A 288,358-nucleotide genomic window follows, 5' to 3' on the forward strand; every position below is an offset into this window, starting at 1 on the left:
ATGTTTTTGTAGGTCTATCCCCATGAAGGAACTGAAGGGAAGGAATTAAAAGAGACATAATCAAAGAAACTTTGACCTATGGTGTAAAGTGCGTTTTTACAAAAGTATAAATAAATTATGAAAAAAAAAAAAAAAAACGAGAACAAATTATTATGTTGCGTTCTTTTTGTAGTTTTAGTACTACGTTGTAGTTTTTCTGAGCATGAGAAACAAACAAATGTGCATTATGCTGTGAAAGTTTGTTACCACTTATTTGTTACGTTAAAAAAAAAAAAAGTCCTAAACTACCGCACATTGGAAAAACTGTACCATGATAATGCCACCTTGATTTAAATACGTTTGTTTTTTTTTTTTCACTAAATAAACCCTCGTGTTCGAAAACGAAAACTGGGAGTCATATTTTGGCAGTCAAAAGCGGATGTTACAGTGTTTACCATGTTGAGCTTGACCGCCACAGTCAGAGGCGCAGCAGCCGACGGTTGTTCGATCCAGGAGACGCAGTTTATTGTCCTTTTAAAAGACGTGATCCTCCTCATGTTAACTCAACCGATAACTACTTTATTTTGAAGGAAATTCATTGTCACTGTTTGATCACGTACGCAAAAAATAAAAATAAAAAAAAATACAAAATGCATGTATGTTGCTACAGTTGCGCAATTTGCTCATTTTATCTCCAAAAACTCATGTTTTTTTTTTGTTGTTTTTTGTCACAAATCGATACATAAATAAAGACATTTCAACTTCTAATAATGGTGCCAATGTGACCTCCAAACTTGATAATGTACAAAAAAAAAAAAAAAAAAACTCATGCAAAAGTAATTAACTTAAAAAAATATATATATTGTTTTGGGTTTTTTTTTTTTTAAAGTCAGAATTCTGACTCTTTTTTTTTTTTTTTTTTTTAACGGTGTACCTTATCTTTGACCAGTCAAACCTTTTCTTATTGCTCCACATAAAAGCATGTGACACTGGAAAATAACTGGGAAATGTTGCAGAATTTTTGGAGATTGCCTCAAAAAAAAAAGGGATCTCTAAAATGAAATTAGACACAGGAATTAGACAATAAAATATTGCAAACTATATGTTTCATGTTGTTTGTTGAGCAATGATGACAAACGCAGGATGAACTGATTGTTCAGTGTCCTCACAAGATCTCCAAGTAGCTATTAAACCAGCACGAACAAATGATCTTTAGGTGAGTCATGTATGTGAGAATAAGATGATGTATGCAGGTTTAATGCACTTTGCTTAGGGCATTAAAACTGACGAGGTTATGTAAGGATCTCACAGTAAACGACAAGTTAGGACTGAATCCAACAGAGACGCTATACACAGGCGGTGCGGGTTCAATAAGTAGGTTACATGTTCCAAACTACAAAAGCCAGAATACTGTATAATCATGTCCAACATAAATCACTCAAACCCATCATCAGCCCTGAAAAACAAACTGTGACCCCAAGTGAGGACTTTTTCCTATTCCCACAAACAGTTAAAAAAAACACGGAGTTACATTTATTACATGAATTATAGCAGAACTGGTCATATATTGTTTGTAATTGTTCATAAACTGAAAACACATAAATCAAAGCCTAGAATTCAAATTGAAAAAAAGTATCAACATTATGCACCAAATTAATGCTTATCGCTTTTAGAAATGAGAATACATGCTAGCGTGTTCTATAAATGAAAACAGGCATGTGACCCTTATTTGGCTCCAAACCCTAGATGATAATTTATTTTCTTTTTTCAGGGACGCAAATGATTCCATTCACAGTTCATGTTTTTCTACTTATAGTTTTCTAAGAAAATAAGAAAATAATGTGGCATAATTTCCCTTTTTACATTCATATGTAACATCTAGCGTCTTACTGAGTGTTTATATTGAGTGGGGTTTTTTTTATGATAACTGTTTTCCCAGTGATTTACACTCACTTCAAAATGATCGAGCCTTGTGATGGTTTGAATTTGGTCAACTGGACTTGAGTTTGACTCATATTTGCTTTCTGATCAAAACCTCCACCAAGAAGGTCATATTTTTACTGGCGGTAATTCATTTCTAATCAATTAATTGCACCGTACCATGATCCAGATAATTGCCAATATCTGGCAAAGAGGATATTTGGCGCTTTTACCTTTTTTTGGTTCAAACTTTTTGATGACTCGGTTGCACAAACGCAAAAGGTTGTTGTTCGATATGTTACGTTCTGTATATGACGGTCGCATTGTTCATCATTTTTCATTGTGCTAAAGAAAAAAACACCAAGTTTGAGAAGTCTTTAGTCATTGGTCCATAAATGTATGTGTGAATGGGCAAAGGTGTCCAAAAGTGTAAAAGACTTTGAAGCTACTCATCCTGTAAAAAGCATATACAAGTAAAGTTTATTCATTAAAGGTGGGACAATATATTATACAACAAGAGATATTGATCATAAAATGTCACAAGCCTTATTGTCAAGGGTACGAGTTTTATCACGAGGGGAGGAGGGTGAGGGTCAGATTAAAAAAAAGCACATTCTACTACAAACCAGATTATTATGGTTTGTTTCTATTTTATATTTTCCTAATGAGTTGAAGAGATCACACCCAGTGTATGTCAGAATGTCCAAGTCAAAGAAAAGCAATTCTATTTTTCCAACTGCAATGTTTTTGGTCTTATTTCTGTAAGAAAAAAATATTGCATTGTATCTATAGCCCATTATCATAATCTATCGTATCGTATCGTCAACTCAGTGTATCGTCCCACCATTGCACCGCATGTTTCATATTGAGGATTTCAGTTAAAATTTTTGGTTTTACAAAAAAAAAAAAAGTCCTCCAAATTATAGCCATTTAAGTTTGTAAAATAATAATATTTCAGCACGTCTTTAAAGTGAAAGCAAGATTTTGCCCCCAAAATTCCTTAGGTATACACAAAAACTCTCTCACACATACACACACACACCTTAACACACCCTTGACTTATCCTTTAAAACTCATGTATGGCAGACTAATACTTTGTCAGAATGAATGATTGTTCCTCCGCTGCTTGAACCTCAGGGCAGATTTAGCTAACACACTGAGACTACATAACTTGGCCCCACCAAAATTTACAGGGGTTTATGAGTCTTGGTGGTTCACGCATCAGTTGCAGCCGCAAGCAACTCTCATCAATGTCAATCTGAAGCTTCCAAACTCACTCAGTTAGAATGCAATGCAAACTTAAATATCCCATTCCAAGTCATTTAACCTTTTCACCCTAAATGCAGAACAAAACCGATAGGACCTCTTGCACCAGCACCTATTTTCTATGCTCTTTCCTGCTGCACCAATTGAATGTACCGTGATTAAGAAATGCCGAAAAAAAACTATGGTAGATTATATTGTATTGTATAAATTGATTGTTTGATGTGATGGACAGACATGCCTCCAAGTCCATTGTTGGATTTCATCTATTTGGGCTTGGAGTTCAACGCAGAGCCTTGCCCGTACTCCAAAATCAATTGATCTATAAGACCTACCACTACAGATCTGACGGTAGTGCTGTACTCAAGAGCACACTATCCAAGACCAAGACTTTCCTGAGACCAGAATGCACCCAGACCAAGACTTTTGGGAGTTGAGACAGAGTCAAGACCAAGACTGAGACAAGCCGAGACCAAGACAAGATAAAAAACCATAAAAATCAATCGTTTAAAACCATGACAAGGTTGAACAGTTAAAATGAGGAGTATTGTAAGTGTCCAATAGTATTTCTGACGAGAAATAAGATGGACTGACGCTTGAGTTTTTACAGATGTCAGACACATGAGGCACTCAAAGAGATTTCCAAGGCGACAAAACAATCAGTGATCTAATGCTAAATGTTTGAAGTCAAACCACAACATTAAATAATCGGGAGTAGTTCCAAGTGCAAGGGGTTGAATGACTTCATAGTTTTAAAAGTCGACTTTATGCGCATACTTAGTTGAGTTGACCGCTGCGACTTCTCGGCGGTAGAGAAGAAGAGTGCTACGTCAACTGCGTTAACCTCCTCGTAGCTATTAAGGAGCTATTTACTCCCCGTTAAACATGACGCTCCGGTGGGTGACATAAATGCAGACTGGAAAAGAATTGCAAACATGTTTAAGGGGGAGTAAATGTCCGCCGAGAAGCCGCAGGGGTTGCAACTGTCGCCACCTGCGCTCACAGATTTTTTCAGGTCACAGATTTTGGCACAACAGCAGCCTTCCCCCGCTAACGGAGCCTCTGTCCTCCTGCGCTACTGATGTTTTCCAGATCTGCTTAATACACAGACATGTTACCACTAGAGCTAACGTTAGGATGTATATTAGCCGTAGTATCCACCTATCAGCTGCAGTTTGAGCACAAACCAGGAAGGAGCGAGAAATGCTTGATTTTGTCCAGCCTTGCAGTGCAGGGGTACAACGACCCTTGTTTGCTGTGTTGCACCGCCATCTTGGGCAAAAGTCAGGTACTGCGACTAGTCGACGTCACGTGGACAGAGTCGCGAAACAACATTAAAGTCGACCAGTCTGTTCAACCCCTACCAAATGCTAATCCTTATTATCACATCAATGAGGATGAAGAATACCAGATCAGATTCAGATCCTGGCTAGTCCGTGTCGGAGACAAGACCAAGACCTTTAAAATGTGATCTCGAGACCAAGACCGTTCTCAAGTACTACAACATTATCTGATGGTAATACACCAGTAACAATCAGGACTGTGTGCCTCCCCAAATTTCAAATTTTATTGTTCTGGTTAAGCTTAAAACAGAAACGAACAGCAGAAATTTTGTAAGAAAAATACTAGCTGTTGAGGAGTGCGTTTTCTCTTTTGCATTACAGTTACCAACTCTTCACCCTTCATCATTGTTTTTGTTTCCTCCATGTCTCAGAAGTTGTAAGATCTATCTTTGGTTAAAGTTTTCTCAAAATCTTTTCGGTATTTTTGATGTAATCCCGCTAACAGATACACAAATATATAAACGCAGGTGAAAGTATCACCTTCTTCGTGGAGGTAATGAAGCAAACTTGAAAGACTAGAAGACTAAGCAGGAAAAAAAACTCAGCTATATGTATGTTTTCGTGGGACGTCTTAACATTGAGAGACACTTCAAACAGCTAAAGTTCATTTTCCAAGAGTTTGTGAGCATGTCAAATTTTGCTCAGTGACACGAAAAGGTGAGCATTGTAACCAGATTGTTGTTTTCCCGTTGACAAACTCAGTAATATTAATAACATCCATCAGTTGACAAGCATGTTTTTGATCTTCTGCGGGGTTCTGTGAAGGTAACCCTCCTTTGATTATGTTTTAATTCGATAATTTCTTAATTTGATGATGCACTGGTGCATGACCTGGAGGTGTTTCAGATGGCACGTAGAGCAAAATTGGCAACGATTGTGAGATAGTGCTCAATGACAGATAATGATTCATCCAATGTCAAAAGTTCAACCTAACAGTTATTTTTACGACTCGTCAACCAAAAGGATGTGATCGTGATTCATAAAAGCGGCTTTGATTCTGACTCCAGTGACCAAACAAATAGATAATATCTTCACATTCTGAGCTGGAACTTGACACGCATTGATTCCGTTTTTCATTTTAACTTCAGATATTTGATATTCTTGGGCAAGAGATATAATATATGATTTCAAATGAATGTATTTTCATTGAAAGTTGAGCAACATGGATAAAAATCGGTGGAAAAAATGCACTTGATCTAGTTGGTTATATATCTAAATGCATAGTAATAAATGCATGGAAAATGAAAGAAAAAGTATCGCAATCTACTTTTCAAGAGACCATCTCTAATCTCTAAACCAGGGACATAACATTTGTTGAAAAGCGCTTTTTTCTTCTTTTTTTGTTGGAGAACCTGTCATATCTTATTATACACTCACCACTGACTGGTTTTCTCATTACAGTCAGTGAAGTGATGATGTAAAAAAGTGTGACCAATGCTGAACTGATTCACTGATTCTTGTGAAGATCTAACAAGTTAAAGCATGTACAAGAACTTCGCTCAGGTAGTCATTAGGTCTGTGTGTGAGCACCTGAAGGACGTGAGTTCCCATCATTTTCTTTGCTTTAGATAAAAATCAAAGATAGTCCTGCATTCAAAAGTAAGGTTACTTGTTTTATGGAGCCTTTTTAACCATCATTGACAGTTTTACCATCGGTAATAGAAGTTAAGAGTATTTTTCTCTGACATACGAGGAAGTTGTGGCCAAGTGTTTTGGTAAAAGAAATCTTCACCTTTAAAGCAGAATTTCAAAATAAAAGGAAATCTAATTCCACAATTCAAAAAGATTAATCCATCCAATTTTCTTCCAAAAGCAATCCTGATCAGGGTTTGATGGCCATTGTTAGTCAGGGTACTGTACGTCCTAAAGAGGTTACCAGTCTCTCTTATTCTCTTCCTTCTCTCTAGGTTATTAAAGTTCAGAACTGAAGGGTTTATTAATAAAGTAAATTAAGTCTAGCTCACACTAGCTCAGGTTTATTTTTAGACTTTGTGAAAGTCTAAAAAGTCACAATAGTGTGAGAATAACTTGGTATTATTACGAGAATATATATATTATGAGAATATATATATATATATATATATATATATATATATATATATATATATATATATATATATATATATTTGGGGGCCCAAAAGAAAAAAAAAAGAAAGTGATTTTCTCATTTATTTGTGAGTCAAATATTACGACGGCTGATTGTACCAAATCATTGACACATATTAATACATAAATGGGGCCCGTTACTCCGTATGTGCCACGGGGCGCCAGGGAAACCCCGGGGGCCCCATTCTTCTCCTCCATTAGTTATGTTTGATCAGTACGCAGTTTGGTATGAATACATTATGAATGAGTATGATGAGACGCTCGTAGCCTTTTTTTGAAATGGAGCCTGGGGGCCCACCCCTGATTTCCGGCAATTTCCAAATTTATGGGAACATAGTCGTGTGATATATCGTTTCAAAGGAAATTCAACGTAGATTACGATTATGCCTGGCACAATCCTCCCCCCCAATTTTTTGGCACTTTCCGTTAAAGTCGTTTTCTCATTTATTTGTATATTGCGACAGTTGGTAGTACCTAATCATTGACACATACCAACATATGAATGGGGCCCATTACTCCGCCCCATTTTTTAAGTGACTACTCCTTCGTTAATGCTCATTGAATCGGGCTGTAATTTGACATGGACATTCTATGAGCGGATGTCAAGAGCGTCTTGGAGACCTTTTTGAAAGGGGTTTTCCGGTAATTTCTAAATTTAACCGAACATCGTCGTGTGATATATTGTTTCAAAGGTAATTCAACGTAGATTACAATTTTACGTTGCACAATTTCATTTGTTATACTCGGTGAAACCGAGTCATTTCACTGAATTCTCGGGAACATGGTACGTGCTATTCAGCGTGGAGACGTTCCGCGGGCCCGGCCGTAATTCATCAGAACTTGTTTTTTAACACTTGTCTTAACACTAAGTAATTTTACCTCAAAAAGTAAAAAAAAGAGACATTAATAGCTGATTTCCATTTCAGTTTTTCGCAAAAAGTATAATTGCTTTTTCAATGTGTTTCCATTGAAGGTTGTTTTGAGCAGGAACCTCACAACTCCCGCGAAATCTCATCCTGTGAGACTTTGCTGCTGGAAGATGGACACTCAAACACTTCCTATAGCACTCCACATTACTTAGTTGTTTGCTGTCTAATGTGGCAGTGATGAAGTATAAGGCTTAGAAATGTCTCGGTCTCCTCTTCTGTCCACACGTACCACACCATGTTTTCTCTAAGAAAGGTGGTCATGTGACCAGTTACGTCATGTCCCGTGATGTGTAATTGTGGAAAAAGTGTTTTTTGATTTGTTTTTTCGAAAGTCAGGTGTTTCTATTACCAGACTTTATTGCGCTATTTAGATTTTGCACTTTTTCAAGGATAATGGAAACGCAGCTATTGATAGTGATGGCACTAATGGTTGTTTCTATGCTTGAGAGACACTTTCTTGCATTCTGTCTCTATTCTGCACAACCAGCACATTTTCTGTTCAGTCTTCTCAGTAACATCATGGTTATTTTCAGTGCACTCAAGCCTAACCTGTCTGTGGGATAATTGCCGTCTCAACTGTAACTCAGTGTGTTTACTGGGAGTTTGTGGGCATATCTGAGTGTAGTTGTTCATGCGATTAAAAAGTCAAGTGTTGCAACACTTGATGTGTAACTTTCTCTCCTCCCCACAGTCACATGATAAAAGACAGCAAACACTCAGCAATTATTTTTCCTACTGACAGTTTAATGGGGATCCGCACTAAATTAATGTGCAATACAATACTTAACCAGATAGTGACACTAAAGAGTCCAGTCACCCCCCTCCTTTCATCTCCTGTTTAGACCATTGGACCCTTTTTTTTTTTTTTTTTACTTTTTCTTTTTTTCCACCCATGCATGTGGTTTCATGCAGTTCTTCACAGCCCTGTTAGAAATGTATCATTCTTCTGACCAAACAAAAATCTTCTTTGCTTGTCCTAAAGCGGCCAAGTCACGATCCAAACTGAAGCCAAATAAATCAGCTTTCTGTCCCTGCAGGCAAACAATAAAATATAACACAGTGCCTTTGTTTTTGAAGAGGAATTGCTAGAAAGTGAAGAAGGGGAAGAGGAGGGAAATCTCCCCAGTCTTGAGAAAATGCTGCGTAAACGTGTTGATGCAACGGCGGCCAATAAACACTTTCTCAGCTTTCCATTATCTCTAAACGCGCTGCAGTAATTATTGGCCTACAGCGTTTCAGTGAAGATAAAGTTAACTACAACTACAAAACTAACTAAACAAGCTAAAATGCTTGAGTCGCCTATTAATTGCTGTTTTCTTGCTAATTTCTGCCAAATGAAGTCAGTGAGTGTGTTTACAATCTGTTGAGATAATAATAACAATAATAATAATAATAATAATAATAATAATAATAATAATTTTATTGCATGGGACTTATTGTTCTGATGTATTTTACAAAAATGCAACATGATGTTAGATAAAATGGAAGTCTTTTTTTCATCATTATGTGGAGAGTTCTGAGTGAGAATGGAGAGAATTAAATAGGGTTGTACTTCTTCCTCTTCCATTGAGCATGTCTAGGACAGTGTAGATGTGGTGTTGTGATTGTGTATATGTACTTGTATGTGTTTAAGTACATGTACACATAAAATGTATGTGATATGTCTATGCAAGTAACATAATCGTGCTGTGAAGACCATGAATAAATAAACTTTAAAAGTAAAATAAAAATCAAGAGTAATGGCCATACTTTATTTAAATAGACATTATCAATGTATCTGTATCTTAAAAACTTCCATAATGCAATCAAATGCATTATGCTGAATTAAGACATTCTGGATAACATACAGTTTATTTATTTATTAGTGGAAACATAGACCAGTGTGGTTCTCAAACTGTGGTTCTCAATTTTTTTTTTTTTTTTTTTTTTGCTTTTGTTAGTTATTAATATTATCAATCAATCAATCAATCTTTATTTGTATAGCGCCAAATCATAACCAATGGTATCTCAAGGCACTTTACAGTAGAGCAGTCTTAAGGACGGACTCTTCATTTTATTATCATCCATCCATCCATCCATTTTCTGACCCGTTTGCGCCTTTTTCAGGGTCGCAGGGTACTTTATTATTACTTTTCTAAAATATGTGATTGCACATTTATGTTATTTTTGTCAGTTTCACGGAAGAATAGTTACAATGTTTATGTTTTTCAATGAAGGTTACATTTTTGACAAATTTTTGGAATTTTTTCAGGATTTGGGGACTCACAATGTTTCATTCTCAAAAAAGTTTGAGAATCACTGGATCACATAAAGGAATTGCATACAGGTACATGCCTTGGGAGAATATGCAAATTTTATTGAAGAAGAGATTTATTGCTCTTGTAGAACTAGTGGTTTAAAGTCTGTCAGTGTCACAGTGCAGGCAGGATGAGGGTGGATCAATCACTCAAACTCCATTTATTTAAATGCAGTATGAGCCATGTTCTAATCTTCTGCAGCTTTGCTTGTAATATCAAATTTCCTGTATGTCAGCAGTAGTGATACTGCACAAAAAATCATATTTTCAATGACGTGTGAGCGTACGTATGCATGTGTGCATGTTTTCCAGACTAGGTCAGTTTGTGTCTGACATTGAAAGCAAAGTGATTTTTATTGTTAGCGTGTGTCTAAGTAAGCAGTGTTGCATGTATTCAGCGACGCTGTTGCTCAAACTAAGTAAACCTGCTCGGACGATAGGGCACTAACAGGTTTATAAGATATACAGGAGCTTGATCATGTAGAGCTTTTTAGGCTAACAGGAGGATTTTAAACTCTATTCTAAATTTTACAGGAAGCCAATGAAGGGAAGCCAATACTGGATAAATATGCTCTCTCCTGTTTGTACCTGTTAAAGGTTCCTTGTCATGCTATTTTTCACCCATCTCCATTTGTTCTAAGAACCTCAAAAACATCATATTTGAAGATTATTTTCCCAAACTCGCCTGTTTTCCAGAGTTTTAGCCTCTGAAAAGTCACTTTCTGAGCAATTCTACACAAACAGGCTGATTTGCGGCCTACTTATGCATATTCATGAGTGGGCGTGTCTATAAACAAGACACTGACTTCCTCCTTCCTGCATGGTGACGTAGGGCCAGAGGATGGCGCGCCCTCCTCCGACCCACTCCGTAGCCGAGCTCATAAACATGAGACAGAGCGTGGGGGCGGGGCGTTCGCCGGTACATACACAGACTGCAGAAAATACATACATAGCACTTCGCGAAGGACGCTGAAATGCTCACCTTTGTGGGCGTGTCTGTTTACATGTCAATCACAACAGAGAGCTTCCTGGAGGCGCGGCTTCTCCAGCTCAGTGCCGCATCAAATTCGTCATCAAAGTGGGAACGCGTCATCAAATTGTAGCGAGGTGTTTGGGCTCACCCTGCAGTAAGAAAGGAGCCAATCCACCTCTGACTAACGATTGAGGGAATCAATGAAAAAAACACTTTAAGCATGTGTATGAAGCCCTAATAGCACTTTTATCATGTTTAAAGCACAGAGAAGTTGATTTAGCGTAACACGGGCCCTTTAATAATCTGGCTGCAGCTTTCTGAATTAACTGGAGACTTTTTAATGAGTTACTAGGACATCCTGAGGGCAGAGCGTTACAATAATCAAGTCTAGATGTAACAAATGCATAGATTAGTTTTTCAACAACACTCTGGGCCAAGATAATCCTGATTTTAGATATTACAGAAGTGGAAGAAGGCTGTCCTTTGGATTTGCTTAACATGAGAGTTAAAGGATAAGTCAGTATCAAAGATAACATTTATGTTTTTTTTTTTTACTGTGGTGCTGGGTGACAGAGTAATTCGGTCCAGAGACACTATTTGCTCTGATAATTTCTCTCTGAGGTGTTTTGGACCAAATAAAATCACTTTGGTTTTATCCTGGTTAAGAAGGAAAAAGTTACGGCTCATTCAGGGGAATTTATATTATGTTCTCTAATAATGTTACCTAGTGGAAGCATATTTAATGTAAATAGTATTGGTCCCAAAACTGAACCTTGTGGAACTCCATGATTAACTCTGGCGTGCGCTGAGAATTGATTATTAACATGAACAAAGTGGGTTCTGTCTGATAAGTAGGATTTAAACCAACCTAGCGCTGTTTTTTTAATCCCAAAAACACTTTTCAGTCTCTGCAGCAATAAATGATGATCTACTGTATCAAAGGCTGCACTGAGATCTAAGAGCACCAGAACTGAGACCAACCCTGAGGCTACGAGGAGATCATTGGTTACTTTTACTAAGGTAGTGTCTGTGCTGTGCTGGGCTCTAAAGCCAGGCTGAAAGCTCTCGTATAAATTGTTCCAATGTAGGTGATCAAAACAAAAGCCCACCAGCTGAGGCTAAATCATTCCATTTTCCTTTAAAGTGCTTTTGGGAACATTCAATCTTTAGAAATTGTAGCCCTCTGCATTCACACTTTTATAAGAGCATAAAAGGAAAGGACATTATTCAGAATTCAGGGCAGGAACACTTTGAGCAGGTGGTGAAAAATAAGTGTTGTTCCATTTTGACTTAGAAAAGTCCCATTTTTCCCAGCTTTTTTCCCCTACTTTTATGTGCTGTTTTAAATAACATATTGATAAGCACCACTTTGTAGAACAGTGGTGAGCAATGGTTCATCTGAGATTTAAAAAAAAAAAAAAACGGTTAAACCCAGCCAGGCCTGTTTGTAGACACACTATCTTTGTTTTTTAAAATAAAATACGTTAAAAAATGAAATGGAATGAAATGAAATAGAATAGAATAAAATAAAATAATGATTTTTCAATCATATAAAATTCAATTTGCCCAGGGACACAGTGACAGTGGCCACGTCACATTAATCACTGATTGCTTCATATAGATTTGCTTGTTGCCGTGGATCACAGCACTACAGTTCATTACATAATGTGATTTTCATTCTTGGTTGAGAGTATGTGACTACATTAACATTGACAATACTGTGTGCATGCGTGACAAATCGAAATGCAGCTCATTCATTGCTCGTAATGGCATTATTAGCTCTTAGCTGTGTTCATTTTGTCGACTAAAAATGTGTTAACAAAAAGTACAGCTATATATCAAAATACATTTGTATTTTCGTCGACTAATGAAAAAAAAACTTTATTTTTTTGTCTAATTTCGTCATATGGGACAAATTCCAATCAGATCTCATGTGATCATGTGGTGTTACATATCAAATATATCTGAGTATATTTACAAATATTAATACTATATACCAGTGGTTCCAAAACTTTTCACAATTCCGTAACCCTTCAGACATTTAACATGAAGCCATGTACCCCATACTCCTGCACACCTAAAAAACACAACATGATGAATGTAGCCCTACAGTGAAATTTATCTCAGAATTTTACTAATCCTATTCATAATATAATATATAATATATATAATAATCTGAAAATCAAGGTGTAAAACAGGTGTAAATCAATCAATGAGATTGACGCAAGTCTATGCGAGAGCAGGGCGACTCCGCCCAAGACAGCGCAGTGTGGCGCCGCCCTGCCTTGTGGGGGTGGGGTTGGTGGCCTAGGGCCAGCTGTCATCCGGGCTGTGCTGGCGTCGGGGGGTGGTGTCTCATGTCAGCGCGTTGGTGATTGGGGGTGGCCTCCGTGGTGGGGGAGGCCACCCCCTCGAGGGGTTGGGTGCGGGGGTGTGGGTGGTGGTGAAGGGTTTGTGATGGTCACAATTATGCAATAAAATACATTCATTCATTTAATTGCAATAACAAAGCATGCATTGCTGTTTTAAAATGATTGCACTTATTGTACTGTTGACATTTGACAGCATGTGCAGACAAAGAATAAATAAATACATTTGCTCACCACTAAAGGGTAGTCTTCCATAGGCCAATGTGTAATCTGTGGCAATGCATGGAGGCTCCTGACTGCTGCTCTGTTTATATTCTATTTTATGTCGTCACACTGTTCTTTATATTTATTCACGTACCCCCTATGACAATTTGCGTACCCCTACTTTGGGAACCTAGCCTATATACAACATCAAGTTGATGAATGGTAATTGAATCTTTAAGTTCTGTATATTTTTAGTTGAATACAGATTTAGTTGACTAAAACTAGACTACAACTGAAATAGTCCTGGTGACTACATTTGAACTAATACGTTGTATTTCAGTCAAAAAACCATGACGAAAACAAAATCAAAATTGCATACCTATTGGAAGGTATTCTATGTATATTTGTAATCTTTGGAGTTCTTATTTTTCTTCCGTAACTTGCTTTGTCGTGGAATTCGTCAAGGTCATGGTCAAGGTCAAGGTCGCGTCAAATGTCAAAAATCTAAATTTTCCATATTTCTACGAATATTTATCGTACAAGTTTGATGCTTACCTTTATGAAAAGCTCATCTCAAGTGGAGTATTTGATTTGCCAAGTATTGAGATACAGTGCTCAGACTGGTACCATTGAACAACTTTTCCTTTCCATGTGTGACCTTGACCTCTGCTCAAGGTCATGTTCACGGTCAAGGTCAGTCTTCTGTTTTTCATGCATTATTATAAGGAAATACACACAAGATGTCTTTCACATGAACAATTCCTACAATTCAGAAATGTGTATTTTTAACCAGTTTTTATGATATTGAATTTTTTTCCACAAATTTGCCTTTTCTTTTCTTATAGTAGTCAACTCTATATAGTCAACTTTGAATTTAATTGTGAAATATAATCAAAATAATGACTTAGACATTTAGAGATATTCATTGGGTAGATATTCATGAGCAGTAAATCTCCGGTTTCTATACATACACAAATAGTTTTTAGTAATACTAGAGCACTAGAGGTTCCAGTAATGAGCAGCTTGCTTTACCTTGCCCAAAAACCAATGCTTTAAAGAGATCTTTTATTTACAGGTCATTGTCACTTTGGAATAACCTGCCTCCAAGCCTCTGCTGCATTGACAGTAAATTTACTTTTAAAAAGAATCTAAAACTCCATTTGATACTGTGAGATGCTTTGTATTATTAGCTATGTTTAGCTATGTTTTATCCTTGCAAACGTAATGTATTGTAATAGGTATGATTTTGTGAGTGAGTAATGCCATTTTAATCCAATTTTTTTGCCATTTTAATCAAATTTTGTATTTGTAAATGGTTTCTGTTGCATGTTTGCTATTTGGACGCCAGGAAGACTAGCTGGTTGCCATGGTACTAGCTAATGGGGATCTCCTAATAAACAAATAAACAAGTACCCAAATTATTGAGAAAACATTTCTGTCAAAAGTGACGTTACAGTCCTTTTTAATAAAATGAAGCATTTCCCTATTGTTATTATACACTGGAGAGTGCGACTCTATAGAAACCGTTAACATGTATAGACACCAAATATTGTGTTGCATATTCTATTAACAACTACAAGTTTCACATATAACTTGTCAACAAATCCAGATAATGGTTGTCATTTTGCCAAATACGTATTTGCCTTGCCTGGAGCGGCGAATGTCAGGGCAACAATATGTGGTGTTGTATCTTTCACTGCGTCTGTGTTCCCTATGAAGATTAAAGTGAAGGTGCCGGTTTCCCTGTGAGCAGGTGCAACATGAAAGGACACGTGCACCTGCTCATCTTTCAGCGACCAGCACTTTAATCTGCTGTACGTGCTCCAAACCCAAACTTTCACACGTTTTGTGCATGCATGATGGCTTGGAGGATGTGAACCCAGATAATCTTTCAGTGAAAAAACTGTTCAATCGCACTTAGTTAGAAATGCAATTTTTCTGCAAACATTTTAAAAACATTGTTTGACGTTGGGTTGGGATATTTTTAATTTCTGTATTTTATTTACCTAAGGTGTGCCGCTAACGAACGCTTGATAAATACTGGTTTGGTTAAACAGCTACACCCAAAAGCACTGACGTAGTTTGTTTTGTGGTAAAGTATTGTGGGTGTGTAGATGTACAACTTTATACAATAGGGGCAGTCAGAAGTACTGGTGCATCAACTGTTATGAAAGTGTGTCCTTATCTGTAAAAAAACAGCAACAAACAAAAAAACAATAACAACAACAACAAACAAAAAATCTAATATTTTAGAGAAAAAAGCTGATTTTAAGGTATACCAAAAGAAGGTTTTGGTTAGGTTAAAATATGTAATTACAGCATTACTGTAATTGAGTTGCTTATATGGGAACTTGTACTTTTTTGAGTATATTTCAGTAATTTTACTTGCACGTTTTAAAAGAAGTAAAGCAATTTGTTACATTTCTACACCCGACCGTTACCGAGTAAATTCGTTGTTTTAGTTTTAAAATGATCAACGAACACAATCAGACTAAAAGTAATGTATGGCGGCAAAACAGAGTTGAATGCTGGTTATTTACTCAGTTTCAGAGTTCATGAATTCAGTTTTACTTATTTTGAATTGAATTCATTGGTGTCATTTTATTTTTTTAAACGTACATTTTGACAAACCTTTCATTTTACACAGATGCCTTTGTGGAAAATAAATTAAGTTCCAATTGTGCAAGATTTGGTCTCTTTTTAAGTTTCTACATGAAACGTTTACTGTATGCAAGGGAACCATGGCAACAAAGATAAAGAAAGTGTCTATTTGTACGGTTGCCGTACGGACAACCCCCGGTGCTATTGGTACGTTTACGGCATCTTAGGTTTAGGGTTAGGTTATAACACTATATCGCAACAATTTTTAGGGTTAGGGTTAGGGGTGAGTATTGGCATGGATGTTGCAATACGATACGTATCACGATACTTGGGTCATGATACAATATTATCGTGATATTCTACCCAGTTAATATCAAAATTAAACGTAGAGATGAAAAATCAAGTTGATGTATATGTTCATCAGAAGATATTGATCATTCAGAGGACAAATTGAGTCAAAACGTCCTATTTATTATTTATTTATTATTAGTGTTTTTGCACATTTTGACTGAAAAAAAGAAAATGCAGTGTTACACACTGCCATCATAAAATCATGTGCATCAAGTAACCATTGCAACACATTGAAAGCATTGTAACAACCACTGAAATATTGCACAAATACACAAAAATATTGATTAAATATCCAAAAAAATAAAATAAAATAAAAAATTAATAAATAAAAAACCAAAAAAAACACGATTTTTTAAATAAAAAAAAAAAACAATTTAAAATTGGCACCGAAAAAATCGCGATATATCGTGAAAACAATTTTTTTCACACACCTAGTTAGGGTTAGGTTGTAACCTTATATCGCAACAATTTTTAGGGTCAGGTTTAGGGTGACGGTTAGATTTAATCTTAGTCACGTGACCTAATGATGCTGACCGAAGAGAATGTCGGTATATTGATACGGCAACCGTACGGACACTGCCAAAGAGAAACGTGGGGGGGTGAAAGTAACTTGTAACGTTTACTTTGAGTACTATTTAATTCAGCTACTTTTTACTTGTACTTGAATATTTTATGTATGCCATACTTGTACTTGTACTTGAGTATAATTTCAATTAAGTAACAGTACTTCTACGTGAGTAGGATATATCAGTACTCTTTACACCTCTTACTATAAGCATGTGTGTGTGCGTGCGTGTGTGTGTGTGTGTGTGTCTCACGCAGCGCTGATGAAAGTTTTGGACACATAAGGGTCCTTTTATCATAGCTGGGAGGATGGGAGGCTGGCACTGGTCTGCTAAGTGTGTGTTTGCTGGTGCACGTGGGCCTGACAGCGAGAGGTCAGCACTGCCTGGTACTCATCAGCTGCTGAAGCTATAGCCTCATGTTTGTGAGTGACTCACTCACAGGGATGATCTGTGACACATAGACCAAGGAGAACCAGACAAACAAAGATCTAGTATGAATGCATCGTCTCAGTCACATTTCCATTTTCAAGTCATTTCAGACTTTATTTCCCAACTATGAGTTTTGAGAAGGAATAGTAATTTAATTTTCAATGAATGGGACCCCAGTTACAATAATTGGTGTGGATTAACATTTAATAGTGAAATTTTTTTTGGAGACATAATCGTATAAATTTCAACAAAATTCTATAACAACTTTCATAATAAATATAAATAGTAGAACTTCGTAGGGCTTGTGATGTTTTAAACCTAAACCAAACTCAAGGCAATCCAACCATTTAGAGCATCAAAATTGGCCCGCAAAAGACAGTAAAAATTAAATCAATTATTGTGTAAATTACCAAACAATCCAGTTGTAAATATCTCAAATTTACCAATTTAATGAAACTCGACAATTTTTTCAGGCGCTTGCATTTTTGTTTATATCACATGAATTGCAAATTGTGGAAAGAACGCTTAACATTTCCACAAATCTTGCAACTTCTCACAAACAATTGAACAAAATTCCTCTAAATGACACAAAAATTTCAAGTTAATTGAACTGAAATTGAAAATTAGGGCACAATCATGTTGTTCTTGTTCTTTTTTCCCCACCTAAAATCTGTGGCTCACTTGAAATCAAACTGGTCCATATTTGGCCCCTGAACTAAAAGTAATTTGACACCCCTGTGGTAAACTAACTTTTATAGACGTTTATAGGCGTTCAGCATAATAATAATAATAATAATAATAATAATAATAATAATAATAATAATAATAATAATAATAATAATTAAACTACTTGGGAAAAAAAGATGATTGCCGTGGTAACATAATACATTAATGCTAAGAAAAAGGGTGTATCATAAATGCTTGTGATTAGACATTTAGAATAAAGTGGATATGACCTTTATAGAATGAGTGTCAGCTATGGTGACTAATAATGAGAGGATTCTAGTGTCGAATCCTGCTGAGGTGAAAATTCATCCATCCAGTGTCATATCTCTCAAATGTCATTCAACGTTACGTGTCTTTTGGTTATATCGCCACGATAGTTTGACAGCAAGAGAATTGTTTCATTTTGCCCTTAAACTATTGCTTAATCCTTAAACTACTGCTTTTCAATGAGAGGGTTTAAATTGATTCATTTCTTTTTAAATGTTTTCTTGTTGATTATGAATACAGTTTAAATACTGTTAATTTATGTTTTTATTGCTGATTTTTAAACACCTTTGCCTTGTGCATGGAATACGATAGACAAATAAAATTGCCTTGCTTTGCCTGACTTGTTCACTGTTTTTCTGTAACTGAAGTAGCATGATGACCTATAGTTTCAAGAAATGTATTAATTCATTTTTCTAGTTACCGTATTTTTCGGACTATAAGGCGCACCAGATTATAAGGCGCACTATCAATGAATGGGTCTGACGGGGCCTATTTTCATAAGGCGCACCAGACTGTAAGGTGCACTGGTTTGTTATTATTATTATTATTATTATTATTATTATTATTAAGACGCATTGAGCGAAACAAAATAGTCAGATAAGTCAAACTTTATTCAACTCATTAACAATAACTCTCAACATTGTTCATGTTTAACACATAAAATACAGAACATTACACTCATTTTTTCAGTTCACTATGTTGAAGCACAGTACAGGTACATTTCACTCCACGAGGCGCCTGACTACGGTAGCCCTAAAGTGCCAAAATGCAGCTTCATAGTTTACCAAAGTTGTACTAAAACATTTTGACATATTAATTTCATACATAAGGCGCACCTGATTACAAGGCGCATTGTCGATTATTGAGAAAATTAAAGGATTTTAAGTGTGCCTTATAGTCCGAAAAATACAGTAAACATTTTTTGGGGGATAATTAATCGTAAAAATGATTTAAAAAAATGCACATATAACTTTGTAGGGCTTGATTTCAAACACTGTTTAATATTATAATATTTTATTGTTGGTTCCAAACACCATTTAAATGTTATAATGTTTATATTGTTGATTTTCGAACTCTTGCCTTGTGTATGAAATACAAATGAAACTGCCTTGCTTTGTCTTGTCTGTTCACTGTTTTTCTGTAACTGAAGTAGCATGTCAAAGTTTTGGAATGTGTAAAAAACCTTATCTTGGCAGGAATTGAACCTACAACCTCGCATATGGAATAAAACAAGTATGAAAAACAAGCTTTTAAACAGCATATAAAGGCATTTGTTTATCTTTTGTGTATTTTTAAAAACACATGAACTTATAAACAGCTTTTCATAAAGCAGCTTTAAGTCTTTAGTGCCAACAAACACACACACTGTAAGCCAGGAGGATAAATTAAGATGTGTGTCCATCATCTTTATCTTTATAGCAGTTATGATTTCCAGGAAAACCTCAGCAAAGTCAGCAAACGTGCCAAACGTCATCTTCTGACAAATGCCTTTTTCTTAGAAATAAAGAAAGAGGAGGCTTGGCTGCATCGTGTGACGCTTTGCGAAAAAGAAAACTCTGGGTTTCTAGGAACGAGTACAGAATCAGATGTGTCTGTGGGCAGGCCAGTTTGTTTAAAGCTCTCATTTAAGGATTAACGTGGAATCTGTTGCCTAAACAATCCTACAAACTACACCAGAGTTAAAAAGCCTCATAGGTTTGTAAACAGTTACGCAACAGCCATTCAGGGAAATCTGCTAAACCACAAATGGAGTTTTTGGAAAAACAATATTTTAACTGTTTAATATTGACCTATTGAAGGCCCTTGATTGGTGTTTGGAAGCAAAAAAAACATGTTTTTTTTCTCTCTCGATAATTCAGAGCAGGAAAAGAGGACATTATAAAAATATGTCTAGATGGGGGCCACATGCGGCCCTCGGTCTAATTTTGTGCAGCCACAAACACAACACAGAAATTTGATCCAAAAACACACAATATTACAGAAGATTATACAAAAAACATACAAGACGGCTACAAAAACACAAAAAATAACAAGAAAAAAAAAATATATATATATATATATACACAAAAAAACAGCTCATATACAAAAAAATACTCCATAAACACACAAAATAACAACCGAAATAAAAAACTATGTCTCCAAACATAATGAAAGAAAATGTACACAAAATGACAAGAAAAATAATCAAAAAATGACAAGAAAAAAAAATCACAAAATGACAAGAAAAATACTGAGGACATTAACAAAAATATACAAAAATGACATAAACATTTACACATTACACTATACATTTGTGGCCCTCGGATCATATAATCACATTTTTGTGGCCCCGATTGTAACAAAACCTTCCAAAAACCTTGGTAAATAGTGACACAGATTTATATTTTAGCTGAGTTACTTGTCAAGACAGTTTTCTAGTGTTTCATCACATTCAATGTCTTTCTTTTGGTGTCACTGTGTTCATTTTGCGTCCTTAATGCCTTCCACTCAGCTCGTTTTAAAAGTCGGCCTCCTCCAGCACACCTGATGCAGATAAACGGGTCATTGTTGGCTATCTGCAGAGCTGACTGCTACATTTATTACAAACATGTGAGATACGGGTACTTCAGAAACAGGAGTGAATTGAAGACTGTTTAAATAAAGAAAAACGTGTAGAATCTGGAATGTTTTTCACTGGCGGTGCATGTGCTGCGTGGGAAGTTAAAAAAGCTGAAATTGAAATTATTTTTACATACATGCATATATAAAGCACAACAGCTGATTAACAGTATTTAAAAAAAACAAACAGATTATTTAATTGTTCAAGGTTTTCTTCTACACTGTTATTCATTAATGTTCTGAAGCCACTTTATCCTGTACAGCACGTGTCAAACTCAAGGCCCGTGGGCCAAATTTGGCCCACCTGAGCATCCAGTCTGGCCTGCAGGAAGATTTTGTTAAAAGTAAAAGTTACTACAAAAACATGACTCTTTTTAAATTAGCATAAAGGTTGTACCGGGTAGATATCTCACCCTCTCCAAATTCCTAAATTCCATAAGGTTGCAGTTTGTAGTATTATTCATTAGCAAATTTTCTCTGAAACCTGGAGAATTTTAGCAAATTATCCCACAGAATTCTAGCAAATTATTTTGCATAAAATTAGTTGCAAATGCAAGCAATTTTGACCAATTGACTAACATTCAGAATACTGTAAGTAACTTACAATATTTCTTACTGTTAAAGTGAAAACTGTGAAACCGCATTGGTGAATTGTTAGAAAACATGCATTTTTCTCATCTGGTGAAATTTAGATCAAACTGGGCCTTGAAATAAGATAAGTTTGGTTGCACAGGGTTGTTGGTTTTGCCACAGGGAAACCTGTGAAGAGAATCCACACAATTACTGAGAGAACATGCAAACTTCACACTGAAAGTTCCCTGGTCACATCCCGGGAGTCAAACTATGGTCCTTCTTGTTGTGAGGAGCTCAGACTAAACCAGGGGTCTGCAACCAGCGGCTCTGGAGCATAACGTGGCTCTTTGACTCTTTTGCAATGGCTCCCGCTATAGCTTTAAAAAAAACTATTGAAATAAAGTTTTTCTTTACAAAAGCTATTATTGATTAATGACAAATAAAATTAAGATTCAACAATTTGTTAACCTAAAAATAAATCACGTTGTGCAATGACTCAGCACCTTCCTACTTCACCTTCTGCAACATCTACAGACCATCAACTTTCCTGCACCTGTGACTAACGTTAAGTTTTAAATTCCTGGTAAGATAATTAAACCAACAAAAACACTATTCTGGAAGAGAATAGAGATTTTAATTGCGTGGGAAACAGATTAATTTAACCGCCATTGAGCTGGTTAAATATGCATGTTTTATGTGTGGCAAGAAATGAGCAACAAGCATGATCATGAGTTTCAAATACATTAACAAAATCTTCTTTATATAACATTGTGTTCATGTAAACTGTGATGCGTAAGAATTTGAAGATGCAAGATTCTGTTTTATTTTTTTATGTCAATTTATTTTATTATAAACAGTTTTTAAGTTTTCATTTACATGGTCAATAAAAATCAAGTCAAATTAAATCAAACATCAATTTAATACACTGTATTGTCTTCATTGAGAAGGTATTTTTTCAGCTGCAGGAGGACTTTAATCCAGGTGAGATGAGGTTAAATGGGTCCTTGTAGAGTAAAGGTTGCAGAACCCTGGACTAAACCAACTACTCCCAAAGCTGAAAGCATTACCTAAGTGTTTGATACCAAAACAAGTTCTTTGTCAGTCTTTGTTTCAGAGATTTGCCAGATTCAGATTGTTTCAACAGTGATGTCATTGGCAGTATCTACCTCGCCTAAGGTTAAACCTCGCCAATGAGTTGAGCTCGTAGCTGATCTGCGTCCAATGTTCCCGTCACTTTCTGGCCTACCTTCAGGCTTCTTTAGGTCTTTGTTCCTCAGCTCTCTGTACCAGGACCCCTAACAGTAGAGTCTCAGTGCTTTAACACATTGACCCCAGTTAACTCGATAGGAATACATGGGAATGTTTTTGTTGAACAAACAGACTAAGCTTAGCCGCCAAGTTTTGGTCACGGTTCATAGTCGTCATTCACTTAAATTTAGTCGTGGGTGTGCACAGAAATACCACCGACTGAGCTCAGAGTCAAACACCAATACCTTGACCGATATTGGCCATTTTTATATAATTTTTTATATATACATATATGATAGCTCATTGGGCCTGCCAGGAAATTTTAAGTGGTTGATAAAGGAGAAAGAGTTGTAGAAGAAGAAAAAAATAGAGATGATGGAGAGAGGTGGGGGGAGTTTGGGATGATGTGAATAAGCCATTTGTTTGTGCCTCTGTTGTCTTCCCTGGCCTTGCCTGGTGCTTGGTGCCTGACGTCCAGGGTGAACGACCATCACTGCTTTTCTCACATTAGCATTTTCTCTGCTGAGAGAGCAAGAGTGTGAGTTTACATTCTGTTGTTTGCTATCCACGGGCATTATTATGCAGGGACTTGGGAAAACTGACCGAGGAGATCAGGGCCGAGACGTCGACCTGACGTCGCTTAGATCCACCATGCCAGCCGGCGGCGCTCTACAGGTAAGTCTGAGGAAGACTATTTGAAGAGTGTGAATTTGTTATGTATTCTGCGCATTGGGGTCTGTACCACCCAGGGTTGGGGGTATTTGATAATTTGTTAAAATTATGACGTAATTATAATTGAAAAATATGTTGGTGTTGTAATCATAATTGAGTTGTAATTCACTTTGTCAAATGAAAAAGGAAAATAAGTTATTTTCTTTGCTTTATTTGTTTATTTAAGTCCCTTAAAAACTAGCGCAAATGAAAACTTAAACTGGGGTGAATATCCAGTAAGGCATGAAAAATAACAGAAATTGATTTGTTTTTTTTTTAATATTAAAAAAAAAAATTAAATGTTTTTTTTGTTTTGTTTTTGTTGTTATTTTTTGAAAGGGACAGTGCACATTAATGTACAAATGGGATATACTGTTTATCTTAATACCAATATTTTCATGAATAATGAAGTCTAACAAGGAAACCAAAAGATGAGAAACAAATGAGATGATAGATAATATTTTTAGTCTATTTTTCAGCTGATTTAAGACATGAGACAAAACTGACCCGTTATCATCAGAGATGCTAACAGAAAGCTAACATCTTATGGGGTTATTTATTAAAGGCTCAGTAATTGTGATTCATCGAATTTGAACTTGAGTAATTCAGAACGTAAAATTATAATTTCAATTTTAATTGTAATTGGAAAAAAATGCAGGTCACTGGAATCATAATTGAGTTGTAATTGAACACGGGTAATTGAAGACATAATTATAATTGACCCCAACCCTAGTTCCACCACCATCTCTTCCCTAATTCACTGCACCCGTTCCTTTAGCTCAGGCATGTCCAAAGTCCGGCCCGGGGGCCAATTGCGGCCCGTGTTCAAATTTCCACTGGCCCGCAGCCTCTGTCATGAAATCAATAATATGTGGCCCGCCGGCACCATTGACCACAGTAAAAAAAAAATTACAATTTTATATTTCACTGAATAAGACATCTGAATAAGATAATTGTGGGTGTTTACATGTTTTGAATTTACAGTGAGCATTTCATAGTGAATAATATGTAATTTTGCACATGAACCTAGATATATTTAATATTCCAGAAAGTTAATTTTTTTTCCATACATTTTTTCTTCATTTTGTGATCTTCACATATAAAAGGCAGTGATTTTACATAATATAAACTTATTTAGATTTATTTGTGTTCCACATGAATAAATGAGAAGTGTTCCATTTGCAAAACGAAATTCATAAAATAGTTTATTTGCATTTGATGTTAATGGTTCAAAGAATTTCAGGGTGAATGGTTGGCCCCCACACATTTTCGCCTCGCTAAATCTGGCCCTCTTTTTCAAAAAGTTTGGACACCCCTCATTCATCTCCCACTTTTCCACATTCCTGCTCTCCCACTCACTGGCTCTGTCCTGGCTTCACCACATATACCTGTGGTATGTTCTACCTATGTGAGAGATGAGGATCAGAAGGATGCTCTGCTCCTCTATGGCTCGACTGCGTCTCTGCTCTATTCTGAGAGCAAGAATCAATCACAACATCTATCAAATATCAATTAGAGCCTGTGTGTGAGGGCTAAAAGAGTCTTCTCATGCAGCCATGGGTCAAAGGAAAGACTGCTTACTGATGACAACCATAAAAGGTCAGCAGAAGTTCTAAGACCTGATTTGTGGCCATTTATTGGTTTTATATTTGAAGATAATTGGTTCTTTTAAAAGCATTGAAAAAGGTTTTTTTTATTGACTGATAAACACACTCTCTTACCATTTCCCTTTTCCCCTCATTCACACGCACACACACAGGTTCACCACACACGCACCCCAACACACTAAAGCCATCCATCTTATGCTGTTAGAGGTGTAGATGTTCCTTCCTGAAACCAGAGTGCATTTCATTTTCTAGTTTATTTAAGTCTACAGCCTGAAAAAGTGTCATCACACAAGTCATTTTTATCTTTTGATCCCTTGGCTTTAAATCCAAATTGCGCAGTTGGAACTCATGAGATTTTATTCTAGTAATCGAATAAATTGAATTATTTTAACTTCCTTGACCATTGTATGTTTGATGAACTCATTCAGTGCCAGTCATTTTAAGAATTTCTACCCCCTCTCAGTGCCAGCCGTTTTTTGAGCATTTTGACTGATTTTAAGACCCACAGAATATTTTGTACTATGACAGATTCTGAAAGAGTAAAGTCTCTAATTTCATCAGAATTATTTTTTTTTGTTTCTAGCTTGTTTTGTTCTTCCGTAATCAGCAGTTTAATAGAGGCAAGTTTCACACAAATTGCCAGTTTGTGTCAAAAAGCTCAGAAAATTGGCTTTTTCTGAAAAAATCTATAAGTGACTTTGAAGCAATTTTTTTTCTTTTTTTTTTTTTTGCTTGAGGTACACCTCAACATTAGTTTCCTTCTATAAAACTACAAAAACAACACAGAGACTGACTTTTCATGGCAAAATTATTATCATTTTGTTATCTGGGTCAGAGTTGACTGGATTTCTTACTGTATTTTGGCTGCCCTCCAAGTCTCTCCCCCGTCATTCTCCACACACGTAACTTCCTTTTCCTCCCAACATGCAGAGATGACCGTTTGGCCCGGTTAGTTGATTGTTTTATCTCACGATTGCAACATTATCAATAATCCACTCAGGTCCACACACGTTTTGTGTTAGTATGTGGTGCTGTGAGTTGCTGGATACTTCACAATATCACTCCGTAGCGCCATAATCTCCCTCCTTCCCTGCTTCTCCCTCCTTAGCTAATGGTAGCATCAGTGGCTAATCTCTCATCCAAAGGTGCGCTGCTGCCACCTTCAGGGCACAGTTGGTCACTACATCATACTACAGAATAGATACTGATGAGGGACCTCCTCCAGGGTGTATTCTAGTAATCTCTGTGAAAAAACGTAAATGACGTAATATTACGTCAATGGCACTGAGCGTATGGATTTGAAACGACGTAATACTACGTCAATCGCACTGAATGTGGATTGGCTGTTGTAGTCATGGTTATGTCATGGCTTTAGCTATAGCGCCCTTTAGCTAACATTAGCTAATTGGGCTTGATGCATGTTTTGAATTTCAATTGTCTTGATATCAATGAGACTGTGTGGTGACTAAAGAGAAGATAGATGTGTTCACTTTGTCACAGATATGCTAGCACACCTGCAACAATTTTAGCTAGCTAACACAGTAATGACAGTGACTATTAGGGCTATGGTTAATCATCAATGCATGTATGAAGTTAGGTAACTTCACTGGAATACTTTTGCACTTCTTTACTTTGGTTTGTAGAAACAATTCTGAAGAGACAAACATGGTGACAGTAGTAGTGATAGTGATAGAATACCAGTATTTCATTAGATAGAGACTAAAAATATAATTGATTTAAATGTGTGAGAGCCACACTGCCCTTAGAAAACGTAAACCTACCCATCCCTCATTGAACTAATGAAGGATATACTTTGTACCGCATTCCTGTAAAAATCAAGAAAAACTTTTGAAATTTCAATATCAAAATTTCCCTTCGAAAGTGTCACCGTAACAAATGAAATTATCAGACATTCGTCAATATTTTATATTAAATATTAAAGTGTAGACGTTTTCCAAACTTGGCATATGTGTGTACCCGTAGTTCATTATTTGAAGGTGATGTTAGTTGAGAATCACTGTTTTATAAGTTATTAAGTACATTTGTTTTGTTTTTCAAGATAAACAGATCTTAGATGTTGAGATGTAGCAGGTTATAGAGTTATATTATAGATATTGTATACCAAGTTATTGGCTTCAAATTGGAATTTATAAATCTCAAGCTTGATAAGAAATGATATCCTGGATACCAATGCTAAACCCCCACTTTGGGTCAGTGTTATTTTGCTGCCTTTATATTGACAGAGAAAACAATACTAGTCAACAGAAAGGGCTTTTATTGTGAAGCCTAACACTGCAGCTCCCACCACACACATAGATGACCATTTGGTGATTGGAGAGTCAAGCTGTTTTTGTTTTTCTTTTAAAGGAATTAAGTTAACCCAGGCTTAACCCAATGAGACGTCAGCTGGATTCTTTGAGCCACAGTGAAAAGAGTCACACAGAACTCATAATAAACACCATTTGATTTGTTTTGGTAGACTTTGTTAGCTCCATCAGTTAATGGCATTTTCTGAGAGAGAAAAGCAAATTTATGAGGTTTTCATGCAGCCCCTTAGTGAACATGCCACTGATGGATTTATTCCTGTGGTGTGAGAGCATTGTAAATCAGAGTCACCATCTATGGAGAGGGCCCGACGACAGGGTGTGGAGCGCTGGTTCAGAATTGGGAGGAATGGCACGGCCCTTCTAGGCATGACAGTCATGTTTCAAAGGCAGAAGAAAACCACAGCCTGAGAAGAGGAGTATTTAGTGGTGGTTTACAGGATAAAATGACTTTACTTAATCGTCTCCACATTAAAATAAATACACCAAATTACCCCTTCAAGTGATGAGTAAACAATGAGATTATTTTTGGTGATTGAAGGATTGGGTTTGAAATTTCTAGCTTGTTTTAAAAAACGATTTTGCAAGAAAAAAATACTTTTCTGTAGCTGTAAATTAAGATATTTATATTTATTGAAATAGTTTGATGTCCTTCATGCCTTTTAAATTACAAAATATAGGTTTGTGGGCCTTTTAGAAGCTTTTTAACAATGTTTATACAGGTAATTTGGTGTAACACTATAATCACAGTTATGTCTTTCATTTTAGGAGTATATTTTTTAGCCTCAGTGTGGCTTGTCATGCAGCGTTTGATTCAAACAGTACCAGAGTGTATGCTACCATATACCGTAGCTCTATATTTATCTCAGACCTACGTCAAACCCCTTTTAGCAAATTATTAAATTAGAGACCCGAGCTTTCATAAATTCTACCAATTATATTTCAGTGGCGTGTAAATTCCCCTCTGAGTATGAGCAAGCCGATACTGGCCAGAATTGGCAGAAGGGGAGAAAATCATGTCATCCACTATGAATAAAATGATGACGTTTGAAAAATCTGCAGTTTTTATAAGGTAACACAGGTTACCATGGTTTAAAAGCAAGTGTTTACAAATTATTTTATATATTTGCTGTTGTCTATAAGCTATGACCATCCCTCTCATCCCCTCATGACTTCTCTCACCCCTAAAAATACCCCATAGCGCTGCGCGTGTGCGTGCACACGCTGATTTGTAACCTCCTCTTGCCCTCTACGCGGCAAATGCAACATTCTGCGTGTTGGTGTGAAGTACGAGAAAGTGTGTGTGTTTGGGAAGGGGGTGGAGGGGGATTCTGGGAACACCAAGCTGACACTTATCTGAGCCTCATCTTTACATGACATGAAATGTTTCAAATTAAAGTTATGTAATCACGGTTGTTGGGTAACGGTCGGTTAGCCTATATGTCTGCTATCTTGTTTCTTTACACATGCAGTTTGTTTTAAGTGAAATAGAACTTATGACTAGTAGAGGTGTGCCAATGAAGAAAAAACAGTACTGATACCAATGTTGGGATCGGTATTGAATGATACCAGTGTAAAACGATCAATCCTTTAATTTGATTTTGGTTGGTTGTTTGGTTGGTTTTGGTTGGTTAGTTGGTTTTGGTTTGTTTTGATTGATTAGTTGGTTTTGGTTGGTTGGTTTTTGTTGGTTTGTTGGTTTTGGTTGGTTGGTTTTTGTTGGTTAGTTAGTCAGTCAGTCAGTCAGTCAGTCAGTCAGTCAGTCAGTCAGTCAGTCAGTCAGTCAGTTAGTTAGTTAGTTAGTTAGTTAGTTAGTTGGTTTTGGTTTGTTTTGATTGATTAGTTGGTTTTGGTTGGTTGGTTTTTGTTGGTTAGTTGGTTTTGGTTGGTTGGTTTTTGTTGGTTAGTTAGTTAGTTAGTTAGTTAGTTAGTTAGTTAGTTAGTTAGTTAGTTAGTTAGTTAGTTAGTTAGTTAGTTAGTTAGTTAGTTAGTTAGTTGGTTTTGGTTTGTTTTGATTGATTAGTTGGTTTTGGTTGGTTGGTTTTTTTGGTTAGTTGGTTTTGGTTGGTTGGTTTTGGTTGGTTGGTTTTTGTTAGTTAGTTAGTTAGTTAGTTAGTTAGTTAGTTAGTTAGTTAGTTAGTTAGTTAGTTAGTTAGTTAGTTAGTTAGTTAGTTGGTTTTGTTGGTTGGTTGGTTGGTTGGGTATTTGGTTTTGGTTGGTTATTTGGTTTTGATTCGTTGGTTGGTTGGTTGGTTGGTTGGTTGGTTGGTTGGTTGGTTGGTTGGCTGGTTGGTTGGTTGGTTGGTTGGTTGGCTGGTTGGTTGGTTGGTTGATTGGTTGGTTGGTTGGTTGGTTGGTTGGTTGGTTGGTTCGTTGGTTGGCTGGTTGGTTGGTTGGTTGGTTGGTTGGTTGGTTGGTTGGTTGGTTGGTTGGTTGGTTGGTTGGTTGGTTGGTTGGTTGGTTGGTTGGTTGGTTGGTTGGTTGGTTGGTTGGTTGGTTGGTTTTTTTGGTTGGTTATTTGGTTGATTAGTTTTTGTTGGTTGGTTGGTTGGTTGGTTGGTTGGTTGGTTGGTTGGTTGGTTAGTTTTGGTTGATTTGTTGGTTTTGGTTGGTTGGTGGTTGGTTGGTTGGTTGGTTGGTTGGTTTTTTTGGTTTTTCTTTTGGTTGGTTGATTAGTTTTAGTTGGTTATTTGGTTTTGGTTGGTTGGTTGGTTGGTTGGTTGGTTGGTTGGTTGGTTGGTTGGTTGGTTGGTTGGTTGGTTTTGGTTGGTTTTGGTTGGTTATTTGTTTTTGGTTTTAGTTTTGGTTGGTTGGTAGGTTGGTTGGTTTTTTTGGTTGGTTATTTGGTTGATTAGTTGGTTTTGGTTGGTTGGTTGGTTGGTTGGTTTTTTTGGTTTTTCTTTTGGTTGGTTGATTAGTTTTGGTTGGTTGGTTGGTTGGTTTCAACAAAGACATGTGTCTGTGACTGTGTGAGTGCTGCTGTTTAAGCTGTATAAAAGGCTGTAAGATGCAGTGAAAATTCTATAAATTCATAGAAGCATATGAAAAATCTTGAACAGATACAGAAAAGGAAAGAGGAGGAGATGAGTTTTCCTGTCCCGACAGACACAGACCCAGAAAATCCAGTTTGATAAGTGTCATCTTCATATTTATTATTATTATTATTGTGTTTCTGGTTTATTTCAGTTTTTCGCACCCTCTACCAAGTCACATTCCTTATATTGTTATAAACTCTAGTCTACCCATAAAACTATTCTGATTTTGATTGTTCTGTTATTATGGAAAAAGGGTCGCAAAGCAAAACACTTTAATGTCCTTCCTTGTGCATTTTAAAGGTAAAGTTTATTTTCAGTGGCAACACTTCAACAGAACAATCCAAGCCTTGTGGCGCCTCACCAGCTTTTATTGAAGCTTTAAAACCACCCTGTATATAAACTGTATAAATTTGGCTGATATATACATCTATACTGTGTGTATATATATATATATATATACATATACATTTTAGAATACTGTGCAGTTTCCACACCTTTCATTACAAGACCTTTGCTAAACTTTTCTTCCCTGATGGGAATGCCCTTTTTTCCAAGCTTAGATTTATATCACTTGTCAGAGTCTCTGACCCTGGACTTTTCTTTAACCGCAAATCTTTCTCTCCGTCTTGTACTGTGAACAAGCCTGTGGGACCTTAGGAAGTTAGGCTGGGATCACATCAGCTGTTTGATTTCTTAATTTTTGTATTTTATACAATTTGAATGCATAATGTTAAGGCTGCATTATCCCTATCCACATCCCACTGAAATGTCCCTTTTTTAATGAAATGAACTACACATTCTACTCATTTTTCCTTCATCAAACCTCTCCCTTTCCAGGGGGATTCTGTGTTTTCTTTTCATTTTGTAGTGGGAAATGACAGCAAACTGCCTTTGAATGTAAAACAGCTTTAAAGCAGTTGTATCCGTATTTGTATGCGTATCAGAAACTGAAAAAATACTTTTTTTTTTCATAATGTTTAAAGAATCTGTGTGTGCAAATAAAAGCCAAGATGAGCAATGCCAGATGAAGCCTGAGATCCCACCAGATACAAACAATTAAAGGATCTTACTCGCATGTCCCCGTCCCTCTTTCTTGTTTTCTTTCATAAACCCACAATTATATCATCATGGTCAAGCTCAGCAAACATATGACTGTTTTTTTACCTTAAAAAGAAAAAGAAAAAAAAGAATTAAATATATAGACAGTCTTGAGATTCGCGCCAACCACAATGTATGCTTCATTTTTGTGGCAGTACCATACATGTACACGCTTGTATGGATCTTGTTGGGTTCTTCCTTTTTTATTATGGACTTTATATTTTGTTCAGTGCTTTGAGATGACTTTGTTGTATTGTGCGCTATATAAATAAAGTTGAATTGAATTTAATTGAATTCACCATTGTGAAGAGGTATTGTGCAACAAAAGAAGAACCAACCTAAAGTCTCAAAAGTTTGGGACCATTTCACAAAAAACTACAAATGAATTCATATACATTTTGTACAGTCACTGTGTTTTATGGCACTTAAAATATTTGTATATTTTGTACTTTATATTAAGAATTGTATTTTTTTGAATGATTTTGGGAAAACTGTAATGAAAACTTTTGACTACTGGGGCAAACGCCGCGTAGGTCACGGCGAACTAATTTATCACCAAATTTTTTCGAAAATAAATTAGGTCCTTTAAGGGAAGCTCAGAGTCAAAGGTTTGTGGTTACAGTTTTTATGACTTAAAATATGATTACTTATCTGCTATGGCCAATATATGATTAAAAAATATAGTAATAATGTAATGAGACAAAACATGCATGGATAAAGTTCTTTACTGACTTTCCCAAACTTTGCTGAACTTGTTCTGCCATATTTTTTCTTCTTCACATCACATCACATCAGATCACGAGAGCCACACTGCCCCCGAAGGTTACTAGTGGTACTGTGTTGTTTGGTCTGTATGTGTAAGCTTTTCGAATATTTGCAGCAATACTCACAAATAAATGAAAATTACGGACAGATCTGTCGATTTTTTTATGTTCAAGGTTGAGCTAAAAATGGTTCTGAACACGCAATCTTTTTGGCCTTTAGCGTATTGTTATACAGGTAGTAAATTACAGCAGCTTTCAGGTCAATACACTTGTGTCACACTTTTATTCTTCCTCCTCTTGTTCCATTTGTGCTCACCAATAAAGAACAGGAAACCCCCTCTCGAAGTCCACACACGCACACACACACACACACACACACACACACATCTTGAAAGCAGTCCAGAGTCAGACTAATAAATCCAATTTAACTCCATGTGAGTGTTTTCTCAGCGTGCACACCCTTCTCATGTAGCAGTTCAAGGTTTTTCATAAAGAAGGATTTATTTCACAGGAATCTTGAGTTTGCTTATCGGCTGCAAATATAATCCAGCTTCGTTTCACCGCTGCAGTGTTATGAGTCACCAAACACTGAAAGCCCAGGTCCAGTCAGCCTCGCTTGGACTGCAGCCATAGGCATGTTCAATCCAGGCGTGTGGAAAAACAGTCATAATAAAACTTATCTGTATACATGTACAGTGTCTGTTACAGACACACAACACTGAAGAGGCTACATGTGGTTAGAAATGTGATGCATGAAAGTCTGTGTTTACTGAGACTGATACAAACCCTCTCCTCTCACTGTTGGGGGGGTTAAGGGGGAGTGAAGTGAGTGTAATCAGGGATAAAACAAAGTTAATTTTACGTCATTTAGGCAAATAAAACCTTCTGCAGGAGGCCTTTCTGTGTGAATATCTACGCTAATTGAGGAGTGACCTAAATATAACTAAAACACATCCCTCTTTATTTATTATCTCCCTTTAGTTCAGTATTAGCAGAGGGGGACACTAAGTATGACAAAGTATGTGTGTGGAGGAAAGAAAACAGCCATTAGAATAACCAGTGGAAATGGATAATGTGTATGGCAAAAAGTGTGCGTGTGCAAGTGTGTAAGAATGTGTGCATTCATGTCAGGTGTTTACACAAGGATTAAGGGCCCCAGTGCAGCAAAACTTAGTGTATGTGGTCTAAGTAAGTTAAAAGTGAAAACTGTGGGGAAAATAGGAAGTAATATATTACCATGTATGGTATATAGTGTTATGAATTCAATAATTGGCAAGACGACAAAGTTAGTTCCTTGATGAGAAATTAAATCAATATTTCTTATTTTCTATTAAGACTTCTTTATCTACAGTTAAATATCAGTGTTGCCAAAGTTACCCTGGAAAAGTAATCCAACTACTGATTACTGCTTTTAAAAAGTAACTTAGTTACTTTACTGATTATCTTATTCTAAAAGTAACTAACTTAGAGTACAAGTAGCATTCTGCAGCAGCTGAGAACACCCCGTCTAAATAAAAATAAGTACAGATTTTGCTAATGCTCACTTTTTACTGGAAGTGCATTTTTAACAGTAACATGAACAGTGTATCTCCTATTACCTTATAATAAATAAAGTAAATACAGTCTGTCATGACTTCACTTAACATACCTTTTAAAAAATAAAATAAAAACAGTCTTTTTTGAATTGTCATTTAACATGTGAGTTTTCCTCATGTTGAAAACATGACTTGTCGCATACGGGAGAAAAATGACAAATATCTAAATCACAGTGATTTGGATAAATAACTTAAATATGATTACTGGCTTGGAAATAGTAATGCGTTACTTGTTACTAAAAACAAGTTCGGATGAACTACTGCCGCTCCCCCAGAACGCCCCCGGGCTGAATAGCAAGTATCGTGTAAAAAAATGTGGCTATCACATACGGAGTAATGGGCCCTCATATATTGGTATGTGTCAATGATCACCACCAACTGTCGCAATATTTGACTCACAAAAAATTGAGAAAACGACTTTAATGGAAATTGTCGAAAATGGGAAGTGGGCCCCTAACGGAAATGTGCGAGGCATAGTCGTAATCTACGTTGAATTACCTTTGAAACGATACATCACACGACTATGTTCCCATAAATTTGGAAATTACCGGAAATGGGGGGTGGGCTCCCGGGCCCCATTTAAAATTAAAAAAAGGGCTTTGAGCGTCTCATTATGTTCATTCATAGAGTATTCATACCAAACTGCATTCCGATCTAACGAGAACTAACGGAGGAGTAGTCAGTTGGAAAATTGGGCCCCCAGGGTTCCCCCACAACATTTATATATTGGTGTGTGCCAATGATTTGGTATCACCAACCGCCGTAATATTTGACTGGCAAATAAATGAGAAATCGACTTCCGTTTTTGTTTTCTTTTCATGCCCCTAAGGGCCCCCCTGGGCCCCATATCAAAAATCAAGTGTCAATGCGTACACATCCATAGATTATACCTATCAAATTTCAGCCAAATCCGTTCACTAATTACAGAGGAGTAGCGATTTTAACTAGTGTACACAACAACAACAAGAAGAAGAACAACAACAACAAAGTGAGTGGTGTTATGAGTCCGGTAGCCTGGCCTAAAAAGTTGTAATATTAGAGAAAGGCAGCTGTCAGTAAACCTCAGGGCAGCTGTGGCTACTATGTAGCTTACCACCACTGGTATGATTGGTGTGAATGAATAATGGTTTCTGTGAAGCGCTTTGAGTCTCCTTGAAAAAAACGCTATATAAATCCAATCATTATAAAGGTGTTACAAAGGAACTAAATTACTGGCATCTATGGTTATATATGGCTTTTGTCACATTTTGGTGTGTTAGTGGATAGGCTTAACCCAGGTCTAGAGAGAAGCAGCAGGCTGGAGTAGTGCTCATAAGACCAGTTCATTTCATGATGCAGAAAGTCAAAGTAACAAATAAACATGCCACGAGGAGAATAAAACCTAAGTGGGAGTAAAAACACAAGCAGGAATACCTGAAAACAAAAGCACAAGCATGAACAAAAATAAAAGCCCAACTAGAAACCAAAAAGTGACACAGATAGAAAATAAACAAGGACTTACTGAACATGAGCTAATCCACACAGGCTGCAAAAACACACTCAAATATTATGACAGCTATCATTGATTTCATTGTTCAGCATAGGCTTTGCTTCATTATTACAGCCATTGTGACAGTAGTGACTGTCACATTTCTGTTTATGTTGAGGTTATGTGTGAGTTTGAGTGAGTGTTGAACACAGAGTGTGGGAGATTGGCTGAAGCCCCGTCTTACCTCATCTCGTCTGTGGCTGATGCCTGCACGGTGCCTTGGAGATGATGGCAGGACTGTTGATGTCAACACAATGAGATCATACAAACCAGGAATCAATGGTTCTTTGTTAATACTATAGTTGTTCTCTAAGGCAAAGACAAGACATTTCTTGTTTTTATCAGGGGTTGCTTGGTGGCATTTTATGGGGTGCCGATTGTAAAGTTGTGCATGGTAAAATAAACAGCAACTTTTCGCAACATGTTTTTTTTTTTTTTTTTGTTAATGATACTTTTGACCAGATTTACAGCAGCAATATTTGGGATTTTTTTCTTGTAAAAATTATACATACAATTAAACAGATTTAACATTTAGATTTAGATTTAACATTTAACATTTAGATTTAACATTTAACATTTAAGATTTACATTTAACATTTAGATTTAACATTCAGATTTAGCATTTAGATTAATCATTTATATTTAAATGTAAGATTCAGATTTAATATTTAACATTTAGATGTAGTATTTAGATTTAAAATTGAAGTTATATTTTTACGAGAAAAGTAAATATCACAAATTTCACAAATATTGCTGTAAATCTGGTCAAAAGTAACATAAAACGTTAATTATACATATAATTATACAGGTTGAACATTTAGATTTAACATTTAGATTTATCATTTAGATTTCAAATTTAAGAATTGCATTTACATTTAACATCTAGATTCAACATTTAGCATTTAGATTTAACATTTAGATTTAGATGTAACATTTAATATTTAACATTCAGATTTAGATTTATTATTTAGATTTAACATTGACGTTGTATTTTTATGAGAAAAGTGAATAACACAAATTTCACAAATATTGCTGTAAATCTGGTCATATCTGCACTCTCACTGTAAATATTGTAAATACTTGTTGTGTTGTTGTCCTATCTTTATAAATTGTGTATTCTACATTGTTGTGTTTTTGTGTTTGTAAATGTTTGGAGAGGAGAGAATAGTAATTCAGTATCTCTACATGTCTTGTACATGTAGGTGATTCGACAAAAAAGCTGACTTTGATTTTGACTTTGAAAATTAACATAAAAAATTCATATACATTTTTAAATGTTGTTTGTTGCTAATTGTTGTTAAAAGTTGCTGTTTATTTTAGCATGGGCAACTTTACAATTGCTGGCCCAGAGCTTTTTGCCTCACAGGAAGGTGTTAAAGCAACTTATTGATGAAATTATGACCACTGTCTTGTAAAGTGATGAATGTGATTTATCCATTTCTCATAACACCCGTGGATTGATTCACTACAAAAGGAAACAATACATCAAGTGGCCATCCTTGCTGTAAAATGAGAAAGCGTAAAGGTTTTTATTATGATGTGTTGACAAGCGGGTTACATCATTCCTGCTAATGTTACATTGACATTTACGATCTGTCCTAGCTTTGTTGTTAACTATTAGCATTCCCTCATGGAAACGGCCTTGTACTGCAGGGTAATGTTGTCGACCAAAGGCCAAAAGGGGTTTGTGGCACACCATAGAGGATTAGCCTCTAAATCACCTAAATCTCAATCCAACAGAGCATCAGCAGGATGTGCTGAACAAACATGTCAGGCAAGCCTCAGAAGTCAAAGGATCTGCTGCTAAAGTCTTGGTGCCAGGAAGAGCTTCTACAGAGTCCTCAAAAGTCTTTGGAAACCTTTTACTGGCCTTTGTTATGGACAGTATGTGGTTAAAAAGATAAATTTAAAAAATCCTGACAATAAAATATATATGTCATCAATCCATAACATTATAGCAACATATAAAGAGGAGTAAATCTTTTCAAAAATGTAATTATTTAGGAAAAAAGTTAACAAAACAACAGTCAGAATATTCTAAACGTTCATCAATCAAAAATAATGAGTTAATAGAAAACAATACAAACTCAATACTGTCTACTATATACTATACTGTATGTATAGTTAAGATGATTAAGATGATGACCGTTCCCACTGAAGTATACGTCCAAGTTTCCCAAGATTTCAAACCTACAACAGCAAAACCTGAAAGTTCTGAAAGCATTTTAAGCTACTGTATATATCAAATGGTGAATGAGGTGGCCTTTTGTTTACAGCTCCACTAAGACTTATTTCCACATTACAGGAATTATAAATTGCGATCTTTTGCTGTCTTTTTTTGTGTAATAATGCCGAACTGCCGATATGCTAAGCTAACCGTGCTCCGGGTGTTGTTGCTGTTAGGTGTGTAGCAGACACATGCGCAGCCAGTGCGCACATGCATATGACCTGGTGGGCGGGCCTGTCAGTCTCCTCACAGCAGAAGAGGACAGTGGCTGACTTTAACATAGACTTTAAGACCTTTGCAGAGATGGAAAAGATCGGTTTCATTTGCAAGTATCGGCCGATCGCGGATCCCCCAAAATAATCGGCACCGCGGCGCATACAAAATTATTACTGATACCTTTTTTTTGTTTTACTTTAATAAACGCACTGCTAAACTCTGCTACCGGGCAAGAGCGCGGAGGGTCACCCGGTGCGTAACGCGGGTAATGGTAAAACCTGGTGTCAAGGACTGAGTTTACCTCCTTCCTGAGATTATAACCCTAACCCTAACATCTAACCTAATCCAATAAACAAAAAAAACATGCGTCCGTTCACTTTGAAAACAAAAATAAACAAAAACAATTTTTTTTTTTTAGCAAAAATTAATTTTCCGGTAGTACGCTTGCGTGTGCATATTAGCGCATATACAAACTCAGTACATGACACCGGAATTCCGCTGGAATTTCAGAGTGATTTCTGAGGGTATAAATATGCATATAAACACATGTTACTGGTATATTATGGAAACAGAACATTTTACTGTTGCAAATCTATAACATATTACTGGTGTTTTGGGAACAGGACACACATGGTTGGACATTAGATAACAGAAAAATATGGAGATGGGACATTGTGCTGCTGCTAATGTATAAATAATATGTATATATATAGTTATATCTATATGGTGTTTCCATGTTCTGGGACACATACTTATAAACTTTGTAGGAATAAAAAACAAAGTGTCTTGGAGAGCAAAGTGTAGTGTATTGATTTACAGAACATCACAAACACAAGCCCAAATAAATGAAATGTCTGAAAGAAAGGGTGATACTTCGCCAAACAAGCCAAACGAGCCAAACAAAAATCAATAAGCCAGAAATAAAGTGTAAGCCTTTACAAAATCTAACATGAACCAGAAAAACAAAACAACATTTAAACATTGGGAGTACAAGGATGGGAATTTTATGACAACAAGACTGCAAAATATTGCAACTATTTTTTATCTAATACTAGTTTTCTTCTTAGGTTGTGTCGTGTTTGTGCACATGTGGCATTAACAATTTTGAGTATGTGAAGTGCCTGGGAGTCCTGCACAACTATAATGAATCAGTCGAAAATCACTCGGAATTCCACGTGTGTCCTGTTCACAAAATACCAGTAATATGTTATACATTTGCAGCAGTAAAATGTCCCACTGCCATAGTTTTTGGTTCATATGGGTTAATATACCAGTAATAGAACCGTAACGGTGACATCCGAGACACTTGGCCTAGTAACTCGCCCCCCATTTTGAGAGGAAGCCAACACACTCGACTCTGGTGAAGAAAACCCCATGTTTTACGAATATAGACTAGGATTAGACTGAAGTATGAAAAGAAGCTGTCCTTGCTCAGTTTGGAGTGTTGTCCAGAACAAATTCCTTACGGTTTGTGGAAAGACAACCCAACTGGGTGGCCTGATCTGGAGTGGCCGGCTATTTACGAGTACCTGGTCGAGACTCCTGGTGTGTTCACAAAAGAGAAAATGCAAACGTACAAAAGTATTGAGGCATACATCTTTTTTTGTGAGGTACGACTAAAACCTTTTTTTTTTTTTAACTCATTCACTGCCATTGAGGCATATATAAGTCATTTCAAATGGAGTTCCGTCGGTGTTGACTGTTCTCAAAGCTTGTGCCCATTTAGATTGTTTTTCCGACTCTGTTGGGAACAAGAAAAACGATACTTTCTCACCTTGCAGCTAGTGCTTGCCGCATCCAAAAGCAGCACACCTTTTAGGCATGATAAATGTTCAACGGTTCAAAGGTGAGCTTGTGTGTCGCTTTCAGTAGTAGTAACTATGTGTTTAAAAGCATATTTGTAAACTCGGAAATCACTCAGAAATACCTCGGAATTCCGCCGGCATTCCGAACAGCAGCACTACTTTGGCTGTATTGGACCAGCGTTGGAACGCTGCTATATGTGTGCAGTGGAAGTGTGTGAAATTCTTTGAACCTGTTTTGAATAACATTTCATTGGTGACTGGAGCGATGTCTGACGTATATCTCAGCGTGCGCGAGGTGCCAGAGCTGAACCAGTGACAGCTACGCCTCCACTGATGTATTTGAAAGGATTTGTTCAGTTCTTTTGATATTTTATTTATTGTTTCCAGCGTGCGGACAAGTGAGGCCAATAAACATCATATTCCTGTGTGTTTCTCCAGGTTCTGCACATGCTCACGTTCGCCAGCCTGACTAGTCTAAATGTACAGAATGATCTTGATCAAATAGCAGTGATTTACGCTTTCAGGCTGTGGATGAGTGACATTCAATTTAAACAATCATTTTCAGTTATTGAGAATTTAATTCAACCCTCAGCCTGAGTTGGTTCGGAAGCGCTGTTCACTTCCTCTGTTATTCTCTTCCACAGAGCGTTTCAATGAACTTCTTCAATTCCAGCACATCTGTGTTTTTCTTCACCTCAGCTGTGAGAATGTTGATTTTCATCTCGGAAACGTTTATTTCCTTGCAAACGTTTGTTTGACCTCAGTGGGCGGGGCCTTTGAACCTGGCATATTTGAGGGCGTAATGATCATCAAATTCAGCCGCCGCATTTATCAACACCTGATTATTGGTACGCTGGGATATTGGTCAGATATGAATGTTTCATAAGTCGCTCCATGTGCACTCAGATTTGCACCTGTTTTGACACAAAGCTGGTAAATGAGGGCCATCATGACTTCAGTTCTCTACACACTCTCTCAAGCTGAATGTTTACCTTTCATCCTAACTTTAACCCTAACCTTGCTTGTGAGGCTTTATCAGTTGTTGATGTCATGGAGGCTCCATATCCCATCAACTTGAATTGGTGGTTATAATTAGGGCTGTCACTTTAACGCGTTAATTGTGATTCATTAATTACAGGAAAAAATAACGCGCTAAAAAATCACTTGGTTTTTTTTGCACCCCAAACAGAGGGGAACCTTCTCATTGCATGCGTTTCCAGTATACCCATAATACTGCACCGAGTACAACAGTAAAACCTGAGGAGACGTCTTTGTGGGCATTCATTTTAGTTAAAAAAAACTAAAGCCCAGTTGTGTGCAAATTGTGCAAGAAAGAGTTTGTTGATCAGCGGAGCGCTTCCTCCTCCCGCGGAGCATTCCCACCTCAATGCTAACTATGTAGCAGCCAGCACGGACAGCGGCCCTTCTATTCTTCTGTTCGGATGCTACAGGCTAATCCACACTGGACAAGAAGACAGGATTCAGAGCCAAAATGAATAAGTCCATGAGTGACAAATGAAGTCAGTGAATAAATGATTGTAGTGGACAGGGAGTGGGAGAGGATGTGGGCGGGGCTACTACTACTACTGTAAATGATTACTTGATGTTACAGGACTTTATTTTGTGATGAACAATGTTATTTTTGATGTGCAAACTGCAATTGATGGGTCCGTTTTATTCATTTTATATTATCTGAAGGAGAGAAAAAGCAACAAGTTTGTTCTTCAATAATTGTATTGATCATAAAATTATTCTTACTGTTTATGATGTGCTAGCAGCACTAGTTATAATTTCCAGTGTGTGCTCTTCTCTGCAGGGTGCTACTGGATTAAAAAAAAATAAAAATAAATAAATCTTGATTATTTATTGCTTTAGTGTAAAGTTTCTAAGCCCTTTGTTAGCCTTGCATACGAGGTAATGTAGTACACTTACATAACCAGTGGAGTCCATGCTTAAATCAAGACGTCAGTAATTTGGTACAATAATAGACCAATGCAGGCGGTCAAAAGGTACTGCTGCTAAATAAATAGTTCTACCAAAATGTGATTGAATGCATACGTGAAGACATTTTATTATTTCGCTGCGTTCAGTATGTGTTCAGAAAGTACACATTAAAATGACACAATATGAGATTAAGACAAGCAGAATCTTACTCACATGTTTTTGAACACACACGACAAATGGGGCACGACCTCCTGCAGCCATGTTAGCTGCTTATGTATCTGTACTCTGAATATATCTTGCTACACATGACTTGGTGCGTGTCCGACAAAACATTTTATACATTTTCTCTTTGCACCGTGAACCTGAATGTAGGGAGATACAACAAAGTCAAACACATATTCATATGTCAGCAGTGTGTAAACACAGGAAGAATGATTACCTCCTCCTTGCATGGCTGGTCATGTCTGACTGGTTCAGCAACAGCCACTTTTAGTTTTGGTAGATTTCCACTTGTCACTCACAAAGTAAAAACGTTTGTGAGGATTAGAATTACCTTGGCAGCTACAAAGACAGATTAAGTTGCGTTTGTAGTTCCTTGTGTACAAATACAATGTGAAAAGGTGTGTAATCACATAGAAAGACAAACTTTTACTGAGCTATTTATAGATTCATATCCACTGAGAGAAACAACAGGTTGCGTAGCTGATGGATGGGTGGCCTGTAGGGGTTTAGGATGATGAATATTGATTGGTCTGAACAGCTTAGAAAACAAGGAAAAAAAATATTTTTAAACATTAATTTAATAGATTCAAAACTCTCCAACAGGCACATTCTAGCTGTTACAGCAGCAAGCTGTAGGCACTGTTACCTGATGACGGATGACGACTCACTTCTGGTATTTCTAACTGCAGACATCAAATATATTGTCAAAAGTGCATCTTTATTGCTGTGATTGTCCTCAAGAGTTAAAATGCATAGAATAATCCCAAAAATAAAAAAGTAAAGGAGGTTCTGTTATTCAACAATTTCAAGCTTTAACCCAGGTTTAAGCAAAAGTACAACAGCAACTTTACAGTAACTTAAATTTTCTGATTAAGAAATCAGATAACTACATATTTTATAACATATAACATTACAATTTAAAAAATAATAAATTCTTCCCGTAGCATCTCAGCAATAGTGCGAATAAAAAATTAAACATGCCTGTGGCACACATATAGCCTACTCAAAGAGTAAACACATGGAAACAAAGAGGGGGCGGGCTCACATCGGAAGACGAAAAAGTCCGAAAAAACTGTGGTGGGAAAAAAAGAAAATGTTGTAAAATTGCAAAATAAAAATCATTTTTATCTACAAATTCGATTAATCGATTAAATACATTTTTTGCCCAGCCCTACCAGGATCACTGATCCAGATAACTGTGAATATCTGACAAAGAGGATATTTGTCACATGGTGGAGGTTTGCTCTCTAGTTGAATTTAGCAGGGCTGGCTTTAGGTCGACACGCAGTGTCTAGTTTGTGTACACATTATCATTTATTTTAAATATCAAGACAAAACAATGCAATTCTGCGACACAACAAACCATTGAAAATATTTTAAAATTTACAATCAAAAGTTAAAATAAGATAAAAAAGTTTCAGTACAAGGAAATTTCTACTTTCCTGTTTGATTTTACTCGTCATTAAAACAAATCTTAAAACCAAAGAACACAATGTGCAAACAACACAAGAGACTTATATAGAATAGAACAAGAAATAAAATGGGCAGAAGATTAGCAGGTATAGTTACAGATTTTTAATAATAATATTCAATCAAGAGAAAACATGTACAGTGATTGTAAAGGGTGTGTTTCATGTTTATTATACCTTTTTAAATAATTATTAAAAGTAAAAAAAAATTGGGGGTGCAATTTGGTGCCCCTCCAGGTGGCCGCCTGTGTTGCCTGTCGGGAAGGCCGGCCCTGACGCACAGTTATTCCTGGGCCTTTGGGACAGCTTTCATCGCAGCATACGTGAAAGGTTTTCTACCTACAAATTGTCACACTTCAAGCCACACATCTACTCCCTTTATTCATTGTTACCTTTTTTTACGATCTGAGAAATTGGATGGTTCCTCTAAATATTCTCTCTACATTTGGCATTACACTGGCACAGCAGATTTCACTCCATTGCACAATAGTAGCCAAACTTTCTACCAACAGCTAAACCAAAAAAAATATCTCTCTCATCCCAATGCAGGGATTGTATAATTAATTAAATAGTATTTATGTAACTTCCAACCTGTATTTGATCAGGCTAGCATTACAACTTAATATCTAAGACGTGACACAGTCACAAATAGAAATGTTTCTATTTTTGTGTGTACAATGCAGTTAAAGGTAGGGTAGGCAATTTCAGAAAACCAGCATGGCACCGGGGGGTGCTCCTGGGGCCCGGGGTGCTTGGCCTGCTGGCCGGGCCGGTCCTGGCGGGGGTCTTTCGGGGCGGGTGGCGCGTGCCGCGCCCTTGCGTACCTACTGGTACGGCCCCTGCTTGGGCAGTGCCCCGTGAGGTAGGGTGTTGGGGGCCGGAATAGGGGGCCACATCCCGGTGGGGCGGTCTGGCTTGGCCCTTGGGGGGGGCCCTGGCTTTAAAAAAAAAAAAAAAAAAAACTGAAGCTCGTGGCGCGGGCGGCATCAGCGAGGGGTGATCTGGGGCGCCATGGGGGGCTAGGTTGGGGTGCCTGGGGGCCGGCGGGGGGACTCCCGGCGGCCCCCTGGTGCCTTATGCGGCTTGGGGTGTGGTCGTCCTCCCTGGGCGGGCTGCTCCTGGTGCTGCATCCGTTCCGGGTCCTTCCGGCCTGGGGTCGGGCCCCTGCTGGCTCTGGGCTCGCCGGCGGGTGCCCGCTGGCTGCCTGTTCGGCGCGGCTCCGGTCGTCTGCTGGGCGTGGGCTTCGGCTCCTCCGCTGGGGCCTCGGGCAGGGAGTTCTCTGGGCCCTCCCCTCGGGGGGTTGGGCGCGGGGGTGGGGTGGGGGGGTGGGGGGGCCGATGGGGTGGGGGGTCTGGGGGTTGGGGGTGGGATCGGTGGCGTGGTGCGCTGGGTCCTTGGCTCCTTGGGGCTTTCTCGGGTGTGTATGGGGGGGGCGATGGCTGCCTCTCGGCTTGGGATCTTGGGGGCGTTCGGGGGGCTGCTTGGCTGTGGGGTGGTCGCCGGGGGCCCTTAGGCTGCCTGCTCTTGCTGCTGGCCTGACTGCTTCTTCGGGCCCGGGGGCGGCTCTTGGGTTTTGCAGTGGCGGTTCTTGGAAATACATTTGTCATTTCAAAAAAAAAAAAAAAAAAAAAAAAGGAAATACATTTGTCATGGATGCACTGGCCTTGGGCTGTGGGATAACACTCATACTGGGCTCAACCTTAGACACGTTGTTCCCAAATACCTGTTTTATGGAATTTCCACTCACCTCTTCCTCTGTTCACAGCCACCACCATTATTCCTAAACCGCACACTGGTCACCAAACTGGCTTGACAACACAACAATATACACAACCACAATTTCACATCGCATCACTTAAAACCTAACAACTATTCCCCACCCATTCTATATCCTATCTTGTATCCCTCTTCCCTGTTAACTTCCCCACCCCCCTCCAACCCCTCACCTTGGTGTAACACTGCCCTCTCTCTTTTACATCCTCCCTTTAATAAAGTATTTCTTACCCTTCCCTAGGGAGGGCTGGTGACGGTCACAATTATGCAATGAAATAAATAAATTTATTTAATTGCAATAATAAAATATGCATTGCTGTTAAAAGATTGCACTTCTTGTAGTGTTAACCTTCGACAGCATGTGCAGACAAGGTAAAAAAAAAATAATCATTCATTTTCCTTTGAACATTAATTTATGTTTAAGTAATGTAAATAATCAACTTAGGATAACAAATCCACTGTCTTAAAAAAAAACAAAAAACTATTGACAATAATGCTTCTTTTCCAACATAAACCATAGAGTATAAAATACAATAAACAGGAACTATATTTGTACGCATTTTCTGGGTGATGTCACTGGTGTTTTATGAGATTGGATGTGTTCCCTCCTTTGTATGTATATCATTTGTAAATATTGTTTGTACATTGTAAATATCTCTGTAAAAAAATTGAATAAATAAGAAAAAAGATCGCTCTGAGTCCGTGTGGAAAAAAAACAAACAAAAAAAGTGTTCCCTCCTTTGGCTCCTATAGCTGGTGACAGCGCCTGCACAGTAGATCTCCTATTGCTTAACCATCTCTGCCTCGTTTAAAGTCAAAATAGTTCCAAATGGGACTTTTGGAGTTTGGTTTTTCGAGCAAAATGAGTGATTCCACTGACGACGCCGCTGCCGCCCAGTGCTTCTGCCATGTGTTGTCTCGTGTTTGTGACTGTAAGCCGTGCACGCGTCCAGGCGAGACAGAACTTTAGCTTGTTGTTTGTTTGAAGCAAGTTTCTGTCGAAGCGGAGCTGTCTTCATGGGGTTTGTTCTGCCGGCAGAAACACACGAACAGCCAATCAGCTAACAGACGGGCGGACAGAGCGTGCGGAAACAGCCTATCATATCTCCGGACGTCACCAGTAACAGGCAAACAGCCAATCATTCAGCAGCTGTGTGGTTCGGTTGCCATGTTGGTTTGTTTTCAAGTGAGTAACGTGCAGTGAGCTTAGACTGTGCGGTGAAAAGCCGGGAGGAGAGTAGAGGCAACCGCTATGTAGCGGAAACTGGCACCGATAGTATCGTAATCCACGGTAGTACCGTCGTGTAGAGATTCTAGTATAGACGGAACCGTTACAATTTGGCACTGCCGTGGGTATCGTACAACTATAGTTATATCTTATTGGAACATTTTTTTCAGGTTCTTGGTTAGGGTTAGGTTGATACTGTAAATCCAAATGACATAAAATCAAACCAAATCAAATAAATCTTTATTGATAAAAAAAACACTTTTTATATAACAAATGCAGTTCAAAGATTGAAAAACTTCCACTCCTTACAATCCCCGTCCACCACACACAGGTTAAAATTAAAATAAAGGCATATGTTACATACATCCGTTGGCAATTTGTTCCACACTCCACACAAATTTGTGCCACGCTGCACAAAAAACAGTCTTTCACTATGGCACAAAAAATATGAGGAAATCGTGTTGCCAATTGTCACAATTGTGACTGTGTTACGGACTCTGTAAGATTGCTCAAACATTGCAGGATATATTAAGAATAAAAGAACATGCATCTTATCTGTGTGCTTTGTTCTCATATTAATGATCAGACTAGAATGAAAAACCTTTATCCGTAACCAGATCAGTAACGTGGACCTTGTGTGTCTGTCTCTTTAAATGTCATACACGAGGAAGGAATGCAGAAAAACAGACGCTTTCGTGGAAATCAGGAAATGGGCACACATAGGGAACACATATACATACACACACACACGTGTACACATATGCAACAGTACTGTGTAATGGTGCACATATTGTATGCACAGAAGAGGAAGGAAGCAAGTGCTGGGTACGGAGATGAAGGTTGAGCCATTAAAACCAGGAAGCTTCTTTGGGAGGGGGGGGGGGTATCCTACAATGTCACACGTGTCCGAGGACTGAACGATTGTAAACTTTCAATATACTGAAAAAACTGTGCAGAAGTCACATGTCAAACTCTGAGAAGTCACATGCACTTACAAAAAACACTCGGAGGTTTCACTGTCACCTTCCTAAGAGCTTTCCAAGTTTTTCATCAGACCTGTTTATAATGCAGCGCGTCCCCTGAGGCACAACCTCCACACACACAGACAGTACAGCTGTTTACAGTACGCACACACACGCATGCACAATGCATACGGACTCTTCCCTAAAGTCCTCAAACCAATTCCACCAATCATTTGTTTGTTTTGGAGACCGGAATTCTGCTACGATAGTGAACTGAAGTCAAACGGTGGCAAATCGCTTCGTCTGGTTCAGTGAAATGTTGTTGCTCAAAAACGGCAAACGCTGCCAGAACTTGTTGTGTAATAACTCTGTTGTTAAAAGCTGTGCAAATGTTTGAATGACTCATAGTTTGATGTCTTTGTAACAAGCATGTTACCGCTTTTGATATTGATACCTTATCTATCTATCCATCCATCCATCCATCCATCCATCCATCCATCCATCCATCTATCTATCTATCTATCTATCCATCCATCCATCCATCCATCCATCCATCCATCCATCTATCTATCTATCTATCTATCTATCTATCCATCCATCCATCCATCCATCTATCTATCTATCTATCTATCTATCTATCTATCTATCTATCTATCTATCTATCTATCTATCTATCTATCTATCCATCCATCTATCCATCTATCTATCTATCTATCTATCTATCTATCTATCTATCTATCTATCTATCTATCTATCTATCTATCTATCTATCCATCCATCTATCCATCTATCTATCTATCTATCTATCTATCTATCTATCTATCTATCTATCTATCTATCTATCTATCTATCGGATAAAACTGACTACTCAAGGACCCTTGATACTAGGTGGTTGGTTATAGCCTAAATCAATGTTTTTCAACCTTTTCACCCTGCGACTCCCAAAATAAAGGTGCCAGAAACAGGGGACCCCCACTGTATCTAAAGGTGGTTCAAAGTGACCAAAAATGGTGGAAATTGTGGTGAATTGGGATTTTTTAAACAACAGAAATTGGTTAAAAGTTGCAAGTTAGAGTGGCCAAAAACGGACAGAAAAAGTGTTAAAAAAAAAAAAAAAAAAGGGTTCAAAATGTCAATATTGGCCAGAAAAATGACAGAGTAAAAGTGGTGGAAAGGGTTAATGAGTTCCGAAAATGTCTTGAAAGTGGAAAAAATGGGCAGAAAATGCATTGAAATTTGATGGAGAAGTGGCAGAAATGGGAGCAATGTAGTAAAAATGCATTAAAAGGAGCCAAAACATTGCAGGCAAAAAGTGATAAAAATAGATTAAAATATGGAAAGTTTGGTGTAGTTGCAGAAAAAGGGTAAAAATGGGCTCAAATTGTTAAAAAAATATTCTGTTTCTTAAAGGCATCTCGTGACCCCCTGGGCTGCCAATGGGCTCCAGGAAACAGCAGATCTTACTTTGTTGTCTATGCGGCCACCACACGATGACAGATTGATGATTTCCACTCTCAGAAAAGATTGTGAAATCGTACGTAAAAGAACGAAAGGGAACAAGTGAATAAAGTCAGTGAACTATAGGCATTCACTTATTGGTTCAGGTTGATATTCGTACCTCTCGCTACATTTCAGTTTACAGTAGAAAGGTTTATGCAATATTATGAGACAAATTGACAATACAACAGACTCAAATGTACCAATAAAGTACCATTTAGATTGCTTATTGTTGTATGCATACATTCCTGCTCCACTTTCAATACGTTAAATTGACACTTGCTCTTTACACTTCACCCCTAACATGACAGAATGCAGAGCAGCAGAATTGCTGTGAAGCCATCTGAGTGACAGTTTCACAATAACTTCAAAATGTTTCAAGTGAATTTCAGGACAATTTTACCCAAGCGTTCTGTCGCTCCGGAATGACTCGTGTGTTGCAGCAGCCGTGGGGTATAGGAAGCGCATTTCTCTTGGTGCAAATACCAGCTTTCACAGAAACTAACCACCTAGCGCTCCTTGAGGGGCTCTTGCACAACTCACTGCTGGCCCCTGACCTCCTTAGATGCGGTGAAAAGCCAACTCTACTATTTACACATTTAATCAGTCCTTTTGACTTATGTCGGCAAATACTTTTACAGATGAATGCACATCCATGAATAGGAGATTGTGCAAAAGACACAATGTAGTGACAGATAAGAATCTTCAGGTTCAACTCTTTTTGTGTCTGGGGGAAGGACATGAGCTTCACTGCTGTTTTACATTCCATTGTGTAAAGCATTAGCACCCCCTTTTTCTTATTTCTTAATCCAAGAACCCCCTTTGTCTGACTACAACATTTAGCCTAGAAAACTATTTAATAACAACTATAGAGCATAATAATGGAATGAACACATTTTAAAGAATCTCATTTTGTAAATAAGTGTAAAGAAACAGTAGTGCAGTGGTTCCCAACCTTTTTTGGATCATGACATTAGTTTGATATATATAATTGACATTATATTTATTATACATTATACTTGAGGTCACGATCCCAAGTTTAGAAAACATTCATTTACTGGCTTCTGAATAGATTTATTTCTATAGTTTTTTTTATCATTATTAGGATCAAAATGACACTCAAGAAATGTAAAGATACTGAAAAATATTACTGAAAGAGTAACTAAACCTCAAGGTTTGGGCAGATGTGTCAGTATTGGGTGGGGCTCCTGGAGACACGCCCATACTACATAATCTAAACAGATTGCGGAGTCGACAGGTGCAAGTTTTTATAGGAGGGGCGGGGCCAACAGTGCTGATTCATGACGGAAGAAGCCGCCACAACGTCACAAATCACTATTTTTAGCCAATGGCAACATTTGATGGTAATAGCTGGGTTTCAACCCATAAAGGGCAGTCAGTCTTACATAGGGGTCAGGGTTTAGTTACTCTAGTCTAAAATGTGTGAGAGATAACCCAATGGCATGGTATAGGAAAAATAAAATAGCAAGAACCCCCAAAACTGGCGCATGCACAGTTGCGGGGAGAGGATCAACTAGCTGGGCTACCGCTATTAGCATAGCTCAGAATCAAAATAGAAAGATGTTGATGCAGGAGGATGGTAAACGTCCCCTTAACTCACATACTCGTGTTGCAAAAATGACAAAGGTCACTCAACAACATACTGACCGCAGCATTTTTATCTCAAAAGAAAGTTTTCATCAGTGGAGCCTTGTTGTTGTTGTTGTTGTAGCAGCGTCTCTGCGCTGCATGCCGACGATGACATCATTTGTTATCGTGTGATTGGTGGACAGGCGCTTCGCCCAATCAGCTTCAAGCATTCTGTTCATGTCCCTCCCTGGTTCTGAAAGGATTCACCAGACACAGACCCTGATCTATGTAGAGAACTGGCGTTAGAGGGAGGGGCTACACATCAATCTGGCTCTTGCCAGGTTTGACAAGATGTGCCAGGTCAGATATTTTATTGCGCCATTTTATTCTAACTAGATTTATATATGAGAAAATGAAAGTATAGAATGCAGTTGTTCAAGAATGTTTTGTGTGTGGTTATAAATTAAAAAAATAAATTAAAAAATTTTAAAAATACATTTTTAACGCCGTTTAGAGAATGTGCTTCCAAGCATTATCTCTAAGGAACAGACAGGTTTCATAAAGGGGCGCCAGCTGTTTTACAATGTTCGCACTCTGCTAAATATAATCTATTCTAAAGGTACCACTAATAAACCGGATGTAGTATTGTCGATTGACGCAGAAAAGGCGTTCGATAGAGTTGAATGGCATTACTTGTTTGCAGTCCTGGCAAAATTTGGATTAGGTGATGAATTCATATCATGGATACGACTTCTTTATACATCTCCATGTGCTAGCAGCGTCACCAATAATGTCAGATCTAGATGTTTTCCCCTGAATAGAGGCTGCAAGCAGGGCTGTCCACTGTCGCCCCTCCTATTTGCACTCGCAATTGAGCCCCTGTCAATATATTTGAGGTCTGCACCAGACCTCACTGGCATTACCCGGCTACAAAAGGAATTCAAACTTTCACTGTACGCTGATGATTTATTGTTGTATATTACAGATCCTAAGACTGTTTTTCCAAACATTTTTCCTTTTTTCGTAGATTTGGCTCTTTTTCAGGATAAAAGATCAATATATCAAAGAGTGAATGCTACCCTATTAATAAACTAGCAATGCAAATGTGTCCATCAGATATTCCTTTTAAGTTTAGCCCCTCTGGATTCAGGTATTTGGGCGTCAATATAGTTAGATCCTTCAAATCTCTTCATTCTGCCAATTTCTCCCCCCTGTTATCTGAGATTAAATCTGATTTTCAAAGATGGGCTTCACTCCCCCTCACGTTGATTGGGAAAATTAATACAGTAAAGATGAATGTTTTACCGAAATTTTTATTTTTGTTTCAGTGCCTGCCCATTTTTTTTACCAAAATGGTTTTTCAAATCGATTGATTCAACTATTTCACATTTTTTGTGGAACGGCAAATCACCTCGTGTCAGGCTAAAAGTACTTCAAAGTTGCAAATTTGATGGTGGGTCGTCCTTGCCTAATTTCCAGTTTTATTACTGGGCAGTGACTATATCTAGGATTACGTATTGGTCAGGGTCAGTTGATGTTCCCTGGTGTAATTTGGAGATGCTGTCCTGTCCCTTGTCATCCCTCTCTGCGTTATTAACTGACTCTGTTTCTGTCAACCTCTCTGGCCTTACGTGTAACTTGGTGGTGATTTCTACTCTTAGGATTTTTTTTCAGTTTCGGAGGCGATTCAAATTTATCGATTCTACGCGTTTAACACCATTGTTGAAAAATCATAGGTTCAAACCCACATTTACTGACCCTGTTTTTAAATCATGGCATGATAAGGGATTGAGGCGTTTTAAGGATTTCTACAAAGACGGGGTTTTTTTGCTCTTTTACAGATCTTTCGCTTGACTTTAATCTACCGCCCACTCATCTATTTAGATATTTCCAGGTGAGAAATTGTGCCAAAGCACTATTCCCTGGTTTTCCTTACCTTCCTCCTGAGCAGCCTTGGACTGAACTTTTACGATTAACCCCCTCCCAAAAGTCAATCATCTCTAAAATATATAATGTTATTCAATCACATGATAATTCTTTAACCACAAAAACAAAAGAAGCCTGGGAGAATGAACTAGGAGTGGTCTTTAACCAATGCTGGCGGGACTCTGCGTTGAAACTTATTCATAAAACAACTATCTGTGCTCGTTTGACACTGATCCAGTTTAAAGTTTTGTTCAGGCGTCATTACTCAAAAGCAAGGCTTGCTCGAATTTTTCCAACTACCATAGACATTTGTGATAGGTGTGGTGGATCGCCCTGTGATCTTGTTCATATGTTTCTCTCCTGTCCACCTTTAAATACATTTTGGCAAATCTATTTTAATACCATGTCTAAAGTGCTTTCAAAAAACGTTGATGTTTCTTCTCATGTGGCTATTTTCGGTATCCCCGAGAACTACTCCAACTATTCAGCTCTTCACCTGCAGATTTTAGCATTCACATCTCTTATTGCCAGACGGCATCTCCTCATACATTGGAAGTCAACAAGTTTCCCATCCAGCACTCAATGGATAAATGAGGTCATGTCTTTTCTGAAAGTTGAAAAGATTAGATATTCCAAGAAAGGTATGACTAACAAATTCTTTCAAAAGTGGCAAGCATTTCTTAACTTTTTTGAGGAAGCGTAACCCCCCGCTTTCTTTCGGTTTTTTTTTTTTTTTTTTTTTTCTTTATATGATGTTTAAAAGAAAAACGAAATGAAACAGTGTGCTTACTTTCACTTGTATTGTACAATTGAGATACAATGTTCCTGTGCACATTAATAAAAACATTAAACAAAAAGATACATTTTTAATCCGTATTTTTATTATGATAAATGATTACATGTTTGAATTCCAGATGACCCCAAATGGGCTCACAACCCCAAAGTTGAAAAACACTGCATTACATTATTATATATATATTTTTTAAATGTGCAGCAGTAGGGACTACATGACTTCAGGTTAGATGTCTGAAAAATTTAAAACCATTGTTCTGCACTGCATTAAAATATTCTATTGTATCAACTTTTCATAATGTCAGTATTTTTTTTTAATCTGTGGGTAACATGCCGCTCATTCCTGCTTTTCAACACTGACTTCAAAGAAAGCTAGTGAGGGCATTTCTGTTTACATTTGTGTTCACTGTGTCGCTATGACAACATGTAATGAGTCTTAAAACATATTAAAGGTGCACATGCTGCGGGCATGTGTTACATACCTGTACTCTCTTGGTACTTGCTGTAAGTACATGCACACACACACACGCACGCACACACACACGCACACACACACACACACACACACACACACACTGTTACACAACAGACATAAACTTTCACATATATATATATATTTTTTTTCTTCTTTCATTTCAATAATTGCATATTTTTTTACTTCAGAAAGATGGAAACAAGATTATTGAGCTTCAGGTTTGGGGTCAATTATAATTGTAATTGTGTAATTGAACATTAATTACAATAATGGCGTAATCATAATTGTAGTTTTCAAAATCTGTTGTTGTCGTCATTGTAATTAAATTGTAATTAAATTTAGCTAATGAACTTTGTGATTGAAATTGCCATGAAAATGAATATAAAAATTGCCAATTGTAAACCAATTGGAACCATGTTACAGTTTTATGTACAGTTCCACACAGACGTAGTTAAGAATTATTAAAATATGTTTCATATCAAACTTTCCTACATTTTAGTATTTAAAAAAAAACGGCTCAGACGCCCACACCAAAAATATTGAAACCTAAATTTTCATTGATAAGGAATCCTAACAAAGGAAATCAATAGATAGGAAATTAATTAGATGATTGATAATTGTTTTTAGTGTATTTTACAGCTGATTTAGGACCCAGAAAGCTAACAGAAAAGGAAGGTTAACTTTTATTTCAAGCTCAGTAACTGTGATTAATTGTGAGTTAACTTTAGTAATTGAGAGCACAATTGTAATTGACTTTCTGAGGATAAAAATGTATTGTAATTTAATTGTAATTGGGGAAAATGCTGGTCAGTGTAATCGTAGCTGAATTGTAATTGAACATGGATAATTGAAAACGTAATTGTAACTGAAAAATGTAATTGATCCCAACCCTGTCTAGCTTTAAAGTGCTGGTTCATAACTCTTGTGACCATTCTGGAGGCAGATAATGATGTAATTATTACAGAGCATTGTTTAACCTTTTGTATGTATGTAGGTAGCACCTTATACTCTGCTCCTATCTTGATTTCAAGCCAATATACATAATAACTCCATTTCAACTGTTTATGATAAAATAAGCCAGACGAGGAAGGAAGTATTTGTACTCTCTATAGTTCATACGACAATAACCCAGTTGTACTGATACCTACAGTGTTTGAAATGATTCTAGAGTAACTTCAGAATGTTATCTTTCAAAAGAGACCATCCCCATGTTTGTGCACCAAAGGGTTCAAACACAGTTATCGTTCCATTTTGGGAATGTCTTGGACAGGCGATTTTTCCGATATCTGGGTGGACTTTAAGGGGTTCATCAGCTCTGACTCTGTCCAGTAGTGAGTTTGTAAATCCCAGTTGTGGGATGCCAACTGGATGAGTCACTGATAAAGGTAACATCTGTTGAGATAATAGACACTAAAGGTTTTAGTCTTACAGTATGTTACTTACAGTATGTTACAGTTATGTGTCCCTGGTTTGTTGGATTTTACAATAAACTTTAAATACAAAAACATCCGATTTCACTTGTGTGTGTTTAGTAGCAACATGACAAAGATTTCTGAGAAAAGTTTTCAGTTTTCTGTAACAAGCATCTGTTCAACACATTTTAGATGGCGACTGTGGAAAACTACTCTTACATAGTGTTTTAGATCAGTGTTTCTCAAATGGGGGTACGCGATGACACATGAGACAGAGAAAGAGGAAAATTAGTAAATGAAAGCATTCAAAATATGGGGTTTTATAACGTTTATTTTAATTAAAAATGATAATCACACTGAATATTACCAGCATATCACAAAATGACAGCAAAAACACGCAAAATAAGAGAAAAATATACTGGATAATAAGAAAAGAACAAACAGACAACAACAAAAAGACACCAAAAACACACACACACACAAAAAACGAAAAATACTTACCATTACCAGCGACTCACAAAATAACAACAAACACACACTAAATGAGAGAAAACTACACAAGATGACTACAAAATACACAACAATAGGAGAGAAACATACAAAACGACATGAACAACCAAACGGCACCAAAAACACGCAAACTGAGAGAGAATCATTTAAATAATACCAACAACATGCAAAAACGACAACAAAAACACACAATATGAAAATATTATACTGTATACTAAAAAAAACAGACAAACAACAACAAAATGACACCAAAAACAAACAAAATGACATAAAGAAACACAAAAAAACATACAAAATGATGATAGAAATGATTTAGATTAGAACATGAATTGAAAATACAAGGGTGAGTCTTGGTCCCACATAAGGAGGCACTAAATATTGTTTCAATTCCACTTTTTTACAAAATGTAGATTCTTTAAAATGTGTGTTATCACTCTACAGTTGTTTTTTCACAGAATTCTGAGCAAAAGGTTCCTTTTTGTGTTTGTATAATTCTACATTTTACAGTACTGCTCTCTGGTATTCAAGGCAAATACCAGTAGTTCTATCCAGGATGGTGGGATGATTTATCTGACAGGGGAAAGAAGGATAAAACACTAACAGGGAAAAGATCAGGAAGGTTCCATGTGTGTCTGCTGTGATAAATGGGAGGTGGGTTGACTCACTAGTCCCATAAATGACTGCAGGAAGCAGCCTCATTAGTGAGATTTACAGCAGTGCATCTGAAAGTTACTCATTTTACAGCTACCAAAGAAGTGCATTTTTGCACCATATTGGTAAATAAACTAAACACGTGTGTCATGAAGCATGGGGCTGTAAATACACGGTTGAAAGACTGACTGCAGGGTGATGGCATGGCCTCAGGGCAAAGGTCACAGGTCAAGAACTCTCAAGTTGCAATTTTCACTTTGTACGTGTGGGGCTGTGTGGAGAGCAAACATGTGTGTCTGTACATTACATGCTGCTCCCTGCTTTATTTTGATATGAAAGGTCATAACATTGGTGAATTTCATCTGTTGTTTGGCAGCGGCTATCCGTACGGTTGTCGTATAAATACACTGACCTTCTGTCTGTACGCAGTGCCCCTATTTGGCCAGTTTGGGTCACATGAGAGGTCAATCATTGGCCAGTTTAGGTCACGTGACTAAGACTAAATCTTACAATAAACCCTAAAAATTGTTGCAATATTGGGTTATAACCTAACCCTAAGACGCTACGTACTTGTACTTCGGTAACCGTACCAATAGCACCGGGGGTTGTCCGTACCACAACCGTACAAATAGACACTTTCTTGTTTGTTTGTCTCCAACACAAAGTCTGCTTAGTGACCGTCCCTCCAAGCCGCCTCTCGCCTGCACACAAGACAGACAAATAACCTGAGGTGAAGCACGCTGACCCCAGCCCGACAACCAAAACAAACTCCGAACATGTAAAGAGGTGATGTTTCACTGGTGCTCAGCAGTCAATTGTCACCTCATTAGTGTAGTATTAGTGGGTGATTTTACAAAGTAGCCAGAAAAAACGTAAACAGGCAATCAGGGATCTGATTTATTTCATATACACACACAAAAAACAAGTTCCTGTTCTTTCCAGGTCTAAGTCCCCCTGTGGTTTCTGCGATTGCGGAAAATAAACAGATGAAGTGGAATTCACTTCCTGAAAAACAAATGGCAAAATTTTACCTTTGTTTGTTTAGTTTTTTCTTAAGAAAAAAAATATTTTGAACAAAATCAAGCAGAAATTGCAATATAACCCTCACATGCATGTTTGGGACAATACCACGCATTTACACGCACTTTTTCACCTTGAACGGGGATGGTATGACTGAGTTTGCCTCCTAAAATGGAAATAGCTACTGTATATAACACAGACTAAACCCTTACTAGTAAGTTTTGGGAGAATATTACGCATGTATACTAGGGGTGGGGACCTCTGGGTACCATATGATACGATACGCGATACAAAGCGATAACGATTATCTCACGATATGACGATACTGCAATTATCGATATATTGGTCAGAAATCAATCTACGATAATCTGTGACATAACAAGAAAAAAAAGATTAAGTGAAAAAATCCAATTTTTATTTTATATCTCTGAAAGAATAAATTGAAAAAGTGTCCTATGAACAGTGACACTATTTTAGTGTCAACATACCAATGTAAATGAATAAGTATCTCCAATAGTGCTTTCTGTAAACAAACAATAGGGTCTTTCTTACCAGTGACACCATTATAGTGCAATATTCCAATAAACAATATATTGGTTCCTTCAATAAACAGTGACAACATTTTTGTGAAGACGTACATGCACATTTTAGTGAAAAAGCAGAAAAGGTTTTGAAAAAAAAATAAATAAATAAAAAAAATTAAAAAATTAAAAATCGATACTTAGCGGGAGCATATCGATAATCGATCGTGTTGAAAAATATCGCAATATAACGCCGTATCGAGATATTGTCACGCTCCTAATGTATACCCAATTTTCCATAAAACGGGTGGCCTAATGCAGCAGACTGACGTCAAAACGTCAAATCTTGCACAAAATCTTGCGTGATTTCAATGTGGACAGTGGAAAAATAAGAAAAAAATCAAGAAGAACAATATCTCAAATAACTATGAAAAGCATGTTTGAAATGTTTTTGGGAAATTTAAAAGCCAGTTATGACATCTAATTAAAGGAAGCTGATGTAACGGAAACAAAAGCTGAAATACGTATTTTTTGTATTCTTATTCCTAATATACAGTAACAGTGAATATACCCTCACATGCATGTTTGGTACAACAATATTTACACGCACTTTTTCACCTTAAACGAGGGCGCAAAAAAAGGAAAGGTCAATTATCGTGCAAAATATGACATATAATGACACGGTGTGACATAGTTCACCTCCTAAAATGGAAATAGCTAGAGTATATAATACACACTAAACACTTACCGTCATGTTTTGGGACAATATCAGACATTTATACACAAGTTTCTACCATAAAACGGGTGTAAATGTAAACCAACTTTAGTGAACGCACAGACGTCAAATCTCGTGCAAAATCAAGCGCGATTTCAACGTTTACGGTGGAGAATTACAAAATCAGTAACAACAGTTATCCTAAATAACTATAGAAAGCATGTTTGACATGTTTTTGCTAAGTTTAAAAGCCAGTAGCGACATCTGAGTTGAGAAAGCCGATGAAATGGAAACAAACACCATAATGGGTTGACAAAGACAAGGAAAACATCCTTAGGAACTCATTAGTGCGGAAATGTAAAAACAGCTCGTAAAGATGTCAAATGTGTGAGACTTGTCACCAGCTTGACCTTTCTCTACTGATTCATTCAGCTTTGAATGTTTTGATGCTAAGCATTGGGTGAATTGGGCACGTGTTGCTTTCGATAAAGGTATCCAATAAAAAATGAACTAAAATTAGACGAGGTGAACAATTGTTGATCAAATCTTTCATTTTACAACACATGGTGAAAGCATAAATGAATGTCTAAAAGGGCGTCAGAATTTGTTGACATTCAAACACACTTTATTAAGTTTGCCATGTTTGTGTTAAAACAGGCCATAAAGAAATCCCGACCAGATCCAATGTGTTGGTTTTCCCCCTGCCTGCTTGTGGTTTGGAAAGAACCGCGTTTTCTCTCTTTTCTTGGTACTATTTTCAGACGTTGCCTCGAGAGAAAACACAAACCAGTCTTTTGTCGCTGCCGTTCAGCCTCGTCCTCATGTGTCTCTTTCTATCATTGCTTCTTTTTGTGTTTTCTCTCCTATTAAATGGCAGCCACATAAAAACTAACGAGAAAGATAAGTCCTCGGGGCAGAGAGGAGACACATTACTAGAAGGACAAACAGACAGTAAAAAATAAAATGCCAAAATAAAAGCAGAGCTCCACTCCTAGTTGGGCTCATCTTCTCATTGGCTGTTAACGTAACCAATGAAAAGTCAGAGGAGGAGCACTTCCTCTAAAGCCTCCGGTGTGTTGTTGTTTGTGTGTATCTGTGTTAATAGTGTCAAGATTGCCATTGTGTCATCAGGCTTTTTGTCTCTAGCTTTGGAACAAACACATGCGGTACAGTTTGTATGTGCATGCCTCTGGCAGGCGGACACACAGCACAGTGCACACACACACACACACACAGCACAGTGCACACACACACACACACACACACATGTGTGAACATATAAGGGACTGGTGTGTTTGGGTGTGGGTTGTGTACATTGTGTGATATTGCTACGAGCCCTTGGTTGGGGATTTGTGGATTTCAGGAATGGGAGTTTTACGAGAACTTAGGACTTCTAGGAAAAGTTTTTTTTATGGAAGAAAAAAAGCAGTAAAAGCTATTTGAGGAAAGGTTCATTCTGTGGACGATTGAAATGTAGAGATGTGTATTTCACATGTGAGCAGGGGTGGACTGGGACAAAAATTCAGCCCTGGTATTTTCTGTCCACTACATTATCAATGACGTAGAAGCATGTGGTTTTATTGGTCTTCTTTTTAATTATTATTCCCTCAGAAAACCTTAAGGGGTCACTTTTTAAGCCCTTTTAGTGTGTTTTTGTCCTTTTTCTGTTATTCGCACCGTCTACCAAGTTCAATTCCTTGTACTGTTTTTAAACTGTACTTACCAAATAATAACCTTTCTGATTTCTGATTTATTTTTACCTATTGACGCTTTTTCCAGACTTTAGCTACCCTTTGCCAACAAATATCCCTTTTTGACACTTTTATCCATATATCCTACCTTTTGCCCAATAAATACCAATTGTTTCATTTTTTCCCCTACATTATGCCTCTTTTTGTTCCACATTTTTGCCCTTTTTTCACTATTGTTTTCCACATTTAAGCTACCCTCTGTCTTTACATCATACCTGTCAAGTATCCCGTTTTGGCCGGGAAACTCCGGTTTTTTACCCCTCTTTCCCGCCATCTTCCCGTATTAGTATTTTCTCATTTAAGCTGTTTTATAATTTAGGAATTAGGGCTGGGTGATATATCGAGATTCAAGATGTATCTAGTTTTCTATTTTGGCGATATAGAAAACTATAACATTTCATATATAATATGAAACAAAATATTAATTTTAGGAGTCGCTGCTTTTACTTCTCAGAACAACATGTAAAGCTCAGTTAGATGGATTAATGATTGTCACATATTGATAAGAGTTTGTTAATAAATGTCCCTGCGTGGCATTTTGCATCAGCAAATTTAACCCAGAATTGTTTTTCTGGTCAGACTAATTGATAAAATTATCAAGATTTATATCATATATCACCATTTTGAGGAAATATATTAAGATATGAGTTTTGGTCCATATCACCCAGCCCTAGTAAGAATGTTCACAGCATTTCTTAAAATATGAGGAACACTGGAGCTTGGTTGAGCGGGCGGGACGGCTCGTAGTGGGCGCCAGAAAACTTATTTTGGAAGCTGTATATTGTTTCAAAGGATCTTCTACAAATAAATACACTGATGTGCAATATTGCGTAGCTCTCCTTTTTCACCGCCAATAAAATCTCACACTGTTGAAGCATGCGTTCAAGGTGTTCTGTTGTATCTGGCACAAAGATGTCTACAGTAGATCCAGTCACCAGGTGGGGCCTCCATGGATCGGCCTTATGTTTGACCAGCAACACTCAAAAAATGCTCGACTGGACTGAGATCAGAGAAAAATAAAACCAGGGTTCAACAAACCATTTCTGAAGCAGTTTTATTTCACAGCAGGGAGCATTATCCTGCTGAAAGAGACAATAACCAACACTTTAATGAAAATGGGTAGACAGGATCGTCCCCCCCCCCCCCCCCCTCCCACACACACACACACACACACACACACACACACACACACACACACGCTTAGGTTGTTGATATTTGTAAAAGGCATGACTCATAGATTTCCATCAGACCGTATCGTAAAACATCACAGTTTTGCTATTGTACCCCCTGGGGTCAGCTGCCATGTGTTCACTGAGAGTAAAGTAACATACTGTTCATGGTTCCCATGCTGAACTGTAGCTATAGTAGCATAACAGCCTATTAGCATCAACATAAGAGCATGTTTGAATATTGTTTCTGAATGTTAAAATTAGCTTTAGCTTGAGTAAAGTACCATAACGTAACTAGTAAAGTAATGCAGAGACGGACAACTTTTATCACTTTATATCATATTGTATGATTTTCTGCTCTGATCAAGGGCCACTTTATCAACATTCATGTCAGCATTTAGAACAGAGGTGGGCAACTTCTGTTACAGCAGGGGCCACAAAAATGTGTTTGTTTGATCGAAGGACCACATTATCAAGATTCATGTCAGCATTCAGAATAAAGTTAGTGTGTTTTTATGCCATTCTGTGTATGTTTGTTGATGTCATGAGGCATATTGTGCATTTCTGTTGTCCTTTTGTGTATTTTTATTGTAAAATACATGTTTTTTGGAGTAATATTGTATATTCTTTGAGTCATTTTGTGTATATTTTGTAGTTTTTTGTGATATTTGGTGTTATTTTGTGTAATATGGTTGTTGTTTTGTTCAGTTTTGTAGTAGTTTTGTGTGTTTTGAAGTATTTTTCTGCCATGTTGTAATTCTGTAATGCATTTTTGCTTTTGTTTTGTGTATTTTTTTGTATTTTTGTATACGTTTACTTTGGGGACCACACAAAATTAGGCCAAGGGCCGCATGTGGCCCCCGGGACGCCAGTTGCCCATATCTGATTTAGAATCATGACCAATCTAAACAATAAAACAGGAAAGAACTAATGGTTTTGTCTGTGTTTGTTACCTAGTGCATTTGTGTGTATTTTTTTGTGTGGTTTTGTATATTTTCATTAATTTTTGTGTATATTTGTGGTTGTCTACTGTGTTTTTAAAGTAAATTTGTGTATTTTTGTTGTCCTTTTATGCATTTTCTGTAATTTTTATGGGTTTGTTTTTTTTTTATATCATTTTGTGTATTTTTGCTGTTTTGTGTATTTTTCGTGTGTATTGTGTATCAGAGTCTTGTGGCCATCAGGCTGCTAGTTACCAATGCTTAAAATAGAGCATGAATAAATGTAAGTCTCCTTGAGTTAATATAACATTGTGGACTTTTTACCATTTTATTTTATATTTTTTTTTATCTGTGTAATCTTTTAAATGAGCAACCTTTTGTTTTACTGTATTCATTATTTATGTGTAGTTTTTGTGTCGTTTAGTGTATTTTTATGAATATTTGTCATTGTCTTCTGTGTTTTTAAAGTAAATTTGTGTATTTTTGTTGGCCTTTTGTGATTTTTCAGTAATTTATATATGGTTTTTTTTTAAATCATTTTTTGCATTTTTGCTGTTTTGTGTATTTTTCGTGTGTATTGTGTATCAGAGGCATGTGGCCCCTGGGCTTCTAGTTACCCATGTTTGAAGTAGTGCATGCATAAATTCAAGCCTAGTTGAGTTAATAAAAACATGTTTCTCTTTTGTGTCTGTATTTTTAAAATGATCAACCTTTTGTTTTACGCTATTTATTGTGGGGTTTTTTTTTTTACTATTGATTTTGTGAGTTTTTAAACTTTGTTAAGGGAAATAACACAAAGTTTACTAAATGATGGCCATCTCAATCATAAGTTATTGGTATCAAACTGTTGATACCACCACAAAGATGATATAATAAGTTAATAATATTGTCTTCAGGCAATGCATTTCACAGCTTTGAGGGTAAATGTGTGTAAACATGCTGACCTCATGCTGCTGGAAATATACCTGCAGCAACAAAGGCTAAAATACTCATTTATGAGCACCTTGATTGGGGCAGATTAAGCGTGATAAAAGCATAGTCAGTACATTTAGAGGCATTACAGTAAGTGAACGCACATGGTCTGTAGAGCTGTGTGTGTGTGTGTGTGTGTGTGTGTGTGTGTGTGTGTGTGTGTGTGTGTGTGTGTGTGTGTGTGTGTGTGTGTGTGTGTGTGTGTGTGTGTGTGTGTGTGTGTGTACTGTGCGTGTGTGTGCATTGGCAAAATGCCCGAGGCTGATGTTGATAAAGTATGACCACGAGTCCCCAAAGGAGGAAAAAGTGGAAGCAAGCCAGTATACAGTACATACACATACACATACACACATACTTTCTCTCTCTCCATCTTTATTTCTAACACTGTCTTTTTTTCACTCACTTCCTCACTATCCACTCTGTGCTTCTCTCTCCCTCCCTGCTCTTTCTGGTCTTTCTCTCTCTTTTGCTCAGAAAAACACTCAGAAAGCCTAGTTACATGTGTTCTGGGTGTTTTGACAGACTCATAGTTCTAGGAACTGCTGAATGGTTTCTTGGAGATAATCTGTGAGTCAGGATCAAACTGTACAGTGAACAAACTCTGCATTATATGGATTTCAACAAATACTTTTTCATTTTTTTTTTTTTTATTTTTTTTTTAGCAAAAATGTTACCAGTAAAGTGAGATTATTAACCCTTTATTATCCTTGGGGTCTTGACCCCATTCAATCTTTATCATTCCAAAAATAATACTTCACTTTATTTTTTTGCTTAGTATTTCATGACTTTTCCAACAAATTCAACAAAGTGTCTGACCCCAAAACTTGGTCAACAATTTTCTGAAAATAATTCTCCCTGTGGTCGGATTGACTTTGAGTAATATTTGAGGATATTAGGAGGATTAAGGATTGTATTTTCTCTCTAAACTTTAAAAGTGTCAGTTCAGGTTTTGTAGAGTTAAAACTCCTCTCCTGAGAATTACTAACCTGCTCTACAACTGGTGGTACGGTTACAATTTGGCACAAACATCAAATGAAATGTCGGCAACAACCGTTAATGTAAGTTACTTTCTCTGCACAACAACAAATGTGCCAGTTTTCTAGGATGACAAACTGAACGCAAACCTATTACCATGATAATCAGAGGAAGGCCAAAGTGTGACTGTGTGCACAGGTCTTTTGTTCTGTGGATTTGTTTAAGGCAAAGATAATACGTCAGGGTTTTTTAACCTTGGGGTCGTGACCCCATGTGGGGTCGCCTGGAAATATAATGGAATCGCTTGAAACATTTGTAGTAGTAGTAATAATAATAATAATAATAATAATAATAATACGAAACTCGATCCGCAGCATGGAGAAAATGACTTTTAAATTGAAGCTTCAAAAGAATAAAGGAGATGATTACTGGAAAAATGGAATTGCCACAAACAGAGACAATAACAATATCTGTGTCAAATGTAGTAACTAACTTTTGTATTTATTTTATCTCTTTATCTATTCTTTTGCCTTTTTTTGTACAACCCAGTCCACTGTTTGTTTCATATTTTGTTCCATATTACAAAATACAAATAATAAAGTTTAAATATATATATATATGTATATGAAATAAAATTATATTTTTTTATGTTATTTATTTTTATTTATCTCTTTTGCACTGTAAAAAAAAACCCAATACATAATATCACAGTTATAGATATGCAGGAAGTGGCAGAAAGCTCAGCTTGAATAGGAATTATTCCTTTACTTTGTCAAATATACATTGAATCTACTTTAAATAAAATTTTGCATAAAAATATTGCATATTGTCACGTTGTGCGCTAATCCTGGCTACTCTGTATATATTTTAGAGAAAAAAAAAAGTCTCTGGAGTCGCTAGAAGTTTGTGATATAAAAATGGTGTCATAACAACAAAAAGGTTGGGAACCACTGTAATACGTGATGGTTAACCTTTCAGGTTGTGTGCAGGTCTAAATGTTGACAATAATCATTGACATTGACATGATTACACGCAGGTGAGTGACTCAAATAAATCTAAATGAAAAATCTACACATTTTCCTTTGAGTAAGAGTCCAAACTTGTCAAGCTAAATCAATTTTGTCGTTATGTATTCCACACTTGGATCAACAAGAAGCAGGAGACAAATAAAAGGACTTAACAGAATGTCAAACACAGAGGTTGACACAGTGTGAGCTGACAGGCTGCAGAATCCAACAATTACAGTGCACGTCCCATGTCAACGATCTGCTTATTTTGGAACAGCAAAGCACATTACAGCACAATGAGGTCATAAAGTACAATGTGTCCTTGCTGTGCTCATGAATGACTTCATGTATGTGATATATATCTTCTATAAGCATATCTAATGCAGGGCTAGAAGAAGGAAAAACAGACCGACTGCTGAGAGTAAATAATCCAATATGAGCGTCTGTGGTAGGATCATAATTACGTCTGCAAAATGTGAGGCCACGACATGTGCCGAGAGTTATATAACAATGATGTTTAAAGTTTGCATCACCACATCTTTTCACATATAGGCCTACTACTACGAGACAGTGGATGCAAACACGTTAGTGCACATGCATATGAACGTAAAACACATGAAACACATGGTTAAATAATGCAAAACTACAGAAAGTGACTCAAAGTAACATAAATTACCTTAAAAATGACAACATTTTCACAGTTAATAGTGAACTAGACCTGAGTTTCTCAATTGGTCTCACCCACATTTTGCCACGTTCATTAAATCGTGACCCACTATTTAAAGAAATCAACCAAACGACGTTTAGTTTTTCAAAAATAACTGTTGAAAACACATATACTAATAATAAAAGACAAGCCCATCATGAGAGACATTAAGTATTTATGTATTTTTGAACAGCTCTTTCCGTGACCTACTTTTGGGTCACAACCCACCAGTTGAGAATCGCTGAACTAGATAATAGGTAACAGATCTTAAATAATAAAACAAACAGCTGATTGCAATGGTTTATAACAAATAGTGATTGTTTGATAACTTGGCTCGAGGGCCCTCAATGGTCCCCATACCTCATTTTAAGAAGGTTCATAGTCAAGGACTGTCCAATACAGTACTGCGACTATCAAACTGTACATAGCATTTGTATAGGGTGATGCAGGTGTAAAAACCAGGAAGTAGCTATTCATAGGTTAATGTGTTATAGTGACTTTGTACATTAAATAAAAAACAATATATATAATAATTGATCCATTGATCAATCTCCTGCTTTAAATTTTGCCCAAAAATAAATAAATAAATAAATAAATAGCACAAAAGATAAATGGAAGTTGTTGGTTTTCCTAATCTTTAGTGCCCTCTTGTGGACAGTTCTTTATCTCACCACTATAAAGCCTTCTCTTATATCCAATTTTTTTGTTTTGCTGTAGGGAGGGTCAACCCCTGCCCTGAACATGAACCTGTATGCCACTAAAAAGACAGCAGCTGAGGGCATGTTGGACATCGCTCTGTTCCTGGCTAACATTACACACATGAAGACTGTGATTGAGCAGGGAGCTGGATACAGGTAAGGTACCTGTGTGTGTGTCATTAATAGAGTTGGGTATCGCGATATGATATATCACAATATATATTACGGCGATACCGCGATAATCGATATATCACAGGAAAATTTACCCAACTGTGTGTAATTGATAAGGCCAGGGGAAGCACTGAAAATACTATAAAATTAAAACTGATACTCTATATTCTGAAACAAATCTCTTTCATTCAAAACAAAAAATACAATATGTTTTTTTGGACAACTTATTTTTTTGGATTTCAGTAGAAAGTTAAATAAACATTTCCGTTCCAATTTTTTTTTTTTTTAAAGAATTTTCTGCCTATACTTTGTGTTTTCAAGCTTTAGGGCAGGGTTTTTCAACCTTGGGGTTGTGACCCCATGTGGGGTCGCCTGGAATTAAAATAGGATTGCCTGAAATGTCTAGTAAGAAAAAAAATTTCTGATTAAAATTATATTTTCAAATTATGTATTTTTTCTCCAAATTAAAACAGAATCAGAATCAGAAATGTTTTTAATGGCCATGTACAGTTTTAAGGACAGTACAGGGAACTTGTCTTGGTAGTTGGTGCACAAAACAAACAACAACAAAAAATTAAAAAAAAAAAACAAAGAACAACCCAGCAACAATAATAATAATAATAATAATGATAAATATAAAGGATGAGGGATAAATAAAGGATAGATAGAGAATAAAGGATAAATAGGATATATATACATATATATATATATATATATATATATATATATATATATATATATATATATATACAGTGCAGCAGATATAATGTCATCATGGAGGTGGTGATGGACCAAAACCTCCTTCCAGAAGGGAGAGATTGAAACAGTTCATGACCGGGGTGGGAGGGGTCGGCCACAATCTTTCCTGCACGCCTACATCAGCTCCCATCAGTGGGAGCTGATGTTCAGCTCCCACTTGAGGTACTGGGTGATGATGGTTCCCAGGAAGCAGAAGTACTCCACCGAGCTCACTGTAGAGTCTCCCAGGGTGAGGGGGGTGAGGGGGGCTGGGTTCTTCCTGAAGTCTGCTATCATCTCCACTGTCTTTAAAGCGTTGAGCTCCAGGTTGTTCTGGCTGCACCAGGACACCAGCCGGTCTGTCTCCCACCTGTAGTCAGACTCGTCTCCATCAGAGATGAGACTGATGATGGTCGTGTCGTCTGCAAACTTCAGGAGTTTGACCGACTGGTGAGAGGAGGTGCAGCTGTTGGTGTACAGGGAGAAGATCAGAGGAGAAAGAACAAAGCCCTGAGGAGATCCAGTGCTGATGGTCCGGGGAGCAGAGATGGTTTTTCCCAGCTTCACGTGCTGCTTCCTGTCAGACAGGAAGACTGTGATCCACTTGCAGGTGGAGTCTGGCACGTTCAGCTGGGAAAGCTTGTCCTGAAGGAGAGGTGGGATTATAGTGTTGAAAGCAGAGCTGAAGTCCACAAACAGGATCCTGGCGTATTAGCCTGGGGAGTCCAGGTGCTGGACCACACCCAATCTCAAAAAACTGTTCAAAAAATTATTAAAATGCAATTATTTGGGTCTCAAATGTGTTTTTTTGTTGGTTTTTTTTTTGTATTTGAACACTTTTTTTTCTTTGATTGAAAATATTTCTTTTTGATTGAAGTAAACTTTTTTTTATTAAAAAAGTTTTTTTTTTTTTTTTAAATGAAGTGATGTTTTTGATTGAAAACGCTGTTTTTATTGAATAACAAAGTAACAATAATAAAAATAACAAATCTGCCTCCATAGTAAATGACTCCCTATTATGTTTTCTAATTTTTTTCAGGTACTATGCAGCAGTGCTGACACTCATCTCATTCTCCCTGGCTCTTCAAATAGTAGCTGGAATATTGATCATAATAATTGGTGAGTGTGCTCACAGATCTTTTCCCTCAAGAACGTTTTGCAACTGATCATAATAACATACTAACACACTGATACACACTGTGTATGGAAATCTTTAGCAACACCAGAAATGTGGATTTTTAGATACATATAGAAGAAACTGATTCTTCTTTGTAGATAATCATACAGTGAATGTTTTTTGTTGGTTTGTATGTTATGTTTGGTGTTTTTGCACACTTCTGTTACAGCTCGGCGAGACCTCAACGATGAGGCCAACCAGAAGAGACTCGATAGCTTGAACAACTACGTCACCGCCATCATCTTCCTCATCTTTGTCACCAACATCTTCATCTCTGTCTTTGGGATGGAACGCACAGGCCTTTTTGCTAGAATGCATTTCTGACTCCCTAATGAAGCATGCAGGTCATGTGACCTACAGTGTAACCTACTACTACTACTACTACTACTACTACTCACAGAATAACCAACCAATCACAGCACAGTTTATACAGTGTGACTGAAGAGTGCCAAGGGTCCAACGACATGCATGTGTCTGTCTCTATTTCTGTTTGTGTGCTTGTGTTGTTCATCTGTGTGTGTGTGTGATGTATGTGTGTGTGTGTGTGTGTTTGCATGGATGTGCGCAGCTAGACTTGAGACGTCTGTCTTCCCCCATTATCGAAGGTGGTTAACGTGCCTGAACAATCTGGTCACAGGCCTCATCTTCCTCACTTTCATCGTCAACCTCATTAAATCTGCCTTCGGCACACAGCGCAGCTGCTTCCTACGGTGGCTGCTTCAGCGATTTATTCTATGAAACACCTTAGGAGATGTATGTAAACCCATTAAAATACATAGAGGAAATACTGTACTTTTCAGTCATTGCAATGGCAGCAGAAACTTTTTTGGAGACTGTTGTGGCGGTTTTGAATGGAATGAGACGGAGTCAAGTTTTAGGGTTGCTGGTCAGATGCGGACACAGGTTTTATTTGGTCAAAGGGTTTTGGAAGCAGATCGGTCTGGGTTTCAAAGGTTTGATGTATTTGAAGAAGTAAAAAAACAAAAATGAAATCATAGATTAGAGTAAGAGGTTAATTATGAACTGGCTAACCAGTTAAATTTAAATTTAACATGTTTCGAAACCTTGAGGACAGGGAGAACATGCAAACTCTAAAAGATAGTTGTATCAATAATCCACAGATTAAAGCAATTCCACTCAAAGTTCTGAACCATTCTATCTCTATCAAAAAAGCTTAAACCAGTGGTTGCCAGTTCCAGCGAGATCATTTTTCTCTTCTTTTTGAACGTATGTTGAGGTTTCATTTATTCAGAGAAGGTTTTTCATGATTTTTTTTTCTCCTGACATGTTTCGACTGTCAACTGCCAGTCTTCCTCAGAGGAGTTCTGCTGGTCGCCTTTGATGGTTGATTTGAAGTTTCACTTGACTTCTATGTACAGTAATAGTTCCAGCGAGATTAATTTTGTCTTCTTTTTAAATACAAAGTTAAGTTGAGGTTTTGTTTTTTCAGACAAGGTTTTTCAGGAAATGTTTATCTCCTGACATGTCGTCCAAAGATGTCAGGAGATAAAAAAAAAACCTGGAAAAACTTGTCTGAATAAATGAAACCTTAACTTATTAGTGGTTCCGAACCTTTTTTGGATCATGACCCCATTTTGATAACAAACCACGTTTGTTATTCTGCTCTTAAAATACAGAGTAGCCAGGATTAGTGAGTGCCAGCTCAAATATTATCCTACTGTATTTTATTTGAAGGAGATTTACATTTGACAAAGTGATAGTATAGCATACTGTTGTTCAAGATTGTTTGTTTTCTGAATTATTATTCTTTTCCAAAATAAAACATTTCAAAAACATACTGTTAATTAATATTATTATTATTTTTAAACAGTGCTTAGCACTTTCAGTAAGAGCTTTTTTTTCTTTACGAAGATATAATCTCCAAGCAGGTAGGCCTAAAGGGCATTAGGATGTCTCATACATTTAGCATATTTTGCTTAGTATCTTATTTTAAAAAGCTTTTTTAAAATCTGGAACCAGTCTGTTTAGTCATAAAATACCAGTATAGCACACTTGTAGTAAGAGTAAGCCCACATTTTTATTTGTGGTTTCTTGGTACACTGCAGGTTGTATTGGCAAAATAAGTATTGAAATTATTTTAAATTAATATAGCAGCGGTAACTGCTAATCAACTGTTGTAATTCATTACATGCAGCTGTGTTAGCATGTTCAACATTAATTGACAAAACAACTTCTAAAAACTTCAAAATGTTCATTTTTGTATTTTTTTTTATTAAAATAATATGCTTTTATTTATGTTTAGTCAGGACACAAACTGTTTGATGTATGATTGCATCCTCTTGCGTGTATGTGTTTGTGTAACTGAGTGAGCACATACCTGTGTGTGTGTGTGTGTGTGTGTGTGTGTGTGTGTGTGTGTGTGTGAGAAATGTTTGAAAACATACATACACGTGTGTGTCTGTGTGCATGTGTGTGTCTGTGTGCATGTGTTGTAGCCCGCAGGGACCTAAATGTGGTGTCCAATCAGAAACGTCTAGACTACCTAAACAACGTTGCCACAGGCGTCATCTTCGCCACCACCATCATCAACTTCTTCATCAGTTTCTTCGGATCCAAGAGGACGGGCTTTTTCCGCTGGCTGTTGGCCCGGTTACACTTCTGACTGGACACAAAACCACCCACATGTCATCACAATTAGTAAACAACACACTTTTGGAGTGTGTTTACATGATCATATACAAACACACCAATCACAACCAGCTTGCCTATGTCTATATTGTGTGTCTTAACCAGGCTGGAAAAGTGAATTATTCTTTTAATTAAACAAAAAAAAATGTTTTACATTGTCTATCTTCAAAGGAAATGTTTATAGTTTTTATTTGCTTTAGCGTCTGTTAGAAAAAAATTTTTTTTACCATCCTACCTTCCTTATTCTGGGAGTGTTTCTGTAGATATGACTGCAGAAGTAACAGCTGGTGAGCGGCTATTTAATGTTAATAAGGTTTATTCTAAATAATTTTGCTAATGATTATCTGATTTCATTTAAATTTTTATTCAAAATATTTGAAAATGTTATACCATGAAACTGTAGTTACATTTACCTGTTTGATTTAACTGTATAATTTCATATCCAGGGCTCTTGTTGGAAATTGAAGCTTGTGTGTCAACAAAAGTAGTTGAAATGATAGTTTCATTGGATATAATCTCCTTTTTTTTTTAAATTGTAGTCTAACTATTTTATCTATTTATCACACGGGAAGTTGCAACCATAATCAGGTAGTTTAATACGTTGCATTAACACTAGTTTATTTTGGCTGATCTCTTGCTATGTCTGTGTGTGGTTTATAAAATGACAGATTCCTTCAATTTCTTTCCAACCATACAGTATGTAATGTCCAAGAAAGTTACTTTAAGCATTGTCCAAATGTGTGTTTGTGTATATATATTCTATGTTAGCTTTAATAAATGTACGTTTTGATGATAAAACATGGTTTTGTGACTTATTTGCTTTTCACAATGTCCAAAAAACATTGTTTTTACTATTGCTCTCTGCTGTTTACTAGTTATAAGGAAAGCTAATTAAAGTCACCAGAAGAATTCAAAGTTATTCAGAACCTGGTTTGGCCTGAACACCTCCTTTCCCTATGTGTGTGTATGTGTTTGTGTGTTTTTGTGTGACTCAGGGCGTCGTGATCTGAACAACTCGGCTCTGCGAAATCGTCTGGATTACCTGAACAACATAACAACCATCATTGTCTTCATCACCACAGCGCTCAACCTCTTCATCAGTACCTTTGGCATGCAGCGGACCGGATACTTCCCCTGGCTGATGATGCGCATTCACTGACCACTGACACGCTGCTCAATATATGACAATACTAACGTAACAGAGTTTAATATGGCATTACTATGGAAATACTTAGAGCTTAGATAATATGGAGAACTATTGGATCATAACGTGGGACTAGCTAACTTAGAACATACTTGCTAACTTAACTAGAACAGGGGTCACCAACCTTTTTGAAACCAAGAGCTACTTCTTGGGTACTGATTAATGCGAAGGGCTACCAGTTTGATACACACTTAAATAATAATTAGGGAATTAGGGTAGTTTGCTTTTTAAAGAGAAAATGAAATAATTCAATTTCACAGTGTTCTTTTATTTGAAAAACACATATAAAGTAAAGAACAAATTCCACAGTACCCGTGCAAATGGTAAATGGTGGTAGTAGTAGAATAAATAAAATAAATAACATAAAATTAAACAAAAAAGGCATACATTGCATAAATTATCCATCAATCTATGCAATGTATGCTTGAAATAAAAATAATCAACAAAAGGAAAATTAAACATAGCCTATACAACAACGGCTATAACCATAACAGAAACACTTCCCTACACATGGTTGGATTTGATTTTCTCCTGATTTCCTCACTGACATTGTCCGGGCGGACCATCCTTCACTGCGCGTCGTTTCCGGCCGGACAATAATAACGATTACACCTCTTCTTATGCGGTGTAATCGTTATTATTATTACAACAATATTATTATTACAATAATATAATTACACCGCATAAGAAGAGGAAGAAGAGTCTTCTTCATCTTCTTATGCGGTGTAATCGTTATTATTGTCCGGCTGGAAACGACGCTCAGTGAAGGATGGTCTGCCCGGACAATGTCGGGCAGAAATCAGGAGAAAATCGGGAGGGTTGGCAAGTATGTATTAAACACAAAAAACACTTTACATTTTAAGTGTTTATATATATGTATTGTCATTTCTAAGTTACATGTAAGTGTGATTTAAACAAGAATAGCTAAATAAATAAATCTATATATATAAAAGCTCACTGGTAAGTGCTGCTATTTGAGCTATTTTTAGAACAGGCCAGCGGGCGACTCATCTGGTCCTCACGGGCGACCTGGTGCCCGCGGGCACCGCGTTGGTGACCCCTGAACTAGAACATACTAGCTAACGTACCGAGAACATACCAGCTAACTTAGCGAGAACATAGTATCTAACTTAGCTAGAACATACTAGCTAACTTAATTCAATTCAACTTTATTTATATAGCGCAAATTACAACAAAGTAATCTCAAATCGCTTAACAAAATATAGAGTCCATAGTAAGACAGAAAGAACCCAACAAGATCCACATGAACAAGTATTTAGTGACAGTGGGATGAAAAAACTCCCTCTTTTTTATAGGAAGAAATCTCCAGCGGAACATGGCATGGCAGCCATCTGCTTCGACTGGTTGGGGTTAGTGAACAGAAGGACAAACGGGATAGGATAGAAGGATTGACCATCCGAGTGTTCCAGACAAGTTGAGCCGTGAACCAATCATCAGTCCATCTGGGTGTTCCAGACAAGTTGAGCCGTGAACCAATGATCAGTCCATAGGAGTGTCCCAGACTAGTTGAGCCGTGAACCAATGATCAGTCCATCCGGGTGTTACAGACTAGTTGAGCCGTGAACCAATGATCAGTCCATCCAGGTGTTACAGACTAGTTGAGCCGTGAACCATCGATCAGGAACCGCCTGCTCCAGCATCAAGACACCTGGAACTGAAAAAAAGTCGAGGAGAAGGCACAGACTGCAGGAAAACATGATACATTATGATACACTCATTCCTAGTGGTTGGGTTAACATTAAACGTCTTGAGGCATCCTCCATGCTCTGAAATGCTACCACTACAGACGAGGTTTTGTCGTGTACTGGTCGCACGTAATGATAAATAGGGTGGACATCAGTGTAAATGGCGTGAAGCAGTGAGAGCAGCATGATGGGTTATGTAACGAGGGACAGAAGTGGGGGGTTGTCTACAACCCGGCACAACTGAGTCTGACTGGACATCATCCCATTGCAGCCCATTAAAGCTATGTGTAGATGGTGGATCGTGTTTGAATATAATGATGGTGTTCTACTATATAATCTTAGTTTTTATTTTTAGGTTTAGGGCTTTGTTCCTAGTGGTTAGGTTAACGCTATTATACGATATACGCTTTGGTAAATAAGTAGGATTTGAGTTTAGCCTTAAAGGTGGAGAGGGTAGCAGCCTCCCGTAATAAGACTGGGAGATGGTAAAATAGGCCGACCGTATGTAGACGCGTAGGCTCTGAATGGACTAGACTAGAATACACTAGCTAACTTAGCTAGAACACTCTGTCTAAGTTAGCTAGAAACAATCTCAGCCCATATAAATAAGTAATGAGAGTTTTAATAAGGGTAACAGTTTAGCCTTAACCCAGTTAGTAGTGAGACAGTCTGGGCTTGTTAACCTTTTGCTTCATCATTCAAAAAAAAAGTCAAGATATTTATTGTGTGTATGGGGGGCGGTGGCTGCCTCTCGGCCTGGGATCTTGGGGGCATCTGGGGGGTTGCCTGGGGCTCCCTGGCCTCCGCTCTTTCTGCTGGCCTGGCTGCATCTGCGGGCCCACGGCAGTTCCTGGGATTGCAGTAGCGGTTTTTTTTCTACGTCTACGATGCACTGGCACGCCTTGGGATGTGGGATAAAACTCATACTGGGCTTAACCTTAGACACGTTAATCCCAAATACCTGCTTTAGGTACTACCATTCACTCATTCCCCCTGTTCACAGCCACCACCATTATAGCTAAGCCTCACACTTGCCACCATACTGGCTGGATTACACAACATAATAAGCACAATATATTCTACAACCTCACATCTCACCCTCACTGCAAAACAGTCTATTCTTCCCCACCTTTTCTATTTCCTGCCTTGAGTCTCTTCTCCCTGCTCCCTTTCTCCTCCCCTTTCCCCTCCCCCTCCACTTAGGTGTAACACTGCTCTCCCTTTTTATATCCTCCCTCTAATAAAAGTTTTGTTACCCTTCCTTAGGAAGGGCTGGTGATGGTCACAATTAAGCAATAAAATAAATCAATGTATTTTATTGCAATAACAAAATATGCATTGCTGTCTCATAATGATTGCACTTCCTGTGGTGTTGACCTTTGACAGCATGTGCAGACAAGTAGAAAAAAAAAAAAAAAAAAAAAAAAAAAAGATATTTATTGTCAACCTTTTGATTGAATGTGGCTTTTTCATTATGTTCACTACTTTTACCTAAAAATATATATATAACCTTGTGGACTTGCTTTCATATTTATATATATATATAATAAAACTTAGTTTAAAACAGTTTCTGCAAGTTGTTAAATAGTAGAAGGGGGATGATACCTTAAATTCACCAAATGATTGACTAGCGTAGGGATAAGATACAATGTTTTTAGGAAAAGGACCCCAAAAAATGGATGTTGGAAAAATAACCATGCTTTATTTTCACTTTAACACTGGACATAATTTCATACTGTACTTACTCTTGGTAAGACCTTTTCAACTCAATAGGAATATTAAAAATAAAAACAAACAATAACAATTTGTGTGTTTTTTTGTGTGTAGGTGTGTGGATTTTTTAAAATCTTGCAATACCACTTGTACCCTCAACAATACATCTTGAAGTTTTCATATTGTAATATCTTGTTGCATGATATTGCCGCACCTTTAATAAATAATATTGATCAGGGGCGTCAAACTCATTTTAGTTCAGGGTCAAAATGGGGAGCAGATTTATTTCAAGATGGCCACAGATTTTAGGGAAACAAAGCATTTTTAACATGGACAATCCTGATGTATAAAGTATGTCAGGCACAGACAATATGCATTCTCGATATTTGACCATTTCTTCTTTATTCGATTTGGAGATTTTTTGCTAAATAATTTGAGGAAAATTGCAAAATTTTTGAAAAATACAGAGTTCTTTTAACAATCGAAAAATAAAAATGACTGCCATCATGTGATATAAGAATGGGAAAACTGCGAGCCCTGCAAATATAGTGGAGCTATATTGAATTTGTGTATTTTGAGGGGATGATATAGCTACAACTGAATTAGTTGGTAATTTACACCATTATTCATGTTTTCTCTGTCATTTTTTCATTTATTATGCGGGCCATATTGGATGATCTATGATCTAAGGGCCCCCCAGCCTTGAGTTTGACACTTGTGATATAAAGAATCAGAACAAATACACACACATATATATATATACGTATATACTATCCAATCGGTTTCAAAATTTGAAATTAGGGCAATTTAGTGTCAGAGGTCAAATGAGCACTTAGGTATAGAGTTCTCACCAGAAAAACACAAAATTAGAACAAAATGTATTCTTTTGCAAGGTAACAGTTGATGTTGCTCAAGGGTAAACATCCTATATCTGCATCCTGTTGTGCTCACATTAAAAACTAAAATGGGTTTTTGTGCTCAAATTATTCACACAATCAAGCCCAAGGTTTCCGTATACGTTAAACCTTGGTAATGAGAGCAGCATGAGGCCCAATCACCAACAATCTCATTGATTTGGTGATTTTCCACAGGAAGTTCTTCTCCTGCTACTGTTTGTACTGTAGCCTGGGAAGAATGCCTCGTAAAAACTGCTTCACCGCAGTGCTGTGGTTAGTTAGCTGTTATTTAGGGATTAAAATTTAGAGCTGCTTTCTATTATAAGCTCATCTGCAATATCATAACCATAGACAGATACGGTGAATCAATTCCATGATTATATATAATATATTTCTATTGAAATGTAATCAATGAAATATGAATTTTATTTAGTTTTCTGTCTAGAATGCAAAAACACAAGACAGTATTAGAACAATAGAAAAAGGTTGGCAGCTTTGATGAATCACATTTACCTTGACCATTGCACCACAATGAATGATGTTTCCATTGTGAATGCTACTAAAATTGTTGTGTTTTATTTATTTATGTATTATTTACACATGTTTACTTCAAGCAGCTCGGAAGATGGTAATAACAACAGGAGGTGAGCAGAACATAACATAAGAACATTATTCATTATTTATCAATCAATCAATCAATCAATCAATCAATCTTTTATTTGTATAGCGCCAAATCATAACCAATGGTATCTCAAGACACTTTACAGTAGAGCAGTCTTAAGGATGGACTCTTCATTTTATGGATACACACATATGCATATATACGTATATACACATACATATGTATCCCACACCCAACATGAATTCATCATGGCGGCAAGGAAAACCTTCTGTTAAGCAGCAGGAACCTTGTGTGGACCCCATTCCTATGATGAACAGCCATCCACGTTATGCTGTGTTGGGTGTGTGCAGAGGAGAGGGTGGAGACAGAGTTGTTGAGACTCTGTAACTCCACACTGAGGATCCCACGGACCTGCAAGACAAAAGCCAGAAGGAGTACAGGAGCAAACACACAAGGGAAGAAGCAGACATAGAGGGAGTGTTTGAGAGAGGAATGGGACCCTCTCCGGTCCCTCTCTAACCTAAATGACCTCTCTCTTAATGCCCTCTCCAACCTCTCTCCAACCGAGCATGCCAGACCCCCCCCGGCAGTCTATGCCTATTGCATCTTAACTATGAGCTATGAGCTGGTTCCTAACTAAAAGCTTTACCAAAGAGGAATGTTTGGAGCCTAACCTTAAAGGTAGAGAGGGTGTCTGCCCCCCGAACCGTGGTTGATAGATGGTTCCAGAGAAGTGGGGCCTGATAACTGAAAGCTCTTCCTCCTATGCTTACTGATGTTATTTCATTTTGTTTATCTTTTCATCTCTTCAGTAATGCAAAATATGAAGGACAAGGACAAAAAAAAAAAAAACAGCATAACACATTTAGGAAGTCAGAAAGAACCAATCAGCAGCTCAGTCAGTCTATTTTCTTCTTCTGCACAGATGTACCACCTGACTTAATTACCGAGCTCCAATTACCAGAAATATAGAAAATAGTTTTCCATATATTCACCAAAAATCTATAGTAATTCACATCTCATAATTAGCTCACATCATCAACGTTAAATGAAATATGGTAATCATAATAAAACTCTGACCCCTCTCACTTACCACATTGGTATTTTCCAATTGAGAACCGGTGTTTCTCGCTTTTCTAAAGCGCGTGCTCCCTGGGAAAGTAGACCTGGAAGTAAAGTTATAGAAATTAAGGACATCTGAATTTCCAGAATAAAAGAACATAATACAACTCCAGTGTAAGTGCCCATGTTCTGCTACAGTGAGCAGGAAGCTTGTCATCTCCCGTACACAAATGCTGAATCATTCATTTTAAACCAGTAGATGGGGCTAATGTTAAATACATGTAAAAGGAGCTTTAGATTTAAGTCTAAATACATACATTTATATGACATCAGTGCATACATTTACATCACTGATAAGTTGTATATAATATTTATATCTATATTGTCTCTTAAAAGATTAGAATTTCTGTCATTATTGATAATTTCCATTTGTGAAATACATACTGCATATATTCAATTGAAAGAGTATACATATATATATATATATATATAGATATTTTTTTTTTTTTTTGCTGTTTTATTCCATTTAAATCCACTACCAGTCTCATTCTGTATATATATATATGAGTTTTAATTAAATAATACTTTCAAAAAGGAAAATTTTATCTTATTTGTCAATAAAATACCAGCAGTTCCATATTCATCTTATTTTTGCTTCTTCCTACTTGTATGGCATTGTGGAATTGTTTGCACTTGAATTGTTATTGTTTTGAATGAATGAATGAATGAATGAATGAATGAATGAATGAATGAATGAATGAATGAATGGTTCAGGGTTTCAGAATAAATGAATAAATAAAGAATTATTTGGGAAACTGTTCTTCCTTTTGTATATTGCTTCTTTCTCTCACACAAACAAACAAACAAACAAACAAACAAAAAACACAATCACTGTTGATTAAATTAGTGAGCACTGTTCAGTAGATTGCATATGTCCACTTATCCAGAGGTCGACCTCTCTGGGGGAACTTTAGCCACCAACCTATTTATACCTCAGCTGCCTGGCTGACTGGCGCCCAGGGAACTGGAACCCATAATGTGTTAGTGTGCATTTCTCTGTGTACGTATAACTATGTAATTTTGTGTGTTTTTTTTTTTGTTTTTTTTTTCGCTGTGAAGTTCCAAAATGCTTCTTTTGGACAAGTAATGTTGTATTTGGGGTTGACTGTCTGTACAAATGTAGTTTGGAGAGATCATTTAAGAATATACTGGACAACATGCCACATCTGCCAGTTTGTTGGTTGTTCACTGCTCAAATAAACTATGTGTAATATAAGACAAAATGCTAAGATTAAATAAGAAAGAGTGTCAGTGTCAGAGTTATTTTTAATCAATCACTGATTACTAATAAAGGAATATAAACAGTTCAAGTTAACTCTGGGGGTACGTCACGAATCGAGAGTATCTCTTATTGCGCTAACTTCCGGGATTACATCAATGTGTGCTGGACTACGAAACTCGCCAACGTTTTACGGAGCTAAATCACCATGGTAGCTTAGGCTGAACGACTAGCCTGCTCGCAAGCAGGTTTTTCTCTGGCTTGGATCTGAGCGAGTGCTAAAGTCCCGCCTCCTGACCAATCAGATCTCTTAGAAAACGAGCTGTCCAATAAAAGGTGATGTGTGAACACGTCACTGTCTGGATCTGATCTGACAGCTATTTGACATCAATGCAATCCTTTCATTTACCGATGATGAAATACTTTAGAAAACATAGACATTTACATCTGATGGAGTGATAAAGTAAAATCAATAAAATAAGCCTGCGTGCATCGGGCGCTTTCACACCGATTAATTAATTAGCCTCAGTCCTGTAGATAATATAACATATAAATATATTCCACCTTACGATATAGGCTGATCTTTACATCAGAGCCACAGACAACTTAAAAAGAGAAGAGATAGTGAAACTGATTCTCCGTTTATTATCTCACTATTTCAAATACTATTAAAATTCATCAATTCCTGCATTAAATACTTTCTGCTTTTTTCGGCAGCAACAGTGTTGTTTTTGGTCAGAATTATGTATTTTAATTGTTCATATTTTTAAAGAACTTAATCCGTGTGATTGGTCAGACGCTGTAATATCCGCCTCTGTCACTAGAGCGCATCAGATAACCAGACTGAAATCAACACGCTTAACTCAGCGTGTTGTTATCCACCTTCGTAGGACAGCTTCTCTCTGACAGGGAATGTTTGGTTAGGTGAAGCCCGCTAACATAGATTAATCCAGGATTTAATGATCTAGATTTGGATTTAGATAGGCCCTAATACATGAATAAACAACAACACTTAAATCTATCAATAAAGACAGTTGTAGAAAACCCTTATTGTTGTTAAGAGAATGTGAGAATAGAGAGGGATGACATTTAATCTGCTGACAGTAGACAATAGACAGAAAAATAGGCCAACCCTGTCTGCATGAGCTAACTAATCATTGAGCAGTGAAATATTTTGTGCAGCTATTTCCAAGAGAATAAAAGGAGAAGAGGTAGAGAACGGTTAAGGAGGATGATCTATTTAAAGAAAAAAGTGTGGATTATGTGTAGTACATTTGTTTTATTATTTTATTTTCTTAGCCGAAACCCATTTTAGCAGTTTGTAGATTTATCTGTAAATTTAATTAACATCTTTTCAATTCTGGCGTCTATTTTTCCAAACACTAATTTTCTATTTGTTTCTAATCTATGGCTAATATTTTTAACACAATGAATCCAAAGAAGAAATGTGCTTTTTTTGTTTATTGTACTCTTAAAGTGCATAGTTCAGTTATCTGTTTAACACTAGCACACCTGAAACAAATCACATGGACTAGGAAAATAATTAGAAATCTTGTTTATGTGTTGGGAAATAGGCTACCAGAGTTTTCTGTATGTTTTTTTTCTCTCCCAGTCTTCCATTTTTATTTCATTGTTTCCATTGTCATTTCTTTTTTTAATATCTTGTCAATTGTGTTATGTGATTGTGTTTGTTTGTGTGTGTTGTAATATAAGCTAATGCATGTTGTATTACATTAAGCTGTGGAAAAAAAAGTCTTTTGATGTCTTTTTGATACAAAATTGCATTAAAACGATAATGGTTAGTTACAAAATGATAATATCCTCCTAAAATAATAATAATAATAATAATAATAATAATAATAATATTGAATATATTATTTTTGGTGGCTTTAACACTTTTACAAATTCTACACCAAATTCACATTTTTGAAGACAAATTGAGATAATTATTCAAAAAAAATTCAAATTGCAAAAAACTTGTTTGCTTATTTGTGAATTTGTTTTCAGCATTTGTAAAATTTGTTTTTGGTGTTTAGCACTTCTTGGTCATTGGAAATATTATAGACTGCAATGTTCAAAGTTACATTTCTGATATTTATGAGTCATAGAACTCTAAGCAAAGTGATATTCAACATTCATTTTTACAAGAATATGATAATTTTGTAACAAACAATTTCTGTTTTAATGCAATTTTGCTTCAAAAAGACATTTTACCCTTTTAAAAAATTAATAAAAAACGAATATTTTACCCCCATAATATAATACAATATAATATAACTTAATACATTAGCCTACATTACCACATAGATGAAACACCAACACAATCTATCTTTTTTGATTTTCATTTGTAGCTATTCCTAAAGATAAATTGATATATTATAAAAACAAAAAACAAACATCAACATATAACACATCAAACTCAAATAATAAATTCATAAGACCAAAAAACTTCCATAAAAAAACAAAACACAAAAAATCTTCCATGTAAAAATGAAAGACTGGACAAATCTTCAATAAAGCTTAGTTAGCCTATTTCCCAGCACCTGTACAAGATATCTATTCAAGTATTTTTCATGGATGATTTGTTTCAGGTGTGCTCATGTAAACAAACAGATCAAACTAAACTACACACTTTAAATTAAGAGTATAGCCCACAATGAAAGATAAGAATTCTGAAAAATTGTCCCCAGAAATTGAAAAGACTCTCACTAAAACTTATAGACATATCTACCAACTGCTAATGTATGGGGGCAGATTTGTGTCTTTATTATTCAATAAAAAATAAATAAAATGAAGATGCTTTTCAATTGAAAAAAATCACTTCAATCAAAATAAAAAAATTTCAATCCAAAATAAATATTTTTTATCAAAGAAAAATAGTGTACAAATGCCAAACAATATTTGAGACCCAAATAATTGCTTTTGAATGGGTAGTACATTTGTGTGTTTATTACTCAATCAAAAAATAAAACTCCAATTTTTTTCTTTGATTGAAATTTTTTTTTGTTACATTTTTTTCTTTGATTAAAATGTTTTATTTTTTGATTGAATAATAATAATAAAAAAAAACAGTTTCAAAAAAAAAAAAAAAAAAAAAAAAACATTTTCAACCTAAGGAAAAAAAAAAAAAGAAAAAAAAAAGCGTTTTCACATGCAATTTTTTGGGTCTCAAATATATAAATTTTTGGTTGATTTGAAAACTTTTAATTGAAAAGTTTTTTTTTTATTGAATAATATGAAAACATGTACTACCCATAATATGGCTCAAATACTAAATAATAATAATAATAATAATAATAATAATAATAATAATAATAATAATAATAATAATAATAAAATACTTTCAATAAAAAAATGCAATTTTTTGTGTCTCAAATGTTATTTAGAATTTATTTTTTTTAATACTTGTTTTCTTTGATTGAAAACATTTATTTTTGATTGTAATAAACTTTTTTTTTATTGAAAAGACTTTTTTATTTTTATTTTTTGATTGAATAATAAAGACACAAATCTAGCTCCATGCTAATGAACAATATTGAAATAGAACAGTGGTGAAGGTAAAGGCAGAGGAGGAGCAGAAGGGGAAGCAGGAGGGGGACCAGGAGGGGGAGGGGGAGGATGGGGTACTCGTGTTGGGTTTACGCGCTCCACCGTGATGATGTCACGGGAGCGCCCGTGCGTAGCGGCAGCGGCAGCAGTAGCAGGGGGAATCCAGCACCGGCGGAGGGGCAGGAGGAGGGAGCACTCAGCATTGATACCGGGGCACAGACTCACACCACCGGGGCCGGGAGCAGAGCAGAGTACAGCGGACACTAGGCAGCAGCAGCTCCGCTAACAGCGGCTCTCAGCAGGATAACGGCCTGTGAGGACCGTCCCCTCCCTGGAGCTGACGTTACTAACACTGACGTTATTCACAAGCCAGAGCAGCGACCCAAACAGCCGCAGTGAGTATCCAACTTAGCGTCCACCACACATGCATGCTTATGCTTATTCATGTTTTAATACACGGAGCGAGCAGTGCGTAGGTAGACTCCATATGTGTGACGACACTGGGATGTTTGAAAGGTTTTATTTTTGTTGTTGGCATAGCGGGGTTAGCGGACCAGTACCGTGTTTGTTTGGTGGTGTTGTGTCATCAGGTAGAGTCCAGTAGAAGCTCCAGTGACTATAACAGGCTAATAACAGCAACAGCACGGCCTGTCTCTCCGTCATTAACGAGCCTTTGACAAACATTTGTTGTCACATGTCTGTAATATTTACACTATGGGTTTCAGTGCAACCGGTGTCACGATTATTCCCACTTGAACCTGAAGTGTCATTATTAAGTTAACGCTTCTTGTTCCTCCTACTCCAGCTACTAGCGTTGCAGTGATTCCAGAATAATTCTCTAAGTTGTCCAGAGCAGGAATCATCTTAGTGCTACTGCATGATTTTAAGTGAGTGTTATAATGTTAAAATGCTAGTGTCGGTAAAGGTGTAGGAGTGAAGGGCTAACCAGGAGGAGCAGTGATTTCCTATATGTCCCGCCCACCGCTCCACTGCTTTTTCTCCTTCTTTCACCCTTTTTCTGCTCCTCCTCCTCTGGGAATATCCAGTAAGGGATCAGTGCACCTTCCTTCCACTAGGGTGCTTGTAAACACCTTTAAATGTCATGATTATTTTAGTTTTGTTATACAGTATATATAAAAAAGTTAAGTTGGGATTGTTAGACAAAGTTTGAATGTGGTTTATAGAAAAACACATGTTTTGGTTGATTTCGTTGTACTTTGTGTATAATGGCAATAAAACCATTCTATTCTATTCTATTCTAAACATTTGTGGTTAATGTTATTTAGTTATTAAAAACTGTCTGTGTCTAGGAAATGTTTTGGCAATTGTTGGTAGGTTTATGTTTATGATCATGCAGGTCGGAATTTGGAAACCATATATGCACTACAGCCTTACCAATATTGGGGTTTTCTCAAAGACGATATAACCAATACATCTGCCGATATATGAGTCGAAAGCCAATATATTGGCCAACATATGAAATAAGAACATTGATATACACAGGAATATATACTGTGTACATTAGTCAAAATATGAGTGAAGACAAAGAAGCAAAACACTTCTAGATTAAAATAGGATGTTGCTATAAATTCGGTCCCAGACCCCAGACAAACCTTTATAAAGGTTTAAATAAAGGGATAATTATAATCATGCTGTTTGGCTTCTGTTAGATTTACATTCTCAGTTGCTGTTACTTTTGCAGTAGATCTTGACATTCTAAAAGGTTAAAAAAAGGGAATTAAACAAGTTTTATTCTCATTTTCCAATTATTTTTAAGGTTATATTGATAGTTTGGGATTTTTCCTAATATTCTCCTCTCTGTTGTGCGCTTGCTAGCACGCACTCCTCTATTAGCTTTGTTCTTCTCTGCATTTATGTAAATGTAAATTGTGTCCTTTTTTTTGTAAATTTATGTTTTTTGACAAGTTGAGAATATTTTTAGATGTATTCCGACATGTGAATCACACCGTGGTGCATTTTTGGTGCACATGTGTTGTGTGATTGTGTGCACATTTTGTTTGCCCAGCTTGAGGTTTGGATTAATTTCCTGTGGCACACAATAGACTACGGCTGATGCTATCAGCTCCATATCAGTGATGTGTGTTCCACTGTCTGACTGAACCACACAACATTTTTAAGCGCAGATACGACTGCGCAGAGATTGGTGTAAAAGGCCAAACCTTTGTCCTGCACATTGAGGGTTTTCATGAATCTTTAAAACTTCCTTGGATTCCAAAGTTGGCTGTGAGGAGATGAAATGAATCAGGAACAGACGGAAGAAAAATGAAAAACCAAAGTGTCCTCTACAATACATCTCATCGCAGTGTTTCACTCGTCAGCCTAACGTTTCATCACACTGTCAGTGACGGACTCAATGTCAATCAGAAATACAATAAACAGCAAACACCAACTACGAGAAAAGTCGCTGAATCAGCAGACAGCCGCGACCACACACACATGCCTCCACGGTGAGGAGGAGTCAGGATGATCAATGAGGGATTGTTCTAATCATCTGGAAGAAGAAGCTTCAAAGTTCAGCAGAATGACACAAAGTGACACTCAGTTCTCATGACAAAGCCATTTTCTCATGATAATACAGACAGAGATGCTTCACATTAATCAATGTATTTTCCTTTTAACATTAACCATGACAACAACATGTTCACTCACTGCTACCATAATACATGTAAACCGATCACTATAATGTGGTATGATAAAAGTACATTTAATGTATTCACTTCAAGGTTGGGGTCAATTATAACTGTAATCACGTAATTCATAAATAATTACAATTATGGCGAAAATATAATTGTAATTGTAGTTTTAAAAATCTATTGCTGTCGTAATTATAATTTAATTGTAAATGACTTTAGATAATTGACTTTGTAATTGTAATTGCCATGAAAATTCTAAAAAATTGCCAATTGTAATTTAACGCAAAATTGGGGAACCATGTCACAGTTCTATGTACAGTTCTACACATATGTAGTTATTAACAATTATTAAAATATGTTTCATATCAAGCTGTCCCACATTTTACCATTAAAAAAAATTGAAATCAAGGTGTATACTGACACAAAAAAGGCTCAGACACCCACACCAAAAATATCAAAACCTATATTTTCATTGATTAGGAAGCCTAACCAGGTAATCAAAAGATAGGAAAGAATATAGATGATAGATATTTGTTTTCAGTGTATTTTACAGTTGTTTTAAGACCCAGAAAGCGAACACAAGAGGAAGGTTAGCTTTTATTATGTTATTTATTTCAGACTCAGTAATTACGATTAAAGGTAGGGTAGGTAATTTTTCTCCAGATACACTTTTTAAGTTTTTTGTTGAATATGTCTTTATGTCCTGATAGAAATTAAGATCTTATGTGCTCTGAAAAAGGAACGAAGAAAATCTGTCATCTGTAGCAGCTGTAGACCTGTAAAAACTTCGACCAATGGAAAAAGACGGAGTCCTCGGACGATGCTACATTCAAAATCATGATAGCTTTCGAAAATTTCCTACCCCGTCTTTAATGGAACTTAAAAAAATTGAGAAGACAATTGTAATTGACTTTCTGAGGATAAAAAACTAATTGTAATTTAATTGTAATTTGAAAAAATGCTGGTCACTGTAATCGTAATTTAATTGTAATTGAACATGGGTAATTGAAAACGTAATTGTAACTGAAAAATGTAATTTACCCCAACCCTGATTCACTTCATCAGATATTTGCAGTTGTTGTGAGGAGAATGTGCAGCAAATGTGTATTTAATTATTTTCACTGGTTTGGCTTTTGTTTTCTTACCACTTTATTTCCATTCAACTCTTGTTCTAATGTTGCTTATTTGAAATCGGTCTCGCCTCGAGATATGTAAACAATTTCACGCTCAGACAGTTTTCCCTTCTTTTTTTGTTGAAAAGCTTATCAAACCTAAAGAGATACTAAACCCAAATGACAAAGACTATTATATGTAGTACCATGGACTCTCTATGGGAGTGGAAATACGAAGAGTAATCATGACATGGCAAGAACATCAAAAGGTTAACACTGAAAGGTTAAAGTATCAAAAATGGCAATGCCAGCATACAAAGAGATACAACGTGTTTCAAGAATAAAAGTTGAGATAAACTACTTCAATGACATTTCTAACGGTAATTAGTAACAAAGTTTTATTATTAAGCTTCAGACCGTTATCTAAAGTCCATTCATGGATAATTAATATTACTCATCACCTCTGCCAAAGCAGTATTATATATATTTTTTGTGTGTTTGTCCGTCAGCAAGATTGCGTCAAAAGTACTGAAGGGTTTTTGACCAAAGATGGACCTTACACCAGGAGTGTCCATTCACAACTCAGTTTGATCTCAGGTGGGTCGAACGAGAAAAATGCAGATTTCTTAGAGAGAAAAATACAATTAGATCAATATTGTGCCCTTATTCACTCTTCATTGTGTGAACAATGGTTGCAATTCACTGAGAACATGATTTATTGTTACTCAGTATCACATATTTCTGAGATTTCAAATCAACTGTAACCACTAAGGGTCCTACTTTAATCTGATTTTTTTCTTTTCCCATCTAGGTCATGTGGAAGCTTTGAAAAACATTATTTGTTATGGGTATGTGACTTTCGGAGAAAATAGGCTGGTGGTTAACAGGTTAGGCGTAAAGCCAAAACCTTCGTGTCTAGTATATCACTTTTTGAGTTGCGGAACTTGCATCTTTTTTTTTTTTTAACTTTAAATAAAAAATAAAAAAAATCCATAGAAAATGTCTACAAATTGAAATAAAAATTTGTAGGAATGTCTGTCTGACTGTGAGAAATTGTAGGGTATGGGGATACAACAGTGTTTTTTCAACCACTGTGCCATGAGAGATCGTCAGGTGTGCCGTGGGAAATTCTAAAATTTCACCTAATTGTTCTTGTGACGGAGCGGCTGTAAGTGCCTTGTCACGTCCCTCAAAGTGCACCTCTCTGCGCTGCGGGTGAGGAGACGGTTTACGCTCACGCACCGTGATGGTGACAGTGCGTGCTCACGTTGAGCGCAGCAGTGTTTGTTTAAGAGGTATGAAGAGAGTTTTTGTTTTTATTACCTTTGTTATTTCATGTCCCATGATGTGTATTTTTAAAGAATTTACAAGTTTTTTTTTTTTCATTTGATTCCCTAAAAACACTTAAAAGAATTACGGCAGATTGTTAATTGCACTTTTTATTAGAAAAAAGAGATATGAATTATAAAAAGTTTTTTTATTTGTATTTATTTGATTGCTATTCCAGACACTTTGATAAGAATGACTGTATATTGTTAATATAGGCTACAAAGTTTTTTTAATTTTTTTTTATATTTTCGGTTGATGGTGTGCCTTGGGATTTTTTTTGATGAAAAGATGTACTATGGCTTAAAAAAGGTTGAAAAACACTGCCACACAACTTGCAATTTAAAATGACTGAATTAATTAATTCATTTTGGAATCAAGAGCAACTGAAATATCTGAAACTGAACCATATAGTATATATATTGTGTTTGACACCCATACAGCATGGATGATTCTATTGGGTTTTGGAGGGGATTCAGATCAATATACTGATTCTGGATCAGTTTTAAAAATCAAAATGTTCGTATCTCTCATCATTGCTGAAATTTCAAAAATCTTGGTCCGTTGTTTCCTCCAAGCCTTTAAAGTGTGAATGATCATGGTGCTCCGATCGGGATCACTGATCCAGATAACTAGATAAGGAGGACATTTGGTGCTTGGCAGAGGTTTGTGTTCGCTGAGTGCTTTTGTTAATGTTACTGTAAGTTTGGACCAAAGGATGAACAAGAGAATAACATCTCTGTCTGCTCAGTGCACACTAGAAAAAAAACCCTAAAATGTGCTTTCCTGTATTCAAAATATGGGCTGCAGATAAAAGATGATTTGTTTTCTTGTCTTGGATTTCACTGAGGGGTTGCTTAGACATGGTGACAGCATAATATTGAACAAAAAAAAAGTGCATTGAGTGCAGGGCCTTTACTGTAATTTTCAAACAGATTACATTTAGGAGGAGGACAGCTTGCCCCCTCAGTAAAGCTGTTGAGATGACTCTGATTGTGATGTGTGCACAGCCCCACAAAGCACTGGAGAACCTTCTCCACTCCCATCTTATGACAAACAGGCTGACAGAAAGAGAGTCTAATGTGTGATAGTGATATTCAACATGAACATGACGTGTTTTCATGTGCTTCACTCCTCCTGGGGGGGTGGTTTGGGAGTTGGACTTAGATAAAATACGCTCCCTCATACTAAAAACACTAGCTAGGCTAAGTATAAGCTGAACGTATGTGGTTGTTTGTGTGACTCACTGTGTGCGGTGTGACAGCCGGATGTGAGGTTGTCACTTAAATAGAACATGGTTAACACCTTCAGGAATGCTGACGGTGGATGAGAGAAGTCGTGGGAGGAAGTGAACACATCGTGGAGGCAAGTCAGTCACAGAAAGGAAGAGGAAGTATGAGGAGAAGGATGAAAGCAGGGAATTAAAAAAACCTTCACTAAAATGATTTCTTCTATTCATTCGTCAGGCAATATAATTTAATAACGTGCACCAATCAGGGTTCTCACCAAGAATTTATCACAGCGTAGGGGGATTGCTTGGTGTGTATCGAACACTTTTACAACTTTAACTCTCTGACAGCAAAATTTTATGAAGTAAAGCTAAAGTTTATTTTCATTTCATTTTTTTACAAATCTTTGTTACTGCCTTACTTTAAGGCCAAAAGTTATTTGTTTAAAAGGGTCATGATGAATGTAGTTAAAGTTACTCATGCTTGGTATAGTTCTTCCACTAATAAATACTTAGAGACACTGTAGAGACAAGAAATAACATTTTATTCAAAAGACTGGATTCAAGAAGCGCTTTTGAAATCTAAATTAGGTATTATGTGGGACTCGGTTATGCAGATTAATAAGAGAGTTAAAGGGGAGGTATGATGAAAAAATCACTTTATAATGGTTTTGCTACAGTGCTATACATCCCTTTAGCCTCATTCAGAGGGTCAAAGTTGAAAAAGTTCTCGTCATTCCACATTTTGTAAAAAGTCAGCTCCAAACAAGCGAGTTGGATTTTCCCCGGTTCCTGACGTCACCTACAGGAAACTCCTCCTCCTGACAATCCTCTCTCCGCCTACCATGGACATAATACACACCTCCTACCCTACCCTATATGAATGTAAGCTCCTCCCTCTTAAACATTCTTTCAGCTAAAATAAACACTGCGGTTTAATATAGAATATATAATATACTATTATATTATCCGGGAGGCGAGCATGCTGATGTTTACGGAGCGCTAACACCGGACTTAGCGGTGGAATTGGACAGCTTTCAACTTTTACGTGGTGACAGGACGGCGTAGAGCGGTAAGCAGAAAGGAGGGGGTCTGGCTGTGTTTGTGAATGATAGATGGTGTAATCTGGGGCACATCACTATCAAGGTGCAGTTTTGTAGTAAGGACATTGTAGTGTGTACCACACGGCGCACAACATCACACTGTAGCGTCGGGGGCCCCTGCACTCAACAGCGCTGGCGAGAACCCTGCGGTTATTGTAAAATGTTTTTAAATTTTAAAGTAGCACACGTTTGAATCAATGTATATTGCTTTTTATATTACTTTTACAAGTTTTACAAATAAATCTAAAGTAAATACCTTGTTGGCAAGTTTGCATGTTCTTCTTGCTTGTGTGATATTTTGTGTAATATAATGTAATATATATATATATATATATATATTATAGTATAGTTCAAGGGCCACATACAGACCAGTTTCATCTCAAGTGGGCCACAAATTTTACTAGGACAAAGCAATTTCAACAGTATTGTGTCCTAGTTTGAACTTCCAGACATAAATTACACATAAAGTATATGAGACTGACGGTATTCATGCATTAAGTGACCTTAAACTTAAATTCACTTACATTTCCTTGAGATTTTGAATAAATGATTTTGAATTTATTTTTTATTTTTTCATTAATTTGACTGCCATCATGTGATATAAGCATGAGGAATTTCTATCTATGTATATTTGGAGGGGCTGAATTATTTTCTAATTTACACAATGGTACATGTTTGTTCTGTTGTTTTTATTTTCTCCTATGAGCCGAATTAGATGCTCAAAAGGGCCGGATTTGGCCCCCGAGCCTTGAGTTTAACACATGTGGTATAGCTTTTCCCTTTTCCTTGATGGGTGAGTGAAGACCTTCTTCTTTGTCAGGAGACATGCTGACCTCATCTTCTCTCTGCTGCCTTTGTACACACTGTACCAGTACAGTACTTGGCACTGAGGTTAGGTCTTACTTGAATAGCTTATGTGGTCTTCAAAGGTTTTGTGAGGCCTGAGAAAACATTGTGTATGCGAGGAATGAACGTGTGGAAGAAAAATGCGATGAGACCAGTGTGGTTGCTCAGATGCTGCTTGTGTTTGCAGGCACAGTGGAGGATGAGACATGGGCTAGACTTAATAAAGTGATTAGGTTATTTTGGTTCGCAGGATCATTCAGGTCCCTTGGCCTATTGCAGAATCAGTTCCATAAAGAAATACACAGGTCACCAAGACAAATTCCTCGTGTGTATTCATACACTCTTGGTCAATAAAGTTTATTCTGATTCTGAAATATGCATTTATTAGTGTAAACAGTGATTCCCAAACTTTTTTGGCCCAAGTACCCCCTTTCTCTTATTTCTGAATCCAAGCATCCCCTTTGTCCGACTACAACATTTTGCTTAGAAAAATATTTAAAAACAAATATAGGGGATAATGAAGGAATGAACGAGTGATAACACGTTTTAAGTGAAAAGAAACAGTCGTTAGTGGAGTGGTTCCCATGCTTTTTTGGATTGTGACCCCATTTTCATGTCAAGAACCCCAAAGAGTGTTGAATTAGTTTTTGTTTAGAACTCAGATTTTTTTTTTTTTTTTTTTTTACTGCATTTTAGTTGAACTAGATTTACTGTATATGTCACAAAGTAAAAGTATAGAAATACAGTTGTTTAAAATTGTGTTTTCATTGAAAGAAAGAATAACATATATATATATATATATATTTTATATATTTTTTTTTCTTTATATTTTTTTCAGAAATTTCAAGCAACCACCTCTAAACTTTAGGCGACCCCACATGGGGCCCCAACCCCAAGATTGAAAAACACTGATTTACTGGCTCCTGATCCTAAATAGATTTAAGATTTATTTCTATAGTTTTTATCATTTCCTGTCATCTCTTACCTGGGGTTTATTTGTTAATTTTTTACTCTTTCTCTTTCTCTCTCTCTCTCAAGTACCCCCTTCAGTGCCACCTCGTACCCTTAGGGGTACACATACCCCCATTTGAGAAACACTGCTCTGAAGGAATGTGTTCAATTATGCCTGTTTTCCAAATTGAAAAAAATCACTAAGCAATAAAGTTTTTCTGTCACTTGGTTCACTGATTTTTGGATTATTAAAGCAAAAAAAGAAAAAAATATTTCTGCCGTTTTTGCCATAGGCTAGGAAAACAAGACTGCCATGACCTTTAGGAACATGTGAAGGGGATGTTCTTTAAATTATTATCACTGATATTTCATAGTTGCAATGACTAGTTAATTGAGGGAACAGCAGTCAGTTGTCAGGTTAGATTGAATCTCAGCTCCTTCACACATGGACACTCTTATCCAGAGGCTGAATTATTTTAAAAAAGCAATGCCAGGCAAGATGATTCTTTACTAAACCTATTTTCTTTTATTTATGTGCAATTAACTCCTTTGAAGACTGACAGCTGGTTGAAAGCTTTAAATGTGGACAGTAATTGTGGATCAGGTGAAGATTTACTCTGTCTAAGGTCAGCGTGGCGCTGCTAAACAGATGCTTCTCACAGCATTTTCTTTCTTCATATTTGTGTGAAAAAGCAAGAAAAAAGGACAGTGGGTCTGTTGACAGATGGGACTCGGGCGGTCATATGCTCGCACACGCTGAACCTTGTGATGTCCGTGGTCTCATGAGGTGTACTGCGCTAGCGTTTCCCTAGTGAGCTTTTTCTTTTCACCTCCAGCCATGTCAAACTGGAATAATGTGAGTTCTTCTGAACACGAGTGGTTCATTCATGCGACCCTCGCGTTCAGTGCTTAGAAAACACGACACAGTGAGTGTGGTGTTTTACATCAAGCATGTGAAAATCATACGGAGAGAAAGATACAGTGATTCCCAGGAGCACATAGCAGGGGGTACTCGGAAACACTTATCTATTAATGTAAAAAGTAGGGATGTAACAATTAATCGTAAGGCAGTAAAAAATTGTTTTATAGGTATCACAGTTCATATCGATACCCTGAAAATTGAATCGCAGTACTTTTTTATCTATTTATCCTTCTCTTGTCCAGAAGCGTAGGCGGCGGGCGGAATTGCCTACTACTCTCTTTCTGGCCGCCTACTACTCTTAAACATCTTCATAAATGATTCCTTACCCCTTTAGCACTGAAAGAATATCTGTAATATTACATTAATATCTGTAAAAGTCAGGTTTTTCTATTAGCTCTGTGTGCTAGCGCGTAGCATCTCTTCTTCACTGCAAGAATATCTACATGCCAACCGACCACTGGGTTACCAGCGCCCTCTGCTTGTCCAAACAAATATCTGATGTAAATACAATGCAATGACTGTTTTTTTTTAAAGTCCAATTGTTAAGGCACAAAAAACTTTTTGAGTTTCACTTTTAAAAAGAAAAATAACTATTATGCAGTTTTGCATTATTTATTATAGAACCAGAATTTAAATTTATAGGCTTCCTCTTCATTTGTATTATTCCTTTATTTATTTCATTCAAGATTTATTTTTAGTTAAATTGCATTGTTTTGAATAATTTATCAAGGGATTCTTTTGACAATGAAAAATAAAAGGAAAATAGTACAGTATTTTCTAGTTTTTTCCCGAAAAAAAAATAAAGGAATATTTTTCAGTCATCATTTGTCTACAGTCCCTTTTTGTAAAATAAAACGTATCGTGAACCCAGTATCGTGAATCGAAGCGTATCGGGAGTTGAGTGAATCGTTACATCCCTAGTATAAAGTTCCTAGTTCCATTTTAGGCTAATTTATAGACAAATTTTAACACAAATTAACAGTACTTGTTTTGCACAATAAAATGTATTTTCTTGTAATTTTTTGAAACAGTATTAATTTATGCTGTACACTTCTGACATTAGTAGACAATATTTAGGTAGCAATAATTCACAAAGGAGACAGCATCTACTTAATATTGAAGTAATCACATAAAAGTTGCATTGGTATTTCTTATTAAAATACATTTATTATTTTTAGCTCGTGGATTAAGCCATAGGGAACCAATGCTGGAGGAACAGCAAGGAGTTTAGAAGTGTGCATTGCCATGAATTTGATGATACGATTCACGATTTGTATTTCACAATACAATATATCTTGATACTAAACAATACGATATACGTCACGCTATATCGCAAAATTACAAAAGGGTATGAAACAATTAATTAATTTTTTTTTTTTACTTGTGAGAACAAGTAAATGTTAACTAACTTTAATTCAAGTAAATATATCAAAAACAAGTGGTATGTTTATGAAATTATGAAATTACATTTTTCAAAAAAGTTCAGCTTTTGCTCCTACAACAGATTCTGATTCTGTTAAGTTCTTCCTTTTTTTAGTGCAGTGAAATATTGCAATATTATTATTGATGAGTGGTTAGATGTAATGTTAAAAACGTATACTAATATGGAGAAATTGACTGCGTCACTTAGACTGGAAGTTGAAAAATGTAACGTCTGGAAAGGATGGCTACTATATGTTCAACAACATAGATCAGACTTTGTGGAGGACTTCTTGAAATGTATGATTGCTTTTGTAGAGTTTTTTCTATTACACCCCGGTCCTGAGCGACAACCTTTTTCCTTTTTTTCTGTTTTTCTTTTGAGTTTATTTTCTCTTTTGTAAGTTTTATTTTTTTGTATGGACATTTTAAAGACATTGGATTTGGCAGAAATGTGCTTGTATTGCGAAGGAATGATTGTTCTTGAACACTGTTGAAAAGATAATAAAATCTGAATAATGAAAAAAAAAAAGAAACATTGCGATATATCACTGAAATGATTTTTTTCTTACTCCCTTACTGCTGATACACAAATGAGACAGCATATGAAATTATGGTTTGAAGAAGGTTCAAACATAATTTGACAAAATGTAAAGTAGGCACATGGGACAAAAAAGGTTGGAAACCACTAGTTTAATACATTACACATCTTTTATAACCACTAGTAGTGTTTTGTGTTCAGCTAATTGCCAAATCTGGGTTGAAAATTGTCTACATATGTGTCAAATAATTGCCTGGTCGCCGGTTTCTGTGTAAAAATGAGAATTGGGACATCAGCGCATCTATTATCTAAAGGTCAGTGGGTCTGAAGGGGAGGAGGATGGGAAGTACGAGAGCCCCCAACAGTCTGCAGGCTCAGCTGAAGCTTTTTGAAATAGGTTTTATTATATGAACATTGTCAGATCTGACAGGCATGTGGGTATCTTATTGTGTAAATCGTTTCTTAGCTTGAGAGTGGCTGGGTCGAGCTGCACTTTAGCTCTATCTTGTGGGTGTGTGTGTGCATGTGTGTGTGTGTGTGTCTGTATGTGTGTGCTTATTGGATGGTCTTACCCCGTTTCTTACCAGGTGTGTGTTTTTTTGGCCTGGAGCGAGATAGAGCAGATGGTCCCTGTTTACAGTTCTGTGTGTGTGTGTGTGTGTGTGTGTGTGTGTGTGTGTGTGTGTGTGTGTGTGTGTGTGTGTGTGTGTGTGTGTGTGTGTGTGTGTGTGTGTGTGTGTGTGTGTGTGTGTGTGTAACAGACTGTCAGTAGCGTGTCCCTGGCCAAAGATTTGCACGTCGCAGGTCATCGGTTAGCAGGATAAGGCTTTTAAATCTGAGCTCGACGGCAGGGGAATTCACAAAGGTCGACAAAAAAGGCTGCAGAGGCCACATGTGGAGAAACATTAATTATTAAAACCAACTCTCCCTTCCTCCCTTAAGTGCTAATGAATGGCCACCAGTGTCTGCTTTTCTAGTCTCACAAACAATAGCTTAAAGATGAAAATGAATTAAATTCAATGCATATTCTGTAAAACGTTTGAAGAAGCATATCATCCAAAACATAGATTTTTGTGTTTCTGATTTGCTCAACAAGTTTTGTTTTTGTAAAATGAGAATGTGCGTGTTCAGAAGGACACAGTGATGTAACAATCTCCAGGTAAACCATGAACCACTGTTGACTTTGACTGGCTATTGATCGTTTTAAATACATCTTGGCCAAATAGTTGATTACTTTTGAGACTTTAACTTTCAGTTTTTTAACTATTGTTCATGTAAGAACACTAAAACGTCACAGCTTAAATACAGTTTTATTGAAGGACAGTTAGAACCTAGAAAGAAACACATTTGTATTAGAAAATTACCGGTATTTACGTTGAACTCAAACATCTATGAAATGAACTGGATGGTTAGATCATGGCTGAACAATGAGAAGGACATGGACTGGTCCTTGGGTAAGGATCAAACAGGACTGGCCACACTGTGAATAATTAAACATCAGTCGGTCCCCACCACGTGGACATTTGTGGTCTCCTGCATATCCTGTAAATGAGGGCTTGTCTCAATGTGTGTAGTCGGGCTTTTGACCCAACTTGAGTCACTTGACTGAAAACGACAACATTCCTTTCACTTGTGATTGATTCTGAACTTTATACCACTGTAAGGTCAACATCAGGGTTGGGGTCAATTATATATAATTATAATCACATAACTAACTAATTACAATTATGATGTAAATATAATTGTAAATGAAGAAATGTGTTGCTTTTGTAATCATATTTGAAATGTAATTGAGACTATGTAATTGTAGGTATGGAAAACTGTCAATTACAATTTGATCAAATGCAAAACTGGTAAACCATGTTAGAGTTATATGGCTTACACATACGTAGTTAACAATCATTAAAATATGATTCAAACTAATTTGATGCTAGATAATATTTTTTAATATATTTTACTGCTGATTTAGGACATGGGTCAAAACCCACTCGTTATCACAAGACAAGACAAGTTTTATGGGATTTTTTATGAAAGGTTCATTTGTTGTGATCAATTGAATTTGAACTTTAGTAATGGAGAATATAATTGTAATTGACTTTCAGGATAAAAAAATAATGATTGTAAATTTAATTGTAATTGGAAAAAATGTTGTCATCGTAATTATAATTGAGTTGTAATTGAACATGGATAAATGAAGATGTAATTGTAAGTGATTGACTCCAACCCTGGTTAGCATTGCTAAAAAAAACCTGTAACTTAATCACTTCTTATTTGTTTTACCGATTGTGTGTTTTCTTTGTCCTTTTTAGGTGATCCCATCATCCATTGCCCTGTGGGTTGTCTCCCTTTAATCTAAAGGAATGACCTATTGATTACTTGTTTCTATCAAAGCCTATGGATTACAATCCCAGTTTGGAACAGGCCGTAATTTCAGAGGAATGAACACTGTGATATGAAGTCAAGAGGAGCTACAGTGGAGGCCTTACAGACATTTTTGTATTTACAACCTTTGGGATTCAAATAGTTTTCTTCAGTATCCTATTTTGTTTATTATTTGGATTATGCAATTTCTTTGAGTCTTTTTTTTAATCCATTGATCCAGTTAGACTACAATACAGCGCCTCACCATGCACGGTAGTTCTCGTTCCGTCTCCAAGTTGGATGTGATTGGATCCAATGGATCGGCGTCTGGAAGTCCCGGTCGCTCGCCAAGGCTTCCCCGATCTCCACGTTTAAGTCATCGCAGAAACAGCAGCAGCAGCTCCACTGGAGGACTAACTGGCTCCGGAAAAACCTTATCCATGGAGAATATTCAGTCTATTAATGCTGCCTATGCCACTGGTGGTCCCATGTACTTCACCGACACATCTGACGACCCAATTGGAATTGGAAGTCTAGGCAGTGGGCTGAACCCTTCCATACCCAAGAGCACCATGACCCTGGGCAGGGCCGGGGCAAGAGTGCCATACACAGTCAGGGCGGCTGTCATGGGAAGTAGTCCTAATATTAACTCTGGAGTAGCAGCAGGAAGCGGTGGATGTATGATTACGAGCGATACAATAACATTCGGGACCGAAATGCAAAATCAGCCTCAACAGGCGGCTACAGTGCCCTATTCAATGAGACAGGTGAGGAACCACTTTAATTCACTTTGGGGTTTTTTCAAGGAAATAAAGCATGCGCCCCTGAGGTTTATCAGCATCTTGAACTGCTTTATTCCTAAGGTTATGCTCAACAGCTGTTTTTAAAGCTCATGTTATGTTATTGTGTACTTAGATTTTCTTCTACTTCAAACTATTATCAATAAATGTAACTTGGCTAAGTAAGCAGCTGAATCCTACAAAGTAATCACTCTGCCCTACGCCCTTAGTCAGCTGGGATAGGCTCCTGCAACCCTGTACAGGATAAACAGGTAAAGTAGATAAGGTGAAGACAAGTTGTTAGAAAACAACACGCATGCTTTGCTTCGTCTCATCTTGGTGCAGACATCAATGTTAGTATTATTGATGTATTCTGTTATTTTAAATATGTGCAGTTATTTTTTTTGGTTTCATCGTACTTCATATTTATTCTTAGGTTACATTTGGTTTTAAGTTATACAAGGAAGTCTTTATAATGTGAAATCTTAAAACATCAGAATTTTTGGACTTTGGTTGAACTATTAAGTAAAAGGAACCCCCCCCCAAAAAAAAAAACCCAACAAAACAAAACAACAATAGTTTAAATCCATTTTACACATGTAATAGCCCAAAAATATTAATTATAAACTTTTGTATTTTATTATTATTATTATTATTATTATTATACCCTGAACGATACAGTAGGTTTAATTAATTTGCCATCCAATTTTCTTATTAGTCTCAGTATAAGAGCTCATTGCTTTAAGAGCCAGCTCCCCTACTCTGTTTGTAAATCTTAATTAAATTACCATTTAATTAAATGACTGGTGTTTCAGCATCAAGGTTCACTTAGTTTACTGTATGTGCTAGATTTCCGCATTAAGATTTTCAAAGTTAAAACGATGAGTGCTTTAAAAAGTCATTGTCCTTTCATGACAAGAAGTTTGACTTTTATCTTCAACTTCAAATTCTTGTTTGAAGTATGTAAAGGATAAAAGGTAAGATATTGCCATTCATCAAACTCTTTTAAAGGTACAAGCTTTACAGACGTTTTTTTCTCTACACTTTTTGAAGATTATTATCAACTGGAAATTTAGAGCGGTGCACAAATGTGATGGTGTTGGTATCAACTAAGTTATGTGTGTCCTCTGTTACAGGTGAGAGATGGTGCAATGTCAGACCTACAGACACAGTTGAGGGAAGTGCTGAGGGAGAATGAGCTTCTTCGCAGAGAAGTAAGGCCTCTTGCACACATGATCAGCCTGTAAATAAGGTGTATTTAAATACAATTTGGTGATTTTTGTTGTCATTTAAAGCTGGAAGCAAAGGAGTCCAAGCTGAGCTCATCTATGAACTCTATTAAGACCTTTTGGAGTCCAGAGTTGAAGAAAGAGAGAGCGCTGAGGAAAGACGAAGCCACAAAGATGACCGTCTGGAAGGAGCAATACAGGATAGTACAGGACGAAACACAAGTAAGGAAAAATCTCTTTGTCCATCTTTGTTTCTGCCACAATCAATCTTTAAAGTTCACTTTGGTTGTTGCTGAGCAGACATAAGAGGGAGGCACTATTCACTACATTTTGCCATCACTGCATCTTACTCAAGACTTTGACAAGAACACCATGTAAGAAAAATCATCTTAGTCTCAGTTCCACCCTTTATTAGCTGTTATAGAGCTGCTATTTTCACAGTCAGTAAGCCCACCGATTTCCTAAAACTGCTGGGGTGAATTTTTCAGTCTGCTGTAAGACTGCCATGAGGATCAGTAAACAGATAAAGCTGTCTGTGTGCGTCTGAAACATCTGGGTGGGACTGAGACAGCTCATCTGGCAACATGCTGAGATATTATGCAAGAGACGAATGCGTGCCTAAGGAGTTACAGTCGCTCCAAGCCTTTCCTTTCCTCGTTCCACAAACTCTCGATTTGAAAAGTGCTGACATTTCTCTGTGAATGCTGGCTTTATTTTTTTAGATTAGACAGAATCACTCTGCACATACAGTATGTCTGAGTATATGCTATAAAGCAGTTTTTCCCAAACTTTTCACACTCCCGTACCCCTTCAGACATTTAACTTGAAGCGATGTACCCCCTACTCCTGCACACTTAAAAAACATAATAATGTAATGTCACATACAGCACAAATCTGGCCCTTTAGACCATCAAATTCGGCCTGCAGGAGAAAGTTAAAAAGACAGAAAAAGCATAATTTGTTGTCCAGATTACCAAATAATTCAGCTATAGATAAATCAGCTCAGATATCTAATTACACAAATTCAATGTATATTTCACAATATTTGGAGAATCGCAATTTTCACATGCTTTTTTTCCCATGACTGCAGTCATTTTAAATTTCAAATTTTCAAAGAAGTTAATTTTCTTGCATTTATGTAACATCATTTCCACAAATTAAATGAAAAATGGTCTCAAAATTAATGAATTTTGAAAGAGAAAATCCTGCAGGGACTGATGTGACTTATTGCTTGAATATTGTGAGCGCCTTACATACTTTACACGACATATAAATACATAAAGTACAAACTTGGGTACATCAATCAATGTTTTTTAATTTTTATTCACGTACCCCCTATGACAATTTGGGAACCTAGTCTATAAAGAAAGGTACCATCATATGTCTCTGTGTAGTGACGACCTAAGCGGTATGGTTTCAGGCAGAAAGAGCATTGGTGACAAATACGCATTAATAGACATCTGCTATCTAGGTCAGTGACACATAAGGATTTTCATCGGGAAAGGTTTGCATGAATATTATGATGGAAATTAAAATGGAGGTACTTTGAAATTTTATACAGGATTATAATACAATTAAAATAGGGCAGAAATTAAATACAATATATAAATGTAATATAAAGATGTTTCCAAAAACAGCATTCATGGCCAGACAGTCACACCACAAGACATTTTGTCACTTTGAAGAACAGAATAAATTACAGAAGTAATTTAGTAAGTTACATTTAAAAACAAAAATGAAAGTGAGCTCATACTGTATATACGGTACTAAGTTACTATTTGGTATTTTTTTTTAATGCATTTAAACCTTTTTTTTTGACAAAAATAAATATATTTGGACAGAATATTTAGGTGTCACGTCATTGACCCCTATACACATTTATTCCCAATGATGTTATTTATGCTGTAGTAAGTCTATTAAACAAAGAAACACATGAGTGGATTAATTTAGTATGACATTAACCCAGTGTTTTTTAACCTTGGCGGTCGCCTGAATTGTCTAGTAATTGGTAACAAAAAAAATAAAACTTCAGTAAAAATGATTAAAAAACTATATTATTATTATTTTTCAAATGCACACCACGCACAATTAACATCAACTAACTGTATCCTATACTAACTAATCATTCTCAAATATAAATCTAGTTCAAATAAAATGCAGTATAAAATGATCTGAGGTGGCGTACTTGTCACTTTGTGTAAACATGATCAGAAAATAAATAATAAAAAAAAACTGGTCTGGGGTCACTGGACATTTGTGATTAAAAAATGGGGTCATAACCCGAAAAAGGTCGGGGACCTCTGCATTCACCTGTCACAAGCCCTGCTAAAAAACCTGCAGTCTTTACACACACACACACACACACACACACACACACACACACACACACACACAGCTGCTTGGGCGTGTGATGCAGAACACAAGTTGGGACAAGCAGGAATATTTTCCCATCTCTAATGTTGGCAAATATGCTTTCAACTCCATTCACTTTGATTCCTACTACTTTCATTCCCTTGTTTTTGTCATCACCCAGACAAATTACACCCTTCTATATGAAGGCCTTTGTTTTCATTCAGCTGTCCTGTCACTTTTCCCTCCCTGTGTTCTCTCTGCTCATCCCTACCTCTGTGTTTTTCTCCTTCTCTTAGTCATTCTCTTCCTTCTCTATTTCTGTCATTGTTAACTAATTCTCCCTCCCTCCCTCCCTCCTTCCTCCCTCACGTTCTTCTCTGCGTTGGGGCCAGTCTTTGTAAGAGAAATTGAATTAATGATTACGACCCAGTAATTTTAGGATCTACATATATATGCCACACACACTCACACATGCACACTAGCTCACACCCCAGCTGAAGAATGCCATCTTTCCTCCACACTTCCTCACTGAGTCACCTCCTCCCTCATACTCCACCCACTATCTTATTCTCTCTTCCAGCAGCTGCTCTCCTTATCTGCTTCTTATCTTTCTTTTGCACTTATCTACATGTATTCTTTCCTCACAGGCTATTTCACCTTGTTACTATACGATACGTCCAAAACCGCCACTTTTTATCTCATCCAACAGCCAACATTTATTTGGATTTGGTGATTTTAAATGTTTCACCTAAAAAGATTGATGGTCTGATTCAAATTTATTTTCCAAATAGTTTGGTGCGAAGTATACAGACACCAAGGAAACCAAGACAGGCTAGTATTTATCAGATAAATAATTTAAAACTATCTTGTGGACCAAGGCTGCACAATTAATTTATATAAAATCAAAACTGGATTATTTATTGAGGGTGATTTTTAATTTTTAAAGAGTAAAAATCGGAAAATCGATTTTCCTTTTCATGAGGGTAATCACGGCATGAGTCTCTCTTCCTGGGCCGTCTTTGGGCTGTGCTCCTCAAGGCCACCGTAGTATTTATTGCTACCCAAGCGACTTGAAAAAAGATTACAGATGTGGTGCGCATTCCACGTTGCTAAGGACATGGTCACTTTACAAACTGTTGAAAAAACAGGTTTTTGCTACAACCTCTTCTTTTTGAATGTGAATTTTGTCTGAGGTTCTTTAATGTGAGTTTTTTTTCTAAATAATATTGTACTTTATTCCCAATTCCCAAATGAAAGAAAATACTCTAAATAATTTAATCCAGTGTCTTTTTTTTCTTAAAGGGGGGAAAAAAAATCTAAATCAAAAATCGAGTTTTCAAAGTAAAAAATCAGGATTATGTTTTGAGCTAAAAACACGCAGCCTTACTGGGGATATGAATAAAATGTGTCTGGCTGCTGCACTGAGAGGGCATTACAGCACTTTTCATAGGCAGCTCCACTTGTACTTACAATTTAAATATCAATTTACAGAGTTCACTCAAAATGTAATTATAATTTAAAAGGTGTATTCAAGGAGTATTCCACTTTCATTTGGCCCCAGTAAGTTGGGGAAGTGCACAGCCCTCCCGGTGCAGCGGCTATAAAGACAGCGACGGCCGCTTGACGTGGCGTCAATTACTGTATATTGATTTTTAATGTGATGTAGTCACCAGAGTCGTCTGGACTTCCAAAAAAATAGAAAGTGTCTATTTGTACGGTTGCCGTACGGACAACCTCTGGTGCGATTGGTACATTTACTGAAGTACACGTACGTAGCGTCTTAGGGTTAGGTTATAACCCTATATCACACCAAATTTTAGGGTTAGGATTAAGTTTACGATTAGGGTTAGTCTTAGTCACATGACCTAAACTGACCAATGACTGACCTATCACGTGACCTAAACTGGCAAATGAGGGGCGCTGCGTACGGATAGAATGTCGGTATATTGATACGGCAATCGTATGGATAGCCACTGCCAAAAAAATATGCCTGAGCTTGGATTTGAACCCCCGACCTTACACTCTCAAAAGCACCTCCTTCACAGTACAAAACACTGTAAAGTTAATGTCATGCCTTAAAGGTGCAGTCCGCGACTCTCAGACTGCACCTTTAAATGTGTATTCATTTAAGATGTCATTTTCCCCTTTACATTTGCCACAGGTTCGTATCCAGGGAACTTTACAAAAGACGTAGGTGTTTTAATGCAGATCAACCTCTCAGTGTCTTTCCCTAAATGCTCTACATCCACAGTCTTATAAAGAAAATTACCGTTTGCCAAAAAAACCCCAAACATTTGTAATGATGTGAGCACGTCTGTAGTATGTGATGTTACTGATGTGTGTCAGAGAAGTGTGTCAAGGTACATTAAAGTGTTCCTTGAGAAGCAGTGTTCAGGTGGGCGGAGCCAGGTAGAAACCCAGGGTTTCTTAGACAAAACCTGCCAGTGAGTAGGTTTAGTTCACGGAGAATGTTACCATGGTGACATACTCAGAGAAGAACATACCTCACTTTCAGGAATAGGATACTGGAATTCTGGAATACCCCTCTGATGAGGAACGTTTATTGACGCACAGAGAGGACAAAATAGGAGAGAAATAAGAATGAACAAGCAAAAAAAATGCTTTAAATAGCCCAAAAGAGAGAAAAATTGTCTGAGATTCAAGTAGTGATTGTCTCACTCCTCTACGTCACGCTCTTTCTCCTTTCTTGGTTCATGTGGCACACCCGGGTTTTCCTTTGTTATTGTTATGTTTGAGTGTTTAATCATTGTAATGATGTGATTGTGTGTGGCTGTATGGGTACGAGTGGCTACAAGTTCACTAGCAGGAGATTGTCTACGTGTGTGTGTTCGTGTGTGTGTGTCTAAGGAAATGAACCATGACATAAAGTACAGAGAGAACATTCATGTTGCTTGTTTACATCCATGTTTACTTCTCATTCACACTTTCTGGCTATGTTGTCCTCTCTCTCCTACCACTCTCCTTTGTGTTTGTGCTGCAGAATTGTCTCCGAGCCTTTCGTAATAGAATGGCCACAGAAGTTTTCTAACAAATCTATCGATCTGTATTCAAATGTCCACTTTACTCGGCATCCTTTTCATTTGTCACTTTGAGTGTTTTACTCCATTGTTCGTCCTCAGCTTGAGTGCGTGTGTGTGTGTGTGTGTGTGTGTGTGTGAGAAAATGCTTTTTCAATTTGGTCTGCCTCTCTGCTCACAGTGGTTAAATACAATGTCTCTCACAGAGAATTGGAGAAGGCCCAACCAGGAGAAGTGAAGAAATGTCTGGAATGTTGAAGGGGGACCTTTACTTTCCAACCTTTCTCTACCCTCACCACCACCACATTTCTCCCCAGTTTTGCTATTTCTACACATCTGTGCATGTGTTGTACAGACAAAGCTACTTTATGAAAGGGACTTTTACTGTAACATGGTTTATCCCATCACTGACACAATAAACAGTGTGTGTGCGTGTGTGTGTGTGCACGTGCGCGTGCCTGTGTGTGTGCGCGTCTTAGATATTTTTAGATGCAATCTATCAGCTACTGTACTCTCAGTGGCCCATGTGACGTCAGAAGCTTCGTGTGTGTGTGAGTGACATTGAGTGAGGCGAAGGTGTTTCCACGCATGAAACGGCGGTTTTATAATCAGCACATCATTTGTTTTCTACACCAGGAATTAATGTGTATCCTCCATAAATTATTTTATTTGTGTATTTGTAATTTAATGTTTTTTTTTTTTTTGTGAGCTTACAAAGTACAGCAAGAGTAGACAGTACTAAAAAGGTTTCTGTATGTGGTTTGTTTCAGCACAATCAAGCTTTTGTGTTGTGTGTGCGTCTGTGGACTGTGCATGGTTGCATGAATTGACTGGTAATTGTATATTATTCATGCTGGTTGATGTATGTAACACAGTGCACGTGAACACAGAATGTGCACGTGTATGACCATACACATGGTTTTCATTTACACATAATCATTTGTTTTTCTTTAAGAAAGAATTTTTACTGCTGCATTGTTAGTGTGCGCGTACGTGTGTGTGTGTGTGTGTTTTGTAAAGTTGCCAATGGCAGCTGGTTATTGGAGACTTACAGCTAAAATATTTGTATTCTCTTTAATAATTTACCTCAGCGGTGGAAGGGCTGATGGGAAAGGTATGTGTTTGTGCTACTGTGGTGTAGAAGAAAACCATTTTAAAACATAAACATATGGTGTTCACTTTTGAATAGAAACAAATCTAACATGAAAATTAAGCCCATGTTAATTTAACTGCATAGCGAAATGTATTAGGTAAAAAAAGATAAAAAATTAGGGATGTCCTGATAAAACTTTTTCACTTCCAATAGGTACCGATATTACAGCCTTGAGTATTGGCCGATACCAGTATTGATACGATACGATATCAACACGAATCATACATACTTTTATTACTTATTTTGTAGTGTGGAATGTTAGAAAAGGCTTGATCAAGTGATGTTATTTAAACAGAGAACAATAGTCAATAATTCAAGTTCACTTCAGTTATTTTTTACTGTCAGTATATGGTGGGAACAACTGAAGGCGGGGACAAAAACAACAAAAACTTATCGGAGTGCTTATATCGGAGATTTTAGATGCAGTGCGATAAAATCCGATATTCGTTTTCTGGCTGATATCGGACCGAAATTCGATATCAATACCGGATTGGGACACTCCTATAAAGAATGGTAATGCTTTCTTTTTCCTGAGTGATTGTTATTTCCAGCCTTTCACTATAAAATATCTTGATGCAATTTGCTATTGGGAAACAGCTTATATTTTAGCAGAAACACTAACAAAATTATTTTTGAACAAATAGTGACTGTTCAGTCCTGTTACTTGCCAAAACCTTCAAGATTTGACTGTAAACAATGTAGTTACTTTAAAGTTGTAGCAAATAGCTCTAAAAGTGATATATGCTTCAATCCGTTCAACGATATGTCAGATATCAGCTTCTGTGCAATCGAAGCATGATTTTAAATGAATTCAAGGTTTATCTAGGGTTGCATCCTCAGGGAGGTGCTGGTGCATTCATTCCCTAAATTGAATAGAAAAGAGTGAACTACAGTAAAGGCCCCTTTGGCTCATCGCCTGTGCTCAGCACTCAACATTATTACCCCTGGATTTAAGTTAAGCATCACACACATTTAATTTCATTACTGTAAGCTGTAGACAAACCTGACTTCACTGTCTTCAATCAGTTAAAATCCAATGCAGAGTGATGCTGCCAATATATTTTTCTGTTTAATGTAGAGAAGAAGGAAATGCTTCCAGCTTGTGTTTTTGAGCCAGCTCACCGCAAAAACTGCTTCACTGGCACAAACTAAAATAAAGGTGAGGGTAAAGCAAAAATAGATGATTTGGCAATTATATGCAAACTGGCTTTGGTTTAAAAGAAAGTAAGAAAATCAGGAGATGAATAGAGATTAAAAATGGCAGAAACTGTTTTTAAGAATATAATTAGTGGGAAAAGAGTTGTTGAGGCTGTTTTAAAGGCAAAAGTTGAAGATGTAAAGCAACAAGGAGCCACAATGAAGAAATCTGAAACTAAACAGCAGTGTTATTTTAGATGTATATCTAATTAAAATATGGTATCGTGGTAATGGCTATAAATCTCTACTCTGTAAAGAGCAGTCGTATGAGTCTCAGGCTGTGTTTGAAATGGCACACTTCATTCTATGCACCTCAAACTCAATGAGTATATACGTATGGTTACTATGATTAGGATGATGAGCTTTCCCACTGAAGTATACTTCCAAGTTTCCCAAGATGCCTTTCGAACATAAAACAAAAACCTGAAGCACACTGAGGCTAAATATCTCTGTTGATTCTCCACCTTTGAAAGTCCTGAAAACATTTTAAGTGAGAAAGTGACCAAGTAATATCAACATGTGCTCATTTGATCCCAAAAACTTCCAGAAACACATTTCATGTGGACATTTTGGAGATTTTCAGTGACCCGCCATTGTGCTACAGACAAAACTTCCTGTTAACTTCAAAACAAGAGCCCTATTTACAAAAGTGTAAAAAAAAAAATTATGGGATACATGAAGAGATGCTTTTGTTTTCAAAAGGGGATGTTTGACTATGAGCTTGAAGCTGGTCCCAGGACAATTTTAGGATTTTTTGCAATGCATCATGGGGCAATTGAGTATGACTAGTCGGCTTTACACGATCAGGATTTTTGGGCCGATCATCGATCAGTGAGTTTTAAAAAAAAACGATCACCGATCCGATCATATGAATTCAGGTTGGTTTTTTTTAGGTACCGACCGAATACCTTCATTATTACCTGATATAGATTCATGGAAAATGAAACAGTACCATGTTTCAGGACCTAAACGCAGCCTTTTGACTGTGAGGGAGTGGAAGAGTTGAAGAAAACAAGCGCGCACATATGCAAACACACACACATGCAAACACAGACACTAACAGCAGACGCTGCCGGTAAACTGGGGAAGAAATCCAGCGCTTACCCGCTTTGCTCCAACCGAGAGACATTTTTGTCATTTGCGCATAGGTTTTCATCTTTGTGCACAAATGCAGCTGAAAAAAAGCCAGTGTCACGTAAAGCAAACAACTCTTTGGTGTAAATGAGATGATAAAACAATGCAATGGGAGCATCTACAGAACATTTTCATCACAACAATGAAACAATGACATCATGTGAACGCACTACATACTAATATTGATCTCAGAGTTAGTGTAAGTAGTATGTTAGTATGCGATTTTGAACACAGCACGTACAATAATGCACAGCATGTGAATACATGTAACTGATTGTTAGAGCAGGTGATAAAAACAGACATCTCTCCGTAAAAGTCAGCTGAATGGATTATCTTCAATCTTTGATCTTTTTGTCTTGTTAGTTTCAGATTAGGGGTGGGAAAGACTTCGCATGGGTAAAAGAGGTGCATGCTGGGAACCAAGTCTTCAAGCTGCCCCATCAATGATTTCTGTCTGTCTGTGTTATTGGCTTGGATTAAAAATATTTTGACTGAGAGCTTAAAGCAATTTTACATTATCTATTAATAACGGCCCCCCCCCCCCCATTGGAGGAGATGACGCACGACTGAGTGTGAACTTGTGCATGTGAGTGAAAGAAGACAGCTTGCAGGCTCAGCAAAGTTTCCATGTGTGTATTTATCTTCATAAGCTCCATCCCACATGCAGTCTGCTCTACTTTTCCACGTCTATTCACATACACTATGTTTTTTTTTCCAATGTGTAAATCTTTTGTCAAAGATGGCACATCCATTCATATGAACCCAACTTTATAGTCCTCTAGTGCATGCGTGCGTTTGTTTGCATGTGCATACGTGCGTGGCGCGTGTGTGTGTGTGAATCATTGTTGACGTATTTTTGTGTTTGTGTTATCACCCATGAATGCTCATCGGTAACAGATGGTCCTCGAAATGTGCGTGTTGATTTAGACAGGATGGAAAGAGGGAACTCTGTGGAGAACAAGTGGAAAGGTAAATACAGAAGAGATGAAGGGATGGAGGGGGAGGACTATAACAGATGGAGACGGAGAGGATAGAGAAAGTGGCAGAAAACAAGAGTGAGGACAACTCCACGATAGGAAGAGGAGAAAATAGGAGCAGTTACTAAATGGGTTTATGAAACTTTAATTTCAGCGTAGTGAGACGTCTAACAGCTCTTTCTCTCCACGGGATTCCTGTCTTGTTAACCGTGGAAAAAGAGAGAAAACACTGGGTCTTTTCTTTGCTGTGAATTTTTTCCTTCATTTTGTCTCTGAATTTGTGTGTGTGTGTGTGCGCGTGCATATCCCTGCTGTAGCCATAGCTGTCCTTATAAGGACTGAGCCTAAGAAGATCTGTTAGGCAATGAATAGAATTACAGAACTGTCACTACCTCCTCTTCCTCTTGCACTGTTTTTCTTTTAGTTTTATCTTTCACATCTTAAATGTGTCCTTTTATGCCTCTGCCTGTCTGGAGGTTTCTGCTTATCTGTCTTGGAGCTTTCCATCTTTCATTCCCTCCTTCATACTCACCACTGATGCTAGTGTTGTTTCTCAAAGTGACTGATTAAGGTCACCATTTCATTCATTTGGCTTTCTCCAACTTTCTCCCTTTCCAGCCTCTTTCTTTTTTTTCTTTCTGTCATCTATTGGTCTGTTTGTCTTGATTTTCCCTTTATATTAGTATTATTTATTTTTATTTGTCTATATATGGTATCATCAGTTCTCCTTTACCTTTAATGTTCTTCATCTTACACCTTCAGAGGAATAGCATGTGTGTTTTTGTCATAGTGTGTGGTTGTTTCTAAAGGAAGGATGAGTCATCCAGCGAGCGCAAGATAAGCGAGGGATGAGACAGAGGAGTATTAAAGAAGCGACGGTTAATATTGAACGACAGATGAGGAGTGGCCAGAGGGAGGGATGACTAGAGAATGGGAAAACTGTCACTGTACTCAGAGATGGATTTTCTTGTTTTTATTGTGCTTTAAATGTAAAAAACCACTGAGAGCCCATAATGACTAAAGTAAAGCCTGATTTAGTCAGAATCAGAATTCCTTTATTAATCCCAGGGGGAAATTGCTTTTGTTACAGCCACAGAAAAAAAATCACAAATAAAAGAATAAAAACGTTAACAAAGACGAAAGAAAGAATAAACAATAAATAAGTGAATAATTAAGTAAAAGACTGTCTAAATTAGGGATCAGATACACACACATTACAGTAGTAGAAAATAAAGTAGGATAGATAATACTAATAATACAAAAAAATAATAATAATACAAATATATACCAATATGATACAGATATTTACAAAAATAATACAAATATGATTTAGATATTTACAACAATTAAGCTGTGAGGTTACAGTGATGCATTGTACAGTTTGATCACCACAGGCAGGAAGGATTTCCTGTAGCGTTCTGTGAAGCACCGTGGTTGGATCAGCCTGGTGCTGAAGGTGCTCCTGTGGCTGACCAGCACATCATGGAGTGTGTGGGACTCATTGACCAAGATAAATTTCACTTTGGACAGGCTCCTCCTCTCCGTCACCACTGTCAGAGAGTCCAGTTTAATCCCCACAACGTCGCTGGCCTTGCGGATGAGTCTGTTGGCTTCTGCGACCCTCAGTCTGCTCCCCCAGCAAACAACAGCGTAGAGGATCGCACTCGCCACCACTGACTCTCAAAACATCCTCAGCATTTAAGGTTCAGCGTCAGGACTTATGCCGCCAACGTGACCTGGAGGTTGGCCCGTATACTTCTGTGTGGAGGGAACGCCTCGTTATGCGATTGGCCGCCCTGCCACTAGGGGGTTGTGGCTGTGTGTTGTTGTTACAAATGAGCATTAAAAAAAGCCTTTGTTTATCTTCCAGTCACATAAAAATATGTTTTTATGTTTTTTAAGCATCTTACCTACTGTACCTAACCATGTGTGTTTTGTTGGACACAAATATTAAAACAACAGTTTCAAAACGTGCATGAAGCAGCGAGGTAACCGGGTCTACGGCCCCAGGAAGCTGGGAGATGGAGAGGGACAGCACTTAAAAGATTGCTTTAACCATAACGTCATGTCTGCTCCTCTATCATCTTCCACAGCATGTGGTCATCGTTTACTGTTAATGACAAACACACTGTAGGTAAAGAGATGAGGCAGAGTAGTGATAATAACAGTAAACACACACCTTTTGTCTGTGATTGACTCCGTTTGGCAGTGCTTCACGTGTGCTGCAGCCATGAAAGGAAATAATAAAACTCGTCTCGGTTCTCCTTGATTTTTTGACAAATTTTTATTATATTTGAGGATAACTTTGTGGAATAATTTGGGGAAAATAGAAGGATTTTTTGAAAAATTGAGAGTTAAAAATGACTGTCATCATGTGATAAGCATGGGAAAACTGTGAGCCCTGCAAATATTTATATATATCTACAATTGCATTAGTTGGAAATGTACACAATGATTCATGGTTTCTGTGTTCAAAGTTCGTTTTAATGCATTTGTAGCTTTTAAATTGCCTTTCATTCCTACCATTAAAGTTTACATATAAATATTGTTTCAACTGAGCTGCCTTTGTCATTTGGGTTGAGTCTTCTTTTAAAGTACACTACTCACTGGATGTTTTGGTAGGATATTTATGCTAAAGTTGCAATAATGGCATTGTAATGTATACACCAGGATTCCAATGTTCACTGTATTAGTTTATTTGGTGTATTGGTGTCTATCCTGGTTATCTGCCTCTTACTTTGTGCTGTGCTTCCTGTGATCCGTCCCTCCCTTCGGCCTCTCTCGTGGTCTGGCATTTCTCAGCTCTGCATTCCATTTGTGTGTTTTAAGGGTGTAGTCTGTTTGGATGCACTATTTGTTCTTTGTGTGAAGAAAGCATTTGAGGTTTTTTGGGCCTGCAAATTGTGTTTTTCTTCCTTTATTCCTTTGAACTACCATTCTCCAAAGGATGCACCATCCATCCATCCATTCATCCACGCATGTATGGATTCTGAATCCCAGTGGGTGAGATTAGAAATTGGATTATTTAGGTGCTAAGAAAGAGATTGTGCCATTAATGAACTAATGGAAAAATATGAGCTCTTTTCCACATTATTACAGTATTTAATCCACTTACTGTAGACCAGTGACGTACCGTGACCACTAGGGCTGGGTAGGCACGTTGCAAATCGAGACCACCAATGACAATTTCATATGTTTCTGCTGTCAAGTGTTAATTCAATTCAAATCAATTTTATTTGTATAAAGCAATTTCCAACAAAGTTATCTCAATGCGCTTATCAAAATATAAAATTCATAATAAGAAAGAAAAAACCCAATAAGATCCACATGAACAAGTGTTTAGCCATCTAACAAAATCAACATCATAAACACCATTGAAGAAACATAAACAATTATTTAATATAGCCTCCATACTCTCCCAACAAGATATATCTCATGACACGGCAGCACATCTGTTGTTTGTGTTGGAAACACAGAAACACGGAAAAAATGACAACTTAGAACAGCCTCAGTGAGGAGCATCCACAAAGCCAATCCTTCCTTTTGTACCATTCACAGTGAAAAGTATGAAACATGTTCTGACCTTACCTTAGCTGAAGCTCTGGTAACTCAGGTGTTGGTCTCCATCTTTTAAAAGCTGTCGTTTTTCCTCAAAACAAAGTTTCTCTATCATCTCTAGCGCTGTCATCCTGACTGTAGTGTTATCCCGCCCACTAGCTAGAGAACGTAGCAGCAGCAGTCACGTGTCATCTATTCACTAATGTGCTGTGAACTTACGAATAGCATTTAGCATAGCGCAGTTACGTCCAAAGGCAGCTCTCTACGCTGCCTTTATGCGTAAATGGATGTCATATTGGAGACCTGACTGCGCATGCGCAAACACGTAAAATCACGCAATGGGAACGGAGGCAGAAGAACGACGTGCCTTTGGGAGGGGGCGTGGCCTCCCTCTGCCTTACAGCGGAGCGAAAAAAAAAAAAAAAGAAGCCTGTGCAGCTGTTCCAGGAAATAGCGCTGTTTAGTAATTTGGGCTATGAAACGAACAAAATGCAGACACTTTCAAACTTATAGTTACTGTAGGCTATTGGAAATGGAAAAATAAATAATTTAAAATAAAAAAAAAAAGAAAAAAAAATTATAATTAAACAATCAAAATATCAATTGACCCTTGGGTAGGCACTGCCTACCTTGCCTACCCTGATGGCACGTCACTGCTGTAGACCCATTTGAATTGCCCAACAAGAAAGTTAACGACTTAATTTTCCGGCAAAACCTTCCACTTTGAGAACAATTTGACCATTTTTTCAATTGGAAAGTAAAATCGTCAAAGAATTTAGTTTTTGTATCATTGAAAAAGCTACTATTTCAACTGAAGGTGCAACAGGATTGTTTAAACGGATACATGTTTGGATCTGTTGTGGTAAGATGCCTGATAGTGGCAAGTGCAGTGTCAAAATCCATCCAGTGTAATGTTCCTGGTTTTTTAAGGAATAATGTCATAACATCTAAGGAACTGAATGACACGTATCTAAACTCTAAATGCTGTCAATCTTATTGGAAAGTTACGATTTGCTTAAAAACTTTAAAGATGATCATTAATATTGATATTAAAAGGCTGATAAAGTTCAACTTGTGACTATTAAACTCACTTTTATCTGTGTCACAAGTTATTCGTCTTCAAAAAAAAATTTTCCTGGGTATTGTTGGTGGCTGTCTGATAAACACATTTAAATATAACACTTTTAAAAGAGTTTTATTCCTGGTTTGTGTGAAAAGAACAGCCCTACTTGGTACAACATAGATCCCATTATGGATTGATCCTTTGCTTTTAGAATGTTGCCAGTTGTCTGCATCAGGTGATTTAGTAAGAAATACATTCCCCCCAAGGTTACAAAGAGAGATTTGTGTCTAGAAAATAGCTAACTTAAATTGGTTTGTTAATTTTGGATTTCTACTTGATTTCCTATTAAACACATAATGAAATATCTGTAGAAGCTGCAGGTTTACATGGCCAGGAGTCGAGTCACCAAATATGTGGAAAGATGGAAATAATCCTGGTTTTGTTGTCAGAAAGCTTTAAGAAGATGTCAGAAAGAATCAGCCATGGGCCCAGGAGGCTGTGAGTAGTTGTATAGTGCAGTGAGTCAGCAAACCGACCTACGAAGAACCCCTGTGTTGTTAAAGGCAGCAGTTGTACAAATGTTATGTATGAACTCTTAAGTGGAAGAAGAGTGGACACCCAAAGTAGGAAAACAGGAAAGACATTGCTTTTATAAAGCTGTCCTGTTGCACAAAAAAAAAAAAAAAAAAAAACTGAGGCTAAAGATGGAGCTAAATCTTAATGAGACACTTTATAAACTCTTACTCATACTTCTGTTTATGTAAGTGTAACACTGCGTTGTGTTGCCATTTAACAAGACGTTGGAGAGACCTCCTTTCCTCTCACTCCTCTCCCACTGAGAACACATGAAGGATATTCAAAGAAGTAAAATAAAACACAGAATGCATACTTTAACAACATTAAAACTACAACAAGAGAAATTGTGCCTATCCTTTCCACAGAAAGGGGTGAGGTTCAGTGGTAAACAAACTTTTATAGGGAGGAATGGGAACCCATAAACTGACCTAGGGGTGCACTGGTTAAAAATAAGACATTCCACTAATTAAATTCAAAGTGTAACTAAACCCCCTGGTATTTGCTGACCTGCCACTAGTGGGAAATTTAAAAAAAAAATGCCTGGATTATGGGCGGGGCTCTTGGAGCATTTAAGACACACCCAGTCTATACTTGAAAATCTCCAAAGAACAATATATGCTATGCTCACTAGCTACTTAATAATCACTATACCTCTCTATTGACATTTATCTCAGTCCACCCTCCTACCACATTTTGCAGTCTACAGGTGCTAGTTTTTATAAAAGGGGCGTGGCCAACAGCGCTTGTTTGTGACACTCGATGGTCCAATGACATCACAGAATCTCGATCTTAGCCAAAATTCAGTTGTGATTGCAGTGTTTCAACCCATAAAGGCCAGTCACTCTTACATTTTACAACAAAATACGCCAAATTCAATTACTTTAACTAAAAAGTTGAGATTAGGACCAAGATCAATCAACAGCACTACTTTATACTAAATACAGGTTTAGTTTAAATAATTAAAATAACAATCAAACTTTGTGTAATTATATAACATAACCACATTGTGTTTATGACCCCGTGGCCTTTTCTTTGGACTAATTTTATTGTTAAAAGCTGTTGTCATGGCCTTCCTACTCCTCCATCTTTGCTATGATGAACCTTCTTTTCATGGTGTCACAGATAAACCAAAATTGAGAGCAAGTAATAATACCTGACTGTGTTTTTTCTTTCCTCCTCCTTCCTCTCTTTCTTTTTAATCTCGTTTTCTACCTCTGCCTGCATTTCTCAGCAGTACCTGTAATATTCCTGCCTTTGGAAGTCCTCCAATGCTTTACACAGTGTTATTGGATGTGCATCAAGTCATTTGTGACCCTTTTCTTTTTTGCGATGCCAGGGGACATTATAATGACATCACATTTTGTAAAAGTCGATGTGACTCAGAATAAATCATGTTCATGTTTTATTTATTTTTTTAGTGGCAAATGCAGCAGTTTGTACTGATGTGCAGCAACTAGCTACTCACTGTGCTGTTTTAGCAGCGAGAAAGATGACACACGTAGCCCTGTTCTATGATTCATTCAGTCTCTATGATCCTCTGAAGCAGGGGTTCTCAACTCAGGAACCCCATTTGGGGTCACCAGTTGCCTTTTTCTGCAACAACACCAATGCCATATTTCTATTAAATTTTAATGCCTTTTTTTGCACATTTTTTGTACTTTCAAGACATTTTTAGCACTTATAAACCCTTTCCACCACTTTTCTCACCTAATGTCACATATGTTGACCCATTATTATCACTTTCAACCTTTTTTTTTACCAAAGTTCATGCATATTTTTGCCAATTTAACCACATTTACGGTTTGTCATGCCCAGTAAGTAATTGTTAATACTTTTTAAAATTACATTACCCCAACCCCCGTCCAACCATTTCTGCCTTTATAGCCAATATTGACACTTTGAACCCTATTTCAGTCTGTTTTTTGGCTACTTTAATTTGCAACATTTAACCAATTGGTTTTTAAAATTCTATTTCACCACCTTTTCCACCATTTTGGTCACTTCTAACCAATTTTATTTCTGATTAAAAAGGATTTACATCTTTAAGATGATTATATACTATGGCCCAAATAGTAGAAAACTTCCTGAATAACAGTGGATATTATTCAGATCAATAAATAAATGTGGTTATCACAGATTCGTAGAACATTGGACATCTCTCCCCTTTATTCCCCCTTATAGATGGCCCTGTCTCCACATGACTGTTCTTCAATGTTCATGTGTGTGTTCAACCACCTTCAGGTACAGTGGGGATCCCCGGTCTCTGGACCTTTATTTTGGGGGTTGCGGGCTGAAAAGTTTGAGAACCACTGCTCTAAAGGCCTGTTCCATTAATACAGCAGATTTGTCCTCACAAACAGTGATCCAAAATATTTTTATTCCAGTTTTATTGTCAACATTTGCCTCTGTCTTTCTGCAGCACCTGCAGTGCACCATCCAGGCATTACAAGACGAGCTCCGAATCCAGCGTGACCTCAACCAGCTTTTCCAAGCTGATTACTCAGAGTCCGGGTTCCTCGGAGGGCACGCCATTCCTCCCCAGGAAATGACAGAGGAGAACTTCCTGCATCTCCATGGTGAATATGAGAGGCACGTCAAGGAGCTCTTCCTCCTGAGGAAGACTGTGGAGGAAATGGAGCTCAGGATCGACACGCAGAAACACACACTGACTGCCAGGTAAAGCAGTGCAACATTAATCTAAAGCCAGCATCATGTTATAAATCTCACACACACACTCACACACAAAAATCATTGTTTAATCAGGGATGAGTCAATAAAGAAGTTACTGGAAATGCTGCAAAGCAAAGGCCTGTCGTCACGGGCAACGGAGGAGGACCATGAACGTACAAGGCGACTGGCTGATGCTGAGATGACCATCCACCAGCTGGAAGGACTACTGGAACAAAGGGACAAGGAGATGCTACAACTTAGAGAGGTGTGTGTGACTAGAAATACTGAGCGCTCACTGTATATGCAAAGACAACACCTGTTTCCTCTCATGGTTCACCCCGATACATTTACTCTCTCATCTGTAAAAAAAACAAACATGAACAAAGAGTTCCCCCCCTTTTTTTTTAATCTGGCCTCATTCATTCTTTTATAAATGTTAACATTCTGATATTTTATGCAACAGCCCACTCTAGTGGTGAGTTACTACAAATGAGCCAAACATTTAAAAAAACATCAAATAACTTCAATGAGTACTAAACTATATTTAATATACATTATCTATCTTCCATTTACACAAATATATAATATGTTAATCAAATTGCAGCATTTTATGTCAAACCAAGCATCAAATGTGGTTTTAGTGCTTTTTATTGTAGTTGCTGATGCCAGATTTCAGGTTATTTTGTATCCACATTATAAAAGTCCATTTTGCAGGAATGCCCTGGCCATGACTGCAGCAGTTACATTTTTAAACAATCTACAAACAGTTTACCCTATATATACCATATATACCATATATATATATATACCAGCTCAGGTCAATAAGTTTGGTCCTTTCACTATCAGCAAAATGCCAAAAGAGATTGGCTTAACATGATTTAGATTTTTTTTAATGTATTTAATTCCAAGAAAAAACAATGGTTACATGATTGATTATTCATTTATTATAACCTTTACTTTATCAGGAGAACCTGATTGAGATTATTAATTCATTTTACTCATGTACTGATCAAGATTGGCAGCAGCACACAAAACAAGTTAAACTAAAACGTTCATAAAATAATTAAATAACATAAAAACAAGTAAATAAAGAACCATAAAAAGTACATACATAGTGCTTATGAAAGATAAAAATAATAATAATGAAAAAACTAGTATTCAAAGAAGATAAATGAGCTAAAAGAACAACATGCTGATTATTTTATGAGTGATGTAGCAGGAATCTAAACTCTCCCATTGAAACCAGCTATGTAACATTGAAGTTCCTATGTAAAGATTTAATATGTTTTACATAGTTCAGTGCAGATGATGGAAACCATGAGCAGAAAGAAGATTGTAATTAAAATGTTGTCATCTGACCTTGACAAAATGTCAGAAAGACATCAAGTACAGAAGCAAGTTTAGAAAATAGGAGTTTATACTGTATCATGTGCTACAGAGATATGTACTCATATCATTATGGACCAAATTATTTTTTTCTTTTTAATATTATAACATGGACCAAATTCTGCAAGTAATGTTTTCACATTAAAAGACACAAACTGTCCTTGAAAAATATGTTTGAATTTTTTATTTATTTATTAGAAAAGTGTTTCTTTTTTAATGTCAAAAACTCATCAGCCTCTATAATTACTCAGAAGTTGGTATATAAAGAAACACAAAACAAAATATGTGCACACACACTATGATGGAGGCTTAGAAACATAATGATGGACAGTTTGAATAAAATATGCTGTAGCCTTCTTCCTTTCTTTCATCATGTTACATCAGCACCCTGGACAGAGTTCATGTGTTTTTAACAGATTTTAACATCAGTGCATAAACAGAGGAGATCTCAGGAGAGATAGTTTATGAAAATACAACTTTTAGAAATGTTTGGTGCAGGAAACATTAAAAATGTGCTTAATGACGGAGATGAGTCTTTGCCTCTGGGCGACTGCACAGCTTATTATTCATTGCTTAGTCAGTAATTGCTCTTTTTACTTGAATTCCAAATCCTGTTGAATAGAAATAGACTTTGCCCATCCTCCAGTGTATAAATGTGAGTGTATATATATATATACATATATATATGAGCGCTTGGCAGCACAAATGAACCAGCTGCTGAGAGATGGGAACCACCCTGAATGGTTAACCGAAGGGCGCACAATCCTGATCCTGAAGGATCCCTCAAAGGGTACAGTCCCATCCAACTATCGCCCAATAACCTGCCTCTCCACAATGTGGAAGCTCATGTCCGGCACCATAGCGGCTAAGATAAGCGGGCACATGGATCAATACATGAGCACAGCTCAGAAGGGAATCGGGAAAGATACCAGAGGTGCCAAACACCAGCTCCTGGTAGACAAAACAGTCGCTCGAGACTGCAGAACCCGACATACTAACCTGAGCACTGCCTGGATTGATTACAAGAAGGCCTATGACTCAATGCCACATACTTGGATCATTGAATGCCTGGAGCTATACAACATCAACAGGACTCTAAGAGCCTTCATTGCAAACTCGATGAGGCTGTGGAAAACCACCCTTGAAGCCAATGGCATGCCACTTGCCCAAGTCTCCATCAAATGTGGCATATTCCAAGGAGACGCCCTGTCCCCACTGCTGTTCTGCATAGGCCTGAACCCCCTCAGCCAAATAATCAACAAGACTGGCTGTGGATACCGACTCAGGAACGGGGCCACCATCAGTCACCTCCTCTACATGGATGACACAAGCTGTACGCTAAGAATGAGCGAGACATCGACTCACTGATCCATACCACCCGGATATACAGTGCAGACATTGGGATGTCATTCGGACTAGAGAAGTGTGGTCGGATGGTGACTAAGAGAGGGAAGGTAGTCCACACAGAAGGGGTCTCACTCCCAGAAGGAACAATAGCAGACATTAAGGACAGTTACAAGTACCTCGGAATCCCACAAGCAAATGGCAACCTCGAAGAGGTGACAAGGAAAGCGGCTACGGCCAAATACCTCCGAGTACGGCAGGTCTTAACAAGCCAGCTCAATGGCAAGAACAAGTCCCGGGCAATAAACAGCTATGCCCTGCCAGTAATCAGATACCCTGCAGGAATAATAAGCTGGCCAAAGGATGAGATACAGACCACAGATGTTAAGATGCGAAAGCTCCTAACCATGCACGGAGGGTTCCACCCCAAATCCAGCACTCTGAGACTGTACGCTAGCCGGAAGGAAGGAGGCCGAGGACTAGTGAGTGTGAGAGCCACTATCCAGGATGAAACATCCAAGATCCATAAGTACATCAAGGACAAGGCTCCAACAGATGACGTGCTCAGTGAATGTCTTAAACAATGGGGAACAGAAGATGAGGTGCTGGAGGTTCCATTATGGGAGGACAAGCCCCAACACGGGATGTACCACCGAAACATAACTGAAGTGGTGGATATCAAGAAATCCTACCAATGGCTAGACAGAGGACTAAAGGACAGCACAGAGGCACTCATCATGGCTGCACAGGAGCAGGCCTTGAGCACCAGAGCAATAGAGGCCTAGATCTATCACACCAGACAAGACCCCAGGTTTAGACTGTGCAAAGAGGCCAATGAGACAATCCAGCACTTAACTGCAGGGTGTAAGATGCTGGCAGGGAAAGCTTACATGGAGCGCCATAACCAAGTGACTGGTATAGTGTACAGGAACATCTGTGCAGAGTATGGGCTGGAAACCCCAAGGTCAAAGTGGGAAACACCTCCAAAGGTGGTAGAGAATGACCGAGCCAAGATCCTGTGGGACTTCCAGATACAGACGGACAGAATGGTAATGGCGAACCAACCAGACATTGTGGTGGTGGACAAAGAGCAGAGGAAAGTTGTTGTGGTCGACATAGCAATACCAAGCGACTTCAACATCGGGAAAAAGGAACACGAGAAACTAGAGAAATACCAGCGGCTCAGAGAAGAGTTGGAGAAAACCTGGAGGGTGAAGGCATCAGTGGTGCCCGTGGTCATTGGGGTACTCGGGGCAGTGACCCCCAAACTGGAGGAGTGGCTCCAGTAGATCCCATGAAATAGATCAGACATCTCGGTCCAGAAAAGTGCAGTTCTAGGAACAGCAAAGATACTGCGCAGAACCCTCAAGCTCCCAGGCCTCTGGTAGAGGACCCGAGCTTGGAGGAAAAAAGAGACCGCCCGCGGAGGGTGAGGAAGAGTTTTTTTTTTTTTTTTTATATATTAGTAGTAGTCATTGAGTAGACTGCCCCAAGTCAGCTATGGCTAATTATGCAGCTCACCTCAAACATTATGACTGTGGTCAGATGTGTTTTATAAATCCAAGCCAAGCATTTTTTTCATGAGAAGCATTAGTTTGTAATTCTCAAAGATCACGTACACATTAATATGTTTTGTGTTTGAGTCTGTTTTTCTGCTCACGTGCATCCACAGCATCCCAGTCAGGGCCTGGAGCTATGATGCCACCACACTATCCCTTTCACTCCTGTGAGCTCTTTATGCTGGCAGTCCTGTGCATTAGCCATCTTTGTTAGGCTTCTAAATGTGCGTCTTCTGAAGAAAAGCAGTGAAGCGTACGCGGCTGTGACCTCCCCTCCCCTTTTAACTTTTTTTTCTGCCCTCAATTTTATTATTTTACAAGACCGCACATCTACCATTACACCCCCCTTGTTCTTGTCGCTCTCATGTCTTAGTTTTATTACATTTGACCTGTGAGTTTGGATGCGGCATTAGCTTCACGATGGAGAGGATTTAGCTTTGAATTGAATGTTTTTGGTTGGGTGGAAAAATAACGCATGGATTTCCAGAGATAAATATCACTTTTTTTTCTTCTTGCATTGTTTTTTATGCTGAAAAAGATTAAGAAAAGGAATATTTATTGGATTATTTTTAAGTTTTAAAATACTTTTCATCCACTTTCAACTTCTACATCAACTTCTGAGGCGTTGGGATCTATTTTTTTCCTCTTTGTCACAAGTTTAAACGGCTTGCCATTGAAATTCCCTTATTAACTTGTAACAAATCACCTCCTTTGAAGGCATTGCTTCTTTTAGTTTGAAGGATGTGGGACGGACGGATTGACCCAAGGAGGCTAAAAGCCTCCAACGGTGTCCGAGGGAAACGTGTCTCCCCCACTTCTCCATCCATTCCCATCTTCCCCTCTTTCCCCGCGTCGCCCTCCATCCCCATCCCACCTCTTTTTCACGTGTCGCCGCCTTTCAAGCCCCAGTCCCCGTTCTCCCCAACTCGCCACCATCCTCTTCGTTGTTCTCCCTCTTTCCCTTCCCCTTCCCATTTGTCACACGGCCACACCAACCGTTCCGCCATCCCGCCTTCTCCCTGTCCTCCCCATTATCCCTCTTTCATCATCACCTCTTCAGTTCATCATTCACTGAAGGACGTCCCGCCCTTTCCTGCTCCCGCTCCTCGGCCCACACCTGCCATCCAGCCCACCCTCCATCCTCCTCCTGGGGCTCGGGCTCCTCCTCCTCTTCTTCCACCTGCTTCTTCCTTTAACCCCTCGCTCCATGCCTCTGCTGAGCATCGCGGTGTGTGTGTCCCTCAGGAGCTGCACAGGAGATACGAAGCAGCTCCAGAGTCCACTAAAACCAAGGCCCTGCAGACGGTCATCGAAATGAAGGTAAATATGAGTTTATATTAAGGATGTAAGAACACATTCATTTGATGATATAACACAATATGTCACTGCGCGATTGATTTTTTTATACAAGTTTTTAACTAAAAAAAACGATTTAATTGCGCTCTGTCACTAGGTGTCAGTGAACCACATCAGACCTTGTTAAACTACCTCACTTCTCTGTGCATTTTAGCTTGGAAGTTGACTTTAGAATTTTATTTTCATAAAACATACTGGACACTTTTATAGATGTATCTGGTTACTTAAAAAAATAACTTAACAGAATTACAAAATGTTATAGAAGCAAAAGTTGTTTTATGACAGTTTGATAAACATACCACTTCGAATACAGGTAGTTAGTAAGTTTTAAAAAAAAAATGAAATAAATTGTATTTTGTACCATTTTGTACTTGTAAAGGATCCACCTAAACAACAACATTACTGATGGTAATCATGGATATGGACCCAGATCTATATAAACACTGGAAACAAAACTCAGACTGATTATTTTACGGAGACTGAATTAAATGTGGAAACCAAGAGTAAAAAAGGTCTGTCATTTATTCATTTCAATTGCTAGGTGGTGGGGTGATTAAGGATTACATTAAATTTTAATTCAGTGTTTATTGTCATATGTGCAGTTAGAAACACGTTTTCCTGTACAATGAAATTACTACCTTGCTTATGAACTAAGATATAATAATGTTTTTATACAAGTTAAATCTAACAGTAGAAAATACAACACTGCCAATAGAACTAACAACAGCTGGATTAACCTTGATGTAGAGACAAAACAAGCTGCAAACCTGTGTGTCCAAAAGAGACATTCCCGACTGGTGACACCATGGATGAAAAGGGAAAAACACTTCCAAACACCCTCGAAAGAGGAACTATTCTTGCACTGGAGGAATGCTAACAACGTCTGGCAGGGAACAAGGCCAACACGAACAACGATAGAGAGGAGGAGGAATAAAAAAAAAAAAGACACCACTGACTACAGATGAGAATACACAAAAGGACTGTTCAGAACAACTCAAGAATGTTTGACCAGAGAGACATGTAAACCCATGTAAATTTACGATGGTAAAACAGGGGACGGGACCCAGATAAGCAAACTGCTTCTCTTGTCTCCTTTTAAAAAATAATGTAAAAAAAAAAAAAGTGAATGTAACCATGTCGGAAATAAACTGAATAAATAAATAATAAAAAAAATAAATAAAGGTGAAATTTGTATTTATAGATATTGAGATATACCGTGACCTATATTGTATTGTTTTTTTCATATTGCATTATTTAGTTTTGGGATATATCAGGATATATCGTACAGTGTGTCTTCATTTCTAAAATGTATGTAATATTTTAATAGATATAGCTCATTATTTATGAATGAAGAAGATCAAATGATATTCTTCATAAATTGTAAATTTAAAATAATAAAATAAGAAAGCAAAGTAAGCAATTCGATCAATAGAAATATATATGAAAATAGATTTAAGAAACTTTCTAAGATGTTGTATTGCTGTATGCTTAGGCTCATTCATTTAAATCAAGTAAACAACACTGGATGGGAAATGAGTCGATCCAGGCCCAATCTGTTAAATAAGTAAAAGTAGGACACAGTATTTCCTCCTGCTTTATCTGTGCTTGTTTGTTTCCCTGCCAGGATGCTAAAATCAGCTCTATGGAGCGCGGCATGAGAGAGCTGGAGGAGGAGGTGCTCATGCTCAAGTCAAACGGAGCTCTGAGCAGCGAGGAGAGGGAGGAGGAGATCAAGCAGATGGAGGTCTACAGGTCACACTCAAAGTTCATGAAGAACAAGGTGAAAGAAGCAAACACTAGTTGTTCTCGCTGTATGTTTGTCTCAGTGGTGAAAACTTGCATTTAAAAAAGATAATCAACATAGACATGAGTAGAGCATCGCCTCTCGAGAAAATCCTGCCTTTATAAATATTTATGCCTGCATCACTATGCTTACATCAGCAAATTCTCACTAACAAAATCAGTTTCAGTTTTACAGAATGCCTACAAGAGAAAGCCATAGATTTCTGACAAAGATTTATGGCTTGATGGAGCAAAACGCTACTCCTGTTGGAGAGGGAAATCCAATCAGTTCACGCAGCATTTTGTAGCTCCTCATTTTTCAAAAATGGTGATGTTTTTTGTCAGCAGCTGGACACGTGTAACTGCAAGGCAGGAGAAAAAACCTCCATTTCAGAGAATTCCTTAACCTTTTATGAGCTTTCCCCTGTAGAATATAAGGCTCAGGCTAGTTTTGACACTATTTTTTTTTTTCACAAATAAATAAAACAAGGAATTGTTTAACCTTAAACCTAAATATGACTAATTGAATTTGCTCATCTGCTTTAAAAGTCGACATTTTGCAGCCTATTTGTCTCACTTTAATATGTGAAACTAATCATTAGCTGCAGGCACTGTTTACTGTCTCCAAAGGTGGGATTTCATACTTAAGTGCTTTTTTAATCCCTTTATCAAACAGATAACCCTGATAAAGCAGGAGCTCTTTCAAATACATGCTGCTGCTGATCCGTATATTTGTCTATGACACACGTGGCTTTGCATCATGGGTAGTTTTTTGTCCGTTCCTTGCGTCTGTTAAATGCTCTCATCGGTACAAACCCACCTGAGGAACCAGGCTAGCCTACCGTACTTTACAGTAAAGCATCTGTGGTGACGCCCTCATCTCCTGCCAGGTTGAGCAGCTGAAGGAGGAGCTAGCTCACAGCCAAAAAGAGAAGGAGGAGCTAAAGCAACGAGCCAATCAGCTTCAGCACGAAGTGTCTGCAGTAAGAGACGCGACACTGTGTCTGTTTACCCTTTCCTTTTTTTCTTCCGTCCTTCTTTTCCTCCTTTAATCCCTCTTTTCTAACAGGCTAATGCTACTTCACTAGTTTCCAAGCTGTGTGATTACCTAACTTGGGCAGAAGTCTGAAATTAAGAGACTAAAGTTCACTCCTGCTGTGTGTGTGTGTGTGTGTGTGTGTGTGTGTGTGTGTGTTAGTTTCTCAGCTTCTGGCAGTACGGTATGGGTCAATTCTTTCTGTGTATCAAGGAATCAGCAACTCACACTCAATACATGGAATCAGTGTTAAAAGACACCTACATCGTATGTCATCTATTTATGTGTCTCAGCTACACTGTCTGGGCATTATTGTGTGTAAACTACTTGTTCTTTGTTGAATTATTAAGTAATAATTGATTTATTCAGTAAATATACACAGGTATTAAATTATTATTATTATTATAGATTTGATTGAAAGGATTGACTCCAACCGTACTGAACATGTGTTTATCTGTTGTTTAAAATGTTAAAGTGATTCTTTAAGATGATTCCTTTCATGTGCACACTGACATTAAACGTTATGACCAGCCGTTTGATCATAAATTTAATATCAGTGATCAACTATAGTTAAGCTCTACTCGTGCTCAAATTTGGAGTACAAGTACTTAATTTTGTTATTGTGCGAGTAGACTTAGCTAGTGAAGCAAAGTGTGACACTAGTGAGCCATATATGCTAATAAGGGGGCGGGGAAAAGCAACTTCAGGCTTTCCATTGGCTTTCGAGAATATTACAACCAATCAGGGTGCTGGATTTGGTTATAATCCCTCCTACTTCATGTGTATTGGCTTTACTAGTACTACTAGTGAATTTTTAGCTTTTCTCATACTGCTAGTAGACTAAAGACAGTCTACGAGTATTACTAGTGATATTACTCAAAAAAAAATTCTACCACTAAAGTTTTTTAGCGCAACAGTGTGTGAGCAGATCTTACTAGTGTTACTAGTAAAGCTTTAAGTTTTTCATACTCACCTATTTTAAGTCTACTTGTGCACTAAAACTTTTGCTATTAAAACAAAAACCTTTAGTTCTACTAGTACACTCAAAATCTCATTAGATTCAAGATTTTGAATGGTCACACGCTCATACAGGTGTGCAGTGAAATGAAAAGACTGTTCCGCAAGGCCATGCAATAACAACAAACACTCCATTAGTATTACATATATATACGGTAAAATAGAATATAATGTAAAAAATAAAAAGGATTTATTTGAATGTACAAAATATAAAATATAGAATAGAATACTGTAAACAGTGTAAAGTGTCTTGGGACCAGTAAAATAGTAGTGTTAAAATTATTTTGAAAAGGATTATTGAATGTACAAAAATATAAACATATAGAGTGTGTATTACTAATTGAGTGTTTGTTGTTATTGCATGGCCTTGCGAAACAGTCTTTTCATTTCACTGCACATCTGTATGAGCATGTGACAAATAAATATCTTGAATCTAATGAGATTTTGAGTGTACTAGTAGTAATCAAGAGTTTTGTTTTAATAGCAAAGATTTTAGTGCACGTGTCGACTTAAAATAGGTCAGTAGTAAAAACGTCACTAGTAAGATCTGCTCACACACTAGTGCGCTAAAAAACATTAGTGGTAGAAATTTATTTTGAGTGTACTAGTACTAGTAGTACACTAGTAAAGCCAAAAATGTAATTAGTAGTACTAGTAGAGCCAATACAAATGAAGTAGGATGGATAATAACCAAATCCAACACCCTGGTTGGTTGTAATATTCTTGAAAGCCAATGGAAAGCCTGCAGTTGCTTTTTCCCGCCCCCTTATTAGCATATATGCTTACTAGTGACACTCTTTACTTCACTAATAAAGTCTACTCGCTCACTAGGAAACCAAAATAGATTACATCCATTCTAATTTTGAGTTCTAGTAGAGTTAAACTGAGGTTGACATCACTGATATCAAATGTATGCTTATATGGCATTCCATACAACATGAGCTCTTTTATATTTGTTGAAGTTCCTTTCATAGGGTTGTTTATTGCACGACGTGTCCAGCTCGGCCTAAATTCAATCCTGTTTTCTCCTATAAACTGAGAGCTGCTGGGATCTTTGTCTATGTCTGGATCTACTCTAGTCTTACTGCTGCATTGTTTTGTTTTTTAAAAACAAGTCTTGGTTTGTGGCTGGAACTGTGTTGCACGATTGACTTCATGCTCTTAATGCTAAAGATTGTTGTATTTTTTTCTTTTGAAATGCTTGAGCAGCATTTGTATTTTCTCTTTTTGTCCCATTTGTTCGGTTCAGGTGGAGCAGGCGAAGCAGGACTTGAGTCGTAAAGACAGCGAGCTCCTGGCTTTCAGGACCAAACTGGAAACTCTTAACAATCAGTTTTCTGACAGCAAACAACACGTGGACGTCCTGAAGGAGTCACTAACCGCCAAGGAACAGAGAGCTGCCATATTACAGACAGAGGTACCACATCTGTTAGTGTGTACATCTCTCTTACCACTGTCAACATAGATTACCCATCAGCCTTCACGTGTGTGTAGGTGGATGCACTGCGTCTCCGCCTGGAGGAAAAGGAATCCCTCCTGTCTAAAAAGAGTCAGCAGATATCGGATATGTCGGATGAGAAGAGCACTGTGCAAGGAGAAATCACAGACCTTAAAGACATGCTCGACGTCAAGGAGCGTAAAGTTATTGTGCTACAGAAAAAGGTAGAAAACACACACATTGGCACTCCTTCCACAAAGTTATACAATGAAATGACACTTTGACTAGGCCGGATTCTGAAAAAGGGGAATATTAAAAGCATTTGGGTGTAAAAGTGTGGAACTAAACTTATATGGTTGATTTGGATATGCAAATTCAGAATATCAATGTTCCCAAGCTGTAACCTCTGATTTTGGCCAATCTTTAGCATTTTACAAACAATCAGGTGATATTCAGAGTGTTTAGTGAAATCAACTTGGGATGTCCTTAAAGTTTGTAACATTACATTACAGAACAAACTTTGCAGAGCACATACCCCCGCAATGCAACATATTGTTCAAAGATAATTGTTTATGATATTAACAATATTTGTGAATGAAATCATCCATTTGAGTTCATGCAGACAAGTTGTTCACAGGTATCACTCCGTTTAAACTCGCATAGTGCTGTACATCATAGCTGGGTTTTTTCGACATTTGCATCGCAAGCTTTTGCATAGTTGTTGGCATGCAATCATCTCTAAGCTAACCATGTCTATAAGCAGTTTTAATCTGTGAATTTGAGCATAAAGTTGAAATTCAGCTTAGGAAGATGGATATTTGGAATCATCACATCAAAATAGTCTAAAACCAACATGTTCTCTGCTTTTATCCTCATTTGTCACAAGTTCCAGCAATCTTTTTGAGAATCAAGCCGTCTAACTGATAAAAAACCCCACTATTTGTGTCGCATGTTGACTTGTAACAACCACTAGGTGGAGCTGTAGGACAGTGTTTGGCAGAGGCAAAGCTCACTCTCCACGGCTCTGCTGGTGTTTAGAAAAGAGGTTTTAGAATGAAACTGGAGGACAATTAGAACATGAACACTGGACACACAACAATAGATACAAAGTCTCCCGTGAGGAGTAAAATCCCTGCATGGGTTTGCTTTATTTATCATTTATTGCAATATAGAAGTGTTGCAGAGCTGGTTAAGAAAATATTTCCCCCTCAGGTGGGACACATCTAAAGCATTCAGGACTAAAGCCCTCCAACAGCTCCGTTGTGCACCGTATACACACTGCCCCAGTGTACTATCTCACATTTTTATTTAACATTTATTATCCCCAGGAAAATGCCATTCAGATTTATAATCTTTTTTGTTTGTGGTCCCAGTCTAACCAGTGGTTTCTTTTAGAAGTCTCTGAATATTAAATATGAAATGTATACAATTAGGCTGTCAGACACAAAGCAGAGCAGAGAGGGGGAGGAGGAAGAAGAGAGTGTGTGTTTAGAATCAGATGCATATTAATGAGTTCCTCCTGTTTAATAAATGATGACCTCTGCTGCTGTCACAGTGAATACAGTGTGAGACAGAGATGGAGCCTCCTTCATCCTGTCCAAGCTTATACTACACACACACACACACACACACACACATTCATTTGTTGGTTAGTGCAGAGAAGAGCAGAAGAGGTGATTGTTTTGTTAACACGCGTGTGTGCGTGCGTGTGTGCCTATGCGTGCGTGTGCATGTTTAGTGTGTGCGTGTGTCAAGCAAACAGCACTTCTCTGTCAGTTTGAGGAAATTCAGACAGGATCAAAGAGTCTTTCTGCCTCTCAATGTCAAGTGTGTGCATGTCCGTGTGTGTGTGTGTGTGTGTGTGCGTGCGTGCGCATGCGTGTGTATATAGAAGAAAAGGGGGGAAAAGGGGGTAGGAGGTGGGATGTGTCAGTCAAGCTGTCAGGTGAACAGTTGATTAATGAGGTACTGGAAATGTTTTACAGTATAAGCTCACGCACACACATACACTCAGGCGCACGCACGCACACACACAGTGAATGTGTGCTGCAGTGGAATCAAAGGTTGCATACCAATCTGACTCCTTTTTCTGTGATATAATCTCACACTTTGGAAGACAATTAAAGGAAAGAAGGAAGCTGAAAAGTGACATTCTCCCTAACTTACATACATACAAACAAGTTAGATTCTCCCAGCAAGTGAACCCTACTGTATATTTTGTTTGAGAAACTGTCAATTTGCCAAATTTAGCATGTTTCACAATTTTAGTCAGTGGGACTTTTTGAAGACCAGCCCTAAAAAACATCTGGCTCACTGGTTGGGGACCCAGGTTCTTATGGATCTAAATATTAAAACATTCATAAATCTGCAGGACGCTGCTGAAAGTAGAGAGCAAACCTGTCCACACTGGTCATCTTAAAGCTGCTTTTTCAATGAGATAAAATCATAGTGTAGGCATCATACTGTAGAGTACGGCCGGGCACCCTCAGGGTTACGCAAATCGTCATAAAGGGTACGTGAAAACATTTTTTTAAACAGCCTGATAACATTTAAAACTAGAATATAATAGACCACCAGTCAGGAGCCTCCATGCAGAGCCCCCTCATGCAGCCTGAGACAGAAAAATAAGAGTTGTATTACAGGGTGATGAATAAGTTGTATTACTGCCATATGTTCAATCAACAAATGTATTTTTCCAAAAAAGAGATTATTTCTCACTGAAAAAGCCAGTAGGCTAATTAATTAAATAAATCAAATAAAGTGAATAGGATGTTTTCTTGTGTGCTTACAGATATTCTTCAACAGGATAGGTAAAAAATCAGGGTCAAATTTCACTGTAGGGCTAAATTGTATATGACATTACATGATTATGTTTTTGTGTGCAGGAGTAGGGGGTACATGGCTATAGGTTAAATGTCTGAAGGGGTATGGGGACTGTGAAAGGTTTGGGAACCATTGCTGTAAAATAAGGAATCAATAATCATTTAAAGGAAGGGAAAATGTTGCCGCTTGAAAGGTTTTTTTTTTTTAATGTGGAATATGTTTGCGTAAATGGATGCAAAGAAGTGTTTTTACTTCTAATTCTTATTGTCATTTCTTGCAATGCATGAAAACATCAACAAACTGACTATTTAGGGTGAAGATGAAAACTAAGTTTCGAGCGGTAATTTCAACCTTTTTCCTTTATTCTTGGAGTAAATGATGTTTGATTAATTGATCAATGAGGCATACACTATGATTTTATTTTATAATAATTATCAGGGGTAACGGCTTAACTTTATATTAGCATTCCTGCACAAGACATGCCATTGTGTACCATGTGAGCACATTGATAAATGAGATGAGTTTTCCATTCTTTTAACTAAATTCAAACCATAACGATAGTGATTGGACTCACCCATTGTCCTCAACCCATCAGAAATCCGCCAACTATAATTTCAATTGTAAATCCTTTGTAGTATTTCTGTTGGATGGGTTTCAAAGGTTGCCTTATTTGCTCTGTATGCTGTAAGCTCCACATATCTCCTTCCAGCCAAAACTGTTTCTGTTTTTCTTTCTCTGCAGATTGAGAACCTCCAGGATCAGCTGAGAGATAAAGACAAACAGCTGAGCGGCCTCAAAGACAGAGTCAAGTCCCTGCAGACTGACACCTCCAACACAGACACTGCACTGGGAACACTGGAGGAGGCGCTGTCTGAGAAGGTACGCACACATGCACGCACACACACACACACAGATGGTCAACCTCAGGTCAACTTACGAGCAGGGTTAGATTAATAACAGCTCAATGACCAGCCGACCACCCACACCATGAGCAAATGTCTAAGGATGAATGGAAATGACCCAATAATCACACTTGCAATTTTATTATTAAATCTCCCCCAGCCTGTGTTAATAAAAGATTAGGAACTGCCTGATGTGCAGTCACATGGAGCAAATTAACTCATCGGTCACAGTTCAGGTCTGAATATTCACATTTTGTTGCAGAAAAACTCCACTTAACTGCCTGTTTTATGACTCCCCGCTCCAACTGATCTTTAGAGACACTTTATCCTGATGCTGGGAAATTCACCAGTGACATTTCGCCAAAATATTTGATATATTTTTGTGCTGCTTTGCGGATTGTTACATACTCAATCTCCTTTGCGTCTTTGCACACAAACTCAGGAAACAGAATTATTACCGTAATTCCCGGACTATAAGCCGCTACTTTTTTCTCACGCTTTGAACCCTGCGGCTTAAACAATGACGCGGCTAAATTTTGTATTTTTCCTGGTTTTATAAGCTTCATGCCGCCACAAAAATGAGCTCTGTCACATTAGACCAGGTGGAACAATAAAATTGTTAACATGAAATTGTTGCTGTTGGCACCAAATCATTCTGATCACTCATTTTGTCATGATGCACACTGCCTCATCATAGCAAACGTGATCATGTTCTGACTCAGAGTCCGACTCGCTGTGATCGCTCCGCGGTAGTTCACGGTAAGAAGAGCAGACGACGCTGTGTATCAGTCTGGTTCCAGTAAAAACTGACCATAAAAAGCTGTAAATGGACTGATATGTAGACGTGGGTCAGTGAGGAGGAGACTTCATGTAAAGGAAACTTATCTGTTGAAACGTGGACATCTCCCTGAAACCTAACTTGAGTACAGCAGCCCACCTACCCGTCCGTTCTGATTGGCCAAGTTGCCTGAAGGGCCCCCTCATCAGCCAATAGAGTGCGGCCTATGTTCGGCTGCGGCATTTGTGTGAATTTTTCTTAGGAAATTGCTAAATTATTGTAATGCGGCATGTGTGCTTTATAGCCCAGACATTATGGTAATTGTCCTGTGGCTAATATTCAGAGTGTCAGTAGAATGTGTGAGGCTTGGCAAGAGGACAAAACTGCAACTCTTGTACAACTCTTATAGGCATTTGCATCTTTTTTTTTTTTTTTATAAACCCACATTATTTATAATAGCACTTTGTTTTCTTGTGATTACAAGATACAATCTAAGGCAGCTGTATCAACCTCTGTGTCACACGTGTCAAACCCAGGGGCCAAATCCGGCTGTTTAAAGCCTCCAATTTTGCCCGCAGCAGAAAGCAGAAAAGTCAGAGAAACCATGAATCATTGTGTAAATCAGTGATTAAATTACACATTTTTCCACCTAAAATCTGCAGCCCACTAAAGATGAACTGCTCTGTATTTGGCCCCTGATCTAGAATGGGTTTTACACCCCTGCTCCATGTGATCATCTAATAGATTTAAGGTTCTCGTTTATGTTTGCAGAAAAACAGCACAAGAAAACTAAATCCATGCTTTACCTTTGGAAAGCTCATTAAAGGTAGTTGTGAGAAATACAAGCGATAATAATAATAAAAGTTTATCATAATCACATTAAAATACAAGATTGGTTGAATAAAAGCACTGCAAAAAAATGCAAGGATCACTTTACAACCACCAAGCTTATGAGTCTGCAGAATCATATGCTGCATTCAAAACAACAAAACGCCTTAACATTATATCTGCTGACAAGTGATGTGAACACATGTCTCTATCATTTTGTTACAACACGATGACTGCGTCTGAGCATCTCCCAAAACTGCAGCTCTTTTATGGAGCAAATGGAAAAGATAAAGGATTGAACTGTTACAGGTGGAGTGCCATAATGTGTCAGCCTACGACACAACACTAGGCTCTTTATTTTAGTATAAAAGCTGCTTTATGTTTGACATGGACATATTAGTTGTATTTTATATTGAATACGATGTGGATTTCAGTAGTATGTTTTTTAATGTTCATTTTTCATCAGTTTCATCTTTGTGTGATTGTCTTCTGTTACAGTAAGAGTTTCTGTTTTTTCACTTTGAATTTCAGAAATAAGCATATAGACTAAATTTGTTTTTTTTATAGATTTTATGTGCATGAACTTTTGTACTCAGAGGTGAACTTGCTGCTGCGCTGTTCTGGAGGTTGTGGGGGATCTTTGTGTGTGAGCATCTTTTGCCAAAATCTATTACGTGTGTAAAGTTATTGCTGGCTGTTAGATCCTCCTAAAGCTCCTATGTACATAAAGTTTAATTGCACTGTTATTGGTATTTTGTGTTTTGAATGGTATGAAACCTTTTTTTTTCCCCCTGAAATCGCCCCTCCCTCTCTTCTTCCACTTCATCGTCTCTTCCTCTTCCACCTCCTTCATTTCCAGGAACGTATCATCGAGCGTCTGAAGGACCAGCGGGAGAAGGACGACCGGGAGAAGGGGGAGGAAATGGAGTCCACCAAGAAGGAGCTGAAAGAGTTGAGGGAGAAAGTGTCCCAGCTCCAGGCCGACCTGGCAGACCGTGAGGTACGAATAATCACAGAGAAACCCACAAACACTTCATTCTGCTGCGAGTTAGAAAAAACACTCCAACTCTTCCACTGCTCCATGGCCTCATCAGGAAAATCCTGTAGCTCTGTTGCTGTAGAACACATCATGAGTCCTGATAATGGCAAAAAAGTAAAACGTTCCTGTTCCCATGACAACGCCAACAAAAACATGGATCAGAGAAGGGACTTTCTGGCCGTGATGGCAACGTAGTGACATTTGTGGTCTATGATGGTCACTACCGGTACATACAGAACCAAAGTATGCATAGAAAGAATAGACTTTCCTCAGGAGTTGACCTCATTGTCCACCAGGAGCTGGAGCCTATTCTGGCTCACTCTGGGACATAGACCAGCGTATCATAGGGACAAACAGACCAATGAAATCACAGATATAAACCCGAGCACTCAGAGAACGCAAACCTCTGCCAAAGCGCCAACTGTGAGAGACAGAATGAAATCGCATTGTATGATTTTTAATACATTTAAAAATCTGGTGTCCTTAGGCAGCGCTATGATCTTGTTCATGGAGGTGGTTGTCTGACCGTTTGAAGGTGTGGACACTGACAGGTGTCTTTTATACAGATAACGAGTTCAAACAGGTGCCATGAATACAGGTAAAGAGTGGAGGATAAAATAGCTTCTTAAAGAAGAAGTAACAGGTCTGTGAGAGCCAGAATTCTTGCATGTCTGTTGGTGCCAAATACTTATATAAGAACTTACAAATAGATTCTTTGAAAATCATACAATGTAATTTCCTGGATTTTTTTTTTCACATTCTGTCTCTCACAGTTGAAGTGTACCTATGACCTCTCTCATCTTTTTAAGTGGTACAACTCTCACAATCGTTGGCTGCCAAACACTTTTTTGCCCCACTGCACATTGATCCGGATTCCCTCCAAAATGTAATGAATCTTCCAATGGTGTGAGGTTTATCTTAGGTTAAATTTTGTCATAATCTGTTAAATACTTGTGATGTAATCCTGCTAACAGACAAACAAAGAAACAAACGCCAGTGAAAATATTACCTCAATAACATGTTACTTTGTTCAAATGATTGTTATCTTACATTTTATACTATTGTTTTAAAATATGTATGTCACTTTGACTTTTTTTATTTAGACCCGCACACATAAAACCTGTTGCACTCTAGTATAATTTGGGAAATGACTGCCACACAGATGTTGGGTTTGTCTGACAACAGCGGTATTTGTTCATACCTAAATATAATCAGGGTAAGCAAAGCAGTTCCTTCAACCAAAGCCCAGTCAAACACGATGAGCACTAGTCTGGAGTTGGTATTGTCAGTCAAGGGTAAAATTACACGTCTGAATGTCTCTGACTCTGGTCCCGTCGGTTTTCAGTTTCACTGCCCCTACCAAAAGAGGAAAAAAACCAGAAAAGACGGGTGGAGAGAGTGGTCACGGATGGCAGGGCTGAGCCTGAGAGCGAGAGTGGAGGTCAAAGGAAATGTAACAAAGAGAAGACAGTGTTAATCACCTTAAAGTAGAAGAAGACACTAATGGATGTTTTCAGGGGCTAACATTAGATGGTATAAAATATCTCTTTTTTCTATAGCTCCTGTATCAAATCAGGTTTTACACTGTGAATAGCCACAATATAAAATACAATTTGCACCTATAATGTTTACATTTATTATTTATTTGATTGTGAAAGTGCACAAATAATGAAAATCTAGTTTAGCAACAATAAAAATATAGCAAAAAAAAAAATGCTAATTTGCATCTGGAATCCCTAGGAAGGTAACAGACAAACTTAGCAATAAACAGAGGTGACAAGTAACGAAGTACAAATACTTTGTTACTTTACTTAAGTAGTTTTTCTGGTATCTGTACTTTACTTGATGATGTATTTTTTAGTGACTTTTAACTTTTACTCCTTACTTTTTTAAACAAATATTTGTACTTTCTACTCCTTACATTTTTAAAATGAGCTTTTAAGACCTTCATAGATGATGCCACGATGTAAAAAGTGCAAAATTTTGGTATTTTGAGATTTTTCTGTTTGGCAGGTCCCTTAGTTTTATGGTTAACATGTTCAAGTTTTTAAAAATTCTGGGTTTAATTGAGCATTTGCATTTTTTTTTTCTTAAAACATTTTATTTACAATTTGCAATCTATAATGTGTGCTAAATTCTCCAGGTGTTAATAAAGGGTAACATATTTACCAGTATTCTACAAGTTCTTAAAAAAATAAAAGATATGGAATTTGCTGTTTTAAAAGCCCTGTCTTATTATTGAAGGGACATTTGTTTAACTTTTTACTTTTTTACTTCGGTACATTTGGTAGCATTTACTGTTTTACTTTTTCTCAAGTAAGGGAGCAACTTTAATACTTTTACCAGAGTTATTTTTTATTCAAGTATCTATACTTTTACTTTTGCCACCTCTGGCAATAAGACAAAAAATAACACAATAAATCACAAGGAAAACACATTACAGAACAGTACACAATGAAGTTAAAAGTCAATGGAACAATAGATGATATAAACACATTATAAAACAGTACACAGATAATTTAAAGGTGTGTATGTTAGTATTATTGAGACAAAGTTTGTTCATTTAGCCAATGTTACGGTTTTACAAGCAAAACTCATGTAGTGATAGAATAGTTATATACTGAAGGTACCAGATGTCTAAACCTCTGAGCCCTCAGTGCTTGTGTCTACATCTACATTTACCATAATTTACAAAAGGTTAAGAGATCGTGTGAAAAGCGCACAGTTAGATCGAGTCGATGATGATTATTGCGGGCATGTTTTAGGCTCAACGTCATCATTGTAGTATCTCCAATTCTCTCAAAGAATAAACTTAAAGGATAAAGCTCACATATAGTGTTTTGTGGTTTCTTCTGTACTTTATCAGCACTTCATAAATGTAGTACTGTTCAGTTCAGCTCCAAGAGTTTTATTCCGGTTCAATAACAAAATGTGAGGGTAATGGCTCTATTGTATAGTTGATGTTAGCAGATTAGCCACTAAGCAGATAAATGCTGTGATTCTGATGTGTGGAATTGACGGTTTATTGTCCTTTTGTCTTTTGTCCCCAATCAGACGTCAGTGTTGGATCTGAAAGAAAAGGCCTCCTTTTTGGCATCTTCCGGTTTGAAGAAAGACAGCAGGTTGAAGAGTCTGGAAATCACCCTGGAGCAGAAAAAGGAGGAGTGTGTCAAACTAGAGAATATGCTGAAGAAGGTGTGTGAGCATGTGTGTGTGATGCACTGAACACATCAAACAGCTTGAACGTGTTAGATTTGTGCGTGTGCGCGTGTGTGTGTGTATGAGCAGATGTGATGAATACAGAGGTGAGAGTGCCTATATAAAGCCATAAATCCTCAGTTAGAGGCTTTATTTCTTGTCATTTTACGCGTCTGTGATATGAATGAAAAAGACATTCCGCATGTGATCGTGTGTGTGTGAGATATTTTTCTCTTTCATGTTTGTTTTTCTGTCTCCTCGAGCCTGATTTCTTTATACCATCAGACACTAAAACATTTTCTCTCCACATACAGCAGAAAACTGCTGTAGTCTTCCAAAACTAATAGGGTTTATGTATTGTGGGATGAAGGCAATGCGTATGCTGACACACACACACACATACACACATACACACCCACACAGACATAGAAGTTGATTTTTCCCAAGAGCAATATTTTCTTCTGGGAAACACACACAGCTGCGTGCTAACCTCTAAGCTGGTTACGACTTGTTTTATTTTCCTTTGTTTTTTGAAGGTCTAGTTTTATTCCTCATATAATTTGTATCCTGAGCAGAGCTGGGAAAAAAACACAGCAACTCACTTTAATATACTCAAATTAGCTTTTTTTTAATATAACTCAGATCAAATATAAGAACCACTTAACACACTGTTGACGATAAATTGTTTTTGAGTTTTTTTAACAGGTGTGCATGGCCCTTCATGATTTTCAGCTTTTAATTTCGTAAAAAATGTTACAGATGCACTTAAACTGAGATTTTACAGTGTGAATATATATGATTTTCAGCCAAAATAGGCAGAAATAACAACAGCGTGAAGGTTAGTGAGTCACTTCCTTGCTTCTCCTCACCACGTCACAGCCCGTTGTACCTGGAATTTATTTTCATGCGGTTAATGTAATTTATCTTTTTAAACGCTGTAGTTTTTAACCACTCTAGGATTGGCCAGATGCCGGTGTGAAGGCATGCACCCTAAAGTGTCTTTCACTCTGAGGTTAATGTACCTCACCAAATTGTCTCCACAGGCTCAGACTGCAGCCAGCAAGTCCCAGACCAACACTGAACTCTCGGAGCGCATCCACAGCCTGGAGCAGGAAGTGACACAGCACAGAGAGGATGCTGGGAAAGCTCAGTCTGAGGTGGAGCGACTACTGGAGATCCTCAGAGAGATGGAGGATGAAAAGAATGACAAGGAGAAGAAGATCCATGAGTTAGAGAGGTAAGAGCGGACGAGATGGAAAAAAGAGAGTGTAAACCCAAATATTCCTAAATCATTCCTATATTTAAGATGTAAAAGGTTGAAATTGTTGCTCATAAGTAATTTTGAGTTTATTGACATTTTTGGTAAACTCTTCTGCATTGCATTGTGGGATGTGGAGTCCTGTATAGCAGTGGTTCTCAACCTTTTCAGCCTGCGACCCCCAAAATAATAAATAATGGGCATGACAAATCATGAATGTGGTAATTTGGCAAAATTAAACATGAAATATGGTGAAAAGAGGTTAAAAGTGCCAATAATGGGTCAACACATGTAACATTAGGCAGGAAAAGTGGTGTAAAGGGTTTTTGAGTACCTAAAATGTCTTAAAAGTGGAAAAAATGTGCAGAAAAGGCATTGAAATTTGATGGAGAAGTGTTAGAAATGGGAGTAATGTAGGAAAAATGCATTAAAAGGAGCAAAATAAGGGCAAGCAAAAGTGATGAAAATAGGTTAAAATATGACAAAAATGGCAAAAATCTGCTCAAATTCTTCAGAAAATATTCTTGGTTTATTAAAGGCATCAGGGGACCCCCTCCCAGTGTTTTGCGATCCCAATCGGGGTCCCGACCTCAAGGTTGAGAACCCCTGCTGTAGACAATGCATAGAAGTGCTTGTATTTCATTCTTATCGTGATTTCTTGTGTTTTTTTGCTCAAAAACACATTTGTGGTGTGTTCATGGACTGAAATTTGTGGCAAAAGACAATGGCGGATGTTTATTTTCCAAATCTTGCCAAAATGTAATGTCTTGTGGAGTATGATACTGTGAACAAGCTAGAGCAAAAATGGTGCAAACGTTGACAGGACTCCACATCCCACAATGCAATGCACAAACATCTCTGACAATGTCAATAAGAGAGTGTTTACAATGGAGATGAAAACAAGCTTTGAGGGAGCAATTTCTGCCTTTTACATCTTTTTTTTTGAGAAATAATCTTCTATATATTGATCTATGAGGCCGACACTGTCTTTAATGAAAATAACTTGTCTCCAGCAGCTTTAAACATGAGCTTTTTTCCTCCTATTCAAACCGTATTATCATTGAATGTCTCTCTATCTCTTCCCTTACTTTCATCCTCTCCTCATTGGCTTTTGCTTTATTTTTCCTACCATCACACCATCATTTATCTACACATGGTTCTGTGTGAGTGCGCTTTCATAATATTGCAGAACTCCTTCCTCTCACCTGTGGCGTTCTCAGCAGTCGCAAAAACACGGCCCTCCCCCACCTGCTGCCTGTCAGCAGCAGCCAATGGGGGGGCTGGTGTGGGATTACCTGGGAACGTGAGTGACTGGTTTCTCCCGTCAGTCACCGAGGTGTCTGACCACTGCACGAGCACACTCACATTTGCTTGTCAGAGGCCCTGATATGAGAGCACTCGGGTAAGAAACCTCCCCATCTAGAAAAGTTTGCAGTTAAACAGATAAATTTTGGGGCGGATTCACTAAGATCTGAAATAAAGGGTGGTAAACCAGGTGCGTCCCTAAATCCTTTGGTGACGCAGTTTCCTCGCCAGCTACGAGGAATTCACTTAGATTGCAGCAATGATTAGCGCGCGCGCAGAAGTGGTGGAGACCGCCCTATTTAAATTTGCATTTTGCTCATTCATTGTGGAGAGGTGAGGTGCACAGAAGCACATAATGACATTTGAGGAAGTGCTGTTTGAGGCAGTTGGACTTCTCTGTTGGCTGAACAAACATTTAATAATGTAGAAAGCTAAATAAACAAAAAGGTTTTTCTAGTTATATTTTTCCCCCTTAATTTAATGTGGCTGCTTCGTCAGGTCCTGTAACTTTGCTCTGATCAGTTCATGAAAAATAGGCAGATTTGAAGATGATCTACTGACCATCATCCAGCAGGTCTGAGCAGTGCTGTGTCACGCACACTCTCATATGTGAACATTGGTCCATCATTGCGTAAATTACGCATCTGATCAGCTGATTCTGGCCTGACATCAACACAACACAAGAGTTTATTGACAGTGAAAACATGGAGAGAAAGACAAAGAAGCTGACTGGAGCTGTGCTTCCGAGGCGACATTAATTTAGGTGTTAATTGAAAGGTTAATTGGAGCCGTTTTTTCCATCTCCGCTGTGTTTTGTGTCAACATTTACTGCAGCAGATCTCTGCGTGTGTGTTTGCACCTGCTTGTCAGTCGTACTATTTTCCTGTGTTAAAACAATCACCGCAAACAGTTCCAGATTTGATGAATTGTATTGCGCCCACTGCATTCATTTTCTTGCATGTCCTCCTCCCATTTTTTTGCTCGCTTTGTGAGCTCCGCCTACTATACATATTCATCAGAGAGAAACGTGCTAAATGGATTGAGGGCGCATTGCGACGTGCAGCAGCAGCGCACCCCTGATTCCCTGGGGTTTGTACAGCCTATCAGCGTGTAGAGTGACGTTTGCACACGTTTTATTACTTCCAAACTTTTAGTGAATCCACCCCTAAGTCGGGAACATTTAACCCTCCTATTATTCTTGGAGTCAGTTTGACCCAATTCAGTGTTTATAAAATAGTAGTTGACATAGTTTTTTTGTTTCACATTTCATGACTTTTCCTAATTTGATGGGTACAATTGATTAACCATGAAATTATCATGATGATATTTTTTCAATGTGCTGAACACATTGCACACACACATTGTTATTCTGTGGTCAATTTGACTCCAGGCTGTTTAAGCTGTGTAATACTTGTCTGTGTGTGTGTGTGTGTGTGACCTTACACAACTGCATGTGTCGAGTTGATACTTTTGAGTTGATGGGGGGGTCACCAACATCAATCAATTTTCAAGATTCATTAAAACTGAAGTTTAACCTGATAGTGGCATTGCAGTAAAGGTCATACCATCACCACAACCAATAGGGTTTATACTCTTGTGGTCATTAATGTAGTAGATAAAAATAATTCTAATTTAAAATTTTGGCCTGATGGTAGCGCTAGAGAACAGATCATGGTTTTATTATCAATGGATTATTTATGTATTCAAGAAATAAACAAAGTGCCTGACACAAAAACTTGGTCAACAATTTTCTGAAAACCATTTTGTGGAGGCAAATATCTCTGGGGTCAGATTGACCCCAAAGGTAAAATGTGTTAGTAATATTTGAGGATAATAGGAGGGTTAAAAGATTGTGTGCCTTTAGAACTTATTGGCTTTTTGAACTCTAATAAATTAAGGATTAACCTTTCCTGTTCCATTCACAAGGTTATTCTAATAATTGCCGATGAAGAAATGATGTATGTCTAGAGCAATTTCTTATGCTTGCCCAGGCTTTTCCAAATGGGGACGTAGCAAAGGTAAACTCACTAATATTCACCGGTAAAGAGTTGCAGCATTGAATCACTGCTCTGTACTGATTTCACGCTGATGTATGAATAAAAAAAAATAAAAAAAAAACAGTGTAAAAAATTGGTTCAGCTTGCACTCATACACATCTAAGCACTTGCAGAGGTTCTTGTTGTCTCTTGCAGCAGTATATGACAAGCCAAACAGCATCACACTTGGGCGCCACAGTTGCTATAGAGCTGAAAAAAAAAAAAAAATGTCTTTGAGCCTCAGTGCCTGTCAATGATGCAACTCTTTCATTTAGTGGCTCTGTTTTATTCCTGCTTCTCTCTTTTTTTATTTTTACTTTAACTGAGAATATTTGCCTTGCAGAGTTTATTTCACTCTTTTTCTTCCATCAATAGTCCGGACAGCTCTCTGAGACAGTTTTATGTTTTAATCACTTGTTTTCTTTGAATTTTGTTCAACCCGGCTTTAAGTTATATGTTTTTTGTGGTAAAATTTAAACATGTTTGGATCATTGGTGAATATATTTTATAACTCGTCGTCATGCAGCTCTGAGCTACCCTACTGTGTTCTGCTGTCTCCAAGTTAAATACCTCTGTTGGTCTATAATGGTACCAGTATATAATGCAAGTATGTCATCTTTAAATTAAGCCCTGATTTATTCAGATTAAAGCGGTCACAAGATGAAGAATTCATGAGGTTATATTGGTTGCAGTGATTACAATGTTTAGCATTGATACCATGGTAAAACATGTATATTCACTCAAAATACAAATTTAAGATTAACGTGTGTGTTCGTTTATGAGAGATGAGCAATTGTTTAGTATCTGTTAGGGGTGTGCATTGCCATGAATCTGACGATACGATGCGACTCACGATTAGCATGTCATAATACGATATATCCCGATAAATCCCAATACTAAACAATATGATATACATCACAATATCAATAATTACAAATTTCACCTTTACAAGTACAAAATGGTATGAAATTCAACCTATTTCATTTTTTAAAACTTGCGAGAACAAGTAAATGGTAACTAACTGCAATGCAAGTACCAATAAACAATCAACTTCCAAGCTAAAATACATAATGACAAGTAGTTTAACAAGGTTCACTAACACCTAGTGTCCGGGCATTTATGTGCTATGCATATGTTAGTGCAATCAAATGTTTTTTCTTTAAAAAACATGATAAAAAAAAATCAATTTGGACATTTTTTGGAAACGATACAATAATCGCGCTGTGATATATCGATTTTTCGCTTACACACAATATCTTTGACTCAAAACGTAGAGCTTTAGAACTTTTTCGCTTTGCATTGAAGTTAATCTACAGCTATAAGTGAGTCATGGGGACCCTTCTAATGAAAACATCAGATGTGCTTTGAATGAGGGTAAAAATCAAGCCCCCTTTGCTTTCCCCATTGAATATGAGTCCAGCTGTACTGCTACCAGGTTATTTATTTCAGTAACTAGGATGGTAATTGGAGCAGACTGAGTGACTTCACACTGGGGGGAAGTGGAGCTGAAAATCTGCCCCGATGGCCAAAATAAAGGATTTGGATAGATGAGTGGAAAACAGAGAGAGGAAAAAAAAAAGGTGGTGGTGGAGGAAGAAAAACATTAAGAAAGAAATTAAATGAGGGGTTGAAGGGGAGAAAATAAGGCATCACAGTGTGGAGAAGGAGGAAGAAGAGGAATGACAGGACGGAGGTTTGGCGCATACATGAATAGGATTTATTTTAAACATAGTTTTTTATTGACAGTAATGGTCATTAATTCTCTTAGACACGTTCTAAATGGTTTGCTAACTTATCCTTGGCTGATTTTTTAATTCCTGTGACAGACTGTCGATGTGAGCCACCTTTCTCGCTCTCAGCTGTTTTAAAAAATTAATTAACAATTTTGATGTTATGCTGACAAATCTTCCATTTTAGCTTTAATATTCCATGTCTTGTTGAAATTGCCCAATGTTGGAGTATTTTAACTTGTAACTTCCTTGTTGTGTTTATTAGATGGCAGGTGGTCCCCATTAACCTGTAACTCACTTGAAAACATTAAAAAAGCCTCAAACCAGAGTCCGTAAGGGTTTAGGATGAAATGTTGAGTGCAATTTACATAAAAAATGTTTTAGAGTTAGAAATATTGGTAACACTTTACTTGAAGTTTTATACATAAAGACTAACATTACGCTGTAATTATTATGACATGACACCTGTCATTAGCATGAATAAGGTGTCATTAAGTGTCCTTCATTAACCCTAACCCCTAACCTTAACCCTACTAGATCCCTCCCTTCATCCTTCCAAAAGCCATGATAGCTCCAACGGTGTCATAATTTAGCAAATGACACTTAATGACAGCCTTCCTGACACCTTATTCATGCTAAAGACAGATAATGACAGCCTAATGTCAGCTTTATGTATAAAACTTCAAGTAAAGTGTTCCCGAAATATTCATCGTATTTAAACAAGTTTGTTGGAAAAAGTCTGAGAAGCAATTTTTTACCCAGTTGAGATGTTTGCGTTGCTCTGCCTGACTTCCTGTCTGCCTGCAGCTTCCAAAGTTTATTATGTGCCTCGGTCTCATATATTTCCAATTCTTTTAAGACTGATCAAACTGGCTGACCTGGCGCTCAACTCCTGTTTACTCGTTCACTCTTCTCTCTTTTCCTCTCTCTCTCTCTTTTCCCCCCGACTCTTTTATCCTTACAATGCAACGCTGTCACCTGCTATACCCAGTTTTGCCTCAAGGTTAGTACTGCACGTCTGCTACTCTTCCACTGTCAGTCTCTCATCTTTCACCTTCATTGTCATACTGATCGTCCTTGCACCGAGGCTCTTTCTCATCTCCTTCACTCTGTTTTAAAAACTCTCATCTTTTCTGGAGACTCCTTGACTTTCACCTCACCCTCTGCTATTGCATTCTCATATATTTCTCTTTCCTTCATTTGTAATGCTGTGCCAGGAACTCCATTTCACTACTGTACTTCAGATCTGCTGCAGAGACAACTATGGAATACAGTATCTATCTACCTATCTATCTATCTATCTATCTATCTATCTATCTATCTATCTATCTATCTATCTATTGTTTCATTTATTGGTTATTGTTTTTCAGGAAATGTAGTTTAATCCTGAAAAACAGTTGTCTGAATAAATAAAACCATAGCATATTATTCAGAACGAACTTGCTGGAATTATTATGCAGAAGTTAAGGAAACACCAACACGATGAGCATACGCCTCTGAAGAAGACTGGCAGTTGACAGTCGAAACATGTCAGGAGATCAAAGTAAATTTCCTGAAAACCAGTTGTCTGAATAAATGAAACTAGAGGTGTCCCGATCCGATATTGATATTGGATATCGGTCCGATATCAGCCAGAAACCAAATATCGAATTTTATCGGACTGCATCTAAAATCACTGGTATAAGCTGTCCAATAAAGCTTTCCGCTCCAGCACTTCTATCCATAGGTGACTGTGGTTCAGCAATAGTAGTAACCTACTATTGCTGACTATTGTTCTCTGTTTGAGTAACATCACTTGATCAAGCCTTTTCTAATATTCCACACTACAAAATAAGTAATAAAAGTATGTATGATTCGTGCTGATATTGTATCGGATCAGTATCGGTATGGTCCGATACGCAAGACTGCAATATTGGTTTCATATATTGTAAGTTAAAAAGTTATAACGGGACATCCCTAATGAAACCATAGCATATTATTTAAAAAGAAGACATCTATCTATCTATCTATCTATCTATCTATCTATCTATCTATCTATCTATCTATCTATCTATCTATCTATCTATCTATCTATCTATCTATCTATCACCACGATTGAATCCGACATTTTATTTCCCAGACACTTCATTTGTCAAAACTATTAAAATTCCAACTGAACATTTTCCTTTTTCTGATTTATTGTTGTCCAGCTGTTGTAAAAGGGCTTAGCTGAGCGATATTTTGTATGATGTTTGCCTTCATGCCAAGAGTCTTTGGAAAGCTTGATAAAATAAATTTCTGTGCACTTTGGAAGAGACTTTTGAGCTGAACTACCACACTTCATTTTTCAAATCCATCCATCTATCCATCATGTGTTTGGCTCAACACTCAGATAAAGCCTGGGCAGCTTTTCTTAAGCACATTTCTCACACTTGATTTGCCATCACCACTTAGTCCGGCGACTGTGGGATATAGGTAGGAGTGGGAATGTCTTCTTGGATGTTTAAAACTCTGGCTGTTTCTGTCCATTGGCAAGACAATTAACTGTCTTGCATGGTGGCATCATTGGTGTGAGAATGGGTTGTACCCTGCCTTGGATACCCTCACTGATGCTCTGACTACCGCAGTAAAGTATATTTCTTTTATTTGCTGCGTCCGAATAGTCTATCCTATCTCCTTTCCTATCCACTGTTCCTTCACCCCCGGAAGTGTTTAAGTGGTGGCCATGATAAAAAGCGTTCGAGTGTTCTTTAAGCTCAGGAAAGGAGGCTCAATGTTTCCTTTTTTACCTCCGTTAGCCTAGGAAACTCTGATGCATCCTTTACCAAAGGAAAACCCATATTTTATGATATGCAGACATATTATCCAATTATAACTGACATAAAACAGACTCTCTGTCGTTCAAGAATAGGAAATCAGAGACATTTTTAGCCATATTATGTTTTATTCAACATAATTCATATTTCTGAGTGGAAGGTGAGTGTGAGCAACTATTCTCAATGTCACGTTTTTTTAGTTTTATTTTTGTTCCTCGTAGCCTGGTAGCCTCTTTTCCTTTGATTTACATTTAAACCGTGTGATTTTTGAGATTATATAAGTGGAAAGTGTCCATTTTTGGAAATGTATAGTTTCTTAACCACGGCAGACGTCACTAACCTTCGCGGCCTTCTGATTATTACGTCACCTAGTGGAAGGGCGTGTGATTGTCAAAACAAACGTGACAGCCTTTCCCTAACTCCTCTCCTAACACTTTTCCTTTACCCCATGACGTCATCCACAGGGTTAAGGAAAAGTGGATAGGAAAGGAAATAGGAGGGACTATTCGAACGCAGCCACGGACTTGGACACTGTGAAAAGAGACATCTAATCACTCTCGAATGTTTGAACAGAAGGCTCACACAGTATGTGGATGTTTTATGTTGATTTGTGTTTTTTATGAGATGTATTGTTTTCTGCTTTAGTTTTCCACGGTGTGAAACCAAAATTGTCAGGAAGAAACCAGAGAATGAAATTCTGGCTATCATCAGTTGGAATGTGGCTTTTATCTGTCAAACAAGAAAAAACTTTGGGAGCAGTTACAGATGCATTTTAGATTATATTCGATAAGGATTAGGAACTTCTTTTTTAACCTGGCTAGGAGACAAAAGCTTATGAATATTGTAACTTTTAAGAGGATGAATGGCTATTCCTTGACAACAAAGTCAGTGGCCGAATAAGCCTACATCTCAAGTTGTCATCCTTAACACTGAATCTGGCCTTTGAGAACGAATAACTCAAGGCCATAAAGAGACCTGAACTTAAAGTTGGAATGAACTACATAACGGCCACTTATCTTCTCTTTTTCTGGCAGAATGTGTTGTTCTGAGAATTTCGTTCACTTTTCTGCGCTGTGAAGGTCTTTCCCAGCACCAGCTCTTGTTTTTACTTTCAACTACTCGAGCCACTTTCCCCCGTGCTATTTTGTCAGCGTTTCATCGCTGTTCTGAATTTTTTGTGATTCAGCGCAAGGGAAGGGGAAAAAGGAGGAAAATAGTCTGCTTGACAACAGAGGGATCTTTTTTCGTTTTCAGCCCTTTGTATTATTCTTGTCTTGTGTTTCTTCCTGCAGTTAGTTTTGATCATAAGTGAAGGAACTCCTCATCCATTGTCAAAAGTCAATCTCTTTGCTGCTTAAAAAAAGGAAATGCATCCTGATTATTCTGTGTCGGTGTTTGTTTTGGGTTTTGTTTGAGGTCCTGAGCATTGCTGAGGTGCTGGGATATGCCTTCTAATGGGTGACAACTGGCAGGAACTATCTGCTTTTCTATTTCATTTTTTGGGGGAGGTATTTTTGGTCTTGTTTTGTTTTGCCTGCACAGACACTCGCTAAATCACCCAGACACACATAAAGTCATCCACAAGAAGGAGTTTTCCAGCCTAATAGATACAGCAGAGCTTGCCGAATGAATCTATGTTTTTTACTTTGCGTTTCCAAAAAAAAATCCACATGAGAATCGAAACCTATACGTGTGTATTGAGAGCACACTTAAAAGCAAGAGTGCAAACCTGTGCCAAAGAAAAGTTTTCTGGATCCGTGATCCTGATCATGGAATCATGATTATTCACACATTAAAGGCTTGTAGGAAAATTCTATTCCCATGTTAGGTCCAAATGTATGGGCACCCTCCTTTTTAAAAAAATTGTGATGAAATGTGCAATAAGGATCCGATCTGGAAGAAACTCGTTTTGAGCAATTGAAGAACCAACTGATCATAACTGAGTAAAATTTCATAAAGATTGGTCAATAACGAACCGTGATATGAAAGATTGAGATTTTTTAATTAATCCAGAAGCTGTATATTGATCCAGATTCCCTCCAAAATGTAATGGAATGTTCCATGGTGTAAGGTCTATCTTTGGATGAAAATAATGTCCAAATCTGTTGAGGAACTTTGACAAAATCGTGACAAACAAGCAAATAAATATATGTTAAATATCATGCTTGAGGTAATAAACAAAATAAATTCTATTCTATATATGTCAACAATTTTTACAATAAAAACATAAACACTCAGAGGTTTCCTCTTTTAAAATGGTTAATAATACTAATTTATGGATAGGATCATTTTTTTATGCCACCATCTAAATTGTGAATTATGATACCACATGGTCCATGTGGGGCTGTTTGGGGCAAAAGTGCACACATTGATCCCTCACCACCTTTATGGGAAGGCAATAAGCACAGACATATGAGCATCAAAGCCAGAGAACCGAGCAATGAGAGAATGAGAATTTGCAACTGGGAAAATGTAATAAAATATGCAGATTCTGTCCTGGTTTACAAAATGCTTAATGGATTAGCTCCACCTCCACTACAAGATTTTATAAAAAGGAATAATAGAACAACAAGAACAGGCTCTAGACGTGACTGTCAGCTGACTTGCAGAAAATCTGCATCGGTCTTTAGAGGCGTCACCTGAAGAATGTCTTTACAACAAGCCTGTCATCTGCTTACTGCTTTTCATACCTGATAATATATATATATATATATATATAAGGAAAGCTTATGGAAACACACGGGTCGTAGCCGTACTCTCTATTTACCCCCAAACAAACTCAACCCACCTCTTGAAGAAAAAGTTTCTGCATTAATTTTGTAAATCCTAAAAAAGTTCTGACACTGGTCAAAACTTTCCTACTCCCACACCGATCTTAAATCTTTATTTTATGTTGTGTATTTTGCAAAAGGCTGATGAAATATCAGTTTCTTCCTTCTTCTTTCAAAGGAAATCCTGCATTTTGAACGGTTTAAATGAAATCATTGATGCTGAACTATGTGCAGTAAATAAACATACATGATGCCCGCAAGTTTTCCTAATCAAATATTTATGCAGGACTCTAAATGTAATATTAATATCACCTTAATGTGTGTCCCTGAACATCAGCAGTAAGTTAACGAAGGAGGCTGAAAAACTTTTTCTTTCCAGAGTTTAGGGTTCACTGAAGTTTATTTATGCATTACCGACAATATCCAGTGTTTTTTACTGTCTAAAAGTATTAATGAAGGCTGCTCTGTGTTCCTTTTAAGACGTGTATGTGTGCCGTGGTCAGCTCAGGAGGATGTTTTTCAAACATTTTAGGAAGTTCAAAGTGCACCAACAAACATGTCATTGTATTTATTCCCAGCGTGCGGCATCCAGTTGGTACGCGTCTGTTTCTGTACGAAGGATGGAAAGTGGATGTGTGCTGCATGTCATCGCACTCTCAACTGTGAGCGTGTGTGTGCGTTTGTGTGTGTGTGTAGTAAATATCCATGTGGTCCGCCCAAGATATTGGATCTGATACAATGTAAGTTTGTGTTTGGATGTTTGGAGAACAACTTGCTTCACATTCACAGCTGTGTGTCTGTGCGTCATGTGGGTTCACAGTGTGCGAATGTGTGCATTTGTGAGTCTGTGTGAGTCTCCTACACAGTTGTGAGACGTGTTTGCTGCACTATGGGCAACAAACTCCCCTGCGATGTGGCTTCCTAAAGTGGTTTCCTGCAGCTATTGAAAATCATTTCAGAGGGATGGAGAAGAAAGGATTTACATTTTAAAAGCACTTCCGTTGCTGAGCACAGCCGTCGTGTTTCCACTAACTTATGCCTTTTATGTTTAACCTAAGCTCAACCAAACTGTATGGAATTTAGTTAAAGAAGTAAACTACAGGGGACTTTAAAAACTCACAATCAGTATAAGTTAGATATGATTTTATCGAGATAATGTAACTATAAGGCGATTCATTAATGATTATTTTTCGCATATGTATCAATAATAAATACTCCTAATCATTAGGTGAATGGCCAAGGAAACACTACCAGCAACTTTTGAGATGATACAGGATTACAACCATCAACCATTTGGTTTTTTAAATGACTTCCTTAACCTCCTGGGCTGCTGATGCTCCATATCGTAGTTACCAAGACAACGAAACTAATAACAGAAATTTCACTAGGTGCATCTAATTCACTGGTTGTCAAACTTTTTCTGTTGCATCCCTCTTTGAAGAATGAACATTTTCAGCCACCCTAACTCCATCCCAACACAATTTTCTTCACAATTTCTTCTTCAAAACTGATGAAAAAATAACATAAAATTGAGATCAAATTATAGTTTATACCTCATTGATCAATTAATCCAACAATATTTACTGCAAAAATGAAAGGAAACAGGTTGAAATTTCCTCTTGAAAGTTTTTCATCATCACCTTAAATTCTACGCTTGTTGACATTTTAATGCACCGCATTATGGGATGTTTTTTTACTTCATTCTTAGATAGATATATAGACATGCTATTTGAGGCAGCTTGGAATGGTGTTTGTTTCTACACATAAAAATAGAATAAAAATAAAATCTTAACAAATTAAAACAATACACAAAAATCTATTATGGGTTGCTAAATATGCAAATCGAATTTAGTTGATTTTGTTCTCGTTTGTACCCAATATCAGAATGAAGTAAAAACTTCTAAGCATCTGTCTTTACATCTACACATACCACAATGCAATGTGCAAAAATGTCAACAAACGGATTGTTTACGGAGGAGATGAAAACCAACTTTTGAGCAGCAATTTCAAACTTTTTCCTTTCTTTTTGAAGTAAATGGTGTTTGATTCATTGAACTATGAGGTATACTGTGACATACACAATGGTTTTATCTAATAAAGCTTTCAACAAATGATCTGCATAGGTCAGTTGATAATAAATAAACTTCTCAGTTTTGGATTATAATTTCTCCAAATTCCTACTGTTTTTTAACTTTCATATCGCAGCATCACGATATGGACAAATCCTCCCTTTACCCACAGTCACTGTGACAGATTGCACAGTAATTGTTCCCAGTGAGGGGTGTAACTATTTTGCACTCCATGTGACATTTTGGTGGGGGAGCAAAACCCTGAATAGCCACATTTTTACTGCCAACATTAAGAGAGATTTTTCTGCAGCAGGAGCTTCTTATTACCACCGCAAATTTCTATACATTATCAAACTACATACTTTTTCACATATAGATTCATATATTTAATGGGGTTATTTTCTACATAGTTCACACTAGGTTTTATCTGCAAATGTTTTCCTTTGAGCCTTTGGAGGAGCTCATATTCATGGGGATGAATTTCATGAAAAATGATTCGTACCCATACCATAAACTGTCCTGGTTTTCTTCAACCGCTGGGATTTTTTAAAGAAAGCCTGGGGGGAAAGAAAAGCACCGGAGATGGAAGTGACAATACGAGGGAAAAGCAGAAATTAGAGAGTGGAAAAAGAATGAAGTTATCGTCCAAAATACTGAATCCAGAGAAAAAGCATAATGTTGGAGTCGGTGGATGTTCACCATAGTCAGAAAGTCTTCTTCCTTTTAATGGTGCTGCTAGTAAATGACTTTAAATGTAAATGAATAGATTACTTCAATGGAAACAGTATAAGTACATAAGTTGAAGCAAAGGAAAGCATGAAATCAAACGAGTCGCTGAGATTTAAAGCGTGATTGTGAGATCTACGCATGAATTACACGCTGAAAACAGCAGCGCAAGCATTTAGCATTTGTAAAAATTAGTGAGAGCGCTGGTGGGAGCTGAGTCAATAGAAAGCGCTCTCCTCCAAAACGTTGTCACTTCCATACAGTAAATGTAGCATGAAAGGGGGGAAACCTTAGAGAGCGAACCAGATGGTAGAAGCTACATGGAAATCATCCAATAAAAACATTCCAGGCTGTTTATGACCTGTTACACGCACACGGGGGGCGTTGAGCCTCAAATTAACTACTGAATAATCAAGAAACGACGGTGCACTTTTATGGTGTAGCTGAAATCAAACCTAAACAAAGAGCTTGACAATTCAACCCTAAAAACACGATTACAGCTTTATTTCAAGTGCCTTTTTGTTTAACTGGAACCTAAAAAAGATTAAAAGGTACAAAACAGTGCCTTGTAAAGGTGGAAATGTGCTCACAGCTCAACACACTGATCATTATTTAGTAGAGTTTGAAAAACCAGGATCTTACTTCTTTCTCCTGCAACTTCTCCCAAATCGCTCTCGATGTTTTCGATTAAGATCGACTTAATTTTTGAATTAATTAATTAATTGAACACATTAAGGCAGGGTTTTTCAACCAAGGTTGTCTAGTAACAAAAAAATACTGATTAAAATAATATTTTTTCAGGTTTTATTTATTTATTTATCTATTTTGCACAGTAAAAAAAAAAAAAGCAAAATATTACAAAAATAGGTATACAGTGCAGGAAGAGGCAGCTTGGGTCAGAAATATTGCTTTTCAAATTAAAACACTGCACACAATCTCAAACTGTATTCTTCTATACTTTCACTTTTCTCAAATATAAATGTAGTTCAAATAAAATTTTGTATAAAAATATCTGAGCTGCCGCATATTGTCACTTTTGTGCGCTAATCCTGGCTAGTATGTATTTGTACACACACAATATAACAAAAAACACGATCAAAGAACAGATTTTAGAGAAAAAAAAGTCACTGGGGTCGCCAGAAATTTGTGATGTAAAAATAGGGTCAGGACAAGAAAAAGTTTGGAAACCACTGAATTAAGCATTTTATTTTACTATCCTGGTCAATACAATTTATGAACTTGATTACCAATGATGTTTGATGGATTAGCCCATTACACAGATGAAAGAGGAGTGTTATCTTCTGCTCTGTGATAGAACGCATGAATCTGTCCACATGTAAACAGAAACGTAAGTGAATGCAGACAGGAGGTTGAACTCAGCGTACAACCCGTCGGAGCGCAAATGAACCAAGTTAAGCTCAGAGCTTTGGGGGTGCACATACACAGGTCAAAGGTCATGTGATCGCTGGGCGCTGTTTATGCTTCAAGAAACAAAATATGTAGCTTTCCACTCATAAAAAAGGATTTACAGAGAGCGCACATGCTTCGCTGCTGGTGGGAGACAGGGATTGGTTTGGATTTCCATAACTAAGGCTCATCTTTACTGGTTTCTGTTGCAAAGAGCTTCAATAAAGCTGTTTACATTCACACTGGGAACTGGTTAGTCTTTATGCCTATGGTGAGCAAAGTTTTTCTTCTTTGAAAACACATGTCAAACCGACCATTTAGCATCCAATTCGGCTGCTGGAGAAAGTAAAAATGACATGAATAATTGCGTAAATTTCCCACTAATTCAGTTGTAGAAATCTCCAAAAACAAAAATTCAATGAAACTCTACATATTTGCAGGGCTAACAGGTTTCCCACGCTTATATCACATATTATGTGTTATTTTTCATTTTAAATTGTTGAAGGATCCCTCAGTTTTTATAAAATCCTTAGATTTTCCTCAAATTATTCTACAAAAACAAAATCAATGAATTTTAAAAGAAAACCTCCTGCAGGGACTGATGTGTGTCACTTATTGTTTGAATAATATTGATGCCTCACATACTTTATCATTTACATGTCATTTATACGTAGAAGTGCAAACCAGGGCACATTAATGTTGAGATTCGTCCTTTTTTTTTCCGGCCTAAAAATCTGCGGCCCACTTGAAATCAAACTGGTCCATATTTAGTCCCTGAGATAACATGAGTTTGATATGATATGGAGAAAAAAAAAGGATAAAAATGATTTAAGCATGTAAACATTGAAATGAGTATACAACTTTAAAAACTATTGTGATTTTAATATTACCAGAGCATAGTTTCTACTGGTTCAGTAATAACTAGGTCTGTGTATGGTATGTATAAAGGGTGTTAGGGGTCCTAATGGAGTCAAGATGCTGTGATAGTTAATAGCTCAGTGGTTAAACCAATGGAGCTTCCACACAGGCTAAATGGGAATTAAACTGCTCTCTCTCATCTTTGTTCCCTTTCCCCAGATGGTAATTTAGACCCTGTTCCTTTGACACAAACTAATCAATCTGTGAAAATCCTATTCCTATTTTCCATTATGCTGACAGTGCACACGCCATCCCATTGTTGATTTAAGGCTTTAATTGAATCCTCTCATTAGGTTTTTTTACATTAGATTACCCTCCTTGATGTTTCACAATCCAATGAACTGCGCAGACTCACATTGTCTTGCTCTATGATCTCATTGTCTCGCGTTTGTTTTGGGTAATGTGGTGTAACCCTGAACATTAAAGATCAGCTTCGCTGGGAGGATTAGTCACTGTCACCTCCTGAGCAATTGATGTTTGTGAGGGGGTTTAATTGTGTTTATTAATTGTCATGAAATGCACATTTACAAACCACCTCTTGCTCCAACCAAAGCTAATATAGATTATTTGAATTTTTCCAGTCATGTGCTGAAATCACAAATGTGTTGGGTGAAACAGGGCAGCAGTGCAGTGTTAACTGCTACAAAAATTAGCGTTTTAATTCATTCTATATTGCAAATGGTCTGCATGGACTGCTTGATAATAAAAAGCTTATAATCATTATCTTTGTCTTTATAAGGATTACAATGTTTATCAAATACTTAAAAGGCTGCTTGTCTTGTTTACGAAACCTTGTACGTTTAACTTCAATACACACTTATCTCGAAAAGGTTCCTCCTGATCATGGGTGTAACTTTCTATGTGACAAATAGAATGAATACAATTAAGGAAATGAGCACCCAAAATGACATTTTCTCTCTTGCATTTCACTACAAGCACCCCAGGCATAGTGATAAACAATATGAATAGTTTACACATGTTGGAAAAAAAACCAAGCACTGCTCCTGACTATCAGGTAAATTGCTTTAGCAAGAACTGATATTGTGAAGGATTCACCACTTTTCCTTTTTTTTTTTTTTTATTACATATGTTTTTGTTCCCATGAAAAGTTCCACTGTAGCCATTTGAAAGTAAAGGCAAGGCAAATGTATTGGTATAGTGCGTTTCATACAAAAGGCAACTCAATATGTTGTCCATCATTAAAAAGTGCAACAGAAAACACTAAACAGTTTAAAATCAACAACAAAACATTAAATACAGAAAAATCTCCCTCTCAGTCATATGCAGTAGAGAACTTTAACTTTGATTTAAAAATGTTCACATTAGATGCTGACTTCAGCTCTGCTGGCAGTTTGTTCCACTTCTTTGCAGCATAACAACTAAACACAGCATCAACATGTTTACTGTGAGCTCTGGGCTCCACTATCTGACCTGTGTCCATAGATCTGAGAGACCTGCTGGGTTCATACCTGACTAACATGTCACTGATGTATTCTGGACTTAAACCCATTCACACATTTATACACCAACAGAAGAACTTTAAAGTCTATTCTGAGGCTGACTGAGAGCCAGTGTAAAGACTTTAAAACCTGTCATTCAAATCAAATCAACTTGAAATTACCACAACATAATTCTGAGGCTGAATAAAGACTTTTGTCCTGTGTTGACTTTGTTTTTTGGCTTCCTGTAGACAAATGAAGGACCAATCCAAAAAGGTGGCCAACCTGAAGCACAAGGAGCAAGTGGAGAAGAGCAAGAACGCCCAGCTGATGGAGGAGGCCAAGAAGAGAGAGGACAACCTGAACGAGAGCTCCCAGCAGATTAAGGTGAAGACGAGTAAAATGAACGTGTGAAAAAGTTTCTTGCCTTCCAATGCTCCAGCAACATGGCGTCGTCATAACGTGACAGGGAGATCAGCCTGAGGCGATGTCAGGCAAACTCATTCTCACATGCAGTTTTCAACTGGGGGAAGTGTGTGAGCGGGGAAATGAAGATAATTGGCAGGGAGAGCAGATAGAGGGATGGAGAGGAAAAGGAATGATGAGGAGAGAGGAAACAAAGGAGAGGAGAGGTGATTACAGGGAAAAAAAAACGAGCCGCTACGGGTTTTTAAAAATACTTCCTGCAGCCTGTCAGGAACTCCTAATTGTCTGTAGGGAGTCTGAAGTGACCGTCACTTAAACACTCATGTGCATTTTCTACATATTTCTGATCGCGGGGCTTTATTTCACATCTACATCACCTATTTCCTTTCGTTTAATTTCAAGCCTCCTCCACAGATTTTCCCCTGCAGCTCTCTTAGCCTCAGTCTATCCTCTTCCAGTAATCACTGACCCCAGTGGCTTCTCCCATTACACACAGATGAAAACAGACAGTGTCCAAATGAGGCGTATGGACCCTTAGGTGATGATTGATCTTTGGTTTCAAGTAAAGAAGCTGTGATTTCTGTGTGTGTGTGTGTGTGTGTGTGTGTGTGTGTGTGTGTGTGTGTGCGTGTGTGCGTGCGTGCGTGCGTGCGTGCGTGCGTGCGTGTGTGTGTGTGTGTCCAAGTGAAGAAAACCCAGTGTTTAAGCAGCTCTGCAGGCTGTGAATGGAACAAAAGAGCAAATATGTGCGTAAATGTCATTCAGTACAATTAAAGGGGAAAATTTTAATGTAATTAATCTTCATCACAGTCAGCAGAGTTAGTCACAAATTAATGTTGGAGGACTCAGCGTCTGCACATGTGTTGAAGATGTTTCTAGAGGTTTGGTCATGTCCTCCCTTTACCCTCCCTCTCTCCATCCATTATTCATACAGCTCTAATTTAGCTGGGTGAGTCTACAGCATGGCCAGAAGAAAAAGAAGAAGAAAAAAACCTTCTTCTTTTTTCTTTTTTTACAGAGGGGAACAGTGGGAAGCCGAGGCAGTCGATTTTCTTAAACACAGCTTCTTGTTTGATCCGTATCCTCAGAGACAGACAGAGATCAGGCTTCTCAGTTTTTTTTGTACATTGTAAGCAGCTGTATGACATGCATGAGGAGCGTCCAAGGTTTGGAGTCTGGGGATCCACTCACATGGATCTGCCAGTTAAAGCTGTTATGAGAAGCTTTTTTTTTTTTACCCCGTTCAACGAAGGTTTCTGTCTCTGTTACATTAAATCAACACATTTTCTGGGTATAGCCAGCACTTTCACAATCATCAGAAAAGAGAGAAATTATCTATCTTAAAGAGATCAGTTTGTATTCTTGGATAAAAGACAAGGTAGATGATCAAAGATAGAAGGAATTTACTTCAATTACTCTTGTGATTAGGTTGTTTTGACATTGTTGTATTATGAGGTATTTAAAGGGATCCTCCACGGTTTTTATGTTTGGCCGGAAGTCTTTAAAATGTACTTGTTAGAAGATGTATTCCTAAAAAACACATTATTATGTACAATGTGCATTTCATCGGGGACTACCTTACAGTTTTAGAGCCTGTGTTCCTCGTTCTTGAAATCTCATGATTGATGATGTCACACGGCCTCAATGCCTGGAAACAGCCCATTGTTTTCTATTGGAGTGAAGCATTCAGCCTGATTTTTAGATCATTTAGCAGCTTTTTTGGTCAAAATGCCAACTTGTGCTTCTTTTGGTTGCTTTAAATAATCAGGAAAAGTTAAAGATGCCGATATAAACCTGTTTTGTTCACCAAACGAGGATAAAAACAGTTGTGACTGGAAAAATGGGGCGACAGTTCCAACTCTACGGTTTTCTCGTAGACAATGAAGCAGAGATGAAGAGCTCTCCTAACGGGCCTTTACTCTCCCTTAAACAGTGCGTGGCTGACGCTCTGATGGCTGAAGTTAGCGAGTTATTACGGACTGTTGAAGACACACAAACCCTGAGGATAGAAGTCATTTTTGGGTGGGATTCCTTCAACAGTTTGTGATTTACTAATAAATATTGTGCATAATAATGCATTTCGTTTGACATAGATCTCCTAGTGAGTACATTTTAGGCCAAACTTGTGGAAATAGTGGAGGATTCCTTTAAATCAATTATTATCAGTGCTGTTGTCAACACTAACATACAGTAATGTTAATTTATGATCACTTTTGTTGTCTACCCTTTTCCAGGCTCCAGCATTTACAACTTTAATCTGATTAACCTACAATTACACACATGATCATTTTCATTCTGTCTTGTTTTTGACATGTTTTCTTTATTTGTTCATTGGATCCCTATTAGCTTCCACTGTGGTGGTTGCTAATCTTCCATAAAATAAATAAATAAATAAAAATCAAGATACTAGTACATGTAAGGACAGAAAAAAAATAAAGACAGTTAAAATACAGAAACATTACATAAAAAGGTACATCAAGACACATTTTTAGTACACCAACAAATACATAAAAAAACAAATACATGATATATACATTAAAATCATATTTTTACAAATTCTAATGCATTTTTAAATATGTGTGAAGTTGACATGTCTTTCAGGTCCCTGGGAAATTTGTTTAGCCCTTTAGTCTGCTAAAGGTTAGTTAGAAAACTAATTACACATCATCTTTTAGGTGTTTTTGATGGTCTGGTGGCATGAGACCAATATTTTCACAACCTGAAAGCATATTTTAAGGCCAATTAGGTGATTGAAGTTCTCAGCATCATCAATGTGTCACATTTGCTTCCACCCCTGTTGTGTAGGACTCCCTTCGTCTAAAGGAGGAGCGTATTGAGGAGCTGGAGGAGGCGCTGAGGGAAAGTGTTCAGATCACAGCGGAGAGGGAGGTGGTGCTTGTGCAGGAGGAACAGGCACGCACACACTCTGAGAGACAGGTACAGTCTATCCCTGGAGCTGATCAGACTCACTCACCTGTGGGTGTGTTTCTATGCATGAAAGAGAATCATTTACTCCAATGAGCCAAACTCAACCCCGTGCTTTACACGGTCTTTAAGTCTCCATGTCCTTTACTTTACATGTGGACACATGTGGTAAAGATGTGCAAATGTTTTTAGAGTAACATTTGAAACTCATCCTGACATATTCAAACATTACTGTACTAACAGCAGCAGGAACAGTCAGCACTCATTGGTCCACATCAGCTGAGCTCATTCAGGTGTGCGTGTGTGTATTTGCCCAGTCATTCTTTATTTAGAGGGGATGCAAATATGTCTCCATTTAAAGAAAAGGGGCTGGTAAACATAAACAGGTTTACTTTTGTCATAACGGAGCTCAAGTTGACTATTCTAATTTGTATCTCTAACTAAAGTATAAATAATTTAGCCTTAACGGAAATTATGCTTTGTTGAGGGTGATACATTTTCCATAATGAACATAATGTAAATGGCTATTTTTTAATTCACATTTTAGTCATTCAAGTTTTTCCAACGACAGATAAACAAGGTGTGTCTGGTTGTGTGTTTGTCTTCGTATGGCGGATGTTATTAATTAATTATTAATTCTGGAGCAGCCGCAGAAACGGTTGAAGACAGTGGTTCCCAACCTTTTTGGGATCGTGACCCCATTTTAATATCAAGAATTTCTAGCGACCCAAAATACCTTTTTTTTTCTTTTGATTTGATTTGTTGTACTGTATTACAAATACAGAGTAGCCAGGATTAGTGATAAGGTAAGATCGCATTTTGTTTTACTTTAAAAAAAAAAAAGAATAATAATTAAAAGAGTTTTTAAAAAAAAAAAAAGGAATTTCAGGTGACCCCATTTAAACTCCAAGTGACTCCACAGGTTTAGGAACTAAAGGATTTGGTTTCTTTCCCACCTGTAAAATAATATGTTGGAGTATTGAGATGTTAGTAACTCTTTATTTCTGATCCATTACTCTAATTTCAAGCAGATTGGGGCCTTAAGTTAAATATTAATGCTGGGGTAGGTAATTTTCTCCAGATACCCTTTTTAAGTTCTTGGCTGAAATTGGAAAAAAAAGGCGGAGTCGCCGGTGAAGCTCCATTCATAATCATGCTAGCTTTCGAAAATCACCAACCCTACCTTTAACCTCATATCCCCAAAGGATATAGATCCGGATCAATAATACTGATTCTGGATCAAGTTTGAAAAAATTGAGTTATCCCAATTCAATTTCTCAGTGGCGAAATTTGAAAAATTCTTACCTTGGTTCATAATTGACTGATATTTATTAAATTTGACAGGTTGGTTCATCCCCAACGTGTTTTATCAGGATCAGATCCAGATGAAACTACAGATTAAAAAATAAATAAATAATAGGGTGCCAATGCATTTGGACCTATCGTATCATTATTACAGTAGTGGATTTACTTTAAAGTGTAAATGATCATGGTACTATGATCAGAATCACTGAGAAGCAGTAGATAACGGCCAATATTTACAAAGAGGATATTTGGTGCTTGGCGGAGGTTTGCGCTCTCCGAGTACATCTTGTATTTTATTAATCCTTTTGTTCCACGTTTAAAATCCAGTATAATTTATGTAAAAGTGTGTTAACTTCTTTGTCACTTGTGTGTGGCTAAACCAATGGTTGCTTTTTGGTCCTGAGATCGTTGTGGTGCTCGAATCCTTCAGGAAGGTCAGAGGGAGCAGAGAGTTACTGTCCTCCTCCAACGTCAACAACACTAACTAAAGCTTTCATCACAAACACACACCTACATGTGTGGACATTGACATCCGAAGCCGGACATTAAAACAGAGGACGGCCAACTTCTTACACTCATTCGTGTTTCCCAGACACACACACACACACACACACACCAGTTTGACAGACAGAGGAGCTGCAGGCCCAGCATTAGGCAGGAGCCACACGGACGTCACTTTGGTTTTTCAACTCGCCGCAGGTGTCTGAATCCACAAGTAAAAATTGTAAATAAATATTTTTGTGCTGCTTTTTTGGGAGTGGGTAACTGTAATTATCCTTTCACATAATGATTTATAAAATGATGACAGGGGTACACAGTTTTCCTTCCATAATGAGGCCAGTATGTTCAAAGACGAGCCTGTTTTAGTTGGCAGACACAATCACAACGTTTCTATACAGACACACGCACGCACACACATAGAATACAGCACAGTCATTGGGTGCGACCGAGTCCTGACAATGTGTGTGCGTGGACGTCGTACACTAGCATCCTTGCATGTGGATCGACTGGCAAAGGCTTTTGACCAACGCTGCACAAAAAAAAAAAAAAAAGACAAATCTTTTCGTCTGGAAATGAGTCACAACTGTTTGTGTGAGCACGTACAAAAAGGTGTGCGTGTGTGTGTTGGGAGAGCAGAGGAAGGAGTACACACACTCCCTCTGTCTCCTTCAACACCCAACTGAAACAGACGAGCTCTTGTCTCTCACTTTTTATTGACCAGAGCAGTTTAATGTTTGAACTTGGTGCTCCTTCTTTTATTCTTCCGCCTCCTTTTATCCCAAACGCACTCTCCAGAAAACAGAGCTGGAATCTTCCTCTTCACACAATCCTTATGTCCTTCATTGCCTTCTTTCCAGCCGGCTCTTGTCACTCCTCTCCCCGTGCCTGCATCCCTGCATCCTTTTATTCACCAGACTGGCAAAAAGCCTCTCCTGTCATCTCTTCTTCCCTCCTCTCCTCTTTCAAACGCTTCCTGTGTTCCTGGCTACACACGTCCTGCAACTTTCTTCATTTCTTTTCACTGTCATCCCTCCCTTTCTGAATAAATCTTAATAATTTCGTCGCTCCTCTGTTTGCTTCCACTTTCCTTCTCTCAGCTTGGATCTGGCCTTGTTTTCTTGTTCCTGTCTTCCTCCTAAAGTCCCTTTCCGCCTTTTTCCCTTCATCCTGTCTCCTCTTCCCTCGTCGTTTTCACCATCCTTTCTCACATTTCTCTCTCTTTCTCTGTTATTTCGTATGCAGCTCTGTCACATTCCAATGCATGAGTTCACCACAACTGGATTTAGGTGGTCAAAGGTAACAAACTGTCATCATCACACAAGCCTCTGTGTGTGTATGTGTGTGTGTCTGCATTCATTTCATCTGGCTTCTTTCTTTTCAGTTCCTCACATCGTTTTTATGTCAATAAACAGCCAAAGGGGAAGTCAACTCTTTAAACCTGATATTTTAGAGCTTTAGCAGTAAACTCCATAACTGTTTGTAGACAATCTTTCACCACTCAGAGATGCTGAAATGTGGAATATAAATCATATGATGTTGGAAGGTCACAGTAAAAAGAAATTTAAAAAACTAGATGGTCAAATTAGATTTTTCCTTAAAAAACATAAAATACTATACTACTTTTGTGCTATAGGGATAGACTTTATTGTCTGTCCTGAAGCAGTGACAGAATTGTTTATTTTTTTTGACACGGACACAACAGAAACACATTCAGAAGATGTAAATATGGTTTAAATGTTGTGAGTGTTTTTGGTAACACTTTACTCTAAGTTTTATACAAAAGGCTGACATTACACTGTCATTATTATGACATGACACTTATCATTGGCATGAGTAAGGTGTCATGAAGGTTGTCATTAAGTAAGTAAGTAAAAGTTTATTTATATAGCATCTCTCAAGAGCAGAAACGTCACAAAGTGCTTCACAATCAGAGTGTCCTTTGTTACCCTAACCCTAACCTTAACCCTAACCCCACTAGATCCCTCCACCTAACCCAAAAAATGCAAACATAGCTCCAAAGGTGTCATGATTTAGTGAACAACACTTAATGGCAGCCTTCATGACACCTTATTCATGCTAATGGCAGCATAATGTCAGCGTTATGTATAAAACTTCAAGTAAAGTGTTACCTTTTTTCTTTGGGCTATATAACTTTTGAACTTGTTCAGTTAAGGAATATATAATGACATCAAACCTGAGTTGATTTTGATATTGTTGTTTTTTCAGACAACTACTGGTCCTTGTTAGAATGAAGGATGCTGTTATGAACACAGGATGTAGAGCGGATATGACTAAAAACATGATGAACAGCTCTGTAGAAAAAACAGTGTTTGGATGAATAAAATCATTATAAAGAGAATTAATCTGTAACCGGAGATGTGTGAGTTTCCCTGAGCCTTCATTAAGTTCCTGTCATTCATCCATTCATTCCAAGTTTTCACCTCAGTGATTCCCAGAACTTTGGTAAAAGAATCCTGAGTTTGGATTTGGTTTTTCTTTTGCTGATGCATGCACTCGTTTTATATACAGATTACAGAGGTAGGTGTTATCTAACTAAAACAAGAGAGACAAATATGAGTTCTGCCATGTGTGGTGTTGAACATCTTGTTCATAGGAACTACACACGCTGCTCACACACATAATCTGACACGGTGATACATTACACAGCCTGGGAGAGAAAGGTATACAGATTAAATATCTGTCAGAGACGAGGGAGAAATAGAGAAACAACAGAGAGACAAACGAAAACACAGAGACGGAAAATGACACGCTTGTGTCCTGCAACGGAGTGTTTTGTGTGAAAACAGTGAAATAGCTTTAAGATATGAAGCCGCACGCACTCCTGGACACACACAGAAATAATCAACCCACTCAGAAACTTAAAGATAAAGAGCAGTGAGGTTAAATCTGATCATAAGATAAAGAAAAAAGAAGAAACAAGGAGTTTAATTGTATTTGTCAATGCTCGTTGCAGGTAGAGGATCTGCTGGCTGCCATGGCGAAGGTGAAACAGGAGCTAGACGTGATGAAAGCCAAGTTGTCATCAACTCAAGTCTCACTGGCTGAGAAGGAAGGTCACTTGACCGCTCTGAGGGCCGAGAGGAGGAAGCATCTTGAAGAAGTCCTGGAGATGAAGTAAGTGTGTCAAACTGTAACAGTATATGAAGAGTATACACAGGACATTTACTGTAGGAGGTCATTAGGACAATGATGGTGTACCAATCACAGTGACAGGTAGGGAAATCTATCAACAATGAAGTTAACAGATAAGTGAGAGTAGAAACTGGTTTGAGGAGAACATGGAAAGATGTCACCTGATGAGTAGACAGTAGAAACAAGAGAGGATGCATGTGTTGGAATGAAGCCTAGACAAATTTTCAAGGTGTAGAGTGGTTAAAGCTGGACGACTTTAATGACCTGAACTCAATAATCCAAAGATTCTAAAAAGGCAGGAAGATGGATGAATTACCTTCGTCATGAAGGTAATATTTTCACTGGCGTTTATTCATTTGTTTGTTTTTCTGTTTGCAGGATTACATTAAAAGTACATAATGAATTTTGACAAGACTTTAACCAGACCTCAGGCCAGTGTTTTTTAACCTTGGGGTCGCCTGAAATGTCTAGTAATTGTTGAAGAAAAACTAATTGCAGGAGAACAATTGTCTCTGGGGTCGCAAGAAATTTGCGTCATAAAAATGGGGTCACGACCCAAGAAGATTTTGGAAGCCACTGCCTTAGGCCGTGGAAGATGTTGTTAAGTTTTGGAAAGGATACGGGTCAATATAGATTCTAGATCAGTTACAAAAATCAAAAAATCCCTGTCGCTCATGATTGGCCGAACTTCCAAAATTCATATCCTGGTTCATAATCGATCGATCTTCATAAAATTTGACTGTTATGTTGATTTGGTTATTCAGTTACCCCACTGAGTTTTTCCCTGATTGGTAGAGTGATTTTTCTAAAGAAAATGGGAACGACAACACATTTTGAGCTAATGTATTGTTATTAATGGGGATATAAAATTCCTCCAAGCCTTTACAGTGTAAATGATCATAGTACCATGATCTGGATCGCTGATCAGATAAATGACAATATCTGGAAAATATTTGGCAATTTGTGGAGGATTGCATTTTCTGACTGATCTTGTTTTGAAATGAGTCTAAAGGTCACAAGAGAGAGAAATCTACTGGTCAAACTGACATGACCTTCACCTATCACCTCATTATCACTGTCTGTTTTTTATCTATGCTTTTCATCTGCACTTTCAAGATATAGAATTAGGAAGAGCATCAACACAGTTATTATGTGAAGTAATGTAACTCAAATTGGTTTGGGCTTTTTTTTTTTCTTCTTTGACTGTACAACTTGGTCCAATTTAATGGAACAATGATTTGGGATAAACAAGAAGCCAAAAGTAATGTCAGTGTATGAATGTTCTGCCTGTTTAAATGTGCTTTTATTGGGGCATCATGGGAAATAAAGGCATGCTCTGTGATTTTGTTTTCCTCCCGGTTTTAAAGCATTTATTTTGTGTTCTGCATGGGTGTTCGTGTTCATGTGTGCCCAGGTGCGCAGAGTCACTGAGCATTTTATCGGTGCAGTTACGACCCGTTTGATTATTACAGTCATCAGTGCTTTAGAATGTGGAGCCTTGTTTCGTACTTAAAGCATGGATTTATCGATGCTTAGACGTTTGTTTGAAAAGAGTACATGGGATCAGGCTTAGTGCTGGAGGTCACACATACTGTATAAACACAAACACAGGCTGCATAAACACACAAAAAAGCCAGACATGTACAGATTTAAGTGCCCCAGTGGGCAATTGAGTTTTGGTGTGCTTTCATTTTATTTGTTCAGTGTATACATTACTGTACATTAGTTAACATTTGTTTTAAAAGCGAATTAATTTGGCTAAATCATTGTAAAGACAATGTTTTGAAAGAATCGTCTTTAGTTTTTCTAGAATAGAATAGAATAGGCCTTTATTGATCCCCACAGGGGAAATTTACGTAAGAACAAAAATAAATACTAACATAGAATAATAGTGCAAATATACGACTGGGACAGACATACATGAATAAATAAATTTAAATAAAATGTAAAACAAAAACAAAATGACAGCGGCATGAAAACACACTTTAATGTGCAAATGACAATGACTAGGCTTTGTATGTCAAGGTATTTTAATATATTTTGTGGTTATGTAGAACTATTGTGTTTTAACGGAAGGTGCAGGTAGAATTTTAGTTTTAAAAGTAGGCAAAAAAACCAATCTGGGCTGAGAAGATTCTCCCATTCTAGCCATCACCAGTTCAAAATTCAATATTTGTACGTCAGTTTTCTGTTTTTGAATCTGTCAGGGGACATTACACATAATTTAGATATATTACTCTGCCTTTGGACATAGGACTGTTCTCCACCTCCGCTTCTTTAGACTTTAATATTGAGATAATTCAGCTACCTGCTTACTGTCCTGCTGTGAGTAATCTATATGAAGTCATGTCTCATGCTATTCAGTAGACATTAGGGTTCGGTAATGTAAAGCACAACATGTTTAAGGTGACTGTGCAGTCTAGTGTGTGCATACATCTTGATGTAATGCACATGAAACTGTCTGTGCACAAGCTGCCAGCTGTATTTCCTGTCATTTGCTGCCCATAGTCTTACATCCCTGTAAGGTTTAATGTTGCTGAAGGATGTGATGTATGAGTCAGCATGACTCACGTTAACTCCCCTGCAGAACAAAATACCAAATAGAGCTCCTAAAGCCCATATATACTTCACAGTCATCTTGCTTTTTAACCTCATCCTTTTTCTTCTCTTTACTCCACACACACTGTCTTCCATACTGCATGGGGACACCCACTAAAATATTGCACTCACATTTTAGTTTCTACAATGATAGCGACTCTAACTACTAATGCTAACCTCATTCTTCCTCAGTGTTAGCTTCTAGATAGCTAATGGCTTGTTTAGCATTCAAAGCAAGTGAATAAATGTTTTCACTTTAACTTTCAAAACGCAGCACTTTATTTATCCTACGTTATGCACTTGTTTTATTTTGTCACGGCAAATTTGCGGTTGACCTCATTTGGAGACATGATTTATTGCTCTGGTTGAATGATGGAGTCCAGGCGAGGCATTGATGATTTTGTAAAAAAGATTTATTATAAAATTAAAGAAAAAAGGAGTAAAAAAGAAGCTTCCATCCTGAAAGAATGAAAGGCAAAAGGCTCGTGGCAGAGCAAAAAGGCAAGACCCACTCTAACTAACAGTTTCACAGCTTAAGCTTTTATACAGATAACAGAAAAAGTTCCACCCCGAGGTGAGGAGAAGGAGGGAGTCAGATGCCCAACAGTGGAAACATTTGAGGATGATGAAGACGTGTATATTATGAGGAAGATTGGGCCCCACTCTTATCTATCCTTGATAGTGTGTGTGTGCGTGCATATCTGCACGTGAGTTTGAGTTTTGGCCTTCAGCAGAGACTCTGTGTTGCACTGAGTACAATACGATCTGTACACATGAACACACATTTGACGATATTATGATGAATATAAAAATTGCCATAACAATTTTCATTACGTTTCACAGGAAATCATCGTGTTCCTCATAAATGTTCCACAAATCTCATAAAACATATCACATGTTTGCACTTTGTACAATTTAACCATTATTTTAATAATTTTTGAAAATCCACTTTGCGTTTTAAAAAAAAAAAAAAAACACATCTTATCACAACCCATATACCAAATCTGTGACACCTAAAAACACAGTGTTTCAGTGAAAATAAACATATAAAGACTTATAAAGTGCAGCAGTATGTAACTCTACTCAGGCACTGACTACAGTACATACAGTATATCTGTATTTATCTGTGTGGGTTTAAAGCCTGGCAAGTAAATGAGATTTTAGTCCGGAGCTCATTTGTGACGAGAGCTCTAGAACAGGCCTGAGGGCACCTCACATGGTCCATGGGGTCTACCTGGTGCCCCATGTTGGTGACCGCTGCGATAGATGATAATTAGACCAAGATAGATGCAATATAATGCAATGACATTTATTTTTTTATTTTTAATGGGAAAATGACCAAACAAATTTGCAATTAGAAAAATAACTATTGTTTTATTGGACATTCTTTTATACTTACTAGTCTGGGTATGACCTGTTCAACTCAATAGAAATATGAAAAAAATGAATTCAAACCATAACAATCTGGTGCGTAGTAAACCGTGTGGATAATTATTATTTTTTATCTGAGGGTTATGTGAGAGTTATAGAATATCCACTGGATAATTAATCTGTTTACTTGTAAGTTAATCAAGGTGCCCCTTAGTGTTCGGGGGACTTTCACACCTACCCAAATCAAGCAGACTTAGTATGTGATGGAGAAAACTGTGTTCAAAGTGACCAACAGTGAGAGTTCACGGCCTGTAAAAGAGGCCTAAGGCGGAGGGAAACAAAACTCTGAGCAGGTTAAGGAAACGAGTGTGGAGTGGTCAAATCAAAGACAAAAAGCAAGAGTAAAAGAGGTCAGGGCAAGATTTATAAATCTCATTTCTGGGGGGGGGTTGTAGTATCAGGATAATAAAATGAAAGAAAAAGAAGTGGAGATGTTTCTTTTGGCAGTTTAGGAAGCTGGGGGAGCAATGAGGGGAAAGACAGCTGTCCAACAACAACTTCCTCAGGCCAAAAGCAATACATGATATCCAGGAGAAATTATGATACGGTGTTCTCTGTCTCCCTCACTTCTTCCGTTCATGCATCAATCTTTTAGATAGCAGTATAAAAAGGATTTATATCCACTTGTAAAACATCCTCCTAACTTAAATACATACAGTATGCAGAATGTACAATGTTTTCACTAATTTATTGGTCTGGAATTATGTGCTGAGCAGAATTAATCTGTTTTATATAAGGTTTTTATTGGATGTTAACATATTTCATTGAGATGTATCACAAAGTCTCACACGCAGCTCCGAACCCTGTCAGAGAAATCAGGGCTGAAATGCACTTGACATTGAAACCAATCAGTCAGCTTTGGTGTAACACATTCATTAGTTCTGGACAAGAGTTGAGTTACTCACTGGTTGTGTGGGATGTTGGAATGTTCATTCCAGTCGAAATATTGATGCTGTCAGTTTGTATTTAGAATTATTTTTGGATATTTCCATGCTCCCACACATTCATGCTATGTACTTGAAATGAAACATGGCACATTTTTTAAGCAGGAACACACATAACTACATGTTTTTAAAAAGTTGCTGCGCTGTCGTCAGCCTTTTGCTGCAAGACTTCTCTGATAGGTCAAGGTGAATGCTATAAATTGTGTTTATACCTCCCCAGCTGCTCTGCTCAGTTTTATCTCTTTCCTCCCATTTTCTTGCCAGCATACATCTGCATACATCTCTTCTGTCACCCCCATTCTTCCATGTCTGTCATTCCGCCCTCAGGCTGTCATTCGTGCCTTTCTTCAGTCATTTTTCGATTTCATTGTCTTTCCTGTCCTCAATGTCTTTTGGCCCCTTTTTGCATATTTTTCTTTCACGTCTTACTCCTCCAGCACTTGTCTGGGAATGTCATTACGCCCTATAGGATGTCTACAAGTTGTATTCTTTAATGTCTTCCTGTCTGAGTCTTTGCTGTTGTCATCACACTGGGCTCTATGCTTCCATGTGGGTAAGTCAAAAAAGCTGCGCAGCTGCGCTGTTTTTGGCTGCGCGCTATTCACCCCCGGTACTTGAGTCACTGCGCGCCTCCATCCCAGTTACGCACTCTGGGTGGAGCGGCCCTGAAATATGGGTGTTCACATTCAAATCTGTCCTTACACATATTCTCCCGTCAGCTTAAGTTATTTTTCTCTTACGCACTTCTGAACCTGGAGTAAGTGCAGCGCCCCGAGAAGGTGAAACATTATATTGCATAAGAAGGATGGACTTAGTTACAATTTAAGCCACACGCACTCATTGCAGAAGAGACTCCCAGAAAGAATATATCCAAACTAACACTGTCACGCTGTCACGGGGGTGGGTGAGCGCGTCAGCTGCTGCAGCTCGGTAAATGAAACTCTGACAGACGTCAGACTGATTAAACTATTTTAACACTGTGTATAAAGCCAGAGTTTCATCCACTACGAGAGTAAATAACAAGTGAAACATTGATGATAGATGATGATGATGACAACTAATGCACACTGATCATTTCTGAATGTAAAAAGTAAAAAAAAAAATCAGGCCTTCCACAGAAACAAGCATTAATCTGGCGTTAATATGTGGGTAAAATGAGAGATTTTAACTGTGGCTCAGACAGAAAAATGTGTCCGATCTTCACCCTGCCGTAATCTGATCAAATCAACCTGTTACATTGTTTATCAAATAAAGGCATTTCAAATTAAAAGTGTACTTATATCATTTTCACGGATTTCAATGACATTTACAAGAGTTAGGAAAACTCCATGTTCTGTGATTTCTAGACCGCGCAAAAATAATGACATCATGGTCCAGTCCGTCGCCTATGCTTCAGACCGCCTTCATTCACAGACTATGCGCTTTTGGTTGATTTGTGCGTGGTGGGCGTGTCAGGAACCTGGGCCGGAGAATACGCGCAGGAGAAAGTCGCGTAAAAAAGCGCTTAAGTCCAGACGGAGAATAGGGCCCACTGAGAATAAGCAATGATGCGTTTGACTGTTTTCTCTACCTTGGTCTTATCTTTGTCTGGGACTGGTCAGACTTGAGATTTTACATAGAGACCAGCACTGATCTGCTATTCTTGATCTTCATTAATGTGATAATAATGAGAAGCACTTTGAACTGTTCCTGATAATTTAATGATTGTAATTTGGAAATCTTTTCCTGTGCCTTATGTGTCAGACACCTGCAAAAACTTGAATATCAGTCCACCTTTTTTCTCATCAGAAATACCACTGAACACTTACTTTTGGCCTTATTCAGCTTACAAGTAAACATCTTATTTTCAGATATTTTGAATAATCAGTGGCTTTTAAATACACAGAAGGATTTATTTGCAAGAATTTAGTTGAACAAATATGTCAAGATTTGAAAAAAGTTTTGGTGTCGGTACTTTCTGGGCTTGTATAGTGTGTTCTTGAGCACAACAATATGTGTGGGTTGCGGTCTCAACTTTTTGATAAATCTATACTATAATGAAAGAAAGGTCTGTATGTGTGTGTGCGTGTGTGTTGAACGAATATCTCCCCTACACTGTTCGACCTTTGTCAACGGCTTCCAAATACCCCAAGTTTGTGCATCCATTATTTTGGAGTAATTTGGTCATTTCCAAATGTGTATTTAAATTTTATTTCACCTGTGTGTGAGGGGGTGCTAGCGCACCTATATCTATTTCACTACACAGCTCCTCACAGTGGTGAGCTGGAGTCATGTGTTTGGCCATCACTGCGCACACAGCCAAGCAGACACGGACTGCAAACACACGAGTGAGAGAGAGGACGATAGTTTAGACCGGAGAGGGTGGAGGGGTGTCTGAGCAGCTGCGCTCACACTGATATACCATCAAAGCTCTCAAGTCTCACTTATTGGGCCTGATGTGAGTCACTGATGTGCCTGCATGTGCGTGGCTGAAGCACGTATGTGAGCCATGGAGTTGAGAGTCACACACACACATACAGTATCTCAAAACACGATAATCACCACACATAAGGTATTTATACTAAAAATACACTAAATGAGTAAAATAAAACAAAAAACTAAACAATATTTATACAAAAAGTACACAAAACGACAACAGAAATGCACAAACGTATATAAAAAGGCTCCTAAAACACACAAAATGACATACATTACAGAAAAATACATCAAACAACAACAAAAATATGAAAATTAATCAAAATACACAAAACTAAATATTTATACAAAAAATACACAAAATGACAACAGAAATGCACAAAACTCCAGAATCACGCTACAATGGCAATAAAAAAACAATAATTGTACAAAAAATGCACAAAAAGACAACTGAAAGATACAAAAATGCACATAATGACTCCAAAAAAACATACATTACAGAAAAATATGCCAAACGAAAAAATTGAGTAAAGAAAACAACAAACACTTATTATGCGCATGTCCCATAGAATTAAATCAGGGAAATCGCACACGCTATTTTACTTTGCACCCACAAATATACCCCTTTATAACAATGTTGAGTATGTACACTTCTTTGTACATCCAACCTTCAAACATATACTCATTTGGCCATAATTAACAACTCTACTTACATCTCCACTATATGAATACAGTACAGACTTCTGATGGGCACTGTACTAGTAGGTTTAAAAGATGATTCGAAAAAAAATAATTGCAAATGTTAAATAACTTGAGAACTGTTTCTAGACACGCCCTTTTCGGCCACAGTTGCCTAAGGACTCATAGGTTGGTTGCTGAACCTGAACTGGCTGTAGCAGTAAACGGGTATAAAAGTGATTGGGTTGTTAATTCTTTCTCAGTCTTAATTAACTCAATACTCCTCCACAGTGAACTTTTCCTGCATGAAGTAAGCTCTTGTAAGCATACAGTGACATGCATGTTTTTGCCCAGAAAAAAATTGCCCACACAGAGACAACTTGGCTCAAAATCCAACCTGTCCATAACCTTAGATATAATTTAAGACTTTTTGATCCCCGTGAGTTCCATAAGGCAGGTTAGCTCAAGACATCTGTTGTAGACTTTCAGTTTTTGGACTCCCACAAAGAGAGTAAAGCACACACACACACACACACACTCACACATACACACAAACAGCAAACATTGCACGATTGCTAAGAAGCTTTCTTCCGTAAAGAAAGCGTGGAGAATTGAAACGCGTACTGAAATCCACACACATGCATAAGAATACATCCTCCCACACAACTACATGTACATGGGCTTATGGCAGCACACCAACAACACAGTCAAGAGCTTTGATCCGCTCAGACAGCAATGAGATTAATCCAGTGTGTCTCAGCAAGTCTGTCTGTCTGTGTGTGTGTGTGTGTGTGTGTGTGTGTGTGTGTGTGTGTGTGTGTGTGTGTGTGTGTGCGTGTGCGTGTGTGTGTGTGCGTGCGTGCGCGTGCGTGCGTGCGTGTGTGTGTGCGTGTGTGTGTTTGTGACAGACATGTTAGAAGCTTAGCGTGACAAACACTGGCATGCTGTTTTGACACTTAGCCTTAGAAGCCAAAATCAGGATCCCTCACTATACTCAGTTACATCTCCCAGTTCTCCTTCTGCTCTCTGTGTTTGACTTTCTCCCCTTTGGTCTTATAGTCTTGGTTCCTCTGTCCAACTTAGAGTAATTTAGCTTCCGTTTTTATAAACTGAGTGAGGATTTTTGAATTTTCCCTGAAAGTCTTGTAGGCCATACTAACTGGTAATATTTGGTTTAGAATACAACAAATAAGAGACAGCGCTGATTCCTCTGTTATCACTTTACTTGAAGTTTTATACATAAGGCTGACATTACGCTGTCATTATCTGTCATTAGCATGAATAAGGTGTCCTATATGCTGTCATTAAGTGTTTGTTAAATTATGACTCCTTTCCCTAAATTATGACACCGTTGGAGCTATGTTGGCCTTTTTTGGGTTAGGTAGAGGGATCTAGTGGGGTTAGGTAGGATTAGGGGTTAGGGTTAGTTAACGAAGGGTTAACGAACCTTATTCATACTAATGACAGGTGTCATTCATTGATAATGACGGCATAATGTCAGCCTTTATGTATGAAACTTCAAGTAAAGCGTTACCATTCCATTTTAAATGTACATAATGCACTTGCACGCATCAAGACTATCCGTTCATGCTCAGTCTGCTCCTCATTTTCAAGGTCATGTGACCTTATACTACTATACCCAAAAGGCAGTGGTCACCTTGGACAAGTTACTGGTCCACAGTGAGGGTAACTATTAAGTCTCTGAAGTGCTCCATATGATTAGGTAGAGAGTGTATAAATGGAGGAAATCCTACGTTTTGTGTTGAAAGCCGAAGTTCATGGTCACAGATTGTCAGCAGGTGTCTCAGTAGCTGGCTGTAAAAAATGGATTTGCTGTAATGACCCCCCTGTAAAGACAAAGACAGAGCTGCACATTTAGTCATACTTTTCAGTGCAGGCTTGCGTGTAAGTGTGTGCGTGTGTGTGTGTGGTCTTGCAAACAGAGCAAACACCCGCTGACTATGGATAATGCATTTTTACACCTTTCTTATTAGTCACAGTGCGGGCTGTGAAATGTGTGTGTGTGCACGACTGAGCGACGGACGGGGGGAAAAAATAGGGTGAAGAAGCGAGGGAAGGATTTTTCAGAAGAAAAAAAAAAGAAGAAGCAGGGAATGTGTCAAGAACAGATCCTCATTCTGTCATGCAGTAGTCCCACCTGCCCTCCTCTCCCCTCCCGACTCACTTCCTTTGTCTTTCTACCTCCTTTCTCTGCTTTCACGTCTCTTTGATTTGTTTTCCCTCCAAATCCTCCAGTTATATTATTCCCCTCCCTGTCAAAGCTGTTTCTCTCTCTCTCTTACACTCTGTGTGTGTGTGTGTGTGTGTGTGTGTGTGTGTGTGTGTGTGTGTGTGTGTGTGTGTGTGTGCGTGTGCGTGTGTGTGTGTGTGTGTGTGTGTGTGTGTGTGTATGCCTTCTCCTCGTCGTTTTTTCTTAAGCCTCTCTGATGTACAACAGCTCCTTGAGGGGAGCTTTTCTTTCCCTTAAAAACACCAACACACACACACACACACACACGGACGCGCACACACACACACACGCATTGCCATGCACCAGCTTTAACCTATTTCCCCAACACTTCTCTCTGATGGTCTCTCGACCCGTCCTCCCTCTGCGTACTAAATCATTCATGTCCAAGTGTCTATGACCCACTTTCATCATAATTTAAGACACAGAGAAACAGCTCTTAAAGAGATCCATGCAAAAATGTGCTGTAACACGTCTTTAATTCCAACAGCTTTTGCTGCAAATCAGCTTTAAAAAGATTCACATCAACAAAGATATTTTGATTTTTGGCTTTGGTTTTAAGACTTTTAAACAGCTTCTCTACTTGATTTGTTGTTTATCTTTGTATCACTGTCATTTTGTCCAATAACTTATAGATCAGTGAAGCCTTTTTTTGCTGGAGACAGTCACAGTAAATACTTTACTGCCGACCAAAGCTTTAATGGCTGCCTTTACTTTGATCCTACACACATGGCTGCACAGCAGTAAGTCATGTTTCATGAAACCTGCACTGATGTGTCCAGTTATTCCAGTGTTTTTTTTTGTTTTTTGTTTTTTTTTTTACTGCTCGGGCTCTAAACCAAAGTTGGAGTGTTTGGAAGTCAGTGTGGGAGGGTATATGAAAGGTTTGGATTTAGAAATTTAAAGGTAGAGTTAACTCAATGTCATGCATAAATTTTGTTGTGTATAATTAGTGTGCATTGGAAGAATCAAAGCCAGCTCGAAGCATAAGAAAGCCTTTCTGCCTGCTGTTTGTCAGCTGCAGGACAGAGGCCTTTAGGAAATTCAACCCTGTACGGATTGGAAAGAAAACTAATGAGAAAAAAAAGAACTGTTTACATGCTGGTGAGGTGTCACTGCCATGGTGAATCTGTCAACTTAAAATCTCTGGCAGATCACAGAACACATTCAACTGCTTTGAGGACACAGCACCCAAATATTGATTTAGGAAACAATTGAAGCTGGTGTTGAGAAGACTATAGACTTGCATTCAGAACTCCTGCCCCTCTTACAGTATTCTAGTTTACTCTTCAGCTGTGTTGCCCATAGGTTTACATCTGGACACTTCTGTTATTGACAACTTCTCTCATGTGATCTTGGCTTTTGGACTTAGATTGCTAGTCCCAAGAGCAATGTTCTTATTCAAACTAGAGCAGTAGTGTCAAACTCATCTCAGTGCAAGGGCCACATATGACCTGGTTTGAACTGAAGTTTTGTGAAGGAAAAAGCACAAATTCAAAATAGTGATGCCCCAGTTTGCACCTTACTGTTGTCAGTCACTTACAGTATCCTGAATGTTGAGCAATTGGTCAGAGTTCCTTGAATTTTAACTAGTTTTCTTAAGATTTGCAATGTAATTTGCCAGAACTCCATGGGAAACTTTGTGTGAATGGTCAGGGTTTTCGAAAATGTAATGTTACGGTAAACAATGCCTGTATGTTCAAGCCCCAATGTATTTTTTTGGATTTGAGATATCTACAACTGATATGGTGATTTACAAAGAGTTGTTATTTGGCTTTAATATTTACTTTTGGACAAAATCTTCTTGTGGGTGGGACTAGATGCCATGGATGGCCGAATTTGGCCTGCGGGCTTTGACTTTCACACGTGAACTTGACTTAAAATCTATTAATCCTAGGAGACAAAATAAATGACATTTTGCTGAACTAAACCAGGCCCATAGAGCCTCTAATTCCTCTTAAACTGCTGCTTAAATAAACAAATATGTGATTAAAATGTGTCCGGTTTGGTAAAACAATAGAGAAAAAGGAAATAAAAATATCAAACAAGGTAAAGGTACCAATTTTACAAACCAGGCAGAGTTTGATCTCTAAGTGTGATGTAATGTTTTTGGATCAGCTTATCTTCAAATCTCTTTTAAAGGTTGTCTTTTTTTCCTATACTAAACCATATGAAGTCAGACTTGGCAGGCGGGTCAAGTCTGACTGTGTTTGAAGAGTAAACTCTGTCATTCTACACGTACGTACGTAACGTATCCACAGCAGACTCAGTGTCACAAAAAACAATTGAGTTCTGCTTGGCTCAATCTGGAACAAAGAGCAGAGAAAGGGGATTATTTCTAAAATAGCTCCGTGTTTGTCTAAGACAAGGACTGGCCAATGTCACACACTGGACTAGGTCTACTACACACACACTCACACTCACACTTCATGAAGTGATACACTCCAACGGAAAAGACTGAAGCGTTGGGTCCCCATAGACAAAATGTGGACACACACATCATACACAGCTGAACATCATCTTCACAGATGTGTCACTCCAACACAGGATTTGCAATAAAACGCAGCAACATGTAAGTGATAAAGCAGCGCCCACGGGAAGCTGCTTTGGTGTGTGTGAGAGAGATATGCGAGGGATCTGAGGCGAGGCATTAGTGTTCCTGATAAAGTGAGGGGCCTTAAGTGGTTGGAGGAAGGAGAGCGCCCCAAATGTGGGTGTGTCTGTACGTGTGTGTCTGGGTTGGGGTCAGGTGGCTGGTGCGTTTGTGTATCTCTGCTTACTGTCTTCCTTGTCGCCACGTTGATGACATCACGGCACACGGCCGCCAAATGATGGAAAGAATGCTTCCATCTTTTTTACAAGCAGAGAGGGAGAAGAGGCGGACAGATAGAGTGGGAGTGACGAAGGACGAGAGGAGGAAGGGAACTAAAGAGTGGGTGAGAGACTCAGAGAATAGAGAATAGGTGAGACATGAGCTGAAAACTGGGGCGCAATTATAAAAGGGAGTGGAAACTTATGAATAACATATGAAATGTTCTTATATTTGACGGCTTGGCCACATACCCCATTACCACCTGTAGGAAATGCCTGTGGAGATTTTTCTTTCTACTATTTCATGTTAACACACAGGAAAGTCACTGTTACCCTGTGCATACGAACAGATGCTGTACAGTGGAAAAACACAGCCGGTGTGCTAAAGTTTTTTACCCTGGTTCCCGTTTTTCTAAGAAAATGTCACTGTTATTATCCCCGCCACAAAGCGGAAGGGGGATATAGGTTTGAGCTCCGTGCATCCGTCCGTCCGAGTTAAATAGGACAGCTTTTCTCAGAAACTGTTTAAGATAGAATAGCCAAATTTGGTGTGTGGCTTCAGGGTATCAATACCTTGATGGAATTCGAAAATGAGAAACGCGCAATTATTTCTTCCAGAGTTATTGTCCTTGTTCTGTTTTTCTTTACTATGTTCGAGGTATCTTCAAAGGAGACAGCTTTTCTTGGAAACCGTTTAAGATAGTAATTATATGTTCTTAGATTTAGGACATTTAGGAAAAGGTTGTGAGTTATAATGAGAACCAATCTGGCAGAGGATGTTGATGACTACGTCTTCTTGATTCTTCATCGAATACATTTCTTAAAATTAATTTAGTTTAATAAAATTATTGAAATAAGACACATCATGTCACTTGTAATAATAACCAGGATAACCAAACTAATAAACTAATAGCTGTTGAAATGTTGATGTATTGCAACATTCTTGTCGAATATAACCACTAAGGAGTTTTTTTTCATGAGCTTATAGTTTGAAAAATTACTTCCTAGACATTTTTTCAGCTACAGACACAAAACAATTAGATTTACTGTAACTCGCATGGCCGTTGATTCACAACCATTGTCGTACACATATGTTGAATCCTTGACATTTAATTAAATACTACTATAACTACAGATCACACAGCAACAATTGATCTTTGTCAGTTGTTCCTGAGCCCATTTTATCAACTTTGAGGAGGGTTTGTTTACAAAGCTTAATGTGTTCCTAATCTGACACCTATTGATTTCTCCTACATTTACAAATTGGGGATTCCCTGAATGTTGCTACAACTTGATTCCTATTGTGTACCTTCATCAACATCTTTAAGGGTTCAAATAAATAACGGTATATAAAAATATTCCTGCCCGGTGGGAAAGTTGAACTTTTGATATCTTTCATTAAAATAAATAAATAAATATATATATGTGGCTAAAATATTGAATGTAAAATTTAAAAATCCTACATTTTGCAGCATTAAATGTGTTTACAATGGAAAAAAATAGTTTTATCACAATAATGAAATTTTGTGTAATATAATGTTTTTTTTCTATTGGCTTTAATACACATTTGGATTTCAGATAGATTTGTGTATATATGCAGCTTTCTGTGGATGCAAAGAGATGCAGTATTGTTTTGTTTAGATCTGATTTATTTATTTTGATCATGTAAATGACAACTTAAGACTGTTTAAAATAAAATAAATTAACATCAAGAATTGATAACAAAACAGTATCCTGCATCTTCAAATTCCCATCTCACATCTTAGTTTACATGAATGAAAAGGAGTAAGAAGAAGTAAACTTATCTCTACCCCTCTAATTTTTTTTACATTTCCTAACTTAAATGTTAACAAAGTCTCAATTTACTAACAATTTAAAACAATTGGTTTGCTAAGCACAGTAACCTCTCAGCTTCAAGCAGGCTTTTATGTACAGTATGCACAGGAATTTGGTTTGTCATCCATCCCATATCCAACATTGTGCTTTGTGCATCAGGGTGAACCTAAAGGCCCGGATCGAAGCCTTTTAAATCTGTTGGGAACAAACTATTACTTCTTATCGTGTTTGGTTCATCATCTTTGTTACATTTAATGCTGAGCGCTCAACTGCCAGCCCCACTAAGAGCGTGCTAGGGTTTAAGTGCCCTCTGACAGCCGAATTATCCGAAGATTTAGCAAAAGAGTGTTGCACTTGAAGAAGCCTTTTAATGATTATATGGTGGAAGAAGCAGCAGCCACAACCAGCACTTGTAGTAAGCATGTGTTTGGCTTTGCAAGCTAAGAAGGCCAAGCAGCAATGTGTGTGTGCGTGTGTGTGTATGTGTTTGTGTGTCGGACAGAAATGAGGAGTTCCAGAGAAGCCCAGAACAGAATGAGGATTTTTGCATCTGGAATAAATATCATTTTATCACCAGGGGTTTATAGGCGCTCTGTGCTGGCAAGAAACTCTCAGATATGTTATAAAACTCGACGCAATGTTAGCTTTGACAAGAGTAATGTTCCATTAGCTTCACTGGGTACATGTGGAGGAAGAAGGAGAGTCAGTGTACTCACCCAAATCCTCACCAAGGTTAAAAAGATGATGAGACTAGAAGCATTACATCCAAAACTTCATTGTGTCAAAAGATTATTTCTTATGAATGTATAGCACTGACTGAAGCTTGAAACTTTTTTTTCAAATACTGGTTTTTGGAAATAAAGCAATATATTGTATTTACAAATGAGTAATTTGGCCTGACAGTGATCGTTTCGTCTTGGAGTTTATCAACCAAGTAAAGCTTTAGCTCATCTGGCTGCAGCACAGGACCGTGATTGGACATTTGTACGACGACAGTTTGGTCAGTGAGGTTGACCAAAGAGTTTATGTATCCTCACAAAGTTCAAACATATAATCTGTCTTCGTTTAAACACTCATCATCATCGCATTCCTCGTACGCCGAATCTTTAAGTGTGTTTGTGTGTCTCGGCGAGAAAGGGTGTAATTGTGTGTTTTTCGGTCGGTCTTTCCTAATCTGCCAAAATACTTCTCAATCTTTTAAGAGAGCGACTCAGTTATAAGGCTTTAGTAACTCTGTCATGTTGCATCACATAAACCCAACTGTTCTTTAAGCCAGGGGTTCTCAACCTTGGGGTCAGGACCAGATGCCTTCAAGAAACTAGGAATTTTTTTTGAGCCCATTTTTGCTTATTTTTACTCTTTTTCTGCAACTCCACCAAACTTGCCACATTTTAACCTATATTCATCACTTTTCCTTGCCATGTTTTTGCTCCTTTTAATGCATTTTTGCTACATTACTCCCATTTATGCCACTTCCCCATCAAATTCCAACACCTTTTTTGCACATTTTTCCACTTTCAAGTTATTTTTGGCACTTATAAAACCTTTCCATTACTTTTCCCACTGCTTTTTTCTGTCTGTTTTTATCTAATTTCAACTTTTTACCAATTTCTCTGGTTTTTAAAATCCCATTTCACCACCTTTTCCACCATTTTTGGTCACTTTTAACCCTTTTTTTTAATTTATGATTAAAACAAAGATTTAAATCTTCAAGACGACTATATACTGAGGTTCAAATAATAATAAACTTCCTGGATAATAGTTGATATTATTCTGATAAATAAATAAATGTGGTTATCACATATTCATACAGTATAACAATGGACCATCATTTTGCTGACTTTATAGATGGGCCCCAAAAAGATTTCCCCTTATAGATGGCCCTGCCCGGTCTCTGGCTCCTATATTTTTGGGGTCACGGGCTGAAAAGGTCGAGAACCACTGCTTTAAGCCATTGTTAGAGGTTAAGCACTGGTCATCCTGATGGAAATAACCACTTTAGTTTTGACAGCCACTAAATAAAAATGTTCTTTTCTGTTTTTTGACTTTTGGACTACCGATAACTTACTCTATGCCATTCTACATATTGGAACGTCTTCTTATGCCGTTGATCCTCTTTTAAAAACAGCGTGCATGTTGATATAGTGTCACTGTCAACAGTGGGATTGTGGAAAGACTTTAATGGGTTGGAATTCCTACTCTATGGACATAATTCTAAGAATTCTCATTCATTGGTGTCCTTGAAAAGAGCTCTGCTCTACCCTTGGCTGATGGGATAAATGGGATGCGGCATGTTGGTTTTCCCGACCACATGGAATCTCATCCATATGTCAGCTCCACTGTTCAGGCAAAGAGAGGTTAACAGGATATTTTTGATATAATGCTCACCGTAGTAATAAACATGTTTGCAGTGACTGGTTAACTCAGAAGGCAGACTTTCAGTAATTAGTTGAAAAGTAGTGAACATAACTTGTTCATGTATTACTTAATACTGTGTGACACTCTTTGTTCCTTAATATTATAGCAGTAAACGTCTATACAGGGACAGGGGGTTGCAAATTATCCTTGGCAAGAAACTCATATGCATGACATCTGTTTTGTATGTAATGTAGCACAAGGTCTAATGCAGTTGTCCGTTTGTCTTTTTGAATAATGTGATGAACATCTTCAAGGTCATTCAGAAAAGTTCTCAATGATCTGGCCAAACAAGAAGTCAAAAAGTTTCATGGTTACAAGAATTCAACTTTGGGTAAAAGTAAATCACATTCTTGCTGCTGGTCTTTTTTAAAAGGCGTTCATATAGGTTTAAGTTCATGTAAACTGTTTTTTTTACGTGCACATATCTAGATGAAAGGAGTATTTGCTCAAATCATAGAATATTGATTGAAGTTTTTGTCTTAAGTGCTCATTATTTCTCACACGTGTGAAAATCTTGCTTTCTTGCTCTTAGTTTTTGGATTTTTGGAGTTTACTGTAAGCGTTTTCAGTGGGATTACTCAGCCTGATTCAGCTAATTGGATGAACTTGTTACAGATTTGATGCCTTTACAATATTCTTATGATTTTGATGCAGCTCTGGAAGATTTAGGATTTAATATTTAATTTATTTATTTATTTAGCATCACTGATGTAAAACATGATAGTAATCCTAAATAAAACCTGTGCTTTTCAAATGATCACATCCAGGTAATGAGAAAACATGGTAACACTTGAAGTTTTATACAGAAGGCTGACATTACACTGTCATTGTTATGACATGACACCTGTCCTTAGCATGAGTAAGGTGTCATTAAGTGTCGTTTGTTACCCTAACCCCTAACCCTAACCCTTTGTTACCCTAACCCCTAGATACCACTCCACCTAACACAAAAAATGTCAACATACCTCCAAAGGTGTCATAATTTTGCGAAAGGTGTCGTAATTTAGCAAACGACACTTTATAACAGCCTTAATGACACCCAATTCATGCTAATGACAGAAAATGACAGCGTAATGTCAGCCTTATGTATACAACTTTTAATAAAGTGTGACTGAATGTACTTGAAAACATCACAAAACAATATAAGGCTTTAAATCTAAAAAGGTCACGTGTAGAAATTGTTATTAGAGTTTCTAATAGAAGCTGATCTGGCTTCTCAGACTCAAAAATAACTACATTTCCTATTTCCTTTGTCACTCTTTCACAGACAAGAAGCTCTGCTGGCCGCCATAAGCGAGAAGGACGCCAACATCGCCCTGCTCGAGCTCTCCTCGTCTAAAAAGAAGAAAACTCAGGAGGAGGTGGCTGCTCTAAAACGGGAGAAGGACAGTCTGGTGCAGCAGCTCAAACAACAGGTGGGACTCAAAACATTTACAGTGCTAATATACAGGGGACCAGTGGGAGGGTCGAGATGGAAGAAGAGAAGTTGCAGTGGGATGCTGGAGGTAAAGAAAAGCAGGAGAGCACAGGTGAGGTGTCAGTGATGAGGGGAGCAAAGAAAACAAGAGAGAGAGAAACTCAGTCCAGATGTGACCACAGGCCTCCAACCACAAACGGTAAATTTAGGATTAAATCCACTACTCCTACACACACACACACACACATACAAACCTGGCAAACCACAGATTTCATGAATTTGTATTTATGTAAATACACTCTCCACAAATACCCACAAAAACTAGACAGAAAACCCTGTTATTTTATAGGTAGGAGTATGGCACGCACACAAATCTACTTTTACGGAAACCCTCAAACAGACCAAAAACAAGGATATAAACAAGACCAAAAGCCTCTGTCAACACACACATACATGCAATAAGGGCTTTATGGGTCTTGTTTAAAAGACTTCTGATGAGTGGTTTAAGGGATTTCTTTCTAGCTGCTCATTGATTGTTTTTTGTCTGTGGTAATTATTTTAACTTGATACAATTGATGAAATTAGATTAATTTGTAATAAACATCTGCCAATGTTTTGGGAAGTTACTTTAGCAGAGTTTTGGGAACAAAAACAAGAAATCACTGTAAGAATGAAATAAAAACACATCCACACATCTGTCTATGGGACTCCACATCCCACAATGCAGTGTATAAAACTTTTCTGTGGAGATCAAAACAAACTTTTGAGCGGCAATTTCAATTTTTGCACCTTTTTTAAATCAAATAATCTTTGATCTATGTATTAATCTATGAGGCCTACACTATGGATTTGTCTAATTGAAAAAATAGATATATATCTCTAGCAGGTTTAACATACTTCTAAAATCTGATATTACAAAAAGAGTTGAGTAAGAGCTTATTTCCTCCCTTTGATTCCTCTATGCATACCTGAAATATTGTTATGTGGACTTTTATAAATGCAGACCTAACATTAAAACTGCATGAAAAGAATATAGTTTGTTGTTGGCCAGTCATCATGTTGGATGTATAGTCATTCAGAGTAGCTTAAGAACAGTCCTCCACCCTAAGTCCACAATATTTTAGTAAATTCCAAATTTTCCTTTAGAGCGCATGCGTACTGCAACACACTTTTACAAATTCTGAGTTAATAATGACAATAAAAAGCTCCCTCACCTTCACCATTATTGATTTCTTTAAAGAAGGGCCACAAAATGTTCAGATGATTTCAAAAGGAGCAAAAAGGGGGAAATGCAATAACAGAATAACTAAACTGGTACATGTTTCAAGTGCTTTCTTATCACTGGGGAGCCGTGAGAGAATCGGTTGTACTGTATAATTTTACTCACCCGGTCCCAAGATGTGATTTTGCATTTATTACTGTAATTATATTGCTCTACAGTGCCTTCAGCAAACATAGGGCAACTTAGAAGAAATGATAACAAAGCAAGAAACAACATCCACAAACTGAGCAATAAAGCTTAACACACACCAGTGAAGGAGGAAGAAATGGTGAAGCTGTAATTTCCCCATAGAATAAACTGAGAATTACCCATAAACACCAACCAAAACCCAGGTTATAACCAAATATTCACATGTCAAACCAGCCTTTTTCCCCTCATTTTAGATGACGTGGATTTTAAATGTTTTTCACTGTCACCAGTTTCTAACCACCTTGTAGCCTCGGCTGATGGAACATTTTGTTCAACCCTTAACCCATGTGTATTTTTAGTTATATGTAATCGACGGTGTCACACACACATCGCCTGCCAAATCCTCTAACACAAGATAAATCATGACCACGGACAGATCGGTGAGCTTTGGTTTGCCTTTTATTTCCCTTCATTTATGTCTAAGCTGCTGTTTGGTGGTAACACTGGGAATTCCATCAGAGCCGCTCAGAATAGATACAAAGTAGCACAAATTTTGTAGCAAAATGTGATTTAACACGGCCAAAAGTCCACTTAATGGATGGAATAAACTCAACAAGAATTGAGTAAGATTTTTTTGTGCGTGCCAAAAAAAAGGTGTGGTAAAAAAGTGTTTGAACTGGTGTTTAAGAGAGAAGTGAGGCTATTAAAGAGAAGCTGTGTCAAATGTATTCACTGTAACAAGCTCCACTCTTTCCTCTCTTCCTTCCTCATCCCTCCGTCTCCTCTCTTGCCGCACTATTTGAAGTCGTTTATGACACCTCTGGGTCTCAAAGGTGGTTCCTGACAACACAGAGACTTCACTGTCTGCTTCCCAATGTGTGCATGTGCAAATGTGTCTGAGCAGACGAGGGTGCAAGGCGAGCTGTTCCGAGCTGCTCCAGGTCTCTCGCCCTCCTTCGCTCTTCATTTACCCTGCGGTGTTATAATTTTCAGTCCCTCAATGATTGATCACAACTGAGACTTTGTCTGTATTTTTGCGTGTGTGTGTCTGTTTACGTGTGTGTTACACGTCACCATCGGCGAAGCCAGAGTTTGTGAGTAGCGCATATTTTGCAGAAAATATCTTGCCTTATGGTAGACAGAACTAAAATTAGCACTGATCATAAATTATGAAGGAAGAGGAAGTTTTATTGCATAATGAATGTGGTCAGATGTGGTGATGGGAAGTTTTCCCCTACCTTTAGATTAGATGCCTTTGCATTAAAAATCAAAACGTGCACATTGAAGGCAGCAGAGTTTGTTCACAACTTGAAAAACTATCAAACTAAATGTGTTTCGATTGTCATCAAATACTGAAAAACATTCTGCCTTAAAGGGGACATAGCATGCATTTAAGTCCTTCCTTTTTACATATAAATCATACAGTTGTGGTCTATATAAAGTGGAACTGCAATGCTTGGGTCTGAATTCCTCATTATTATAGCACCACAGGCTCCTTTTCTACCCCTTTTCTGATGTGCTTCTGAGAGCAACTCGTTTTGGTGCGGCCTCTTTAAATGCAAATGAGACACTCCATGCCCCGCCCCCTCTCCAGGTTGCAAAGGTGACACTCGGTTCAACTTCACCCTGTTTGGCCATTTTTGTAGTTTGATAGAGGAGATACAGCTATGTAGTGGCGCATAAACTTTTTATTCAGAGGTTATTTACACAATGTCAACAACAGAAGACTTGTCCATCCAGCCTTACATGTTCGAGCCAGAGTCGGACCTGGCGGAGCGAGATGAAAATGAAGATGATGAACCTGCAGAACCCTAACAAGTGAGCTAATACAAGCGCCGAGCTAACGCTAGCGCCAAGCTATCGTCACGAAATGCATTTTAATACAGTCATTTTGGAGACAAAAACGGCAAAATGAAATGACTAATGAAAACTTTAGACTTAAATTAAATCACGTAGGCCATATCATCACGGATCTAAAACGAGCACACAGCGCTAACATATGAAGACGGTGCAACTGCTAATGTTAACAAAACGATGACAGGGACGTCTTATCATCACACTTTTTAGCGTTATTTACAGCTTACCGAAGTGCTCTGTTCATCGTCTCCAAAGATAGAAGGAATTGAACCCTCAATCAGACAAAGTCTTTCTGTAAATCCTTCTTTATACTGGTGGAGGTTGCTGAACCAGTCATCCTTGAAGTGCTTCGCGCACACAAAAATGACCTTACCCACAGATGTGGGTACATTTCCATAAAAAATAAAACTCAACCAGGCACTTTGAAAAGGTTCTGATGCTGGGAGACGGTGTAATGAAGCGTGTGGGTTACTACATCCAACAACCCAACATTTTGACTTATCCTCTCGTAACTTCAGCATCCTTGAGCTTGGACTACAAAATCACAGCGAGAAATAAAAATGGCGGATTGCTCGAAGTGTTGGACCTGGAGTCGATTTCTTAATTTGGCAGTTCAGCTGCAAATACTGTGACGTTATTGTTCAAAAAACGTAATAGAGAATAGAAAAATTGAAACAGATTGAAAAATGTGACTAAAACAGAATATAAAGTTATCAACAGACCACCTTACGAGACTAATTTGAACTTTTCTGTACTTCTAAACACTCTAAATATACAACAAAATGCATTTAAGGGCTAAAAAAGTGGATTTAGCATGATATCTCCCCTTTAAGTAAATAACGGTAACCTTTTATCATAGCGAGGGCCAAAAAATGTGACTGTCTGATCCGAGTCAATATTTATAATAATGACCAATCTGCGCATTAACACAGGAAATAACAGAGGGTTTGTGTGTGTTTTTTGCTTTTCGTGTCATTTTGTTGATTATTTTCCTTCCTTGTGTGTTTTTGGAGTCCTATTGTGTATTTTTGTTGTTATTTTATTAATGTTTTCCTCATTTTTCTCTGCGTTTTTGTCAAAATGTTATGTTTTTGAGTCATATGGTTGTGCTGTTGTTTTGCAATTTTGGAGATATTTGTGTTTATATTTGTTGCCCTTTTTGTATTTTTCTGTCATCTTGTGCATATACTTTGGGGATCGCACAGGGTTAGACAGTATATGTCCCCTGGACCACCAGTTGCAGTCGCCCATATCTAATTTAAATATTTACTTGCTTTACTGCCACCATCTATAGTATAAAGTGTGAATAAACTAACTCAACCTCAGCTGTAGAGCATTTTCACTCATCTTTAATCTTAATTATTGCTTTAAATATCGCTCACTCTGCAGAATAGTGTGAGATACTAGTGTACTGTGCAGACAGTGTAGGACATAAAGGCAGGTTTCTCAGACAAAAAGTGTTAAATTAAACTATTATAAGACATATTTGCTAAAAGGTTCAACAAACAAACTCCATTAAACTTAACTAAGACCCAACAATGCCTTTAAACTGACCAAGATAAAGGCATCAAGCGTTCCTTAAATAGAGACAGAGGGTAATTAGCAAGACACACACTTATGGACACAAAACCAACATCCAAAAATATCAAATATCCCAACAATAAATAAATCCAACCTTCGAAAGAGATGAGGTGACGGCATGAGAAGAGGTTTTTTATTTTATTTTGTGTGACTTGGGTTGAACAGCCACTTTATGAGGTGAATTAGATGCAGATTGATTGTTTCAAACACCCAAAGTGCTCAAACCACTCCACTTCAGTTTCATTGTTTTTGTGGGATCATAGAAGGTCCTTTTTATATTTTGATTGTAATAGATCATTTTGCTCTTCTCTCATCAAACCAACCTGTCCGTTCTCCTCTTACTTTTGGTACCAAAGCTCCATTTTTACACCGGGAACTGCTGCTTGCTGGATCCTGTTTCTCTTTCTGACCTTATTTGAAACCCTAGAGAAGGTTTTTGCATTACATATTTTTTTTTAAAACTCAACCGATCAGCAGATTCTCAAAGACTTAGACTAACCTGACTGGCTCCAACAGCCATGTTATGTTCAAACATGGCTAACATGCAAAGGAAAATGAACTCTGAAACATCTATACAAGCCAGTTTATTTTTTAAGCTACAGTTTTAGTCACATGGCCTGAAATTCCCTTTAATGACATGTTGTTTTAAAGCCCACCCCCAAAGTGAATTATGCAGCCTTCTCTGATGACACAGCAAAGATAACCACCATTAGAACTAACTAATAAGTAGGTAATTACCAGCAAAAGGTAGAATTATATTTTCAGAAAGAATGTCGAGAGTTTCCCTGCACAATGATCTTTGACCTCCGACTTCATCAGGCTGTAGATCAGGATGACCTCAGCTCTCCTCACTTTCTTCTTCTCCTGTTCCCACGGTCAGCCTCCTCTTTGCTCTTTACTTTTGACTTCCTTTACCAGAAGTTTTTAAGAGACTCGTGAGGGGACGGAGGAGACCAAAGTGAAAGATGGAGGTTATTTTCTGAAATAAACAGGAAAAAATTAGGTGCAATTTTCCCTGATGGAGGCATGTGTGTTTCACATTTACAGGTTAAGGACATTGTATGACCATGTCCCCATCCAAACCTATGACATGTTCAATGATGCCTTTTTCCTACACCATGTAGATGCTATTAGATATGTCAGAACCTTATTGATAAAATATATTCACATATCAAAGCATTGCAATGGGTTTTTTTTCACTCATAAAGATTAATTATTGAGCTATTAATCCTTTTATTATTATTAAAACAAGATCGATAGATATTTATGGACTTGAAGATGTTAATACCTTTGTCATTCTTGTATTTTACCTTTTAAAATTGGAAAAGCTTGTGGTTTATTTAGTGCTCCTCTGTGGCAAAACAACAACAAATGTTGTAACTAGGATTTTGAGCAATAATAGCGTGTATGGCTTTGGTCTAAGAAGTCAAAGAACTAGAACAAAGCTATGAAAAAAAGGAAAATACAATGACTTTGACCATAGGATCATTTCACCCCAAATGATATAAAGAAGGATGGAATATAGTGAAGAAAAGAAAAGTTTCACAATCAGCACTTTATAAATGGCTCACTGTTCATTATCACATTTTTCAATATGTTCAAACCTCTCTTTCACTGTGAACTTAAGAAATGTGTATTTAATGTACTTTATCACTCCTTTGAGTCTCGTCACAATAAAATAATTCTCCAACTTGCCTTACCATTTCCAAGTCACCATTTATCATCAGTTTTGGTTTCCTCACAGAGAAACAAATGTGGAAAATAGTTATTTCATTACCTTATCATGATAAAACCATTCTCTATCATGACTCGGCAACTTTTGTGGCTAGTAATTGTGCAGGGATCTACAAAGCCTCTTCCTTGGCCACTGGAGAAAAGGACCACACAATAATCTAATCTAACGTTCCCCAGAGTCCTATCACAATGAAATCATCTTCTCCCGACATGACTCAGCAGTTACCGTACCTTTTCTCCCTCCACGAGGTATTCATTTGTTTTTCATTTTGTTCGTTATCAGCAGGTTACAGCAGAGCGAGCGGTGCAGCATGAGGATGGAGGTGGGAGTGGAGGGGAGTAGAAGAGGGGAAGAGATATGAAGGGGTAGAAGTGAAATAATGGTGTGATGATTAGATGAAGTGAGAAATCCAGTGTTGGCACTGAGACAAGTGAGCTGAGGTCAGCACTCATGACAATTAGAGAGAAAGGAGAAGAAGCCTTCCACATTCTGTTTTTCAGCAATCTTACTCTTTATCCAAAATTCAATGAATTAAATGAAAAGTCTAATGGTAGAACGAAAAAACTCAGTGTCTGTGTGGGTGGTTGCCCAAAAAAAATGTTCATATGGTCAAGGTTGTTATACAATGCAAGGGTAGTTTGACAATGGCATAATGGGCAGAAAAGCTATTTTGCTTTCGACAAGGCCTGCAATTGTATTTTGGGATGCTTGAAACATTCACTCTATTCATTTTACTCACCCCATGTACGCTTGTTTGCAACATGTTGTTATTTACTGCTGTAATGTATTTCAAATTATGATCAAAGTCCTTAATCTCCACTTTTTCATCTTGTTCACAGTCATTTCTGCAGGTCAGGTTATTTCCTTGCTTCTACCTATAAACATCATAGAGAGTAATGAGACATAGGTAGATACAGTCTTGAAAGGGTGAGATTATTACTTAATCTACTCAAATATTATGTAATAGACAGTATAATTGAGAAGACATGTTAAACAGCTGGTTAGCTGTCATATTTGGTGAGTTGAAACAGTCCAGTTAGGGACACAAATATAGAAACTCTCCAGATTTTAACTGTGATTCCATTTTCCTAAAACAGCAGCTTCAATGCATTGGTGAATGACACTGAAGGGTAATACACATGTGAACAAATAGAACCACTTTTCCCCAACTTGGACATTTCTCGTAGCTTTCCATCAAGGCAGCCTAAGTTTACCAACTTGCCTCGCATATTGTCACTTTGAATTCACTTCACTCTGAGGAAAACCACTAATCCTCACAATTTAAATCGATGTGACCCTGTGTTGAGCTGTAAATGAGAAATTATGATTATTTGGCATTTAAAAGTGTTTTTTTATCGATTTCCAATGTTTGTTATACGTCAGTCTCAAGTACTAAGACAGTTACTGCCTTAAAACAAACAAATCTTCAACAAAATATATTAGCACAGAAAGCAGCATACTATGGAAGACTGTGAGAGACAGGGTCTTCTCTAGATAAAAGCATAATAAAATGACAAAAATGATACAGGAAAAACAATGGGACTGTAAAGGTCAGAGGAAAAAATAGAGTGAGAAAAAAGCAATTTACCATGCTTGTAGAAAGAGTCCTAAAACTGAAGCCAAATAACTTGAATCAATAAAACAGGATGTAAGACTGATTTCAGAAAGGTACTTGGGAGAAGAGGTTAAATCATTTAAAATAGTGCACCTCCCTGTCTTTCTCAACCACTGCTCAAATAAAGAAGAGAGAAACAGGCAAAACTAAACACTTTTTGAGAAAAATAACTACATGATTGTGAGAATTAACACACCACAAATCCATTGAAGTGTACCAAAAGGAGAATGTTTACAGAAATTGCTAAAGTTATCCGAACTCAGAGCGGCCTTTTATCATAGCTTAATCTGGTGTGGAGGCTGTTTTAGCCTGGGTTGATACAGGGAGTTAGTTACAAGACTATCTATCATCTATCCTCACTGATGAACTTTTGGACAAGGTTCATTTGAAGGGACCAAACCCAGTCATTGATCCCGAGTGATGGACAGTTTTGAGAAACAGCTGATGATAATAGGACTAGTAGTTAAGATGCGCTACATCAACAGTATCCGCTTCCCCCAGAAACTCTGCCAAGTGTTTTCATGGAAAGGTGACATCACGGAGAATAACAGGAACAAACTACAACAAGAATGGAGTCAAACCAGTCACTGTCCACCTTGACTAGCAAAGAAAAACAAGAAATAACGGTAAAAATTGAGTAAAAACACTTGTATGATGCATCTATTTATGGGACTTCACATCCCACGATGCAATGCACAGCACTTTTGCGACAGTGCCAGTAAGAGAGCATTTACAGTGGAGATCAAATCAAATGTCAACCTTTTATATGGTTTTTCAAGCAAATGATGCTCGATTTATTGATCTACGCTATGTCTTTGACAAATAAATAAATAATGATTTTCCCTAGCAGCCTGAAATCCTCCAGAAGCAGCTTAGTTTTGAACACAGCTTCTATGTATGGTGTAAGTATTTTATTCATGACACTTATAACTGTTTAGGTGTTACTGAGTATGTTTCATGGAATAGAAAGCATAATCTATGGATTACATAGACATTAAAGTAAATGGTGACCAAAGAAATCAGTTTCTGTGTGTGTGTGTGTGTGTGTTCACCTACACGTGAAAGAGGACCTTCTACATTTTGAACCTGTGCATCCTAAAGATGAACTCTCTGTGTTTGTTTTAAACTCAAGTTCATGTTTGTTTTTAAGCTGTCGAGGAAATGAGCAGGAGGAGGAGGCTCCTTCAGCTCGTCTCCTGCAGCACACAAACACAAACACACACTCCTTCACACATAATGAGCTTCTAAACACAGCATAGGATGCAGAACTACATTAAAGAACATCTCGTTGCCTGATTAACATGTACAAAAGTCTATATCGGTATTTATCATCCAATATGCATGTGCACATATGCACATATGCAGTTTGGCCTTCGTAAGCCTGAGTTTGTTCCAGAGATCCAGAGGGTTTACTTTGTACTAGAGAGACAGATTTAAACTGACTTATCTGACCTCCTGCTCTTTCATGGCCTTATGGTATGATCTAAAGTGTAAGTAAAGGATGTGGAGGATAGACTACCAACTGCTGCTGATATTTGATTTGCTGATTAGAGCTGGTGAAATAGATGAAGATTGTTTACGAGGAAATTTGGCTCAAATACAGTCAGGATGTTTCTGAAATGTACAATATGTGAGGTAAATGACTGATCTTTCCTCTGTTTCTCTCTCTGTAGACGCAGAACAGGATGAAGCTGATGGCTGATAACTATGAAGATGACCATCTGAAGGTTGCACTTCCAAATGTAGAGCAAGCCAACCATCACAAGCCCTCCCCAGACCAGGTATGTTGTCTGGTCCAAATCTTCTCATTTTATGGTTTGTTTCTTTTTGCTGTAGCTAAATCTGTCCATGTTCTCCCTATTAGAAGTGTTGTTTCTGCAATACTAATGCAAGCTTTGTTTGAAACTAATGCTGCTGATGGACCAAATTAACCAATAGGACGACGAGGAGGGCATTTGGGCCTAGCCAATCACATGCTTTCTTTCTCGTCCTCATCGTTTTGTACAGAAGGGTGAGCATCGTATCAGGATCTGATCATTTCTGGATGTGGCCATCATCTCACTTTGTTCAGTTACAAGCTTGTGATCTTTTTTTTGTATGAAATGCCTTTTATCACCATTTCTCTTTGTTTTTGTGTGTTTTACTGAACTGATCTTGAAAGTCCTTTTTTTTCTGTTTCCACATCAGATCAGTTTTTGACTCTTATTCTTGTTCCAGTTTAGTTATTTATTTATTCCAATTCATTGGATGATTCATGCATGTTTGTTATTTTATATCTTGTGTACTTTCTGTGTGTGTGCATGTTTAGTGTGCACGTTCTTGTAGAGTTTGGGTTCATTTTAGGAACTTCAAATGGCAACCACAGTGTTTTCAACTCCCTGATTTCCTATAAAGATGGGATAAGCGTGTGATATAAGTGACGGTTCAACTCTAGCACTGTTTTTGACACATTTATTAAATAAAAGTTTTGTGTTCTTTTAATCCAGCTCTAATGCTGTTTTTTTACAATCTCACAAAAAAGGGGGAGGTTTGGGTGTCAGTGCTTGGAAGAAAAGTCTTTTCAAAGGTCATTAATTGCAGATGTGTAATAAATTATGTCAAGCAAGAACACAAAAACCCCATCCCACAAATACAAAGTATAACAGTCATGCCAACTCAGCATTTTTCAAAGCAATACATTAAAAAGTCTCAGAGTAAAAGTTGAAAAGTTCATCGCAGTTTAAGGACATAAAGTACTCTTAGCAGTCTGACCGTCTTAAAACGCTGTATCAGCTTGATTTGATGGTTTTCATCTAAATACTCACATGTTGTTCAAATGTGCAAAATTGAGGTATTAATTAGACGTGGCTACTCCACGCTGAGCGGGGAGCACCAGCTTGCACTCCTTTCACTCTGCACATGTCACTACGTACACACAGGTCAATGCGCTGTGTGTGAGGGGGTTAATTTGCCACAGCACATTTCCTTTTAACAGTGAGTGATTGTGTGTCGGTGTAAGGGGATTGTGCGTTTTAGTTTGCACATGCAGTGCTTCAGAAATGACAGCAAGAGGAAAGAATTTGGAGTTCTGTAACACACAACTGCCATTGTTTGTAAAAGTCATATCTAGATTTGTTGTAAAAGCTCTGTTCAAGCGTCAAATTCTTGATAATGGATAAAAGTTTGAAGAAAAATGAAAGGTTTTGAAGAAAAGTGGCATTGTTCCCTATCAGTTAGCCAAACAGGAATGGAAGGTGCTGGAACATATCCCAGGACCATGTTCAACCTCAAACTCATAACCATTGAGCAACAGCATTTCCATTTTTTTTCTCAACTAACAACCTTAGAAGTGTTGTTATATTTTTACATGGGTAAAGTCTACACAAATCAAATGTCATAGTTATTGTTCTTTAGAGAATTTCAGGTGTAAACTTTGGCACAGAAATTGCCACGGTGGTAGAAAAAGTGGGCGGCGGTAGAACCCTGTAGATGGATTACATTCAACCTGGTTATCTTAAGGAGAAACTAAACCCCAAGGTTTTTGGCTAAGACACGCTCAGTCTATATTATAAAATCTACAAAGTGGTGATTTTTGATGCAAGAAGCCACCAAAACGTCACAAACTTTGATCGTAATAACCCATAGAGGGCAGTCACTCTCACATTTTTATAAAAAAAATATGCCAAATTCAAATTCTTTGACTAAAATGTCAAGAGTTGGACTAGGATCAATAAAAGACACTACTTCATACCCAAATACATTTGTTTTCAGCATATAAAAGTGGTTTAGGGGTTTAGTTTCTCTTTGAAGCTCTGTAAGTAAGTAATGTTTATTTCTATAGCAACTTTTACAGACAGAGGTCACACAGTACTTTACATATCCGCTCATTCACACTCACATTCACACACCAATGGGACAGAGCTGCCATACAAGCCACTAGTCAACCACTGGGAGCAACTTGGGGTTCAGTGTCTTGCCCAAGGGCACTTCGACATAGACCGGTATAGACCAGGATTGAACCCCCAACCTCTTGATCAGAGGACGAGTATCAGGGGCAGTGCCTGTGTAACGGCTCCTTTGAGGTTCCTTTGAGCCTTCCTACCTCAGAGTAGACCCTGGAAGGTCTACTCCAGTGTGCTGAGGAAGAGCGTCCGGTCTGTATAGTCAAACCTCGGATTGAGGGAAACAATGTGGCTTTCATCCTATAGTCGTCCATTTTCTGTTTTAGGGTGTTTAAGGGTTTAAAGTACAGAGGAGTGTGATGTTTGTTAAACATTGATATGAGTTTCTTAGAGACCGGTTCAATGTAAGGACATTAACTCTCTTCACTCCCCCGATGATACAAGACCAATCTACTTAAGTCTTCTGACACCAGGGAGCCTTCATTATGCTGATGCATATATTTATTGGTACTTGGAATATGACTCATTTAAGCAATATCACACAAGAGGGAGTGCTGTTGTTCTGAAACATCAGCACTGATAATCACACCAGTGCTGATATTTCAGCACAACGGCACGACCTTGAGTGTGATATTGTTTTTATACAATAGTTCTATAACCGCATTTTATTTGTTAACAGTAATGTGACAAGAGACTATGATTTGTTTGTTTATTTAATCATTTGGCTCCACCAACCAAAATAGCTCCACAAGGTGAGAGCACACAGTGTACAACGGTGTAGTTAGCCCAAAGTGTAACGGTAATTAACGGTATTTAGATCAGCTGTACAGTGGAGTGATATGATCCGTAAGAAGTAGGGCCGGGACAACAATCACGTCGACGCAAAAAATACGTCGACGCAAAATGTGAGCGCCGATGCGTCGTCTGACCAAAACAAAGATGGCGGCGCCGGAGAATAACTAACGCGAGTGGCTTCTCCGAGTTTCAAAAGTGCAAGACAATGAAGGCATGCACTCGTTCGTCAAAGGTAACTGTTCCCCGTCACCCTCGTCCTTTATCCTGACAGCTCGTCGACGCGACAAGGAGGAAACATCTGTGACATCAGGGGCAGCAACAGCAGCCGCACGCGCACACGCGATGAAAGAACACATTTACATACCACTGTGATACATCCTGATTTGTAAATTGAACACAGTGTATGTTTGCTGTACACAGGCATTTATTGGAGTTTTTCCTTTGCAGTCTGACCTTTTATATTTCCCTTAAACTTCCTAAAGGACAACACACACACACACACACACAATTATTAAGGTATTAAGTTTATTTTAATGCTACTTCTGACTCTGAATGCATCATTTTGTACTTTTTTATTCTTACTCTTATTTTTAGATATGTAAATCAACATGTATAAATTACTTTTAGTCAATTAATGGGAAATAATCGAACCGCGTCGAATCGAACTGGAAAAATTAATCGTTAGATTAATCGATGCATCGAAGAAATAATCACTAGATTAATCATTTCAAAAGTAGTTGTTTATCCGAGCCCTAGTAAGAAGTCCCGATGCTGTAGTTACTCTATATCAGCACTCTCGAAATGTCTGTCGTCCAATCAAATTACTTGGTTGGATAAAATTCTGTGTCACATCAAATCATATATCTATTCTGAAAGTGTTGAGGAGTTTAGCTAGTTTTCTAGTATATGAGACATTTACTGGATGAATTGACAATTTAGGTCAGGTTTGTTCATTAGTAAGGACTTTTTTTTATAGCGAGAACAGATTCTGATTTCTCAGTATAATTTGTGCGTAGAAAGTTATTTATCTATGTGGCAGGTCAGCGAGGTGAAGCAAATGTGTCTCTCTGGAGTGTTTTCATCGTACAGTAGGAATCTGGTAGGCAGGCACTGGAGTAAAATTAAAGCAGTACAAACACACCTATACTCACACACTGACTCACAGTACCATATGAAATGATCACTCCTCTGGGGCAGTTTCAGAGTAGAGACACTGCAGGCTCATTAACCACACACACTGCAGATTCTGTTATTGCAAGCTGTGCATTGGAAGAAAAACACGTCGGTGGGTAAATTCTTTAAAAGCTGAATAAATTCAGTCAAATTAAATGCGATGCAAAGATGGTCAAAGGGTCAGTGTTGGTGATTTCATCACAAATGCTAATAACACTTTATTTCTGATGAAGAAAGAGGAGAAATAAAGAAGCAGTGGTGTTTTTCTTCCTAACTGTCTTTCTTGTATCACCACCATTGCCAACATTCATCCTGCCTGTTTCTCATTTGTCTGGTGTTTGATCCACAGGGCTTCGCTGCAGGTCTGGAAAGTGTGGACAGGATTCTTCTTTTTTTTTTTTTTTTTTTCAGATTAATATGAATTTAAAAGTGTGAGGGGAGAACAGCTGCTGCGCATATGTGAAGCGTGTTTTTGGAGCTGTAAAGGCAGATTTCGAGCGACGTGTTCACACATTGTCATGTTACACCGCAGAGTTGGGAGAGACAGTGCCACTGTCAGCATTCGTCCTCCGCTGCGGCATAAGATGCGTTTGGAAATGTAGAAGGTGTAGGAAAGCTGCAGATTGTTTTTTTTGTTTTCTCATCAACCTCCCACTCTCCTCCATAAGGAAATGTGTTCATTGATGAGATTTCATAATGGACTGAAACCCAGCAGCAGGTCGACTTTACAAAACCCACTGTAGCAAAAGCTATTTAATACACTGATAACCACATTGAGATAGAGTGCATGTTTTTATGTTTGATTTCTAGTGGGAAAAACTAGTTTTAACATAAAGTAAGTAAATCCAGTAAGTAGCATGTATTCCTGTCGGTTACTAAACCAAAAATGGGCAGCTTTTATCACAGTGGGGGCCACAAAAATGTGGCTTTTTGATCTGAGGGCCACATTTTCAACATTCATGTCAGATTTTTTTTTATTGTTTTCTGAGTCATTTTGACTACTTTTGTTGTTTTACTTTTATTTTTGTGTATATTTGTTTGTGTCTTGTGTGTTTTGGTAGTTAATTTGTGTATTTTTGTTGTTATTTTTTTGTTCTTGGAGTCAATGTTATTGTCATTTTGTGTGATTTTCATTTATTTTGTGTCCCTTTGTGCAATCTTTGTAATTTTGTATATTTTTTTGGGAGTCATTTTGTGTTTTTCGATTTGATTTTGCATGTTTTTGGAGTAATTGTGAGTTTTTTTTGTCATTTTGTATATTTTTCTCATTTCATATTTCTTAGTTGCTGTTTTGTGGTTTGTTTGGCTTTTTTGCAGTCATTATATGCATTTACTTTGGGGGGCCGTACAAAATTAGGCCATGGGCCGCATGTGGCCTCTGGGCCACCAGTTTCCACACGTCTGCCATAGACTGGCTCTGTATTCAGTCTTAAAGACAACGCAACCTTGATAACAAATAAAAGTAGTACGGTCATACCAACGACGTTTATGTTGTTTTCTAAATAGGACAACCATTGAAGATGCTACTTGACTCAAAAGACAAAACCCGTGTGTGTGTGTGTGTGTTGAGTGATGATGTGCACAGAGCAAAGGCTGTGCACAGTCGCCATTAGGATTAAGTACACAGACACTCTAACAACCCTCTTAACATGCTTCCTCTGCACTTAAACTGAGGGATTTCCTCCAAAAGACGAGTGCGTCTTATCTGTTAATGTGTCTGTAACGGGGGGCCTATCGCTATCTCTTACCTCTTGTCACACTCTCAATCCCAAACTACAAGTAGCAACACACACACACACATATTTCACAAACCAAATCTCAATGTTGAAAAGAGCTTGGATGCATGCTTTTAAGCTTTTGTTGTGTTTGTGTTTCTTTAAATGAATCAACCCGTTCTTGCATTCATTTGTTTTCACCAACATAAATAAATCATTCCTCATGGTGCGGCTTTTTCTAATTTTTTTTTTTTTTTTTTTAGATTATCCCTCCCCTCCTGGACCTCCACCAGAATCGAAGCAAACTCAAGCTGTACATCAGTCACCTGACCTCTCTGTGTCGAGAACGAGACCCAGTCATACTGCAGGACTTGGCCCCGCCCCCGGCCTATCACCGCTCTGACTCAGCCTCCTGGCACACACAGCTGCACAGCATGACGCAGGAACAGGTGAGCCATCACCAGCGAGTCCTTAGAATTCACAGATGAACCAGGAAACCAAACGCCATGTTTTATCGTGCTTTAGCAACTGCATGTGGTGCAAAATATTCAGTATCAGTATGATCTGCCTAGCTTTGTGTGTTGGATGTGAAGAAACTGCACAATCAGAGAAAGCAGATCAAATGTTGAAAGAAAACGTGGGGCGTGGGAACGTTTTGGAAAACTGGTGCTCCCAGCTGCCTTCTATGTTTTCTGATATTTGGTACAAACAGGATATAATCAGGCCGTTAAAACTGTGGCTTCCTCTGTCTCCCTCACTGTCTAATTTTCCATATTGAAAACATATCAGGCCATATATTCTCCCGACATGTGGTATGCATTGAAAAACGTAACATTAGACACACACACACACACACACACACACATACATACAGTAGAGGGATGGGACTGAGCATGTGGTTTGGGTACAGCTTGAGGAGTTTCCTTCACTCCCCATAAAGCCTGTTGTATGTACCAATGCTGGGAAAGGTCCATGGATTGGTGTCATGTTAAATAATAATAGCCCTAAAATTGAAGATTAACATGTCATTTAATCATTATAAGCATGAGGCGATCAAAGCACATGGCTGTCCAATCACTGTGTGTATTTTTCATCATCAGACGTTTTTCCTTAGAATGCAGACGGCATTCTGCGGTTGGGATCCATGTTTCCAGGAGAAAGGCGTTCAGTATTTGATCTTCACAAGTGTATCTAACAAACTAGAAGCAATCTGCTGTATTTGTACATTTAAACCAAATGGTGTCAATTAAATCCATCAATTTTCAACTAATTTAAAGGAGACATATAATGCCTTTAAATCCTTCCTTTTTACATATAAATCATACAGTTGTGGTCTATATAAAGTGGAACTGCAATGCTTGGGTCTGAATTCCTCATTATTATAGCTCCACCCCTTTTCTACCCCTTTTCTGATGTGCTTCTGAGAGCAACTCGTTTTTGTGCGGTCTCTTTAAATGCAAATGAGACACTTCATACCCCGCCCCCTCTCCAGGTTGCAGAGGTGACACTCGGTTCAACTCCACCCTGTTCGGCCATTTTTGTAGTTTGATAGAAGAGATGCGATTATCTAGCGGTGCAGGAACGTTTTATTCACACGTTATTTACAAAATGTCAACAACAGAAGACTTGTTCATCCAGCCTTACATGTTTGAGCCATGTTCATCGTCTCCAAAGATAGAAGGAATTGACCCCTCAATCAGACAAAGTCTTTCGGCAAATCCTTCTTTATTGAAGTGCTTCGCGCACACAAAAATGACCTTACCCACAGATGTGGGTACATTTCCGTGAAAAATAAAACTCAACCAGGCACTTTGAAAAGGTTCTGATGTTGGGAGACGGTGTAATGAAGCGTGTGGGTTACTACATCCAACAACCCAACATTTTGACTTATCCTCTCGTAACTTCGGCATCCTTGAGCTTGGACTACAAAATAAAAGCGAGAAATAAAAATGGCGGATTGCTTGAAGTGTTGGACCTGGAGTCGATGTCCTAATTTGGCAGTTCCGCTGCAAATACTGTGACGTTATTGTTCAAAAAATGTAATAGAGAATAGAAAAATCGAAACAGATTGAAAAATATGAGCAAAACAGAATATAAAGATATCAACGGAGCACCTGAAGAGACTAAGTTGAACTTTTCTGTACTTTTAAACACTCTAAATATACAACAAAATGCATTTAAGGGCTAAAAAAGTGGATTTAGCATGATATGTCCTCTTTAAGATTATGACAAGCTGTTTAAGCATAAATTGGATTGATATCAACTATAGTTAAGCTCTGCTAGTGTTCAAATTTGTAGTACATGTACACAGTTTTGGTTTACTAGTGTGCAAGTACACTTTACTAGTGAAGTAATGAGTGACAAGAAGTGCTAATAAGGTTGCAGGGAAAAACAAGTTCAGGCTTGCCATTGGCTTTTCAAAATACTCCAACAGATCATGGTGTTGGATTTGGTTATAACCCCTCCTACTTAATTTGAATGCCTACTAGTACTACTAGTGAATCTTTTGGCTTTACTAGTACTGCTAGTAGACCCAAAACAATCTACTAGCACTACCAGTGAGATTTTGAGGTGTTTGGTGCACACGTGCGCGACTAGACCTTATTAGTATTTCCTGTTACTATTATACTTTTTCTCAGTCATTTTGGTGCTTTTCTCAGATCAGAAAATTCTCAGAACTATTAGTTCAACCTCCACCACATTTAGTCATTTGTGTACATCATAGTAACAATTTATCTTTCCTCTTTACAAATTGTAAATGCTTTTGGACATGTATCAGTTGCTTTCATACAATTATCTGCTGTTTTATAACATTATCATTTGCTTATGTCATGTCAGTCAAAATTAACTATTCTTATGGATGCTGAATCGTCATTCCCAATAGAAAATAATAGTCTTCATTTCATTGATTGTGTATTACATACAAATTTGTTGAACTAGTTATCAAATTCTGCCAAGCAATTTTTATACCTTTCTCTATCATTTTTTCCTGGAAATGTCTCCTAAATTGAACAAGGGATGATATCCGTTGTGATGTAGATGAAAATATGTGGCCAGACGCTCAGGAACGTCTGGATGTGCCATAATATTTGACCTATGTTCAGTTACATTGTGTGTTGTTACAGTATATTGTTCACATTTTTGCACAGCTCTACCAAAAGGGTGTTACTTCTGTTTGTTCTAAATAAGTGACTGTAGTGTATCTTTTTTTGCACCATGCTGTAGAATTGCAAAGAGCATATACAGTATGTATTCAGTGTCTTGTATTCACTTGCTCCCCTAACTACAGCAATGTGTAACTTTACTGTGGTTTTCAAATGGCTGTACAAGTAGCGTATAGTGCTGTCATGAGCATTTTCAGGTAGTGTCACTGAGTTCTGACCTTTTTTTTTTGCATTGGAAAACAATGAGAGAATAAACGAAATAATAATAATGAAAACATGACGAAGCCATTTGACTACCTTGTTCATAAACGATGGTGTCATGACTTCTCATTTTGATGACACTGGCAGTTTCATTGACATGAATACTTGCTTTGGAGAAATGCACTAACTTCTGTGCAAATGTTAATAGTGATGTGAGAAAAGCACCAAAGTGACTGAGAAAAACTCTAGTACTAGTGGACTTAAAATATGTTACTAGTAAAAACCCAAATATTTACTAGTACTACTAGTAACACATAAGTGTCTACTAGTAGATGATACTAATAAGATCAACTCATGCACTTGTATGCCAGAACCTTTACTAATAAAACTAAGATTGTTTACTCTATACTATATATCATAGTAGTACTAGATAGATAGATAGATAGATAGATAGATAGATAGATAGATAGATAGATAGATAGATAGATAGATAGATAGATAGATAGCACTTTATTCATGCCTTGAGAAGGCTCCCTCAGTGAAAATAGGGTTTCCAGCAGCACTAAAAAAAGCAGCAAATAGGGTCAAGATAAAATATAAAGACAGAAAATATAAAAAATATACAGTGATAGATAAACAAGGTTATTTGTGTATTGCAGGTTGGAGCTACTGACTCCAATTACTGCTCATCCTCTGTCTTTCTGTGATCCCTCCTTGAACGGTTTGATGGCCTAGTAGTACAAGTAGACTGTTTTTAGTCTACTAATAGTGCGAGGAAAGCCAAAAGATTCACTAGTGGTACTAGAGTCAATGCAAATGAAGTAGGAGGGATTATAACCAAATACAGCACCCTGATTGGTCGTAATATATTCCAAAACCAAGCAGTAGCCTAAATTTGCATTTTCCCGCCCCGTTATTGGCATATAATGCCTAGTAGTGAGTCTGACACATTTTTCTTCACTAGTCAAGTGTACTCATACGCTAGTTGACCAGCGTTTAGTCCATGTACTCCAGATTTGAACACAAGGAGAGCTTAAAGCTGATATCCGGAGTTTCTGAGAAATCTATGTTTATGTTTCATTCTTTTGAAATGCGAAAAAATACCCAACTAGTCTTTTACTATGGTCTACTGCCGGTGGTCAATCATATACATTAATGTATATAATTCCCTCCTTCGTCCTATAGACCCCTATACAAATGGAAACGATTGCAGAGTGCGTCCAGCCAATAGGGTTCTTCTTCTTGTTTTTGAGTCTGTCAATCAAAGTGAATGCAGAACTGTGCACGGAAACAAGGCCGCGCGTCACAACAGCAAACAGGTAAATATGATTTTGGCTCTTACCTGACCCATAGACCTATATCAATGCGACCCAATGTGACCTTGTTATGTTCCGTGATGCGCGTGCAGAAAAGTAGAGGCGCGGCTTCTGGTAGATTGGGAGAGGCAGCGGGAGGAAGTGAGGCTGTTTAGGGCGGAACATCGAGACGTTTCTCAGAAACTCTGGATAGCAGCTTTAACTATGGTTGATATCACTGATATCCAATTTATGCTGAGTTTGCCATATAAGATGGTCTGTCTGTCGTATTTGGGTCAAGCAGGTGGGGGAGTGGGTTGTCCTCCAATCAGGAGAATCTAAGCGTCTAATTTATCTGTTTCTGAATGTCAACAGACTTCCCATAGAGAATCAGTGGTCTGTATGTTGCTATTGGTGTGTGAAAGTGGGTGACTCATGTGACCCCTTTTTCAGATTTGTTAGACCAGTCTTTGCATAAACATCTGTGAAACTGAATAATAAAAAATGATTCAGGCTAACTTCATAGGATTATTTATCCAAATATTCTCTGTTTTTTCTCCACACTTTTTTATTGCTGTTGAATAGAACTGTCATCACTCTCCATTTTCATTCATCTTTAGATATTTGTTTTTCCCTGTTTCCCTAAAGCCAACCGGTCCGTGCCTTATTTTTTCACTAAAGTGCCTCCATCATCATTACCTTCTCCTCTCTTCAGTGTACCAGGTTCACAAAAGCCCACTAGAAACGTTTCCCACATTAACGACACCAAATCTTTCAGCTGCTCTGCTCGATCCAAACCCACTCTTACCCAGGCAGTGCCACGAGGCGCCATGTGACTGTTTTTTTTAATACACTGACCTTGCCTACACACACTCTTTCATTCATGCGAGTTTTGTTTTTTCCATTTTTGCTCATTCATGTGTCACTATCACCCTGGATGACCTCGTTGATTCACACACTCTCACACTGACGTTACAGTGTGCCAGCGTCTCCTCTTCTGCTTTGTGGTAAGTGTGTGTGTGTCCTTTACAAGCCTCTTCCTGGCTCTGTTAAAAACCCCACAGCTCTGTAAAGCCATTAATATGGCATGTAAAACACTGACGGACGTAGACACAGACTCACAGAGGGAAGCCACACATCCTCACACCCACACTCATAAATGACCACTGGAAGTTTGTGTACGTGACCATGTTCCACTGAAATGTGCTGCAAGTTCAGAACGTTTCACATAAACTTTGTGTGGCCCGTGCCACTCAAATGTAAAAACAAGACAGCTCGAAAAATGCTTGAAAGGTAAGCTAGAATGTAAAACACAAGGCAGGATGTCAAAGAAATAGAAAATTAATACCTTGCTGTTTCATTTGGTCCTTTCTAACACCGACAGAGGTGTAAAGAGTACTGCTATCCTACTCAAGGAGAATTACTGCTACAGAAGTACAAGTACAGGGTTCCCACGAATCCTTAAAAAGTCTTAAAAGGCATTCAATTCATGAGTCAGAAAAACACATAAGTATGATTTTATCAAAGTAATTAGTCTCACATTTCATAATAAATAGTAACGTTCATTTTTAAAAACATATTTAATTTACCGTAACATTGTGCAATCACGACAGCGGAGCCAACTACAAAACAGTGACGTGGTTGCGGCGGGACACTATGCAGATGTGCGTCATGCTTGTGGCAACTTTCAACATAATGGGGAAATGTAAACGAAGATTTTTATTCATGGCTTTTATTTTTTGTATTTTTGTTGTTGTTTTATAGATTTCTTGCTATTTTTGTAGTCATCTTGTGTGTTTTTGGAGTGATTTTGTTTATTTTAGTCTGTTGTATTTTACTGACATTTTGTGTGTTTACTTTGGGGGCCACCAGTTTTACGTCTGCACTACACCCTGAAAAAATGTCACACATATACAGTATATAACCCCATATAAATGATGCGGTGGGGGTTTTTTTTGCCTAATTGTCTTTATTGTTAAGTTGGTCTTAAATTGAATTTCAAATGCCATTAAAAAGTCTTGGATTTAGTTTGACTGAAGCTATAGAAACGCTGAGGTAAAAAGTAGCTCAATTAAATAATACTCAAAGTAAAAGTTACGAGTTACTTTCACCCCCCAAGTTTATTTTTGGTCATAAATCTTGCCACGGTTCTCTTGCATACAGTAAACATCTCATTTATAAGCTTAAAAAGGTAGAGACCGAAGCTTGCACAATTGGAACTTAACTTATTTTCCACAAAGGCATCTATATGAAATAAAATGTTTGCCAAAAAAATATATACAGTATAATAACACCAATAATTTATATTCAAAATCATATAGCTATAACTCGAAATCAGTGCCATGCCAAATGTGCTATGTGGGTAACAACATAATAGGTAGAAACTACAACCTGAACCAAAGAAAGTGACTGGCCGTTGATCAGAAATGTCACGACTAAGAAAAAATAGATTATGTTCAAGAGACCATGAAATGGAAATAAAAGAATAACCAGAAAAAGTAATGGTTGGGTGTAGAAATGTAATGAAGTACTTTGCTTCTTTTAAAACATACTTAAGTACAAGTAAAATGACAGATTTTTGGAATATACTAAAAAAAATTTCATTCGATAATTCATTACTTTCACCTGCACAGCCATGTTTCCAGCTGTCCATATGTACATATATATATATTTATTTATAAATACAACTACTTGCTGTGGTTCAAACTGGTTCAGTATCCATTATACTGACGTTTGATTGGATTGGTCCCAGTGAAGGTGTTGGACTAATGAACTCAGTCCAGCTCTGTTTCGATGTCAGGGCTAAGCTAAGCCCAGCAAGTGAGCTGTTCAGGCCATTTTTCAAATAATGGATACACACAGCCTCTTTCCATCTTCCACTTTAACCTCAACTGAACTGCAGAAAAGAACAGTGATTCCAACAGCAGGGTTTTACTAAAGGCGCTGTTTTCCCTGCCATGCTTATAATAATAACCTTTATGGCTCGGTGATGTTTCTAATGAGCGCTGAAGAGAGCTGGCATGGGATTCTTCCACAGCATCAGGAAGTGCCTTGTTCTTTCCCACACTGGCGTGTGTCTCCCTTTTGGCTTGAGGTGTGAGGGTATTTCCTGTTTGTGTGATGCGTTTTGAATAAAATGAAAGAACCGTCTATAGAAGCTAAACGCTTAAATAACTTGAATGTTTGGGGTTGGTTTTTGTTGTAATTTCAAGTCCAAATGTTACAGTTTGTGCTTGTTTTGTGCTGTAAAAAGTATATTAAGTGTTATTGGCGAAGTCTAATGCAATATGGCTGCTCTGAGTCCAGCGTGGGTTTTCAGCCCATGACTCTTTCTGCTGTAGTTCAAACAGCTCCCAGTGAGTGACTGGAAGTCTTTCTGTGCCAAATCAAATTGCAGAAACCTCAGGAAAACGAGGTCCACATGCTTACAACTCTGCAATGAAAGCAAACACCACACAATTACAGACTTCAGATGTCACTGTTGTTTCAGTGTAATCTCCAAATAAAATGTTTATCGCAAAGAAAAAGGAAAGATTTGTCCTTTTTCTTTGGCTCACAAAGTTAATCATCAGATAAACCCAAGAGGTTTCCAGGGTTTTGCAGCTGGTAAGACCACTAAAACAGGATGACTTTTGGTTTAAAACAAACCTCCTCTGTTTTTCACTTGATACAAAACAGTGTCCAACATGCTGCTGTAGTTCTGGTCATGTTATTTTTTCTTCTTTTTTTTATTGGAACCAAATAGGAGTGTGAGTTTATTATGAGGAGATAATAACAGTGGAATTAATGCATAAAAGTAGAGCACAGTGGTTCTCCTTATCTGTGGTCACGGTTGTCTCATTGTGGTTTTTAATTTATAGCCTAATTTGACTAAATCTTTGACATCATGGCCAATTAAATGTGCACAAAAGTGGGTTATACAAGTTGACTTTGCTTTCCACACATTGAAAAACACGCTGGGGTTTCTATCCATTCATCGCTGTTATTCAGCCTCGACGGCAAAATCGAACCTCCCCTCACTCATTGGCAGGACGACTGAGCGAGTCCTTCACTGTGTGAGTGTGAGATGATCTGTCTTGGTTTTAAGTGGGTGTGTTTTGAGTGACAGGAGCTGGAAAAACAGGACAGGACACAGTGGGAACTCAAACATCCCAGCTGATAGTGTTGACTAGAGTAGGTGCATGCATCCTGGTTGAGTTTGTGAGCATGAGTGGAATTGAGATATCTTGTGATTAAAAAGTCACTTTAATAGAGCTGCAAATGATTAAGAAGAACATTCAAAGTCTACACAAAGCAAGCTGTGAAGCAGCAGCTACAACACCAGTATATTTTCTTTAATCAAAAACTAAGAAAAAATGCACCCTGGCATCATATGTGGTGGAGGCTGTATGCCAGAAATTCTCAAAATGTGGGTCTGTAGCCCTAAAGTTGCTCATGAACCCTTTCATTGAGTTGCTGGGCTTTGCCTGAGTAAAAATAAGGAAAAAATATCTTATCTTTTTTTGAAGTGGTTTTATTTCTACAACTTATTGCAATAAGTTGTTTTCTCGGCCAGTATAGTCCCAGGCTCGGGACAAATGGGTCGTACTTTTATCACCTTGATTTGTCTCGTTTTGTGATTACAGCTTACTCACAGCTACAAACAGCCTCTGATGCAGTTGCATTAGCTATTTGATTGGAGCGTCAATACTGGAAGATACTTTTCGAGGCAGATAAACAGAAATGAGAAGAAGAGTCTTGTCTATTTTTCAAAGCAGTTCTTTCACAGAATTCAACAATAGAGCAGCACCAAATTGCAGTGTTTTAAAACAGTCCTTTTAAAACAGAAACCAAAATGAAACCTCCCTTACCGGTATATTTTGTAAACGCTTATAGCGACTATATTGAATCCTGGTGGCGCCACTGTATATGACGATGATTGACAATCGCTGATCTTGCGTAGCTCTCTTTGTGAATAGAAGTTACGTTGTGAAGGAAAGCTTAGACACCATTTAACTTTTCCCTTCAGTTTTTTAGTCTTTTTGAGCTGTCAAAATGAGTTGTTCTGCAGTAAACTGTTCTAACCGACCTGTGGAATCTAAGGGATCGTTGGAGTTTTTTTCAATAAGTAAAAAAGTGTGTTCTCAAGGCAGTACGCTAAATGGGCGGGGCATGTTACTAGGGCTCTGGCTCCAAATGACGTCAAAATTGCAAGATGGAAGCACCCCTAAGCGCCGTATTTTGGCTTGAAGAGCATTGAGTGGGAAGAGCTACAGTGCACGCCCACTAATTCAGACATTAACAGCAATAAGTGTTCAACAAACACACACAGCTACAAAAAGAGCATGTTTGGCCTTCCCTTGTCATGGCAGACAAACTGACAGTTTTTATGCTGATTTATTGAATCCAGACTTAATGGCTTAAACAGACACTCTCTTTTTCTACATGTTTGGGTTCTTTCCTTGTCTTTCACTTCTTGTTATTGCTTAATATTCCCTCCTCCTGCCATCCTTTTCTGATTTTCCTTTTGTCCTTTATTGTATTCCTCTATCCTTCTTCTACTCCTTCTTTTCCACTTCTCTCCATCGTCTCCTTCGCTCTCTGTTCCCATTTCCATCTCTACCCCTGATTTTCATTAGCTTTGACCTGCTGTTGGTAATGGGAAGACAAGCTGGTTCTGTTGACAGGTGAAGGCCAAAGACTTATATTTCCAACAAGCTTTCTACACTTTTCTACGCTCTACATAAAGTTGTGGACGATCCACATTCACAGGCGTCCAATTTTAAACATGTCCGCTGCTTTTATTTGTCGATTTTTGGCTTTGAGGTAGCAAACGTTGATTGAATGATGGTGTTTTATATCTCATTGTTGCCATGTTCGAATAATTAAAAAAATTAAATAAACAGGCACACCCCTCATGACTAACCTCACAGCAATAGCCCTTCTTCTTTTCATGCAGTTCCACCCACGTCCATCTCGACTGTTTATTTCTGCAGCAATTAGTGTTGCATGTCCAACGGTGTACAGTAATTCCCAGAGGTTCAGTTAAAGGTTTAAGTCTTGTTTATATGCCTCCCAATGAAAGTATTCCCTTGTAGGTGCCACACATCCATCCACACACACTACTGTTGTTTTAGTTGCATTAGTAGGTGATAAAGTGAATGTTGGCGAGCTGCACCAATAGACTTTAATAAAATGCTGTGTAGGGAGTTACACAGCTACCATTCCTTAATAATTACCTCAGGTGCTTATGAGCAAGGTGGAGGACGGAGGAGAGTTCCTGTTTCACTGTTTCATCTTCTTTTCCCTCTGTGAATAAGTCCTGAATATGAATATATTCCTTTAGTGCCTTCGGCTGATTAAATGAGCTCTAAAAATAAAATTACCAAGTGATGTTAGAACACTTTATTGATTTTTTTTTCTCCTTTTAAAGAGGATTGTACTCGCAGCGTTTTAGCCCTTAGGAGCACTTTTAGGTACAAGTCCTCCAGCTTTATTCCCAGTGCAGCTCATTAGCTCACATTATTTGCTGAGCTGCCCAGACAGGGCCTGTACGGGCACACACACACAAACACACACACACACACACACACACACACACACACACACACACACACGGCCAAAGTCACATGGTTTGGTCATTTTTGGGCTGGGTTCAGCTCAGGCAGCCAGCTTAAGAAGCAGTCGACATCCATTGTGCACTTGTTAGACCCTATAATGGTTTGAATAAAGATGGACACAGACAGGGCTTTAGTCCAGTCTGTGTCGGCCTATTATACTTTATCCTGATGCTCTTACTCGTAATGATGTTTCTACAGCAGCGCTCAGGGCTGCTGTTAAAGAGTCTGGAGCCTTTCTGAACCTCCTCTGATTTTTATCTCGCCTTCCTGTAACTTCTGTTATTGCCCTGTCGTAATAGGTAAAAATTTGCCTTCCAGGCATTTCCTCTGACCCTTACCCTGTCTGTCACCAGAGCTTTTTCACTATTTGTTTTATTGCTTGGTTTGGTTGGTTTTTTAAATGTATTTGAAACTTTGAATTTGTTTCCCTTTACCAATTTTGAGTAATAAAAGTAAAATGTGTTTTTTTATTAAAGACTAATTATTTACGAGCTTGATTTTTCTATTCTAATATTTATTGATCTGTGTATTTTTCTGTATTTTGTTATAGATAAACAGATGGATGGATATTTTTGCTCTATTAGTAACAATGAATATTTTTGTCTTCTTCCTAAATTATGGGCGACTCTACTCTACTTGCTTTCTGTTTATTTTTATAGTATTTTGATTTATCTGTCTGTCTTTCAACAATTAAAAAAAAAAACAAAAATAGAGCACTCAGAGGGCAAAGCGCCAAATATCCTCTTTGCCTGATATCAACAGTTATCTGGATCAGTAATCAAAGATCATTCACACTTTAAAGGCTTAGAAGAAGTTTCTACATTACTAACAATACAGTAGGTCCAAATGTAAGGGCACCAGTGTTGGGAACGTTACTTTAAAAAAGTAATTAGTTATAGTTACTCACTACTTTTTCCAAAAAGTAACTGAGTTAGTAACTGAATTACTCCATAATAAAAGTAACTCCTTACCAAGGAAAGTAACTATTTGCTTTACTGTTAAAAAAAAAAAAAAAATTTGCCATATGTCAAAGAATTCAGATTTTTTAGATGCGTGTGTCGCCTGTGAGGTGCTTCATTAAATTGGAGTTGCTTACAGTCTTCACTCCTGGATATAATGAACACTTCACATGCACGTTCTTGCCTTTGACCACAATTAATCTATAGTGTTTGTATCGTCACCTTAAAAATTACAACTTTTCATCGGACTGCTCCACGCTCGCCATCTCTGCTGCTTCATCCAATCTGCAGTGTGTGTGTGTGTGTGCGTGTGCTGGCACATGTGTAAAAACACTGGCTCTGATTGGCTACCATGACACAAGACGCCGCTTTAGCCAATCATAATCGCTCACCTTGTTTTTTAACCCACCTCAATACAGCTGAGTAAGAAGCTGGGGGTGCTTTCGGATAACAGTTTATTCAATCAATACATGTAACGCACTGCATTTAACGTTCAGTAACGATAATGGCGTTGTAACGGCGTAAAAAGTAATAAGTTAGATTACCCCGTTACTAAAAAAAAAAACGCCGTTACATAATGCCGTTATTTTAAACGCCGTTACTCCAAACATTGAAGGGCACCCCCATTTAAAAAATGAAATGAAATGTGGAATTCAAATCCAATCCAGATGAAACTCAATGGGGTAACTGAAGAACCAATCTGACATAACTGAGTCAAATTTCATACAAATCGCTCAATTACATATAATGACAGATAGGGATTTTTCAATTTTTGAAACTAGTCCACAATCATTATATTGATCTATTTCCCCTCCAAACTTTTATAGAATCTTCCATGACATAAGGTCTATATTTGGTTACAATTTTGTCCAAATCCATTGAGTACTTTTAATGTAATCCTGCTAATAAATTAACACTGTGGAAAAATATACCCACCTTGGCAGAGGTAATGAAGTGGATTATATTCACTATTTCTTTGTATATATCATAAAGCATTTATACACTTATTCAATCATCGACACAAATAGTAAGTTTGACTTTGTTTCAATATAACTAAGAACATTTTTGACTCGCTGAGGTTAAAAAATGCTGCATTATGTTCAAAGTGTAAATTATTTTAGAAGTTAACTAATATTCTACCTGTATCCTTTAACTTGGCTTCTATCAATGATCTTTAATGGCAATAGTGAACAGGTAACACTTTACTTGAAGTTTTGTACAGTACATAAAGACTGACATTACGCTGTCATTATTATGACATAATACCTGTCATTAGCATGAATAAGGTGTCATGAAGGCTGTCATTAAGTGTTGTTCGCTACCTTAACCCTAACCCCAGCAGATCTTGCCAACATAGCTCCAAAGGTGTCATAATTTAGCGAACGACACTTAATGACAGCCTTCATGACACCTCATTCATGCTAATGACAGCGTAATGTATAAAACTTTTAGTAAAGTATTACCAGTAAACTTTAGTCCTCCATGTTTTAGCTGCCAGCATGCACGGACACACCTGAATGAGGTAAAGTCCTGATAATGAGCTGGTTATCACATTCAGGTGTGTTGAGTGGATCTACAGGAATAGAAGTTTAAATGAACCATTGGAGTGAAAGGATGTAGAGTGTGGATCTGTTCAGGATTGACTCGTCCTAAAGTCAGGACTTGGATCAAGATGAAGTGGAAGACAAAATAAAAGAGTGGTTGTATTTTTCAGTGCGTGTGTGTGAGATGAACTGTGAAGCTCACTGTACGTGTCCTTCATGACGTCACGTCTCCTAAATCCTTCAAAGCAGGATGAAGCTGTTTTCAATGCACGTGAATGAAGCGCTTCAACACAGTTTGTGGAAAGAAAGCAGACCTTTGTTTTTGAAATGAGATACGTTGGTTTTGTAGGAAAAGTGTGTGTGTGTGTGTGTGTGTGTGTGTGTGTGTGTGTGTGTGTGTGTGTGTGTGTGTGTGTGTGTGTGTGTGTGTGTGTGTGTGTGTGTGTATGTGCACTCTGCTAATCACACAGTGTGTTTGTTGTCTGTGTCTTCCCTTTGTTTCCATTTGTTTCTTTTTAACTTTTTCCTCGTCTGTGTCTCCCACTGCTGAGTTATGGTTCCTAATGAAAACATTAGCATTCTTCTGTGGAAAGATCCAGGCTCTGCATAGTGTGTCACGGGGTCACACACACACCTTACCCCCCATCGTTATTATTCACGAGCTGATAGCCCTCATGTGTGCATACATGTTTTTGCACGTTCCGTTGTGCGTGTGTGTGTGTGTGTGTGTGTGTGTGTGTGTGTGCGTGCGTGCGTGTGTATGTGTGTATCTCCAGGCCCCAATAAGCCAGATAAAGATCCATCACAATAATGGAGTTTTAATGGCTGCAGTAAAAACCACCTTCAACAAACCCTTGCTCTCTGTCTTTCACACACACACACAAACACACACTCACACACACACACACACACACACACACATTTTGCCTATGTTTATCTCTGCTTCCCACAAACTCACTGCCACTCAATATATCAGAACTCGATCTTGCACTACACACTTGAGCTTCATGCTGTGCACTGACACACACACACACACACACACACACACACACACTGAGCTCTTAAATTAACCACAATTCACCTCCGTTTCTCTTTGACCACACACTGAAATATACTTCATGATTGCACCAAACCACAGAATTCAAAATATTGTTGTAAACTTTGTTTATTTTCTCTTTACACTTTATGAGTTTTTGGATTAAACAGCAACTGTAATGTTCTCTCACTAAGGCTTACTGCACAATTCAGATTTTCTTTTGGGAGAATCACCTTTTTGTGTGTGTGTGTGCGCGTGTGTGTGTGTGTGTTCATGTTCCACATTAAATGGACTTCTGTCATTGTAGAGTATGAACTGAAAGTGACCCACAAAAGAGGTGCTGAGGTACTACGTATGTGTGTTCATAGAAGTCAAAATATGGAAGCATTTATCTCTGCATGTGTAGCACTGATAATATGTAAATATTTATTCATTCAAAAGGTAAAGTCGCCCGATGAGTCACTTGAACATAGTCGCACTTTTTGCTTGCTTTGTCGCTCCAGTGACGTGACGACCCTGAGGGCTGCACACTTCTTCTACAGCAGCATGTAAATGCTCAACTTACTGAAGGATGAGTTCTGGCCATCTTCTACTCTTAAACATGTTCATAAATGATTCCTTACCCCTTTAGCACCAAAGGAATATCTTTAATATTACGTGAATATCTGTAAAAGTCACGATTTTCTATTAGCTCTGTCTGCTAGCATAGCATCTCTTCTTCACTGCACAATGGCGGTTTTTTCCCTCACCACTCCTACTGGGACGCAGAATTGTGACTTTTGTCGCATTTTAATGATGTAAAGGTCAGATAAATATGAGCTGACCGTATAGACAGCAGTCACATTGTAAAATATCAGATATGTATCGGATTTCGGAGCACATGAAAGTGGCCTGGGTCAGATTTTATATTATAGGTCGGTTACAGGTCGCATATGGGCAACAAAAAATTAAGAGGCAGTATATATGACTGCATTTGGGAGGCAATCATATATAGCCTACAAATTACACGTCACTAATGTTATGGGTTCTATAAAAGCGGACCACTTTAGACCATTTTTCTTTATTCATGTCCAGGATTGAAGAATTTGTGATTGAACTTTTCCTTCCTTTGATTTTATCTCTGTTACTATCATGTTTGTTACAGATTAAACTCTTGATATTTGCTCATCAGAGATTAAAAGAGCCGTTTATTTTATTTATTAATTTATCTTGTAAGATGCTTATTCCAGTTCAAGGTCACTGGGTTCTATTCACCCACTGAATGAATCTGTACGTTCCTGCTTGTCCTGAACAGAATCATGGGCTGGTAGAGAGAGAATATCCCAGCCTATGTCAATACTTGTATTCATTTAATATTAAAGATTCAAAGGCAATGTATGAAATATATCTTACTGTATCTGTAGGGCCTCAAGAAAGCGAACTGCATATCCCAGTGCTATCTATACATTTTATCTTTAGTGTATTCACTGCATCTGCACAGCCTCTATTTAAACACATATTCTTTTGCTTTAGGTCAGAGTGAGAAAGCAGAAGACAGCAGATGAAACTCTTTATCTCATCTGGATCATCTTATCTTTACTGCCATGTTTTTCTGAGGGATTGCAGCCAAAATGCAAAGCCACAAAGTTAAATCATCTGCAAACACAATCCCAGTGACATGAGGGAATGCTTCGCAGTAAAACAGCCAGTTGTGTTCACTCTCCATCACCTAACTGTGACTCTATACTGGCACCAAGGTGTTTGTCTGTTATGGATGAAGATGGAAAAACAGTAGAAATGATACTTATCTGGGGGAGAACAAAGATTAAAAAAAAAAAAGGGTGAACATTTTCAGACCTCATCTGTCTTCTTCTGATGGGAATTGGTCAGAATCTACGAGTAAAAAGATAAGGAAAAGGATTGAAGTCCTTATCACGTCATGTTGCTGTTTCCTGCTCATGAATTAAAAAAACCCAACACACAGCATGTGCCTCCATCGTGTGTGTCAGATGCTAATGCTAATGCTAATGGAGCTTAGACTCTGGGCCAAACTGAGTGCACACAAACACTAGGAGGACTGAAGTGGTCCAGCCTTATTATCCAGCTACATTCCACTTCTATCTTTGATGGATTGTTTTTGTTTCTCACACGTCTCGCTCATGTATTATTTCGTTTTTGTGTTCATAGAGTCAGAATTGGATGTCGTTTTGTGTTTTCATGTTTCAATAGTCGAGGCTACAACATGGATTGGATTGTAATGGCATCTCTGCTTTCTGCAGATGACAATTGGCATTTTAGCTTCCTCACATGTGATATCAACCGTAATTAAGCTCTACGAGTAACGGTACTTAAATTTGAAGTACATGAACTCAATTTACTAGTGCACAAGTATACTTTTACAGCCCTGTTTACATGACAACGTTTTGCTTCTGTTTCCGTTTTTGTTTCCAAAAAGTTCCGCATTTACATGGCAACGTTTTCAAAACGACCTCTGTTTACATGGAACTGCTGGAAACACCAAAAACGATGTAGTATACATGTCAGGCCACTAGATGGCGGTGTAGTTTTGCAATGAACCAAAATAAGCTAATTATTTAATTGCCATCCATTCACCCCGTCAGAAAACATTTGTGCGTCTTTCACGCTCTTATCCAAACACATCACCTGACCGTTCATTCACCGACCGAGCCGAGTCCAACTAGAGTCCGCGTTAAAAAGATAGAAATTAAGCAGTGCTCTGCAACCTCAGTGTGCATTAGGGGCGTCCCAATCCAATATTGATATTGGATATCGGTCCGATATCAGCCAGAAAATGAATATTGGATTTTATTGGACTGCATCTAAAATCTCCGGTTTTTGTTGTTTTTGTCCTCGCCCTCAGTTGTTCCCACCGTATACTGACAGTAAAAAATAACTGAAGTTAACTTGAATTATTGACTATTGTTCTTTGTTTGAGTAACATCAATACCAATACTCAAGACTGCAATATCGGTATCGTATCGGAAGTGAAAAAGTTGTATCGGGACATCCGATAAAAACTTTTGCGCTTTCACTAGAAAACGTTCTTGTGTAAATTAAATGGGGACTTTACTAGTGAAGCAAAAGCAAACACAGGCTTGCCATTGGCTTTTGAAAATATTACAAACAGTCATGGTGCTGGTTACATTCTTTAGGCTTTACTAGTACTGCTAGTAGACTAAAACAGTTTACTAGCACTACTAGTGATTCTTTTGGCTTTACTAGTACTGCTAGTAGACTACAACAGTTTACTAGTAGTACTAGATAGATGTCAATCCTTCATTAAGTCTGAGGGGGACACCTTTCCTGAAGTTGAGGAGTTCTAGTATCTGAGGGTTTGTGCAGTTGGTCAGTTGTAGAGGGATGTGTGTGAATATAGAGCTGAGTCACAGAGCAAAGCTCTCTGTTTACTGATCTATCTACATCTCTACCCTCACTTGAGGTCGTAAACATTGGGTCATGACCGAAGACGATACCAGATACAACAACCTAACTGCACTGACCCCGTACCAGGTTGAGAAGTTCATTCTCTCTGTATTGGGGGGGGTAGCACTGCTGTGTTAGCACTTCTGCAAGAAAGCTTTGTGTTCTAGTCTTTCACTGTGTAGAGTTTGCATGTTCTGCTGAGTTTTTGAGCATATAGACTTTCTCCAGATATTCCGTTTTCCCCCGAGGTCAGAAAACATGAATTTTAGATTAATTGCAACTTGAACACTTGAAAGCCTCTATCTTGTCTTCTGATTACCTTCCTTTAAAGACAGACAAGTCAAAACTTACAGAAGCAGATTAGGGCCAATTTTGATGGAGAAAATAATTTGAGGTTAAAGTTGAAAAATGAAATAAATCTCTTCAGAAGAAAAAACCAGTCAACTTTGGAAGAGGTAGCAGCTGTACGGAAAGATTAGGGCCAGCTTTGATGGAGACTGTTGTCGTATATGGTGAATTGACCCTAACTAGCTTCCGTAGATTTGACTTTAATAGCAAACCTTCGACTTTTATCACAATATTGTATTTTGAGTTTATTTTTTAAATTTGGACTTTAATCTCAACATTTAGACTTTATTCTTGACATTTCGACTTTATTCTTGATTTGGCCAAAATTATTTTCTCCATCAAAATTGGCCTTAATCTGCTTTTGTAAAAATCACCTCGGATAAATTGGAAGAAGAGTGGGATTGGGATGTCTGACTTTCTTTTTTACCAAATACTGCTAACAGGAGCTCAAGTGGTTGATCTGGTCAACTTCTGATCTCTGATTTTTATCGTTACCATTGGATGTCCTACAGTCCGTGAGCAAGTGTACACCAAATATTAGAATATGAATGTTGTTGAGCCCCTACGCTAACACATATTTCTTTAAATCTTTGCCGTACAGTATTTGCGTCCCAAGTCTTATAGTAAACATCAATTTTGAAAAAAAACATTTTTAAGAGTTTTGTCATCTTCTTTATTAGAAACTTGTGCCTCTTTCTCTCATCTTTCAGCTGGAGGCAGAGTTAGCGCTGTGTGAGAGGGAGGGGGCGGAGCTTCAGGAGTACGCCAACCAGGTTCTGCAGCAGATCGCCGACCGATGCCCTGACATTCTGGAACAAGTCGTCAACGCCTTGGAAGACAGCAGCTGACACGCTAACACACGCTAACACACAGAGGCGTGAACTTTAAAAAGAAAAGAAGAGGCTAATTAATGCAACACTGGCAGGTTCATCCAAAAGGAGGATTTTACTTCCAACATGCTTCATTTTTTTCTTCCACTTCTGTCTGTGTTTCACCAATTACAAAAAAAAAAAAAAAGACCAATGAGTGATTACTGTTCGTTTCCATGTTTTGAAAGTATTTAAATGTGAAGGAATTCACATTGATCTGTTGGTGAAAGTGTGATCCTGATTTAAAGAAAATAGTTTCAAAGCTCAAAAAAAAATATGAGTAAACGTGTGTTGTCAGTTTCTGTCTGACATCAGACCCACGCAGTGTTGCCACATTAGATAGATTCTGATACAGAGGAGTATTTATTTCAGCTGCTTTTGCGTCTTTACATCATTTGCTGCTATTGTTTCGGTTCCTGTTTGGTAACTATTTCTCCTTCCTTGCTGGTGTGCTTTTAATCCTTTGTATAAATGATGAAATGTCCCAACTTGTAGTTTCTTTTGGCATCACGCTCTTCGTGTGTGTGCGTGTGTGAATTGTAAAGGGAGACTTTCGATGAACCAATGCATAGATTTCATCAGGGAAACACGCAGCACCAAATGTTCTTCACCATTGACCGAAGAGACAGACCACAGAGACTCTCGCAATGGTCCCTTTATTCTTGGAAAAACACCTCAGTAAATGCTCTGCGTTTGTATTTGTGTGAGAAAACTGAATTATTGTTGTTCAGTTTTTTGGTGTCAGGGCTTCAAGTTTCTGAGTTCAGTCGATGACAATCACTTTTAGGTTAGAGGGATGTCAAATGTGAACTTCCTCGTGCATTTCATTTGTGGGAGGAAAAGGATATATAACATTATACATAAATATATTTTTTATTTTTTTTGCTTTCGGTAATATATCTAAAAACACTAACGGTGTTAAAATAAACATGCTGTGATCCATGAAGCAAAAATATTGTATTAATATTTTCTGTTGTGAATGTTTTTCCGCCACTGTTACACACGACCTTGTCCTACAGCTGGATGACCTTGGGGGTGACACTACAGGTTTCCCGCAGGAATGAGATCCTCCACATGGTTTAAACACTCACTCCACAAAGCATGACACACTCAAACCGTTTCAATACAAAGCAACATTTTGGCCACTTTTGACGCCTTAAAGGCCTGAAAAATCTCACATCTGATTGGACGCTACAACCAGGAAGCTAAAATAAATTGAGTTCTCACAAAATTCTTTTCATTTCAAAACACAGATGAGCTCTCAGACAAAGAAAGGTCATGTTGGGTGTTTGGTTTTGAAGTGTGTCCGTGTATAGTGTAAAAGTTGCATTTTTGTTGATTTTTTTTTACTGCTCCTGTTTGTTACTGGGAACGGCCATGACTGGGACTTATGTTGAACTACTTGTGAATTAAATATGGTAAATAGGAAACTGAATAAAATACAAGTTTATCTTTGTTTTGACTTGTTTGGGATCTTTTTCTCTTTTTTTTTTTTTTTTTTTTTACAAAAACTGATGATTAGCAAGCGGGAGCTGAAGTTTCTCTGCATAGAAACAAGTAAAATGTGACGCTGAGTTCCACGACTTTTCACAATATCTCTCCTCACTGTCGTCATGTTTGGTGCATTTTTCCTTTAGTTTCTCCTCTCTTGTGTTTTCTGATTCCTGTTTTCCATTAAACCTCTTCACCCTGTTTATCTCCTTCCTTCACAGACCAAACTGAGTGTCTTATCTCATCACAAGTGGCTCATTCTCCTTTTCACCCACAATGTTTAAGTTCACCCTGACCTTCAGTTCTGTTCCTCGTCCTGTTCCAGCTCTTCTATAACAAAATACCACCAAAACCGTTTCCTCCATTGGGTCAATGTTCAAAAATTTGCCAATTGTAGCAAAACATCAAGGTTACATTTTTATTTTATTTTTTTCAAAGTTACACTGTAGAGTAGATAGAGATAAGAGCCTAAATGGATAGAAAAGACAAAATTGTATTTGAATCCTTAATTCATTCTAAATTAATAGTAAAAAAAAAAAAAAAAAAAAAAAAAGGACTAATTACGTATATAAAGACCTAAAGCATTTGTCAAACTCAAGGCCCAGGAACCAAATCCGGTCCTTGGAGCATCCAGTGTGGCCCGAAAGAAAAAGTCAAAATGACTGAGAAAACGTGAATCAATGAGTAAAAAATCAACTAATTCAGTTGTAGATACTGTATCTCAGTCCTTCCAAATACACTAAGTCATTGAAACTCCACAATATTTCCCATGCTTATATTTTCTCATTGCAAATTGTTGAAAAAAATCTTAGTTTTTATCAAACCTTGCAATTTTCTTCAAATTATCCTGCCAAATTACCCCAAATTTAATAAAAATTCGTCGCAAAAGCAATGATTTTTTTTAAATTAAAGGTGAAGATTGTGCTGATTTCTGTTACCTATTGTTTGAATATTGTCGGTGCCTTAAATACAGTGAGAACTAGGGCACATTAATGTTAAAATAATTGGTCACCATTAACCATCTAAAAGCTGCAGACGCTTGAGATCAAACTGGTCCTTATTTGGCCCCTGAACTAAAGAGACAGTGAAAGTTTACTTTTCATAGACAAAACAAAGTAAAGGAGCTATAATTGTCATTGCTGAGCTATGTGTGTACATTATTTTGAAAGGTAAAGGGCAAAAAAGGTTCTCAAACTTTTGTTATGATCTAATAAAACATCCATCTTTACTTCAGTTATATCTTGTCTGTTTTTGTGTTGGTGTCTGTCTCACTCCTGCTTTCTCCATCTACTGTCCTAATAAAAACTAATGGAGGGAGACAGACTGGATGGACAGAGCGAGCAGGAAGAAGAGACATGCCTTCATGACTCCCTGATTTATGTGACGGATGGAGAAGTAAATACTAGTGGAGAGTGAACACAGCTCAACCAACACTGGACAACATTTATTCCTTTAATCTCTGGTGAACCTCTTAGACCACATGTTCATAAAATATCAACTAAAAGTACTTTTCTTTCTATTTTTAATCAGGTCAGCAGACCTGATTAAAAATGCAAGTGAGGATGCAGGTGCTGGCCTGCTTTAGCTTAGCATTAGCATTAGAATTACCAATTGCATTATCTTAACATTAGCATTAACCTAGCATTAGCATAACATTTTCATACCATTAGCATAGCATTAGCCTAGTGTTAGCATTAACCTAGCATTAGCACTAATCCAGTATTAACATTAGCCTAGCAATAGCGTTAGGACTAACTTAGCATTAACCTAGCATTAGCATTAGCCTAACAATGGCATTAACCTAGCATTAACATTAGCTAGCATTAAGATTAGCTAGCATTACCATTAGCATAGCATTATCTTAACATTAGCATGAGCTTGTATTAGCACTAGCATTAACATAGCATTATTATTAGCCTGGCATTAGTATTAGCCTAGCATTAACATTAACCTAACATTAGCATTTATCTAGCATTAACATGAGCCTAGCCATAGCATTAAGACTAACCTAGCATTAGCATTAACTTAGCAATGATATTAGCCTAGCATTAACATTATCTTAACATTAGCATTAGCTCATATTAACATTAGCATTTACCTAGTATTACCATAGCATTAGCATAGCATCAGAAGTAATCTAGCATTAACTTTAGCCTAGCAATAGCATTAGCACTAACCTAGCATTAACCTAGCAATAGCATTACCCTAGCATTAACACCAAACTAGCGTTAACTTAGCATTAGCCTAACAATAGCATTGCACTAACCTAGCATTAGCCGAACATTAGCATTAGCCAAGCAATAGCATTACCTAGCATTAGCTAAGCAATAACCTAGCAATAGCTGAACATTAGCAAAAAGGTTGAAAAGGGTTGAATGTATTAGCTAAACGTATTAGCTGAACGTATTAGCTGAACTATTAGCTGAACTATTAGCTGAACATATTAGCTGAACTATTAGCTGAACTATTAGCTGAACGTATTAGCTGAACTATTAGCTGAACGTATTAGCTGAACTATTAGCTGAACGTATTAGCTGAACGTATTAGCTGAACGTATTAGCTGAACTATTAGCTGAACGTATTAGCTGAACGTATTAGCTGAACGTTAGCCCTAAAAATATGACACAGCTGAAAAGTCATTGCAGTACAAATAATGTAATAACTCAAAATGTTTAAAATTACATAAATATCTGGAACTTTCTGAACATTTTTGACAGCTTAATTGTCCAAATCAGACAAATGGTGTGGGTGAAGATAACGACACAAGTAAGAAAAAAAGGGATAACAATAGTGACTGGGATGAACTGGGATGAACTGGGATTAGATGCTGATGCTGATATTTAAGGCCACAGAGATGATGTGAACACGTGTACGCCTTGGTTCTCTGCCTGCTGTGTGTGGAGCACAAAGTACACGAGGAGAACAAATTGAGTGAGTGCAGAGGAAGCAGGAAGGGTTCGGATGCTGCGGTTTCTATCATCACACATCACATCACACATGAGCAAAAAGCAAAAGGAGGAGATTGTAACGGAGGGAGAGTCAACAGAGCGACAGACCAAAACAAATAACAGCTCAAACTGTGCAGCAGCGTTTGTGGTTTGAAGGGATGAAGTCGATCACTAGTGGTCGACTTCTCACTTCCAGATAGTGTAATAAATGCTTTGTAAAGTAAATAAATGGCTGAGCAGTAGGTGGTGGGATGAATGGAGGGAAAGAGGAAGGGTGGAGTGGATGGAAGAGGAAATAAAAACAATGTGAGAGGCTAAAATAAGCTGTTAGTCACTGAGCGTCCAACCATGACTTTCTCCTCTGTTTATCCACCTTTCACACATTCACTGTAATACATGATTTATTAAAAGCTTTAATACAAGCTTTAATAAAAACTTTAATACAAGCTTTAATACAAACTTTAATACAAGCTTTAATGCAAACTTTAATACAAGCTTTAATACAAGCTTTAATACAAGCTTTAATAAAAACTTTAATACAAGCTTTATTAAAAGCTTTAATACAAGCTTTAATACAAACTTTAATTCAAGCTTTAATGCAAACTTCAATACAAGCTTTAATACAAGCTTTAATAAAAACTTTAATACAAGCTTTATTAAAAGCTTTAATACAAGCTTTATTAAAAGCTTTAATACAAACTTTAATACAAGCTTTAATACAAGCTTTAATACAAACTTTAATACAGACTTTAATACAAGCTTTATTAAAAGCTTTAATACAAGCTTTAATACAAACTTTAATACAAGCCTTATTAAAAGCTTTAATACAAGCTTTAATACAAGCTTTAATACAGACTTTAATACAAGCTTTAATACAAGCTTTAATGCAAACTTTAATACAAGCTTTAATACAAGCTTTAATACAAACTTTAATACAAGCTTTATTAAAAGCTTTAATACAGACTTTAATACAGACTTTAATACAAGCTTTAATACAAGCTTTATTAAAAGCTTTAATACAAGCTTTAATACAAGCTTTAATACAGACTTTAATACAAGCTTTAATACAAGCTTTAATACAAGCTTTAATACAGACTTTAATACAAGCTTTAATACAAGCTTTAATACAAACTTTAATACAGACTTTAATACAAGCTTTAATACAAGCTTTAATACAGACTTTAATACAAGCTTTAATACAAGCTTTAATACAAACTTTAATACAAGCTTTAATACAAACTTTAATACAGACTTTAATACAAGCTTTATTAAAAGCTTTAATACAAGCTTTAATACAAACTTTAATACAAGCTTTAATACAGACTTTAATACAAGCTTTAATACAAGCCTTATTAAAAGCTTTAATACAAGCTTCAATACAAGCTTTAATACAAGCTTTAATACAGACTTTAATACAAGCTTTAATACAAGCTTTAATACAAGCTTTAATACAAGCTTTAATACAGACACTTATTTTTACTGTTCTCATTGTGTTCTCTTTACGTGAATGAAAAACCATCCATTCATCCTATAGATCAGTATCTCAACCTTTCAGCCCACAACCCCCAAAATGAAGGAAAGGTTCCAGAGAGCGGGGACCCCCACTGTAGCTGAAGACACAGACATGAACAGGGTCATCTATAAGGGGGATTAAAGGGAAGAGCTTTCTGGGGTCCATCCATAAAGTCAACAAAATGATGGTCTATTATTCTCTAAATCTGTGATAACCACATTTATTTATTTATTTATCAGAATAATATCCACTGTTAACCAGGACGCTTATTATTTTTTGTGCCATAGTGTTTCACTGCCAAAGGATGAATCACAGTCATAGGTAGGTATATAGTCATCTTAAAGAAATACAGTATTTGTTTTAATCAAAAATAAAATGGGTTAAAAGTGACCAAAAATGGTGAAATGGGGTTTTAAAAAGCACAGAAATTGGTTAAAAGTTGAAAATTAGAATGGCCAAAATCACACAGAAAAAGTGGTAAAAAGGATTTTAAGTGTCAATATAGGCTTAAATGATGCAGAATGCATGGTTGGACGGGGGTTTGGGGTTATGTCATTTAAAAAAGTAGAAACAATTAGTTTAAACTGGCAAACAATGAACGTGACAAATCATGAATGTGGTTAAATTGGCAAAAGAATGAAATATGGTGAAAAGATATGTATTTTTGTTGTCTGCTTAATTTATTGTCATTTTGTGTATTTTTGTTGCCTCTGTGCATACTTTGTTGTCATTTTCAGTGTTTTTGCTCTGATTTTGTGTATTTTTGTTCTCATTATGTATATTTTTGTTGCCTCTGTGCATACTTTATTGTCATTTTTGGTATTTTTGCTCTGCTTTTGTGTGTTTTTGTTGTTGTTTATATGTTTTTACCGTTACTTTTGTGCATTTATGTTGTCATCTTGTGTATTTTTCTGTAATTTTGTACATTTACTTTGGGTGCTGCACAAAATAAGTCAGAGAGCCACATGTGGCCCCCTGTTACCCCTGTCTGCTCATGTAATTTCACTTCATTTAATGCCTGATTTTGCTTCCTTGAGTTCAGATCACTTGGTTCCCAAATCCCAAGTTTTCCTGTTTCCTCCACCAATGAAAACCTTTGCAGTAAAACTTCATCGCGTTATGTTTTCTTTGTGTAATAAACCCAATAATCGTGTGCCTCAGGGCCGTGTATTGATCCACATGCATGCACTGTGTCCACGCTGTGCCGTACTCACGCCCTCGGTCAGACGTAGTTGGCTCTCACAGCTCTGAACAGGATGAGCGGCTTTAAAAGACGAATGAATTATAACTGGAAGTGCGGCTATGGCAGCTTTTCCCAGCAATGGAAAGCTAGCAAACAATTTAGCCGACCACAAATGAGTTGAATTTGGCCGAGGCCAATAATAAATACATTTCTGAGTGAGTTGAAAGCTAAATAGATGTAAGCTACTAATATTTCCATATTTTGACAGTATGTATTTATATGCAGAAATGTCCTTTCTACTGTAAGTTTTGGAAACTTTGAGTTCACGCGGTCTGCAGATCTGCCAGTTTTAAACTCTGAGTTATGAAAAAACTAAAATATGATGGGATTTCTGTTGGTTGTTGGAAGGAAGAGTTGACTTTACAGACAGGACAATGGTTTACATGTGTGTAATAGTGACAGAGAACCTCTCCCATCTGTCTACACACTTGACCAAAATAAATCACCAACACTCGTATGGTTTGGTTGACAAATCTTCTTATTTCCTTTCACAAACCAGCTGTAAAGTGTGTGTTTTAGTCAATGAATTTTCCATTTTTCCATTCCGATTTGATTTTCATTTTTAGAATTCAAAGATTAAGATTGAAATTCAAGGGATTTTTCTCAAAAATGAAATAGTAGAAGACAGAAAAAAAATCAAAAGATTGTGCGACTGGAAGTTCTGTAAGAATGTGTTTATTAAAAGCTTTAATACAAGCTTTAATACAAGCTTTAATACAAACTTTATTAAAAGCTTTATTACAAGCTTTAATACAGCCCTAAATACAAGCTTTAATACAAGCTTTATTATATGCTTTATTACATGCTTTAATACAAGCTTTAATAAAGCCTTAAATACAAGCTTTATTACAAGCTTTATTACAAGCTTTAATAAAGCCTTAAATACAAGCTTTATTACAAGCTTTATTACAAGCTTTAATAAAGCCTTAAATACAAGCTTTATTACAAGCTTTAATACAAGCTTTAATACAAACTTTATTACAAGCTTTAATAAAGCCTTAAATACAAGCTTTATTACAAGCTTTAATACAAGCTTTATTACATGCTTTATTACAAGCTTTAATAAAGCCTTAAATACAAGCTTTAATACAAGCTTTATTACATGCTTTATTACATGCTTTATTACAAGCTTTATTACATGCTTTATTACATGCTTTATTACAAGCTTTATTACATGCTTTAATAAAGCCTTAAATACAAGCTTTATTACAAGCTTTAATAAAGCCTTAAATACAAGCTTTAATACAAGCTTTATTACATGCTTTATTACATGCTTTATTACAAGCTTTAATACAAGCTTTATTACATGCTTTATTACAAGCTTTAATAAAGCCTTAAATACAAGCTTTATTACAAGCTTTATTACAAGCTTTATTAAAAGCTTTAATACAAGCTTTATTACAAGCTTTATTATATGCTTTATTACAAGCAAAAATGAAATAGTAGAAGACAGAAAAAAAATCAAAAGATTGTGCGACTGGAAGTTCTGTAAGAATGTGTATGAGAACAATGCTCGGAGAGTGAAAGAATGTTGGCGCTGCTGTGTTATAGAAGTTGATGGACATGAATCAGAACGTTGCTTTTCCAAGAATGAGTCTCAGGAGGAGGACATGATTGCAGAACAACCTCTTCTACCCCAGACCCCCCCATAAGAACATAGGAACTGTTCTGATGGTCCTGTGTGTGAGCGCCGATAATCTCCACCACATAACTAATCTGTTTAAGCACTGATCTTCCTCCAAGCCAAGAACCTGGTGAGATCTAACAGCTGCAACATCAGGATTTTCAAACCTCCAAGTTGAAAAAGTGACTTTGAACGCCACCAAAAGTCAGAGCTCCTCCTACTCAGTAAAAACTGGGAAAACATTATGTTTTTCAACTTGGAAATTCTGTTTTTCCAAGTTGCCTGGAACGCAGCTCGCTTCTTGATTGGTTGCTTTCCGTTTCCACGTGACATCACGAATCACGGGGTCGTGAGTTTTGGAGTCGTTAGTTTTGGTCGTAAATATTAAACAGTTTTAATATCAACAATTGTTGGCCCTGAGGAAACTATTGGGCTGAATTCACTCTTAACACACTTCCGTCCATAGGATAAACTTAACAGATGGATAATGATCTTAGAAGATATAAGATAATCTAGCGTTTGCCATCCTTGGTTGAGAACGGGAAAAAATCAGGATATATTTATCTTTAAGCGTCCAAAGATGTTTTATCCTGGGCACAAAACCACAAACTACAGAAATACAGTACCGTCCTCATACGGGCTCTTACTGTGAAAATGTCAACTTCCGATTAAAAAATATAAATAAAAACTTGTATTTCTTCTAACATTTTTTTTTTTCTGTTAGTTTGTTTTCAGAATATGAAAATCAACCAGTTTTTAGGGTTTTGTTTAACCCTTTTCCACCGCGATAAAGAAAATTACCCTAAATTTCAATCTTAATTTTTGAATTTGAAAATGAAAATCAAACAAAATTCACTTTTTTTGGTTTTAAATATTCTTTTCTAAACTGAAAATCTGAAAATTTCCCCAATCATCCAAGGGTTTGAACTATAATCAGCATCCATTAATTCCAGTTGGTGGCTAAACTGCTTATCGACAAAGTGGAGAATACTGTGCATGTTAATATGATAGTTAGATTAGACTTTTACACTTTGACAATGTTAGTGAACAACATTATTTGTGCAGAAACCGAGTCTCTCCCTAAGCAGGTGAGTTGTGTTTCAAGACGTAATAAATAATGTAACACTTACAGTCAGAGATTTACACAAAACCTATAATATGGGCCTTAAAGCTACAAATCTGGTTCATTGTCAAGTTTTTTTTTAAGTGTTATTTTCACTTGAGTCCATGTCTGTTATTATATTAAATGTTCAATGACAAATAAACATTTTTATTGCATATTTCACAAAATGTGCATCATTATAAAAAGTTTGCATGAATAGTCCTAATACATTGGAAATAAAGGAAGAAACACTTTGAAATTATATTAAAAAAAAAAAACAAAACATTTGGGAAATCATGTGAGAATAGGGCAGAAAATGAATTGTAATGGATTTATAGTCATTTTACACAATTTTAAAAACATCAGTTATAGCCAGACAGTTACACCATGCACATGATATTTTGACACTTTAAATGACAGAATGTTTATTCATGTCAAAAAAAAGAGAAGAAAGAACAGAGAAATTGTTAAATGTGTTTTGATGTCACGTTTCAGAATCAGAAATACTTTATTTATTTCAAAGGGAAATTGATTTTTTTTTTTCTAGATCAGGGACGTCCAATTTGGGACCCGAGGGCCAAAGTTGGCACGCAAGCGATTAGTTTTGGCCCCCTGCCCATATTTGAATTATATATATTTTTTTTAAAATATTAAAACGTATGTAATACAGTACAGTGATTTATGAGGAAACAAATTGTAAAGCTGATGTCCAATTATCAAGGCAGTGGAAAATGTTGTGTTTTCGTCGTACAGGCGAGGTTTGTTGTGTCCCATTTGTCATCATTTTATGCCATGAAACACAATAAATGAAAATGTTCTTCAATGTCTAACAACTTTAAGTGTGTATTTTGCACAGTTAAGTTATTGACATATCTATAATTTCATGCACTGCAATATGAATGTTTAGTTTTGCCCTTTAACGCAATTTATTTTTGGCCCTTCAATGAAAATTATTTGGGCACCCCTGTTCTAGACGCTCCAGAATAGGGGTGTCCCGATCCGATATTGTATCAGATATTGGTCCGATATCGGCCTGAAAACGAATATCGGATTAAAATTTCAGATTTTTTTTTTTTTTTTCAATTTATGTTTTATTTATTTTATTCATTTGTGGAATACTGTAGATATTATGTTGAAGGTTAAATGTATGTAACCAATTGGTTAATAATAAATGATCAGCTTTTCTCATACCTACTGTTGCTGACTATTGTTGACATCCAGCCTTTTCTAACATTCCACACGACAAAACAAGTCATTATTTTTTTTTTTATTAGAAAAAAATTAAAAAAAATAAAAGTATGTATGATTTATGCTCATATCGGATCAATATCGGTATCGGCCGATACGCAAGGCTGTAATATCGGTATCATATCGGAAATGGGAAAAGTTGTATCGGGACATCCCTACTCCACAATATTTTGAATGAAAAGAAGAAACAGTAAAACATAGAAATTAAGAAAGAAAAGAAAATGTACATAATTAAATAATTATAATATAAATGTACAAATATAATACAGATTAATACAACTACAGTACAGTGAGTTATCTGTGAAAACAAGAAGCTGTTGTGTTAAAAGTGATGAGTTGTACAGTTTGATCGACTCAAGCAGGAATGATTTCAAGGATTTTATATATTAAAAAAAAATTGAAACTAAAATATCAGAATCAATAACAGTTGTGGTTGTTTTCAGGAGTTTTATTTATTTTATTATTTAAGTGAATGCATATAAAAGAGAGGTACTACATCAGTGGTATCTTTCTATGCATTTACATGGGTCACATCATTGACCCATGTATCCCGGTACAGAGCCCAGAGTGCGGCCGGAGGCGCTGGTTCGAATCTCACTCCTGGCAAAATGATTTCATCCCATCCATCATCAGGAAGGCGCTTTTCCACGTCAGAGATCTTTCCTTTTATTCCCTCTGCTGCTGTGGAAGTGTTTCCTCCTCCTCCTCCTCCTCCTCCTGCGTGTGTAACAAGTTGGAAACCGTCCCGCTAACTGGGATGTCTTTACACAAGTCTCACTTTATTACAGACACCTGTTGCTCAACCGAAGCTCACACTCCGCTCCGCAGTCCAGACTTTAGTACTTTTACGGAGTTCCACGGGACGAGTTTGGAGGCTTTGGACGCTGACAGGTCGTCGTGGGGACCTCCGAGTGTGCGCGCGTGTGTTGTGTGTGTGTGTGTGCGTCACGGATATAACAACTTTGGAGATTTTTGACAAACTCTTCGGTGTCACATCGTTGTTTTTTTTTTGCGTCCAAAAACGGACACTTTTAAGGAGTTTTGTTGCTGTCAGCTCAGTCCGGGCGGTAGAGAATCTTTTTTTTTTTTTTTTTTTAATCACCGACCTGTCTGCAGTTTTCCAGCCGAACTGAAAGCAACTTTTCTCGGACCGGAGCCCTTCGGATGGTCGGTGGAGGAAGTTTTTCCTGGAGCCCAAAGGAGAGCAGGTACTGTCAATGAGTACTATACATTTACTAAGAATCACATGTGCACAGGTGATGTCTCTTTTTCTCTCTCTCTTTTTAAAGTTATAGCCTTTTTTTTGTTTTTTTTAATTTTTAGTTTTAGTTTTAAAGTCTTTAATCTTTTTTTTGCTTTGTTGTAACTTTGGTTACAAGAAGTGCCACTGATGAACTTGAAAACAGTAATAATGTGAACTATCACACACACACACACACACACACACACACACACACACACACACACACACACACACACACCAATTTAACTTGTTGAAGTTTTGTTCCCACAATGTTTTCCTTGTCACAAAATGGGCTTGACAGTTGTGTGTGTGTGTGTGTGTGTGTGTGTGTGTGTGTGTGTGTGTGTGTGTGTGTGCCCCAAATGAAGGCAGCCCTCTGGCTTTGCGGTGCAGACCAGGACTATTTTTGGTCGAGATGTTGCACAAATGTTTCTCTGAGTTTGTAGAAATTGCTCCTGCCTTCATCTGGACCAAACAGTTGGAGCTCCTGCCCAGGCTGACTTTTAGCCTGTGGCAGGTACCAGTCTCTATACAAACAATGAATGGACCCAGTAACTGTGAAGGAGGCCATAGTTTTCACAATCCGCACATGTTCTGCTAGTATATTGTCATATATTGTGAGTTTTGACTAGAAAATCATTCTACTGATTAGAAAACTTTTATTGAAAAACTTTCGTCAGTGTTTCTGTCGACTGCATTTTCGTAAGTGACAATATCGAGACTATGACTAATTGAAAAATACACGAAAACTAAAGTATAATGTTCGCAGGGGATGAAATCCTATTGGAACTAAGTTTCCATACTGGAAGGTATCCAATCAAAACTACTTTTGTTGAGTAGAAGGCGGGACAAGTCACTATGTGATCCAATAGGAAATGGTCTCACCTGTAAAAAGATTTTGTCGACTAAAATCTTAATATCATTTAGTTTCCTAAAACTTGACAATAACTGAAAGGAAGTGTCTCCTAGTACGTATTAACTATACATATATCGACATTCTATCCGTGCAAAAGATGTCGTTACCGGAAGTCACGTGACCATTCCATGCGGTTAGGGTTAGTTAGTCCCTAACGTAGTTTAGGGTTAGGGTTACAATTAGGGTTAGGGTTAGTCCGTAACGTAGGTTAGGTTTTTGGTTACTTTCTCGATTCATCCCTGCAAAGCGATCCTTCAACCAGTCCAGTTTGGTCTAAGGATGAAAAGGCTATGCACTGGCAACACCGGTTACTATGCTCCAAAATCAGTCAAGGCCTCAATGTGATAAAGATGTGCCCGTCTTCTTTCTTCCCTTCCCTTTTTTCGCTTCCTCTTCTTTTCCTCTCCTACCTTTTTCATTTCCTCTCCCATTTCCTCTTCCACTTTTTCCTCCTCCACATAAAACCGAATGGGGGTCACAAGGGCCAGGTCTAGGGTTAGGGTCATTGCTGGGGTCAGGGCTTGGGTTGGGTCAAGAGTTTCTTTCTCGTTTTAATTAGAGTTAGGGTTAGTTAGTCCGTAATGAAGTTGACGTATTAATACAAACGGAAGTACAAGTGCGTAGCATCTCATTGGCCAGTTTAGATCACGTGACCTAAACTGGCCAATGAGGGGCGTTGCGTACGGACAGAATGCCGTTATATGGATAGTTGTGTGTTACGTATTGACAGCCACTGCCTAACTGAAATAGTCCTGATGATAAATTTGGACTAAAACTTAGCTGCGTTTTAGTCCAAAGACGATGACTAAATTAAAATGTGATTTTTTTAATTTTACAAACTTATCACTCAATCTGTTACATCTCGTTTTTGAAATCTTACATTTTTAGGATGTTTTCTCGGTTTGTGATCAACTCTGATGAATGCTGAGAATATGGAACACAGAGAGTCGAGCAAAATGTTCTCCTTTTTCTTTAAATGTGTCTTCAATCTGAAGAATAGCCAGTATTTGCACATTTAGATTATGTTCTACAGTGGTAGTTCTTTCAGTGACTCTCTCATTTTGCTTCACGTTAAATCCACCAGTGAAGGTGAACATGAAGGTGTTCCCTTCATTTGATGATCAATATTTTCTAGCCCTGTTGTGACGTTTCGTGTCAAAGTGCTAGTGTTGGCTTCAAGGCCTTCGGTATTTGTGAAACAGTCAACATTCTACAGGACTGTTTTTTTAATGTTTAAAAACACAATGACTCACTAGAGATCAGAAAACACCGTATTAGATTAAAAAACTGCTGCTAACAACGAAGTTCTATGGCAAGATCTAGACTTTGTCACATTGACAGTTTTTCCACCAATGACAGAGGTTTTTCTCATTCTTTCCAGTTCAGGAATCTACTTGAGCTTTTCTCACATTCTCAGGACAATTGGTCCTAGAAAAAGACACAAAAGCCAACATTTTCACTTCTGTCAAGGAGGTCATATTTTCACCGCCGTATGTTTGTTGTCTATTGATAAGATTACATCACTTTACGCCATTAAAGAGCTACTACATTTTTTATTTTGGCTGTGGTTCAAAAATAAGAAAATCTCTATATCTCATCATTGGCAAGATTTCAAAAATCTCTATCTCGATTCTTTATTGACCAATCTTTATGAAATTTGACTCATCTATGTTGGGTTTGTTCTTCAATTACCATACTGAGTTTCAACCGGATCGGATCCAGATTGCACATTTCATAGTGATTTTCTATAAATGGGGTGCCCAATGCCATACATTTTGCCCTTTTGAATGGTTATTAATAGGGATGAAATTTGTTCAAAGTGTGAATGATTATGGTACCATGGTCAGAATCACTGATCCAGATAAATGCTAATATCTGGCAAAGAGGAAATTTGGTGCTTGGCGGTGGTTTGTGCTCTCTGAGTGCTCTTGTTCCTAATATTACAGGAAAAAATGTATTGGTAAAGAAGTTGTTTCTCTAATATTGCCGTTACGTTATTGAAGAATTTTAAAAGGAAAAAGAAAATTCTGAGCCTAGTTGGAGAAACACTGCATTACATGCGGTCATGTTTTTAAATGAATTCCAAATTCCACCAACAATAGTAATCTTTTTTCCTGCTTTGAGTCACTGAGGCATGTTTTTGTTTAGTAACAAGGATTTACAAGTTAGTTTCTTCCCCATTGTTGTCACCGTATGCTAAGCAGACGCCGCAGATGAGCTCAGGCCATGTCTGGCAGGGACGTCTCCACATTACTGTGACTTGTTCAGAGTCTTCCAGTCTGAGACCAACACGAGCTGTGGACGGGACTGACAGCAGGGCTGATAAATGCTGCGGGAATGCGTGCGTGCAGAAAGCTAGATAGTAACATTAGATGTGCAGATAGGGGTGCTGAAAAGTGTTGCTGTCAACAGGTTAACCATTAGACTGAGATCCTCTATCTTCCCCCTACCTCCGGTCCACCAAGTCCACCTCTGTCCTTCCACCCTCCGCCTTACCACCATTCATTAAGTGTTCAATTAATGTACTAAAAAAAGACCACAGTTGTATGTGTGCGTTAGCTGCATACTGTATATTAAACTGGACTCACACACATGTTTGATGGTGTGTGAGTGTGATGATGATGAGGATGGCCTTCTCACATCCCGGGTCGAAGAGTCAAAATCCTTAGTAGCCGATCCCTGTTTGGGAATTTTTCCTAGTATGGAAAATGACAGCCTTTAGTAAACCATTGTTCTGCATCTGTTAGTGTGCGTTGGTGCTCCTGAGAACAGTTGTTTGTTTAATAGAGAACTAACACGGAGTAGTTGGTTGTATTTCTGAACGTTTGGAGCATTGAGGACAAATGAAGCAAAGCGCTACAATTTTGTTCTCGTTTGGAATCACTGAAAAGAAATAGAGATGCACCAATACAAGTTTATTAAAACCAATATGATATCAATAGTTGGATTATGGCTGCTCGATTATAGAAAAAAATGATTATTTGTAAACCAGAAACTTGTTTTTTTGTACAAAACAATGTATAATATATTCTTTAAACATGAATAAAATTCTTCAAACCTTAAAATTAAGAATGTTGACTTTTGCACTAAAAAATCAGTTCTCGCATGTGATGTGTTTTTGCTCTATGTCTTTATCATCAAACCCCAAAAAAACCAAAGTGTTCCCATACAAGATAACTTGACTTGTCTTGCTTGTTTACCAAGCGTTTACATATGTTTTTATGTTATTTAGCAAATAAAACATATGTAAAATGTATTTACTTATTCCATAAAATAATAATCATAGTTCTTTCTCAATTATGTTGTTTTTGTAATCATTGGTGTAATAATATAAATCATAATTGAATTCTGATTCATTGCAAAGCCCTAACTTGGATCTGAGTACTTGCTGATCCAGAGAGTTTTAGTTTCCTCTGCTTGTTACAACCAATTTTGATATTTTAGATAGAAAATCATTTTAGAACTGACATTTCAAGTGAGAAAAAAAAAAAAAAAAAAATTCTTTGAAACAACAAAGAAAACACTAATACATGTGCAAAACACCAAATAATTAATTTTTGGATTTCTCAACCACTTTAAATTCACAAATTTGATGAAACTACAAAATATTTGCAGGAGCTCACATTTTTCCCGTGCCTCTATCACACGACCAGAGTCATATTTTATCACAATTGTCGAAAGAACTGACACTTTTTCTGAAATCTTGCAAATTCCTTTCAAATTCCTGTACAAGAATTTGTCACAAATTCACAGTTTTAAAGGGAAGATCCTGCTCAGACTGATACCTGTCATTTACTGCTTGGATATTGTTCATGCCTTACACACTTTATATATCATTTATACAGTATGTGGAAGTACAAACTAGGGCACAATAATATTGAAATTGATTTTTTACCCCCCTAAAATCTGCTTCGTATTTGGCCCCTGAACTAAAATGAGTTTGACACCACTGATTTAAAGCATTTGCATGCATTCTGTATTGGTTCTTGGTATCAGTGAACTTTAACAAGTCTATTAGCACAGCATTGGTATCGGAGAATCTCTAATAACAATAATAATATTAGCATTAGTTAGTTGTGTTACCCTAATCACTTACAGTATCAGTGACTCATTGATTGTCTCCAGGGGTTTTATGGGGGAATGTTTTAAGACATTTGAACTTTAGTGACATTGAAGTGATAATTAAAAACACGTTTTAAAGTTGCTTTGGGTTGCCATGACAACAATAAGTGAACTTCAATGCAGGCCATCTTGATCTGTTTGATCTTAGTTTACGTTATTAGAGAGATCACATGGTTCCTTAAAGTCGTGTAAAGGGCACAAACGGGCACACAGTGAACTTTTATAATATATTATAGAAATTATATTATTCTTATAAGTTACAATACAGTCACTTTGTGTGATAGAATGTTTGTACAGCATGTGTAAGCTGCAGTAAAAGTCGCCTGAAGCTGCTGCTGATGCTCAGACAGTGTTGACAAAGCATTGTGGACATGCGGTAGTCATTATGGTCAACTGTTGTGCTTCAAATGTGACCCTGTGGCTGCCAGAGCAGTGTCTTCACTTCACTGTGTGTGTGCGTGTCTGCGTGTGTGTGTGCGCGTGCGTGCGTGTGTGTTGGCTGTTCAGCCAATGACATCATCCAAAATGTGTCCGAGCAGTGAGTGTGCGACAGCCAAGAGCCGCTGTGTGTGTGTGTGTGTGTGTGTGTGTGTGTGTGTGTGTGTGTGTGTGTGTGTGTGTGTGTGTGTGTGTGTGTGTGTGTGTGTGTGTGTGTGTGTGTGTGTGTGTGTGTGTGTGTGTGTGTGTGTGTGTGTGTGGTCAGCAGCTGTAGAAAAGCAGCAGCGTTCAGTTTACTAATAGCAAAAGTGGTTTATTGGACACTTTACAGTCCATGAGTGTGTTTGATAAACCCTGGGGTCGGTAAAGAGGGACAGTCACAAACTAAAACAGCCACAATGTAGACCAGACCTGTAACATTCCTCCTCTGACCACTGATTTATTTACTTGTAATGCCTTGCTAATAGCAGCTCTGTAATTATCACTGTAATCATCATTATTGGGGTATTTTCTCCATCATGCACTGTAAAAACAAAGTGAAAACAGACCAACTGCTAGGTTCTGGTTAGTGTTGAATTCTCCCAATAATTCCCTCATGATGTGAGTGTGCTCTGTAAATAGAAAATATATTAAGAACTTCCTGCTGTTTTCATACTTTTACAATCCGACCGCTATCCTAAAACTCCAGAACACATCTTAGAATTCTACTCGAAAATATCCAATCTGATCAAAACATTATTTATTTATTTATTTATTCAGTTCATTTCCGAAATGGTTGCAATCACAGAAATTCATTTTGACATTCAGAGCAAAATCACATCATTGTTTTTTTTTTTTTTTTTTTTTTGTCCTTTTTCATGCCGGAAAGGGCGACGGAAAAAAGCATTATGCTTATCCAGATCCGTCCCCTGATTTGAACACAGATAATTTTACATCAATCCTCGTTTCTTCCCTTGTCAAACATTCTCATCTTCTTCATAATTTTATCTTTTCATTAACATTTTTTTTTTTTTTTTTTGTCCTTTTTTATGTGATGCGTTCTCGTCTGCAGTCATTGTTCCTGTTGTTACTCCTCCTCACTGTCCTTTTTTTCCGTATCTCCTCGAGCTTTCTTTTCCAGTCGTTGTTTACGTTCCTCCAACTCTCCAAACGAAAAGTTCTTCTTCTTTCGGAGTACCTTCATATCCTCTGAAAGTCGCCTCAGCTTACGATCCATCAGAAAGGCACATGCACCTACACATACCCACATCATTAGCAGGCCAAAGATCATGACCCCTAGCAGATGGAACTAAAAGGAATTTATTTATAATAGCAATCCATATATTTATGGGTAAAGATGCGCAAAGAAGTTGTTTACTACAAGACAAACTATTTCAAGCTGAGAATAAGTAAAAACGGACATGTCTGAGGCCACCTGCGCTACCTTCATGGCCTACAAAGGGGTCACGGTCCACACTTATATCCAGTATCTACCTCGACAATGGACCACAGGAAGTAAAAAACCTTGGCTGTGTTCGAAATCGCATACTAACGTACTACACACTACACATTCAATGAGTATATACAGTCTACTACATACTACAATTAGAACGATGAGCGTTCCCATTGAAGTATACTTCCAAGTTTTCAAAGATGCATTTCAAACCTACAGCGACAAAAACCTGAATCACACTGAGGCTGAATATCACCGTTGATTCTGAAAACATTTTAATCCAGAAAGTGACCAAATAGAATATCAACATGTGCTCATTTGATCTATAAAACTCACGGAAATCCAATTCCATGTCGACATTTGGGAAATTTTCAGAGATGCGTTATTGTGCTACTGACAAAACTTCCAGTTAATTTCAAAACAAGAGCCCTATTTATAAAAGCGTTAAAAAAAAACTAACGGAAGACAAGAAGAGATACTTTTATTTTGAAAAGGGGATGTTTGACTTTTGGCTTGAAGCCAGTGTCACGGACTGAGTTTACGTTCGTACTGAGATTCTCTTACAATCTCAGTACGTGACTGCTACGTACTGAAATATCTAATGTGAACGCACTCCATAAACTCATTTTGACATCAGACTTAGTATGAGACAGTAGTACGTTAGTATGACATTTTGAACACAGCCCTTAGCTTTTATTCCCAGGGTGCACCTGGACAGCTGTCTGTATGGAGAGTGCCTCCTGCTTCTGTGGCCATCTTAAATATTCTGGTCTCCAACACTTCCTGCATCAAGTCCAGTCCTGGAGAGTCCCTGTCTGGCATGATTTCACTGTCTCCCTGAATCTGACGATGGTGGCATCGTGCTGCTGTGGGTCGATCAGCTGTTGTTATGAGCTCCATATTTTGATCAAACTTGACATGATTCATGGCAAAAAAATTGTACCTAAAACCTGCCATACACACCGTGTATAGCAGCTTCTCCTCTGCTCACCTCCTTCTCTCTCCGGTCCTGCCAGCAGCAGCTCTGATCTCAGCTGATCAAACTATCGTCAGCACACCTGCACACAGCACCAGACCACTGACACACACACACAGAGACATGTGGTGGGTTCAGACCACAGATGAACACAAACACAAGATAAGAGCCTTATTTAGCACAGTCACTACACTCTATTCAACTTTCTCCATTTCCATCACTCTTCAAGCCTCTCCGTAGCTCCATTGCGCCCTTATACCCCGCCCCCTCCACACACTCTTATCTTTGTCCCACTAACCTTCTGTTATTGTGCTTTAAGTATTTATTGCATGATATTGATGCGAATCATTCATACTTTTGTTACTTATTTTGTAATGTGGAATGTTGGAAAAGGCTTGGTCTCTCAGATCTATGGACACAGATCAGATAGTGGAGCCCAGAGCTCACAGTAAACATGGTGATGCTGCTTTTAGTTGTTATGCTGCAAAGAAGTGGAACAAACTGCCAGCGGAGCTGAAGTCAGTATCCAATGTGAACATTTTTAAATCAAAGTTAAAGGCACTTTTTTTCTCTACTGCATATGATTGAGAGAGAGATTTAAGGTCATGTTGTTGATGTAATGATGATTTTACTGATGATTTTAATTGATTTTACTGATGATTTTAATTGATTTTTACTGATGATTTTAATTGATTTTACTGATGATTTTAATTGATTTTACTGATGATTTTAAATGTTCTTATTGATTTTAAACAATTGAATGTTTTATCATGTAAAGCGCATTGAGTTGCCTTGAGTATGAAATGCGCTATATAAATAAATTTGCCTTGCCTTGCCTTGGTCAAATTATATTTCTCAAACAGGAAACAATAGTAACAGATGGAATGAGAAAAACTGACACATGTATTATTAACCCATGGGTTACATACATTTTAACCCTAAACAGAAGATTATCCTACAATTGAATACAATAAATTAGAAGACCCTTAAAAATATCTGAATAAATCTAATAAAAACAATATAGTTTTTATTAGATATTATATTTTATCAGAGATTTTAGATGCATGAAGATATAATCTGATACTCTCTTTGTTTTTTTGCTGGTATCTGACCAATATTGGATCGAGACCCCCTTAATTGTTAATTTTTAAAGCTATTTCATGTAGTTGTGATTTCTACAATAGTTCCTTCCATTTACATCAGTAATCTTGTCCTTATAAGCACTGTTATGAAGTCACTGTGCTCTGTTACTGCGTACCTACAACTTATACTTTAACAATGACCTTTTTCTTAGTTATTCTTGTGTTATAAATGTAGTTTATATAGGGCCACCCTGTTAATAAGGGCTAGAAATGCAAACTGGTGACCTGCCTGTATGTGCAGAGTTAACAGTTCAATGATGTTTTCAGCTTTCTGTTTTACTAAACAAAGCTGCACCAATAATGAAGAAGTAGCAGCCCCAGGGATGAGGTGAACATGGAGTTATGACAGCATAAATATTAAGGATTGACCAATAATCGACACGATCAATAAATCAGCTGAAATTCGGCATTATTTTTTATGATAATCCGTATCAACTGTTTTTTCCACCAATAGCCGATAAAAATAATTTAACTTTAAAGTGCGTGCTGTTTTGGCTCTCATAAAGTATATAACACGGATCAGACCTGTAGAAAGTTCAGTTGTTACGTTGTGTTAAATGAATGATTGACAAGAAAAGATAGCGCCCAACGTGGGGCTCGAACCCACGACCCTGAGATTAAGAGTCTCATGCTCTACCGACTGAGCTAGCCGGGCTGTGTCACATGATGTTGGTTCGCTTTGATCACTTACATGAACTGATTATATCAAAACAATTCTAAACTACAATTTATCTTGAAAGAAGGCATTTTGCCACTAAAATGTACAAGATGTCCGCCATGTTTTTCATTGGAGGCAGGGAGCGAGTCAGCAGTCACGTGACTTGACATCAGCCCATGGCTGTAAATGTTGGTAACGATACAAGCTCTGATTGGCCACATCGTGGTACAATTCTGGTTGATTCTTGGTAGCAGATGGGGACGTGATTGGTTTCCACTACCAAAATTAAAGCTGCAGTTTGCAGAATCCTTTCTTCGCTTTGTTTTGAAACAGAGGCCAAAACTCAACCTCCCTTACCGGTGACTGATGTAAATGCTCTTAGAACCTTTTTTTCTTAATATAGACTTTATCTTGTGTTAATGGAGATATTTCTGGTGTTTTAGAGACTCTAACATGAATGCACGTATCACTCTGTAGTTACTCTCCTGAGCAGCGGCCGAAGTCACCAAGGTCTGCGAGGGCGCAAAGCGAAAGCGATCCATTCCTCCTCAGTGTTTGTGACTTTAAACTGTTGCTTCTCCACCTCTAACGCTGTTATGGAGATTTCTGCTTGGACGTACGTCATTTCACTTTTACTTCCGAGGGTACCTAAACACGTCTGACTTCAGACGAGCAGCCAATAGTAACGCCAAAAACAGCTCATGGAGCACACGTGTTTGTAGAAAGATCTCTGATTGGCTGACATCCAGATTTCCAGATTTCTAAATGTCATTTTTCAGAGCCAGGAGAAGGAGATGAGATTTACTGTTCACTCAGAACTCTTTGATTACAATATGCTCAAAGATGATCATGGATTTTTGACCAAATGATGCCAAAGAAAAGTTACATATTGCAGCTTTAAGCTCGACCAACAAGTGGCAGGTGGGAGAAGTTGTATGGAATAGTCTGTGACCCAAAGATACTCAGATACTTTTTACGTGTTGAGTGATACAAAAAAGAAGCTTTTCAAAAGTGGGGGAAAAAACTTGCTTTTGAAGACTGTCTTACTTTCAGACTTGAGTTAAACTTCCAGAAATGTAAAAACAAAACAAACAAGTATACATTTCCCCCCCACACACACATCTGAATAACATCTGCTCGATGTGAGCACATTCCTCTCGGGGTAAAAGCGGGTTATAAACTGCTCTGGATGTGTTAAATGTGTTAAAGTAGAAAGAAGTAGAATAAAGGCCATGAATGACGATCAGTCAGTCAGATGAGAGGAAACGCTGCCTCCTACTGGTCATCATGACATACTACAGCATTAGTACTGACTGTCAGCTGCAATGTTAACATTCAGCCATTTCTTTCTTCTTAGAAAGAAGGTTCTTTACAGAAAGTCTCTTTACATGCAACAATTACAGTCAGATCGATGGATAACAACATAATGTAAACTCTGATTGTACTGTTTGGGAAAATGTGATGAACAACAAACCATCACAATACGAACCAAAAGTCTGTTTTTTTTATGTGGCTCGGGTGCATTTGGGTTGTTGCAAATTTTCATCTGGCTTATCGTCTTCCTCCAAAACTCCCCTTTTCTCTGTCGACTTCACTCATCTTGCATCTTGTGTGTGTGTGTGTGTGTGTGTACTGTGTGTGTATGTGTGTGTGTTTTAATATAATGAGATTTCAGTACCCAGGTGCTGTTGCGAGATAATTACTGAGTGTGTTTTTCTTCAGTGAATTCACGCTGTTGGTGGATGGCACTCACTATAGCAAAGCTGTCAGCAGCACACATTGCACACACAGCACAGGATGAGGGAGTGAGGGCATCAAATTAAAATTTATTTTCAGCTATCTTGCTCCTGATGGCAGAGCAGAGCAGCAACCCTGACTTACATTCTTGGATTTTGTTTCCTTTGCTCTCAGTCCTTCTTGTTTCCATCTTTTATTTCTTATTTTTTAGTCAGTTGTGAAGCTTTGTGCCAACATCTGAGGCTCGTGGGAGGTAAACACAATCTCCAGTGAGATCCTCTCAAAACCCTCTGCAATGGTGGTGTGTGTGTGTGTGTGTGTGTGTGTGTGTGCGTGCTCACACGCTGCTAATCTTCAGGTGTCGAGGGGTTAAAACACTTAGCGCCTCAGCTCCTGAAATGCAGCCTGTGTGGTGAAACATGCAGCAGCAGATCCCATCAGAGCCTTCTGCTGTGTACGCAGCTCCAATAGAGATCAGATCATTGCATTGCATTCAAAAGATACAGTTTTCTGATTTGCATTTGGGGAATGTCACACAAGATCAGACATAGGCAACTGGCGGCCTGGGGATCCACAGGCGGCCCTCGGGTCTAGTTTTGTGTGGCCCCCGATGTAAAGGCATGACTCCAGAAACACACAAAATGACAAATAATACACAATAGGACAGGGAAAAAAAATCCCAAAATACACAAAAATGACTGAAAAGTCAACAAAAATACACAAAAAAAAACCCTCCAAAAACACATAAAATGATAATAAAATAAACAAAAGGACAAAAAAAAAAAACTAAATGTAAAATAAAACACATAAACAACAAAAACACACAAAATAACATACAAATATTCACAAGAACGGCAAAAAGAAATCCAAAAAGACCCCCAAAACAAATAAAATGAGAAAAGATTTGATGACAAAGCACACAAAAATAACTCAAATGACAACAAAAGTACACAAAAATAATTACAAAAACATATAAGATTAAAAAAAATGTAAACAAAACAACAAAAAAATGACAAGAAAACACACAATATCTTAAGTGACAACAAAAATACACAGAATGACTCAAAATACATAAAATGAGAGACAATTACATGAAATGGCAACAAAAATACCAAGAAAAAACCCAAAAAATAGCAAGAAACAATTGTAATGACGCTCAGATTGGTCATTATTCTAAACGATTTTTGTGGCCCCCGCTATGCTAAAAGTTGCCCCTCCCTGCACTAGATTGTGTGGCTATGTTGAGTGTTTTTAAATCTCTAGATTAATTACAAAGATGCAGAGACTGGTAACACAAGCACTTTTCCTACATTTTCCATCAAGCATGTCCTTTAAATTCTGCTCAAGTATTTAACATTTGCTGAAATCCTTTGATGACATTTGCATCATGGCTTCAACTTCCAACATGCATCACAGCTAAAGATCAGAAACTTACAGATGCAATGTTGACCTTCCTGAACTCATGTAACATTAGCGTTTCTTGCCATTTGCAGCATTTTATCTATCAATAAAATCAGGGTAACAATCATGGTGAGGTCACTGTTAACTGCACCAACAAACTTGTGTAGCTACTGGATATGAACAAGGTTATTGTGGAAAAATTTAAACAAGATTAAATGTAAAAGTTTTTTGTGTTGCTTTCTTTGAAAAAAATCCCAGATTTTGTCCAAGTCCTGAATGTGTGTGCAGGGATGATGAATCTGAACTTTTTCCTGCAGTAACTGTAGCTGCAGACAGAGGTCGCTACTCCACTGATGCTCATCCATTAGGAGGAGTTGGGATGGTGGGGCTGAGGAGCAGAGGTGACGGGCTGATGGCCTGAGGATCTAAAGCATGAGAAAGAGAAAGAAGATGGACGCAGGTTGAATGTTGGATGAGGATAAATCAGGAAATCACAGCCTGGGGTCACATTTGAAGCTCAGGTGTGAAGTCTCCACCTCTGGTCAATCCTCAATCCCCCTTTTTCCAGTTGTTTGCCTTTTGTTTCCCTCTCTGACCTCTCATCACCCACCCCCTCCTTCCCTCCCTCCCTTCAACCAGCCATGCTTTGGTCCACTACTGTTTTGCATACCCTCAAGCAGGCCAGTACCATTAACAGAGCTGTCAACTTAAAAACAAAACAAACAAAAAAAACAATACAGTTATGTATTTTAGGCCTTCACATGAAAACGTTGCTCGTCAACTGATTTCTGAAATGTGATCTTGATCTCCTGCAATGGAATAGTGGGGGTCTGGACATTTTGGATGTGGTAGATGTGATTTCCTGCATTCTGGTAGTTTTAGGGGTAGAATTCTAGAGATGGAGAATACCTGAGCTCATTCAAAGCCATCCTAACTTACAGCCTTTACTGTTCTTTTTATTAGTGAAATGAATTCCCTTGTATTTCTCAAATGTAGAGAGAGAGAGGCTTTCACTTACATCAAATATTTATTCATATCCTATTTTTCAGACAACAGTAGACATTGACAATAATATCTTTAATTTATATGGTGCTTTTCAAAACACTCAAAGACATTTTTCAATTCAAATATGAAACACAGACGAGGAGAACATCAACATATCATTTAGAAAATGTGTTTAATAGAATTGTTATGAACACTCACCCTTTATACTACAGACAGACCAAAAAGGCATCAATACTTTTTGTATGCAATGAGAAACATCAAATGAAATAATAGTCTACCATCTACACCTTTGTGTTTCCTCCTCTTCCTTCGCCATGTGTGTGAAAGTTGCAGAAGGAAAGCATATTTATCCAGAAGTGGCTTATATTCAGACAAGGCAAGTAAAGCACGGGAACAGCTTTCGTAGAAATTGCGATCTTATTTTCCAACTGGCTGTGACGTCAGTCTCTCTTCTAAATTCCAAGGTAAATGAAATGCGGCACAGCATCAAAACTGCAAGACTTGAAATATCCCTTTTTCTACTTCTTATCGGCATCAATCGTCATCACAGGTAGTAGCAAAGTGGCGCCACCTACTGTACAGGAGGGGACTAATGTTTTGTTTCTTTTTTGAGTAAGAAATTTGGGCTGTGGCGTGAGACAATTCCCCTGACATGAGCCAGATTGATGTGTAGCCCCTCCCTCTAACTCCAGTTCTCTACATAGATCAGGGTCTGTGTCTGGTGAATCCTTTCAGAACCAGGGAGGGACATGAACAGAATGCTTGAAGCTGATTGGGTGAAGGGCCTGTCCACCATGATTTGTTTTAGCCAATCACACGGTAACAATTGATGATGTCGTCATCGGCATGCGCCGCAGAGACGCTGCTACAACAAAAACAACAAGGCTCCGCTGGTGAAAACTTTCTTTTGAGATAATAATGCTGCGGTCAGTACGTCGTTGACTGACTTTTGTCGTTTTTGCAACACGAGTATGTGAGTTAAGGGCACGTTAACCATCCTCCTTTCTATTTTGATTTGGAGCTATGCTAGTAGCGGTAGCCTAGCTCGTTCCTCTCCCCGCAACTGTGCATGCGACAGTTTTGCTTCGGCCCTTCTGCCTTCGTCACACCCAGATATCCCGCCCTAAACCACAACACTGCCTCATGATTGGTTCAAACCGTTTCAGTTCTTATTCGAAAGGCAAAGGCGGGAACAGTACAAGATGGATTCTGGTGGGGCGGTGTTTAGCTCAGTGGGTTGAGCGCCCGCCCCATGTACAGAGGCTATAGTTCCTCACCTGCAGCGGGTCCAGGTTCGATTCCCGGCCTGGGACCCTTTCCTGCGTGTCATTCCCTGCTCTCTCTGACCCCCTTCCTGTCAAGCAACTGTCATATAAAGGCCACTAGAGCCAAAAAAATCCTTTAAAAAAAAAAAAAAAAAAAAAAAAAGATGGATTCTGGTGTTTGTGAACACCAGGAGAATCCATCGTGCAGGCAAGGTTATGAAACAGTGTGAAATCAACCAATTGTATGACTCTTGTCAGCTCTGCGTTAGTGAACAACGAGGGAGAACATGCATAGAAGTGTTTTTATTTTTATTCTTACCATTATTTTGTGCTGTATTGTTTTGGCAGACATGGAGGACAGTGATTCTCTAGACAGCATCTTTGTTCTAGTTTCTTCCCAGTATACACTGTTATGCACCTTTTTTTTGCAACTCCTCATCCCATAATGCAATGGGCGAAAATGTAAACAAACGGACTGTTTACAGCGGAAATTAAAACAAACTTTCAAGATGCAATTTCAACCTAATTTCTTTCTTTTCGGAGTAAATGATGTTCGATTCATTGATCGATGAGGCCTACACTATGGTTTTGTGAAATTGTTGGTGTGTTGTAGCTTTAATTTCCTCCTTTAGGGGCTGTAACACAACATGTAATATGATAAAACATTCTGGGCAGCATTGCAAACCAACGTGTGACTTTGGTAAATAAATACGCTCACTGATATGTTTCGACTGCTCTGCGCTTCGATTCTTCTCCATCGTCTTGTATCTGTCAACTTCTCCCCCTGCACATTTTGCTCTTATTCGCCACATCACCTCATTTCTCTGCTTTGTGACTTTGTTTGATTAAGAATCGATCCATCTTTTCTGTTCATACACTATGCAGCCGTCACGAAGGCATGGGAAGAGCTGAACTAATAACCAGACTAAAGGAATTAACGGGAGAAAGAAGGTGGAGTGAGGAGGAAAGAAAAGGGTTAAGTGAGGGACATGGTAAAGGAGGAGAAGTGAGGAGTGGCGTTCGGGGAGGATGAAGAGATAAGAGGATGCTGGAGCAAGGAAAACATGCGAGAGGAGAGAGTATAGGGAGGAAAGGAGACAAAAGGAGATTAGAAAAATAGATCAATAGATAGAGCGATACAGAGAGGAGAAAAGGAAGGATACACAGTGAAAGGAGTGTGTGTGTGTGTGTGTGTGTGTGTAGCACACAGAGAAAAAAGGCAGAGCTGGGCAGACAGCCAGCTCTCTGAGGAGAGAGAGGTCAGCGCAACGGACACGTCTCTGGAGACTGTGTGTGTGTGAGTGCGTGTGTGTGTGGCTTGTGTGGATAACGGTGGCGAGAGATAGAAGCAGGAGGTGGAGGAAAGCACTGGGAAATCTGTGTTATTATGTAAGATACACATTGAATATCTGAAATCTGACCTTGGAAATCTATATCCGTGCACTCGCATTGGTTTTATCTGTTTGTGCATGAAAGCGCCTTCCTTTGCACTGCATATCTGAGAAAACTACTGCTCCGATACCACTCTGTAGTTTTCACATTCTCCTTTTGAAATACGCTTTATACATTTTGGACTGTGACAGAAACACACGAAGAGCATGGAGGAGGAGAACATGTAAACTTCACACAGAACGGTCCCAGATTCCCCAAGTAGAGTAGAGTGCAAACTCATCGTTACGTCGTTGATATTGTTCGATGGATGGAGTTAAAAGAAAGTACAGGGCTGGTGTTGTAATGAAGACACACTGCCTGAGTGTTACCGTCATCAGAGATTAATGGAGCTTTGCTAAACACTAGATCACCGTGTGTGCGCGCGTGTGTGTGCGTGTGCGTGTGTGTTACTGCACCGTGCTGCAGGTAGGACAGAGAGTAGGAAAGTGTAGCTTCAGAAACACAACAAATTATATGATGGGAGTTATTTTAAAGCTGCTGAAGACGATCACTTTTTATCAGATAAAGTCATAGTGTTTGGCCTCATAGCTCAATAAATTTAATTTAGCAGTTTTGTTCATTGCAATTGTGGGATGTGAAGTCCTGTAGATCAGGGGTGTCAAACTCATTTTAGTTCAAGGGCCAAATACGCAGCACTTTGATCTCAAATGGGCCGCAGATTTTTACGCAGGAAAACGAGTAATTTTAATATTATTGTTAATTATTGTTCATTTACAACCTTTTACATCTTTTTTCAAGCAAATAATCTTTGATCTATTGATCTAAAAGAAGGGATTGATCTGATAAAAAAAAAAATATTGTCTCCAGCTAAGCTAGTTGATTGTGTGACCTTGTATGCCACATGTGCTTTGTTGATTTCCACACATGTCCACACTGTTCTACCCTGTTAGACACATGCACAGGCAAACAAAGCTCCGTGATATCTCTGCACTCCTCAAGGTCTTTGTGACACTTGCATTTGTCATGGAGACGAGGGGAAGAAGATGAGTGTGGAAAGGAATAAAGAAGAGAGGCAAATAGTGAATCAGTTCAACTCAGTGCATTTGTATGCTAATAATTTCCTTTTCCAAGTATGATGTGGAGAAATGAGGAGTTAGAGGGATTATTTTAAATCATCCTCTGAGTATATTCAGCAGAAAATAGTTTTGAGTTATCAGAGACTGTGTTAAAGTTCAAGTCAAGCTGTGGCTTTAAATGCTTCAAAAGTGAATTCTCAATTTCTGCTTTGTGTGAGCGCATACATCGTTACAACATGACGGGTCATTTATGGGCTGCACGTTGCCCTAATCGTCCTTCCAGCTTCCTGTGCATCTTGAGCTTTTGAGCTGGTACCACAAAGTGTATTTATAGTTCCCGCAGCTTTTCTGAAGTAAAGGCTTTCTTCCTAAAAGCATCCATCATTCTCATCCAAATATTCACGTTACAGTTATAAAGGCTTAAGCTTGGGTTAGAGGTATGTGGACAAGAGTAATGAAATGGGTCATTTCATGTCTTTTCACAAATGGCACAAGACATTTTTACCAGTTGTTTGATCAGATGAATACTTTTTGAGATATGGCCAATTTATTCAGTGGGTATGTGTCGATTTTCTACGTAGTAGTAGTAGTAGTCTACATAAGTAGCTCAAAGCTGAAAAAATAACAGGGAGCTGAGGCATATGCAAAGTTGTTTAGTGAAAGCTCAAACATTATTGAGCCCGACGAAATTTTTTCCAATTGTGAGGTTATGGCATGTCCACCAGATAGGATGTATAGCAGATCTTTTTATATATTCTGAGAGAGTAGGGGGAGCTCTATTAGTATACCAAATTTCAGTTTCCTTTGTGTTGAAGTTCGTGAGATATTGGAAGCTGAAAGTGGAAGGAAAATAAGGACCCACAAAAATCGACACACGCCCCTAGGGCTGGGCGATATGGCCTTTTATAAATACCGCGATATTTTTAGGCCATGTCACGATACACGATATATATCTCGATATTTTGCATTACCCTTGAATTAACACTTTGATGCACAAAATCACACCAGTATGATGATTCTATATGTCTACATTAAAACATTCTTGATCATACTGCATTAATATATGCCAATTTTAAACTTTCATGCAAAAAAGGGGATATCACAACTAAGTCAAAGTTGACATAACTGTATTTATTAAACAGTGAGTGGCTCAAACATAAAATTGTCAACAGAAAGTGCACGTTCTGTGCAAAATTGTCACAGAGACATTTCAAAACAAGACATTAGTGCAGGATGCAACTCACATGGCATTTCAAAACACAAAATTAAAGTGCACTTTTTGTACATAATGCCACTACAATATTTTAAAACAAATAGTGCCCTTTTGTGCATGTTGTCATTAAGATGACATTTAAGTCCGCGAGTTTAACGGTATGGTCATTTTCAACACCGCACAGACTACAAGCTGCGATATATCGAGTATATTCGATATATCGCCCAGCCCTACACGCCCCCCTGACTGAATAGATGGATTTCAATGTTTACAAACATGAGACATGTGACTGACGTGCGCGTGCATGCTCGTTGCAGAAACCATGTTGTTTACATATGCGACGCTTGAAAAATTTAAAAATGGCAATGAATGCAAATAGTTGGAAGTATGTAGAAGGCTTGTCACCTGAGGACACGGCTGCTTAAACTCACTTTAAGTACAGGTGAACCATTGCGGGACCCATGCAGCTTTCCCAAAAACAATGTGCAATGTGCGCTCCTGGTCCGATGTTCAATGGCCAGACATTCATACATATCTGATAGAAAAACCCAGTGTACATGCGAAAGAAAACCTAAAAGCATTAATTCTCTAGATGCTTATAATTACTCGTTATGAACGGGCAGTAGGGGGGCTGCTGTTCTCCTGTTACTGAAGGTTTCCGTGTATTTCTGTGTATTCTGATCAGTTTCAACGGATGAGTTTACTTTATCCAGAATGTTTCAGCGCTCTCTCTCTCTCCGTGTGTGTGTGTGCGTGTGCGTGCACGCGTGATAGCACGCACCCATAAGTCTCGTCTATTCTTCTGAAATGGTATGTTGTAAAATTTAAGTCGTGGATTGTTGGTACTCACATTGTGTTGTTTTTATACGAAAACAAAATCGCGTGCCGATGCCAGTACAATGCAGTTCTCCGGTTGTTTTGCACAGAGTCTGCGTGCGCATGCACCTAATTTAGTATGCGTACGTCACATGAAATGGGTCTATTGTCCATATCTCATTCAGTATTTATCCGATCAAACTCAAAATGTGCAGTGTGCCAATTCAGTTATTAAGAAACAATTGGTAAAAAAATTCTGAATTTTTTTAGACCGAAGTGCGGGGGTTGTCCTGAAAATTTGTTGAAATGACATGGAAGGACCCAAATATACGTAAAATATAAAATTATTGTTGGCCACGCAGTAAAAACAGATTGAGATCGACAGTCTGAGAGTCTCATTAGTTAAAGTAGAGAAGGAGCATGTGGTTCATCACGCTCAGGAGTGTGTGTGTGTGTGTGTGTGTGCGTGCGTGTGTGTGTGTGTGTGTGTGTGTGTGTGTGTGTGTGTGTGTGTGTGTGTGTGTGTGTGTGTGTGTGTGTGTGTGTGTGTGTGTGTGTGTGTGTGTTGGTTTTTCTACCCTGGTGGGGTCCACCTCCTGAAATATCACTCACGCTGTGGGGACCGATTTTCCCCGTGGGGACCGAGTGCCGGTTCAGGTTTGAACTTTTTCAGTGAGTGTTAGATGTTTCAAGTGATTTGTGTGTTCCCTTAAATTTTTCATGATTTTAGAAGTTAAAATCAGATTTGTATGACCTTCAGAAAGGGTGGATCCCATAAGACACCATTCTGTCATTGGTCCTCACGGTGAGATAAAAACGCGCATGTGTGTGTGTGTGTGTGTGTGTGTGTGTGTGTGTGTGTGTGTGTGTGTGTGTGTGTGTGTGTGTGTGTGTGTGTGTGTGTGTGTGTGTGTGTGTGTGTCAGATGACTGAGTGCTTGATTTCTGTTAATGAATTCAGAGTCTGCCCTTGTGCCTCATGTATATGCATCTGGTTTTGTGTGGTTTGTGCATCTTCGCTGGTGTTTGAGCGCACGCGAGGCTCACGTTAGTGTTTGACCGGTTTTGTTGTCCTTCTGGTTTCTAAAAACCTGGGAACTGATCCGTCCGTGGCCTACTAGTTAACCTTTAGGGACCACAACGCGTGGGTTAGCGTCAGTGGGTCAGGGGCGTTAAGGGTTCGGCGATTGAGAAGCAGGGCCAGTGTGCGCTGTCACTGAGTGGTCCCCACAAGTGTGACTTTGCAGGTGTGTGTGTGTGTGTGTGTGTGTGTGTGTGTGTGTGTGTGTGTGTGTGTGTGTGTGTGTGTGTGTGTGTGTGCGCCATAGGCTCCAGTGAGATCCGGCAAGCATGACGGAGAATGACAGCTTGATTTATGGCGAGGCTATAAGTAGAATGACTAGAGCTAGAGAGACAGAGGGAAGGGGGGATTGGAAAGGCGAGTTGGAGAGGAAAAAAGGGAAAGATGGAGATGGTATGGTAGTGTGGATTGGGAGAGAAATCAGGAAAAACATTGACCAATTGAACAAGAAACATTGTTAAAAAACCAAGAATGGGTAATGACGGGAACGTCTAAGATCTGAAACCCAATTTAACAACCAAATTCCCAACGATCTTGTTTGGCATATTATGTCAGACTTCCTCCAATGAGCACGTCATGCTCGTGACCTAAAAATCAGGTGTTGCCTGGAGTGTCCTATGGCGCGGTGCGTGTTGAATGTTGATTGAAGTGCAGTGATGAAGCTTAAGCTACTAATCAAAGGGTGAAGCAGAAACACACGTCTTGTTGTCAACCTATAAACACAAAAGTCAGTGATCACAAAACATCTAAAGCTCCAAAAGGATTTAAAACTATTGAAATAATAATAGAATAACACAATGTGTAACTGCTGATCATTAGTTACATATATGTAGTGATGTGAATCTTTGGGTGTCTGACGATTCGATTCGATTCCGAATCTTAGGGTCATGATTTGATTAAAAATCAATTTTTGATTTATCCATTATGGCATCAAAACAATACAGTTTGTATAAGATCATTTAAAATAAACTAATTCCAATGATGTAATTACACAAATACAAACTTAAGACACAAGGTAACATTTATTCATGCTAAACAAATAAAAACTTACATACTGTACTAAGAAAACCTTGCATAAATAAAATTGCCTAAATAAAAGCTTAGGTCAGCTGCTCCTTTCTTCCAGAAGTAAATCTGAACTCTCAGTGACTACAAGAATAAGTTCAAGGTATAAGAAAAATAAAAAAGGTGGCATAAGACAAAGAGGGGAGGGGGCCTGGGGGGAGGTGGGTACCGTGACCCCCTCCTTTCTCAGCCTCTTAGGGCGCTGGGGCTGACGGTTGAGTCAATTTAGACTTATTATTATTATTATTATTATAAGTTGTATTATTATTATTATTATTGTTATTATTATATCTTATTTCATTATTAATATAATGTTTTCCTCTCTTCATCCCATTGTGCTCTGGGTGTATGCTGTCAGGTTATCACATTGTTGTTTGTCCCTGTCTTTTGTCATGTATGTTGCAAAAAATATAATAAAATCAATTTTTGAAGTTTATTAATCGATTCAGAATCGTGGATAATTAGAAATGCGATTCTTATGTGAATTGATTTTTCCCCCACTCCTAGTTATATGGGTGAAATGTTAAATATGGGCACATTCATGGCCACATTTTTTAAAATCATGAAATTTAAAGGTTGCAGAGCTCACTTAATTTTCGCTGTGTTGTGTGAGCAGCATAGCAGCAGTGGTGAATTATTCCTAATTTTTGTTTAACATGGGGTTGAATGATGAAGGTCATTCCACTCCGTTAGCTGTTTGTGGTAACGGAGTGGAATGGGAAACATGAAAGTTGGTCAGCCATCACACATTGAGGTACAACTCAATGGTTCCTGTTGTAATACCTAATGTCCATCATTGCCTTTTTAAAAATTGACATGAAATAGTTATGGATATGGTTGATGATAATTACGGAGTAGACAGAAAAAGGAAAAGTGCTGAAATAGTGTCAATTAAACCTGCATTACAAAAAGACTTGCAGCACTAGAAAACTAGGATTTTTCTGTTCTATAACAGTAGGTGTAAAAAAAAGACAGATACATTTTGATTACACGCGTTTTATGAAAAAAAAAATAAATAAAAAAAAAGAAAACCTGCAAATTTGACAACAAATGGTTAAAAAAAAAAAGAGAAAGGAGAAAAAACCTGTAAATATATTTTAGTAAATTAATTAACTTTTGGTTTTTTAAAAAAACAACTAGACTTTGTTAAAAGCAGAGAAAAATCATTGATCATTTTTTTTGTGATCAAATCATTCGAGGACCTCGAGGAATCTTTGCTGCCACTCTTGTGAGTAAGTGTGTTTACATGCAAGGTTGCAATTTCGGTCAGCATTAAACTTTTGCCATAAACATTTTGTGAGTGTGAATCCCAGCTGCCACGAGTCGAGTGTTTATAACTCAAGCGTCAAAAAGAGAGAGAGACAAGAAATCAAGAAGTGCATTATGGAGTGTTTTCAAGGATGTTTGAGAGCAGCCATGAAGGAGGAGAGTGTCAGAATTATGACTGACTGAGAGAGAAAGAGGAGAAGGAGAGAGTCCGAGCTTTGATCTATCTCCTGGTGGGAGCTGGTCCTGGCAGGCGGCCAAATCGCCTCACAATGTACACACACTAACACACACACACTAACGCACACACACACACACACGCACTAATTCACACACACATTTAGGGCTCCAGGGCTTTGTTGATTATTTCTGCTGGGAGGATCAAAGACAGTGACTCCCCACCCGCCGGCCTCCTCCATCCATCCCTCCATCCCTCTATCTATCTATCTATCTATCTATCCATCTATCCATCTATCCATCTATCCATCTATCCATCTATCCATCCATCTATCCATCTATCCATCTATCTATCTACAGTATCTATCTATCCTTCATTAACCTCTCTGACTGTCCATTTGTGCAGCCATTCATCAGTCTCTCCATCTATCAATGGCCACATTACATGATGTTTTTTAATTCATTAGTTATTCCTCTATTCTGGGCCGCCATTTTGGATTATGTCGTCACCCAGCGCGTCAACGCCGCAAGTCGCACATGCGCAGAAAAAACGGAATTAACTTAAAGCGGCTTTAAGTGTTGTTAACTGTTTACAACAAAGAGGAATTATTTAATTTGAAATTCAAAAAAAGGAATAAACCAGCCACCTAATTCGAAATTAAATTTAATTCGGAATTAAATTAGCAGTAGGAATTAAGTGTTTACCAGGTCAAGTTAAAGAGGAATTAACTTTTATTAAAGCTCCCATGTAAACGTGGCCAATGAGATAGAACAATATGAACCAATGGGAGTTTCACAATAATTGTGATCAAAGCTGAATTTATGTAACACTTTGTTTACTCCTAAATATTTTAGATATTCATATAGATACGAGCTTCAAAGTCAACACGGATTGCATTTGTCCACTCGATTATTGATCTTCCTTCATTTATGACAGTCAGTAAAACATAAACATGAATAAAACTGTAGCTTTAATGCTTCAAAGGCAGAGGCATGATTTTTAATAGTTTTCAAACTGAAAGGACAATGATTCTGTTTGTGTGGATTTATGAGCTTTTTTCAAGATTTCTTTTAGATTATGTAAGGGTCAGAATATGAAATAACCTTATTAATCTTGTTTTATTTATTCATTTTTACACATGATGATGTATGTATAATTAATTTATTCAGCAAAGAAGTTCAATAATCAAACGTAGTAGGATTCTAAAGGTGTAATGTTTTCATTGATGTTTGTTTGTTTGACTTTTAGCAGGATTACGTCAAAGCAAAGAAACTGGTTTTGTCAAAATTTTAATCTTTTTTTGGCTCAAGTACCCCCTTTCTCTTTCTTTTGAGAATACTATGAAAAAACAACTAAAGATCATAATGATGGAATAAATGAATGATTACACACCTTTTAAAGACTCATTTTGTAAATAAGTAGAAAGAAAGAAACAGTATTTAGTGGGACCAAGACTGACCCTTTTCAGTTCATGTTCTAATCAAGATCATTTCTATCATCATTTTGTGTTGTCGTCTTTGTGTGTTGTTGGTATTATTTAAATTATTCTCTCTCAGCGTGTGTGTTTTTGGTGTCGTCTGGTTGTTTCTTATGTCATTTTGTCTGTCTCTGTAATTTTTCTGTATTTTGTAGCAATCTTGTGTATTTTTTTCTCATTTAGTGTCATTTTGTGTGTTGTTGCTGGTAATACTAAGTATTTTTTTCACTTAATGTGTGTGTTTGTGGTGTAGCTGATAATATTTAAACCCCCATTTGAGAAACACTGCCTTACGCCGTGGAAGATTCCGTACATTTTTACAATTTCAGAATTTTACAATTTTACAATGTACTGATCCTGGATCGGTTTCAAAAATCACTTAGGACAAAGTGTTCACAGTTTATTCCTGGTGTGTGTGTGTGTGTGTGTGTGTGCGTGCGTGTGTCTGTGTGTTTGAATTGTGCACCAAGTAACGTCAACAGCTGCCATCAGTGAGGTCAGGGCTGTCTGTGCATGTTGTTGGAGACACGGTAACATCTTCAGCTGTTGCTTGAGTTGTAAATGGGTCTTTATCCCTCCTTCAGTACTTTCTTTATACTTCCTAATTACTTTGTCACCATATATTTTTTCATCAAACAACTACATTTTTACACAGTCTGTGGTTTTGAAATTGTATTTCTTTCCTCATATTTAGGACATATTTCCGCTCCGTAAAACAGCTTTTTTTCCTCTCGCTGAATCAGCTGCTTATGAATTCCTTTTTTGTGTCTCTCTCCTTCTTTTTAAGCCATGGTGCCTGAAGGTCTAACCTCCAGTTGAACTCCCATATCTGTGTGTGCGTCGGTGTGTATGTGTGTGCGTGTGTGTTGGCGGGGCTGAACCCTGATCTCTGACCCTCTTTGCATACCTGTCTGAACTTTACAGCTTAACTGGGTTTTTTTTTCCAGTCTGTCTAAATCTATCCATCCCACTCTGACTTCTGTTTCATTATTTTGTGTTGGAGACTCCATAGTTTGAGGCCGGATGTGAAGGTCATTAAAAAAAAAAAAAAACACTGTGTGCGTGTGTGTGTGCGCGCACATGTGTGCACTTAGGTCTGAAAACGAGGGCATTGGCCCGTCCTCCTCTGTCTGAAAAGGAAATACCAAATCACTGAGGGCATCTTTTTCTCTCTCCCTCTATTTCTCATCAGTGTTTCATACTGTTTTTGAATATTACTTAAAAAAATGAATAGAAATGTATTTAATCTTTTCTTTTCCAATTATTTGTCTGTACTTGTAGTAAATGTGTGTGACTGTAAGGGGTGTACAGCTCATAGTTCCTGGAGGTCTGTTGTCCTGAATGTTTTAGATGTGTCTGTTCTTTAGCACAGAAGAATGCAGAGACTCGTGAGTGGGTCGTTATCAAGACGTTCACATATAGCTGAGGCTAGGGATGTAACAATTCACTCAACTCCCGATACGATTCGATTCACGATACTGGGTTCACGAGACGATTCTCTCACGATTTATTTTACAAAATGGGACTGAAGACAAATTTTTTTTTTTGGGAAAAAAACTAGAAAATACAGTACTATTTTCCTTTTATTTTTCATTGTCAAAAGAATTCCTTGATAAATTATTCAAAACAATGCAATTTAACTAAAAATAAATCTTGAATGAAATAAATAAAGGAATAATACAAATGAAAATGAAGCCTATTAATTTAAATTCTGGTTCTATAATAAACAATGCAAAACTGCACAATAGTTCTTTTTCTTTTTAAAAGTGCAACTGAAAATGTATTTTGTGCCTTAACAATTGGACTTTAAAAAAAAAAAAACGTGATTGCACTGATTTACGTCATATTTGTTTTGACCAGCAGAGGGCGCTGGTAACACAATGGTCGGTTGGCATGCAGATATCTTGCAGTGAAGAAGAGAAGCTATGCTAGCAGACAGAGCTAATAGAAAAACGTGACTTTTACAGATATTCAAGTATTATTACAGATATTCTTTCGGTGCTAAAGGGGTAAGGAATCATTTATTAACATATTTAAGAGTAGAAGGCGGCCAGAAAGAAAGTATTAGCAGACTCCGCCCGCCGCCTACACTTGTGGATAGCGTGATACCTATGAATCGATTTTTAACTGCCTTACGATTAATCGTTACATTCTTAGCTGAGGATGAGACAGCTATCTGTGGACAGGGATTGTCACTGTCAGATGGTTAACATAAGTTGTCTATGGCACGGCACTAAAGAGTAAAAAAACCTCCTGGTCAAAATTATTTCCAAGTGGAGTCAAGGTTCAAATCCCTCTAAACAAACTTGTTTCAGGTTTTCCTTATTTATTTTATATGTAAAACAGACTCCATTTTTCATTTGTCTACTTGGCTACTTCACTATTAGCCTCCTTTATTAGTCTGTGTTTAGCTGAAGGCTTTCTGTGAGAAGTTATCGTGTTTTTTGCTCCACGTGACATATGAAGTGTATTTTCTGACTAACACAGCAAACACAAGTTTAGTATTTCTCATCCAAAGCTGGTGTAGTGTAAAATAATCCTACATGTGAAAGTTTCCTAGGGGCGCATGCGCACTAATAGCGTAATAAGTATTTATACGTATATGTACAATGTTTTGCTACCTTTAATTTTCCTACTATGTTAACCCTAACACGAGCAGGCATCCTGGATTATGCCGTCATCGCGGTAAATTGCGCATGCACAGGACAACCGGAAATAACTTAAAGGGGAATTAAGTGTTTACAAGAAAGAGGAATTATCTCATTCGGAATTAAAATCGGAATAAACCAGCCACCTAATTCGGATTTAAGTTTAATTGAGAATTAAATTTGCGTTAGGAATTAAGTGTTTACATGATCAGTTTAAAGAGGAATTCACTTTTATTCTGCTTTAAAGAGGAATTAAAGCTCCCATGGAAACGTGGCCAATATCTTATGAGATTATCATGTGGTTTTAGGTGAGTTAAGAGTGAATTTGTCCTGATTATTGGCACTGAAAGGAGACAGGGCCAGCAACTGTAAATATTAAACCTGTTCAATATTAACGAACAAAACGTGAGGAAAGCTGACGACTCCCAACTCATGATCCCGTGATTTGTGATGTGGAATGAAGCTGTTAGGGTTGTTAAGTTGGACCCATAAACAAACACAACACCCAAAGTGTGGGTCGACGTGAATTTATTTAACAAAAAGTGTCCTCTTGGCTTGGCTTGATCCTGGGAGTGGCTCCAGAGCAGGCTCGGGTACGCAGCATAGACGGAACAATCCAACGATGATCCAACGATCCAACAAAAACACAACAGAAGTGAAGCCATCACAAAGCAAGCTGACTAAGAAACGCGTAATGCTTCATTCAAATTCTGAATTTCCAAGTTAAAATGTCTGATCTCAGAGTTCAGTTGAAATATCTCAAACATGGCTGACCGCTATAATATTAGATTTTCCCAGACTTTGACGAGCAAGCCACTTTTTCAAGTAGGAAATTAGAAAGTCATGAGTTCTGAGTTGCTATGAACACAGCATTAGATCACATTGTTAGATCTCACTGATCATGTGAGATTTCTGGCTTGGAGGAAAATCGGTTTATTACACACAGTTTGATTAAAACCAATGTTCTATGCCTGATTTATTATCTTCATGGGTCTGTAACAAGTCAAACGTCTTCAGATTTAGAAAATCCTTATGTCTGTACTCCGCTTTGCCGTTGTCACTGCTGAAATTTCTGTATTGTTTTAGATGTTTTAGATTGCCTTTTCTTTTACAAGAAAGACCGTGCAATCTGGACGGGCTCCTGAACACATTTCCATCATCGTATGGTATAGGATGTATCACAGTATATGATATTGAAGTTTTTAAACCCCTTAACAAAAACAAAAACTGCTTCTGTGCGTTCCACGAGTGAGAGGAAACAGTAAAGATGGTTATCTGCTCTGTTAAAAACCAGTTGTTAGAATATGACATGTTACTTGTTGTTTTCTGTTCTGTTATCATTACAAAATTCTGTTTTTTACCATTTTATTATTGACCATTATGTCTGTAACATACCCAAATTTCTAGTTATTTTTGTGCTATAGTCAAATTAACAATCTCAACTTACTTTACCATGTTAAAGGCAAAAACATACAAAACATTTTTATATATGTTTAAATAAATTCAGGCGTTAAGGGGTGAAAATAAACAACACACATATGTGCATGTGTGGGAAACACTAGAACACTGCCTAATAAATGTCATGAGTACAGACTGCTTTACTCATAATATATCCCATTTGGGAGGAAATTACAGTATTTTACCTAAACTGTATTTTATTTTATGGAATAGGCGATACAAAACACCCAGAAGATAAAGTTGTTTGGCCGTGGTAGAAAACGATGCAGTACTGCCATGTCTGAGGACAATCTGTACTAAATGACTAAGATGATGATGAGCACACAGCACTAAATTTAGACTGAGAGAAAAAAATGAAATTATAAAAAAATTCAAAAAGACTAAGAGAGAGAGAGACAGGCTGCGAAAGGAGGACAGCAAGCAGAGAAGGAAAACTGTGCAGTGTGTGTGTGTGTGTGTGTGTGTGTGTGTGTGTGTGTGTGTGTGTGTGTGTGCGTGCTGGAGGTGTGCCAGCGAACCTGCCAGCTACTCCGGCTGAGCTTGAGGGCCCCTGCTGAGGGTGGAGAGTTCAGGCGAGCCCCCTGCTTCCTCTGGCCTACTGGAGCATGCTGGGAAAGAAGAGTGGGGGAGGGGGTAGAGTGGAGGGGGGCGTGTGGCGATATAAAAAAAAAAAAGAGAGAGAGAGAGTTAGAAACCTCAAGAGACAGTAGGAAGAGCAGGAAGGATAGAGGGAAGACAGACAGCCATAGGCAAGCAAGTGTGAGGAGGTGATGATGTTGATGCAGAGAGAGGAAGGGGGGGTGGGGGTGGGGGTGGGGGGGGGGGAGGTAAACCCAGAGCTGGAATGTGAGAGGAATGCAGGCAACGGAGGAGTTTTCCTCTGGCCGCAGAGAAAACCGAAGCGAGAGCGAAAGAGAAAGAAATGGGGGCCAGTCCTAGAGACATAAGTTTATGATAACACTTCTGACTACATTTATTCCCTCCATGACTTTTTCTCCAGACGTTCACATCTGTAGCAGATATTTTCTTTTGTTTCCCCATCCTACTACTGTAACGTGGAAGCGAATGAGACACTTCCCTTTACCCTTTATGGTTACTTAAACAAGCATTTTGTATTTATTTTTGTCACGTAACCTGAATGATTTATGCTGACTTCTTAAGTCTTCCCATTTTCTTAGATTTCTGAATCAGGAAACAATACCAGCACTGAATCATTCAAAAACTTAGAGACTTAGAAGTCACAGAATGGGTTTGAGATGCTGTCCATGCATGTGTGTTCATATTAGGGTCTTTAATTGTGTGCTGTTCGCTAAAAGTTGTGACCCCTGATCATGTTTTATGATAAAATCATAGTGTATACTTCATAGATCAATGAATCAAACATCATTTACTCCAAAAACGAAAGAAAAAATGTCAGAATTTCTCAAAAGTTTTTTTTCATCTCCACTGTAAACACTCCGTTTGTTGAAATTTTCACGCATTGCATTGTGGGCTGTGAAGTCGTGGAGACTGATGCATAGAAGCATTTTACTTCATTCTGATATGACGGGGGATACTGGGAACAAACTAACTCAAGTCAACTCAACTGAACTTTATTTATATAGCGCAAATTACAACAAAGTAATGTCAGGCACAAAATATCAAGTCCATAGTAAGAAAAAGAACCCAAGAAGATCCACATGAACAAGCATTTAGCGACACTGGGAAGAAAAAACTCCCTTTTATCAGGAAGAAATCTCCAGCGGAACCAGGTTCAGAGGTGGCAGCCATCTGCTTAGACTGGTTGGGGTTAGTGGACAGTAGGGCAAACAGAACAGGATAGAAGGATAGTTCATCTGAGTGTTCCAGACTAGTTGAGCCGCGAACCATTAATCAGTCCATCCGAGCGTTCGAGACTAGTAAAACAAAAATGGTGTCAAGAGAATCACTGTCCTCCTTGTCTAATGAAAAAAACAACAAGAAATATCGGCAAGAACGAAGTAAAACACTTCTATGAATCTATATGTTGAAGCTGATCTCCGGAGTTTCTGAGAAATCTATGTTTATGTCTCATTCTTTTGAAATGCAAAAAAATTAGTCTTTTACTACAGTCTACTGCTGGTGGTCATTCATATACATTAATGTATATAAGTCCCTAATTCGTCCTACAGACCCCCAGCCAATAGGCTTTGACTTCCTGTTTTTGAGACTGTCAATCAATGTGAATGCAGAACTGTGCACGGAAACAAGGCCGCGCATCACAACAGCAAATGGGTAAATATGATTTTGGCTCTTATTTGACCCATAGACCTATAAAATGCAACCCGATGCAACCTTGTTATGTTCCGCGATGTGCGTGCAGAAAAGTAGAGGCGTGGTTTCTGGTAGATTGGCAGAGGCAGTGGGAGGAAGTGAGGCTGTTTAGGGCGGGACATCGAGACGTTTCTCAGAAACTCCGGATATCAACTTTAAGGTTTCGTTTATTCATTATTTTATTATTATTAAGTTTTTTTTCTCAAAATTTTATCTCCTGACATGTTTCGACTGTCAACTGCCAGTCTTCCTCTGAGGTAATTGCCATCAAAAGATGTTCCGTATGAGAGAACTCATAGAGATACATCAAAGCAATCACCTCTGAATAAACGAAACCTTAACACGTTTCAAAAAATAAATCAACTTGTTGGAATTACTTCTATGAATCTGTCTACACGACTCAACATTCCACCCCACAATACATTGCATGAAAATGTAAATGTAAAGAATGATCGGGGGTAGCAACCAGGAGCTTTAGAAGTGGCACTATTCCAATATAAACAGCATCGTCATAGAGACAGAGGGTTTGACTGATACATACTGTATTTCATATAATGTGTACACATGATTCTGTAGATATTGTTTGTTACTCATAACACAGAAACTTCTAGTTCATGCAGATACATAGTACAGGGTCAGGGCCTTTAATTGTGCCAGTTGATGATGCCCTCATGGTTTCTGTTTCTCTCAATGCTGGAAAAAGTTGGTATCGACAGTGAATCCAAAATGGCATTACAAATGCTCACACCTTCTTCCCTCCATGTCTTTTATCAGCTGGTTGTCTTTGTATTAGACGATAGAGAAAGATGGATGAAGAGGGGCGAAAAGGGAAGAGGGGATGATAAGAAATTGCAGAGTGGTGAAACTGAGAAAAGGATGAAGAGGAAACAAAGGAGGTAACTGTAAGCAGCAGGATTTGGAAGGGGAGGAAATAGTAATGAGAGGACAGAGGGAGATGGAAGGGGAGGTGAGGGGGAGGTGAAGCGTGTCACATATACACATGTATGAGGAGGGAGAGGATGGGGGCAGTCACAGAGGAAGAGTAGACCTGTGTGCATACGGTGACAGGACAGACAAAATCAATAGATAATAGTGTGTGTGTGTGTGTGTGTGTGTGTGTGTGTGTGTGTGTGTGTGTGTGTGTGTGTGTGTGTGTGTGTGTGTGTGTGTGTGTGTTTGTGGTGACTAAGCCTTTGGTGTAGATGAAGGGAAGTCCCATGTCTGTTCTATTAAAAATTAGAGTGGACGTGTTAGCATACTTTTATGTCTAATATTATAAACTAGACTCCACCCTGCCTTTTTACCTATTTCATCTATGAGGAACCCGAGCTAACCCCCATCTATGTACCCAGGAAAAAACCCAAGCAAAATAACAAAACGTACATTGAAAAAAGTGTTTGCACTTGTATATTTATAAATGAAGATTTAACATGATTTATTTAGATTTTATAATAATGTAATGCAGTTCATGTATGTTATGTTGGCTCAGTTCCGGAACACAATGGAACAAAATGAAAAAAATAAAAATAAAAAGAAGAAAATGCCACCTGTGAGCTTTGATTGTATTTAAATCTATATTGGCCAAACAGTGGGAGTAATATTATATTGAGACAATACTATATTGTCTATCTTTGCAAGAAAGGAACATTGCACATTATTGATAACAAATGGAAGACATTAAGTTTAGATTTCAAATGTAGGAGGCAATAAACTTTTGGGTCTTAAATAATATATCTCAAGGTCTTAAAAAGCTTTACATTTTACTTTCAAATGGTGCAAGAACCCTGGATTAATCAGGAATTTAACTCTGTAAGGTGCTTTAAGGGAGATCCAAAAAGTTCTGATGTTAAACTAATCAGAATCAGAATCAGAAATGTTTTTAATGGCCATGTACAGTTTTAAGGACAGTACAAGGAATTTGTCTTGGTAGTTGGTGCACAAAACAAACAACAAAAAAAATAAAAGAAAACAAAGAACTACCCAGCAACAATAATAATAATAATAATAATAATAATAATAATAATAATAATAATAATTATAATGATAAATATAAAGGATGAGGGATAAATAAAGGATAGATAGAGAATAAAGGATAAATAGGATAAATATAAATATATATTAATTATATATATAATTAGTGAGAGGGTAAGTGTGCGTCAACAAAAGTTGTGATTTTTCAAAATAAATTCTCAGAAACGCTTGTTAAGATAAAATACATATCATTTTTAAACATTTATTCTGTGTTTGCTGCCCAGTACCAAATGGTTCATTGAGGACTGAGGAGAACATGCAAACAAACAATCCAGGACTTCTTCCCAATGGAAATCGAAGCATTCTTGTTGTTAGACAGAATATCTACACCAACATTAAGGATTTCTTCTCCTAAAAATAATCTGGACCACACCTTCTAAGCAGCTCAATAGTCTTACAGGAGCGGGACTTGAAGCCACGCCTCCATTGGAAGACCAGAAGTCTCTTTGATGAGAAGTTGACCTTTGAGTCTGGCACCTTTAGACAACTCAGCCATCTAGACCTGCATAAGTGTGATCTAGATCAGCTCACATCCGACTCCCAATCAGGTTTAGTTCTCATGCATTTGTTTATGAAATCTGTCGGATCCACAAAAACCTAATGAAGAAGGAAACAAGCAAGCTGAGGTGGTTTAGGCTCCTGGACAAACCACGAGGGAGGTGTACTGGGCAGGTCCGCGACAACAAAGGAACGAACGAAAGAACGAAAAAGAGAATAAAACATTTTGACCTTAACATGACTTGCACAAAATTTCTCAGAAGAAGGAAAATAACTTTGTCAGGATTGGGATAGGGAAGCCACACCTCCTCAGGTCCGTTTGAAAAGGACATTGTGTGTGATGTCTTTGACCATTAGGGCATTGTGCTTTAGATCAAGTAAAACTCCCAATCGCCACCTGGTCTACATTGATATCGTTGATCCCAGGGTTCAGCTTGACAGACTGCAAGTTACTGTGTACTCACACTGGCAACCAGGGCCGTTCCTAACCAGCTCTGTGCATGTGTGAAACCATGGGGGGCCATTGTCTGGCCTGCGTAGGTGTGAACTGCACCGCAGGGGGGTTAACGGCCCGATGGTCCTGCTGGAGAGGTGGTCCAAACACCGTGCGTTGCACGCACAACTCGACTCGACCCGCGCGCAAAATGTGATGACGTTGGTACCGCGCGACGCTTTGCGGCACATAAACATCTGCATTCCGCAATGATAGCGGTGTCAGAAGTGCTCGTTAGCCGATGAAAAGTTCAGAGTTGGCGTTACCTGATATATATGAACAACACCACAGAGAACTCATGGAGGAAGAGGACAACATGACCGTCAGGACTTCTCTTTGTTCAGCCGACAGCGGGACAGTAACGGAGTGTAGCAGCTCATCATCAGGTCCGGGTATTTCCGAGGGTATAAATATACATATAAACACATATTACTGGTATATTAACCCATATAAACCAGAAAATATGGAAATGGGACATTTTACTGCTGCAAATGTGTAACATATTACTGGTATTTTGTGGACAGGACACATGTGGTTGGCTATTATATAACCCTGAAAAAAATGGAAATTGGACATTTTACTGCTGCTAATGTATAAATATATATATATATATGTATGGTGTTTCAGTGTTCTGGGACACATACTCACAAACTCTGTAGAGTGAAAACAAACACAGTGTCTTGGGGAGCAAAGTGTAGTGTATTAATTTATTCATCTAAATGTAACCAAAAACAGAACATCGCAAATACAAGCCCAAATAAATGAAATGTCTGAAAGAAAGGGTAATAATTTTTCAAACAAAAATCAATAAGCCAGAAATAAAGTGCAACCTTTTACAAAATGTAACATGAACCTTAAAAACAAAACATTTAAACATTGGAAGTACAAGGATGGGAATATTATGACAGCAGAACCTGGAACAAGACTGCAAATTGTTGCAACTATTTATTTATTTTTAATCTTATTGTAGTTCTCTTCTTAGGTCGTGTCATGTTAGTGCACATGTGGCAATACCAATTTTCAGTATGTGGAGTTCCTGTTAGTCCTGCACAACAATAATGAATTGCTCAGAAATCTACATGTGTCCTGTTCTCAAAATACCAGTAATATGTTACACATTTGCAGCCGTAAAATGTCCCATTTCTATATTTTTTGGTTTATATGGGTTAATATACCAGTAATGTGTTTATATGCATGTTTATACCCTCAAAATTACCATGGAATTTTGGGTTTTACTCGGACCCCTCATCATCACGTTTCTGCAGAAGAAGACCCTCCGCTGCACCTCAGCACTTTAACAACTCACTAATTTCATAATTTAAATAAACTATTTCTACCTTTGTTTTTCTGTTTGCATGTCGTTTGCTTTGTATTTAATAAAATGGTTTCTCCAACAGTTGTTTAAATCTACACATTTATACTGTATATAATGCACATGCAGGATGATGTGTAACAATAATCAGTAAAATTAGCTGTAAACACATTTTGTAGAACTAAATATAAAGTTATGCTGTGAACAGAAAGAAAGGAAGACAAGCCAGATAATCCTAAACTTTAGAATATAATACAATCATAACTTTTAATCATAAATATGACTCTTCTCAAAACAACAAACTTTGATATCTTTGTCACACAATATCTAAGCTTCCAGTGAATAATTTACAAAAAAAAAAAAAAAAGTTCACTGATGGTGACATTGAGATCTCAATGTCACCATCAGTGAACTTTTTTTTTTATTTGTAAATTATTCACTGGAAGCTTCTCTGGTGGTGTGTGCAGTGGTTGTTATTATTATTATTGTATGAAGCCAACATTACTGCAGCTCTGCACATCATTGTTGTCCTGTTAAAGTATTTTTATACAAAGACTTAAAAACAATCTGAAATTAGTGCTGACTCAAGTCAATCACCTTTATTATGCATTATAACAATCTGTTCCTTAAGTCTCTAAATTATTGAAACAATTAAAAACATCTCCTAAAAAATAAAATTACAGAAAATTAAATAATCATTTAATATACATTTCAATAAATAAGTGCATCCCATGTTCCCATGTTGACTCTGAGCTTTATTCTGTCTGTTGTCTGTGGAAGTGATGGGTCTAAACCAGATGATGGAAACTAGGATCAGCTCATGGTTTTAATGTCCAGGGAGGGGCGTGTCCACTCTGCATGGACTTAAAGAAGAAGAAATAAAAGAAGAGTTAGATAATGTCATGTTCATCAAAAGGAAAACTGAAAGTGATGGAGATAAATATGCTCAGATGGACACACAACAGAAAATATGAAATTAACAGAATGTACTGGCAACAACAAACCCAGAGTCGCTTAATGGTGACGTAACGCCATACGTGTGTCATAAATGAACGTGATGATGTGTTTCTCTGTGGGAACCGAGTTGAGCTGGTGATCACGTCCATTCTACCGTGCCAGAAAAGGGACAGGGAGGGGGGGGATTCCTGCTGTGAGCTTGGAACGGCCCCAGTTGCCAATGTGAGTACACCCTAACACACTCATGTCTATCCACTGCTCGGTACACCAACTATACTTTTTTGATTTATTTATCAACACCCAGAAGTTAGAGCCAAGTTCTTTTATTCTCGTTTTACTTGCCAAACCCCTCATTTTAGGTGTTTGGGAATAAAATACTGATGGATTCCTTTCTGCATTATTCAGGTCTCTGTTGAGGTAAAGTTTTGTCCAATTCACAGAGGGAAAAGGAGAAGGAAGAGAAGTGTAATAAGACAATTGGAATACATTGAGAAAGTGTGAAAGAGTGTGAATCCGTATGAGTGTTGGCAAGCTACGAAAAACTGGCATATTTGTGAGACAGGTTTCAGCAGGGACAAGTTTTGCTAAAAAAGATGAAGAGTAGACCGGGTAGGGAGTTCTTTTTTGGATGTAACATTCCTTGGTAACATTTTTGGTTCATCCTTCATTTACAACCAACTTATCATTTCCTTATCACCTTCTCTTCTAAAATGTCTTCCCATCCTCTGCTCGTCCTTTCCCTTTTTCCACCCTCATCCCTTCCTCCTCTTCATCGCTCCCAATGGAGTCTGTCTTCTCTTCTTATATGCACATACTCTTTCGTCTTGCTGCCCACACACAAAATGAGGACACAACAGCCCACAAAAATACAGGCAAATGAACCCCCCCCTCCCCCCTCCCCACCCACCCAACACACTTAGTACTTTCAGCATTTTTCTTCTTTATCCTACTCAGCAAGATCAGATGACAAGTCAACTGACACAATGCACACGGAGGCTGGATTTCTCTTTTCACCACGCTCTGGTTCCTCCTACCTCTTATAGAAAATATGCATTTTTAAAGCCTTTTCAACAGACACAAGAGTTTTGATTGCTATGTAACAACGCTAGGGTTGAGGCAGAGCAAAAAACACAAGGACCGAAGCTGAGAAAATGAGGTTAAAGATGCACAAAAGTAGAGGTTTACAGTCAAAATGAGATGCGAAAAACACACTGACATGTTTGTCCAACCTTTAGTAACACATGCTATCGCTGGGAGTGTCTGTTGGAGCATGCACGCTCCAATAGACACTCTGGAACACACATGTGGTAAGTGAAACATGAATAAATGATTTTCATGCACTGACAAAACCGCCAAAAACCAGGACACAGCGTGCACGGGGGCTCGCACGCTGGCATCAAACAATGCATACTGCATGTGCACGTACGTACACGCAAAGTATACAATTGAATTACATGCGTGTTTTCCTGCAGGCGGCACACGTTGACACGGACATGCACAAAAACATGCTTTTGGCCCCTGCTTCTTGCTGTAAGTTTTGACATTTCACACAGAATAGACGACACTGGACATCATAGACAGCGTATCTCATGTTGTCAGCAGAAACATAGTTTACACACACATAATCACAATGAAATATACAACAGTGTCCCACAAACAAAGCAGCCAAAATTTGCTTTTAATGCATGACTTTAAGATTATTTTCCATTATTGCTAAAAGTGTTCCTCTACCTTTTTATATTTCACACCTTACTTTCCTAATTATTCACATGTCTGAAAGATGTAAAGTGTTGTTCTCAAGAGGTCAATTTATCCTCTTAGGGCTGGGCAATATATTGAGATTCAAGTTATATTTTTTTATTTCGGCGATATAGAAAATTACAATATCGCCTATATTGATATATTTTATTTCATAGCTTAGTCTTTATTATAATACTCAGAAAAGCATGGAAAGCACACTTAGAACTTCCCCTAAACAAGCCACACTACAGAACTCACTCGCACATACTGTCCCATATAGTAGAAAAAGCCAAAAGTGGTATATATTATGCAGCTGTTTGTTAATAAATGTCCCAGTCCCATTGCGTATTTTTTTTCTCCTTTTGTAAGTTGTTGTCCTATGTATTTTTGTTGTTCTTTTGTGTATTTTCAGTAATTTTCGAAGTCTTTCTGAGTTGTTTTGTGCATTTTTTTGGTATGTATGTTGTTTTTGGATTTTTGTTGTCCTATTGTGTATTTTTTTTCTCCTTTTGTGTCTTTTGTTTATTTTTGTTATTTTATGTATTTCTGTTGTCCCATTGTGCCTATATTTCTCTTTTTATGTATTTTTGTGTATTTCTTCATTTATTTATATATTTTTTTGTGCATTTTTGTTGTTCTTTTATGTATTTTTGTTGTCCCATTGTGCATTTGTTTCTCCTTTTGTGTATTTTGTTATCCTATTAAGTATTTGTGTTGTTCATTTGTGTATTTCTCTGTTAATTTGTGTTTTTGTAATAATTTTGTGCATTTAATTTTGGGGGCCCCTAGTTGCCTATATTTTTGATCCAAGTATGTTTTTTTTTTTACTTTAAGCACCATGACTATTTTAGCCTATGTGGCATTTTGCATCAGCAAATTTAACTCTGAATTGTCTTTCTGGTAAGACTTTATTTCAATTAAAACTATCGAGATTTATATTGTATATCACCATTTTCAGAAAAAATATTAAAATGTGAATTTTGCTCCATATTGCCCAGCCCTAACACATCCATTGGTGTATCCTGTAAATTATGTTTTTTATGATGATCAGTGATAAAACAAGCTGTAAATTCACACACAACAAAAGAAACTCTCCTACTTAGCCATGGTCTGGTTCACATTTGATATTGCTTCTTCGCTCCCGTGCTGCAGCAGCAGCTCCTGCTCAAGGGCACGGCGACAGTCGCTGGCAAGGGAACGCTGAGTGGTTTTCCTTCATTCGTTCGGCAGCCTTCCAGTGAGAAGCCACTGATTTCACCTTTAGGTGTCCACTGCCCCTGATATATCTGTAAGTGCAGACAGCCCTCAGCTAAACACACACACGCACACACACCATGTGTACAAGCCACATTTGGCTCCGTCCTCATGTCTGCCATACGGTTGATTCTTCCCTGCTGTGCACACCCTGCAGGCCAAACACACAGAGATGTTTGTGTGTTTGTGTGTGTGTGTGGTTAAAGGGCAGAGGGAAGGAAATTTGACCAGGAAATAGCATAGGCTTAACTTAATAATTCTTATCATAAAATGTTTTGACAAAGTGTTAAAGTTTGATGTTCTGTAAGTTCACCTCTATGGTCTGTTAGTGGTATTAAGGGACAGAACAGTTACACAAAGCTCACGATTGACATGCGGATGTGCTCTTTTTTCTCTTTATGCAAAGACTCAAGAGTAGCATGTGAAACTTGCTCTGTCCAACGAAAACTGGAAACATGAAAAATTGTGTATATATTTTCATGATGACAGGAAAGCGTTTTCTGATGTTACAAATTAAGTAAATATAAAAAATATCCACATCTTAGCAGACGTATGAGATGTGGGATGACATTATATTATTATTATTAGTAGTAGTAGTAGTAGTAGTAGTAGTATTACCTTGCTTGTTTGATTGTTTGTCTGTTAGCAAGATTACATTAGAAGGACTTAAAGTAGTTTTAACCAAAGATAGACCTTACGCCATGGAAGATTCCATAAATATTTGGAGGGGTTCAGATACATACACTGATTAGGGATCAGTTTAAAAAAAAATGAAAATCCCTATCTCATTGGCAAAATATCTAAAATTCATATCTCGGTTTTAATTGACAGATCTTTATGAAATTTGACTCGATTGAGTGTATATCCTTTAATGGAATCGGCCTTCTGAGAAAGACACTCTGTTGAGTTTACACACTCATGTACAGTGGCGATATGCATCTATTCAAGTTGGATGCAACACGCCTATAACCGAGAAAGAAGAAGAAGGAGAAATTTGACTCAGTTATGACGGGTTTAATCACACCAGAAGCTCACCGTATTGGACTAGATTGTGCATTTCATCGCGATTTTTCAATAACAAGGGAGTGCCCAAATATTTGGACCTACTGTATCGTTATTAATAAGGATAGACATTTATTCCAAGCCTTTAAAGTGGGAATGATCATGGTACCATGATCAGCATCATTGAACCAGATAACTGTCAATATCTGACAAAGAGGAGATTTGGCGCTTGGCGGAGGTTTGCGCTCTCTGGGGCGGATTCACAAAAGGTTTAGGGGTATTAAAATGTGTGCACAAGTCACTCCACGCACTAATAAGGAGTACAAAGGGCAGGGAATCAGGGTGCGTGCGTGCGTGCGTGCGTGCGTGTGCGCAGAGATAGATATATGGATATGATCATGGATTGATATGATATCGTTTCGGACACACTGCTCCAGTCTGTGTCTTTCTCTCCATGTTTTGACCGTCAAAGTCTCGTGTCGTATTGATGTCAGGCCAGAATCAGCAGATCAGAAGCTTAATTTACGCATGATAGCACAACGGTGACATATGAGAGTGTGCGTGACACAGCGCTGCTCAGGCCTGCGCTGGTTGATGGTCAGTAGTTAATCTTCAAAAGAATAGAGACTGATTTACAGACTGTGCTGCTGTATTAACTCAGATCAATGGTAGATCAATAGGATGGTTTCTGTCCAAATCTGCCTATTTTGATTGCACTGATCAGAGCAAAGTCACAGGACCGGACGGAGCAGCCACATTGAATGAGGGGGAAAAATACTGTATAATTAGATTTTTAAGTTGTTTTTTGTTTTGTTTTTATAAACTACAAAAAAAACAAACAAAACAAAAAAAAAACCTTTTTAATTGTTTATTTAGTTTTATACATTATTAAATGTTTGTGCAGCAGACAGAGAAGTCCATCTGTCTCAAATTTAACTTCCTCAAATGTCAGTGTGCTTGTGCGCACTGACGTCTCCACATTAAATGAGCCTAACGCTCATTTAAATAGGGGCGGTCTGCACCAGTTCTGCTTGTGCACCAATGATTGCTGCAATATTAGTGAATTTCACACAGCAGGTGAGGAAATTGCATCACTAAAGGATTTAGGGAAGCAACTGGATTACCACCCTTTATTTCAGATCTTTGTGAATCCGGCCCCCTGAGTGCTCTTGTTATTGTCATCATTATTAGCCATCTGCAAATGTACATTTAGATTCTCCAATTAAAAACTAGCCTCAGGTCAGCTGACGACTAAGGATTTGAGGCTCGCCACACACTCCAATTACCCATCATCGCACAGCAAAGCTTTACATAAGTAGTAACAACGCTCTAACCAATTACCAAATAATTAAAACAAATATTTACTGCATGCAAACAATCATTGTTTGTATTACTGTGTAATAAAAGCATTGTAGCAATACACAGATTAGAATTTACTCTTCTTCTTGAGAATTTGTTTGGGATCCAGTACCCCCCACTGATGAGCCGGTATGTCCCTCTATCAGCTCAGATATTGGCTAATCTTGGGGGTGTGCAGTAGCTCAAGAAGTATAATGATTGGAATCCCACTTATTTCAGTTATATTTACCTAGAATCTAGATTGATTAAGATGAATATGGAGACATGAGTTATGTAGTGGTCCGAGTCAGTTTTGTCAAACCCACTGACTGTGTCTGAGATTTGACTGTTAAACACAAACAGTAGGTGTTTATATGAAATTAAAGAAAAGGGGCAGCATCATTTACAGTAAATATTTTGTCATTATATAGGTCTACGTGTGTATGTTTCAAGTCAAAGCTTTTTCATTCACAGGTTGCTCAACAAACCCGTGTGTTATTGATTGGTTTCAACGCAGAGCAGGGTGTACAGAGATGAAAATGCATGTGCCTTATTTTGTGCGTAGACAAAATAAGGTTGAGATGAGGAGAATGTAAAATTAAGATGCAAACACGCTTGTAGAGGAGGAGGTATAAGACAGAGAGAAAGTATGAGGGTGGATCGACAGCAGTGTCTGTGAACCTGCATATTCAGGCTCAGTCAGGCTGCTTTGGTGAGAGAGCGAGAGAAAGCGAGGATGTTTTGACAGCTCGGAGCCATCACAGCAGCAGAAGGCACTCTGTGTGTGTGTGTGAGTGCGTGTGCGTGCACTTGTGTGGGTGCGTGCACACACATGCACTCTGAGGACTCAAGGCAGAGACAGACACTGACATTTCTTCTGATTTAGAGACAAAGGGAGAAAAGGGAAAGGTCTAGCATGAAGCCTGGATGAAGGACAAAAAGAGACATGAGACTGTGTGTGTGTGTGTGTGTGTCCCATCTTTGTGCACATGCTTGGATGTGTGTTAACAATGTACTATCAATTGTAGTTATACATATTGATGTAATAATAATAATGCATTGAATTTTATATCGCACGTTATCATAGATGCTCAAAGATCTTTACAGAATTAAGGCATCATTCTTTCACTCCACACTTAGTGGTGGTAACACAGCTGCCCTGGGGCAGACTGACGGAGGCGAGGCTGCCGTAGTGCGCCATGGGCCCCTCCGACCACCACAAACACTCACTACATTCACACTAGGCAATGTGGGTAAAGTGCCTTGCCCAAGGACACAATGACAGATACCACTGGAGCAACTGTCCCCCACTGTGGCACCTGGAATTCTCAATGGTCTCCCATCCAACTACTAACCAGGCCCAGACCTGCTTAGCTTCTGAGATCTAACCACCTGTTGTTGGTCATGATGCTATGGCTGACAATGAGTACTCCTATCCTGCATGTTTTATATATCTCACTGTTTCAACACACCTGAATCTAATCATGGTGTCATCAAGTAGCTCTATAGAAAGCCTATATATATATATATATATATATATATATATATATATATATAATGAGCTAGGACCAGGGTAGCGACCAGGGTAGCGTCTAAAAAATGCAGGATAGAGTTTATAGTCTTTGAAAAATGTCTGATTTATGAGGTTATTCTTTTTAGAAACTTGCAAAATACTGTGATAAACAAAGGGTAGGTGATTTTTGGTCCCTGCTTAAAGTCTACTCATCTGTCAGTTAATTAGTTTCACAAAAATAATTTATATATTTATTTAGGGTACATCCAGGACTCTTATTTTGAAAAGCTGGAAGTGGAGTAGATTTTTGTTTGTGTAACACTAGACACTCTGAACTATGCACTACAAACTCAATGAGTATATACAGTCTACTATATACTATTAGTATGGTTAGGATGATTAGGATGATGAGCGTTCCCATTTTTTAATGTTTTACTAGTATTTTATCTATATAGACCCTTTGATTGTGATGTATTTTGTTGGGCGGGGCTTAACCTGGAGGCAAAACCACCATTGTCTTTGTTTTTCTGAGGCTGGAATCCTATAAAACTTTAATTCACGTCCACTAACGTTATTCCTCCTACTCTGGCACTCAGACACAACAAGACGACATTCTAAAGCTGTAACATTACAAGCCTCCACAGTCTTTACAGTTTCCTGTTTTTGCCTCCAGCCACATCACTCATGACGTGGACCATTAAGGCGTCTATACCACAAAGGAAGTTGCACTCATTTTCAGGAAGTAGCAGCCCCAGATAAAAGGGGAATAAGGTTGTCCTACTAGAGTTTAAAAAAAAAATACATTAAGTAATATAGGACGACTGTCACAAAATACAGTTTGGAAATGTTTTGTGAATGATACCATAAATAATACTTTGCAATTTAATACAAAACAACATATGGTTTTTGCACAGAATCTTGTGTTGGTTTAGCTAAAGTGAGACAATTTTTTTTTTGCATTTTGAGGAGTCGTTCAGAACTATCTACTATCTAACTTGGTTATTTATTCATTGGTAAACCTGCATGACTGGGGACGTCAAGGTTTGACTAAGGAAAAAACTAAACAAAGCAAAGCAAAAGTTGAGAACAGAGTTGTGACAATCTGTTTTACATGCACAGGCTGCTTCCACATCCAGGCCTCACACTGAGCTCTGTTACAACTCAAATCAGTAGCTGTGCATATGACATCTGAGCAGGAATCAAACAATGTCCGGAAAAAAAACACAACAGTGAGGCTTCACCGAGTTTGCACAGGACTTGGAGTTTTTCCTCTGACAGCCTGTCTCACACATGCTCATTGTTTCTACCGCCAGAGAAGCAGCTGCACATGAGCAAACAGACAGAGTGAGTGTTTGCTGTGCGTGTGGGTGAAGATGATGTGCGTGTGTGCATGTGTGTGTATGTGTGCGTCTCTGTGCACATGCTTGGATGTGTGTTAACAATGTAGCCCCATGTCTCCTGTGTCAAAGCCTGGCTGAATCAAGTGAACCATGCTGTGTGTGTGTGTGTGTGTGTGTGTGTATGTGTGTGTGCGTGTATGCGTGTCCAGATCAATACCAGCTAATCAATAGAAGAAGACAGCTAGAAGGACCTTGGGGACAGCAGGTACACACCTGGTGTGTGTGCGCACAAACACAACACTTCTTTGTATTCCACACTCACTTTCTCTTTTTATCTTCTCCCAGTCTTTCTTCCACATCTTTCTTTCTCTCACTTTCCTTCTTTGTATGTTTCAGATCTCTCTTTTTTACAGTAACACACTAATTATCTGACTGTATGTTAGGGTCTAATATCTGTTTCCTTCATTCATTTTCCTGCATCTGATGCCTTTTTTGTTTACAACTGCAAAGAAAATTATCATAGGAGAGCAAAGGCCGTGTTCATCAGGGACTGACTTCGTGCTTTTCTGAGAATATTCTCTGACTTTCCAAACAAGAATCAGTGAGCCACGTCGCCATCACGTAGCAAACAAAGCAGGCCGACGCTGCAGCTTTTCTTTAGTCTGATCACATCTGCACAGGGACTGAGGCTTCACCTTCTGCTGCACAACCACGTCTGGTCAGTCAGCACAACGTGCAGCACTGTTTAAAAACACAGTCAGCTTTACTCGACATAAGATTTACCACATCCAAGTTCATTTTAAGAAATTTCTTTTAGAAATCACAAATTACAAAACTTGGCATTCTTGAAATTTTTGCATTCATGTTCATGCTTAAAGCTGCAGTATGCAAGTTTTTTTTAAGCATAATTTGGTCAAAAACTCATAATAACCTTTCAGCTAATTGTAATTCAAAGTGTTCTGAGAGGACACTGGACCGTATAGCCAATCAGAGATCTTTTTACAAACCAAGTGCTCAATAAGCTGTTTTGGGCATTGCTGTTAGCTGCTGAACAAAAGTCGATGCACGTTCACATCTTGGAGGTAGTAAAGGTGCTATGGCAGGCGTTCCCACAGGAAAAGTAAAGGAAGCCAAAAACAGAAGAACGACGTGGATAAACAACAGTCTAAAGTCCAAAACATACTTGAAACGGACTCGCGGAGGAATAAATCATGTGTCAATCTTGGACAAGGATATCCAAGGTGGAGAGAACATGCACAGTTCATTTACAGTGTGGACTTGGAATGGTGTGGGTCTCCTCACCTCCTCTCTGCTCTGACCTGCATCTGTGTGCTCCTGTCAACCTGGCCGCATATGAGCACTTTGGGACAGGGGAGGGGAGTACAGTCATTACTGAGTGACACATGCTTTCATGTCACGTAAAAAAAAAAAAAAAAACATTTCCAATAACTCAAGAAAAAGGCTCCAGATTTAACGACAAAGTCATTGCATATAGCTCCACAGTTGTGCACGTTCATGAGGATGCTGGTGGATGCATAACAGGGAGGGGACGGGGGAGAGTGGTTGTTTCCATTCCAGTCTCACAATTCTACATACTGCAGCTTTAAAGCTCCTTTAGACCAACAGTTTTTTTTAGCAGATAAAGACATATTGTAGGCAATGTAGATCAATAAATCGAAGATCATTTGCTCTATGAAAGACATCAAAATAAAATTGTAAACACTCATTGTAAAAAAGTTTTCTCCATTGCATTGTGGGATGCGTAGTCCCATAGAGGGATGCATAGTATTTTTTAATACATTCTTACGGTGATTTATTGTGTTTGCCCCAAAAACTCACAAAATGAAAATTGTTGTAAAAAGTCAAGCAAATCACTGTCCAACTTGTCTGGCAAAGAAACAAGAAATCACAGTTTTAATGAAGTAAAAACACATCTATCCATCCATCTACGGGACTTCACATCAAACAATGCAATGCATGAAACTTTACCAAAAATTTCAATGACAGTGTTTACAGAAAACAAACTTTCGAGCTTCAAAATAGTTTTTGTTTTTTTCTCGAGCAAATGATTTTTGATTTATTGATCTGGAAGACCTACACTATGTCTTTATCTGATTAAAAAAAAATGTTTACCCTATATCTATAATGGGTAAACGATTGTGTCAGTAATCCATAATTTACCAACGATGGACACCAAGGGCCAACTACTATGTTAAGTTCCTGAACAGTTTGCTCGTTTTCCCTGGACCTTTGTGGGTTTTTTCCTACTGTGCAAATGAATGAAGGATAAGGTAGTATTTGTAGATGTGACCTGTCTTTAGGGCTGTGTGTTGGTGCAATGCTCAATGTCACTGCTCCACAGGACAGTGTTTGTTCAAGCCTCCCCAGCTTTTATCTCTCTCCCTCTCTCATCGTTGGCCTTGTGATAGACTGGTGTCCTGTTCAGGGTGTGTCCTTTCTTGGACTCTAAATCAGAGCTAGAGAAGAGCCCATGTAAGCTTGTAAAGTATAAGCAGACATAGTTAAATTACAGCCTGTCTTGGGTGGATACGGAATTTTGCCCTTTGTATGGATTTGTAGGCAGTATGGCTGGCTTGTTGGATGAATTCAATGCAAACATACATGGTATTGCTAACCATTTTAGCAATATTGTATTGACTTTTGATTTTGTGAAGAAAAACAACAACAAACAAACAAGTTTGTATTTTTAAAAATAGAAATTAAACAAAATCCCAAAACATAATTAAACACACTGAAAGCAAATTTGATCAAGATATCAAAAAGGGTTTGTAATTGCATATTTTACAGCCACTGAAGGTTTGGGGATTCTGATCCTTTAAAAATCATCGCACAATTTTTGCCAATTTACACAAAACCTGAAAGAAGTACCAGCAGATCCACACATGGGAGCAGAACTAATGCTTAACCCAGGAATGCTTTCTGAGATCAAGCCTATTTGTTATTTCTGGTTTTCTCCTTATGCCAGATTTCTTACAGCTCTACACATGTTCGAGCCAATCAAAAAATCAAACTTTCATGTTGTTCAGAGCAGGTGTGAATGGAACTCCTGCCAAACCCTGAGATGACAGGCTGGTTATCAGCAGGCACACCCGAGCTCTGGGTCTGAGGCTCTTTCTGCCAAATTCACTCAACATGCAAATTGAAACTGTAATTCATTTACTGAGAGATAAGAGAGCTACTCTTTCTCAACATTGCCATCTATATGGTGAATATTAAATAACTATTCAATGGAGATATTATTGTAGCCTGGGTATCCACTTCCTGTGCATGGCTGTACAGATTCAGATCTGCTGTAAAGATACTTTATTTTTTCAACCTGAATTGCTTCATGTTATGTCACTTCCTGTTTATACATGGCCCCATGAGGCCCTTGGACAAATTTTTGGAAGTATCAAAGTAAACACATAAAATGACTCAAAATATACACAAAATGACTCCAGAAATTACAGCAAGATGCACAAAAGGACAGCAAAAATAGACAAAGCAACTCCAAAAACATACACAATTACAATAAAACTTACAAAAAAACAATCAAAATCGCTACAAAAATACACATAACAGACATATACAAAAGGACAACAAAGATACACAAAAAGAATCATGACACAAAACAGCTAAATGACACAGAATGCCTCCAAAAACACAAAACCAACAACAAAACACCCAGAAATGATAGGAAAAATGCACAAAATGACAACAAAATACACAAAATGACTCAAAATATACACTAAACAACCTCAAAAATTACAGCAAATGCACAAATGGCCAACAAAAAAAGACAAAATGACTTAAAAACAGAAAACTACACAAAACAAAGACAAATAAAGTATTTGTTCTTGGTCGTTATTCTAAATGCTGACATGCTTGTTGATATATTGCCCTCTGACCATACAGTCACATTTTGTGGCCCTCGCTGTGATAAAAACGGCCCATGTCTTTCTTACAGCATCTTAGCCTTAATAAAATGTGAAGCTTTAACATGCACGAGTGCTGGCATGAGTTAAACCTGATGACCCATGTTATCGAGCATTATGTGACAATGCTCTACAGATGTTCTTCAGTTAAAAGGAGCTTATGCTCTGCACTCTGTCTTTCTGCTCTCAGGAAGAATCTCTTTGGATGGAGTGTGGGAAAAATTCAGAAAACTATGCACTCTTGGGTCTTGTTGAATTTTTGCTCTGTTTAGCTTGATGTCTGCAATGCATAACTAATCCTTTCCAACAAAGATACAAGCCAGAGGGTTACATATTGAGGTCCGCTGCTTCTCACTGGCCAAGGTGGAGATGATTTGGTGCAGGTGTTGGTTTTGCTTGTCTTTGACTGGTTGATTGGTTTGTGTTGGATTTCCCAGTTTCTGCTTCATTTTTCATTCTCACTTAATCTTTGGCCCTACATGACATAGGACGCTCGATATGAATCACTCCTTTGCTTGAAATTGTCACGTTATCATGAAGTCATTTCCTGTCCTATAGTGTGTCTAATAATCCATCAATCAATTCGTTTTTGGTTTTTCTTTTAAAAAACAGAGGAATGTCTTCAGGATGTCATAGTCACTATCAAACACATGCATAAAACCTTTTAAAAGGATTTTGTACAGTTTCCTTTCATATTACTTTCATTAAGTAACGAATAATCATTACTTTTTCTCATGAAGCAAACCATTGTGGAGTAAATAGGAGGAGTTGCCATTTAAAAGTTTCAAAGTTGGAAATATTGAATAATTTAAAGTGTTGAATATAATACAGTTATATTACATTAAATACAATAAAGAATGTGTTAATGTTAATTACTTATGCAACATACAGTTTTACATTTAGGAATTGCGTTCTTCCCCACTTTCTGCCTAACAATGGTTTGGTCCGTGTGACTACCACTAATACACATAGCAACATTATATGCTTAGGGAAGGTGTGTCAGAGTGAAGCAGGGTTCCTCATTCCTGAAACTGGAAAGCCGATGTCCCTCTGATTTAGCAACACCTGAATGTCATGAGAGATGATTACACGTTGATTAGAATCCATTAGACATTTAAAACATGTGGTGGCAGTGGCTCAGAGAGACAAGGCTTAAGGAAAATGGCAGACAATGAATGTAAAAGTATGCAACTACTTTGCAAAAGTTCATTTAAAACAGCGGTATTTAAACTGGGGGAGGGCCACCAGTTTGGGGGGGGTTTGGGGGCACTAGAATGACGTTGCTGAATCTTGAGCATAAAAAATAGAAAATGTTTCTATCTTTTGCACAAAAATAGCTTTATTGCTGTTCTAAATTTTTGTGTTGTTTTTATGAGATTTGAAGAAGAATAGCCAAAATTTTAATTTTTGGGAATCACTGATTTAAATAAAGATATGTTAAATATGTTAGATAGATGAGATGGGCATATTATCATCCAATATTTGCCCTAAAATGTAATATTGGTTGACATCGGTATTGGTTTTTACACCAATATTGAAAAACCAACATGTGCTGGTACTTTTTACATTACTGAAGTTGAATAAGTATTCCTATTTAGCCAGATGATGATTATTTGTGGAATACATGCAGTGGGGCATTGTATTAAAAGTAAGGTTTATCTATTATTTCCATGGAGACATATATTATGTGACCTAAAATTAAGTTAGGGGGGCTGTAGATCTATCTATATATCGGTATCTCAAGTTATTATTGCAAATTGGACATTTGGTATTGGACAGTACAGGCATATCGGATAGGGATCGACCGATACAGGTTTTTTAGGGCTGATGCAGACACCAATTTTTTCCCATCAGCCTTAGCCGATGACTGATTTGGACTGCCGATTTTCTTGAGCCGATACTACTTTTGCTCCCTCAATTTACACCATAAAAAATACACAATGATGATAACAAATGCTGCAAGTCTCAATTTAAAAAAAAAAAAAAAACATTCATTGAAATTAACAAAGGTGAGGTAGAACGACACCAAGTTAAAAATATTTAACAAATAATAAAAAAAAAACAGGTGATGTCGAACAAGAAAAAGTAAAAAACATAGAGTGAGACATCTCATGAATTATTATGAAAGAGAACTGTTCGTCCTTGTCCTGAAAATAGCTTTGACAAAAGTTGGCCTGACTGAAGATATATTTTATTAACAGGATTATTGAGTATAAAGATGTAAAATTATAGTATTAAGCACAAAAAGAAACCATGAATAAGTCTATTCCAACACAACCCCAGAACATAAACTAACAGAGAAAAATAACGTGATGTTAGAGGCGCATTAGGCAACAAACTGTTCAAGTTTCTGTTCTAAATTGCATCAACATTAACAGGAATAAATATTCAAACAAGTAGTAAGCTGCTTTCCTAAGTTAAAAACTTCTTCTCAGCGCAGCGCTGAGTGAGAAGCAGAGAGAGAGAGAAACACACACCTGCCAAACCTCCAGCCAGCTGCTCGTTAAATACAACTATGACGACAACGCGTGGAACTACGAAACAACGCTAAATAAAACAGTTAAAACATGCTTTGAAAGTTTATAACCTGCTTTTGGGGTTGAACAGCTTCCTTCACACTCTGCTAGTGGGGGAGGGGCTCTGCAGCCTCTGTCTCCAGCAACAAAAGCCGCCTATGGCAGCCGCTCTGTATATAAAGTGGATCGGCGAACGCAGCAACACGCATCGGTATCAATACCGAAACACGTAAAGCACGCAAAAATTGCCCGATTAAATCGGCCGGCCGATGAATCGGTCGATCACTAATATTAGATATCACCAAGACTTTTGACCAATTTTACCTAATATGTATACCGTATCTTATTTTACCAATAGTGTTAATCATGTAAATAATAATCATAATTAAAATATATTTTCTATAGTTTTAGGACTAGTTCCTACACAAAAAGCATGATCTTAAGGCAGTTCAAGAATTCAACTCAAGGTCCTCCTACTGCTTGTTCTTCCCTCATCTTAAGCCTCTCTTTCTGAGTTTCAGAATCTAACAAGAAAAATTGTAAAAATCAATGTTGCTAACAACGAGAAATGTTCTGACGCACAGTGTTTCCTGTCAAACACGTGTCAAAGCCTCACTCCAGTGTTGCAGCAGTTTTTTTTAATTTCTCCCTCCTGTCCAATCCTCCATTTGACAAACTTTAAATAAATAAAGAGAGAGGAAAACTTTCTTTTTTATTGACACTTGAATGACAAGCTCAGGCTGACAGCGAGGAACAAAGCGAAGCGCGAGCACAGAGGCAAAGACACAAACCCAGAGTGCACACAAATGCATTATGCACGCACGCCTTCAATCACAAGTGCACAGGAAGACAAGCACACACAAGCACACCACACCTCCCACGCTAGCAAAACACTGCCTCACCTGACAAATTTCAATGTGTGCGAGCCTGTTGGTTTTTGACATCGCAGGTATCTGTCAATTCTATGCCGGGGCTTCACGTTGCTTCACATGGAGACAAAGCAAACCAAAGCGAAGCCGGTTATCATTCCTCTTTCCCTGTCCATCCTCTGCTGGCAGCAATAGGAGGCATAAGTCAGCAAGCAACGCCTCATTCTTCTGCTGTTATAATTAACTCGGCTTTAATAAAAGATTTATATTCAGGGAATAATGTAGGGTCTCATAGCTTCTAATTAAAGATTTAACATGTTATTTGCTCACCCAGTTTGTCGTTCCTATATTTCTTCATTTTAAGTTACAGGGTATGTTTCAGGTTTGGTTCACTGGTTTTTCTGTTTGCATGCTTTCCCTCAGAATTTGATTTAGGGCCCATATTTTAATGTAAGGATACCATTAATTTCACACACAAAGCACAAATACATTTAATTTTGTTGTTGTTTTAACCTTATTTCAACCCAGTAATACCATTCAAGACAAAAGATAGAGTCTTGTCCATGTCTTGACTCAGCACAACGGCAAGAGTGTAGTGGTCGCTGAATCGTTTTTCTCTTTGCTCATAGCTATAAAGGCTTTTTCATTTTTTTGGGAATGAGGTCGCAAGTCCAATTCCATCCCAGGAATTGTGGCATGATAATGACTGCATGTTTCAATTAGCATTCCACTCTATGTTCAAGTGTCAAATGACAAACTACACTTATTTTAGCTGCTACCCTTAATAATTTTAAGGTAAAATCATAGTGTCTTCCTCATAGATCAGTGAATCAAACCATATTTACTCAAAAAGGCTTGAAAGTTACTTTTTATCTCCACCCTAAACATTTAGTTTGTTGACATTTTTGTGCATTGCATTGTTGGATGTGGAGTCCCCTAAACGGTTGTGTAGAAGTAGAAGTTTTTTTATTCTAATTAACGATTTCTTGTTTGTTCGTATTTTCACCAGACAAGGAGGACGGTGATTGCTCGGGCTGTGCATTGCCATGAATCTGACAATACGATTCACGATTTGCTTGTCACAACACGATATGTCCCGATACTAAACGGTACGATATATATTGCGATATCAATAATTACACATTTTACCTTTACAAGTGCAAAATTGTATGAAATACAATTTGTAATAATAATAATAATAATAATAATAATATTCACTCACTTTAGTAGAAAAGAAGCTTATTACATTCAGAGGAACCTGTTGTAGCGTGCACGTGCATGCATGTGCGTGTTTAGATGGTATTTTAACATGGCTAGCTGACTTCTTGCAGCCCACAGTTAAACAGTGACTCACAGATTCCTCACTCCTCTGTCTCGTCCCTGACTTTCTCTGTTGCCCTTGTTTTCACAACTTTCCCAAGATTTTAAATGTGTCTTTGTCCTTTGCTTTCTTTAGGTTTCGTTGCTGAGTGGTGACTATAGCAGACTTAAGGGAAAGAAGTGGAATTTTCCTCCCTTCTCTCATATCTCAGTGTACAAGCCCCAAATCTAGTAAGTTGCTGTTAGGCCATTTAAATGTGGTCATTTCTCATCATAAGTAAGAAACTGTGAAATGTGTCATTTCAGCACAACCTAACCTGGGTTTCCATTACAGGTTTTCGCAAAATAAAAGCGATATTTCTAAATGTCGACAAATTGTAATTGTGCTTTGAACGTGTTTCCGTTGAAGGTTGTTTTGGGCAAGAACCTCGTAACTCCTGTGAAATCTCATCCCGCGAGACTTCACTGCAGGAAGACGGACGCTCAAAACCTCCTTGCAACACTCCACATTTCGTTGTTTTTTAATGTGGCAGTAATAATTTTGAAGTTTAATGCTAAGAAATATCTCGGTCTCCGCTTCTGTCTACATGTGCCGTGTCATGTTTTCTCGGACAGAAGAGGTCATGTGACCATGTCCGTCACGTTTGGTGACGTGTATTTGAGGTATAAGTGTTTCCATAGCTCTTTTGCGACACATTTCAATATTGAAAACGTAAAATTCTTACGATATTTGAATGTTTGGTTTTTTTTTAATTCAAGTATTTCCATTACCAGTTTTTATTGCTCTATTTAGATTTCATGCATTTCCAAGGGTTATGGAAACACAGCTACACACAGATACGTATTTATGCAAAGTGTGACGTCTGGTTTAAAGGCATTGCCAAATGTTACTGCCAAGGGCTGTGAATGAAAAAAAAAAAAAAAAAAGAGTTTTTCAGGCGCACACAGGCACACATGCACTTCAACCCCCAGGGGCCTCTGGGACTTCAAAGAGTCAAAGTCTACTGTACCTCAGCAACACTTTACCACCACGTGCCACAGACAGGTGGTGAAGGAGGTGGGGGTAGACAAAAGTAGAGAGATGAGAGAAGTGAAGGATAGATGAAAGTGAAGGAAGAATGAGAGAGATGATAGAAGAGTAGATAAAAAAGAAGGAGAGACAAAAGTGGGGAAAAAAAGAGGGAGAAGAGAAATGAGAGAAAATACTTCATGAAGGGCTGAGAGGCAGAAACTATGGGGATGAAAGCTGACCAGCAGACAGCCAGAGATCTAAAAGCAGGACTGAAAGACAGACAAAGCGGCAGAAAAGAGCCACACACAAGGAGTTTGTTGCAGCCATAGACTGGAGACATGTGGGGGAGGGCGCTAACACTGTGCTGCTAATACCCCTGCTGCTTTGTTGTAAAGAACTCCAGTTCCCCTTTTAATGGTGAACTACTCCTTTAATGACAGCAGTAAAACACGCTCGCACAGATACAGAACGCTGCCTCCCTCCGCGCAACAGAAAACAGGGTTCACAGCACGACGACACCAGTAGCACTTTGACTTTTGCAACTTACGGCCCCAACGCAAGCAAGTTCAGACGCTAACGCGACACTGTGAAACCATTGTCTTAGTGACACGCATGCTCCAAAAACTTTATCTCTTTCAGGGGGCTTGTAAGTTTTTGAATTACCCTGCCTTAGAGCTGTCAATCACGCAGGCAGGAAGGATATGTGGGTTTGAGGAGATAATCACACTGAGAGGAAGACGTGCTCATAACATGAAGCCATTTAGAGCATGCTTTCATCCAGACTCCCCTCAGCATCAGAGTGCATCCTTTTTACTTGACTTTCACTGTGAATAGGTGCTTCGAGGTACATGGTGAAATGAAACTTCTAACCTAGCAGAGGTAATGTCATCCTGAAACACTTGTGGTAGTCTTCAGTTTGGGAGGTAGAAGTGACGACTTGCTCAAACGTAATATCAGAAAAAATACTTCAATTATTTTTCGGCAGAAAGCCAGTTGGTGTGCAACAAACAAATTCAAATTTAATTTTTCTCGGATGCATGGATGCATAGGCTTTCAGTGATAGTGAGTCATATTTTAGATCAGAATCAGAAATGTTTTATTTGCCAAGTACAGTTTTTAAGACAGCACAAGGAATTTGACTTGAGTTATACCCACTTTATCCTATAGAAGACGTGCAGAGTCTTCATTGTTTGTGTTTATTCCGCCATATTGGACGGCAAGAAAGCTGAACCGGAGGTTAGAATTGTGTGGAGGAAGATCGCTTTTGAGCCTTTTGCGACGACATAGTGATGTCTGGACGGAAGACCTCCTTTCAAAGTTCACCGAACATTTAGAAGGGACTGCAAGGTGCCACTTCATTGATAAACGTTTGGTGTTGGGGTGTCACGATCCGTACAATACCGACCTCCAAAATATCTTCAACTAGTTGGTGCAAAATTTAGAGAAAGACGATTTTCCAGACTTTGCAAATATTTAGTTCATCAACAGTCGTACTATATTGGAGAGGAACCGAAAGCATACAAAAGCTTGGAGGCTTACAATCAGCTATCCCGATGAAGGTAACATTAATAGCAATTTGTACCAAACATCAATTACGTTTGATATTTGTGAAAACAATGTTTATGTACATAGACGGGTAAATGGGAAACTATTGCCTGAGCCCCGGTTTGCCACATCACAAAAATCCTCCCCAGCCACCAAATAAAAAGCTCAGCATATCAATACATGCATTCAATATATATATATATATATATATATATATATATATATATATATATATATTATTATCTCCAAACTTTTAGTCCCCTAAATCAATTTCAGTGGTACTTATCTCCAAAGAAATTTCTCCACGAATGCGAGCATGTCTCTTCTGATGGCTGCAATCCATATATGGTGAAACTGAAAGATTTTTGTATCATTCTGACGATTTGTACAGTCAAACGCCAAATATGATATAACCATTTTACTCCCATGAGCAAACAAAATGTGTCATTCTTGTTAGGCACACAGGCAAACAACACTGAAGCCTGTGGAGGTCTTGCCGTCCAATGTGATGGATAAACAGAGTTGCGATACAGTGTCCAAGGAACTAATCCTTGCTTTCTGGTATCTGGTGTTTGAATTTGGAAAAAAAAATCCTCAGTCACCAAAGAAAGCAAACAATTACTGAACTAAAATGCAGCCTCGAGAAAGAAAGTTCCCAGGTTCACTCCAGGGGCCTCATTTATAACCGTTATACATGGACAAAACGGAACCTGAAAGATGTGCACGACACTTTTTACGAAAACTTTGTGATTTATAAAAAGAAAGTTAGCGGGAAAATGTGCGCACCGGTACGTTAACTATTCAATGAGAGCAACAGCTACGTTGCACTATTTATGGAAGAGCACAAAGACATGACACGAACTGATCGATTAGCCGAGCCTATCAAACTCTTAAGTCTAAGGATTGTATTTTATCTTCTTTTTTTTTATTCATACATTCTATTCATCTAAGAGTGACAACTTAACCTTTTCTGTCTTACATTGTAATTTGTATGCTTTAATAAAGAAATGTTGTAAATGTAAAAATAGATTTTTACACATTGTTTTAGCCATAAACTAAATCACTACATTGTTCAGTTTCAGTGCTTTTACTTACTTGTTTGCACTAAAACAAAAGGATTAAAGTTGGAATTACCATTATTTATCATTTATTATGCCATGAATTTACTGATTTTGCTTTTGTGAGATTAAATTAAGGTGTAGTTATTGTTTATTTTGCACTGAACTAAAATGAGTTTGACACTCCTGCTTTAGAATTATAGAGTAATAGTCTTTTTTTTTTTTTTTTTTTGCTTGAATATGTGAAGAAATATATTCTGTTGAATGTTGAGATTGGGGTGTAGACTGGTGTCCTTTACTAAGTCAGCAGAAATTGGCTTGAGCCCTGTACAGGATAAGCTGGTATAGAAAAGGAGAAAAACACTACTGAAAACCTTCACA

The 288,358-nt window shown here is 37.8% G+C and overlaps 3 protein-coding genes and 1 non-coding gene across 13 annotated transcripts in view; 3 read left to right on the plus strand and 1 right to left on the minus strand.

Annotated features, from left to right (window-relative positions):
• Window positions 1-23,194: 23,194 nt before the first annotated feature.
• Window positions 23,195-72,683, plus strand: LOC114464335 (ninjurin-2-like). Of its 5 annotated transcripts, XM_028448398.1 has the most exons (5): window positions 23,195-23,416; window positions 66,597-66,733; window positions 68,526-68,605; window positions 69,232-69,416; window positions 71,120-71,199. In XM_028448398.1, exons 1-4 carry the CDS (start codon window positions 23,321-23,323, stop codon window positions 69,399-69,401), a joined length of 483 nt encoding a protein of 160 aa, XP_028304199.1. In that variant the 5' UTR covers window positions 23,195-23,320; the 3' UTR covers window positions 69,402-69,416; window positions 71,120-71,199. The 5 variants fall into 5 exon arrangements, with proteins under 5 accessions (XP_028304199.1, XP_028304202.1, XP_028304201.1 ...); XM_028448401.1 differs by lacking the exons at window positions 69,232-69,416; window positions 71,120-71,199 and adding an exon at window positions 72,308-72,683; XM_028448400.1 differs by lacking the exon at window positions 69,232-69,416 and having other exon boundaries at window positions 71,120-71,868.
• Window positions 72,684-83,453: 10,770 nt separating this feature from the next.
• Window positions 83,454-218,956, plus strand: LOC114464323 (ELKS/Rab6-interacting/CAST family member 1-like). Of its 6 annotated transcripts, none has more exons than XM_028448367.1 (23): window positions 83,454-83,738; window positions 97,755-98,573; window positions 99,722-99,799; window positions 99,881-100,036; window positions 117,282-117,538; window positions 117,626-117,797; window positions 123,067-123,141; window positions 124,802-124,957; window positions 125,850-125,942; window positions 128,262-128,429; window positions 128,507-128,674; window positions 132,015-132,152; window positions 134,641-134,781; window positions 137,875-138,015; window positions 139,062-139,255; window positions 145,339-145,350; window positions 156,724-156,859; window positions 159,704-159,835; window positions 164,604-164,764; window positions 183,429-183,576; window positions 193,451-193,558; window positions 199,605-199,790; window positions 218,621-218,956. In XM_028448367.1, exons 2-23 carry the CDS (start codon window positions 98,073-98,075, stop codon window positions 218,756-218,758), a joined length of 3,459 nt encoding a protein of 1,152 aa, XP_028304168.1. In that variant the 5' UTR covers window positions 83,454-83,738; window positions 97,755-98,072; the 3' UTR covers window positions 218,759-218,956. The 6 variants fall into 6 exon arrangements, with proteins under 6 accessions (XP_028304168.1, XP_028304172.1, XP_028304169.1 ...); XM_028448371.1 differs by lacking the exon at window positions 218,621-218,956 and adding an exon at window positions 193,716-193,788 and having other exon boundaries at window positions 199,605-199,739; XM_028448368.1 differs by lacking the exon at window positions 145,339-145,350.
• An 11,796-nt stretch (window positions 218,957-230,752) lies between these two features.
• wnt5b (wingless-type MMTV integration site family, member 5b) overlaps window positions 230,753-288,358 on the plus strand; it is a 122,478-nt gene continuing 64,872 nt past the window's right edge. Inside the window, exons 1-2 of the mRNA XM_028448393.1 lie at window positions 230,753-231,156; window positions 284,499-284,593. The gene's annotated coding sequence lies outside the window, so the exon portion shown is untranslated. The remainder of the gene's footprint in view (window positions 231,157-284,498; window positions 284,594-288,358) is intronic.
• Window positions 240,800-240,872, minus strand: trnak-cuu (transfer RNA lysine (anticodon CUU)). Its single transcript has one exon. It is a non-coding gene; the product is annotated as a tRNA-Lys (tRNA).

Source organism: Gouania willdenowi, chromosome 6, assembly GCF_900634775.1.
Source record: "Gouania willdenowi chromosome 6, fGouWil2.1, whole genome shotgun sequence".
In the NCBI taxonomy this organism is placed as follows: domain Eukaryota; kingdom Metazoa; phylum Chordata; class Actinopteri; order Blenniiformes; family Gobiesocidae; genus Gouania; species Gouania willdenowi.

Bases quoted from the DNA above. Each gene is read 5' to 3' on its own strand.
- LOC114464335 (XM_028448398.1), top strand. From the start codon at position 23,321: ATGCAGGGACTTGGGAAAACTGACCGAGGAGATCAGGGCCGAGACGTC. The intron at 23,417-66,596 runs GTAAGTCTGAGG...GTTTTGCTGTAG, and splicing joins CAGCCGGCGGCGCTCTACAG to GGAGGGTCAACCCCTGCCCT. The intron at 66,734-68,525 runs GTAAGGTACCTG...AATTTTTTTCAG, and splicing joins GAGCAGGGAGCTGGATACAG to GTACTATGCAGCAGTGCTGA.
- LOC114464323 (XM_028448367.1), top strand. From the start codon at position 98,073: ATGCACGGTAGTTCTCGTTCCGTCTCCAAGTTGGATGTGATTGGATCC. The intron at 128,430-128,506 runs GTACCACATCTG...ACGTGTGTGTAG, and splicing joins CTGCCATATTACAGACAGAG to GTGGATGCACTGCGTCTCCG. The intron at 159,836-164,603 runs GTACAGTCTATC...TGCTCGTTGCAG, and splicing joins GCACACACTCTGAGAGACAG to GTAGAGGATCTGCTGGCTGC.